This window comes from Chiloscyllium punctatum, chromosome 25 (assembly GCF_047496795.1).
Source record: "Chiloscyllium punctatum isolate Juve2018m chromosome 25, sChiPun1.3, whole genome shotgun sequence".
NCBI lineage: Eukaryota > Metazoa > Chordata > Chondrichthyes > Orectolobiformes > Hemiscylliidae > Chiloscyllium > Chiloscyllium punctatum.
Window position 1 is genome coordinate 71519098 of NC_092763.1, and position 288358 is coordinate 71807455.

General features: G+C 43.2%; 1 protein-coding gene and 1 long non-coding RNA gene across 4 annotated transcripts; one reads left to right on the plus strand and one right to left on the minus strand.

Moving 5' to 3' along the window:
* Positions 1-108213: 108213 nt before the first annotated feature.
* Positions 108214-235163, plus strand: LOC140496056 (mastermind-like protein 2). 3 transcript variants are annotated; one of them, XM_072595535.1, is made up of 5 exons: positions 108214-108597; positions 157280-158716; positions 213686-213799; positions 218863-218971; positions 233295-235163. In XM_072595535.1, exons 1-5 carry the CDS (start codon positions 108544-108546, stop codon positions 234320-234322), a joined length of 2742 nt encoding a protein of 913 aa, XP_072451636.1. In that variant the 5' UTR covers positions 108214-108543; the 3' UTR covers positions 234323-235163. The 3 variants fall into 3 exon arrangements, with proteins under 3 accessions (XP_072451636.1, XP_072451638.1, XP_072451637.1); XM_072595537.1 differs by lacking the exon at positions 108214-108597 and adding an exon at positions 118343-118508; XM_072595536.1 differs by lacking the exon at positions 108214-108597 and adding an exon at positions 119052-119148.
* Positions 113364-158613, minus strand: LOC140496057 (uncharacterized). The gene is made up of 4 exons (XR_011964149.1): positions 158502-158613; positions 141387-141499; positions 115124-115260; positions 113364-113494 (listed from the first exon to the last, which is right to left on the minus strand). It is a non-coding gene; the product is annotated as an uncharacterized lncRNA (long non-coding RNA).
* Positions 235164-288358: the final 53195 nt, after the last annotated feature.

The following is a 288358-nucleotide window of genomic DNA, read 5'->3' on the forward strand; positions in this document are numbered from 1 at the left end:
TCATTTCTGATCTAAATTGACCCCCTCTAATTCTAAGGCCATGCCCACAGCCCCTAGTATCCTCACCAGACAGAAACAATTACAATTTCCCAGCATCCACCAATAAGCCAGGCATTATCTTGTGAGTTTCTATTAGATCTTCCCTCAACCTTCTGAACTCTAACAAATACAATCCCAGAATCCTCAGTCATTCATCGTAGGTTAGGCCTACCATTCCAGGGATTATCCATGTGAATCTCCGCTAGACAAGCTCCAGCGCCAGTATGTCCTTAGTGAGATGTGGGGCCCAAAACTGGACACAGTATTCTAAATAGGGCCAAACCAGAGCTTTATAAAGTCTTAGTCGCACCTCACTGCTTTTACATTCCAACCCTCTTGAAATAAATTACAACATTACATTGGCTTTCACTCTACCTATGCCCCTCATGATTTTGTAAACCTCTGTAAGGTCACCCCTCAACCTCCAATACTCCAGGGAAAATAGACCCAGCCTATTCAGCCTCTCCCTGTAGCTCGAACCCTCCAATCCTGGCAACATTCTTGTAAATCTTTTCCAAACCCTTTCAACATGCTTCCAATAGCAGAATCCTGAAAACGCAGCATACATCTCACTCAGAACTAAAATTAGAATGGGAACTAGCCCCAACATATTACCATTACATGTCCTGAAAGGTATGTATGTCAGCAATGGCACTCCATGGTACAGCCTACAAGAGACCATCACACAACTTATAACCAATTGTATGAAGTGGTAGATTCACAGAGCAGTGTCAATACTTGGATTCCTGGGAGATGCCAACAGTCCAGCAGTGCAGGAAGACCAGTATGACAAGATCTTGGAGTAGTCACAATTCAAGAGATTCAAACCCACATCCTTTGTAGCAGAACAGATCACGTGACACAATCTAATCATTCAACAATCTCCAGGGATATGATGGAATTGAGATATCGGCCAGGTACCAGGATGGTTACATCTGATTTGCTGAGCAGATTACCAAATCCAAATAAAGTCCCAGGTATTCCTCTTGAGGTTATGCATTAATGCTCTGGATTATGATGGTTAAAGATGTTCTTAAGGTTTATACATTTCACATTGGCTGAAGCATAAATTGACTTTCCATAAGACAATAAGATCATGAGAAATAAGACCAGGAGTAGGCAAACGTGTTCCATCGTTCAATAAGATCATGGCTGAATTGACATTCCTCACGTCCACTTTCTTATCCTTTCCCTGTAACCCTTGATTCCTCTACAAGTCAAGAATCCATCTGTCTTAGCCTTAAATAAAATCTATTGCCATTCCTTCAGTGTTGCTGGGTCAAACGCCTACAACTTCCACCTGAACCACATTTGGAGGTACCCACATCAAGTAGGTTCTCCAGTATTTCAAGAAGACAGCTCAACGTCACTTTCCCACGTGCAACTAGGAAAGTACAATAAATCCTGGTCTAGCCAGCAACACCTACATCTCATTCATGAGTTAAAAGAAAGTTGAATCAATAACTATCTAAGATGAACAACTACCTGCACATGGGTTGCAAAAGACCATGATACGGAGCTGACCTAATAGTACCAAGGACGTAGCTGAGCAGAATCATTCATCTTGTAAATACAGAGACGTATATCATGACAGATCATTTACAAATGCAAACAAATCTTTACACCAGAAACATTATGTCCATGTTCAATCAGGAACACATGGTGTTGAACTCACAGGACAGTTTGCACAGGAATCTGTGGACTGACCAGGGATGAATCAGTGTGTTCAATGACTCACACATGTGAAGCATGCAAAGTGTATTAACCCCAGCAGCAGAGTTCCCTTCACTCTTGGGGCCAAAGTAGCACAGAACTATCCACAGTTCACAGGGACGATTACATCCTAGTGAAGGAATTTCTCTCAATTTCCCATTGTTTGAGGTTTGGCAACACAACACAAAGTGTAGCTATCACTGGCATGATGTGAGGTGCTTTTACACAAAGAAAGAAATTGCTGGAGAAACCCAGCAGGTCTGGCAACCTCTGTCGAGAAAAGACAGAGTTAGCGTTTCAAGTCCAATGACATAAATTCAGAACTGATAGCAGCTAACAAAAGCTGAAGAAAAGGGGTGGCTGCGGAGGGGAAGAGTGAGCAGGAAGGAGCTCAGAAAAAGACAGAGAAAAAAATTAGGCAGACAAAGGGATTGTTGGTAGTAAGCCAGAGAAGAATAGGTGATAAAGAGGGTTATGAATGAATGGAAGTGCTGCAAGTGTAAATAAGTAATCTAAGTAATCTAAGTAATCTAAGTAATCTAAGTAACCCTTCTCATGACAGGGCCTGGAGTGTGCGGGTGGGTAATACACATGGTAGGAGGTGTGAATGCTCTAAAGTTATTAAACAATATTGAATTCTGAAAGCTGCAAGGTCCCCAAGTGGAAGATGAGGTGTTGTCCCTCCAGCAACTGCAGAGGCCTGAGATAGAAATGTTGGCATGGGAACACGGCGTGCGCTGAAATGGCAGGCAACTGGAAGCTTGGACTCAGGCTTTATCTGACAGTGGGCCACGAGATGTGTGCTAAGTGTAATATCCTCCCTCAAATGGTCGAGCTAAACATATGTACGTACTAATAAATTAATAACCAATAAGCCTTTATTCAAGATTTTCATATTGCATTGCTGTTTTTTCATGCAACAGCATTATTCTATTAGTAAATATCTGGGATTTCACTCTTTGTTCACTTTTAGAGAAGGCCAATAGCTGCTTTGCTGTGCAAGGGGCAGCAAGGGGCGGCATGGTGTCTCAGTGGTTAGCATTGCTGCCTCATAACACCAGGGACCCAGGTTTGAATCCTGCCTCGGGGCGACTGTCTGTGTGGAGTTTGCACATTCTCCTTGTGTCTGTGTGGATTTCCTTCCACAATCCAAAGATGCGCAGGTTAGGCAAATTGTCCATGCTAAAATGGCCCATAGTGTTAGGTGCATGAGTCAAGAGTAAATATAGGGTAGGGGAATGGGTCTGGGTGGGTTACTCTTCAGAGGATCAGGATGGACTTTTTGGATCAAATGACCTGTTTCCATACTGTAGGGAATCTGATCTAATCATGTTTTGTTATGTTGCATGGTCAATATGTCAGTATGCCTTTAGAAAACACACTCAAGTTAACATCAATGCATCACAGCCTATGATCTAAGGATATAATGATCTCATACTACATCACAACTAATGCTCAGAAGGTAAGTGTGAATGGCCTGGCTCAGGAACTAACTGTTGAATGTTCAGAGACATAGGTCATTTCTCGTCAAAGTCAGAGGAGAATGGAAGAGATACATAGTGACTGATCAAATAGACAGCTGCCAAAACTGCATTATTGGCAGAGAGTGCAAGTTAGAAACAAAAATAGTTGGTTACCAGCAAAGGTTTCTAATATATGCGACCAGCCCAAATAACGTGGAGTCATTACTGATCATGGGGCTACATTGCAAGGAAAAGAAGCCAGCTCTGTGTGAGACACAGAGAGAGTAAGGAAGAACACTCCAATGATGCGGGTTGTGGGGCGATGACGAGTGACAGCAACCAACAGCAAGACAAGCAACTTGTCAAACAGAGAACAACGTGTATATTTCTAGATGGATATACAATCACCAGATCAGGACAAGTTGTCAAACTTCCAAAGTATTACTTTAAATCTGGAAATGTTAAACTTGTAAACTCTGTTTCACCTGTTTGTAGAATTATTGAATTGACAATATTCACCAATTTGCAACTATATACTGTACATATGTTTAGTTGGGATAAGTTTTTATATTTGGCAAAGGGGAATGTTGTGTTATACCACATGGTTGGTATGTCGGTCTGCCCTTAGACATCATATTCATGATGTCATCACTGCATCACAGTGACCTGAGGGTAAAGGGATCCCATACTCCAACTTCCCTCAGATTACTTGAGGCATGACACTCTACTGGAAGCATGCTTCTCTGTAGTAAAACAATAGCTTAATATTAGTCCAGTCACTTATGTGCCTGAGGAATTTGATGTTTATATATTACAATAGTTAGTTATAGAAAATGGATGTAAGTTTGCTCGCTGAGCTTGGAGGTTCATTTCCAGATGTTTTGTTACCTGACTAGGTAACATCTTCAGTAGGTCTCATGCGAAGCAATGCTGAAAATTCCTGCTTTCTATTTATATGTTTGGGTTTCTTTAGGTTGGTGATGTCATTTCCTGTGGTGGTGTTATTTCCTGTGGTGAAGTCACTTCCTGTTTCTTTTCTCAGGGGGTGGTAGATGGGGTCTAACTCCATGTGTTTGTTGATAGAGTTCCGGTTGGAATGCCACGCTTCTAGGAATTCTCGTGCATGTCTTTGTTTGGCTTGTCCTAGGATGGATGTGTTGTCCCAGTCGAAGTGATGTATCCTCACATACAGATAAGTAAGGACACCACTTCGACTGGGACAACACATCCATCCTAGGACAAGCCAAACAAAGACATGCACGAGCATTCCTAGAAGCATGGCATTCCAACCGGAACTCTATCAACAAACACATTGAGTTAGACCCCATCTACCACCCTCTGAGAAAAGAAACAGGAAATGACTTCACCACAGGAAATGACATCACCAACCCAAAGAAACTCAAACATATAAATAGAAAGCAGGAGTTTTCAGCATTGCTTCGCATGAGGCCTACTGAAGATGTTACCTAGTAAGGTAACAAAACATCTGGAAATGAACCTCCAAGCTCAGCGAGCAAACTTACATCCAAAACCTCAACCTAAGCTACAAACCTTCTCAAAACTCGCTAAGTCCAAAAAAAATCTGTTGGATTCTTTATCACCATGATATCTGCACCCAATTCCTTACATAGAACATAGAACAATACAGCGCAGAACAGGCCCTTTGGCTCCCAATGTTGCGCCGACCTGTGAACTATTCTCAGCTTGTCCCCCCTGCACTATCCCATCATCATCCATGTGCTTATCCAAGGATTGTTTAAATCTCCCTAATGTGGCTGAGTTAACTCATGATGGGAAATAACAGATATTTCTGCAACAAAGGACATGATTCTGAGGAGAGAATATAGGAAGTTACGCAGGAATTTAAAAAGTAGGTCCTGGAGGGTAGTAATATCTGGATTACACCAGGTGCCACAAGCTAGTGAGGATAGGAATAAGAGGATAGCACAGATGAATGCGTGGCTGAGAAGTTGGTGTAGGGGAGAAGGATTCACATTTTTGGATCATTGGAATATCTTCTAGGGTAGAAGTGACCAGTAAAAGAAAAGATGGCTTGCACCTGAATTAGAAGGGAACTAACATACGGGCAGGGAGATTTTCTAGAACTGCTCATGAGGTTTTAAACTAGGGGGGAGGGAAGTGGTATCCAGGGAGATAGTGAGGAAATTGATAAATCTGAGACTGGTACAATTGGGAAAAAGTAAGCCTTACAGACAGAGCAGGCACGAACAAAGTAAAGAATAAGGTAGGACTGATAAATTAAACGACATTTACTTCAATACAAGAGGCCTAACAGGTAAGACAGATAATATTCCAGGGTACAGATGTTGTAGGAAGGATTGAAAGGGGGGCAAGAGAGAATGGGGAGTGACGTTTTTGATAAGGGACAATGTTATGGCTGTACTTAGGGAGGATACCCCAGGGAAAACGTCCAGGGACGTTATTTGGATGGAACTGAGAAATGAGAAAGGAATGATTGCCTCATTGGGATTATACTATAGACCCCTGCAATAGTCAATGTTATTGAGAAACAAATTTGTAAGGAGATTTCAGTTATCTGTAAGAGTAATAGGGTGGTTATGGTAAGGGATTTTAACTTTCCAAACATAGACTGGGACTGCCATAGTGTTAAGGGCTTGGATGGAGAGGGATTTGTTAAATGTGTACTAGAAAATTTTCTGATTTAGAATGTGGATATACCTACTAGAGAAGGTGCAAAAGTTGACCTACTCTTGGGAAATAAGGCAATGCAGATGACTGAGGTGTCAGTGGGGGAGCACTTTGGGTCCAGCGATCATAATTCTATTTGTTTTAAAATTGTGATGGAAAAGGATAGACCCGATTTAAAAGTTGAAGTTCTAAGTTGGAAGAAGGTCAATTTTGATACTATTAGGCAAGAACTTTCAAAAGCTGATTGAGAGCAAATGTTTGCAGGTAAAGGGATGGCTGAATAATAGGAAGCCTTCAGAAATAAGATAACGAGAGCCCAGAGACTGTTAGGGGGAAAGGAAAGTATAGGGAATGCTAGATGACTAGAGAAATTGAGGCTTTGGTTAAGGAAAAGAAGGAAGCAGAAGTCAGGTATAGACAGGAGAAATCGAGTGAATCCCTGGAAGAGTATAAGGGCAGTAAATGTATGCTTAAGGGGGAAATTAGGAGGGCAAAAAGGGGACATGAAATAGCTTGGACAAATTGGGTTAAGGAGAATCCAAAGGAATTCTACAAATACATTAAGGACAAAAGGGTAATTAGGGAGAGAATAGGGCCCCTTAAAGATCAGCAAAGCCACCTACTTGTTGAAATGCAGGAAATGGGGAAGATACTAAATGAGTATTTTGCATAAGTGTTTACTGTGGAGAAGGATATGGAAGATAGAGAATATGGTGAAATAAATAACAACCTCTTGAAAAATCTTGATACTACAGAGTAGGTAGTGCTGGATGCCTTAAAATACATGAAAGTGGACAAATCCCCAGACCTGATCAGGTGTACCCTAGAACTCTGTGGAAAGCTAGAGAAGTGATTGCTGGGACCCTTACTGAAATATTTGTATCATCGATGGTGAGGTGCCGGAAGACAAGAGGTTGGCTAATGTGATGCCAGTATTTCAAAAAGATGGTAAGGAAAAGCCAGGGAACTACAGACAGGCGAGCCTGACATCAGTGGTGGGCAAGTTGTTGGAGGCAATCTTGGGGGACAGGAATACTGTACATGCATTTGGAAAGACAAGGACTGATTAGGGATAGTCAACTTGGCTTTGTACATGGGAAATGGGGTGTCACTGTCTTGATTGAGTTTTTTGAAGAAGTAACAGAGAGGATTGATGAGGCAGAGTGGTGGACGTGATCTATATGGACTTCAGTAAGGTGTTTGGCAAGGTTCCTCATGTTAGGTTGGTTAACAAGGTTAGATCCCACAGAGTACAGAGAGAACTAGCCATTTGGATGCAGAACTGACTCAAAGGTAGAAGACAGAGGGTGCTGGTGGAGGGAGACTTTTCAGATTAGGAGGCCTTTAACCAGCAGTGTTTCACAATGATCGGGTGCTGGGTCCACTGTTTTTGTCATTTATATAAATTATTTGGATGTGAACATAGGAGGTATGGTTAGTAAGTTTGCAGATGACACCAAAATTGGAAGTGTAGTGTACAGTGAAGAAGGTTACTTCAGGTTACAATGGGATCTTGATCAGATGGGCCAATGAGCTAAGGAGTGGCAAATGGAGTTTAATTTAGATAAATGTGAGGTGCTGCATTTTGGAAAGGCAAATTGGGGAGGAACTATTTAATGGTGAGGTCCTGCAGAGTGTTGCTGAACAAAGAGACCTTGGAGTGCAGGTTCATAATTCCTTGAAAGTGGAGAGTGAAGATAGATAGGATAGTGAAGAAGGCATTTGTTATGCTTGCCTTTATTGGTCAAGCTGAAAATGTGTTGCTGGAAAAGCGCAGCAGGTCAGGCAGCATCCAAGGAACAGGGGAATCAACGTTTCGGGCATCAGCCCTTCTTCAGGAATGTCAAGCATTTATTGGTCAAGCATTGAGTAGAGGAGTTGGGAGGTCATGTTGCAACTATACAGGACGTTGGGTTGGCCACTTTGGAATACTGACTGCAATTCTAGTCTCCCCGCTGTAGAAACTTGAAAGGTTTCAGAGAAGATTCACAAGGATGTTGCCAGAATTGGAGGGTTTGAGCTATAGGGAAAGGCTGAATAGACTGGGGCTGTTTTTCCGGGAATGTCAGAGGCTGAGGGGTGAGAAATTTATAAGGTTTATTTTATAAACTCATGAGGGGGTGCGGATACGGTAAATAGACAAGGTTTTCTCCCCAGGGTGTAGTAGTCCAAAGCTAGATGGCAAGGGTTTAAGGTGAGTGGGGAAAGATTTAAAACAAACTTAAGGGGACGTTTTTTCATGCAGAGGGTGGTGCATGTATGGAATGACCTGCCAGAGGAAACGATGGAGGCTGGTACAATCACAACATTTAAAAGGCATCTGGATGGGGATATGAATAGGAAGGGTTTAGAGAGATTTAGGTCAAATACTGGCAAATGGAACTAGATCTAGTTGGCATGGATAAGTTGCCCGAAGTGTCTATTTCCGTGCTGTATATTTCTATGATTTTATGAGGTGAAGCATCCTATTGGAGGAAATCTTCTACCAGTCTCTCACCAGATTGTAAGATACAAGGTGGTCTTGTCTGGGATCATAACATAACAGTTAATAAATGTGAAGAATATGTTGGCATCTGAACACAGATCACGGTGGGACACCACCAGTCATATTCAGTTCATAGCACATCCACTTAACATTGGACTCTTGAATAGTCGCACTCTCAGTAGGTATTTTTTTAACAGCATGTTTGCAGAATATGTCAACAAGTGCTTACAATTATAAAAAAAACCTTTCACGTAAAAAAAGGCCTCAAGGTGCTTCACAAAATTCTGATGCAAGCGCAGCGAGATTTCAGAGGTTTCTGGTATTCACAGACATTTTGGAAATAGTGAGGGGTCAAGGCCATGGCAGAGTTTGAAAACATGGGTGCTCGGACAAGAAGCACAAGGATCTTAGATGAATGAGACTTGACCTGGGTTCAGACACGTCAGCAGAATTTTGGATTCTGTGGGAAAATAAAATGACTACATAGTTAATATTCTTTTATTGTAAGAAAATGGAATGGTCAGTTATCAAGCAGCTTTGAAAATTAATGACCAGTTAATCTGACTTGGTAATATTAACTAAAGGATAAATGTTGGCTTGACCTCAGGACATATTCAATAATGATGTATATTTATGCTGGGTCTTTAATGTAAGAAGATGTGCTAAGGCACTTCACAGGAGCAGTGTTGAGCAAAGAATGACACTGAGCCACATAAAAAAAAGTTAGTCAGATGACCAAAAACTTGCTCAAAAGAGTAGACTTTTAGGAATGTCCTAAAGGAGGAAAGCAAAGTGAGAGATTTAGGGAGTGAATTTCAAAGTAGAAGCATGAGACAATTAAAATCAGGGATGCTTAAAAGTCTGGAATTGGATGAATGCAGATAACTTGGAGGACTGTGGCTTGGTGGGGTTTGAACAGATAGGGAGGGGCAAGACCATGGGTATGGGAGGGAGCATTTTGAAAACAAGGGTTTTGGCTAACACAGTGGCTCAGTGGTTAGCACTGCTGCCTCACAATGCCAGTGACCAGGGTTCAATTCCACCAGTGGGTGACTGTATGGAGTTTGCACCTTATCCCTGCATCTGTGTGGGCTTCTGCCAGGTGTGCTGGGGTTTCCTCCTAATGTCCAAAGATGGGCAGGTTAGGTGGATTGGCCATGCTAAATTGTCCATCGTGTCCAGGGATGGGCAAGTTAGGTGGATGAGCCATGGAAACTGCAGGGTGACAGGGCTAGGGTGGGTCTGGGTGGGATGCTCTTTGGAAGGTCGGTGTGGACTTAATGAGCCAAATAGCCTGCTTCCACACTGTAGGGATTCTATGAAGATGAGAATTTTAACAATCAGCATGTTGCTTGACTGGGCCACGCGTAGGTAAGCAAGCAGAAAGCTGATAGAGGACCTGGACTTCCTGTAAATTAACACATGAACAGCAGAACTTTTTCTTCAAATAACAGCCTGGAATCTTCTCTGTTCATCTGAACAGGCAGTCAGGACCTGAAATGAATATCCTATCTGAAAGACAGTGGCTCCGCCATCACGGCACTCCTTCCATTCAACAATGAAATGTCAGTCTAGATTATGTTCTCAACAGCTGATATCAGGGCTTGGACCAAACCCTTCCAACTTATGAAGTGCTGCCAATAAGGCAAGATGACACCTAAAGCGATATCAAACATCATCAGCTCCGTACAGTCAGAGCGAGGTGAGACTAATCTTCATCTGCTTTTAAATATTTATACCCACGTTTCAAAAGCTGTAGTGCAATAGCAATATACACTGGAGTTGGTGAATGTGCTCTGATAAATAACATTGTCCCTGGCCTTGTTATTTATTCAAGGCTTGGAGGCTGTTTATCAACTTGATATTTTGCAGCTCTGAGGGTATATCTTTTTCAAAAAATGTTTAACTTGCCTTGCAGCAAGAAAAATGGAGCTGTATAAATAAAATACGGGATTACAGACATATCATAAGAAGCACCAGCGCAAAGATTGTGAGTGAGTTCAAGCCTGGTGCGCAGCAGGTTTTTGAGCATCAGTCCATTGTAGCTAATATGAAGAAAGCTGATCCATCCTGTAGTGTAATACCAATGCTCTGTTATCTAGACCCTTCACTTTATGGTCACTGCTGTTATAAATCTGCAGGCAGGAGTTAATGCTGATATCCCAGTGGAATAGTTACTCTCTTCACGTAAGCAACACAAAAGTAATAAATAGAACCCGATTGATTGAGTAGAAGGAGACATATCTGATACCCCACGGTTAACTATCTCAGTCTGGACCTATAAACTGAGCCAGTTCTCCTCCCTTTACCCTCAGGCCACTGCCTTAACTGAGAGCTAACAAAAGCTGTCACACAAACAGCAGGAAGTGTGGAATATCCTGATCAGAATTAAAATCAGGATAAATGTTGAAAATAAATGACACACTGCTTACGAAGAACATTAGAGGGGAAAACCCCTTTTGTTTCCTGGGAAGAATGAAACTGCATTTTGTAATATTGGGATTGGCGGAATATTTTCTTGATCAATACGTAGTCAAGATACCACTGGGTGACACCAATAAGTGTGATTGAAAGCCAGCAGCAGTAGCTTGTGTGAAGTGCAGCTTGCGAATACCATCAGGCATCCTTTACCATAATGATGTCACCAATTGCAGTCTTGATATCTTTTCTCTTTGCACCCTAATCAACAGGCCAACTAATTGTACTCCAATGTTCTCAAAATCACACTTCCCCGCAGGATGCCGAATTGGAGGAACCATTTTTCTAAGGATTGTTTTCCAAGGTAACCTCATTATGAAATGGTTGCCACCACTTACACCATCCGCACTTTCCAATCAGATGCATATCTCAAGTAAATAGAAAACAAGAAATACCTGTATTTATATAGCACTTTACATGACCACCAGATGTCCCAAAGAACTTTAAAGCTATTAAGTACATTTGTAATGCACTCGTGTTTTTAATGTAGGAAACGCAGCAACCAATCTGCACACAGCAAACTCCCACAAAAACTAAAGGGCCAAGTGTTGAGAGCACAATCGACAGATAATGTACAAAACATGGTACAAATATTGAATGCATAATTTCATACTGCTTTTGGCCCTTTTCCTATCCTCCAGTTGGATAAAATGTTGAGCTGTATTTTACCAGAAATTGGCTGAGTGTCAATTTTAGTGAGTTTCATCGAACGTTTCTCCCCGTGAGCCCTGGTGGGATTTCTCATGCTACACTCTGAAACTTCCCAGCTCGGCGAACAGAACCACAACAACCTACCTCATTCCTAGACACCAAGCCTCAATGGCTACCTGCTTGTCCTTTCTTCCTTTACACCAGAGGCAGAAATACTCACTACTGCCAGGACTTTCAGGGATTCCTGGAGCTGGCATTGTCTTTAATGGCATACAGTCAAGCAATGGCATCCCACAGGTGCCCTTCATAGTGCATGCAGCTGGAGGGGAACCAAAATGGAACACTTCTCAGGGCACATTGCTGGCACAGCTGACTCCTTGTGTGTAAATGCACATTCGTAAGTCTGTTGCTGTATGGTGACCAAGTTACACAGGTTACCCAATTTAGAATCCTGGGAACAAAGTGCCATTCTCTCCCCAGTGCCCAGTGTAGCCCACTATTTTACTCATTGTTCAGTGTGGGACCATTCCATATGGGAAAGGCTTCAAGCAGCTGACAACCTTCACTTTTATTCAGCAACACCAAAAATAAAGAAAAAAACACAATTAAAAGCTGTGTTTGCTTTTGTGTGGCGACAGGGGCCACTTGCCTTTCAATTAGCCACAAATTTACAATCAAGGAGTGATCACTGCACAATGCCACATCATTGGAATCGGACGTTAATTAAGCTGCCATCATTCTCCCAGCTCTTCAAGTTCCATCATATCCCCTCTTTAGCTGCTTCAGCTGTGCAGAGCACAGAGTGAGCACAGATTATGTGGTGTACATCAGGAGGCCTATTCCTCTTCTTCACCATTGTCCTGTTGGAAGAATGGGCTGCAGTTGTATCTATATTTGGTCTCTGTTGAAGTTTCTATCCTAGAGTCACCAGCCATAATTGTAAAGGGTAGCCCTTGATTACCAGTAACCATCACAACCACCTGATGACTGAGCAGCCCTCCGAAAGCTAGTGCTTCCAATTAAACCTGTTGGACCATAACCTGGTGTTGTGTGATTTTTAACTTTGTACACCCCAGTCCAACACTGGCATCTCCAAATCATCATCTGGACTTGACAGTTTAGCATTGTTCTCCAGACATTGGGACATGGAAGACTGCAATAAGGAGGGTTATGGAATGCCTCTACCTGGCCCTTTGACAAGGGAATCTTATTCCAATGAGTGCAGTACAAATACAGTATGAGATCGAAGTGCGGTAGGGTTACCGATACTTTGACTACATGCCCACACACAGACACACACGCACACAAACACACACACTCTCCGTCAAATCCGCCAGTATCACTTTTCTCCTAAGTGAGTTCTCTTGAATTTGACAGACATGTATTTATCTAGCTGTAGTAGCAGCATTTCCACTCCCCAGGTAAAACAGAAATGTAAAATCAGTGCAGCCATAATAAACAGAAATAAATTAAGCAGAACTTTAATTTGAGTGCTGTGAAATTTACCCCCTCCCTTGGTGTTAAGAAAGATCATAGTGGTTATTACGGATATTAAAACCCAACCACGATTACGTCTCTATACACATCATGCCTCGTCAGCGATGATGCAAGATTTTTATAGTCTGGGCAATTTTGCAATGTACCTAACTGAGAACAGTTTGGAATTCCCATTTTACAACTGACTGACTCTCTGTACACTTAGTCCGCTGTTAAAAAAAACTACAAAACTCCAGTTACTATGCACTGAAAGACAGTGTTATTCCTTCCAAGCAAACCTTCTTCAAAAACAAGGCCACCATCTTGCAAGATATTTGTAATTGTAATATCCTCCGAATGATTATGGTAATAATCTCATACTATGTAGCTATTACAGAAACTCAGGGCAGGGCCTCCTCGTTTATCTCTGTCACAGCTCATTCAGACACTTCTTTTCAAAAGTATTTAACATATTCTTCCATCAAGCCCCCTTTAGATTGTCAAACAACAGCCTGCTTTTGCTATTGTGAAATGAGCCATACCATTTGCAGCACTCAATGTCGCTGGGAAAAGGAGGTTATCTTAGACAATTGGAGCTTTCACCTTAGCCAGGAGGGATAAGCACCTACTCTGATCAGCACAACAGTCGGGTCTCAAAGGTTATTTATTTGTATTTTCAGTGGCTGCCTAAACAATGGCAATTTTTCACCTTCAATTGCCACGTTCTAATTCTCCCTTTTCCTTAATCGACTTTAGGAAGGTGGTGGGGGTCAGTGCTAAGCATTTGTTTTTAGCAGGCTGTTTCTAAACCAGACTGATATGACAATTCACACTCAGAGCTGGAGAAAGTAAGCAGCAGTCTCGAGCTTTGCATGCTTCAGATCAGATGTGCCAGTTTTCCAGCATGTGATTATCAGTGGACTGCCCTGTCACTGGTACAACATCTGCATATTGCAATCCAGATTGATTATACAGCACAGAATTTAACAAGCTGCACTCTGTCTGCTGATGCTTGCACAATTGATTGTTTCACACCAGTTCCCCATAGATACAATTAGTTTCATTTTTTCATATGCAAATACAGCCTAACATTAGTTTCTACTTGACATTGGGCAATGAGCTGTGTACCAATTTCCTACATATATTTTGCAAATATTGTTGTTTAATGCCGAGCTGTTTCTTGAGGTAGTGAAAAAGCAAGAGACTGACAATTAACACTTCGTTCATCGTAGGTTTTGATTTCCTAATGAGTTTCTCCTTCCCTGCTGCCTTGATACAAAGCAGTGTACTGTATGAGTCTACACATACCGTGCTCCTTCACTGAGCTATCTGACCTTGATTGGTGTTTTGGGAACCGGTTAAATAGATTACATATAGGTAACCTTGACAACTGTCTTTGCTGATTTAGCAAAGTAGTTCATTTTTGGACGTAGAACTCACAGCAACTATGGAATTCCTGCGACTTGCTATGAATGATTAACTCACTATTAGTCAAAAGGGCTTTTGCCAAAGCAACAATAAGAGCCCGTTCGAAAATGGCAGCTTTAGTGTAATATATATGTATTCCACAAGCAATGCTATCTTAACACAAAGTGAATGTTAAAAGAAATATTTGTACTATATTTTTGTCACTCATAATTAAACCTGATAGAAGTTATTTTAATTGATCCCATATGAATGGTTTCAAAATGTGACAGATCATTCCCATCAATAATTATGAAACCTTTAAAGCTGTCATTTACAGAGGATATATATATGCCATATATATGTAAAAGAAACTTCTTAACCTCGTTGCAAGATATGTGTTTGGGAAGGGAAGGGTTTTGTCCGGGGCCTGATATATTTTATGTTCTGCATCTAGCTGACGAGCTAAAGGAAGCCCACACATTGCTTGAATACACAACAGGGAGTTGAGAATGACTGCAGAAATAAATTCTATTAACACAGATGCTGCACACAGCAAGGCCAGACAGAATAATCTCTTTCAGTCTGGCTTTGGTAGCGTCCTGTTTAAGTAAAGCAATTTGAATACAGTACTGCATGCTAGATCGCAACAATTATCATGCCGATAGGATTGCACGTGAGCTAAAGCAAAGCAGCATTTATTGATTTGCATAGCAAGGGATCACTAATCTTTGAACTGATTTATGAGTAGCACGATATTAAAATATTAATTCAGCCATTAAGACAAAAGCGAATCCCACTTGAACACTTTTTTGCAGGCAGATATGTAGACATCAGTGCTGCCATAGTGCAACATGCAGCTGTGCACCCATGATGTCAAGTGAACTGCACTAACAACATTGGTGAAATAATACACGAAAGCCACACTGTCACCTAATTACACTGCCATTTCCACCTCTTTGGGGAGCTTTAAGGAACTCCTTTCCACGATTGAGCTAATGTTGACTCTCCAGAACTACCAATTTATGGAATTTTTAGCGTTCCAGTGAAATAACTGCACGGAAACTAGTATCCCATCACCAAGTCTCCCCTAATTTACATGTGCACAGGACATGGATTCTAACCAGCCAGTTCAGAGCCAGTCCCTAGAGAGGGGAGAATCCCAGGGACTCCTGTTTCTATCTGTCAGCCAGGGCTCCCTGATTAACCCAGGTTAACAGCCCCAATTAGGGAACTCACACGCAGATCCTGCTAGCCAACCTTGTTCCAATCACTCCTCCCAGGAAAGGTTTTGTTGCAATCCAGGTGTACTGCTTGTTCCATGGCTCTGTGGCTGCCTGCCCCACTGGATTGCTCCAAATTATCATCAAAGTTGACATAAGTCATAATAAAGAAAGGTGCTATGCCTCTGCCACCACATTTCCCTTGGCCCCTGTCTCATCGTGCCACAATAAGTAAATCTGACAAGATAGGAAGGCCTGGAATACTGTGCACAATTTGAGCTGCCTCATCTAAGGAAAGATATACTGGCAATGGAGGCAGTCTAGTGAAGATTCACTGAGCCGATCCCAGGTATGGAGGCTCTGTCTTGTGAGGAGAGGTTGCGTAATTTGGGCCTGAGCTCCTTGGAGTTTAGAAGAATGAGAGGCAGCCTTATTGAAACATACAAGATTCTTAGGGGACTTGACAGGATAGATGCAGCAAGGTTGTTTCCCCCTGTGGGAGAGTCTAGGACCCAAGGGCATCATCTCATTGCACATTTATCACAGAGATGAGGAGGAATTCTTTTCTCTCAGACGATTCTGAATCTGTGAAATTCTTTTACCCACAAAGGGCTTTTGAGGCTTGGTCATTATGTACACTCAAGGCTGAGGTAGACAGATTTTTAATCAGTAAGGGAATCAAAGGTTATGAGGAAAAAGCAGGGAAGTGGAGTTGAGGATCATCAGATCAGACAATCGCATCGAAGGGCACAGTGACTCAATGGGCTGAATGGTCTACTTCTGCTCCTACAATTTATGATTGACCTCCCTTGTGCAACAGAACGGTCCATTTTACAGTCACTTACATCACATAAAGTTGCAAAAGGTTGGAACTGATTTGAGGCAGGTGAAGAATTTGATGACGATCTTGCCACATATTGATGCAAGGGACAGCTTTAAACAGATGGAGCTTTCTCTTCTGTCACTTTTCAAGACTGATTCCTGGGGAGAGAGCTGGATAGAGAGAGTCAGAGACCTCACTTCAAAGAGAAGCTGAATAGAAACAATCAAGGTCAGATCCCACAGAACCAGCTGGATAAGGGGAATCAGGGATCTAACATCAGCGTGGGTCAGCTAAAGTTAGCAAATCAACTCTGCAGTCTTTTCTCTATATTTCAATGTAGCTGAAAAATAACAAAAAAAGTTCAGCGTATAAGTTAAGTTTAACTTTGATTTATTTCCTTTGTGGGTTCATTCAGTTCCATGGCTGAATGTAAGTAATTGGGAGAGGGAGTGGATTGGCTCACAGCTAAATTCTGAGGTCTGTTTTGCTCTTGATAAAACTTTCATCAACAGTTTTAGCAATGAATTACTCCACGTTGGAAAACACAGATGACAAATGTTGTATTCAGACTTTGTGGGGTGCAATTCTTCTTGAGCAGATGAGTACAGCAAGTGATAATAATAAGCCCATTTTCCACTCTGCGTGATTTTTGCTACTGGTCAGAGATTAATTTCATCTCCCCTCTCCGTCTCCTTTATGCTTAAAAATTGAACAAACCAGCTCTAGGACATGTTAACAGCTCTGAGTACTCGATACTCAGTTAGACAGTGTGGAACAGAGCCAGAAGGTCCCAGTTATGAACCTTACAGATTACTTCAATTTTCAGGCCCAGATTGGCATCGAGTCAACATTGTATCCAGATCACTTTGTCATTATGTCTGCAAAGAATTGAGTTGTTCTCAAAGAGCAAATGACTTCTTAAAAACGGAGGAAAATGGATAATATCCCCCTTTTATTTATCTGTTGCATTTACTGCTACAAGTTTAGTTTTTTTAAATTTTGGGGGTGAGGACAGGGAGATTTCCAGTCACCTATATACAAGTTCTTCCTTTTCATAATTCTTTACATTTGTTTTCCCCATATTTTTCAACCCCGAGATCCAAGATTGACTGAAAGCCAAAAACTATTGATACGGTTGATTTTAATTTGAATCAAAATTGTGGCACTAGGTCAAAACCCTGGAATTCCCTCCCTAAAGCATTATAGTTTATCTATAAGACGGTCAAAGACGCAGTCTACCATCACCTTCTTAAAGGCAACTAGGGATAGACAATAAATGTTGGCCCAACTAGCAATGCCCATATCAATGAGTGAATCTATAAAGTTGCAGCTTACCGTTCTGATGAACGAATTCCATCTTCAATGTGATGCTTTGTATCCCAAACTAGCTGAGCAAATGCCACATCCTGATTATTAAAGGCATGGTAGTAATTTATACACATTGCAAAACACTGGCATTTTCTGAGGCGTGTACTTTTATAGGATTGATTTATTGACTTGAGTTACGTTATTATAGGTTAAAATATATTTTGTTCATTGTCATTTTTAGTTGGGAAATCTCATTCTTCTGAGGGATGCTTGAAGCTGTTCTGATGGGCCACAGTCCTTTCCCAGTGACTGAACAAAATGAAGTGGTTTTTGGTGCAAAGGAGCTTCCATAAACATTTGTTATTTTTAATTTGGTTCGATTCCTTATGTCATACATTTCTTTCCTCTGTCTCTGTTACAAGAGCCGCTCCTTTTGATAAATGTGCACCAGACAGCAGAAACTGCCCTGTTGGCCTTACAAAGTCCTCTTTACTAACATCTGGGGGCTTGTGCCAAAACTGGGAGAGCTATCTCACAGACTAGTCAAGCAACTGCCTGACATACTCATACTCTGCATTCATACCTTACAGACAATGTTCCTAGACAACACCATCACCATCACAGGGAATCCTCAACATAATAAAGAACAGAGCTACTGGACTGCATCGATGGCAGGTGGTGAGGGAACCAACAAGAGGGAAAAACATACCTAACCTCATTCTCATTAATCTGCCAGCTGCAGATTCATCTCTCCATGATAGTATTAGACCACTACACAGTCTTTATAGAGACAAAGTCCTGTCTTCACACTCAGAATACCCTTCATTATGTTATGTGGTATTACTATCACAGTGCTAAGAGGGACAGACTTCAAACAAATCTAACAACTGAGATTGGGCATCCATGAGCCTCTGTGGGCCATCAACAACAGCAGCAGAATTGTACTCCAGCACGATCTGTAACCTAATGGCCCAGTATTTCCGCCATTCAACCATTACCATCCAGCCAGGGAATCAACCCTGGTTCAACGGAGAGTGCTGGAGGGCATGGCAGAAGCAGCACCAGGCATACCTGAAGATGAGGTGTCAACCTGGTGAAGCTACCAAACAGGACTACTTGCATGTCAAACAGCTAAAGACATAGCTAAATGATCCCAAACGAACAGATCAGATCAAAGCTCTCTCGTCCAGAACAAGGTGGTGGACAATTAAACAGTTCACTGAAGGAGAAGACCCCACAAATATCCCCTTCCTCAATGATGGAAGAGCCCAACACATTAGTTCAAAAGTTGAGGCTGAAGCATTTAAGGTGATCTTCAGCCAGAAGTGCTGAGTGCACAATCCATTTCATATTTCTCCAGTGGTCCCCAGCATCACAGATACCAGTCTCCAGCAAATTTGATTCACTCCACATGATATCAAGAAACAACTGGAAGCACTGGATACTGTAAAGGCTATGTCCCTAACAACATTCCAGTAATAATACTGAAGACTTGTGTTTCAGAACTAGCTGATCCCCTAGCCAAGCTGTTCTAGTACAGTTACGACCCTGGCATCTACCCAACGATGTGGAAAATTGCCCCCGTTCCGGGGCAGGGCGGGGGTGGGGGTGTGGGGTAGGGGGTGGTGGCAGTGGTGGAGGTGGTGAGGTATGGCCCGTACACAGAAAGCAGGACAAATCCAATCCAGCCAATTACTGCCCCGTCAGTCTCTCAATCATTAGTAAAGTGGTGGGAGGTATCATCAACAGTACCATCAAGCAGCACCTGCTCAGCAGGTTAAAATCATACCTGGCACAGAGGAAATTGTGTGGTTGTTGGAAGTCAATCATCTCAGCTTCAGGTCATCTCTACAGGAGTTCCTCACAGTAGTGATCAAGGTTCAACCATCTTCAGCTGCTTCATCAATGACCTTCCCTCTATCTTAATGTCAAAAGTGGAAAGGTTTGCTGATAACTGCACAATGTTCAACACCATTTGTGACTCCTCAGGTACTGAAGCCTTCAAAAAATGCAACAAGATTTGGACAGTATACACACTTGGGCTGACTGGAGGCAAGTAACATTCATGCCACACAAATGCCAGGCAGTGACTATCTCCAATGAGAGACAATTTAATAGTCACCCCTTGACACTCAATGGTTTTACCATCACTGAATCCTCCATTATAAACATCCTTGAAGTTACCATTGGCCAGAAGCTCAACTGGACTCACCATTTTGAGATTGTACAGGACCTTGGTGAGCAGTCTTCTGGAATTTTTTGCCCAGATTTGGTTGCCCACTTATAGGAAGGATATTATTAAACTGGAGAGGGGTCTGAAGAGATTTGCCAGGATGTTGTTGGGTATGGAATGTCTGAGTTATAAAGAAAGGCTGGGAGTTTTTTTCACTGGAGTAGAGGAGGTTGAGAGGTGACCTTACAGAGGCTTGTAAAATAATGAGAGGTATAAACAGTGTTAATAGTAGTTGCTTTTTCTCTAGGATATGGGCTTTTAAGACTAGGGGGTACATTTTTAATGAAAGAGGAGAGAGATTTAAAAAAGACATGAGGGCAAATATTTACACAGCAGGTGGTTCATGTGTAGAATGAACGTATAGAGTCAAAGCATCAGAGACTCATACACCATGGAAACACACCCTTCACTCCAACCAGTCAATGCCAAACATAATCCCAAACATTCCTGAAGAAGGGCTCATGCCCGAAACGTCAATTCTCCCGCTCCTTGGATGCTGCCTGACCTGCTGTGCCTTTTCCAGTAACACATTTTCAGCTATAATCCCAAACTAAGCCTGCTCCTGGCCCATATCCATCAAACCTTTCTATTCATGCACTTATCCAAATATGTTTTGATTGTTGTAATTTTACCCAAATCCCCCACTTCCTCAGGAAGGTGAGAGGAGAAAGATTAAAGGAATTAGGAGGTCATGTTGCAGCTGTGCAGGACATTGGTTCGGTCACTTTTGGAGTAATGTGTACAATTCTGGTCCCCCTCCTGTAGGAAGGATGTTGTGAAACTTGAAAGAGTTCAGAAAAGATATACAAGGATGTTGCCAGGGTTGGAGAGTTTGAGCTATAGGGAGAGGCCGAATAGGCTGAGGCTATTTTCCCTAGTGCATCGGAGGCTGAGGGGTGACCTTACAGAGTTTTATAAAATCATGAGGGGCATAGTTGGGTAAATAGATAAGGTCTTTTCCCTGAGGTGGAGGAATCCAGAACTAGAGGGCATAGGTTTAAGGTGAGAGGGGAAAGATATAAAAGGGACCTAAGGAGCAACATTTTCACACAGAGGGTGGTGCGTGTGTGGAATGAGCTGCCAGAGGAAGTGGTGGAGGCTGGTACAATTACAACATTTAAAAGGAGTCTGAATGGGTATATGAACTGGAAGGGTTCAGAAGGAAATTGGCCAAATGCTGCCAAATGGAGCTAGAACGTCAATAGGAAACGTTTGGAGGGTTATGGGGCAGGAGCAGGCAGATGGTAGTAGTTTAGTTTGGGATTATGTTCGGCATGGACTGATTGAACTGAAATGTCTGTTTCCATGCTGTATGACTCTATGATTCTATAAGGAGAAAGTGAGGACTGCAGATGCTGGAGATCAGAGCTGAAAATGTGTTGCTGGAAAAGCGCAGCAGGTCAGGCAGCATCCAAGGAGCAGGAGAATCGATGTTTCGGGCATGAACCCTTCTTCAGGAATGAGGAAAGTGTGTCCAGCAGGCTAAGATAAAAGGTAGGGAGGAGGGACTTGGGGGAGGGGCGTTGGGAATGCGATACATGGAAGGAGGTCAAGGTGAGGGTGATGGGCTGGAGTGGGGGTGGGGGCAGAGAGGTCAGGAAGAAGATTACAGGTTAGGACGGCGGTGCTGAGTTCGAGGGATTTGACTGAGACAGGATGGGGGGGGGGAGGGGAAATGAACTCAGATTTCTCCAGTTTCCTCATTTCCCCTCCCCCACCCTGTCTCAGTCAAATCCCTCGAACTCAGCACCGCCGTCCTAACCTGCAATCTTCTTCCTGACCTCTCCGCCCCCACCCCAGTCCGGCCTATCACCCTCACCTTGACCTCCTTCCACCTATCGCATTTCCAACGCCCCTCCCCCAAGTCCCTCCTCCCTACCTTTTATCTTAGCCTGCTGGACACACTTTCCTCATTCCTGAAGAATGGCTCATTCCCGAAACGTCGATTCTCCTGCTCCTTGGATGCTGCCTGACCTGCTGCGCTTTTCCAGCAACACATTTTCGTCTATGATTCTATATAAAAATGCTATGGCTACAGAAACAGGTCAGAGGCTAGAAATATTGCAGTGAGTAACTCACTTCCTGACTCTATCACCTGCAAGGCACCAGTCACGAGTGAGATGGAATATTCCCCAAGTGCCTGGATGGGCATAGCTCCAACAGCACTCACGATGCTTAGCACCATTCAGGACAAAGTGGCCCACTTTGGCACCAGACCCACAAACATTCACTCCACTACAGATGCTAAGTAGCAGCAATGTGTACCATCTGTAGGTGCCCTATAGAAATTCACCAAAGATCCTTAGATAGCACCTTCCAAACTCACAATCACTTCCATCTAGAACAAGGGCAGCAAATAAAGTAGAATACCACCACCTTCAAGTTCCCCTCCAAGCCACTCGCCATCGTGACATTAAAATATTTCACTGTCCCTTCAGTGTTACAGGGTCAAATCTTGGAATTCCCTCCATAGAAGTATTGCGGGTCTACCCACAGCACATGGACTGCAGCAGTTCGAGAAGGCAGCTCACCACCACCTTCTCAAGGGCAAATAGGGATGGGCAATAAATGCTGTCCCAAGTAGCAATCCTATGAATGAATAAGAGAAGTTTGATCATCAGTTGAGATTCAGAACTTGGAAAATGGAGGTAATTTTAATGGGTTGAAGGTGTGGTGTTGGAAAAGCACAGCTGGTCAGGCAGCATTCGAGGAGCAGGAGAATCGATGCTTCAAGCATAGGCTCTTCATCAGGAATGATTCCAGCATCTGCAGTCCTCACTTTCTCCTAGGTAGTTAAAATGGAGCAGGGGACCACCACTTTACTTCCTGTGCCAATCTAATATGCAGGTGGCGAAGGTACCTGGTGGAAGCTGATGTCCTTCTTTGTTTCTGCAGATCAGACTCCAGCCAGAATATGGCACCTGATTTTTAAAATGATTTTTCTTTACTAGAACGTGGCCGTGGCTGGCAAGGTCACGTGTCATTGTTGCCCATCCCAAATTGCCCTTGAGAAGTTGTTGATGAGGCATCTTCTTGAAGCTTTTGTAGCAGTTTGGTTCACCTCAGTGACATACTAAGGCTGTTTCAGTGGACAATTACTGGCCAGGTTTCAGATCTAGAATGAGAGATCATAGTTTTAGGAAAAGGGATTGCACATTTAAAACAGAGATGAGAAGGAATTACTTCTCTCAAAAGGTGGTGACTGTGTGGAATTCACTAAACCCAGAGTGTGGTGGACGCTGGGATATTGAATAAATTGAAGGAGGAGATGGAAGGATTTTTAAGTAGAAACGGATGGAAGGGTTATGGAGAGCAAGCAGGAAAGTGGAGGTGAAATTGAGATGAGATTAGCCATGATTGTTTTGAATGGCAGAGGAGGCTTGAGAGGCTGACTTTCCAACTCCTGTTCCTAGTTCTTATGTTTGATCACATCATTGTGAGTCTGGACTCACAGAAGGGGCGGGCGGGGGTGTGGTCAGACAAGGTCCTTCTTAGAAGAAACGGAGTAAGGTGTGTACTTGAGATTTGTGGGCCAGGTGGAGTAGTGACTCTCCTGTGCATCCTACAAGGAAGTGGTGGTCTCTCCAGCCTCAATCCACCCCCTCCTTGAAATGTTATCGCCTCCATTTCTCGACTATGATCTTCTTCCATGAGCCTTTCTGGTCCATTAATTTTATGCTGGAGTCAATTTCACAGGGTCAGTTTATGAAGATGAAAAAGACTTAAATGAATGCATATATTCCTTTTGTGGCAAAGTGATTCATACAAACAAGCTGAGTTTAATCACTGATTCTAAGTAACAATTTGCATGATGTCGTAAATGAAGCAGGCGGCTATAATGAAATCTATTAGGCACCATCTCTGTGTTGCAAGTTTATCAATGCTGCCTTCACTACTGATAAACAGAATATTGTGATTGCTGGAAATCTGAAAGAGAAACAGACAATGCTGGAAATCGTCAACAGGTGTGGCAGCATGTGAAAATAGAGAGAGAGAGAAGCTGATTTAATCTTTTACATAGAACATAGAACAGTACTGTACATCATAAGAACGGACCCTTCAGCTGAGCATGACTCTAAATTAAGTTAATCCCTTTTGCCTGCCCTTGGTCCATATCCCTCTATTCCTTGCATATTCATGTCTTTATCTAAAAGTCCCTTAAACGCTCCTATTGTAATTACCTCCACCACCCTCCCTGGCAACGTGTTCCAGACTCCTACTGTTCTCTTGCCCTTCACATCTCCTTTTAGGCTAATGAGTTTTCATCAGAACCAGGAAACATTAGAGATGCAATCGGATTTGATCAATCGTTGGGTAGAACAAGGGAGGAGAAAGGCCTGAGCCAGAGTGGCAGACAGGAGAGACCAAGTGACAGAAGAGGTAGGAGAAGAGCACACAAAAACAGTTTGGTCTGTGGATTCCCTCATCTCATCTTGCTAAGCTCCCCTTCTTTGTATCCTCTACTCTATTTCCTGATCATGTCACAGACTAAAGAGACGTTAACAACCTCAATCCTCATACCTCGATCACCAAACCATGCAACCTCACTGATCGTAGTTAAAAATCACACAACACCAGGTTAAAGTCCAACAGGTTTAATTGGAAGCACTAGCTTTTGGAGTGACGCTCCTTCATCAGGTGATTGTGAAAGACTGTCGCTCCGAAAGCTAGTGCGCTTCCAATTAAACCTATTGGACTATAACCAGGTGTTGTGTGATTTTTAACTTTGTACACCCCAGTCCAACACCGGCATCTCCAAATCATCACTGATCGTATGCAGCAATGATACAAAACACCATTACAAATGATCCACACTGTTTTACCAAACTCAAACTGAGCGGAGGTAAGGCAGGAGGACCTCACCTGTAAATTGGTGACTGGCTCTTTTAAATAATAGCAGTGAGTTGCACTCTTGTGTTGCCGAACACATGCAGAACTTAGAAAGCTCAGCAGAGACCATTCATTAGAAGCAGAGCTCCTCAAATGAAAGACCGATCAGCTGGAGTGGCTACCTGATACCATGCTAACAGGAATGCCGCCATTTCCAGTACAAAGTTAGAAGTCACACAACACCAGGTTATATAAGTGACTTCACCCGATGAAGAAGCAGCGCTCTGAAAGCTTATGATTTCAAATAAACCTGTTGAACTATAACCTGGTGTTGTGTGACTTCTGACTTTGTCCACCTCAGTCCAACACAGGCACCTCCACATCATGACTTCCAATCCAGGCATGGCACACCTTCACTCGAGCCCTTGCTGATACGGAGCACTCTGTGGACTGTGCTGGAAATGACAGGAAATATGGGTGGTTGTCATTTTGTTGCTTTCGGGTTTCTGTAGCACCAGTACCTGTGGTTTACGGGGAGCCCAATTCCATGTTTTCTTATCAGAATTCTCGAAAACCTGACAGTGTTGTGCAATTCCACAGTGTCATTCTTCTGTTGCCATGTTCTGTTATCTCATTAAGGATCATGATTCGGCTGAAAGGGAAATTGTGACGTCTGTACAATATACTTAATACACATGGCACTTCTCCAGTGTGTTGTTTTTGACGCTGTGATTTTATTGCAATTCACCTAACACATTAAAAACAAGTTGTTAATCTGGAAAACACTCATCACTGATTAATCATTTCTTTTACCTCACATCAAAATGCAGACTTTATGCAAAGTACTTCAGAACAGCACCAACACAGTCATAGCAATAATTATCTTATAATCTGTTCAGGCAAATCATTGATGAACTGTACAAAGATTTTCACCCAGCAACCTCCTCCCCTGATCACTTCACCATCATTGTCACTACTAACTCTCACAGCCTCATCCCGTAACCTCCTGAAAGTTTTGGTAGAGAAAATGTCAAGAGGCTCATTTAAGTGAGGTCCAGCCATTCGAATGGGCATAACCTCATTGCCATTACAGCTGGCATGGGGCAGCCACTCACTGAACCATGTTCTTTCTGGAGACTTACAGTCATTCCCCGCCCAATGTTGGTGAGCCTGGCCGAATGTCAGGACATCTGTAATGACACTTAGAAAAATGTGGCTTTTCACAGCTGCATCTCCTGTTTAAGGGAATCTGCTCTGTTGTATAGCTCAGCATCTGTTACAGAGCATCAAGTTACTGTTTTGTCCAAGGGAACAACAATAGTAAACACTGCAGATGTAAAATCCTTGCTACTTACATACAGCCTGTTGTGGCACGGTGGCTGAATGGTTAGCACTGAGGCCTCACAGTACTAGGGACCTGGGTTTGATTCCACCATCAGGCTGAGTGGAGTTTGCATGTTCTCCCTGTGTCTGTGTGGGTTTCTGCTGGGTGGTCTGGTTTCCCCCACAGTCCAAAGATATGCAAGTTAGGTGGATTGGACATGCTAAATTACCCATAGTGTTCAGAGATGTATAGGTTACTTGTGTTAGTCATGGGAAATATGGGGATAGGGTAGGGGTTTGACCTGCTCTTCAGAGGGTTGGTGTGAACTTGTTGGGCTGAATGGCCTGTTTCCACACAGTAGGGATTCTATTCTTAAACAAGACAATACCTACACTGCCCCAGTAACCCTGCTTCCGGGAGTCTATGCTTTCTATCCATTTATGAAGCATCAGTCTATATTGCAAAGTCGTCTTTCTTATGGGGTGTTTAATAGTGAAAAAAGTTATGTCTTTTTACAGAAGTTCATACAAGTACACCTGTACACCAGCTGCTGGCTCAGCCATTGGTTAGATCGGAAAGTTGCAGAGAGATTTCTATTGGAGGATTCCACAGTTTAAATGTTGCCCAAATTCCAAATGTGGGTTTGATGAATTGTCCAAACAATGTATTGCACAGGGGTTGCTACTGGTAACCACTTAAGCTTCAGTCACCCACCTTCCCAACCTATCCAGCAGGACGGTTTGTCTCTTTAAATAACAAACACGACCGAACTTCAAACATAACTTCACCACAGTAGAAAGGGGCTTTTCAGTAAACATGAAGGGGTGGTGAGTGGGGGTGGGGAAACGAGATGGTTCGACTTACAAAGATGAATACTGAAATATATGCAGATATTCCCTTGTGGTAAACGGATTTTGCAAACTCATAAAAACATGCTGTGTTTAATAACTGGTTCTGAGGAGCAATTTTCATGATGTGGCAAATGGAGCAGACGTGTATAAACTCTGCTAAACATCAACCTTGTTCTGCAACTTTATCAAAGTTCTTTTCAATGTTGTTGACTAGTTTGAAAGGTCTGGGCTCTAGTTTGAAGGGACAATAGTCTTTCTTGAGAACCGTTGAAAATCTGGACATGTTGCACAAATCCACACTATCGTAGTTCTGTTGCAAAGTTGTGGTCTGTTATTAAAAGCCACAATTGTGCTGAAAGGAGAACTGTGATGTCTAAACAACATAATCTGCACAGCAAAGCTTAATTCCAGGGCGTTCTCACGTGTAAGTCAAAGGAACCATTACAGGGAGAGTTTGAAAACTTCAGTTTGGAGTTTTGGTGCTGATTACGGGCACTGGCAGAAGCTCATCCGGGATGGCGACACCTAGGGCTATCGCATGAGGAAAGGTGTAGCCTCCTTCAAAAACATGTGCCCATTAGAAGGGAGAGGAAACACAATAAAAGTACATCTCAAGTCTACAATTCATTCAAAACTCTGTGTTACCCTCACTCGAAATGTGGACTGTCCTGCTCCTCGGATGCTGCCTGACCGTCTGTGCTTTACCAGCAGCACACTCTTCAACTCTGTTCTCCAGCATCTGCAGTCCTCCCTTTTACCCGGTCTGTGGTACCCTGTCCTGTTTGCAGGAGAATTTTCTGGACGGAGATCAGCCTTAGTGGTCACTTAAGTACCTGACAGGACACTCCCAAATATCCGAGATGAAGAATGTAGTCCCTTTCACCTCAGAGGATGGACAGAGATACAAAGGGCACTTCCATCATGCAGTCATTGAAGTTTTGATTGTTTTCAATTCACTTAAAGCAGTGAAAACAAGTTGTTAATCTAGCAAACACTCATCATTCTGATTCATCACTTTATCTCAATTTTATCTCAAATCAAATACTTGTGTGGGGGAAGGTTTATTTCCAAGTGCAGGTTTGCAGTACTGTGAGAATCTGATAACCTTTTCTCTTGAGTGAAATCCCGAATTAATGAAGTGCTGTTTGAAATAACTCAACAGAGGCTGGTATTCCATCACCAAGTCACCCTTTAATTACACATGCACAGTAATTGACACCGATCCAGCTTCCTCTGCCAGCTCTCAGAGTGAACTGAACCTCTGACACTCCTGTTTATATCTGTCAGCCAGGGCACCATGATTGGACTGAGTTAACAGCCCCAATCAAGAAACTCATGCTCTATGAGGTCCACCTGGCTAACCTTGTTACAATTACATTATTCCTCCCCCTATAAGTCTGGGAACATGGGCCTGTTTTTTTTCTTGTACCTTTTGCTGGAGTATTTTTGTACCAGGCCCAGTTCCTCCAGCTCAGCCTCAGATACAGACGGCATGTACCGGACCATAGCCCGCCACTTGCACCTCGAGCGTCTTGAAGAAAGTCATCCTCTTCTTCAGGCACTAAAGGCATCGAGGCTGCGGCATCAGCTGTGTCCATACCAAGTCCAGGTTTTTCTTGACACTAGACAGAGGGGGAGAACCCACGGGCTCCGACAGCCTTTCTGATTGTTCTGAAGGGTTGGGTCTGATTTGCTCCTGCCCCATTTGTGAGGTTGCAGTTTTCATATGGTCCATGTGTTTGTTCAGGACCTCCTCACCTCCTGAAACTTTGTATGTCGCAGAACCTGACTTCACATCAACCTCACCTCATACCCAGGCAGGTCCATTCCCACGCTATCACCACCAAATTTCATCCCCTGAAGAAAACTGTCTTTCTCACTTAGCGGAATCTTGTGTCTAGCATTGATGTTCCTGATGCCATTTCACCCTCCCTCACCCAGGTCTAGGAAGATCACATTTAACCTGATGTGGGATCCTCTCCTCATTAGCAACTCTGCTGGAGCTAGCACTGCATTAGCATGTGGGGTGGTCTAATAATCAAATAGGAACTGGGGCAGCTTGGTATCGAGCGAACCTGTAGGCTGTTCTTTGAGGCAGCCTTCAAGGTTTGGATTGCTGTTTCCACCAGGCCATTTGGATGTTATGAAGTTGTCCTGACATCTGGAATGCCATTTGACTTTTGGAAATATTGGAATTCGCTGCTGGTAAATGTTGACCACTTGTCTGTGACCAACATTTCTGGGAGTCAGTGTATTGCAAAAAATGCTCACAGCTTTGCTCTCATCGAACCTTGTGCACCATCCAGCCCTTGCCTTAAAATTCCAAATGCCAACCTTCTTTGATCCCGTCCATGCACAGATTCGGTCTCTGCAAGTTGTCTTGACCTTATGAAAACTCTCAACACAGATTCCCTGGTTCTTGAACTGCCAAGTAAAATTGATAGTGTCTTAGAGGAGGATTGGGGTCATTATATTCCTGAATTAAGTCGATCAAATCTTGAAAGGTTTGAGAACCATCAAGCTCCCAAAACATATGCAGGTCCACAGGCTGTCAGGAGAATTACTCATTGCTTTTCATCAGCCCAATGTCATTTGCCCCAGAGAAAATAACACATTCTTTCCCCATACTGGGCCCAGTCTTTGACAGCAGGATAGAATGGGTCAAGCTTCCCAGATAATGGCATAATGCCAGAAATGCTTACCCCCAACTCAAGGATGAATGTTGTGAGCAAATGTATTCAGGAGTGTGTGTTTTTCTCTCATTGCCACTGAAATAACTCCACAGAGGACAGTGTCCTGTCACCTTTATTTACACATGGAGAGTTCTTGAACACTGATCCAGCTCCCTCAGAGCCAGCTCTCAGAGTGAACAGAACCCTTGACACTCCTGTTTATTCATTTATTTTTTATTTTATTAAACAATTACAAAACAGTTTACACAAAACAGTTAACATTAATGGCTTATACAAAGCAACAGCAATGTTACAAGGGAAGGGAGCAGCAAAGCCAGGCCCCAAACCCTACCGTTCAACTAGTTTACAGGGAGTTGAGGACAAACCTCAAAACCCAGTTTCAAGCATTACAAGACAGCGACAATGACATTTGTACATAAAAAGACAATCCAATTACATTAAAAAACTGTGCATACAATACAGACCCAGCAAGCCCCCATCCATCCCACCTTCCGGCCACTCTAAGGCAGCCTGTCCCCACACTCCTGATTTTTAAAAAATTTTATTAAACGATTACAAAACACAGTTTACAAAAAACAGTTCACATTTACAGCTGTATACAACAGCAATTTTACAAGGGAGAGGAGCAGCAAAGCCAGGCCCCAAACCCTACCATTCAACCAGTTTAAGGGAAATGAGGACAAATCTCAAATCCCAGTTGCAAGCATGACAAGACAGCGACAATGACATTTGTACATAAAAAGCCAATCCAGTTACAGAAAATACAATACAGATCCAGCAAGCCCCTGTCCCTCCCATCTTCCAGCCACTCGAAGGCAGCCTGTCCCCACACTCCTGTTTATATCTGTCAGCCAGGGCTCCCTGATTGGACCAGGTTAACAGGCCCAATCAGGGAACTCGTATTCTATGTGGTCCACTTAGCTGACCTCGTTACACTGTCGACTCACAAGATAGCACAACTAAACAGAAATCTCAGAAAGAAAGAATGTGTATTTTTACAGCCAATCTCAGACAATCCCAAAGCACTCTTCAGCCAGCGAAGTAACGTTAAACAATCCTGAAGAAGAATCACACCGCACTCGAAACATTAACTTTATTTCTCTCTGCACAAATGCTGCCAGACCTGCTGAACTTTTTAACCAGCATTTTCTGTTTTCATTTCAAGTTTCCAGGATCCAAAGTATTTTGCTTTTACTTTGAAAGAGTGGTGCTTTGAATAGTGCAGTGGAATCTTTTAATGTCTCGACCCGAGAGGGCAGACAGAGCTCTGCTTTAATATCTCATCTAAATGACAGCATCTCTGAAAGCGCAATACTCCTTCAGCACTGTAGCGAAGTACCTAGATTATGTGCACAAGACTCTTGAAATCCCACAGCCTTCTGACTCAGGGCTCACTGAGTCATGACTGACACATTCTGCTGTTTGACTTGAGACTGGATTCGGTGAAATGATGCACTCATTTAGCATTTTAGTTTCTGGATTGTCTGCTGTCTGTCCAGGTTCTTTCTAGTCACTTTCTGCCTTAATCCTAGTTCTCTCTGCTTTGCTCAACTCACAGAACCTGTAGGTTAATCTGTCTGTGTGGAGTTTGCACACTCTCCTCATGTCTGTGTGGGTTTCCTCCGGGTGCTCTGGTTTCTTTCCACAATCCAAAGACGTTCAGGCCAGGTGAGTTGGCCATGCTAAATTGCCCAGTGCTAGGTGCATTAGTCAGAGGTAAATATAAGGTGGGGGAATGGGTCTGGGTGGTTTGCTCTTTGGAGGGTCGGTGTGGACTTGTTGGACCGAAGGGCCTGTTTCCATACTATAGGATATCTAATCTTAACTGCTTCTAAACTGCAGATTATAGTTATAAAAATTACACAGAAGTACTGTATATAGGAACAATCCATTTAGTTCTCATTTTTTTCTCTATGGTCAATGCCTCCCCACACACTGTATCCCTATACAGTACAAGGGTGGTTAAGTGGTTAGCACTGCTACCTCACAGCACCAGGGGCCCGGGTTCAATTCCACCCTTAGGCAAGTATCTGTGTGGAGATTGCACGTTCTCCATATATCTGTGTGGGTTTCCTCTGGGTGTTCCGGTTTATTCCCACAGTCCAAAGATGTGCAGGTTAGGTGGATTGGCCATGCTAAGTTGCCCATAGTGTATATGGATATATAGGTTAGGTGGATTCGACATGGGAAATGCAGGGCTACAGGGGTAGGGTGGTATGGGTGGGAGGTAAAAACAATGACTGCAGATGCTGGAAACCAGATTCTGGATTAGTGGTGCTGGAAGAGCACAGCGGTTCAGGCAGCATCCGAGGAGCAGCAAAATCGACGTTTCGGGCAAAAGCCCTTCATCAGGAATAAAGGCAGTGAGCCTGAAGCGTGGAGAGATAAGCTAGAGGAGGATGGGGGTGGGGAGAAAGTAGCATAGTGTACAATGGGTGAGTGGGGGAGGGGATGAAGGTGATAGGTCAGGGAGGAGAGGGTGGAGTGGATAGGTGGAAAAGGAGATAGGCAGGTAGGACAAGTCCGGACAAGTCATGGGGTCAGTGCTGAGCTGGAAGTTTGGAACTAGGGTGAGGTGGGAGAAGGGGAAATGAGGAAACTATTGAAGTCCACATTGATGCCCTGGGGTTGAAGTGTTCCGAAGCGGAAGATGAGGCGTACTTCCTCTAGGCGTCTGGTGGTGAGGGAGCGGCAGTGAAGGAAGCCCAGGACCTCCATGTCCTCGGCAGAGTGGGGGGGGGGGAGTTGAAATGTTGAGCCACGGGGCGGTGTGGTTGATTGGTGCGGGTGTCCCGGAGATGTTCCCTAAAGTGCTCTGCTAGGAGGTGCCCAGTCTCCCCAATGTAGAGGAGACCGCATCGGGAGCAACGGATACAATAAATGATATTAGTGGATGTGCAAGTAAAATTTTGATAGATGTGGAAGGCTCCTCTAGGGCCTTGGATAGAGGGAGGAGGTGTGGGCGCAGGTTTTACAGTTCCTGCGGTGGCAGGGGAAAGTGCCAGGATGGGAGGGTGGGTTGTAGGGGAGCATGGACCTGACCAGATAGTCACGGAGGGAACGGTCTTTGTGGAAGGCGGAAAGGGCTGGGGAGGGAAATATATCCCTGGTGGTGGGGTCTTTTTGGAGGTGGCGGAAAGGTCGGCGGATGATTTGGTTTATGCGAAGGTTGGTAGCGTGGAAGGTGAGCACCAGGGGCGTTCTGTCCTTGTTACGGTTGGAGGGGTGGGGTCTGAGGGCGGAGGTGCGGGATGTGGATGAGATGCATTGGAGGGCATCTTTAACCACGTGTGAAGGGAAATTGCGGTCTCTAAAGAAGGAGGCCATTCTGGTGTGTTCTGTGGTGGAACTGGTCCTCCTGGGAGCAGATCCGGCGGAGGCGGAGGAATTGGGAATACGGGATGGCATTTTTGCAAGAGGTAGGGTGGGAAGAGGTGGAATCCAGGTAGCTGTGGGAGTCGGTGGGTTTGTAAAAAATGTCAGTGTCAAGTCGGTCATCATTAATGGAGATGGAGAGGTCCAAGAAGGGGAGGGAGGTGTCAGAGATGGTCCAAGTAAATTTAAGGTCAGGGTGGAATGTGTTAGTGAAGTTGATGAATTGCTCAACCTCCTCGCGGGAGCACGAGGTGGCGCCAATGCAATCATCAGTGTAGCGGAGGAAGAGGTGGGGAGTGATGCCTGTGTAATTACGGAAGATCAACTGCTCTACGTAGCCAACAAAGAGACAGGCATAGCTGGGGCCCATACGTGTGCCCATGGTTACCTCTTTGGTCTGGAGGAAGTGGGAGGATTCAAAGGAGAAATTGTTAAGGGTGAGGACCAGTTCGGCCAAACGAATGAGAGTGTCGGTGGAAGGGTGCTGTTGGGGACGTCTGGAGAGGATAGAACGGTCTGGCGGATGGAGGTGTAGAGGGATTGGATATCCATGGTGAAGATGAGGCGTTGGGTGCCGGGGAAATGGACGCCTTGGAGGAGGTGGAGGGCGTGGGTGGTGACTCAAATGTATGTGGGGAGTTCCTGGACATGGGTGGGATGCTGTTCGGATGGTCGGTGTGAACTTGATGGGCCAAATGTACACTGAGGGATTCTCTGAGTACTTATGTAATGCCTCTAGTCAAAGAAAGCTTCACAAGTAACCAAAAGATAAATGATCCCTAGTCAGGAAGGAAGAGATTGATGGGGGACGAAGGTGAGTAACAGGTCATAGAGACACGACAGAGGAGAAAATCAGCTGCTGACATGGGGAAATATTGGCTGTCAGCCCTGTGGTTCACTTTGTGTTGTTCTGAGGGATTGCAATACCTTCTTAATTCATTTGCTGTAAAGGCCATTCCATTAATCCTAATCCATTTCTGTGATTGGGTGCTGTTGGGCGTGCAGGCTGGATTCCTGGCATCGTTCTGTCACCAAGACAGAATTTGCTGATGGTGAGAAGAAATGTTTCAGCTGTTTTTGCAACAGAAGAGGCTGAGGACTACTTGAAGAGGCAGGAGAACTGAAGGCTTCAGCAGTTGAATAAGAAAGAAGGAGTTGCATTCATAACCAGAGGATATCATAAAGCATTTTACAACCAAGGTATAGCCATTGTTGTGACAGTAGGAAGGAAATATGGCAGTAAATTTATACACAGAAAGAGCTCACAAACAGCAATGTGATCACAACCAGATGATTTGTTTTAGTGACATTGATTGAGGGAATAATATTGGTGAGGGTGTTGGGGGAATAACTCCCCAACCATCATTGTAATAGTTTCAGAGGACCTTTTATATAAATCTGGGAGGGTCCTCAGTTAATCTTTCATCTCAATGACAGCATTTCGAAGGATTGTGCTGAAATGGAGGGAGTCGAGGTTCTTACAGCCATAGAGGAACTTCTTGCCAATATTGCAGGGGCTTTGCCTGAGGGTGCCTCTTATTGACAGTGAGAAGGACAGGACAAGTGAAAAGCTTCAGGAATCCGGGTCTTGTCTCCATCATTAGCATGCAGTGGTGGAGGTTGGGAGAGGGAAACCATTGATAAACTTGTTGGAGATTGGGGAAAGAAGCCAAACGTGAGGCAAGGTGACAGTAGAGCAAGATATTTTCCAGCATGGAAATGTCCAACTTATCCAATCAAATTTAATTCAACACACGATTAATTACCCACTGGTAATAACCTGCATTCAGTTTTCTTATTGAGAAGCGGATAACACCAAGGTAGAAAAACTAAAGTGAACCAAATCATGAAGTAATGACTAAGTGACACCAAACTGGACTTTTAAGAACCAGATGCCGATGGTAGAATGAACGACTCAGAGTAGCGGGGATTTTGAGGTCTTGGGAATGATTGAGTTAAAATAGGAGAGACTCAGCAATAATTTCAGATTTCAGTGTAATGGGGCTACAGGCAGGTACTTCACTGTTACAGTATTTACATTGCTTCCTGGGAGCGTTACAAAACAAAAAATGACATTGAGTCAAAGAAGGAAACATTCTGGTCTCACTGCCATTCTCTACTCTGTTTCCTTATGTTCTACCTTTATCTGGTTCAGATGTCGGCTTGACTGAATCCCTAGAATAGTAGCACAGGTGAAGCCGCTATACCAGAGGGATTGTGAAGTAGTCAGAGTTTGGAAGCTGGAGATGAATGAGGAAACTATCCAACTAATGCCACACTTTATTCTTATGTCATGTTCAGTATTGTGATGGAAGCACAGAGCAAATCTCAAGTCTTTGATGAATATAAACTCTCTACTGAATTGAATCATTGAGGGAAAAGAAGGAAAATAAGATGAGTATTTGGGAAGTTTCAGCAATGTGGGAGTTCCTTTTATAGGTCGGAGATGTTGGCGGGAATATAATCATGATAGGTGAAGAAGGTTTAATAATGGGGTAATTAAGAAATGAAAGCTGATAGCTGCTTTTAGTCTTGCATGACACACACAAAAATGATGATTTTATAGGATTTCAAAGAGAAGGTTTTATCATTGAATGGCTGGAGAAGATCATAATGCAATGATTCAACCATTGCTGTTCAGGATAACTGGAGGTTGTGGAACATTCAAGATGTGTGATCCGAAAGAAGCTAATGATTGTAGGGTGGGATTATTAGCAAAGGATTGAATACAGTTGGGTAACTAGTGGAGGAGGTGATTGATACGAAGAAGAAATGCTGTGGGAGAGATGATGGAACTCTGGGGATTCTCTGAGTTGAGAGAAAGGGTGAGAGGATGAGCTGTTAACAGCACGAAGAGTGCGAAACAAAACAGAGAAGCACAGCTTCAGTGGAAAGTTGTATTAAAGAGTAAGCTGTTTTAAAAGCGTATGCCACCAAAGACTGTCAAGAGACTTTGACTTTAGACCTTTGGGAGCAGGAGTAGACCATTCTGCCCATCAAGCCTGTTACACCATTTAATCCAAGGCGGCTGATTGTCAACTCCACTTCCCTGCCCTCTCCCTATAGCCTTTGATTCCCTGTGAGACCAAAAATCTGTTTCTATCACCCTTAAATATATTAAAAATATTAAATAAACTCAACAATGCAGTATTGACATCACCATTCAAAAGCTTCACAACCATTTGTGTAAAGAAATATTTCCTAATCTCCCGTCCCATATGATACATCACATTCTTTTATCTTATTCATGAGATGTGGGCATTACTGGCTGCGTGAACTGATTACTAATTGCCCTTAAATCTATTTTGGTAGGCCATTTCATTGCTGTTGGTCTGGAGTCACATATAACCAGACCAGGTAAAGTTGGCAGATTTCCTTCTCTACAGGACAATCGTGAGCCAGATAGGCATTCACAACAATGGTTATATGGTCACCATTAAACTAGTTTTTAATGCAGATTCTTTTACTCATCTGAACCCAAATTTAACTAGCTGCCAGGGTAGGATTTGAGGCTATGTTCCCAGAACATTCATCTGGGACTCTAGATTATGCGTACAGTCTCATTACAACTACGCTATCATCTCCTTCAATCCTTTATCTTGAGGTTATGGCCTCATGTTCTAGATTCCCCAGTCAGGGAAAAAAGACCATTCAGTACCTATCCTATCATGTCCCTTTAGAATTGTCATTGTTTCAATGAAGTCACCAGTCATTCTTGTAAACTGAAGATAACACAATCCCAATTTATTCAGCCTCTCAATGTAGGGGTGCTCTCTCATCTCAGGGACCAATGAATCCCTACTCTGCTGCCTCCAGAATGGTCCTTCCCAAATGGTGGCGATCAATACTGAGCACAGTATTCCAGGTGTGGTTTGCCAAAACTTTGTCCTGTATCAAAACATTTGTATTCTGGCATTCTAATGTCCATGAAGTACAGAACATGGACATTCTTCTTAATTGTAATGCACAGTAATATTCTGTATTTATTATCCACTTTTGAACATCAACAGGTTTCATGTCTTTTAGGACTATTTTGCTTTTTCACCTTTGCAATCCAAGTTCCCAAAATTATACTCCATCTGCCACTCGATTGTCCATTCATTTAATCTGTCTGTATCTTATTGCAGTCTCTTTGTGTCTTCCTTGAATTCACGTATGGTTTTATATCATCAGCAAACATTAGTCTTTTCATCATGGGCACGTACAATGCAATTCAAAACAACGGTTCCTGAGGTGACCAAGTAAATAGATGGCAAGTGGATAGAGGAGAAAGTGAGGACTGCAGATGCTGGAGATCAGAGCTGAAAATGTGTTGCTGGAAAAGCGCAGCAGGTCAGGCAGCATCCAAGGAACAGGAGAATCGACGTTTCGGGCATCAGCCCTTCTTCAAGAATGAGGAAAGTGTGTCCAGCAGGCTAAGATAAAAGGTAGGGAGGAGGGACTTGGGGGAGGGATGTTGGAAATGCGATAGGTGGAAGGAGGTCAAGGTAAGGGTGGTAGGCCGGAGTGGGGTGGGGGTGGAGAGGTCAGGAAGAAGATTCTAGGTTAGGAAGGCGGTGCTGAGTTCGAGGGATTTGACTGAGACAAGGTGGGGGGAGTGAAAATGAGGAAACTGGAGAAATCTGAGTTCATCCCTTGTGGTTGGAGAGTTCCTAGGTCGAAGATGAGATGCTCTTCCTCCAACCGTCATGTTGCTATAGTCTGGCAATGGAGGAGTCCAAGGACCTGCATGTCCTTGGTGGAGTGGGAGGGGGAGTTGAAGTGTTGAGCCACGAGGTGGTTGGGTTGGTTGGTCCGGGTATCCCAGAGGTGTTCTCTGAAACGTTCGCAAGTAGGCGGCCTGTCTCCCCAATATAGAGGGGGCCACATCGGGTGAAGCGGATGCAATAGATGATGTGTGTGGAGGTGCAGGTGAATTTGTGGCGGATATGGAAGTGTCCCTTGGGGCCTTGGAGGGAGGTAAGGGGGGAGGTGTGGGCGCAAGTTTGCATTTCTTGTGGTTGCAGGGGAAGGTGCCGGGAGTGGGGGTTGGGTTGGTGGGGGTGTGGACCTGACGAGGGAGTCACGGAGGGAGTAGTTTTTTCAGAACGCTGATAGGGGAGGAGAGGGAAATATATCCCTGGTGGTGGGGTCCGTTTGGAGGTGGCGGAAATGACGGCGGGTGATACGCTGTTTATGGAGGTTGGTGGGGTGGTAGGTGAGGACCAGTGGGGTTCTGTCCTGGTGGTGGTTGGAGGGGTGGGGCTCAAGGGCGGAGGAGCGGGAAGTGGAGGAGATGCGGTGGAGGGCATCGTCAACCACGTCTGGGGGGAAATTGCGGTCTTTGAAGAAGGAGGCCATCTGGGTTGTACGGTATTGGAACTGGTCCTCCTGGGAGCAGATGCGGTGGAGACGAAGGAATTGGGAATATGGGATGGCGTTTTTACAGGGGGCAGAGTGGGAGAATGTGTTGTCTAGGTAGCTGTGGGAGTCTGTCGGTTTATAGTAAATTGTTGATTCGGTCGCCTGAGATAGAAATGGAAAGGTCTAGGAAGGGGAGGGAGGAGTCTGAGACGGTCCAGGTGAATTTGAGGTCGGGGTGGAAGGTGTTGGTAAAGTGGATGAACTGTTCAACCTCCTCGTGGGAGCACGAGGCAGCGCCGATACAGTCATCGATGTAGCGGAGGAAAAGGTGGGGGCTGGTGCCAGTGTAGCTGTGGAAGATGGACTGTTCCACATATCCTACGAAGAGGCAGGCATAGATAGGGCCCATGCGGGTGCCCATGGCTACTCCTTTGGTTTGGAGGAAGTGGGAGGATTGGAAAGAGAAGTTGTTCAGGGTGAGGACCAGTTCAGTCAGTCGAAGGAGGGTGTTGGTGGAAGGGTACTGGTTGGTACGGCGGGAAAGGAAGAAGCGGAGGGCTTTGAGACCTTCGTGATGGGGGATGGAGGTGTACAGGGACTAGATGTCCATGGTGAAGATAAGGCGTTGGGGACCGGGGAAGCGAAAATCATGGAGGAGGTGGAGGGCGTGGGTGGTGTCCCAAACGTAGGTGCGGAGTTCTTGGACTAAGGGGGACAGGACCGTGTCGAGGTATGCAGAGATGAGTTCGGGGGGGCAGGAGCAGGCTGAGACAATGGGTTGGCCGGGGCAGTCAGGTTTGTGGATTTTGGGCAGGAGGTAGAAACAGGCGGTGCGGGGTTGTGGGACTATGAGGTTGGAGGCGGTGGATGGGAGATCCCCTGAGGAGATGAGGTTCTGGATGGTCTGGGAGATGATGGTTTGGTGGTGGGAGGTGGGGTCATGGTCAAGGGGGCAGTAGGAGGAGGTGTCCGCGAGCTGGCATTTAGCCTCAGCAGTGTAAAGGTCGGTGCGCCAAACTACTACCGCGCCTCCCTTGTCTGCCGGTTTGATGGTGAGGTTGGGGTTAGAGAGGAGGGAGTGGAGGGCTGCACGTTCCGAGGGTGAGAGGTTGGAGTGGGTGTGAGGGGTGGAGAAGATGAGGCAGATAATGTCGCGGCGGCAGTTGGCTATGAAGAGATCAAGGGCGGGTAAGAGGCCAGCACGGGGTGTCCAGGAGGATGGGGTGTGTTGGAGGCGGGAGAAGGGGTCGTCAGAGGGTGGGCGAGAATCTTGGTTGAAGAAGTAGGCACGGAGGCGAAGGCAGCGGAAGAATTGTTCGACGTCTCGCCGCGTGTTGAATTCGTTAATCTGAGAGCGTAGGGGAATGAAGGTGAGGCCTCTGCTGAGGACTGATCTTTCATCCTCAGAGAGGGGTAGATCTGGAGGGATGGTGAAAACACGCCACCTTCCCCTCTGTGATAACAGCCTCAAATAAGGTTGACAGACTTACCGCCCATTAAGACCAGAAATGCAGAAGATGTCATTGAGGAGATAGGACTTTTTTATTATGACAATGCAGGACCTATGATGCCAATAGGTTATATAATGGCTGATCAGGACCTGCAGAGTTCAGACTTGGATGAGTTCCACGAGCAATGGAAGAAAACAGGTCCTTTGAATTCCAATCATTTTTGTGGGATATTTTAAATTAATATGCTTGCAATCTCTGGAACCCATCTTCTCATTTGCTCCCCCTGCCCTCATCAACCCTCTTCCCAGACACATGTTCCAACTCAGCTCCATGTTGGAACAACTAGAGTCATAGAATCATAGAGATGTACAGCACGGAAACAGACCCTTTGGTCCAACTCATCCATGCTAACCAGATATCCTAATCCAATCTAGTCCCACCTGCCAGAACCCAACCCATATCCCTCCAAACCATTCCTATTCATATACCCATCCAATGCCTTTTAAATGTTGCAATTGTACTAGCCTCCACCAATTCCTCTGGCAGCTCATTCCATACACATACCACCCTCTGTGTGAAAAAGTTGCCCCTTAGGTCTCTTTTATATCTTTCCCCTGTCACCCTAAACCTATGCCCTCTAGTTCTGGACTCCCCAACCCCAGGGAAGAGACTTTGTCTATTTATCCTATCCATGCCCCTTATGATTTTATAAACCTCTGTAAGATCATCCCCATCCCTCAGCCTCCAATGCTCCAGGGAAAACAACCCTAGCCCATGGAGCTATGAACTTGCACTTCAAGGTCTCTTTGTTCAGCAACACTCCCTAGGACTTTACCATTAAGTGTATAAGTCATGCTAAGATTTGCTTTCCCAAAATGCAGCACCTCACATTTATCTGAATTAAACTCCATCGGCCACTTCTCAGCCCATTGGTCCATCTGATCAAGATCCCATTGTAATCTGAGGTAACCTTCTTCACTGTCCACTCCACCTCCAATTTCATTATCATCTGCAAACTTACTAACTACACCTCTTATGCTCACATCCAAATCATGTATATAAATGATAAGAAGTAGTGAACCCAGCACTGATCCTTGTGGCACTCCACTGGTCACAGGCCTCCAATCTGAAAAACAACCCACCACCACCACACGCCATCTTTGAGCCAGTTCTGTATCCAAATGGCTAGTTTTCCTTGTATTCCATGAGATCTAACCTTGCTAACCAGTCTCCCATGGGGAACCTTGTCGAACGCTTTACTGAAGTCCATATAGATCATGTCCACCGCTCTGCCTTCATCAATCCTTATTGTTAATTCTTCAACAAACTGAATCAAGTTTGTGAGACATGATTTCCCACACACAAAGCCATGTTGACTATCCCGAATCAGTCCTTGCCTTTCCAAATACATGTACATCCTGTCCCTCAAGATTCCCTCCAACAACTTGCCCACCACTGACGTTAGGCTCACTGGTTTATAGTTCCCTGACTTGTCCTTACCACCCTTCTTAAATAGTGGAACCACGTTAGCTAATCTCCAGTCTTCCGGCACCTGATCTATGACTATCGATGATACAAATATATCAGTAAAGTGCCCAGCAATCACTTCTCTTGCTTCCCACAGAGTTCAAGGGTACACCTGATCAGGTCCTGCAGATTATCCTCGTTTATGCGTTTCAAGACATCTAGCACTTCCTTCTCTGTTATATGGACATTTTTTAAGATGTCACCGTCTATATCCCTACATTCTATATCTTCGATATCCTTTTCCTCAGTAAACAGTGATGCAAAATACGTTTATTATCTCCCCATTTCTAGCGGCTCCACACAAAGGCCACCTTGCTGATTATTGAGGAGCCTGATTCTCTCCCTAGTTACCCTTTTGTCCTTAATGTGTTTATAAAAACCCTTTGGATTCTCATTAACTCAATCTGCCATAGCTATCTCATGTCCCCTTTTTGCCCTCCTGATTTCCCTCTTACGTATACTCCTACAGACTTCATATTTTTCTAAGGACTCATTCGATCTATCTTGTCTATACCTGACATATGCTTCCTTCTTTTTCTTAACCAAACCGTCAATTTCTGTAGTCATCCAGCATTCCCTACACCTATCAGCTTTTCCTTTTACCCTAACAAGAACACACTGTCTCTGGACTCTTGTTATCTCATTTCTGAAGGCTTCCCATTTTCCAGTCATTCCTTCGTCTACAAACATCTGCCCCAATCAGCTTTTGAAAGCCCTTTCCTAATACCGTCAAAATTAGCCTTCCTCCAATTTAGAACTTCAACTTTTAGATCTGATCTATCCTTTCCATAACTATCTTAAAACGAATAGAATTATGGTCGCTGGGCCCAAAGTGCTCCCCCACTGACACCTCAGTCATCTGCCCTGCCTTATTTGCCAAGAGTAGGTCAAGTTTTGCATCTTCTCTAGGTGGTACATCCACATTGTGAATCAGAAAATTTTCTTGGAAACACTTAACAAATTCCTCTCCATTTAAACCCAGTCTATGTTTGGAAAGTTAAATTCCCAGTAGTCTATAAGCATGGGACAATGCTTATGTCATTGACACTTGGCCCTCAAAATAGCTTAGACTTTCTGCTGACAACACTGAATGGGCAACACAATTGTAACGCCCAAAGAGATAGAAGCCACCCGTTGCACCTTGGGGTTAAAATTAACTCCTTGATATTTATTGGCTCTGTATTGTTCATGACACACAAAGATTGTTTTTCCACTGATGCCTTCTCGTTGCCATTATGACAGATGTTCAACCTTACCTTTTATTTCATTCTTCCATGGGGTGTGACCATTACTGGGTAAAAACAATGACTGCAGATGCTGGGAACCAGATTCTGGATTAGTGGTGCTGGAAGAGCACAGCAGTTCAGGCAGCATCCAAGTAGCTTCGAAATCGACGTTTCGGGCAAAAGCCCTTCATCAGGAATAAAGGCAGAGAGCCTGGAGGGGTGAGAGATAACTGTGAGGAGGGTGGGGGTGGGGAGAAAGTAGCACAGAGTACAATAGGTAAGTGGGGGAGGGGATGAAGGTGATAGGTCAAGGAGGAGGGTGGAGTGGATAGGTGGAAAAGAAGATAGGCAGGTAGGACAAGTCCGGACAAGTCATGGGGGCAGTGCTGAGATGGAAGTTTGGAACTAGGGTGAGGTGGGGGAAGGGAAAATGAGGAAACTATTGAAGTCCACATTGATGCCCTGAGGTTGAAGAGTTCCGAGGCGGACGATGAGGCGTTCTTCCTCCAGGCGTCTGGTGGTGAGGGAGCGGTGGTGAAGGAGGCCCAGGACCTCCACGTCCTCGGCAGAGTGGGAGGGGGAGTTGAAATGTTGGGCCAGAGGGCGGTGTGGTTGATTGGTGCGGGTGTCCTGAGATGTTCCCTAAAGTGCTCTGCTAGGAGGTGTCCAGTCTCCCCAATGTAGAGGAGACCACATTGGGAGCAACGGATACAATAAATGATATTGGTGGATGTGCAGGTAAAACTTTCTGACAAGGCCAGCAATTATTGTCCATTTCTAATTGCTCTTGGGAAAAGAGTTGGGAGTTACCTTGAACCCCTGCAGTCTTTACAGTGTAGGTTCAGTGATGTTAGGAAAGGAGTTGCAGCATTTTAACCCAGTGACTGTGAAGAAATTATGCTTTAGCTACAAGTCAGGATAATTTTTTTTATTTCAAAAATATACTTTATTCATAAAATACTTTAATGGTCTGTACAGTTGGACATGCCATATATATGTAAACATTCCAGTTGTTTGCATACTGAAAACAGAGTAATCATTCCTATTTACAGGTCTGTATGATTACATTTTTAGCTGAGGCGTCAGCAGAGCCCAAATGACTGTGCGGGCCCCTTGTTCTTCTTTAGGCAGGCAGATGTTACACGGTGGTGTTTCCCCACCGCACCTTGGTGGCAGCTGCCCCTAGCTTCAGCGCATCCCTCAACACGTAGTCCTGGACCTTGGAATGTGCCAGTCTGCAACACTCAGTCGGGGTCAGCTCCTTCAGCTGGAAGATCAACAGGTTTCGGACCGCTCAGAGAGCGTCCTTCACTGAGTTGATGATTGTCCAGGCACAGTTGATGTTCGTCTCGGTGTGTGTCCCAGGGAACAGACCGTAGAGCACGGAGTCCCGCGTCACGGCGCTGCTCGGGACAAACCTAGACAAGCACCACTGCATTCCTCTCCAGACTTCTTCTGCGTAGGCACATTCCAGAAGGAGGTGTGTGACAGTCTCGTCCCCCCAGCAGCCGCTTCGAGGGCAGCGTGCAGTGTGACTGACACTCCTCCCAAGACTTGGCGCATGCCCCAGCCCCACCGAACCAAATACCCAGCATCTTCAGATAGTCGGTCCTGATGGTGAAGGGGATTGAGGATTGGTCGCCCCAGTTCCCGAAGAGCATGGCCTCGTTCTTGCCTCGGTTTACCTTGGCCCCCAAGGCCCGTTTGAATTGGTCACAGATGCACATGAGTCTGCGCACGGACAGCGGATCCGAGCAGAAAACGGTGATGTCATCCATGTACAGGGAGGCCTTAACCTGCAGGCCCCCGCTGCCAGGAATAGCTACAAGTCAGGATAACGTGTGGGAGGAAAACTGTAGGTTCCTACATATCTGCAGCCCCTCTCTTTCAAGGTAGTAGTGGGCAAGGATTTGGAAGGTGTTGCCAAAGTAGCCTTGATGTGGAGATGGCCGTGTTGAATTGGGGTGGACAAAGTCAAAAACCTGAAGAAGGAGCAAGGCTCCGAAAGCTTGTAGTTTCAAATAAACTTGTTGGACTATAACCCAATGTGTGATTTTTGACAAAGTAGCCTTTGGTAAGTTGCTGCAATGCAATTTGCATGTGTTATACACCGTTGCCCCTACAGTTGGTTGAAAGAGCGAACGTTGAGGGTGGTGGATCGGTAAAGCAGGTTGTGTTCCATCATTCTTGAATTTTATGGCTGTGAGTTCTTCCACGCCAATTCTTTTCTAAATACTATTGTTGTTATTGACCTTACAATGTGCCCTTAAAATTCATTTAGACACTTATTTCAATTCAATTCCCTCTCCTGCCTGCACACTTGTGTTTATTGAACTTAGAACACATATGGATGAATTTTTAATCCTTTTTTGTGACAGGAGTCTTACTTAAATGTCAGGCAAGCCACCTAGCAGGTGTCCTGACATGACTTCCCAGGTTAAACACTGCAATGTGGGCCAGAGCTGCCTCTAGTAAAGTACGTTGCTATCACAGAGGAGCAATGGACCTGATAGAAAATGTTAGCTCAGCCTGGCCCAACTAAAATAAAATGATTTGTTTTTAAATCTACCTTTTCCTGAATAGCTCTAAGCTGTCCTTTTAAGGTCACTGTGTGTGAAAACTAATGCAGACGTCAGTACTTTTGAATTGTGTTAACTCCTGTGAATATCATGGGGCCAGAACTAACAAGTAGACTCCTGAATGAAACATTTAATAGCCCTCCTCCTGGTAATGCTCAAGGGCAGCAGTGAGATGGGGGTGCCATTAATGAGGGAATTTGCAGAATTAGAAGTTTTACTTTTTCCCTGAACCAACACTGGCTTAAAAAACCTCAACATTCTTTTTTCTGAGAAAGAACAAGCAGAATGGTGGGGTGAACAGAAGGGTTTGCGAAGGGTTTTAGAGATACTTCTGGCAAGACACTTAAAGGAGGGGCAGAAATACAACAGCGTTTAATGAAATTGGGTCAAGCAGCTCTGTTTGAGGGGCTACAAATCATTCGTTCAGGATACTTCAGACTGATTAGGATTCAAGGTGCAATAAAGGCAGAATTTTTGCAAGAAGTAGCAGAATGACATGGTTGATTGAACCACAATCTAATAGCAGATCTGACAGAAGGGGAAGACCAGTCATGCCAGCTGGAATAACATCAGTTATTTCACTGGCACAGATAGACAAGTCAGAATACTGAAATCTGTCGTTGAACCGGGAAAAGGCAGCAAGGAATTCTGGAAGAGTGTCTCAATTGGCTGACTTTAACCAGCAAACAAGATGGATCAAGTTTGCAGAATGTTATCTGTGCAAGGCATTCAATAAGAAGTAACCATGCAATAGAGATCATGGGGCTTTGGTGGCACAGTGGTAGTGTTCCAGGAGGTCAGGGTTCAAGTTCCACCTGCCCCATTGGTGTGTCAATAACATGACTAACCAGGTCGATTGAACATAACTACAACAGAGATCAGAGAAAAAGGCAGTCAAATTATAGATCTACAGGAAAGGACAAAGACATTACCAGGAGGTGGGTAATGTGATAGAAAAATAGCTCAAGGTCTTTCAAGCTACCTAAGGTGAAGACTAAAAGATATGAAACATTGAAGTAGATGATAACAGTGATGGATTTGCCTTTTCTTCATCAAAATATCCAGAGAGGAAGCTATATTGGAAGAATAATGACAGCAACAGATGAGAGGGAATGTTATTTATCCCAATAGACATTAGCGGATTCAGAGGGGCTTATGCAGCAGGGGTGCCAGAACAAATTGAAAGGTGAGAAACAAAAGTTGAAGCTGGAAATGGAAATGGAACAATCAAGGAATCCACATCATAGGAAAGCTGTGATAGCAATGGAGAGGATGCAGAGGAGATGTATCATGATGTTGGGGGGCTGGAGAATTTAAATTATAAAGAGAGATTGGACAGTCTGGGAGGAGCAAATTACGGCAGATGCTGGAATCTGTACTGAAAACAAAAAATGCTGGAAACCCCAGAAGGTCATGTAACATCCATGCAGAGAGAACAAGCTAACGTTTTGAGTCCAGATGACCCTTCATCAGGGCTGACGTGAAGTGTGGAGGGAGGCAGCATTTGAGCAATAGCGGGGGTGGGGTGGGGTGCTGGAGGAGAGAGGCTGCTGATCGTGCAGATTATGTGATTGGAATGTGAGAATGGCAGAACAATGGTGTGTCTAACTGCCAAACAGTAAAGAACAGATAGTCCCAGTGGAATGGGGGAAGGGAGAGAGGACGATGTGACAGAGAATGTAACAAGTAAAGTCAAAAGAAAAGGAAGGAATGGGAGTGGGTTCACGATCTGAACGTGCTGAATTCAATATTAAGTCCAGAAGATTGTAAAGTGTCTAGTCTGAAGGTTAGATGTTGGACAAACCAAGTTGATTTTCCTAGAGGGAGAAAGTGAGGCTGCAGATGCAGAGTCGAGAGTGTGGTGCTGGAAAAGCACAGCAGGTCAAGCAGCATCCCAGGAGCAGGAGAATCAACATTTCGGGCATAAGCCCTTCGTCAGGAATGTGGCTTATTCCTGATGAGAAGCTTATGCCTGAAACATGGATTCTCCTGCTCCTGGGATGCTGCTGACTTGCTGTGCTTTTCTAGCACCACACTGTCGACTCTTGTTTTTCTTAGAGCAGAGGAGATTGAGTGGATATGATTGAACTGTATAAAATTATGAGGGGCATGGGTAGGGTAGACAGGAAAAACTTTTCCCCTTATTGGAGAGATGAATGACCAAGGGGACATAGACTTTAGGGAAAGGCAAAACATTTAGAAGAGACGTGAGGAATTTTTTTTAAGCAGGAGGTTGTAGGAATTTGGACTAACTGCGTGTAAGGGTGGTAGAGGTAGAAACCCTCAATATTTAAAATTATTTGGATGTTCACTTGCAATCCCAAATCATACAAGGCTATGGGCCCAGTGCTGGAAAATGGGATTAGAATAGTTAGGTGGTTGTTTTTGACTGGTGCAGGTCGAAGGATCTTTTTCAGTGCGATAGAGCTCCATGACTGTACGACTGAGAAAATGTCATGTATATTGGAAATCTTCAGGCTAAAGTGAGAGGAACTAGAGGTTCAAGTGAGATCTGAAAGCCTCAGGAACCATGATGATTAATAAACAGAGACAATAATAACTCTGCATTATTAGATTAGATTACTTACAGTGTAGAAACAGGCCCTTCGGCCCAACAAGTCCACACCGACCCGCCAACCACCCAGACCCATTCCCCTACACCTAACACTATGCGCAATTTAGCATGGCCAATTCACACATCTCCACACTAGGCTCACTCTCCTCCACACTGGGCTCACTCTCCCCTACACTGGGCTCACTCTCCCCCACACTGGGGTCACTCTCCCCCACAGTGGGCTCACTCTCCCCCACGCTGGCCTCACCCTTCCCCACACTGGGATCACTCTCCCCCACACTGGCTTCACTCTTCCGCACACTGGGATCACTCTCCCACACACTGGGATCACTCTCCCACACACTGGGCTCACTCGCCTCCACACTGGGCTCGCTCTCTCCCACACTGGGCTCACTCTCCTCCACACTGTCCTCACTCTCCTCCACACTGGCCTCACTCTCCTCCACACTGTCCTCACTCTCCTCCACACTGGCCTCACTCTCCTCCACACTGGGCTCACTCTCCTCCACAGTGGATTCGCTCTCCCCCACACTGGGCTCACTCTCCCCCACACTGGGCTCGCTCTCTCCCACACTGGGCTCACTCTCCCCCACACTGGGCTCGCTCTCTCCCACACTGGGCTCACTCTCCTCCACACTGTCCTCACTCTCCTCCACACTGGCCTCACTCTCCTCCACACTGTCCTCACTCTCCTCCACACTGGCCTCACTCTCCCCCACACTGGCCTCACTCTCCTCCACACTGGGCTCACTCTCCCCCACACTGGGCTCGCTCTCTCCCACACTGGGCTCACTCTCCCCCACACTGGGCTCGCTCTCTCCCACACTGGGCTCACTCTCCCCCACACTGGCTTCACTCTCCTCCACAGTGGATTCGCTCTCCCCCTCTCTGGCCTCTCTCTCCTCCACACTGGGTTCTCACTCCTCCACACTGGGCACAATCTCCCCCACACTGGGCACGCTCTTCCCCACACTGGCCTCACTCTCCCCCACACTGGCCTCACTCTCCCCCACACTGGCCTCACTTTTCCCCACATTGGGCTCACTGTCCTCCACACTGGCCTCACTCTCCTCCACACTGGGCTCACTCTCCCCCACACTGGCCTCACTCTCCCCCACACTGGGCTCACTCTCCCCCACTTTAGGCTCGCTCTCCCGCACACTGGCCTCACTCTCCCCCACACTGGCCTTACTGTCCTCCACACTGAGCTCACTCAACTCCACACTGGCTACACTCTCCTCCACACTGGGCATGCTCTCCCCCACACTGGCCTCACTCTCCTCCACACTGGCCTCATTCTCTCCCTCTCTGGACTCACTCTCCCCCTCCACACTGGGCTCACTCTCCTCCACACTGGGCTCGTTCTCCTCCACACTGGGCTCACGCTCCCCCTCTCTGTGCTCGCTCTCCCCTTCCACACTGGGCTCACTCTCCTCCACACTGGGCTCGTTCTCCTCCACACTGGGCTCACGCTCCCCCTCTCTGTGCTCACTCTCCCCCACACTGGGCTCGCTCTCCTCCACACTCGGCTCACTCCCCCCCACATTGTGCTCACTCTCTCCCTCTCTGGGCTCACTCTTCTCCTCACTGGTCTCGAGTTTTCCTTAATCCCATCAGCCAAAGATATTTCATGGACCTTCCTTGTTCTCCTAATTTCCTTTTTAAGCAATCTCCTGCACTCTCTACTTTTTAAGAGTCTCCTTTTTTTAATGGGACCTGACATATGCTTTCTTCATTTTCTTTCTCAAACTCTCAATATCCTTTGATATCCAGGGACTTGTTGCCCTTGTCCTTCACTCTTCGAAGAACACACTGGCCCTGACTGCCACTGTATTACTTTTAAAAGACTCTCACTCTCCAATGATAGACTGACCTGCAAGTAGCTGCTCCCAGTCTATGTTTGCCAGGTCTAATGATATTAAAATCAGTTTGCCCCCAGTTCGGACATTTAACTTGTGCACTATCCTTATCCCTTTCTATAATGACTTTGAAACTTAAGCATTATGGTCAGTATCTCCAAAATGCTTGCTCGCTGAAACTTTAATCATCTGTTAGGCTTCAGTCCCGAGAATTAGGTCTAACTCTGCCTCATCTCGATGAGGGCTATCTATATACTGGCACAAAAAGGTCAAACATTTCACCCTATCTTAACCTTTCACACCAAGGCACACAGTTGATGTTAGTAAATTATATTATCTAAATGGTGAGAGATTGCAAAGAACTGCAATACAGAAAGATGTGGTGCACCTCAAAACGTTATCTGCAGTTACAGTCAGCCATGAGGAAAGCTAATAGAATGCTATTATTTATTATGAGGGGAACCTGACACAAAAGCAAGGAACAAAAACGAAAGTTGCTGGAAAATCTCAGTGGGTCTGGCAGCATCTGTGGAGAAAAATCTGAGTTTTTGAAGAAGGATCACTGGACACCAAACATCTTCTCTGATTTCCTTCTACAGATGCTGCCTGACCTGCAGAGATTTTCCAGCAATTTCTGTTTTTGTTTCAGAATTCCGTAGTTCTCTTGGTTTTTTTGACGAAAGCGAGGAGGTTATGCTTCAGTTACAAAGGGCATTGCTGAGACCACATCTGGAGCCGTGTGTACAGTTTTTGTCACCTTATTGAAAGAAGGATGTTAAACAAGCAGGCATGGATTTAAAGTGGTGTGCCAATGAAGCAAGGGTGACATGAGAAAAAACATTTTCTCTCAGCAGGTATTTAGGGTACGAATGCTCTACCTTGAAATGTGAGGGAGCAGGTTCAACTGAGACCTTCAAGAGGATTTTTTTTATTTCAAAAATACTTTATTCATAAATACTTTGATCTATACAACTGGACAGGCCATACATATGTAAATATTCCATTTCTTTGCATATCGAAACAGAGCAATCATTCCTAATTACAGGTTGGTGTGATTACATTGAGCTGAGGTGCCAGCAGAGCCCAAATAACTGCGTGGGCCAAATAACTGTTCTTCTTAAGCGGGCAGATGTTACACGGTGGTCTTTCCCCACCGTGCCTTGGCGGCAGCTGCCCCAAGCTTCAGCGCTAGATGTTTTGAGGTTACAATCAGATTGGCCATGACCTTATTGAATGGTGTAGCAAACTCAAGGGACTGGGTTACCTAACTCCTTCTCCTTGTTCATATGTACAGATAGACTGCAGAATTCAGATACATAACATAAATGTTCATAAAATTGGAATAGATAGAAGGCTGCAGATATGAGCAAACTGAGACAAAAGCAGAAAATGCTGGAAACACTCAGCAAGTCAGCGAACATCATGCAGAGGCCATTTGGACCAACCAGTGGCAGTTCTTTGCAACATCTATCTAATTAATTGCACTTTCCATTCACTTGTTTTCCTTTATAAGTATCTGCCCAGTTCCTTTTCAACAGCCACAAGGAAATATGTTTCCAATATCCTTTTATTATTAATAATTTCTGATCTCAGCAACTTGCTGTTTAAAATGCACTCCCCCCATGTCCTCACCTTTGCTCTTTTGCCAGTTATCTTTTACCTGGAATTCCCTCCCGAAGGGTATTGTGGGCCAACCCACAGCAAGTGGACAGTAGCAGCACTGCGCCACCTTCTCAAGGGCAACTAGGGACGGGCAATAAATGCTGGCTGCCAGTGACACCCACATCCCACAAATGAATAAATATGTATTTTTTTTAAATGCAGAGAACAGAAAACCCCGCCTTTCAGGTGCATCTCTCTATTGCAGGGCTGTAGTATAGAAGGTGGGACTTGCATTCTAATGTCATCAGAGAAACACCATCTCTTTTTTGAAAAAAAATCCATCATTTTGGGTTACAGTGCGTCACAACGGTGAGGAGAAATGGTGATACATATTGAAGCAGCTTTTCTGTTCTGTCACACGGTGTTAGTGTCAAATCCTCTCAGCTCAGGTACAGTGAGCACAGCCAATGTAGTACCTTCAACAGCTGGCAACTCTCCATCACTCACTGAACATTCTTGTGGTTGCCACTTCACTGTTAGTAATGCCAAACTGTCAGCGATGGAGTCCGGCACTGTGGAGTTGTGCCCTGTGTTGAGGCCGTCCAAATTCACTCTACTTCAAACTCCTATGCCTGGTAAAGATCTTCATCCCATCATAGCAGCTGCAGTGAGAGAAAGAACCCGATATTAAGATGCAGTGCTGTGGAAGCTGTGGCAAGCAAAACATTTGAATTTAAGTGAATTGAAGATGACCATCCAGCCACTTTTCCAGCTAAAAGCTATTTTCCTTGACATTGTATGTAAAGTCATTTGCTTTCACTGTGTTATAATTTTAAGTACATTCCCTAACCCTTGGCCCCTCAATGTAAATATAAGTGTTTATGGGTTGCTGGCTGTATTGGTATCCTGTGCACTGCTGGCAGCACACCCTGTGAACAGGAACAGATCTGATATTACAGTGTCTCCTTCCAAGGTAAAGGGTTTATAAGTGGTTATTGCAGTGTTTCTGCTCTTGGGATCATTCAGAGAAAATTGAAAGCTGTTCTGTGAACTCCTTCAGCCCTCACGAATCCAACTGCAATTAACTCTTTCCTTGTGGAGTTTGAGCTCCAAATCTGGTAATCTCAACCCTCTCCCTGGCTACTCTCTCCAACTGAGCCAGACTCTTCACAACATTAGTGTCTCATTCAACCTGAGCTGAGTTTCCAAACCTTATTATGCTCCATCACAAAGACTTCCTATTTCCAACTCTACAATGTTCACCAGCCCCACCTCATTCCTACTGAAACCCTCAAAAATAAGAAGGTAAGAACTAGGAGCAGGAGTAGGCCATCTGGCCCCTCAAGCCTGTTCCACTATTCAATAAGATCATGACTGATCTTTTCATGGACACAGCTCCACTTACCCACCCTCTCAATATAACCTATAATTTCTATACTGTTCAAAAATCTATCTTTGCCTTAAAAGCATTCAACAAGATAGCCTCAGCTGCTTCACTGGGCGGGGGATTCTACAGATTCACAACTCTTTGGAAGACGTTCCTCCTCAACACAGTCCTAAACCTGTTCCCCTTATTTTGAGACTATGCCCCCTAGCTCTAATTTCACCTGCCTGTGGAAACAACCTCCCTACAAATATCTTATCTATTCTCTTCATAAATTGATACATTTCTATAAGAGCCCCCCTCATTCTTCTAAATTCCAGTGTGTATAGCCCCAGTCTACTCAATCTCTCCTCATAAGGCAATCCTCTCAAGTCTGGAATTAACCTTGTGAACCTTCCCTGCGCCCCCTCCAGTGCCAGTGCATCTTTTCTAAAGTAAGGAGACCAAAACTGTACACAGTACTCCCACATGTGGCCTCAGCTGTACCCTATACAACTGCAACACAACCTCCCTGTTTTTGTCAAACTTCATCGCTGTAGCAATGAAGGACAATATTCCATTTGCCTTCTTAATTACCTGCTGCAACTGTAAACTAATTATTTTGTGATTCATGCTCAAGGAACCCTGGTCCCCCTGCACAGCAGCATGCTGCAATTTTCCACTATTTAAATAACAGCCCATTTTGCTGTAATTCCGACCAAAATGGATGACCCGTGCCCACTCATTTAACCGAACAATATCCCTCTGCAGACTTGCAGTGTCCGCTGCATGCTTGGCTCTAACACTCACCTTAGTGTCATCTGTGAACCTTGACACACTACACTTGGTCCCCAACTCTAAATCATTGATGTAAATTGTAAATAATTGCAGTCCCGACACTGATCCCTCATTTGTGGCTTTGTTCTCTCCAGACTTGAATGGCCAGCTTGTATTTACCCTCTCCTGTACCAAATTCCACTCACAATAAATTCTAAAGTGCATCCAGAATGATCTTGCATGACAAGGTCAGAGTTATCAACAGTGCCCTTCCCAATCATCAGTTTGTGGGAAGTCCTTTTCAGAAATTATCTTCCTGGTTTAACAGCTTTGACAGATTATGGGGCTTTTATCACAGAAAGACTGGGAGTATTGAAGGTACTCTGCTGGCTAGTGCTGTCTTGCACTAAATCCCATTTGCCCAATACCCTGACCTCACTGACCCAATGGAATCTCGTTCTCTTAATGTCTCAAATTTGAAACCATCCTTATGCTTAGGTACTTCCAGAACATCAACCTTACCAATCACAGCAACCACCACCTGCCCTACAAATTGTCCACAACGAGCTCTGTTCGTCTGATATTGACGTTGTACAATATTCCTGCCGCATTCCCTGCATTCCACTAGTTGTTCTGCCTTCAGGCACCCATGTCCCATTCAATGAAGAATCACCTTCTTAATCGCATCATCCCTAAACTCTCTCCTTTCTCGATTTGCATGCTACTCCTCAGCATAATTATTGTGTAGTGAAAGGAAGTGCGGACTGCAGATGCTGGAGATCAGAGTCGTAGGGTGTGGTGCTGGAGAGGCACAGCCAGTCAGGCAGCATCTGAGTAGCAGGAGAATCGAGATTTTGAGCATAAGCCCTTCATCAGGTAGAGTCCATTTCCATGTGTACATTGATGTCATTCAGATTTACTTGAGCACCATCATTCACAATTCTTAATAAAACAAGGAAATGCGGATGCTGGAAATCTGAAACCAAAACAGAAATTGTTGGACAAACTTGGCAGGTCTGGTTTGACCGGAAATGTTAACTCTGCTTTTTCTCCACAGATGCTGCCAGACCTGCTGAGTTTCTCCAGCAATTTCTGTTTTTATTCTCAATCCTTCTACTATCTTTAAATTGTCAGAATTCTTTCTGAAATCTGCTACAGGATGAGAGGAAATCCTCGATTATATATTTGGAAACAAAAACTATTGCTTTCAAATACTGTGACAAATTCAATTCACGAAATACCTACATATCCCAACTTCCTAACAATGGTCGAAGGGCAAAACTTTTAACTTAAAATGTGTCAATTTAGGTCAGGTGGCGTGTTAAAAATTAGCCTCCCAACCCAAATTTACCTCCAATCTGCTCACTTCTGTTTTTTTTTCAATTGGATTTTTTGATCTGATGTATTATTGTCACGTGCCCAGATACAATGAAAAGTATTGTTTTGTATGCTATCCAGGCAAATCATACCTTGCATTATACCATACATTACGGTAATAGAACAGAATGCAGAATATAATGTTACAAGAGAATGTGCAGAGAAAGATCAACTCTAGTATATGAGAGGTCAATTCATAAGTCTGATAATAGTGGGAAGAAGCTGTTCTTGAATCTATTCATACGTGCTTTCAAACTTGTTATCTTCTGTCCAATGGAAGAAGGTGGCAAAAAGTATAATCAGGGTGGGACGGGTCTTTGATTATGTTCGCTGCTTCCCTGAGGCAGCAGGAATTGTACCTTGGAGTCAATGGAAGGAAGGCTAGTTTTCGTGATGGATTGGGTTGCATTCACAATTCTCTGTAATTTGTTGCGTCTTGGGCAGAACAGTTGCATACCAAGCTGTGACGCATCGGGATAGGATGCTTTCTATGGTGCATCTATAAAAATTGGTAAGTGTCATTGTGGACATACCAAATTTCTTTAGCCTTCTGAGGAAGTAGAAGCATTGGTGTGCTTTCTTGATTCTACAAGGATGGTCCAGCATGATTTGTTGGTGATATTAACTCCTAGAAATTTGAAGCTCACAACCACCTCCACCTCAGCACCATTAATACAGACAAGAGCTTGTTCTCCACTCCACTTGCTGAAGTCAATGACCAGCTTCTTTGTTTTGTTTGTAACCAAGGTGGCAACATGAGAATGGTCAGTACATTAAAATGATAATGAGGTTGCGAGTCGTAATGTTGATCAACTTTTCAACCTTAATTATGGATTTCTTCAGCTTTGCAGCATCCAGCAGTTACACGAAGACTTGATGGACCCTAGGCGAAAGTGAGTTCTGCAGATGGACCCTAGACCTGAGCACACTTACCCTACTAGCCGGATCCCTTGTAGTTTGCTAACCCTTAAATTCAGGTATTGAACCTCCCCTCACTGCCCCATATTCTCCTGGGCGCTGCATTGTCAAAGAAAAACAAAATTTCAAATTCTGTTAAGCTTATCTTGATTCATATCATGTTCCATTCCCTGGTTACCCCTGTGATCAGTGACCTACATGGGTTCATGATCTAACCATGGTTGATTAAAAAATTCCCATCCTTATTTTTCAAATCCCTCCATGTCCTCAACCCACTGTATCTTAGTTATTCCCTCAGCCCCACAATCCTCTGATATATGTGAGCAATCTGATTTAATCGTTCCACCACTGGGGACTAGACCTTGAGCTGCCTGGGTACTAAGATTTGGAATGTCTTTCTTACACCTCTCCACTTCCTTACATGCCTTTCCTCCTTTAAGACAATGCTTAAAATCTATTGCCTCAACTAAGCTTTTATGTAGCAGTGATTCAGTTCTGGAATATACTGGCTGAGAATGTGGTTAAAGCAGATTCAGTTATGGCTTTTAAAGTGAATTGGATAGTTATGTGAAGAGGAATAATTGGTAAGGCTACAGGGAAAAGTCCCTGAAGTAGGATGAGGTGATTTTCAGAGAGGTGAATAACCTTCTTTAGAATGTCTCACAATTAATCTGGAATCTACTTGAATTTTTATCCCCTCCTCTGATGGGGTATGTTTTTATCTCTGTTTATCTGTTACAAATGATCAATCTCAAAATTCGGTGGATGGATTTGAATGAAACCTGGTACATGATAGGGCATGGTCTGAGGAAGCACTTACTAGTTTTTGGCAAAGATACAGTTCCAGACCTATAACTTTTACAGCATCTGTTAATACTGGGAGATAGAGCAAATTGTCTCCCTCTTTTAGAATACTGTGGATTGTTTGATTTAACATATTGCTTTGGAATGTTGCATACTGTCACAGATAGAGTCATGGAGATGTACAGCACTGAAACAGACCCTTTGGTCCAATTCATCCATACCGACCAGGTATCTGAGTTTTCAGAGCAGCTTGGTAGATGTGGATTGGCCTGAAGCCTTCTCAGTGAGATGTGAGCTCTTAACAAAAAAGATTTATTTGTTAAGCTATGTATTTATAGGACAACAAGCAGGCAGGGCTGTCTCAAAGAAGAACTGAGCAATTGCAATAACACAGAGTTAACACAATTAGATGACGTGGTACTCCACTAAGTATGCTGTAATAAGCATATTAGATAAAAGAGAGAAGCACTTTGGAGCATCTGACTTTGTTACACGAATCATATAAATATAAGTTGTTTAATACTCTCATTAAAACCTTACCTCTTCAATGGGATTTCCAGTCATGTCTGTTGATACTTTATTGGCTTTGTGAAAATGTGCTTGAATACATTTCAATGGCGCATCTGGGTGGCACGGTGGCTCAGTGGTTAGCACTGCTGCTTCACAGCACTAGGGACATGGGTTCGATTCCAGCCTTGGATGACTGTCTGTGTGGAGATTGCACATTCCCCCAGTATCTGTACGGGTTCTCTCTGGGTGCTTGCGGTTCCCTCCCACAATCCAAAAAGGATGTGCAAGTTAAGTAAAATGGCCCAGAGCGTTCAGGGAGGTGTAAGTTATGGGCATTGGTCAGGGGTAAATGAAGGGGAATGGGTCTGGGTGGGTTACTCTTCGGAGGGTTGGCTTGGACCTGAAGGGCCTGTCTCAACACTGTGGGGTTCTGCATAACCTTGGGATATTTGTGTTATGTTAAAATGCTAGTTGCATGTTGTTATTTCTGTAGTTAAAGACAAAAATTTCTGCAGATGCTGGAATCCAAAGTAGACAAGCAGGTGGCTAGAAGAACACAGCAAGCCAGGTAACATCAGGAGGAGGACAAGAAGGGTTGTACCCAAAACATCGGACTTTTCCACCTCCTCATGCTGCCTGGCTTGCTGAGTTCTTCCAGCCTCCTGCTTGTCTATGTTGGTTCTGTGGTAGCATAGTCGTATAAAATCTCTCTGCTAAAACAAACTCCATAGCCATGCATTAGGGACAGGATGTACATGGATTTGGAAAGGCAAGGACTGATTCGGGATAGTCAACATGGCTTTGTGCGTGGGAAATCATGTCTCATATACTTGATTGAGTTTTTTGCAGAAGTAACAAAGACGATTGATGAGGGCAGAGCGGTAGATGTGATCTATATGGACTTCAGTAAAGTGTTTGACAAGGTTCCCCATGGGAGACTGATTAACAAGGTTAGATCTCATGGAATACAGGGGAACTAGCCACTTGGATACAGAATTGACTCAAAGGTAGAAGAAGAGGGTGGGGGTGGAAAGTTGTTTTTCAGAATGGAGGCCTGTGACCAGTGGAGTGTCACAAGGATCGGTGCTGGATACTCTACTTTTTGTCATTTTATATAAATGATTTGGATGCGAGCATAAGAGGTATAGTTAGTAAGTATGCAGATGACACCAAAATTGGAGGTGTAGTTGACAGCAAAGAGGGTTACCTCAGATTACTACAGGATCTGGACCAGATGGGCCAATGGGCTGAGAACTGGCAGATGGAGTTTAATTCAGATAAATGTGAGGTGCTGCATTTTGGGAAAGCAAATCTTAGCAGGACTTATACACTTAATGGTAAGGACCTAGGGAGTGTTGCTGAACAAAGAGACCTTGGAGTGCAGGTTTATAGCTCCTTGAAAGTGGAGTCGCAGGTAGATAGGATTGAGAAGGCGGCGTTTGGAATGCTTTCCTTTATTGGTCAGAGTATTGATCATAGGAGTTGGGAGGTCATGTTGCGGCTGTACAGGACATTGGTTAGGCCACTGTTGGAATATTGTGTGCAATTCTGGTCTCCTCCCTATCGGAAAGATGTTGTGAAACTTGAAAGGGTTCAGAAAAGATTTACAAGGATGTTGCCTGGGTTGGAGGATCTGAGCTACAGGGAGAGGCTGAACAGGCTGGGGCTGTTTTCCCTGCAGCTTCGGAGGCTGAGGGGTGACCTTATAGACGTTTACAAAATTATGAGGGGCATGGATAGGATAAATAAACAAAGTCTTTTTCCCTGGGATCGGGGAGTCCAGAACTAGAGGGCATAGTTTTAGGGTGAGAGGGGAATGATATAAAAGAGACCTAAGGGGCAACTTTTTTACACAGAGGGTGGTACATGTATGGAATGAGCTGCCAGAGGATGTGGTGGAGGCTGGTACAATTGCAACATTTAAGAGGCATATGAATAGGAAGGGCATATGAATAGGAAGGGTTTGGAGGGATATGGGGCATGTGCTGGCAGGTGGGACTAGATTGGGTTGGGATATCTGGTCGGTATGGATGGGTTGGACCGAAGGGTCTGTTTCCATGCTGTACATCTCTATGACTCTATGACTCTGTTAGAGCTCTGCTGATAATCTCACACAGCATCCTCCTGAGTTTAATTTCCAGCAGACTCAACTATACTCCACCAGGTTAAAAATCACACAACACCAGGTTATAGTCCAACAGGTTGAATTGGAAGCACACTAGCTTTCGGAGCGACGCTCCTTCATCAGGTGGTTGTCATTAGGCGCAACCACCTGATGAAGGAGGGACTCTCCGAAAGCTACTGAGCTTCCAATTCAACCTGTTGGACTATAACCTGGTGTTGTGTGATTTTTAACTTTGTCCACCCCAGTCCAATACCGGCATCTCCAAATCATACTGCACCAGAGCACCCTGCCTGGCCTTGACAGTGAGGATCCTAAATTTAATGTCAAACCCTTAGGGGAGTGCGTCACAGATCAGGTATATCGGGTCTGCCCCTTCAAGGTGTGCCTTGAGTTATGAGCTAAAGCCAGTCTGTGATCAGTTCTGTGAGAAAGAAAAGAGAAAAATGAATGTAAAAAGCAGGGAGTTAAGTCTATAAAAAAGGAGCCAGAGGTGAGGCAAGGTGGGAGGGATTTGAGAAAACCTCATGAAATTCATTGCTGACATATTTTGTGGTTATTTTGACACTAATTGTCCCCAACCCCCCATTTTTACAAGTTCGAATTCAATGGTAAGCTTTTACACCATGAGAACATTTGAACTTTGTTTAGGTTACCAGGCTTGTATGGAAGCAGTGTTGAAGCTCTTCCATTCAGATTTGGGACACCTGCCAGCAATTCATGGAAAAAAATTTAGGGCAGAGGTGATGACTGTCACTGTGAGGAAGAGGGCCAGTTTGAGAAGCAAAAATCATTTTCCTCAACAACATTAAAGAGCAAGACAGGGAGTCCAGTGGAACATTTAACACGACAGAGAGCATCTGGTCCACAATCTGGGATGGCAAACTTACAAAAACTGGGTGACAGGACAATGAATGAAGTTAAGTTACCCTACCGTCATGCTTCCGATTGAAACAAAACTATCATACAAATTGGCCTGCTGATTCCCCGGGTCAGAGGCCAGCATTACTTAGAAACATAGAATGTGGAACATAGGAGTAGAATAGGCCATTCAGCCCTTCGAGTCTGCTCTGCCATTCAATGTGATCAAGGCTGAGCATCCAATTCAAGCTCCTCTTCTTGCTTTCTCCCAAAGCTCTTTGACCCCTGAATAGGAAGGCTTTGGAGGGATATGGGCCGGGTGCTGGCAGGAGGGACTAGATTGGGTTGGGATATCTGGTTGGCATGGACGGGTTGGACCGAAGGGCCTGTTTCCATGCTATATATCTCTATGACTTTATGACTCTAATTGTATTGAACTCCTTCCCAATGATTTGGCCTCAATCACTTTCTGTTGCAGACATTTCCACAGTCTGATCACTCTCTGGATGAAGAGATTTCCCCTCCTTAGAATGTGACCCCTGGTTGTGAATGCCCTGGTCATTGGGAACATCCTTCCTGCATTGACCCTCGTGTGGTCCTAGTGTTGATTGGAATGCTGTTAACTTTTGTTGTGAACCAGCTCAGTGGAGACCTGAATTCTTTTCCAGTTCAAACACAAGCAAGGAGTCTGGCAGCACCTCCAGGAATTGAATTGATCATCATGGCATAGGGCCAGAAGTAAAGAAGGGCTGTGGATGGCTAGGCATCCCTGAGGAGTTTACATGCAGTTAGTTATGCTGCTATGCATATCACGTTCCAAAAGGTGGATGGTGTGCGGGGAGTTAACCATCTTAGCAACACATTGACATTTGTCGCAGGTTCCAATTGATGCCACAGGATGTCAACTGACATAGGCTAAGGAGACTTCTGCCTGTTCTAAGGGGCAGTTGTACTCCTTATAAACAGAGGCAGACCAAATGAGTATGATGAAAGCTCAATTGTGGTTTTCATTAACACTTCTGCCCCATTCCTGCCAAAAATGGAAGACAGCATTATCCAGCCCGCTAACCACTAGGTTCTAATGGTCACTTGTCCGACAATGCTGACAACCTCTTGTCCCTGTCCAAAAAAAAATCATGCTTCAGGGGTGAATCTAAACAGTGAACGTTGCCCAAAAGTTAAAAAAAATGACACACAACACCAGGTTATAGTCCAACAGGTTTATTTGGAAGCACTAACAGCACTCTGAAAGCTAGTGTTGACAAATAAACCTGTTGAACTATAACCTGGTGTTGTGTGATTTTTAACTTTGTCCACCCCAGTCCAACACCCGCACCTCCTCACCTTGTTCAAAGTAGACAGGCAAGAGGCTGGAAGAACATAGCAAGCAAGGCAGCATCAGAAGATGGAGAAGTCAACGTTCTGCTATTCTACCCACTCCCACCCCCACCCTCACCCCTCTTTATCTGCAGTTCCCTCAATCCCCACATCGAGTCCTGAAGAAGGATTATACCTGAAATGTTGACTTATTCACCCCCTGATGCTGCCTGGTTTATTGTGTTCTTCCAGCCTTCTGTTTATCTACTTTGGATTCCAGTTTTTTTTTGTCTTGAAGTGAATGTTGTTCAGTGATTTGATCCAGAAGGGCATCACAGCTATCCCTGCCCTTGTCTCCTGTCCACTTCTCAGCTGAAAGAGCGATTCAGAAGGGGAAGCCTGAACTCACAACTCGGACACTGCAGCTGCACTGAGCAAACTTCACATAAATGAGATATTGAACCTGAAATCTTTTAGTCTAATTTACAAGAATTGTCCCAGAGATAAGAAAATTATCAAGATAAATTGAAGAAGCTAAGGCAGATTTCCTTGAAGAAGAGCAGACAAAGAGGAAATTCAATAGGGGTGTTCAAAATCAGGAGAGGTCTGAACAGAGCTGACAGAGAGAAACTGTTCTCATTCACAAGAAGAAACTTTTTCACACAACAAGTTGTTCAGGTCAGGAATGCTTTGCATGGAAGTGTGGTGGAGGCAGATTCAATCAAATAATCCAAGAAGTCATTCAATGATTGTTTAATAGAGATATTGTTGTTGGAAAAGGGTGGGAGAATGGCACTGAGTCCTGATGTTTATTTGATGGGCCAGCACTGTCAAAATTGGCCAAATGGCTTCCTTCTGCACGCCATCAATGCTGTGATTCTGTTTACTTCTACATCACTAACCATTTTCCAACTGAACCATTGGGACTCTGCTGCATACTTTCATGATAATGTATCATATGTCACAACATAAATTTAGCATGCAGGCGAGGTACCACAGCTTGCCTACTCTGCCGCCTGTTAATTGAGCCACCTCGCAGGGGAGGTTACATAAACAAACCCTGCCTGGAATAATGAAACCAAAAACTGCTTAATTGACATTCAGGTCAGATGATTACGGCAACAAGATTGTCGTAAAAATGTGGCTCAATGAAACACAATTGCACATATTTAGTATTCATTTCTTAATCCCATTCTCTGGTCTCCTCTAAGCCAGGTTTCAAAGTTCTTGATCCCATTGCCTGTGTACCAAGATTACCCCATGTGATGAGCATGAGGCACCTCTCCAGGGATAGTCCGCTAGTCCCTTATTCCACTATGTGCATGGCCTCTGTTTGATGTTTGCACGGTAGTCTGAGCCAAGTTAGGAAGTATGGAGGTGACAGAAAGCCAGCATTCTGTCTAAATGCTTTTGTGTGTTAATGTTACTATTGGGAAGGGTATGTCACCATGACTTAAGCAAGAGTTGTAGATATTTAATTGTTTCTTTGGAACAATAGTAGGAATGAAAATATAGAACATAGAACTTTACAGCACAGTACAGGTCCTTCGGCCCTCAATGCTGCGCCAACCTGTGGAACCAATCTGAAGCCCATCTAACCTACACTATTCCATTTTCATCCATACGTCAATGCAAAGACCATTTAAATGCACTTAAAGTTGGCGCGTCTACTACTGTTACAGGCAGTGTGTTCCATGCCTCTACTACTCTCTGAGTAAAGAAACTACCTCTGACATCTGTCCTATAAATGACAGATTTTCCTTCCCAAAGGGATATTAAGTGAAGTAGATAGGTTTTTACAGTCATCATTTTACAAGCTTTTAATTCCATAATTATTAATCGAATTAAAATTCCACCATCTGCAGTGTTGGGATTTGCACCTCTGTATCCAGAACATAAGCCTGGATCACTGGATTACCAGCCTAGGGATAATACCACTATACCACCACCTCCAGCACAATTAGGTTCAAACTCTACTGTCTGCCATGGCAAGATGCGAACCCAGATCCCCTTGATGTTACCTGGGTCTCAGTCCAGCAACAATACCATGAGGCCACTGCGTCCCCCTTTCATACATCTTTCCATTTAATATTCCAACAATTCATAGAGCACAAAAGAGGCCATTTGACCCATTGTGCTTGTGCTGGCTCTTTGAAATGACTATTCAGTAAAGTAGAAGTACATCAAATATACAGCCTAATGATAAGTCATTAGGGCCAGCCAGTCCAATTCTGATAAGTAGTCAACTCCCTTTTTCTTTTCCATTACCCCTGCACTTCTTCACAAAATCTCTACAGTGCAGAAGCAAGCCAACTGGCACATTGAGATCACATCACCCTTCCAAAAAAGCATCCCACCCAGACCTGGAACACTGCATTCCCCATGACTAACCCATCTAGCCTGCACATCATGGGCAATTTACTACAGCCAATCCACCTAACCTACACATCTTTAGACTGTGGGAGGAAACCAGAGTACCTGGAATAAAACCACACATACATTGGGAGAATACGCAAACTCCACACAGACAGTCACCCAAGACTGGAATCAAACCCAGGTCCCTGGCACTGTGAGGCAGTAGCGCTAACCACTGAGCCACTGTACTGTCCCAAAATGTTTTTTGTTTTTAAGCTTATATTCAAGTTTCCATTGAAAGCTGACATGACAAATGTGCAGAAAATCACTTTTGCAACTGCTGTGCAATAGACTGTGAATAGAAACTGTGCAGGAAATCTAGCACATAAAAAGTTAAAATATCAAACAATCTGTAAGTTTCTGATGGCTGTCCTGCTGTCAAGACTGTTCACAGGTCTCTGCTCTCATCTTTTTTTTTCTCTCACGTTCTCAACTGCGCTTCCCCTGCAGCTAGGAAACACATTTGCAATTGGAAAAGTACACTGAGAGAGAAAGCACCTCCCACACTCATGTTCCAGACAAGTCTGTCTGACTCACTAAACATCACCTCAACAGCAACAGGGAAACCACTGCAAGATCGTGATCCTATTTCTCCAGGAAGTCTTCCTTACGTTTTTTTTTTCTCTCTCCTCCTTGTGAGTGATTGCTTCAATTAGCTGGCAAGGCTGCTTAAAATACAAAATACCCCTGTCACACAGAACTTCAGCTCAACCTTCTGCACTCATCCAGAACACTGGCACCCATGTCATAACTCACTCCGTGTCCTGATCAACTATCACCCCTGTATTGTCTAATCTAATTGGCTCCCAGCTTCCGTTTTAAAATTACCATCCTTGTTGTGAATCGCTCTGACGCCTCAGTCCTGCTTATATTAGTAATCTCCTCCAGCACCACAATCCTGTGCATTCGTCTTCATTCTGGCTTTTTGCACATCCCCGATTTTCAACTGTCCACCATTGGTGGCTATGGCCTTTATTATTTGTAGGCCTTTGGGTTGGAATCCCCTGCCCAAGCTTCTCCACTTCCATCTCCTTTAAGACAAGGCTTAAACATATTTCCTGTCAAGAGTGTGGTGCTGGAAAAGCACAGCAGGTCAGGCAGCATCAGGTTTCCTGATGAAGGGCTTTCGCCCGAAACATCGATTCTCCTGCTTCTCGGATTCTGCCTGACCTGCTGTGCTTTTCCAGCACCACATTCTCAACTCTAATCTCCAGCATCTGCAGTCCTCACTTTTGCCTTAAATATACTTCTTGCCTGATAATAGCTCCTTATGTGTTTCAGTGTCAAACTCGACTTGTCAACACTCCTGTGAGGTGCCGAGGGATGGTTTACTGTGGTCAATTGATACAATGACTGGTGTGGATGAGGTATGGTGTCTCAATGGTTAGCACTGCTACCTCTTGGCGCCAGGGACCAATAGTTAATTCCAGCCTTGGGTGACTGTGTGGAGTTCACTTGTTCTTTCTATGCAAAATACTTACCTAGTACAAGAGTTATCATGAACTTTAAGGTGTTTGCTTGTTCCTTTATATGCTACTGTATAGAACCGAACTGTTTTAGTGGCTACAGTTTATGAAGAAACAATATTAAGAAAACACAGTGAAGGTTAACTGTGTTTGACCCAGGACTTAAGAGGCTGTCTTATTTTGAGAGATGGAGTAAATTGAACCTATGCTCTCTGGAGTTTAGAAGAATGAGAGGTGATCTTATTGAAACACACAAGATTCTGAGGAAATCATACTGGACTTGAAATGTGAACTCTGTTTCTATGTCCACAGATGCTGCTGAGATCCTGCAGCAGTCCCTGTGTTTGTTTAGGATTCTGAAGGGCCTTGAAAGGTTAGATGCTGAGAGGAGACCACTAGTTGGAGACTCTGAAATGCTGGGCCGCAGTCTCAGGATAAGGATACCTACAGTGTGGTAACAGGCCATTCGGCCCCACAAGTCCACACAGACCCTCCAAAGAGTATCCCACCAAGACTCGTTCCGCTACCTTACATTTACCCCTGACGAATGCGCCCAACCTGCACAGCCCTGAACACAGTGGGCAATTTAGCATGGCCAATTCACCTGACCTGCGCATCTTTGGAATGTGGGAGGAAACCGGAGCACCCGGAGGGGACCCATGCAGACATGGAGAGAATGTGCAAACTCCACACAGACATTTGCCTGAAAGTGGAATCAAACACAGGCTTCTGGTGCTGTGAGGCAGCAGTGTGAACCACTGAGTCACAGTGCCAATCTTCATGTAGGCCAGTCATTTAGAAGAGAGTTAAGGAGAAATTACTTCACTCAATGGTCTATGTATCTTTAGACTTCGCTACCTCAGAGAGCTGTAAATCGTCCATCAATGATTACGTTTAAGGCTTAGGTAGATAGGCTTTTAGTCTTTCAGGAAATCAAATGGACAAACATATAAATTATGTGTAGGAATGGATCATTTGGACCTGCGAATCAACAGATAAAGGGGCCAGCCAGGAAATTAGATTTTAAATCCAAGTTCAGCCCTAATTATTTTGCATCGATAGGGTAAATAGACAAGGTGTTTTCCCTGGGATGGGGTGTCCAAAACTAGAGGGCATAGGTTTAGGGTGAGAGAGGAAAGGTTTAAAAGGGACCAAAGGGGCAAGTTTTCACACAGAGGCTGGTGCCTGTATGGAATGAGCTACCAGAAAAAGCAGCGGAGGCTGGTACAGTTACAACATTTAAAAGACACCTGGATGGGTACATGAACAGGAGGGTTATGGGCCAAATGCCAGCAAACAGGACCAGATTAATTTAGGATATCTGGTCAGCATGGACAAGTTGGATCAAATGGCCTGTTTCTGTGCTGTATATCTCTATGACTGTGTAGGTATTGTCAACAATTAGTTCGACTCCACCACCATCCTTCAAGAGCCCTGCAGTGTCTCTAAGTGCAAACCTGACCTACTCTTGGGAAATAAGGCAGGGCAGGTGACTGAGGAATCAGTGGGGGAGCACTTTGGGGTCAGCGACCATAATTTTACTGGTTTTCAAATAATGATGGAAAAGGATAGACCAGATCTAAAAGTTGAAGTTCTAAATTGGAGGAAGGCCAATTTTGACAGTATTAGGCAAGAACTTTCAAAAGCTGATGTTCACCGGTAAAGGGATGGCTGGAAAATGGGAGGCCTTCAGAAATGAGATAACAAGAATCCAGAGACAGTGTATTCCTGGTCGAGTGAAAGGAAAGGCTGGTAGGTATAGGGAATGCTGGATGACGAAAGAAATTGAGGGTTTGGTTTAGAAAAAGAAGTACGCATATGTCAGGTATAGACAGGGTAGATCGAGTGAATCCTTAGAAGAGTATAAAGGCAGTAGGAGTATACTTAAGAGGGAAATTAGGGGGCCAAAAAGGGGACATGAGATAGCTTTGGCAAATAGAATTAAGGAGAATCCAAAGGGGTTTTACAAATACAGTAAGGACAAAAGGGTAACTAAGGAGAGAATAAGGCCCGTCAAAGATCAGCTAGGCAGCCTTTGTGTGAAGCCGTAAGAGAAGGGGGAGATACTAAATGAGTATTTTGCATCAGTGTTTAGTGTGGAAAAGAACGTGGAAGATATAGAATGTAGGGAAGTAGATGGTGACATCTTGAAAAATGTCCATATGACAGAGGAGAATGCCTTGAAACACATAATTGTGGATAAATCCCCAGGACCTGATGAGGTGTACCCTAGAACTCTGTGGGAAGCGAGGGAAGTGATTGCTGGGTCTCTTGTGAGATATTTGTATCATCGATAGTCACAGGTGAGGTGCCGGAAGACTGGAGATTGGCTAACGTGGTGCCACTGTTTAAGAAGGGTGGTAAAGACAAGCCAGGGAACTCTAGACCGGTGAGCCTGACCTCGGTGGTGGGCAAGTTGTTGGAGGGAATCCTGAGGGACAGGATATACATGTATTTGGAAAGGCAATTACCGATTAGGGATAGTTAACATGGCTTTGTGTGTGTGAAATCATGTCTCACAAACTTGATTGAATTTTCTGACGAAGTAAGAGAGAATTGATGAGGGCAGAGAGGTAGATGTGATCCAAATGGACTTCAGTAAGGCGTTCAACAAGGTTCCCCATGGGAGACTGATTAGCAAGGTTAGATCTCATGGAATACAGGGAGAACTAGCCATTTGGATACAGAACTGGCTCAAAGGTAGAAGACAGAGGGTGGTGGTAGAGGGTTGTTTTTCAGACTGGAGGCCTGTGACCAATGGAGTGCCACAAGGATAAGTGCTGTGTCCACTGCTTTTTGTCATTTACATAAATGATTTGGATGTGAGCATAAGAGGTACAGTTAGTAAGTTTGCAGAGGACACCAAAATGGGAGTTGTAGTAGCCAGCAAAGGAGGTTACCTCAGATTACAACAGGGATTTGATCAGATGGGCCAATGGGTTGAGAAGTGGCAGTTGGAGTTTAATTCAGACAAATGTGAGGTGTTGCATTTTGGGAAAGCAAATCTTAGCAGGATTTATACACTTAATGGTAAGGTCCTAGGGAGTGTTGCTGAGCAAAGAGACCTTGGAGTGCAGGTTCATAACTCCTTAGAAGTGGAGTCGTAGGTAGATAGGATAGTGAAGAAGGCGTTTTGTATGTTTTCCTTTATTGGTCAGAGTATTGACTACAAGAATTGGAAGGTCATATTGTGGCCGTACAGGATGTTGGTTTAGCAACTTTTGGAATATTGTGTGCAATTCTGGTCTCCTTCCTATCGGAAGGATGTTGTGAAACCTGAAAGGGTTCAGAAAGGATTTACACGGATGTTGCCAGGGTTGGAGGATTTGAGCTATAGGGAAAGGTTGGATAGGCTAGGGCATTTTTCCCTGGAGCATTGGAGGCTGAGGGGTGACCTTATAGAGGTTTATAAAATCATGAGGGGCATGGATAGGATAAGTAGACAAAGTCTCTTCCGTGGGGTTGGAGAGTCCAGAGCTAGAGAGCATAGGTTTAGGGTGAGTGGGGAAAGATATAAAAGAGACCTGAGGGGCAATTTTTCACACAGAGGGTGGTTATGTGTATGGAATAAGCTGCCAGAGGAAGTGGTGGAGGCTGGTACAATTGCAACAGTTAAAAGGCATTTGGATGGGTATATGAATAGGAAGGATTTGAAGGAATATGGGCCAGGTGCTGGCAGGTAGGACTAGATTTTGCAACAGTGTTTACTGTGGAGAAGGACATGGAAGATATAGAATGTAGGGAAATAGATGGTGACATCTTGAAAAATGTCCATAATATAGAGGAGGAAGTGCTGGATGGCTTGAAATGCATGAAAGTGGATAAATCCCCAGGAGATGATCAGGTGTACCCTAGAACTCTGTAGGAAGCAAGGGAAGTGATTGCTGGGCCTCTTGCTGAGATAGTTGTATCATCGATAGTCACAGATGAGGTGTCAGAAGACTGGATGTTGGCTAACGTGGTGCCAACACGCTATTAAAGATGGTAAGGAAAATCCAGGGAACTATAGACCAGTGAGCCTGACGTTCCTGGTGGGCAAGTTGAAGGAAATCCTGAGGATTTATATGTATTTGGAAAGTCCCCCAAGGTGTATGAATTTACAATAGTACATTCTGAACTTTTAGTTTAGCTCCTGTCATACTGGTTAGCGAGAAAATTGATATCACACAAGATAGATTATCTGGTGCATTTGTGAGCATTGCAATACTTTTACATGACATGTTAATCTTTCTCACACAATTAGAAATGTACAATAATCTGGTCAGTGATGACATTGGACTGCAGCAGTTCAAGAAAGCAGCTCATCACCATTTTCTCAAGGGCAACTAGGGAGAGGCAATAAATACTGGCCAGCCAGCGATGCCCACATCCCACAAATGATAAAGAAATACAATTATTGAGTGTTTCTTTAATGCTTTGCCTTCAATGAGACTTGATATTATAATTTAAAGTTCAGGGTCAATGTTTGAAGTGTAGGTCCCCTTAAGGGTCATCCAGACAGCTCCAGGGTCGAGTGAGAGCAGATGGTTTTCAGACAACTTTGTGTTTGAGAGCTGGAGGTTTCTTCAGTTAATGGCTGATGTCTGGACTTTAGAATGGTCCTGAGGAAGGGTCACTGGTCCTGAAACAGACGCTGCCAGACTTGTTGAGCTTTTCCAGCAATTTCTGTTTTTGTTTTGGATTTCCAGCATCCGCAGTTCTTTCGGTCATTACATTCGAAGTTTAATTATTGTGGTTAAGTAAGCTATTGCTGCAACTGATTTGCACACAAGATACTTCAACTGACCAGTTAATCAATTTTGATGGGGTTCATTGAGGGATTAATATCAGCCAGAACAGCTGGAGAACTCTGGTGCTCCTCTTCAAATAGTGCCACGGGATCGCTTATGCCTTAATTTAATGTCTCATCAGTACTTCATGAAATGTCAGTCGAGATTATGTGCTCAAATCCTCTAGTGAGGCTTAAACTTTCAAGTTCCAGATACAGAGATGAGAGGACAACCACTGACATTTAATGTGCATTTTCTTTGTATAAGGAGGACTCTGGCAGGTTACAGAGAAACTGCTGCATCCTGCTAACAATCTCAGTGGGATGTATTTGGTAATAGAGTGAAACCATGGTCATTTCACTCTGAACCAGGATGAGTTCTCAATCTCTTACGTTTCTGCAGCGTTATCTCAAAGTGATCAGCCTGGGATGGTTCTGATTGTAGATATACTCCAAATTAACCTCTTCAGAAATGTTAGGACGCCCCTCTGGAAGAGGTAGTACTTCAGCCCAGAACTTCTGGTTCTGATTTCCAGACTGAACTGCTTTCCCATCACCAAATCACTGTGACTTTTTCTTTTGTTTTTAACTATTAACTGTCACTAGCAAATCACCTGGGTAGCCAATTGGATTTTTACATGGAAGTCCCATTATGGGCAATGCAAACCATCAAAGTGAGGGAAGGGTAGCGACTAAATCAAATTGGAGTTGGAAAGGGAAATATGGCACTGCTCCACGGTGCCCAGCTCTATGTTAAGGCATTGAGACCATTGATGGACACTTTGTGTTCCCTTTGCAAAGACATCTGGCTGGTTCTTATTGTAGATATTTTCTAACCAACTTGTTCAGAAATATTATTACACAATTCTGGAACAGGTGGGACTTGAACCCAGTTCAGGGCAGAGACACTACACTGCACCACAAGAAGGCTCCTGGTTCTGATTATAGACTGGATTGAATGACTGACATCAGCAGTGGGGAACTTGAACAGTTATAAGAGGCACCTGCTTCTCAGTCAGTAGCACTCTCGCCTCTGAATCAATGAGCTGAAGTCCCACTCTGGAGACTGAAGCACAGACACTCCAGTGTAATACTGAGGGACTGCTACACTGTTGGAAGGGGAAAGGCTTTTGAATGAGATGCTGAACCAAGGCAGCATCTGTCTGAATTTATGGAAAAACCTGGAAATTATTCCTGGTGTCACACTCAATAATTGTTATTTCACAAACATCAATGCGGCACCATGTTGCCTGGGCATTATCACATTGTCTGTGGGAGTTTTGATGTGTGCAAATTGGCGACTGTGTTTCCTATACTACATTGGGTGACTACACTTCAAAAGTACAAATCAAGTTGGGGAGCACTTTGACACTTCCTGAGGTTGTGAAAGGCTCCATATAAATGAAATACTTTCATATGTCACACATCTGATATTCATGTTAACTGAAAGATACAATGCTCGAAAGTGACTCTGGGTCATTTTACCAGTTGATTTGCTCAGGAATATACCCCTGTCAGCTGTGATAGATAATCCCTTGTACTGTGAAGGAAATTGGAGCCTAATCTATAATGATCTCTGAGTGAACACTTCCCAAAGCTTATGATATAGTTTATAATCAATCAGCGAACATGTCTCCTCAATCTTTTTTTCCCTAATTCTAGGATATCACCTGTACAAAGTAATTGGATTGTCCTTCCTGGTAGATAATTTCCTCATCAACCTGTTCCAAAATGCTGCTTTATATATGTCTGGAGCAAGTGAGGCTTGAACCCAGATCTCCTAGCTTCAGAGCTAGGGAAATTACCACTATACAACAACAGTCTTCATACTTCCTGACTACAGGATTTTCAGTCCAATGCTCTCCCACCTGAATTATTTTTGCCAAAAACATACATGTCCTGACTACTGATAATTTGCTGATTGTCATTCTTATACGCATGCACCAAAGAGGCTATCTATTTTCCCTGGATTTACTGCTAGACTAATTAGTCATCTGATTATTATCTGTGGAGAGGTCAAACAAGCCAGAATAGCTAAATGATTTTGCTGAATTGTTGCTCCAATGAAGAAAGGATGCGAAGGGAGGTTTCGGCAAAGGTGACCTCCAACTACATTCTTTGGAGAAAGTTCATTGGGATCTTTTGGGAGTTGGGTTTCTAGGTTTATATTGTTTCTCCTGCCTTTTGCTGGGGCTGAAATCCAGATTGATTATTAACTGTATCGTGAACTTTTGGAAGTGTTTATCCTGTGCTGGTTGTCGATTAAGCTCCAATTCACTACAAAGTGAAAGAGACTCATTTTTCCTTTGTCTTATTTGCTTCAAATGTGATGTGGAGGTGCCTGTGTTGGACTGGGTGGATAAAGTTAAAAATCGGAAAACACCAGGTTATAGTCCAACAGGTTTATTTGGAAGCACTAGCTTTCAGAGCACCGCTCATCACAACTACCTGATAAAGTAGCAGCGCTCTGAAAGCTAGTACTTCCAAATAAACCTGTTGGACTCCAACGTGGTGCTGTGTGGTTTTTAACTTTACTTCAAACTGAAAGTCCATCAGAACAAGCACAGATCCTATTCTTCAGCCAATCGGGAGTTGTCCCTGGTTTGCAGCACTCAACTGAGGTAAGGATACAGTTGTCACATTTTCTCACTTCAATCTACTTGCTCCTCCATGTAGTTTGACTTCTTATTATCCCTCAAAATTCTCCATCGTCACCACCCAAATTTCACTCAATAAGAGTACCAATCAGGAGAAAGTGACGACTGCAGATCAGAGCTGAGAGTTTGATTAGATTACTTACAGTGTGGAAACAGGCCCTTCGGCCCAACAAGTCCTCACTGACCCTCCGAAGAGCAACCAATCCAGACCCATTTCCCTACATTTACCCATTCACCTAACACTATGGGCAATTTAGCATGGCCAATTCACCTAACCTGCACATCTTTGGACTGTGGGAGGAAACCAGAGCACCTGGAGGAAACCCACGCAGACACGGCGAGAATGTGCAAACTCCACACAGATAGTTGCCCGAGGTGGGAATTGAACCCGGGTCTCTGGCGCTAGGAGGCCTGGGTTGAAATCAAAAGGTGTGGCACTGGAAAAGGACGGCTGGTCAGGCAGCATCCAAGGAGCAGGAGAGTCAACATGTTCCTGATGAGCATTCCTGATGAAGAGCTTATGCTTGAAACATCGATTCTCCTGCTCCTCGGATGCTGCCTGATTAGCTACTTTTTGATTCTGATCTCCAGCATTTGCAGTCCTCACTTTCTCCCAGCCTGGGTTGAAGTGCTATCCTCTCCAGACGTGTGTAATATCATTCCTGGATAGGTTGCTTGAAAAATAGTCATATAGATTATGTGTGAGAGGGCTTCTGGATATTAAAAGGGGGAAAGCTCATGTACCAACAGATGCATACTAACGCATAAGTGCAAGTCAAGAGTAGATAGTAGAATCCTGTGGTCATTACGTTGGATAGTACTGGTAGATTGGTGAACAGTTGATTTCGGGATCCTTGGCTAACTTTCAGGTCAAGTGAAATTCCTTTGTCCTGGTTCCTTTCAGCAGTAGCTGCTGGCAGTACTCAGAGTGAGACAGTGTTATTTTCCTTCCTTTACCAACAGGACAGAGATGTTTAATGGCGATTCACAAGCACTGATTTTGATAGCACTCTAGCCCACACATGATTTGGAGATGCTGGTGTTGGACTGGGGTGTACAAAGTTAAAAATCACAAAACACCAGGTTATAGTCCAACAGGTTTAATTGGAAGCATACTAGCTTTCGGAGTGATGTTCCTTCATCAGGTGATAGTGGAGGGCTCAATCCTAACACACAGAATTTATAGCAAAAATTTACAGTGTGATGTAACTGAAATTATACATTGAAAAATTGATTGTCTGTATTCTAACAGATGAAAGGCTTAACAGACAATCAATTTTTCAATGTATAATTTCAGTTACATCACACTGTAAATTTTTGCGATAAATTCTGTGTTAGGATTGAGCCCTCCACTACCACCTGATGAAGGAGCATCGCTCCGAAAGCTAGTGTGTTACCAATTAAACCTGTTGGACTACAACCTGGTGTTGTGTGATTTTTAACTTAGTCCACACATGAGTACATCAGGCCACTGAGGCACTCAGGGGAGTGTTGCAGTTTGTTTTTGTATATTTCTGGAAGAGTAAACCAGAGTAACATTGAATGGCCAAATGGCCTAATTCCTGTTCTTATTACCCTTGACCTTGTGTTCCTTAATGAGTGTTAGGCCTAGGGTTGAGGATGAAAATTTTGTGGAGTATTGAAGCAATTTAATACCATTCAAACTGGAGTTTTCTGATAATTATGAATTTTACATTTTGTAACATTGGAAATTTATATCAGATTATGAACATATTAAAAGCCTTAGATATATTTTAAATGTATCCTTCTGAACTACACCGGCGATTTGTGAACCTGGGAATTGGAGGTATATGTATTGCTTCCCTTGAGCCTGTTCCATCATTCAATTTGATCATTGCAGATTCTGTACATCGGCTCTGTTTTCCTGCTTTGATCTCTATCTCTTGATAGCCTTAGATTGTTTGGCAACACAAATCACCTGTCAAATTTAAATGAGTTTGTGGCTTCAAAATCACAGGGACCTCTTCACCCCTGGAATGTATAACTCAGCAATGTACTCCACCAACTGAAAGCCAAAATCTTTACTGTCATACAATATCTGTGTAATCTACAAAAACATGCATTGACATAGAGACTTTAAGATAGAATAAAAATCCCAGAGAACTTCACAGAACTAAGTTTGTTTTTCCTTACTTCCCTGTACTTGCAATAGTGGTAATGTTACCAGGCCAGTAATTCAGAAGCCCAAGACAATGCACTGGGAATACTGGTTCGAAACCCATCAGGGTTGCTGGTGGAATTTAAATTAATCAGGATTTGGAAATGATTTTCAGTAATACTAGCTGTGTGCTATAATTGTCAATAAAAATAATCTAATGTCTTTTAGGAAAGGGTCCTGGCCCCTGTGTGATTTTGGATCCAGAGCAATCTTGTCTCTTAGCTGTCTTCTGAAACGGCTGCATAAAAACTACTCAATTGATGGGTAATAAATGCTGTGCAGTGCTGGTGTTATTCCTATCTCCTGAAAGCCTGCACAGTCAATGTGGGGAATGGATTAAACCATAACTCTGAAAATGAATTGCTGCAGCTGGTAACAGCCACTCACACAATGAGACTATTTGAGTTTACTTCTTTAAAGGTTTTATCCTCCAGTAACATTCCCATCAAATGGTTACCTATGTTGCAAAAATATCTGTGATGCACAATTGCACAGTGGGTATTTTTGCTCTTCATTTATCTGCCTGCTCCTCTCATTTTCTTCTTTGTTCTCTATTACTATGGAATACTTCCCATTGTTGGACCAGATAACTGGCACTTTGTCAATGTCCAGTGATTGAGACCTTCAGCATTAAGATACAGGATCTGTCCTTGGATACCTCAGAGTCCATTGTTTCATGACTCCCTGTGTTACATATTAGTCTACACCATGTGGATACAAGCAAATATAAGTCATGAGTTTTGAAGAAGAATCATATTAGACTCATAACATTAACTCTATTTCTCTCTCCAGAGATGTTACCAGGTGTTCTCCAGCACTTTCTGTTTTTAGTTCAGGTATCCGGCATCCATGGTATTTTGCTCTGATTTAACTGGTTTTGATCATGCTACCAGTGGATAACACGTAGCCCAGTGTTAGGGAAACGAAAGATAAACCCTGCAATCACCAAGATAAGGTGAAAGATGGCCATAGTGGGTCTTGAATGCCAGGACATGGAATTTTCTGATAATCCAGTGGAGCTCATGATTGGTTAATTGTGCCTGAAGCTTACACGCAAGAATGAGCCACTCTGGGAGATACTTGAAGACTTCCTAGTGCAAGTCAATGTTATGCCACAGAAAGAGGGCAGAAATTGGAGGGATGACTTTTAAATGGCACACTTTGAAATGAATGTTCTGTGTAAGTGACAGCGCAGAAGTTGCTTTGGGGATAATGTAGAATTCCAATTGTTTTGATCCATTCACACAATATTTCATTTTCGCTAACACTACCACAAAATAATCATTTTTAAAATGATGAAGTAACAATTTTTCCACCTTCTGCATTGACATTTGCAGTGCAGGCATAGGGCCAGTATATGTTGGATGATAGCTTGCAGAAAGCCATTGACACATTGAATTCTGCTTGCAGTAGTTATAGGCAGTAATAATTCATACTGAATCTTAATATCACAGCAAAATAAATGACAGAAACACACATAGATGGAAGTATCATGTGACCCTAATTTACCATACACTACTTGTCATTTCTTTCTACTATGGCCTGTGGCTAGATTTGTGGAAGTTACAGTGTACAAAGAATATTATGATGGTCTTGAAATGATTAAATATTATGTTTGCCACCTAGATTGAGTTATATTTTATTAAATACCTAATTACTTGAAAAAATAAACTTCTGAAACATTTTCCAAGCATTTTATTTGCTTTAGCTTTCTTTGTCTTGAAGGAGACTGACCTTTGACCCGTTACCCTGGCAACCAGATGAGTTATGTGTTAACAGCACTTAGTGGAGCAAGAAAACAAATTCCTCCAAAAGTACCTTTTACACATTTTATTTCAGTTGAACAAATTTGAAATATCTAAAATAAATAAAGTATCTCAAAGAGAAAATCTGAACATCAGTGCTCACTTGTGACTAAAGATTGTGGTCACAAACTTCACTGTGTATTCCTAGAGCAGTGACAGCTTCGAATTATATAACGCTTTTAACTGAGGAAAGGATTTCTGATAATCGCACGCATGTATTTCATGAATGACTAATCCACTGACAAGTCATAACATTGAGACTGCCTTAGTCCTGCCCTGTCCGCTATCCCGTCTCCAGTACATTTAGGAGGTAAGAGTGGATTATTCTAAGAAAGCATGGTGAAGTAGGAGGTTCTGGTGTAGTGATAATGCCCCCCAGATTAGTAATAGTACGGTTGTGAGTTCAAATGCCAACACCGTAGAATTTAAATATTAAAATCTGGAATTGAAAGTTAACCTCAGTCATCGTGATCAAAGTAAAAACGCATCAAGTTCAGTAACTGCCTTCTGGAATGGCCATCTGATATTTCTTGCCTTGCTTGGACCTACTGCAATGTCGTTGACTCTTGCCCTCCAAAATGGCCTCAAACCTTTCAGTTCAAGGGCAATTAGGAATGGCAAATAGATGTTGGTCTTAGCAGTAATGCCCGCATCCCTTGAAAGAATGAAGAAAAGTAATTTGGGAGGTGGATGGTATAGTAGGGTGTACAGGGTGGTGCTAAGGAGCATACACACTAGCAAGGACCAGTTGGGCCAAATGGCCTGTTTCTCAGCAGCAATTTTGACATAACTAGAAGTAACCCCTGGAGAGTTGATTCTGAAAATCTATAACTCACTTCTGATACGAAAAGGTTGTTAGAATTTTGGTAACATTTCATTGTTGTCCAAGAGAACATCAAATGATGTGTCTTTGATAATTCTTTTGCTTTTTAGACTCTGCTGGGCAGTAGACTCACTCTTAATTCAGTTAGTGAGTCTGTTTTCCATACTGCTGAACTCAAACTTCGATTGAAATATGAGAATTGATGACATGTATGAACAAGAAGCAGCATTTCTTAAAATATTTTTTCCTACAGTAATTATATCCACAGCTTGTTGTTTTCTGTCTCTCTTCCCTTTGCCTCCACTGATCAAATCTAAACTCTAAGGTATTGTGGTAAGGTTTCACTGGTTCCATTTATTTTGCATCTCCAGACACACACATACACACAATGGGGGAGGAGGGGAATGGATAAGATGCATTATCCATAGCACCGGCAGCCTGCAGCACTCTGAAGTAGCACCTTGAATGCAGTAAACAAATCAGTTTCAGTCATTACCCCACTTTAGCTCAGTGGGTCCTGGCCCAGTGCCATTAGACTTGAACAATTATCAAGTTAGAACATCTTAATGAAAATGAGAATGGTTTAGACGATCAAAATGGCTCACAGAAGAGTTTCTTTGATTCGTCCTGTTCTATCTCAACTGATTTTCGCCCCCAGTTCTATGTTTTTGGTTTTTGAGAAGGCAGTCTACTACCAGGACATTGTGAGGATCTGGAGTCTTGGCTCTGCATGGGTTTTCTTCAACAAGTCAGCTAGCAATGGTTGTGGGAAGTTTGAACCCTTCCCACTCTGTGGATCATGAGCTGGGACCTTGGACAAATGGTGCAAGTGTGGAAGGCGGTAGGATTTACCCTCCAAACACCACCTCCTATGGCTTGACAGAAAAAAAAAATCAAAATATATAATTCTTGTGCCTTAAACATAATGAAATGTCCCAAGACTCTTCATAGCAACATTACAAAACAAAGCATGGTGCAGAATTATATAAGGCGAAAGTGAGGACTACAGATGCTGAAGATCAGAAACAAGATTAGAGTGCTGCTGGAAAGGAACAGCAGGTCAGGCAACATCTGAGGAGCAGGATGAAGCCCTGATTAAGAGCTTTTGCCCAAAGTGTGAATTTGCATGATCCTGGGATGCTGCCTGACCTGCTGTGCTTTTCCAGTGCCACAAACCTATATAAGGAAATATTAGACAAAATGACCAAATGTTTGCTGATGCAGCAAGGTTTTTAAGAAGTGTCTTATTGGAGGAAAGTGAATTATAGAGGTGGAAAAGTATAAGGAGGGAATTCAACCACTTATGGTCCAACTGAAGGCACAGCAAATACATCTGGAGCGATTGCAGTTGGTAGCTCAAAAGGGGCCAGAACCAGAGAAGCTCAGGTCGCCCAAACGGTTGTGCATTTTGAGGAGGTTAGATAATTGGGAAGGATTTGAAAACAAGGATGAGAATTTTAAAACCAATACATTGCTTGACTGGGAGCCCAATACATCTGAGCATAGGGCAGCTGGACTAAGTAATTAAGGTGAAAATGTGTTACTGGAAAAGCGCAGCAGGTCAGGCAGCATCCAAGGAACAGGAGAATCTACGTTTCGGGCATCAGCCCTTCTTCAGGAATGAGGACAGTGTGTCCAGCAGGCTAAGATAAAAGGTAGGGAGGAGGGACTTGGGGGAGGGGCATTGGGAATGCGATAGGTGGAGGGACGTCAAGGTGAGGGTGATAGGCCTGAGTGGGGTGGGGGCGGAGAGGTCAGGAAGAAGATTGCAGTTTAGGAAGGCGGTGCTGAGTTTGAGGGATTTGACTGAGACAAGGTGGGGGGAGGGGAAATGAGGAAACTGGAGAAATCTGAGTTCATCCCTTGTGGTTGGAGGGTTCCTAGGCGGAAGATGAGGCGCTCTTCCTCCAACCGTCATGTTGCCATAGTCTGGCGATGGAGGAGTCCAAGGACCTGCCTGTCCTTGGTGGAGTGGGAGGGGGAGTTGAAGTGTTGAGCCACGGGATGGTTGGGTTGGTTGGTCCGGGTGTCCCAGAGGTGGGCAGCATCCAAGGAACAGGAGAATCGATGTTTCGGGCATCAGTCCTTCTTCAGGAATGAGGAAAGTGTGTCCAGCAGGCTAAGATAAAAGGTAGGGAGGAGGGACTTGTGGGAGGGGCGTTGGGAATGCGATAGGTGGAGGGTGATAGGCCGGAGGGCAGCATCCAAGGAACAGGAGAATCGAAGTTTCGGGCATCAGCCCTTCGGCGGCATCCAAGGAACGGGAGAATCGAGCAACACATTTTCAGCTGCTGCGCTTTTCCAGCAACACATTTTCAACTCTGATCTCCAGCATCTGCAGTCCTCACTTTCTCCCCTAAGTAATTAAGGTGCTCAATCAGATATATTCCTGTCCAGGACGATGAACCTAGCCCAGAGATTGGCAGTTTCTTCCTCTGATGGGTATATCAGTTAGGGAAGTTAGTGTCTGATCCTGTCCTGAGTTTGAGATTTACATGAGTATATAGACACACATACACACACATATACACATAAATACACACACACACACTCTCTCACAGAGTCATGAACACACGGATACACATGCACACACACACTAAGACACACACAAACAGACACACATAAGTACACAAAGTCTCCAAATCATATATACACACAAGCATTCACTCACACATACATACATCCATAGAAACACATTAAACACATGAACATACATCCATGCAAACACACCTACACACACATACACTTTTTTTTAATTTCAAAAATATACTTTATTCATAAAAATATTTTGATGATCTGTACAATTGGTCATGCCATACATGCGTAAACATTCCATTTCTTTGCATACAGAGATCGAGTAATCATTCATATACACAAGTCTGTACGTTTACCATCCACATATTTAGCTGAGGAGTCAGCAGAGCCCACTTACTGCGTGGGCCCCCATTCTTCTTTAGGCAGGCAGATGTTACACGGTGGTCTTTCCCCACCGCGCCTTGGCGCAGCTGCCCCAAACTTCAGCGCGTCCCTCAACGTGTAGTCCAGGACCTTGGAATGTGCAAGTCTGCAACACTCAGTCGGGGTCAACTCCTTCAGCTGGAAGATCAACAGGTTTTGGACAGACCAAAGAGTGTCTTTCACTGAGTTGATGATCTTCCAAACACAGTTGATGTTCGTCTCGGTGTGTGTCCCGGGGAACAGGCCGTAGAGCACGGAGTCCCGTGTCACGGCGCTGCTCGGGACAAACCTCGACAAACACCACTGCATTCCTTTCCAGACTTCTTCTGCATAGGCACATTCCAGAAGGAGGTGTGTGACAGTCTCGTCCCCCCCGCAGCCATTCGAGGGCAGCGTGCAGTGCGGCTGAGAGTCCGGGCATGCGTAAAGGATCTCACAGGCAGAGCCCTTCTCACCACCAGCCAAGCCATGTCTTGGTGCTTGTTGGAAAGTTCTGGTGATGAGGCATTCTGCCAAATGACTTTGACAGTCTGCTCAGGGAACCGCTCGATAGGATCCGCCCTCTCCTTTTCCCGAAGGGTCTCAAGGACACTACGTGCTGACCACTTCCTGATGGACTTGTGGTCAAAGGTGTTATTCTTCATAAACTTCTCCATGAAGGACAGGTGATACGGAACAGTCCAACTACTCGGAGTATTCCGCGGCAGCGAGGCCAGGCCCATCCTTCGCAACACTGGGGACAGGTAGAACCTCAGTATGTAGTGACACTTTGTGTTTGTGTACCGGGGCTCCATGCACAGCTTAATGCAGCCACACACAAAGGTGGCCATCAGGGTGAGGGTGGCGTTGGGTGTGTTTTTCCCCTGTTGCCCAGATCTTTATACGTCGAGTCCCATCAGACCCGGTCCATCTTTGATCTCCAGATAAAATGGAAGATGGCCCGGGTGACTGTGACGGCACTGGTTCTGGGAATAGGCCAGACCTGAGCTACATATAACAACAATGACAGTGCCTCACACCTGATGACCAGGTTTTTTCCCGCGATGGAGAGCGACCGTAGCTTCCATCTGCCCAGTTTCTGCCTCACTTTGCTGATACGCTCCTCCCAAGACTTGGTGCACGCCCCAACCCCCCCAAACCAAATACCCAGCACCTTCAGGTGGTTGGTCCTGACGGTGAAGGGAATCGAGGATTGGTCGCCCCAGTTCCTGAAGAGCATGGCCTCGCTCTTTCCTCGGTTTACCTTGGCCCCCAAGGTCCGTTCGAACTGGTCACATATGCACATGAGTCTGCACACGGACAGCGGGTCCGAGCAGAAAACGGCGATGTCATCCATGTCCAGGGAGGCCTTAACCTGCAGGCCCCCACTGCCAGGAATAGTCACCCCTCTCAGGCTCGCATCCTTCCTGATGGACTGGGCAAATGGCTCTATGCAGCACATGAGCAAGGCAGGAGAGAGAGGGCAGCCCTGCCTGACTCCAGATCTGACCGGGAAGCTATCTGATTCCCAACCATTGATTGAGACTGCACTGAAATTGTTGGTGTAGAGCAGTCTGATCCCATTACGGATTCCCTCCCCAAAGCCCATTTTGGAGAGAACATCTCTTATATACATATGTGATAAACCTGTCTATGTCCATCATTATTTTGTACACCTCGATCAGTTCCCACCTCAGCCTTCTCTGCTCGAAGCAGAACAACACCAGCCCATCCTATCTCTCTTCATCGTGAGCTTAAGAGGTATAGTTAGTAAGTTTGTAGATGACACCAAAATTGGAGGTGTAGTGGACAGTGAAGACGATGGGCCAATGGGCTGAGTAGTGGACAGCAAAGGAGGTTAAAAACAATGACTGCAGATGCTGGAAACCAGATTCTGGATAAGTGGTGCTGGAAGAGCACAGCACTTCAGGCAGCATCCTCAGATGTTGCCTGAACTGCTGTGCTCTTCCAGCACCACTAATCCAGCAAAGGAGGTTAGATGAAGGGCTTTTGCCCAAAACGTTGATTTTCCTCCTCCTTGCATGCTGCCTGACCTGCTGTGTTTTTCCAGCACCATTCTAACCTAGACTCTGTTTTTCAGCATCTGCAGTCCTTGTTTTTACCTAACAAAGGAGGTTACCTCAGATTACAATGGATCTTGATCAGATGGGCCAATGGGTTGAGAAGTGGTAGGATGGTGTTTAATTTAGATAAATGTGAGGTGCTGCATTTTGGGAAAGCAAATCTTAGGAGGACTAATACAGTTAATGGTAAGGTCCTAGGGGAGTGTTGCTGAACAAGGAAATCTTAAGAGTGCAGGTTCATAGCTCCTAGAAAGTGGAGTTGCAGGTAGATAGGATAGTGAAGAAGGTGTTTTGTATGCTTTCCCTTATTGGTCAGAGTATTGACTACAAGAGTTGGGAGGTCATGTTGTGGCCGTACTGGACGTTGGTTAAGCCACTTTTGGAATATTGTGTGCAATTCTGGTCTCCTTCCTATCAGAAGGATGTTGTGAAACTTGAAAGGGTTCAGAAAAGATTTACAAGGATGTTGCCAGGGTTGGAGGATTTGAGCTATAGGGAGAGGCTGAACAGGCTGGGGCTGTTTCCCCTGGGGTGTCAGAGGCTGAGGGGTGACCTTATAGAGGTTTATAAAATTATGAGGGGCATGGATAGGATAAATAGGCAAAGTCTTTTCCCTGGGATTGGGGAGTCCAGAACTAGAGGGCATAGGTTTAGGGTGAGAGGGGAAAGATATAAAAGAAACCTAAGGGGCAATTTTTCACACAGAGGGTGGTACGTGTATGGAATGAGCTGCCAGAGGATGTGGTGGAGGCTAGTACAATTGCTATATTTAAAAGGCATTTGGATGGGTATATGAATAGGAAGGGTTTGGAGGGATATGGGCCGGGTGCTGGCAGGTGGGACTAGATTGGGTTGGAATATCTGGTTGGTGTGGACGGGTTGGACCGAAGGGTCTGTTTCTATGCTGTACATCTCTATGACTCTATAACTGAATTGCTCCAGCCAGGTAACATTATGATGAACCTCCTCTAGTGTAATCACATTGCTCCTATGGTATGGTGACCAGAAAGTCTGTCTATGGTCCACAGCAATGGGGTCCAGCTTTGTCATCTAACTCTCCCTCCTTTCCTGTGGCACAATAGCATGCAAGTACTTAAACATAGACAGAGTGGTGAACAATGACTTGAATGAGGTAGTGTACTTACCGGTAGCAGTGAACCTAATACCAGCTACAAGAGAGAGGCTTCTGCAGAGTAGAGGGACAGAGCAGGTTAAATAACAAAAAAAGAGAAAGCTCTTAATTATATAGATTATAATTTATAAAATTTGTTTGCTGAAGTGATTCTTCATAAAGGTGTTTCATTTTCCTGCAGTAGAGATTGATTGTCATGCAGTTTGTGTATCTTTTCTGGGCGAACTCTATTCTTCACCTCCAACCCTCAGCTAGGTGATTGGCAGGAACCCAGGGCAGTGTGCAAAGGTTACCATGTTACTGATAGCATTCTCTGCTCCAGTAAGGTAAATATCTTTAGAATGAATAGCACGACGAGTCAAAACAAATTTCACATGCTGGTTTCTGTAGCTACTCCTGTAGCTATATTTTCTTACTGTTACTCCCCTACTTTGTTCAAGGTAATGACTGATACTGAAGTACACTTCCGTTAGCACCAGAAACCCTTAGCTCAGTGGCCTCTCTTCACAATTAAGCAGTTTATCATGGGGTGCATTGGAAGCTGGCTTGTTTCAAGTTATGTGTTAAATGGCTGCCACAAAACTAAAGTGAAAGCATTTACTACAGAGGGAGAGGTCACATCACCATTGGAAGTAAGCCAGCATATTGCATACAAATTTTTTTTGTCTCCAAATATCCCACTTTTAATTTTAAAAAATTGGTGTACTCCGCCATTTGCAGCTACAAATTACCCAAAATAATGATGGTCAAAGGAAAATCATCATTCATTAAGAATCTGCACATAAATTCGTGTCAGTCTTACTTTCATCAGTCTCTGCACATACATTTCACTTGTTATCTCTAAAGTATTCAGATTTTTTAATAACATATGTATGAGTTGTTGTTGCCTGCTGTCTGGTATCTGCTCATTCCTGTGGTGACATTTCATTCCTGGTGTGTTGTTCTTGTGGTGAATGAATATTCAAAGCAAGATCCTTATACTTCAGATTTAATGCTGGTTTGATGACTTCCAGAGTATAGGAGAAAGTGAGGACTGCAGATGCTGGAGATCAGAGTCAAAAAGTGTGGTGCTGGAAAAGCACAGCAGGTCAGGCATCTTCTGAGGAGCAGGAGAATTGATGTTTCAAGCATAAGCTCTTCATCAGGAAAGTGGGGATAGGGGAGCCAAGGGGCCTGAGAGATAAATGGGTGGGGGGGTGGGGCTGGGGGAAAGGTAGCTGGGAACATGATTGGTAGATGAAGGTGGGGGTGGTGGTGATAGGTCAGAGCGGATGGGTGGAGCGGATGGGTGGGAAGGGAGATGGACAGGTGGGACAGTTCAAGAGGGCAGGGCCAAGTTGTGAGGTTGGATTTGGGATGAGGTGGGAGGAGGGGAGATGAGGAAACTGGTGAAATCAACATTGATCTCATGTGGTTGGAGGGTCCCAAGGAGGAAGATGAGGCGTTCTTCCTCCAGGTGTCGGGTGGCTAGGATTTGGCGGTGGAGGAGGCCCAGGAATTGCATGCCCTTGGCGGCGTTGAGGGGTGAGTTAAAGTGTTCGGCCACAGGGCAGTGGGGCTGTTTAGTGCATGTGTCCCGGAGATATTCATTAAAATATTCTGCGAGTTGGCACTCTCCCCAATGCAGAGGAGACCACATCAAGAGCAGCAAACACAGTAGATGAGGTGTTTGGATGTGCAGGAAAATCTCTGCCAGATGTAGAAGAATTCTTTGGGGCCTTGGATGGATGTGAGGAGAGGGGTGTGGGTGCAGGTCTTACACCTCTTGTGGTGGCAGGGGAAGTTTCCAAGACTGGGTGGATGGCTGGTGAAGGGCTTGGACCTAACGAGGGAGTTGCGGAGGGAATGGTCTCTGCGGAATGCCAAAAATGATGGGAGAGGGAAACATCTCCCCTCTCCTCTCCTTATCCCAGATCCAACCCTCCAACTCTACACCACCCTCTTGACCTGCCCAGCTATCCATCTTCCTTCCCACCTATCCACTCCATCCTCCTTTCTGACCTATCGCCATCAGCCCCCACCTTCATCTACCTATCGCATTCCTGGCTACCTTCCCGCCCAGCCCCACCCCCTGCCCATTTATCTCTCAGCCACCTTGCCCTCTCCCCATCCCCCCACCACCTTCCATTCCTGATGAAGAGTTTATGCTCGAAACATCAATTCTCCTGTTCTTCGGATGCTGCCTGACTGGCTGTGCTTTTCCAGCGCCACATTTTTTGACTTCCAGGGTATGTTGCGATGTTGTTGTTGGTCTTTACTAGAAGCATCTGCTGTTCTGTGACCCACTATTCATGCACATCCTTCATAATTAACTTATATAGATGCTCACTGTTTGATGAAAAGTTAGGTAAGAACTTCGCTAGATAGTTCATGAATCCAACAAATTGTTGCATTTCTCACACAGCTGTTGGTTGGTGGATCTCTGCATCAGCTCTCACCCTGTCAGAACCAGGGTGAAGTCTTTTCGACATCAGTACATAACCTGAGTACTTGACTTCAGATATTTTCAATTGCATAACTTTCTTGTTCAGTTTCAGGTTAATTAGGTCAGTTCTCTCTAGCAGTTATACTAGATGCTGATCATTATTTGTCATGGCAACTTCTCTTGTGTCTCTATGTCTGTAGATTATCCACAATAGTTTCCAATCGAGGTCAGGGAGGAGAAAAGAAAAGGTGAAAGGGCATTAGTGCTAACTAAGACACAGGAAGTAAAAGTTTGATTGACCTTAAGTTTACGACAGATTTTCAGGAGGATACTAACTTCCAGAAGATCCCTTCCTGTGCGATTTCCTTTCAGTGGGATGCCTCAAAAAACATTGAAAACCATTGGTTTACAAACATGTAGGATGATGAATCTCCATATATATAATTTATGTGATGTATTACAATTAGAACAATCTCCTCAAAACTTTTCCCATTTAACTTAATACATCAGGACAAAGTTTCATTTGTCCATAATTAAGTTATAGCTATAAACATAAAGACAAATTTCCATAATGTCTCGACAAATGGTATTTAAAGTCTCTGGATATTGTGTCAAATTTAGGGCCATTTTTAAAGGCAAGTAAAACACTTTCCAAAGCCCATTGTAATCTCTGATCCTCTTCTGTATTCTGTCATCAAATGTGGCTTCGAAGGGGAAGGGAAGCGCAAGGAAAGAAAGAAAATCCAACTGTGCTGGACGGCTGAAAAATAAAATATTAGCCAAGGTTTTGGTAAATACACTGTAGCCAAACTCCCATCTATCCTCCCCTTGTTCAGACATTGGCCTTCCTGATTCATTTCAAGCATGTTCCATTTCAATTTAAGAAATTAAACATTTTGACTACAATAAGAAATGACATTTTCTTTAAGCCAAGGAAGAGAAATACAGAGTGCTCCACTACATTACAAAATCAATAGGAAATGCTCATGCTATCTGAGGCTCACAGCTTCCACTCTTGAGATGAGTGTTTTCCTCTTCTCGTGTCTGCTTGTCTGATTTATTTTTCTCTCCCCTATCCCAATACACTTTTGTGTGTTTTTCATTTTCAACTGATGCTCTGCTTTGGGATCACACATTAGGACTGGGCCTGTGCTGACGAAATAGATCTTATCTTTAAATGCAGCCTTTGTGCTGCTCACTTCACTTGCTCCGGCTCATGGTTGTTAAGCAGGGCCAGTTATTGATCACATCGTTTTCAGCAAAAGGAGAATGGAAGTGTCATTTCCAGGAGATCCCTCCCATAAGTGCAGAGGCAGCCTTTTCCAAGGATCGCGAGGAAGATCTGTCCTCCATCTTTCTGGTTCATTTATCAGTTGCATCTTTGAATTGATCAATCAGTCATTGAGAAGCTAGCCTGTGGAAGCAGCAGGCCGAGGGAGGGATAAGGGCAACTGTGAACTGGGCTGGTGTGAAGCTGCCAAAGTAGATCCACTATGCTATCTTCAGTGACACAATGTTTTGGCAATGTGAGTGGTGTGGGGGGCTCACACTAATCAGGAGAGGTACTAACTTTCCCTTTCCTGGAAATGTAATTGGAAGAGAAGTGGTTGTTAGTGGAGGGGGCTGGGACGAGGGAAGGTTCTGCCTTATTTCTGCAAGCTGAGATTGACGGACGCCAAATATTCTGAGTTTGGCTCCTGCTATCTGCTGAAATTGACTTGACAGAGGTTTACAGGTTATGGTAAGTTTAATTAGTGGGCGGCACGGTGGCACAGTGGTTAGCACTGCTGCCTCACAGCGCCTGAGACCCGGGTTCAATTCCCGCCTCAGGCGACTGACTGTGTGGAGTTTGCACGTTCTTCCCGTGTCTGCGTGGGTTTCCTCCGGGTGCTCCGGTTTCCTCCCACAGTCCAAAGATGTGCAGGCCAGGTGAATTGGCCATGCTAAATTGCCCATAGTGTTAGGTAAGGGGTAAATGTAGATGTAGGGGTATGGGTGGGTTACGCTTCGGCGGGGCGGTGTGGTCTTGTTGGGCCGAAGGGCCTGTTTCCACACTGTAAGTAATCTAATCTATACCAAATAAGGGAGACCAGGAGAAATGATGATAATGCAAGAATCAAGATCTACGGCTTTGCTCAAGTGATGCTGTGGGGAGCTGTGAGGAGGCTTTTATTGTAATGCAGGGCATGGTAATCACTACTCGCTGTTTACGAGGGTGAAGGAAATGCCGCACCATGAAGGAAATAAAAGAATAGATTTGAAGGACAAGTTGGAGAGAACATGGGAATGTGACAGACTGCATTGCTGTAGAAAGCCAGTATTGACATAGCTGGTCAGGTAGGTCAACACATTTTCAGCTCTGATCTCCAGCATCTGCAGCCCTCACTCTCTCAAAGTTGGTCAGGTAGCCTCACATGGATCTATGAGACAATCTCAACGCCTATGGTGAGAGTGGAAGGTTGGGAAAATCAGTTTGGATCATTGCTCCTGCTTTGCATTTGCTGAAATGTGGTGTACATGTAAGTGTATGGATACACATGCCTACATGAGTAGCATTGCATGTGAGTATTTCAGCATGCATGTGTGACTGTGCATGGGCATGTGTGTGTGCGGGTGTGTTTGTATGGGAGTGTGTGCAAATGTGTGTAAAGTGTGTTTGCCTAAGTGTGCGTTCATTTGTGTAGGTGTGTTTACATGAGTGTGTTTGCATTGTGTAGGTGTGTTTGCAAGAATGTGTGTGCATGTACAGGATTTCCCTGGGGCAGGCTATTTCGACGTGACCTTCAGGAGTGAGAAGCAGTGTGAGCAGCTCCTGAAGGTCTCCAAGGAGAAGGAAGGGGAACCTCTGTTCTCCATCTTGTCGGCGGTCCCGTTGTGTGTGCTTCCTGCGCAGAGGAATCGGGTGGTTACAATCCATATGCACAACCCCCATGTCCCAGCAGCTGATGTTCTGACCTTCCCGAGAAGATACGTCCAGGTTGAAGGAGAAAGCACTGATGTGGTCAACCCTTTCGGGATCTGGACCAGCAAACGGCAGGTCAAGATAAATCTGAGGGTTGACGCCAGTGGGAACCTCCTCCACACACCCTCCAACTTTGCAATCGGAGGGAGTAGAGGGTACCTGACGTACGCAGGGCAGCCAAATGTGTGCCGAACCTGTGGGAAGCCAGGCCACATGGAGGCGGACTGTAAGGTCACTATCTATTGGAACTGCAAGCAGGAGGGTCACCCAACCAAGGAATGCAAAGAGGCCAAGAACTGTAATCTGTGAGGAGAGGCAGGCCACATGTACAAGGCCTGCCCAAGATGAGGGGCTGTCACCTACACACAGATGGCCGGAGGAGGCAATGTGAGCCATGGACCGCCAAAGGCCAGCAAGCTACCACAAACCAGCAGGGGAACGGTGTCTGGGGGCACCCAGAAGAATGGGGCAGAGCAGACGGCAGCCAGTGGGGAGGTGCAGCAGCCAATCCAAGCTCCCACAGGACAGACGGACGAAATGGAGGAGGAGCAAACCAAGCAGGCAGAGGACTGGATTCGTGTAAAAAACAGGAAGAGGAAATCTGGCTAGGCCCCCAAAGCCCCCCAGCAAAGGGGGAAACGACATCTGCATGAGGAGGATACGGGCAGCTCTTCAGATGCTGAGGACTGGCGTAAGGAGGGTCGTCACCAGAGGAAGAGACAGAGTGCCGCGGGGAGAAAGGAGGGCAGCACCCCCAAACAGGAAATGACAAACCGTCTGAGGGGGCTGGTAAAAGCACCCCCCCACCCAGTAAGAACCAAGAAATACCCACCACCCAAAAGCTCCAGGTAACTGGGAGCAGCAATCTGCTGACAGCCCCGCTGTCAGACAGAGAATGGGACTGTGCGAACCCTGGGCCCAACCCGAAGACACCAGAGCAGGGAAATGCCTGCAGCGTGGAGTCGGACAGCTACCTCAGCCCTGGGAGGGTCCAGCAGTTCGCGTTCACCACAGGAATGCAGATAGCTACCTCAGAGAGGCAGGGCCAGCAGCAAGTGGACACTGGTAACCTCATAAATGGTTAAAATGGGAATAAAAATTGCCAGTATTAATGTGCATAGCATTAAATCTGCTACACGATGTGTCTCTATGTTGGCCTTCCTGCAGTAGCCCCAATGGGTAAGAGTGAACGGTTGGCTGTCCTGCAGCAGCTTCCACTGTTGCTGGCTATGTCCAGACCGGTCATTCTGGCCAGAGACTTCAACTGTATCATTGATGCAGATGGACAATCCAGTGGGGGGGACAGTAAACTGGACGCCACGTCCAGAGTCCTGATGGAAACGGTCAAAGATGCCAAGCTACACGACGTCTTCAGCACCCCTGCAGATGGAGCGCAGCGTAGATACACCTGGTTACGGGCAGACGGGTCTATCCGCTCAAGGATAGATTACTTGTTTGTGTCCCGAATGTTCTCGGTCAGATCCACCGACGTCAAGCTGGTGTTCTTCTCTAATCACTGCCTCCTGCTGGCCGACTGTCACCTACAGGACGAGCAGTGGGCTGGTAAGGGAATGTGGAAGCTAAGCACCAAGCTGTTGACCCCAGGAAACATTGAGGAGCTCAAGAGGGACTACGCAGATTGGAGAACCGTGAAACCCCTCTTTGAGTCCCCAGCGGACTGGTGGGAAACAGTAAAAGGGAACATCAAGAGGTTCTTCATCCTTAAAGGTGTTCAGGAGGCGAGAGCAAGGCGTGGAAAACTGTCCCAGCTCCAGGAAAGTATGCAGAACCTGCTCCTGCTGCAGACGATGGGAGTTGATGTCACGGAGGACCTCAAGGAGGTGAAGGGCCAGCAAGCCTCGCTCTTTGCTTCGGAGGCCTCCAGGATAATCTTCCGGTCCAGGGTCCGCTCGGTGGAGCAGGACGAGACGTGCTCACGTTTCTTCATCCAGAAGATGCACAAAGAGAGCTCCATGCTCAGCAGCCTGAAGAAAGAAGATGGCTCAGTAACGTCATCTCAGGCTGACGTCATGAGGATCAGTAAATCCTTCTATGCCAGCCTGTATGACACGAAGCCAACCGACAGTGCGGCCTCCCGGTCCTTCCTGTCCTCTATCACGGAGGTCTTAGACGACAGAACACGCGAGAGGCTGGACCAGCCGCTATCTCTGGACGAGCTGACCAATGCCCTCGAGTCCTTCGAAAAGAATAAAACTCCCTGAAGCGACGGCTTACCGGTCGAGCTCTATTCCGCTCTGTGGGACTTGATTGGCCAAGACCTGCTGGAGGTGTACGTCAGTATGCTTCGGGCAGGTACCATGAGTGAATCCATGAGGAAAGGCATCATCACCCTCATTTACTAGCAGAAGAGGGAGAAGGAGGTTCTCAGAAATTGGAGACCAATCTTACTATTGAATGTGGATTACAAAATTCTGTCAAAGGTAATCGCCAACCGGGTCAGGTCTGCTCTGGGGTCGGTGATCCACCCTGACCAAACCTGTGCTGTACCGGGCAGGAAGATCACTGACAGTCTCGCACTCCTCAGGGATACGATCGCCTACGTGCAGGACAGGGGGGTGGACACCTGCCTGATCAGCCTGGACCAGGAGAAAGCCTTTGACAGGATATCACACAGATATATGAGAGATGTTCTCACCAAAATGGGCTTTGGGGAGGGAATCAGAAATTGGATCAGACTGCTCTACACCAACATTGTCAGTGCAGTCTCAGTTGATAGGTGGGAATCAGATAGCTTCCCAGTCAGATCTGGAGTCAGGCAGGGATGCCCCCTCTCACCCGCCTTGTTTGTGTGTTGCATAGAGCCATTTGCCGAGTCCATCAGGAAGGATGCGAGCCTGAGAGGGGTGACTATTCCTGGCAGCGGGGGCCTGCAGGTTAAGGCCTCCCTGTACATGGATGATGTCGCCGTTTTCTGCTCGGATCCGCTGTCCGTGCACAGACTCGTGTGCAGACTCATGTGCATCTGTGACCAATTCGAACGGGCCTTGGGGGCCAAGGTAAACCAAGGCAAGAGCGAGGCCATGCTCTTTGGGAACTGGGCCGACCAATCCTCTATCCCCTTCACCGTCAGGACTGACCACCTGAAGGTACTGGGTATTTGATTTGGAGGGGCTGGGTGTGCGCCAAGTCTTGAGGGGAGAGTATCAAGAAAGTGAGGCAGAAACTGGGCAGATGGAAGCTTTGGTCGCTCTCCATCGCAGGTAAAAACCTGGTCATCAGGTTGGAGGCACTGTCAGTGTTGTTATATGTGGCACAGGTCTGGCCTATTCCCAGAACTTGTGCTGCTGCAGTCACCCGGGCCATCTTCCATTTTATCTGGAGATCAAAGATGGACCGGGTCCGAAGAGACTCAATGTACAAAGCTCTGGGCAACAGGGGAAAAAACACACCCAATGCCACCCTCACCCTGATGGCCATCTTTGTGTGTGGCTGCATCAAGCTGTGCGTGGATCCCCGGTACGCAAATACCAAGTGTCACTACGTACTGAGGTTCTACCTGTCCCCGGTGTTGTGAAAGATGGGCCTGACCTCGCTGCCGCGGAACGCTCCGAGTAGTTGGACCGTTCCGTATCACCTGTCCTTTGTGGAGAAGTTTATGAAGAAAAACACCTTTGACCACAAGTCCATCAGGAAGTGGTCAGCACGTAGTGTCCTTGAGAACCTTTGGGAAAAGGAGAGGGTGGATCCTGTCGAGCGGTTCCCTGAGCAGACTGTCAAAGCCATTTGGCAGAATGCCGCATTGCCAGAACTTTCCAACAAGCACCAAGACATGGCTTGGCTGGTGGTGAGAAGGGCTCTGCCTGTGAGATCCTTTATGCACGTCTGGACTCTCAGCCGCACCGCACGCTGCCCTCGAAGCGGCTGCGGGGGGGGGGACGAGACTGTCACACACCTCCTTCTGGAATGTGCCTACACAGAAGAAGTCTGGAGAGGAATGCAGTGGTGTTTGTCGAGGTTCGTCCCGAGTAGCGCCGTGACGCGGGACTCCGTGCTGTACGGCCTGTTCCCCGGGACGACCACCGAGACGAATATCAACTGTGCCTGGAGGATCATCAACTCGCTGAAGGACGCTCTCTGGGCGGTCCGAAACCTGTTGATCTTCCAGCTGAAGGAGTTGACCCCGACTGAGTGTTGCAGACTTGCACATTCCAATGTCCAGGACTACGTGTTGAGGGACGCGCTGAAGCTTGGGGCAGCTGCCGCCAAGGCGCAGTTGGAAAAGACCACCATGGAACATCTGCCTGCCTAAGAATAGGAGGCCCACGCAGTAAGTGGGCTCCACTGATGCCTCAGCTAAATATGTGGATGGTAAACATACAGACCTGTATATATGAATGACTAATTCCAATCTCTGTATGTAAAGAAATGCAAGGTGTGCCTATGAATGGCACCACCAATTGTACAGATCATCAAAATATTTATGAATAAAGTATATTTTTGAAATTAAAAAAAAGGACATTGATAGGTTAGATAGAGAAAAACTTTACCCCATTGTAGAGATGTCAATAACCAGTTTTATGGTAAGGAGCAGGGGTTCAGAGGGAATTTGAAGAAAGATTTTCTTCATCCAGAGGGTGGAATCACTGCCTGAAAAGGGTGGTAGAGGCATGAACCCTCAAGAAACTTCAGAAGTGGAAGGGGAAAAATTTAAAAGGGACTTATAAGGGGCAACGTTTTCATGCAGAGAGTGGTGCAGGAATGGAATAAGCTGCCAGAGGAAGTGGTAGAGGCTGGTACAGTTGCAAGATTTTAAAGACATCTGGATGACTACATAAATAAGAAGGGTTTGGAAGGATATGGGCTAAATGTTGGCAAATCAGACTAGATTAAGCTGGATGGGTTGGACCAAAGGGTCTGTTCCTATGCTGTACAACCCCATGACTCTACAACTCTAAGTATATAACTGAGCACTTCAAGTACCACAGCATACCTGGAATACAGGGTGGAAAAGGGTCTTGAACAGATTGTTGTTTGATGACCATTAAGAGCCCAATTAACCAAAGGGTGGCCTTCCATGTTGCAAAAAACACGATGACTTTTCATACTTGACAGCTGATCATTCCTTTCCCTAACTGAGTCAGAACATTCTTGGTCAAATCCCACTCACTCTCAAAGCAAGGAGAATGTTTGCCACAGAGTTCAGTCCTTAAGAACCTTCATGAGGAATCCTTCCACATGGGGGTGGAGTGCTGCTACACTGCAGCTAAAAAGGATCCTGCCTCACCAGGATTCTTGCATTAAAAGTTGACAGTCAACCTGTTTGCCATTCTGTGGCCATCAAGATGTGGAATGCAGCTTAAACTCAATGAATCTGGCTCAAATGTAGGAACTCAACTGTTGCTCTACAAGATCTCCTCAAGTCCCACTGCAGGAGTTTTAGCACATAATCAAGGCTAAACAATCCACTTAGTAAGGGCTGAATGCTGGACCTTGGGGGGGGGATTCCATCATTCAGATGAGATGTTAAACTGAAATCTGTCTCCTGTCTGTGTAACTATCAAAAATCTATAGTACTATTCTGATAGAGACTGGGAAAGTTCTGAAATGAAAGCAGAGAATGCCAGAAAAAGTTTGCAGGTCTGGCAGTATCTAGTGAGAGAGACAGAAATAGATTAAACATTTCAAGTCCGATGTGACTCTTCTTCAGAATGCTCCAATGGACTCGAAACATTAAATCTGTTTCTCTTTCCTCAGATCCTGTCAGTACATCCAGCACTTTCTGTTTGTATTTCTTATTTCCAGAACCATAGATTTTTGCTTGTTATAACAGGGACATGCCACCTTCTGTCTCAGATAAGATTTATCATTCATTGTTGTGGTTCTGTTCGCCGAGCTGGGAATTTGTCGTGCAAACATTTCGTCCCCTGTCTTGGTGACATCCTCAGTGCTTGGGAGCCTCCTGTGAAGCGCTTCTGTGCTGTTTCCTCCAGCATTTATAGTGGCCTGTCTCTGCCGCTTCCGGTTGTCAGTTCCAGCTGTAGTGGCCGGTATATTGGGTCCAGGTCGATGTGTTTGTTGATAGAGTCTGTGGATGAGTGCCATGCCTCTAGGAATTCCCTGGCTGTTCTCTGTTTAGCTTGCCCTATAATGGTAGTTTTGTCCCAGTCGAATTCATGTTGCTTGTCATCTGCGTGTGTGGCTACTAAGGATAGCTGGTCGTGTTGTTTCGTGGCTAGTAGTGTGTTCAAATGTTTGCAAGACAAATTCCCAGCTCGGCGAACAGAACCACAACAACAAGCACCCCAGCAACAAATCTTCTCCCAAACTTTGAATTTATCATTCAACCAACCAGCAACATTCAAGCAGACTTTCCTGAGTATCAAATGATTGTGTATGGGATCTTGCCACGCTCTCATTAGCTAATGTGATCATAGCAAGCACCTGCATTTCAAAAGTACCTCATTGGTTGTAAAGTGCTTTGAGACATTCTGAGGTCTTGGTAAGTAATACACAGTGCTTTCTTTCTATAAGTGCCCTTCCCATCCAATGTGTTGTAACTTATAATTGGGGTCTTAGAAAAGGTGTCAAACTGTCTGGATTCAACTGTGCACAGACTGGGATCAAACCTGAAGGCTCAGTATCACTCTGAGATGTGCAATTGTTAACAGAGCCAGCTGGACTGAGCAGCACTGCAACGTTAACGTTCCAAATTGGTCATCCAATTATATGGATTGTCTAAATTTGTTCACATTGACTAAATTACTGCTATTTCCATTATTTTGTTCTCCAGCCTCATTGCTACATTCCTGCACTCAGTTAACCTGTTATTGTTTTGCCTGGGTAGCAAACATGTGATTGACAAACCCCTGCGAATTTTGCTTTGATTAACTCAACTGCACTGTACTATGTTTGAAATTTACTTTTCTCCATTCTCCTCACCAGCCCCAGTTCTCATTTATTCTCTCTTCATCCTTTCAGTCTCGCTAATCACAAAACACGGGTGCTGACATGACCTATGTGCTGGCCTGAACCAATATGTATGTTATAATACCTTCTCAGTTGCAGGTAGGTTTTGAATATCACAGGTACATAACAAGTAGGAGCAGGAGCAGGCTATTCAGCCCCTTGAATGCTCCATCATTCAAAGAGAACATAACTAATCTAATTGTAATCCTAATTCCACACTCCTGTTCACCCTACAGAATTCCCTCGTCGATCAACAGATCAAATATTTGCCTGAATAGCCCCCCATGGCAGAGCTTTGGCACATAATTTACACTTACATACTGTACAAAGGGACACTTTAGTATCCCAATGGCACTATATGAAGCAAGTTAATGTTGCAGTTATTGAACCTCTGTGTCATGTTACCTTGGAATACAGTATCCGTAAGAATGCTCTCTGCACGTTTGTAATTCTGAAATCACATTGCTGAAGGCAATTAACTCCACATACACAGTTCTGGATCACTGTACAAATCTGAATTTTTATTGAAGGTGAAGGTTTCATCCTCATGGTTGTTTCTTTGTAAGTACCTTCTACTTTTTTAGATTGTATCCAGTTGATATCCATTGATGGCTAGTCATAATTTTGTAGGCAACAAAATACTTTTGGAATTGCTCTAGACTATTGCCGTGTCCAAGCACATGATGCAAATGCCAAAGCAATGATGTCGGAAGCCTTTCTATAACTTCCAGTCGACTTACTCAGTATAGAAGTGACAAAAGTCAAAAGTGCATGTTAGCTGATAATAACCGAACAGCAAATTAATAATACAGATAACTTTTGAAAGTTCAAGTTAACATGAAAGGAAGAGTACATTCATTGCTCTATCTAGAGAGAGGGAGTTAAAACAATAACGGTCCTAACTGTGGGAGCTCCAGCTACCTTAATGTCATACTGCATTTCCCAACTGGAGAAAGAGCAGCTTTCATTTCCAGTAGTGTGTTATTTAAGTGTGTTGGGAATCTATGTTTGCCCTACTCTGACTGTTTATTTTACTATGTAAATTTAAGATGGATACACAGCACCCGAGAGAGCAGATATATTTAATTTTTTTCTCTGAGAAGGGTAAATATTTTAAATTTCAAGATACCTTTCTCTACAGTTATACTCTTGATGGCTACTTAGTAAAGAAAGAAGCTGCAGCCAGTCTTTACTTGAAATAAATTAATTCACAGAATGAAACATTACTGGTATATATCTCTGCTCCTGTGTCAGTATGTATCTCTATATATCTGCTCAAGTGACTATCCAATCAATGTGCTATATGCGTACATAATTAACGTCAAGTGACACAGTTACAGTTTTCAGGAATCCTTTCTCCACTCAGAGGATGGAGAGAATGTGGAACAAGCTACCTGGGATGGTAGTTGAGGCCAGAAAACTCGCAACCTTTTAAAAAGTATTTGGATGAGCACTTGAGATGTCGTAACATTCAAGTTTATGGGCCTAGTGCAGGACAGTAAGACTAGTGTGGGTATAAATATATTTTTGGTGGTACAGATGTGATGAGTCAAATGGCTTCCTGTACTGTGTGATTCTATGAACTTGCAACCCATAAAGCCCCAGGTAGGCAATTTATTTTATCAAATAGAATTAACCAGTTCCACATTATAGCTAAGCACTATGGATGCATACAGCGTGAATGATTTCAAAGCGGGAACTGGACATTAACTTGAGGATGAGCAAATTACAGTTACACAAAGGCTGCTCTTGAGACTGTAAGAACATGCTTGATGGGCCAAATTGCTAATTCTGTAATGTAAATCTCTATGCTTCCACAAAACTTGTGTCAAACTGGATAACTGACAGCCAGAAGAATGAACATTTATCAAGTACCTTTAAGTAAGGGAAATGTGCTCCACAGAAGTGATATTAAACATTAATTGACATGAAGGGGAGTTAGGCCAACTGAAGAACTGTCAAGTGCATCTAGAATACTATCTACACGCTAACAATTGGATTGTATCTGATTCAGCACATGCTGAGTGTGGATATTGAGGATTAATTTGAATGGGGCTGCTTTTCATTGTCTCAGATGAATCTCCCTAACCATGCAGGAGCTTCTGCAGAGGAAGGACCAACAAGAGTGATCATGAATTCTTTCAGGAGATGCAAGTGTCACTGGCAGGGGCAGTGTTTTTTGCTCATCCTTAATTGCCCTTGAGAAGGTGGTCTTGAGCTGCCTTGTTGAGCCACTGCAGTCTGTATGGTGAATGTACATGGACAGTGCTGTTAGAGAGGAAGTTCTGGGATCTTGACTCAACAACAGTGTAGGGTATGATTCCAAATCAGGATGGTATGTGGCTTGGGGCCAAAACTTCCAGTGGTGCCGTTCCTGTTATGTATTTTCTATCCTTGACCTTCAAGATGGTAGAGGTCACAGGTTTCGAAGGTGCTATTAAAGTAGCCTTGGCAAGCTGCTATAGTGCGTTTTCAGAATGGTACATCCCTCCTAACACAGTGTGGAGGGAGTGAATGTGTAACTTAGTGGATAGGTTGCTGAGTAAGCTGGCTGCTCTGTCCTGGATGGTGTCGAGCTTCTTGAGAGTCATTGGAACGGCATTCAGCCAGGCAGCTGGAGACCATTCTATCTTACTGTTGTCTTGGGTCTTGTAGATGGTGGGCAGACATGGGGAATCAGCAGGAGAGTGACACACCTCAGGACTCCTAGGCTCTTCAGCACTTGTAACCACTGTATTGATTAGCCAATCCAGTTCTGTTTCTGGGCAAAAGTGAGGACTGCAGATGCTGGAAACCAGAGTTTAGATCAGAGTGGTGCTGGAAAAGCACAGCAGGTCAGGCAGCATCCGAGGAGCAGGAAAAGCGACGTTTTGGGCAAAAGCCCTTCATCAGGAATAGAGGCAGGAAGCGTCCAGAGTGGAGAGATAAATGGGGGGGGGGGGGGGGGGGGGCGTTGGGGGCTGGGGAGAAGGTAGCAAAGAGTACAATAGGTGAATGGGGGTGGGGATGGATGTGATAGGTCAGAGAGGAGGGTGAGGGAAGGTAGCAAAGAGTACAATAGGTGAATGGGGGTGGGGATGAAGGTGATAGGTCAGAGGGGAGGGTGGAATGGATAGGTGGGAAGGGAGATTGGCAGGTAGGACAGGTCATGAGGACAGTGCTGAGCTGGAAGGCTAGAATTGAGGTAAAGTGAGGGGAGGGGAAATGAGGAAACTGGTGAAGTCCACATTGATGCCTTGGGGTTGAAGTGTTCCGAGGCGGAAGATGAGGTGTTCTTCCTCCAGGCGTTGGGTGGTGAGGGAGCGAAGGTGGAGGAGGCCCAAGATCTGCATGTCCTCGGCAGAGTGGGAGGGGGAGTTGAAATGTTGGGCCATAGGACTGTGGGGTTGATTGGTGCGGGTGTCCTGGAGATGTTCCCTAAAGCGCTCTGTGAAGAGGCGTCCAGTCTCCCCAATGTAGAGGAGACCGCATTGGGAGCAACGGATACAATAAATGACATTGGTGGATGTGCAGGTGAAACTTTGATGGATGTGGAAGGCTACTTTGGGGCCTTGGATGGTGGTGAGGGAGGAGGTGTGGACGCAGGTTTTGCAGTTTCTGCGGTGGCAGGGGAAGGTGCCAGGACGGGAGGGTGGGTTGGAAGGGGGCGTGGACCTGACTAGGTAGTCATGGAGGGAACGGTCTTTAGGGAAAATGGAAAGGGGTGGGGAGGGAAATATATCCCTGGTGGTGGGGTCCATTTGGAGGTGGCGGAAATGTCGGCAGATGATTTGGTTTATGCGAAGGTTGGTAGGGTGGAAAGTCAGGACAAGGGGGTTCTGTCCTTGTTATGGTTGGAGGGGTGGGGTTTGAGGGCGGAGGGGCGGGATATGGAGGAGATGTGTTGGAGGGCATCTTCAACCACTTGAGAAGGGAAATTGCGATCTATAAAGAAGGAGGCCATCTGGTGTGTTCTCTGGTAGAACTGGTCCTCCTGGGAGCAGATGTATTGGAGGTGGAGGAATTGGGAATATGGGATGGTATTTTTGCAGGAGGTGGGGTGGGAAGAGGTATAATCCAGGTAGCTGTGGTAGTCAGTGGGATTGTAAAAAATGTCAGTGTCAAGTTGGTCAAGATGGAGATGGAGAGGTCCAGGAATGGGAGAGAGGTGTCAGAGATGGTCCAGGTGAATTTAAGGTTGGGGTGGAATGTGTTGGTGAAGTTGATGAACTGCTCAACCTCCTTGCGAGGTGGCGCCGATGCAGTCATCAATGTAGCGGAGGAAGAGGTGGGGAGTGGTGCCAGTGTAACTACGGAAGATGGACTGTTCTACATAGCCGACAAAAGAGACAGGCATAGCGGGGGCCTATATGGGTGCCCATGGCTACCCCTTTGGTCTGGAGGAAGTGGGAGGATTCGAAGGAGAAATTGTTAAGGATGAGGACCAGTTCAGCCAAACGAATAAGAGTGTCGGTGGAAGGGTACTGTTGGGGACGTCGGGAGAGGAAGAAACAGGGGACTTGGAGGCCCTGGTCATGGCAGATGGAGGTGTAGATGGATTGGATATCCATGGTTAAGATGAGGCGTTAGGGGCCGGGGAAACGGAAGTCTTGGAGGAGGTGGAGTGCTTAGCACTGTCCTCATGACCTATCCTACCTGCCAATCTCCCTTCCCACCTATCTGCTCCACCTTCCCCTCTGACCTATACCTCCATCCTCACCCCCATTCACCTATTGTACTCTTTGCTACCTTCTCCCCAGCTCCAAACCCCCACCCCCGCCCCCCATTTATCACTTCACTCTGGACGCTTCCTGCCTCTATTCCTGATGAAGGGCTTTTGCGCGAAACGTCGATTTTCCTGCTCCTCGGATGCTGCCTGACCTGATGTGCTTACTCAGTTCTGTGTCTGGTCCCCTTCAGGATGTTGATGATAGTAGGATTCATTGATGATGATACTATTAATGTCAAAGGGAGATCTTTAGATTCTGTCTTGTTAGAGATCATCATTAGCACTTGTGTGGCCAAACAATATTTAAATTTAAATTCCATTGGTTGTAATGGTGAGATTTGAACCCATGTCCTCAAAACATTAGCTTAGGCCTCTCAATTAGTAGCCAATAAATATTATTGCAATTTAGGTAGGTTTCTAAACAAAATTATGGCACCTTTCAGGTGGTAACCTTGAAGGATGCCTTTAAGGATTGCTGGCTGAATCTCTGATTGGCAGACTTCCTGACCATAAGATGTAAAAGCAAGCTGTTGTCATTCCGAGTCCAATATCACAAAGGGCCTAAAACAGACGTTAGGTTCCAGAGTTGCCTGTGCAGTTAACATGAACAATTCTGGATGCTTATGAAGCAGACCAAATAAATACAGGGATGATGTACAGCAAATACTAGCTCAGCACATACACACTACCGCCATGTTGAACATTTTATCCTATGCAATGGGAGCAGGCCCATTCACCTTCTAGGTCAATTTTTTCAGTGACAGCAGTTGATGCAGAACTCAAATGAAGATTGAGACAAGCAGACAGCCTCAGTTTTTCTTCCCCCCCGCACCCCCTGAAGATTTAAAGGTTATTTTAGAGTCTTACTAAGGAGGAGGACTATTCTGTGGTAAGGAAACTGGAGTGGCAACCGTATGATTAGATATTCCAAGTCCTCTGTCAAATTATAAGACCTACTTTACTGAAAAGAAAGAGCAAGAACAGAGGAAGTGATAGAGGCAAGTACAATTACAACATTTAAAAAGCATTTGGACAGGTACATGGATAAGAAAAGTTTAGAGGGATTTGAGCCAAATACAGGCAGTTTAGTTTAGCAAACCTGATCAGCATGGACAAGTTGGGCTGAAGGGCAAGCTTCCATGCTGTATGCCTCTATAACTTAGGAAATAGAAGCAGGAGTAGGCCATTCGGCCCATTGGGCATGCTCTGTCATTCAATAACACCATTGCTGATCTGGCTGTGACCTCAATTTCACTTTCCGAAGCTGACCCCTAACCGTGGACTTCCTTATGGATCAAAAATCTGCCTAACTTCACCTTGAATATAGACAAAGACCTGAAATGCAATGAGGCACCTTTTTAATATTTTTGATAGCACTTTTAAAATGGCTATATAAATAGGATTCACAGTTTATTGCAGGTAGGAAAGCTGCCAAAAATAACAACAATAATTACAAAGTATAATGCTTATGTGCAGTCTTCCTGATATTCAGTTTTTATTCCCTGAATCCAGGTCAGGAAGTTAATCAGAATCAACAGTAACTAAATTTATTTTAGGGTCAAAGGCTTGGAATCAGAAAAGTTGTATAGTTGACAAAATAATTTTGAAATACATGTATACAATATTTAAGTCATGAAGAATTGTATTGTTAAAAGGTGTTGATGTGCATCATTTGATTTGCTGTCAGCATTTCTTCCCTTGCAGAGTTTGTTTAGCTATCTCTAGTGGATTAAAGGGGGCTAAAGTTGAACTCTATGTGAACCTGGCAATTGGTATGAGTGAGATGCACCTTCACTATAAACAGGGAAAGCATCATTGCAGAAAGCACTCAGTCATTGATGACGTTCCAGGTTTTAGTCAGCATCACCCATGGCTTAGTATGTAGCACAGTTGCCTCTGAGTCACAGATTCTGGGACCAGATCCCACTCCTTTCCAGGGGTTGAGTGCAAAAGTCAAGATTGACAATCTCTTAGAATCCCTACAGTATGGAGGTAGGCCCTTCAGCCCAACAAGTCCACACCAACCCTCTGAAGAGTATCCCACCCAAACCCATTCCTCTACATTTACCTCTGATGAGTGCACCTAACCTGCACACCCCTGAACATTATGGGGCAATTCAGCATGGCCAATTGTGGGAGGAAACCAGAGCACCAGGAGGAAAACCAGGCAGACATGGGGAGAATGTGCAAACTCCACTCAGACAGTCACCTGAGGCTGGAATCAAACCCAGGTCCCTGGCGTTGTGAGGCAGCAGTGCTAACCACTGAGCCACCATTCTGCCCTGTTAGTGCTGCACTGTTGGAGATGTGGCCTTGCAGGTGAGGTGTTAAACTAAAGCACCTTCTGCTAGTTAAGGTACATGGGAACTGACCAACATTTATCACTCACTCAACATCTCTGAAGCAAATTATCTTGCCAATATTGTATTGCAGCTTGTGGGAGCTTGCTGTGCAAAATTGGCCACTGAATTTCCCACATTACAACAGTGATTATATTTCAAACACATTTCATTGACTGTAAAGCGCTTTGAAGCATCTTGTCATTGTGAAAAGAGCTATATAAATACAAGGTTTTATTTACAAAAAAATGTATTTCGATAGTGTCTTTCTTGCCCTTAGTATGACCCCAGATACATCATGTGCCAATTAAGTATTTTTGATGTGTAGTCACTGTTATAATTTGTGTAGGTTCCTACAAATAGAATCAAGATGGATGACCAGATAATCTGTTTTAATTCTGTTATTAAGATTAATGTTGGCTAAGCCACTGAAAGAATCCATCATACTGCACATATCCTGCTTCTTAGAATAGTTTGTTCAAATCTTTCGCACTCATCTGAGGGGCACAGGTAGCCTTGGTTCACTGTTTCCTCTGAAAGGTGGTGCTGCCAACACTCCCAATGCGATAAATTTATCTTGAATCACTGGGGTGGTTTCAGGACCAATATTCCTGCCGTATCAGTGGTGAAGGACATCTTACTGTGGATTGGACATGTCTTCAAGCAGAGAATTGAAGAAAAGGTGATGTTTAGATCAAGTGGTCAGTCTGTGGAAAAAGACGATTTGGTTTCACTCCGACTTTGGAATTTGTCTATTTGAGCACTAAATTAAAAGCAGGGTTTGTGGCACCACTTGATACAATTGAACAGTAGAGTCATAGAGTCAGAGAGAGTTTCCAGCACGGAAACAGACCCTTCAGTCCATCCCGTCCATGCTGACCAGATATCCCAAATTAATCTAATCCTATTTGCCAGCAGTTGGCCCAAATCCATCTAAACTCTTCCTATTCATATACCCATCCAAATGCCTTTTAAATGTTATACTTGTACCAGCCACCATCACGTCCTCTGGCAACTCATTCCATAGATGCATCACCCTCTGTGTGAAAAAGTTGCCCCTTCAGGTCCCTTTTAAATATTTTCCCTCTCACCATAAACCTATGCCCTCTAGTTCTGGACTCCCCCTCTCCAGGGAAAAGACCTTGTCTATTTACCCTATCCATGCCCCTCATGGTATTATAAACATCTATAATGTCACCCCTCAGCCTTGACATTCCAGGGAAAGCAGCTCCAGTCTATTCAGCCTCTCCCTATGTCTCAAACCTTTCAACCCTGGCAATATCCTTGTAAATTCTTTTTTGAACCCTTTCAAGTTTCACAACCTCCTTCCTATAGGAGGGAGACCAGGATTGCACACAGTATTCCAAAAGTGGCCTAATCAATGTCCTGTACAGCCGCAACATGACCTTGTTGAGTTGAGGTGATGGAGAAATTGAGCACTATTGCAAGAGGCAAATAGCCTCATTTTAGTAATGGATGGAATAAGGCTTTAAAGTATACCTCAGGGTGAAAGCAAACATCCAGATTGCCTTCAGCTCCACCACTCCACCCCCCCCCCACCCCCCACCCCACCCCCTCCCATTTCTCTCTCAGCCTCTTTGGGCCACCCGCTCATTCCTGATGAAGAGCTTATGCTCGAAACATTGATCCTCCTGGTCCTCGGATGCTATCTGACCAGCTGTGCTTTTCCAGCACCCCACTCTTTGACTTTTGTCTGAACTAGCCTCAGGAGGTGGCTAGGGAAAGGGTGTCAATAGCACTTTTATTCTGAGATTTGGAGAATGGAAATATTGTCCTATGTGGGGATGGCTTGGGTTTATATACAATGGTTTCTCCTGATCTCTGTAGCTTCCAGCAGCTCCAAGCCTGCCCAGATACTGCATTCGTCAATTCTAGCCTTTTCAGCAAACATGATTAAATCTCATGTTTGAATTAATCCACTATGAGTGGTCAAACTTGTTTGAGCAAATTTTCAGCCAATCAGCAAGGATGTTTAGCAGTTCAGCATACCGGTGTTATGGAATGCGACATGGTTCAATCTCACACTGAGACCTTTCATGAAAATTTCACTGAAGTCAATTATTCAGAAGAAGCAAAGGTGGATGGACATAACTGACCAGAAACCAGAACTAGCCATCTCAGCTATGACCCCCAGTTGATAGCACTCTCACCACCGAGTCAGGAAACTGTTGGTTCAAGACCCTGTTGAGAGGTTAAGTGGGTTTAAGAGCAAAATATCTTGGCTGACTCAACAGTGCGGTACCAAGCAAGCCTTCACTGTCAGAGGTACTGTCTTTCCAGTGACTTGCTCGACCATTTGCCTTTTTGGATAGTGACAAAGGATCCTGTGACAATGTTTTGACATGGAAACAGAGGTGTTCTGTTCGGTGTCTTGACCAACATTCATCCCTGGAATAACATCACTACAGTAGATTAACTGGTCTTTGCATTATTATTATGGGAGCTTTCTGTTCACTAATTGTCTTTTACATTTTGTAAATTGGCTACCCTTTAAAAAGTTCTTTATTCAAACAAGGTTTGGATAAGTGTTTTTGAAGGAAAATAATTTAATGATTAATGGTGAATACAGGGCAGTGGAATTAATTGAATAGTTCCACCATAGACATGATGGCTGAATGGCTAATGCAGACTGACTCAGGTACTGTGTGATTATAGTATTGTCAGAGGTATCAACAAGACCCCATGGTGATCTTTCAAAAATCCAGGGTTTTATCTCCAGTGTCTTGTCAGTGTTTGTTCCACTCTAAACATCATAAAAACACAGATGATATAGTCATTACCACATTGTTTTTCCTCCTGAAAGTATGCCATACCTAATTCGCTAATATTTAATGCACATCCTTAATGGCACTTGAGAAGGTGGTAGTGAGCTGCCTTCTTGAAACCCTGCAGTAATCTGATGTAGGTAGACTCACAGTGCTCTAAGAGAGGATTTTGATCTGACGACACTGGAGGAAGTATGGTATAATTCTGAGTCTGAATGGTATTTGACTTGGAGGGAATCTTGCAAGCAGCGGTTGTAGAGGTCTCAGGTTTGGGAAATAATGTTGAAGGCACCTTGGTGAGTTGCTGTGTATCTTACGTTACAACAGTGACAACGTTTCATTAACAATTAGCTGCAAAATCCTTTAGGAGGGCCTAAGGTTGTGAGGGGTGTGATATAAATGTAGACTCTTTATGTTGTTAATCCTCTCAAAACAAGAGAGAAAGCTCCCATAATGTACTTGTGCACAACCTTTTGGGCAGATTACACAATCTGAATCTGAAACAAGCACTTACTAAATGTTAAAAAAAAGCTCCAACAGTTAAATATCTGAGAATGTGAGGCCCTTCTGGAAAAATATTTTCTGTTGACCAGCCAGGCAGACTGGTGGATGGGTTCCAAGTCATCTGGAATCAGGGACACTCAGATCTTTAAAGATTTGGCTCACTGCTCCTGCATTAATGAGCTATCTGTTCCCTGTTCCAAACTAGAGGCTTTGGTCTATTTTCACAGGCCAACAAGGGTTGCCCTAGTGTCATCAAACAAGAATCAACAGAACAAATTCTCCTTTTAAGGCACCAACAAATGTAAGGAAGAAATGAATGGGAGAACCAACCTAAACATTTCCCACCCGAAGCACAATAAAACTCTCAATAAAAGCAAATGGTAGCTTCTGAACTGAACCATCATGTTGTTCGTTGTGTTATTTCATCCACCATCTTTAACACTCATTTTCTCCACTACTGGTACAGTATGTCTGCACTGTGAGCCATTTACCAGAAACAGTGCAGCCATGTGTCAAAGCTCCTTTGCCAGTTTCTTTCAGACCTGTGACTTCTACCACCTAAGAGGACAAGGGCATGAGAACAACACCACCTGCAACTTCCCCTCCAAACCACACACCATCCTGACTTGGAACATTTAGGTGATGCTCGGTCAAAAACCCCCTCCCTACCAGCACTATGGGAGTACCTATGCCATAAAAGCTACAGGAAGGTAGCTGCCTACACCTTCTCAAGTTCAACTGGGGTTGAACTCATGTTATAACCTGTAGTTCCCACCAATCAATAAAGGCCTGAAGCATACCATCAAGAGTTTGGAACGGAAGGGGGAATTGCACGGTATGAACAACACAGAAACAGGCAAACAGTCTTGGGTGTGCTTTGAAGTTGGGCATGAGGAAATTACAGACATAATAGAAGCCTCTAAAGACCAGTGGATACCACAGGGGCTAGGATGAACCAACACCCTTAACAATGACATTTTGATACAATTTTGAAGAGTTAAATCCGTTAATTGCTTCTATCCCCAGATGCTACCAGACCTGCTGAGTTTCTCCATTACTTTCTGTTTTTATTTTACTTTGAAATACACAACGAGTAGTTTAGGTCTGGAAAGCACTGCCTATATGATTATAAGTAGGGTCAATGAGGGAATTGAAAATGAGAAAAAATATACAGAAGAAAGGTGCGGAGTGGCTCGACGTGAATTGCTCCCTTAGAGCCAGCACAGCTATGATAGACTGACTGGCCTCTTTCTGTTCTGTAACAAATCGGTGATTATATTTTGGTCAAAACAGATGACCTAGCATTTGTCCTGCTGCTGTCTGTGGGATCTTGCTATGCACAAACTACCTGCTGGCTTTCCTGCTTCCAACAGCAATTGTAACTCATTGGCTGCAGTTTATCAGGTGCTATGCAAATGAAGGTCTTCCTTTTCTGCTGCATCCACACAAGGAATTAAGGGATAAGGGGACAGTGCGGGTAAGTGAAGTTGAAATGCCCATCAGCCATGATTGAATGGCGGAGTGGACTCGATGGGCCAAATGGCCTTACTTCCATTCCTATTTCTCGCCTCATCCAGCCCCCCCACACCTGTATCTAGCCCTTTGGGATTTTCCTCCTCACTTTTGATCATGAGGGGAATGGATGGGATGAAAGGCCAGGGAAGGCAAGTCCACAACTCGAGGACATAGGTTTAGGGTGAGAGGGGAAAAGGGACAACTTTTTCACTCAGAGGGTGGTGCGTGTATGGAATGAGCTGCCAGAGAAAGTGGTACAATTACAACATTAAAAAAGCATTTGGATGGGTATAATGAATAGGAAGAGTTTAGAGGGCTAAAGGCCAAACGCTGGCAAATGGGACGAGATAGGATATCTGGACGAGTTGGACCGAAGGGTCTGTTTCCATGCTTGTACGGCTGGATGATTCATTCCCGCCTCTCTCCTACGCTGCTTCGCAGGACTACTGTGCCCAGAGTGCTTTTCAAGGAGACTGTCTTGTGCAACTCACTGGCGCACACCCATCCATTCCCCGTCCCTCTCCCCTCCCCATTGCGATCACCGTGGTACCGGCCTCCCCTGCTTGACGCGATGCCGGAGCTGCCCTATGGAGACCGAGCTGAGTGGTTCAGCTCCGCCTGCTGCTCAGGAAGCTGTAGGCTGATGTTAATGTAGTCGGCACGATTCAGGGGGAGAGAGAGAGAGAGTGAGTGAGTGAGTGAGACACACAACGCAGACACACACAGAATTACCAGCAGCTGCTCGCTCAGCGTAGCAAGCCGTGGAATGAACTTGTCGGAGACTTGAGAAGGGTAGTAACAGTAGCAATAGTCCGTTACTCTACTCCAAAGTGGATTTTAAGCCTGAGCGAACATTGCAAGATGCTGCTGGTCTCTCAGCGGGTTGAAGCACCTCGTATGGAGCAGCACATCTCGGTGAGTACAATCCCCCAACTTGCCTTTTATTTTTTTTTAAATCTTCCGCACCGGCTTGTCTGCTGCTCAGGTCAATTTGAAGATTGAAAGAAAGAGAATCGGATGAGAGAGAAAAAGAGAGAGTGGGAGAGAGAGAGAGAGAGAGAGAGACTGATCCTGTGTAGTTAGAAATCTCCGAAGAATAGTAAGAGCCGAAAGGGCTAAACAAAATCCCTTTAGAAAGCAGCATCGCGTCGTGGATAACCAGAATTAATCCAGACTGAGGGAGTTTGTCGTTCGTATGATTTTTTTTTAAAAAAGCAGTGAAATCTCAATAGGTTCGTCCAGCATCAGCTCCCCCGGGGGGCACTCTCTCCAGTGACAATCACTAAATGTTGCGAAAGATGTGTGTGTGTCTGTATAAATATATTTCCTGTTTTTGTCTATTGTGATCCATCTCGGCGTCTGGCACCTTGTAGTTTATCTGTGTAATTAATAATCTGTTAGCAGCTTCCGATTCAAGAACAGGCGGGGGAGAAGAAACTGCAGGCTGGTTTATCCAGGATTAGGAATGGCTGCGCAGGGATTAAAGAGGATTTTATTATTTTTGAAACTAGCAATAAACTCTTGTTCTATAAACATTGCTTTTGTGTCGCCCTCGCTCAGTCACTCACCCTCTCAATCACTCTCTCTCTCTCTAGTTTGGGGATGTGTATTGGCCAGAGATTTTTTTCCCCTTTTTTTTGAAAATGTGGTTAATTTTGAAGGAGCCAGCAACAAGCCCCTCTTTGTCTCTCGTTATCAGTGGGGTGTCATCAGTGTCTGCGGCGGACAGGTTACCTGGGGAGAAACGATCACGAAGAACATTTAAATGCCTTTTTTAAAGGAATGCCTTCTAGTTCGTTCTAAATTTCCTGGCGCGCTCACACACTCTCGAGAAGGGGTGCGTTTTGTTGTCAAACTGCAGCGGCGTCTAGCTCTTATTGTTGTGTATTAGGATCGTATGCAATTGGTGTTTTTTTTCTTAAGAAAGCAAATTGTGTGTGTGTTCGATATGGTCAGTTGATCTTCCGTTGTGAAGTTGAATAAGGACGTGGTGTGGGAAGATCATTCTGACCCAAGAATACTGGATTAACTTCGGTTTGATTTCTCATTTTCACACAAGAGAATCATTGTTGCAGATGTGTGTTTTTTTTTCAAATAGAAACGGGCCAGTGCTTGTTGTTAACTCGTGTCGTCTATTGGTTCTCGGTTGTAACATTTCAGCACAGATTTTTTTTCCTCCTCTTGTGTAGCTAAAGAGGGCTGGACTGAGAGGGGGGTGGGGGGTGGGGAGGGAGCCGGGCTGTGTTTAAATCTTCCGAAACTTGTGGATCGGGAACAGGAGGAGACACACGCAGAGAGAGAGAGAGAGAAAAAAATCGCCCCCCTTATTACAGCGAAGGGGAAGCAGCGTTTAGTGTGCGGCTGGTGGCGGGCCTCTGGTATCTGTGTGGGGCTGGGTTTATGATAATGAAGTTTGCAAATGGCCTGCACTCTCGGAGCCGCGGAATATTGAGTCACCCAGATTAAAGTTGGAGAAGTGAACACTTATTCATTCAGCGAGGTGACGGCGGGGGGGGGGGGGGGGGAAGAGTTGCGCTGTTTCCGTGCAGAGTGCCCTTGAATGTACGTCACATTTACTCTGGCTCCCAGGAAACCGAGCAGAATGGGAGCTCAGAGCTGAAAGAGGTGGCCCCAGAAATAACAATCACAGAAAACCTGAGGCAGTGTTTCAAAACATTCTCCCTCTCCCCTCCTCCCTCTCCTTTTTAAAAAAATATCTTCTTGGCTCCCTACATGTTTTGAATCACAGCCCTAGGAACCGAGAGTGTGAGGTCTTCTCTTTGATCTTTATTTGGGAGCTAATTCCAATTTTGTTCTCTGTTTCAAAAAGAGATTGCAATCATTTGCAAGATGATTTTTTTGTGCCTATACATATTGTAAAGAACGCCCCCGGGATGTAAAGAGGGCCTGTGAAATGTACTGACAAGTACATAATGCAATCTGAATTTGCTGATATTTCATATTACCGCCCAGTTATTGCTGAGGGCACACCAGCTATTGTGTCTTTAAAGTGAGCAGGCTTCAGTGTCTGAGTCTGAAGTGCTGAGAGATGTAGGCCTATCGAAAAGGCAGGTTACAGAGGGGTGGAAGGGAGTTACATTCTGATTTCATATTTTAAAGGGAGGAAGCTTTCGGTCTCTCTCTCTCTCTGGGGACTTCCATATCCTGTATTGCTCTAGCTTTACATTAGGCATTGGAACCGCTCACTGCAGCATATGGGCCCCGAAGTGGAGAGGAGGCTGGCATGGCCTTGAACCTAGCTGGGCAGCTGTTTCCTGCCATCACAGGGAACATGTGAGGTTCCATTGAAGGATGGCAGCCGGGCTCGGACGAATATTGGCTGGACTCAGGGGGTAGAGGGGGCCTGGGCTCTGGTCTTGTGCGTGGGAAGTAACGATGCACTGACTGAATGCAACTCCAATTTAGGAAGCATGACTTTTACTTATTTTTTTTAAAAAAGTAATGTTTTCCTGCTGACGTGCATGGCAGGGTTGTGTGGGTTGGAAACGTCACTGATCTTCCAAAGGCTTTAGGCGGAAGTATGTCTCCAGTGTATTCGAGTCAGTGTCTGGCAGTGTCAATGTTTCCTCTTGTTTGTGTCACATCTCGAGTTGCCCCATTTACAGCACAGCAGATCCTCGCTCTCCGCGCAGATATGATCGCTCACTCGGTATTTTTAGTGACGAAATCTCAACCGTGGCTTTAAACCGATCCCAACCCCTTTCAAGGGTCAGTACTTAATTGCATAACGACGCCCGGTCAAAGGGCAGTCATTTGTGAACTGCCATAAAGGGATTATTATGGTGTTTCAAACAGGATCTAGAATGTGTGCGGTTTAAGATATATTCCCATGTTTGGGCCAACCATGATGCGTCGCTTTCACTTCTTCTGCCTTGGGTGCTGCAGACTCATTCGCCTGTATTGTCTTCAAATGTATCATGGAGCAATGTTTGTTTTCTCTACACGAATAACAATCTATCCAGTATTTTGGATTAGTGGTGCTGGAAGAGCACAGCAGTTCAGGTAGCATCTTTACCTAATCTATCCAGTATTACTGCTTTTTTTTTTGCTTTGCTCTTATTGAGTGGTAATTTGCCTCTGAAAAGCCTTGCCTATGGCAAGATTCTAGATTTTAGTGATAATGTTCCTGTGAAGCATCTTGCAACATTAAAAGGCGCCAAATAAATGTACATCACACACTCGCAACAAATAAGTTCATTGTCAGAACAGTGGCAGGAAAACGCCGCGCTACTCATTTATCCAGAGGTACACTGGCATTCTCTGGAATTGGTCGCGTGGGAACTTCTCCAACCCACTAATCATCAGAAGTCTGACAATAATTGAGTACCTGGACTATCTGTTCATATCTCTGTACCTCAGGCATTGCAACATGACAGTGTCAGTCTGGACTACCTGTTCATATGTGTCCCTTAGACAGTGCAACATGACAGTATCAGTCTGGACTATCTGTTCATATTTCTGTACCTCAGGCATTGCAACATGACAGTGTCAGTCTGGACTACCTGTTCATATGTGTCCCCTAGACAGTGCCACATGACAGTGTCAGGATTGGGTACAAACAAGGACTGCAGATGCTGGACACCAGAGTCTAGATTAGAGTGGTGGTGGAAAAGCATCCAAGGAGTAGGAGTCTGGACTACCTGTTCATATCTACTTGTTTAGATAGTGCAGACTGACACTGTCATGTTTGAGATTGTGGTCTTGGAAAAACACAGCAGGTCAGGTGTCATCCGAGGAGCAGAAGAATCAATGTTTTGGGCATTAGCCCTTCCTCAGGAAGTTACAGATATGAACAGGTAGTCCAGGCTGACATTGTTGTGTTGCACTGTCTGAGGGACAGTTGTTTCCATGAGACATTAAACTTGAGGCTCCCTCTCTCCTTTGAATATGTGTAAAAGTTGGTATGGCATTCATTCAGTAAAGGGCTTGCGAGTTCTTGATACCTTTAAACCACATCACTAAAGTATTATCTACTCATTAATACATTATTGATTGTGGGATTTTTTTTTGCTGTGTGCAGTTTCCTACATTACAACACATATCTACATTTCAGAAGTACTTAATTAGTTGTAAAGTGTTTTGAGAGAAGAGGGTATGAGAAACTCTATATGAAGTGATTTTTTTAAAAAAATGAACATTAAATTGTAACCAAAGAGCTTTCTTTTTTAAAAAAAACTTTGGATTCGAGCAAATAGCTGCATAACTGCAGAAAACTGGACTCCAGCATGGGTAGCATGTGATGACAAGCCACGCAAAGAATCTATTCCATCCCAGGCATCAGTGACCTCATAGTCACTTGCTGCTGTCCTTAATAGCCTGGCAGTTTGGAATGAGACTTCAGTCGGAATCTTACGAGTTGCTGGGTCTGAAATGGTACACATGTGAGTCATGGTTGTTTATGTTTCTTTTGCATTCTAAGTGCCCCTAACTGGGTACAGAACATTTCCTCCTTGTACCCCTGTACAAGCCAGGCAGTAATGTGATGCCATCTCTCTAATGTCCTGCTTTGGGAGCCAGTTGCTACTTGAAAAGTGGCTGGGATTAAATTTAGTTAGTGTGAATAAAATTAGACCTGCAATGTAAAAAGGGATGTTGGTCGTAAAGTCCAAGGCATTTTACAGGTGTCTAGACAGATAAGGGAATACAGTGGTGCTGGTAGTGTCATGCAGTTGTTTATTGACCTGCAAAAGCCATTACATTTTCTGTAAACTAATTCATGAATGTTTTCATTCCAAGGTGTCCCATCAGTATGTTGAGCTCATGAACTTTCAAACTGACACGCAGAAACATTCTGAAAATGGTTGCAAATACAATGTGTCAGGAAATCACTTCAACCCAGCAGTGGATAGAATAAAACAGTTTCAGTTTGGATTTGTGGGGACATTTTCAATGTTATGGTGATAAGGGAGTAGAATGAGGCAGTGAGGCAGTTTAGTTTGGTTTGCACTGATTGATATGGCCACATTCATTTCAAGTGGCCCATCATCCCTTTATCATGAAAACAAAACCAAAATACAGGTTAAACTTTTGCAGACTGTTTTGCGATTGGACCTACAACCTGCGTGAACTTTGTGGGGACAAAAATCCGAGGCCATAAATATCAGTCATTAATCAATCCAAAAGGAAATTCAGAGGAAATGCCATTCCCTGGAGAATGGTGAGAATGAGGAACTCATTACCACATGGGGTAGTTGACAGAAGTGGCTTTGAGGTTTTTAACAGGAAACTAGGTAGCTACATGAAGAGGAAAGGATTGAAAAGGTATACGGATGGGGTGAAATGAATAAAGATGCGAGTGGGTTGATGTTGACCAGAAACACTGGCGAGGGCGGCTGAATGGCCTGTTCTTGTGTCATTCCTTCTTGCAATCCTATTGAACCCCTTAGGCACTGATATTCATATATTTCAGCAGAGGTCTATCGAGCTCAGCCTGCCTGCCTGGATCAGCCCTGTATCCTTGCAGTTAGTTGTTGAATAAGAGGACAGCAAATGTCATTTCAGTCTACATTGTCTTGTCAGGTGTACGTTTGGAGCCAGATCCCAGTGCCTCAGTACATCTCCCTTCAGTTTACACCAACAAATGGTAATCAGACTTGGTCGCTTTTTTTGGAATGTAACAGAGTGGACTGAAATGTATCAGAAACAGACATAATAAGTCACCCATTTGTCTTGTTTAACTAGTGTCATTTAACTTAACTGGTAATTCACTAATTTTAAATGAATAATCATCTTTGCTGGGTATAATTGGAAGACAGCTTGATCTGAGCAGAAAGACTAGGTGTTTTGGGAAATGCAATACAGAGGGCACGCATAAGACAAAGCCACATGTCACTGGCTAGGAAGAGAAATGATCGATGAACAGGGACTGGTTACTATGGATCACCACAATAAACCAATCCCTCTGTCACTCAAAGGTAACCTTGGTAGCACCGTTGAAGTGCAGGATTTTTTTTTCCCCATGGAGCAGAGTCACAGCCTACTGCATTTTGCCAGGCACAGAGCTCCTGTTTGATGCTTCTGACTTCGAACACCAGCTCTGAACCAGCCACTTAATGATAAGACAAATTGATGTGGGTTTTGAGGATTATTTCAGGTTCCCAATCCCGAAAAATGGATTTGCAAACATTCTGCCCTGACACCTTTTGAATCACTTCCTTTTACCACTCGGTGTTATTAAAGGTCAGGTTAGCATGCATGTTGCATTGCAAAAAAGTGAATTCACTTTGGGAAAAACTTTTGAAATTCTTCATTTTAATTTTGATTCTGGCTATCATATGTCAATCTGCAGGGTGTACTGGGCTGATCTTTGCATGCAAATTGCTTTGTTGTAAACATTGTCACAATCGAACAGCCTCCACTGCTATTTGTTTCAGACAATACATCAACAAGATCATTTGTATTTTCTTTAAGACAACAGTACCTTGAGTGGGGGTCACTTAGCTGAGTTGGGTGGATGGCTGCTTTGTGACACAGTGAAGTCAATTGTGTGGGTCTGATTCCCACTGAATGAGGAGCAGTCTCCTTCTCAACATCTCCCCTCATCTGAGGTATGGTGATCTGCAACATAAACCACCATTCAAATGAGAGAGTACTCCCATGGACAGTTGAGACTAGGGCAACTTTATGTTTAGGCGAAAGTGAGCACTACAGATGCTGGAGATTAGAGTCAATATGAGAGTGGTGCTGGAAATGCACAGCAGGTCAGGCAACATCCAAGGAGCAGGAGAATCGACGTTTCGGGCATGAGCCCGGTTCTCCTGCTCCTTGGATGCTGCCTGACCTGCTGCGCTTTACCAGCAACACATTTTCAGTTCTGATCTCCAGCATCTGCAGTCCTCACTTTCTTCTTTATGTGTAAGTACCTGGGTTACATTAGTAATAGAATGTACAGGAAAACATGCAAGCTCATTGGAAAAGGCTCAAAAAGCCTCTCAACAACGCGCCTACATATTGTTTTCAAAAAAGCACCTGGTATTTTTGAAAGCAAATCAGAGTGAAGTTCCCACCCTTTATCCTCTCGTTATTTGAATAGCATTGCTAATGCCGATTTGTTTGTATTTAAGTATTAGAAGTGATGAGATTATTAGTGTAATTTTTCAGTTTTTGAAACAATGTACCGAACTGTGCCCCCAAGCTTTTTGAAGATTTTTTTAAATTGAAGGAACAAGACTGATTCTGATGTTTTTTCCGTTTTTAAATAATTTGTACACGCGTTCCCTATCAGGCATATTTCTAGGTCAAACACTTACTATACTTACCTTGAACGTATTACTGGTGCCATCTCCCTATTAACAGCCTGCTAATTGAATTACAGGCTCAAGCACACTGTGTGTTCAGAGCAGTAGGTTTCCTTGAAGATAATTAGTTGAGAATGACTCTTGGAAGTTCTGCTGATTAACAGAAGATGTCACATTGGAAAGGTACACCGTGTGCCAAAGGTTAAGAACGGATTGTCTTTGCCCTGGATAACAGACATAAAACGGTGTGCAGACCTCAGAATCTCCATGCTTCTAATTTGTGAAAATATTGGGAAGAAACAGCAGGTCTATCAGCCCCTGACACAAATCCAGGTCAAACATGAGGAGGAACCTCCTTATTCAGAACAATTTTGCTTTTTATTTCTTTCCAGACTTCGTATAATTCTTCACCCATCCCATTTCTTCAATTAGATTTGTTTAGTTGAAGCAGTTTGGAAGAAAAAAATCCTTTGCAGTTCCACTGTTTAGCTAGCTATGTTGATATAAACGATATCGGAAGAATCAGGATTTAATCAGCATAAGATTATTGCCTTTTGGGGCCTCCTATTTCTATTTTGATTGGACACAATAGCTGTAAAAAGGTGTGAGTTGACCTGGGTTCTGCCTGCAGTTCAATGGCATGTGATATGTACGGGAAAAATGTAGCAGTTGTGCCAAGTCTATTCTCAAGTATACCTGCAACAGTGCTTCATCTGCACCAGACTCCTCCCTCCCCCACCAACCCCCACCCCGTTTGCATGAAGAATAGCAATCAATGGTCAGAAATTAAGTTCCCCCGATGAACTTGTCACTTGGGGCAGTGTATTGTTGAATCTTGTCGCTGAAGGTTTTTTTCTTTGACTGACGACCCAAATCAGACAGGGAACAACATCCATTGAAAAGGAAAAGGGCTGGGACTGTTTTGGTGAGAGTTCTCGAATTTCCCAGATTGCATGGTGCGATTGGTTGGCCTGCTGTATTTTATCTGACCGGCTTCGTTCCCCCCCTCCCCTTCCAAGATCACAAATTTAAAAAAAAACTGGAAAAGCGTAGATGTCTAAATTGAAAATTCACCTGTTCCAGTTGATTTGTGGTTTATACATGACCGTCTGATTTCACTTAGAGAGGAACATTGCTTTAATGAAAATCTGTCCAACAGAAGTTTTTAATTTATTGGTATTTCTATATTTGTGACAAAAAAAAATCATTGGAGAGCGAACTCTAACCTAACAATTTGGGAGTGTATACAGCAGCCTAATAGTCACTTGTTCCATGTCTTTTTTTTTTACCAACAGGACTGCAGCAACGAGAGGAGCATAAGGTTCCAATAAATTCGAATTGCCATTCCACATTGTTTGTTTCCTCAGATGCAAAAAGCCCATTACCGCGGCCTGATCTGTCCCTGTAGTATCTCTCGAGTTTCCTACCATTTTACTGTGTCACATGTGGCCCAGTCTGGCACAGAGGGGGAGAAAACATATTTGAAAGTTGTCAGAAACATATTGCCTTCTTTTGATGGAAGAGTCCTTCCTCCTTTGTTACATTACTGGGATTTCAAAGTACAAATCGAAACTAGGGCTCATTACTAAACTGAAAAATGTCAAAGCATTTAAATGTACTGTTTAAAGAACTGAACTAGAGTTTGAGAGCCCCTCTGCGTGTGTTCATTATATCAGCATTGGTTCTTTTTTTTTAAAAAAAAGACCTTGATCTTTTTTTAAACAAAAAAGTGAATGGATCCTCAAAGGCATGAGTTTAGAATTACATTCTGCAAACCCTCCTTCCAATTTAGAAACGAGTACAAAGAGATCAAATGTCAAGGATGCAGATAATCTGCTAAATCTTTTAAAGGTCAATTTATTTGAAGCAATTTGCAAGCAGGTTACAAGCGAGCTCATGTAAACCCTGGTTATGTGGAACTGACTGATTTGCAATTCCCAGTTAAACTGTTGTGAAAATAAAACCGCGCTTCCCAATCCCGATCTGTTGGTGCTGAAAGAATCTACAAGTCTTGCCCTTCAGGCCTCATTGCCAGATTCCGCCCCCGCCACCCATTTTCGAGTTCTGTTATACACATTACATGGAACAAAGACATCACATCTCTTTCCCTACAGAAGGGTACAGTGGATAATAAATTGCTTGCCATGTGGCGAGGCGGAGCTGTAAGCGACCCTCAACAATAACGCGCCCCCCAACCCCGGCATCCCTCCACTCTGAGACAGGTTTTTATCAGCCTCCAGCATATCAGGGCACCTTCACTGTATCCGCGCATTCTGCGAGGTGGTGGGGGAGAGTCCCTCCCCCCCCCCCCCCCCCCCCCATTAAAGTGCGTGGAGTAAGGGGTGGGATAAGGAAGGCATCAAGGCAAGTGCTGGAGAAATACTGCTACGAGTTGCAATGAACAGCTGTGTGGCCTTTCCACCTGATAAAGGAACTCCAAGTCCTGAAGGATTTGTGCTATCCGTGCCCTTCTGTTAGGCTAACAAGTATCACATCTGCCATAAATCTATCAAGGTTTCAACTGGGCCACGAAGAATCCTAGCAATTCGACCCAACAGTAATGAGCGGGTAGGCAAGCTTACACTAAATGTGGTGCTCTGTATTCAAATAGAGTGCATGTAAAATGTAACCAAACAAAGCCACGGCTGGTAGTTAGCTACCTTGCTAATGGCAGCTTAAATCTGATTGTCACTAAAAAGGGAAAGGACAGAAGATGCTGATACACATTGAAATTGGAGGATTGGCTCTCTATGTATTAGGAGGAGGGGGGGGGGGTGGTGCGGAGGGGAATGTGTTGAAGACAACTTATGGCTGTTTGTTATGTGTCACTTACACTGTAAGTTCTCTGCATTTCTGCTTTCCCCCCAGAAGGCTGCCTAATGGGATCTTTTCGTGCAAATTACAGCCTGTGCTGACCTACTTCGGTCTTGTCCCCGCAGGCTGTTGCAGACTGCGAGAGTGCATTGTGTGGAAATAAACAATCCGAAAGGGGATTGGGTAGTTGCTGTTGTTCCACCGCCTTTAATTAGAAAACACAGCTCCTTAGAAACGTCATGCCGATAAATATTGAATGCAATGCAAAGTGTATTTAATTGGAGTCGCCGTAGACCTCTTCCGATCGTTCATATAGGCTCAACATTGTTAACTTAAAACTGGAAAACCAGACGACCCAATCACGCCTCAAGTAATGCCTCTGAATTTGAGGATTGTGAGTAATTTGTCTCTATACTTGGTCTATAATGAATGCAGTCCAGCCACTACTGAATCAGTTTGTACCGCACTTACAGAATTTTGCTTGTTTCTCTCAAACGTTGAAATCAATCTCGAACAAAGACCAATTCATTTAGCTGATATCAAGCTTCAAGCGCTGAAACATTTTAAAACTGTAACGCATATCCTTTTTCATTCATCTGACTTAAGTTACAAAAGGCTCGGCACATAACCCCGGCACTCCATGTGCAAGATAATTATTGAGATTATTTCTGTTGTGGTAGTGTCTGTTAAAGACGCTTTTGCTTATTTTGAAATGTAAATGGGTTTTCAGTACAGGAAGGCTGATTGAAGTGTGGGAAATACCAGCCAGATCTGATCAATGGCTTTGTTATGAAGGAGGTGTGGTGCTGACAGAAGCTGGTCTACCGAAAGCTTGTAACAATTTTGCGAATTTGCATGAAAAACAATTAAGACAAATTTGTGTTGCTGCCTTGGGCCTCCACTATCAATGAGCTTTACAGTGATTCCTGGCTTCATGAGGCGAATGGGCTTGGCAAATACGGGGGAAAATTAGCCGAGGAAGCTCGTGGAATTTGAAGCATTTGGTTAACTTTTAACTTTCCATTATGCCATCTGAACCCTTTGTGAAGGCGACTTTTGTCTTTCTTCATATATCTAGTACTTTACTGTGACCTCTGTATTTCATACTTTGTTAAACTGCTGACAGGCTGATGTGTTGGATCTGTAACTGTTTTAAAACGACTCAGTGTAAACACCTCTCCTTCAGTCACACTAACTGGTCACTGTTCAGCTGAATGGCAGCGTGTTATATTAGACCTATCAAGATGAGGGAGCTTTTCTTTAAGTCTTCTAAGCTGCTCTTGACATTTTTTTCCAGGCACTACAGCAATTCTATTCTGTTTAAACTTACTAATGAATGAACGAAGAGAATGACTATTTACTGTGATGTTTTATTAAACATGACAGAATGTAAAATGATCAAGTTGTGATGACTGTGAGCATGTTTATTTGATTTGGGGAAATTTTATCCACACACATGGACATTTTTTAAAAGCTATGCAATACTCAAACTGTTTCCAGTGCTGTGCCTGCTTTTGAATTGGATTTCAATGTGTGAAATCTGTAGTCCTGTGGATTCAGATGGTTATTTCAACAGTATTCCTGTTTTTATTTGATTTTAATATGTTGTGCTTTATAGAGGGAAACAACCAGTCACATCCAGCCCCACAATAGCATGACCAAAGTAGATCTATAATTGTCAGTGAATCTGTTTTTCTTCGTGGATCAGAGTAATCCATTAGTGCCTGTCTTTAATAGATCCTTTCAAAAAATGTTGATTTCAGTGTAGCAGGTGCTCCTTAAAGGGAGGAAATGAAAATATTGTTTTATTTAGCAGCTCTTAATTTTATATACTTAGCTGAGTCTGGCAGAGATTCAGATTTTGTGTGTGTGTCTTTTTGTGTGTGACAAAACTGGTATTCTGTCTTGAAGCCAGCCTTGCACAAACTGTGCTTTCTTTGTAAACTGAAACAAAGCTGAACGCTGTTATTGTTTTCTCTGCTTCACTTCTCTGTGATGTAGTGGTTGCAATAAAAGTGTCTTTGTTTCCTGATCCAGCATCTTTCAGTAACCAGCCCATTTTTAAATGCCTTGTTTCACACTCAGCTCATTTTCTTTCATCCCTGCAATGCCATAGAGTCATTTAAGGCAGGGGGTGGGATTGTGGATTTAATTGGAAAATGCTTCTCCGTGTGTTTGTTCGGCCATCAGTTTGAAACAATATATAATTTGCTAACTGGACAAATAAACTGTTATGTTGATGCTTCTAGTATCCTGACTATTATTATTGCACCATGTATACAATTACTATGGTCAAGACAAAATATTATATGTCGGATGCCCCTAAAAAAATCCCATGCTACTAGTTGACAACGAGCAGGGAGTTCTCCATGTTTCAAGACCAATATTTACCCCTCGAAGAGAAGTACTGAACAAATTATCTAGCCATATATTTTATTGATGTTTGTGGGACCTTGCTGTGTGCAAATTGGCTTCCATTCTTCCAAAATTACAATATTTAACAAAATAATTCTCTGCTTAGAATATATTTTGGGATGTTCTAGGATTATGAAAGTTATTATATAAATGTGGATCTGCCTGCCATCACTCACTTACTGACGTATCACTGAGGTTTGGGACTTACCAGGAGGAATTTCCCATCATTTAACATGAAAGTAGGCTGCTTGATATCTAACCCTTTTAGGGACTATGCTTTAAGAGAGAGTTGTTTCTGCATTCTGCTTTTTGACTCACATCCAGGTTGAGTACTTTTGAGCTCTCAACCTGATGTGTTGCAAGTCAAAGGAATCATTTATGAACCATATTCTAGCAGCCAAAAAAATGGAAGGCCGACTACTGGCTTTACTCAATGTTATCAGTTACTGTATATACATTTATTATTTTTTAAAATATATTTTGCTCATGTACATAACAATAAACAAAATTGTTGCATATGTTTAAAAGGTGACACAAAAACAATTGAACTTTTAGGATTATAATACCTTTTTAGGATGTCCCAAAGTCTTCAGTTAGTTAGAGACAAAAAAACTGCAGATGCTGGAGTCCAAGGTGGATAAACAGGAGGCTGAAATAAAACAGCAAGCCAAGTAGCATGTGTTTTTCCAGCCTCCTCTTTGTCTACCAAAATACTTCACAGCCAATTTAAACTTTAAGGGAGCACCACAATTGTAATGTAGGAAAATAGCAACCAACTTGTACACAGCTAGATCCCACAGCCAGCAATGTAATAATGATCAATTCTAAATGCTGAGGGATCTTTTGCACTGAGAAGACTTATGGGGACCTTGAATTAACATCACATCAGTACCTCAGACCAGTGCATCACTCCCCCAGTGCTAGCTTGGAGTGAACTTGAACTCATAACTTTCTGATTTGAGGTGAAAGTGCTACCAGTGACAAATTGAGGTCTATGGTAATTCTAATTCTGAGTTAGCTGACACCGTCTGTGAGATTTGCCACTTTCTTTTTAGCTACAGTTGGTGAGTGCAACTTGTCGACCTAAGAAAAACAAAACTCATTTTGACAACAACTAGGTGTATTCTAATTTAACAATTAAATGTTTTTCTTGTGTTTGAAATGGCATCTATTTACTTCAAGCTTTAATATCACAAAGCAGATTCAAAGATTCCAGACATTTTTAAATTCATTCCTTAGTGTCGCTGGCTAGGCCAACATTTCTTACTCAACTCAAATTGCTGAGAGGGCATTTAAGAGTCAACACATTACTGTAGGTCTGTCATCACGCATAGGTCAGACTAGGTAAGGACAGCAGATTTCCTTCCGTCAAGAGCATTAGTGAACTAAATGAGTTTTTATGACAGTTGAGAATGATTACACAGTTACCATCAGACTAACTTTTTAAATTTTACTCTATTTTAGTTAACTTTTTAAGAATATACTCAGTGTCAAAAAGTTCTGCCTCTGTGGGGTAGAGAATTTTAACAAATTTTCCATTTATAATCCCGGGTCAATTCCCAGTGGAAAATTTGGAAATTCTGCTGAGATTGGTGAAAGGAAGGACCATATGTTCCTATTGATTCTTAATTCAGTATTGTTCAGTTTAAATGATGCATTTTTGCACAAAATTTCTGATGCTCTGTTTGCATTGCTTAATTCAAATTATTGAATACGTAGTGCAAACAAGACTTGGAATTATCAAAAGTACACTACAATAACAACTACTTTTTAAAACAAAAAAAGAAAAGTACTGTTATTTTATGCAGCAGTCTTTTCTGTTTGTGCTCCTTGTATTTGGATGTCAGTGTTTGAATGTCAGTCAGTGAATAAATCCTTACTAAGTGCTGCTGTTTCAATATGAAGCTGGGCAGCAGGTTCTTATTAGCATTGCTGTGGCTGAAGCCTTATTGCATTATAGATTGAAGGTCATAGTAATGTACTCCACTAAAATGCAACTGTTGTAATACTAATAATTTGGATGATACAGTCATAGTATTAGGTTTTCTTGGATGGAAGGGTGCATGGACACTATATGTGGTTAAAATAGCATTGTCTTTTTAATAGCCCTGGATAGGATATAAGAAACAGCTTAGTATCTGATTTATCTCTTTCTCTGCCTGTCTCTCATTTTCTTTATCTCTCTTTTGCCTGTACTATTTTTTTTCAGAATTTTCTTCTCCTGTTAAGCACTAAAGACGTGTTCTTACTAACATTTGTTTCACTTGGATTGTCGAAGACTATAGTCCAGACTGTAACTGTTTCCACTGCTGAATTTGGCTTTGTGTTTTGTTCCTGAAGCAGTAATGTGGTCTTCTAATAAAAAAAAACTCAAGTGAGTCCTACTGCTGTTAGCATTAGAGAACTGTACTTGATAATGTAAACATGTCAGTGTAAAATACTTTTAATAGTCTCCCTTTACCTAACGTCATCACAATGTTGACATTAAGACTCATTGCATAACTTTGTGTTTTAGCTAGCACTTTTCCAGAACCACAAAATTATGGGATTCATTTTTACCACCAGTGCCTGTCTGTTGACCAGACATAATGAATGGCCTACATATAGTAGAACGTCCCTGGCTGTCATCTTGCTGAAGTACAAAATGTATAACATCAACAAGGAGGAAAAGACTAGCTGGCCCATCAATACTGTACTACATCATGATATAGTGTCATGAATAAATTAATCCTTCCCATCCCACACTCCATGTGCTGCATGCTTCCAACAAATGTACTGTACATTGTGAAGATGAAGAGTATTGAGGCACTTCATAGTAGAACATGGTGAATAGAGAAAAAAAATTATATTGTACATTTTGTAATATCCAATTTGAAATGTTTTATCCTTGGCTGTACACCTATTTTGGAATGTATTTTGTAAATATTAAGATCATTACATTCATAATAAGTGGAACATGCAGTATACAGGCAAGTTGAATGTTTTGTATTTTCTTTAAAGAATTTATAAATGAAGTTTTTTGGAAAAAAAGAGCAACACTGATGGTCTTAGGATACCAATCTTCTGAATAAATGAACTAAAAATCAAATTCTACAAAGATGAGACAGGGGCATTGGTGACATGGATTCATGCCTAAGGCGTAAATTCCCTCAGTTCTTCCTTCTTCCTTTTGATAATCATTCTTGCAAAATGCCAACCCTCAGTGTCCCCCAATCACTACTACGTACCTGCTTTATCTCATTTGTGTTATAGACCTTGACACTTGATGTAATGTTAAATGAGGGAAGTATACCCAGGAGTGTTTATTATCGAAACATTCCTGCTAACCCATTAGTCCAAATGAATGGTCTGACACCTGTGGCTTTGAATGATTAAGTGCTAATGGAGTTCATTCAAAAACAACAAAAAAAATCACTAGCTGTTTAACGAACGTGGCCTCAGCATTAATGACTGCTGATTCAGAAGCTGTTGTTTGACTGGCATTGCTTGTAAAGGTATAAAATTGGTTCTTCGTGTTACTAAATGATTCAGTTGGACAACAGTACAGACCTGGAGACTAAAGTTAATGCAAAACTACTGTTAACACGAGTTTGTCCAGAGACCAGAGGGAGTTAAAGGAATTGAATTGGGCTTAACAGTGTTTATCTTATCCCAACAAAATGATGTAACCAATGCATACAACTCAAATCAAATCAATGTGTTACAGCCAAATCCTTCTTTCGTTGAAGAACTCTGAAATGTTCTGCAGCACGCTTTGGCTATTCCTAAAACATTCCATGAATCTTAAAAGCAAAGTATTTCTGATGGTGTTGACATGATGGGATGTCAGATTCCTTATTTTTGAGCCTGCTGATTCACAATCCAATGTGGTTCATCTAATTTTATGAAACGTTTGGAAAATAGAGGTGAAGTTTCTTGGGTTTAATGCTGAAGAATTGTAGCCAGATCCAATTCCAGTTCCTGTGGTCGAAACAGAGCAGGTTAACCTTTTAGAGTTCCAAACTTGCATGTTTCTCAGCTGCTGAACAAAAATCTTCCTGGTGAATTCAGACTGGGTCTCCACCCCTGGACCCTGCTACAAGGAGCAACAAGTTCCTTGCATACTGTAAGAATCTGCAACCTTTTCAAACTGTCTTCACATTCCAACACTGGGTTACTGATGAAAAAGTGAGGTACCAATTTGACACAAACTGATTCTGTAATTGCAAAAACTGAGATGGCCAAGATTTTTCATCATCTAATGTATTCTACGCTTTTAAAAAGGCCAGTTTAAAAAACATACTTCTCAGCGTCAGAGCTTGAAAACAAAGGGTCTGTTGCAATTTGTAGATTATGATTTATTTGGGGAGGACCTTCGAGCCTATTTTTGACAAGACTTGGCTATGATTCACTGTTATCTCTTCAAATACCAGTGACCATGACTGTCGGTGAAAGGGGATGATGTCACGCCAGCAGCATGTTACACAGAAAGCCTATGTGCTTCTAACTGCCTTTAGCTTTTGATGAAACTAGTTGCTTTTCGGGGGGGGGGTGTGAGAATAGGTCGAAACAAACAAGGGCACATACCTCCCAGAAATAGGTAAAGGGAGATTGTAAGCCACCACTGGGAAAACAAGACTTGCATTTATATAGTGCCTTTCTCAGTCTCAGGGCATCCCAAAACATTTTGCAGCCCGTGAATTGCTTTTAAAGTGTAATCACTGCATTAATATAGGAAGCACAGCATGCGCACAGCAAGATTCCACAAACAACAATGTGATAAGGAACAGAGAATCTGTTTCTTTTTGGTGATAATGACTGAAGGATAAAGAATGGCCTGCACAAGTGATAACTCTTTTAGTCATCAATATAGTGACACAGTTCATCTAAGAGGGCAGAACTAACCTTGGTTTAATGTCTCCTCTGAAAGATCCACCAAACAAAATACTACAGAGGAATTAATTTTCTTATTCTGACACACAGCTGTCTATAAATCTGCCTTTGTCCTTTTGATTTTGTTTTCCACTCCTTTTAAATCTGATAAACAACTAAGCATTTTAAGTAGTGATTAATGGCTGTAGAACTAAAAACTAAAGATGGGGAACACCTCTCTCTAGGGTTTACATAGGTCGAAGAGTGATGGCTATTTGGCTATTTACCTCGTAGCTATTCTGTACCTTAACTTCATTTTCCCAGCTTGGTTCTGTAACTCTTAATAATCTTGCCTCACCACTATCTATCAATCTCAACAGTGAAGTTTTCATTTGATTTAGGCATTTTAGACCAAAAGAGTTTCCAGATTTTCATTAGCTACTTTTAGCTGTTTAATTTTATTGGGATGAATTGGAGAGTTTTTCTGGTGGTTGATTCAAGAGCCACAAACGGCACAGGAGATCTGAATTAAGATGGTCGGCAATGTCTGTTTGGTTTGCCCACTGAGATGATTGGCTCAAAGCCTGCTATTCTTGTTCACATTCAGCTCTTCGCATTCTATCCATCATGTTTGTTATTTGTACAGAAAATCAGATGGAATCAGCCATTTTATTATTCGTTATTTATCTGTTTGACAAGTCAGGTGGTTGACTCTCGCTATCAAAAAACTGTTGCACCTTCAATTTCTTCCAGTAACTTGACTCCATGAGTGTTTAAGACAGCCTTGTTTATGTCGGTTTCTGAGATTGTCTACTGACAGTTGAATGACAGGGAAGTTTTTGAAATTCGGTGTTGATTAATAACAAGACTATTTTTGACAGGCACGTGCACTTATGACTAATTATTGCTGCTTTCAGTTACCATAAGCCCATTTAAGATAAATTGCATATTTTTAACCAGTTCCCTCTGTGTTTGAGAACTTTTGTTTTCAACCATGAGGTGAGAAAATACTGTTAAACTTGCTTATGTTTTTAATTATTAAGTGCAGGTTTAGCTTTGGTTCAGTGAGAAATAATTACACATAGAGTCAGAGGGCTGGACAGCACAGAAACAGATCTTTTGGTCCAACTTGTCCATGTCGACCAGGTATCCTAAAGTAATCCAGTCCCATATGCCAGCATTTGGTCCATATCCCTCTAAATCCTTCCCAATCATTTACCTATCCTGATGTATTTTAAATGTTGTAATTGTACCGGACTCCACCACTTCATCTGGCAGTTTATTCCATATATGCACCACCCACTGCATGAAAAAGTTGTCCCTTTGGCCCCTTCTAAATCTTTCCCCTCTCATCTTAAACCTATGCCTTCTTGTTTTGGACTCCCCCACCCTAGGAAAAAGACCTTAACTATTCACCCTGTCCGTGCCCCTCATGATTTTATAAATGTCTATTGTGTCACCCCTCAGCCCCCATCACTCCAGGGAAAACAGCCCTAGCCTATTCAGCCTCTCCGTATAGCTCAAACCCTCCAACCATGGCAACATCCTTGTAAATCTGTTCTGAATCCTTTCAAGTTTAACAACATCTTTCCTATAGCAAGGCGACCAGAATTGGAAGCAGTATTCCAAAAGTCATCTAATCAATATCTTGTATAGCTGCAACATGACATCCCAACTCCTATACTCAATGTACTGACCAATAAAGGCAAGCTTACCAAATGCCTTCTTTCACTATGCTGTCTACCTGCAGTTCCACTTTCAAGGAACCTGCACTCCAAGGTCTCTTTGTTCAGCAACACTTCCTAGGACATTAGCATTAAGTGTATAAGTCCTGCCCTGATTTGCCCTACCAAAATGTAGCACCTCAGATTTATCTAGATCAAACTCCCATCTGCCACTCCTCAGCCCATCGGACTAGCTGATCAATGTCCTGCTGTACTTTACGGTAACCTTCTTTGCTATCCATAACACCATCAATTTTGGTGTCATCTGCAAACTTACTGATACATGGGAATACCACCATCTGCAAGTTCTCATGCAATCAACTCATAACCCCTGGCTTCAATGACGAAGGAGGTGCGCTCTGAGAGCTAGTGATTTCAAATAAACCTGTTGGACTATAACCTGGTGTCATTGCGACTTCTAATTTTGTCTATCCTGGCTTGTCACTGGGTCAAAATCCTGGAATTCCCTCCCTCAGGGCATTATGTCTTGGGTTAGAAGGTTTTTAGGTTTGAACCCCATTTTTGACTGGCTAGTCTCGACGGACACTCCAATGCTGAACTGAGGAGGTGCCTTGTGGATAAGGTGTGATTGCTTCTGCTCTCTCAGGTGGACACGAAAAGACCACACGGTGCTGTTTTGAAAAAGAGGAGTCCTCCCTGGTCAGTATTTGTCAGCAATAACCTATATGTATGGAATGCCATGCCAAACTGCCAGCATGTTTCTGCGTTTGAGACACCCTGGAATTTGCAACTATTTGGGAGGTGGTTAGAAGCAAGTGACAGTAGCCAATTAGGCATTGGTTAGAGCGTGTTTTGGGGTTTAACTTACCATTGCATTCAACAATTCAGACAGACACACTGCTCTAGTTATGTTTTTTTGTTTCTTTCAATTTTTGTTTCCTTGCCTCATCACCATTCCCATTAGCCCTGTAAGGCCAACTCTCTTTGTCATTCAATCTCCCCTGCCTTGTTTCGGAACATCAAATGCCCTTTGTCCTTGCTCCACCCACCTCTTGCTGAAATCTGATTATATCTCCAACACTTCCCAAATCTGATGGCAGGTCATCGACCTGGGTCATTCATACTGTTTCTCTCCCTGCAGACACTGCCAGACCCACTGAGTTTATCCAGCGTGTTCCATTATCATTTTACTTTGACAGCATCCGTAATTTGTTGCTTTCCTACTGGGAAAGCTCTGCTTCTCAGTGGTGACTGTAAAGTGGGATTCTCTCATCCCTGCCCATACCCCAACCCCTTTCACTGAGGCTGAAGCAGGAGTGGAAATGACCCCCCCCCCCCCCACCCACCATGTCAACGAATGCAAAATGGCCATGGGATCAGCCACGGACTGTCCCAGTCTTCTTGCTTATGATCTAGTAGCTGTGATTTTCTTTAATTTCACCCTTTATTGAAAATCTGTAGAAGTTGTCTTCATCTTGAAGCTTCCCATTTTCCCATCCTACAGCAGCAACTCCCAGCTCTGACAGTGAGGCTGAGAAACTCTTAGTGCCAAAACTTCATTGGATAGTAAGCGTGATTCCTGGCCATTAGTTGTCCAGTTGGTCAGAGACCAGGTGAAGCAGCAATTTACCTGCGTTTCACTCAATCTAATGTACTCTATTTGCTGCTCACAATGTGGTCTCCTGTACATTGGGGAAATGAAGTGCAGACTGGGCGACCGCTTTTCAGAATGTTCTGTCTGCAAAAAATGACCCTGAGCTTCCAATTGCCTGTCATTTCAACACACTGTTCCCTGGCCAACATCCCTGCCTGAGGCTTGCAACAATGCTCCAGCGAATCTCAGTGCAGATTGGAAGAACAACACCTCATTTTCTGTTTGGGAATCTTGCAACCTTTTGGACTCAAATCCAGTTCAATAATTTTGGGGCCTGTGCACCATCTCCCATGTCTTTACCCCAACCCCCCCACACACAGGCCTTGTCATCACACGAGCTGCTAGCACACTGTCAGCCACTAACGATCCCCATTAACACCTTATTCAAACTCCCAGGCTGATCTTTACCCATTCCTTTGGTTGCCCAACTGTTTTTCCCCTTCTTTGGGTTCCACCTCCAACTATTGTTTACTCCTTCCCCCTCCCCCAAACTTTTCCCAGTTACAGTCAGTTCAGAAGAACTGGATGTTAGCTCTTCTTTCTCTCCACAGATGCTGCAAGACCTACTGAGTCTTTTCAGCAATTTTTGCTTTCAGTCAAAGACCTCATTGGACATAAGGGTGAAGGCCTGGGACCTAGAAATGTGCCCAAACTGATGTCTAGCCCACTCAGTCGGACTATCAAAACCTTGACCAAATAGCTAGGTTTAAGGTGTGATTTTACTGGGGAATCCAAGGTGGAGAGGGGTAGGAAGGATATTCTAGAATTGTGATCAAGCTAACTGAAGCCACAGCAATCAATATGTCAAAAAGGCAATCTGGCCATGAACTTATTCTTGTCCGAGGGAAGTGTGCAAATGTTGTGGTTCCTGCATCACAATATGGACTGTGCTTCAAAAATGATTAATTTGCTGCAAAGCCTGAGGTCATGAAAGGTGCTATATAAACGCATGACCTTTCTAAATGCAGCCATTTTGACAATGCAAAGTTTGTGAACACTATATTAATATTGCAATCCTATCTGGAGAACTTTCTTCATATGGGAATGCCAGCCATTCCTTCTCTTTGGGCTGATTAGGGATGTAAAACAAATAACAGAATTGGGTGTAGCTGGAAAAGATTCTGCAATTGTGCAGTGAGTGGGAGTGGTGAGGTAATCACAAAAGCAAGTAAAGTGGAGAGGAAGCAGCTATCGAGACAAGCGTGGCATCTTCCTTCCTGTTCCCAGAAGCTGGAGACTTTGGCCTGTGTCGTTTCAGCTAACTGTGGCATTTGTTTTTCTCATGAAGGACAACTAATAAAGAATCTCTGTAGGCTGCAATTTTTACAGTAAAATGATTGAGGTTGCAATTCTTGAACCTGGAGTGAAAAATTACAGATATTTGACTGGCAATGTGGGATATCACTTCCCAGCAAGTGTTTGCTATAACCAGAGGAAAGCTTATTCATTAAAGACACTGGAATTCATTTTTTAGACTTGGTGGGATTAAGTGCTAAATTGATTGAAAGCTGAAATGAAGTGTATGGAATCTCCCCATGACTCTATAATTTCACTCTCTAGGACCTTTTCATTTCTGTTTTCTTCTCTTTAAATGAAACCTGCAAAATTTCAGATGGGGATTTCACCAACTTGTTTTTTTTCCCATTGCATACTAGAATCAAAACTTTTATTTCTGTTTCAACTATAAACACAAAGGAAAGCTGACAACCGCTATTCCTGGTGGCTTCACAATTGAACTTGTAGACCTATATATCATGGCCAAACTCTTCACCTATTGACCATTTAATAACACGGTGTCACTGTTAGCAGTCAAAATGTTGCGGGATGGCTGAACAGTTCGAGTATGGTGTCATCGTGACAACATTATGCTGCTGGGTTGCTCATGACATTGCTGACCACGGCGGCATTTTATTTTGTATCTAGTTTTGTAAGCAAAGGTATGATCATAATGGGTACTTTTCAGATTGGCAAATTGCTGGAGGAACTAGCTCTGGAAGTATGACAGTTGTTTCAGTAAGGTCGTTCTGAGGTAGATGTCCTGTGTGATGTAAGTCAAACTTACAGCATGGTCTCCTTGAATTTTAACAGTGTCTTTCCTTAAACAAGGGTCAGTGATTTGTTATTGTTCACTTCCACATAGAAGCCTTGCATTTTCACTCCTACTGGGACTCTTTATCTGAAATTGGCTGGAATGATGTTGAGACATATCACAGGTCCCAATGACGACAGGAATCTTCATGGCAAAAATCCACAATGAATAAAAGTTTTAAAACATAATTCAACATTAAAAAAAAGGCTTTTATATCTTTTCCCCTTAAATTGGAGGTTGTATCTTTAACAGCCTGGGCCCTAACCTCTGAAATTCCTTACCTAACCATCTCCACCTCTCCTTCTCCTTTATAGGCTACTAAAATCCTACTTCTTCAGCCAAGTATTTATGATCTGTCCTGATAGAGTCATAGAGATATACAGCATGGAAACATACTCGTCCGTGCTGACCAGATATCTTACATTAATCCAGTTCCATTTGCCAGCACTTGGCCCATATCCCTCTAAACCCTTCCTAGTCATATATCCATCCAGATGTCTTTTAAATGGTGTAATTTTACCAGCCTCCACCACCTCCTCTGCCAGCTCATTCCATAAACTCACCACCTATTGTATGAAAAGGTTGCTCCTTATGGCCCTTTTAAATCTTTTTAAAAATAGATCATATGTAGGTTTACAGGCTGACATTTTTTTGCCCATCCCTAACTTTACATGGTTACCATTGGGCAAATTTTCAACTTAAATTCCAAATTTCACTGAACTCAAACTTGCCATGGTAGGATTCAAACCCATGTCATGTCATTAATCTGAGGTATCTGGATTACGAGACCACTACAGTACCACCTTCTCAAGGTAGTTTATTATGTTAAAGATGCAAAATGGATGCACGTTGTTATGTATATGGTCTGACAACCAAACATTTAGGAAATCTGTGTGACAACATAGACAAACAGTAGAATATGCTGCTTTAAATGCCCTATTAGGGTTGCCAGACAAACTTCTCCAACAAATAAAAACACAACATTTTGGAAATAGTCAGCAGCACAGGTAACATATGACGATATCCAGTATTTTCTGTTTTTTATTTGCAGATTTCCAACATCTGCAGTATCTTACTTTTGTATTCAAGACTTTCTGTCTTGGTACTAGAGTGATTTAAATTACTTGAGTCCTCTAACGAATACGAATTAACGATCACAAAAATATCTTGCAAAATCTAATTTCCAAGATCACAATAGTGGTGTTTATCAGTAACAACAGCTTGTATTTATATAGCACATTTAACTTAAAAGAAAATCCCAGGGTGTTTCACAGGAACATTATAAAACAAAATGTAACACTGAGTCACATAAGGAGATATCAGTGCAGATGACCAAAAACTTGTTTCAGGTTTTAAAGGGCATCATGTAGGAGGAGGAAATGTATGAAAGTTTTAGGGAAAGAATTCCAGAGCTTGGGTCCAGGCAGCTGAAGGCTTAACCCTAATGTGGAAGTGATTAAAATGTGGGATACTCTGTGGAATCCTTTACCAGAGGTCTGTAGAGGCTGAGTTGTTAGGCATATGCAAGGCTGAGATAGATTAGATTACTTATAGTGTGGAAACAGGCCCTTCGGCCCAACAAGTCCACACCGACCCTCCGAAGAGCAACCCACCCAGACCCATTCCCCTACATTTACCCCTTCACCTAACACTACAGGCAATTTTTGCATGGCCAATTCACCTAACCTGGACATTTTTGGACTGTGGGAGGAAACCGGAGCACCCGGAGGAAACCCATGCAGACACAGGGAGAATGTGCAAACTCCACATAGACAGTCGCCCGAGGCTGGAATTGAACCCGGGTCTGCGCTGTGAAGCAGCAGTGCCGCCATAGATTTTCAGTCAGTGAGGGAATCAAGGATTATGGGGAAAAGGCAAGAAAGTGAAGGTAAATATTATCAGATCAGCTACAACCTCTTTGGGTAGCAGAGAAGACTTGGTGGATTGAATGGCCTACATCTGCTCTTGTGATTTATAGTCTTATGTTCTAGGCCAGAATCAGAGGAATGCAGTTTTCTTGGAGAATATTTTGGAGATAAGGATTTATCAGGCAAAGATGGAATCAATAATTTTTACGATAATTAGTTTCTTAAAAAAAGTGATAAGTTCAGAAAATCAGCCAAATGACAAGACTTGAGTTTCACTTTGGAAGAGGATGAAATTTCTGGGCAGAGACCTGTTTTGGGCAGTCCATAGTATTGTGTGCAAATTATTTAATTTGTTGAAATAATACTTGAAATTTTGAGATCGAAGACAGAAGTAAATCTTGAGCAGAGTCTCCTGGTGGAACTGTGTGGGAGTAACACTCTTTAAATTCTTGGCTATTATAAATAACTGACATGGAACTCCTAAGCTGTGTAACATTTTAAATTCTGTAGTTTACTTACAAATGGAATCTTATGCCAGACATTGAGAATTTGTACCGGTGCTGCACTTGTGTCAGTGTTTTCCCTCTCACACCAGAATGTGCAGTAAATAATCTGGGAAGAATTGAATCATTGGGGTGAATTTGTGCAATGATACCATAAACCTTGCAGCTGTAACCATTGAGACGTTCCAGAAAAGTCTGGAATCATAAAAAAATAAATCCACTTGCTTTGAGGTAAAACTCTGTGGAATTTTGTTTTCCTAGCAGAGCTGGAATAGCCCAGTGAGCAGTGGCCAATGTTACTGCAGCAGATGGAAGAATGAGACTGGATTGAGTTGCGTTTATATAGCACCATTCACCATCTTGGGATCTCCCAAAGTACCCTTCAGAAAATGGAAGGATTTTTGAAGGGTAATCACAGTCGCGAAGTAAGAAACATGGCAACCGATTTGAGCACAGTAAGGTCCCACAGACATACTGAGAGAATGACCAGATACTCTTGTTCTCTTCATCCAGCTGGTTGAAAGATAAGAGACCCTGGGAAACCTCTCCTGCTGTTCTGTGAATAGTGGCCTGGGATTATATAAGTCCAGCTGAGAGGGCAGACATAGGCCTCTGTTGAACACCTCATCCATAACCAGATATTACAGCTGGGAATATTAGCCAATGAACTATTAATGAGGTGGAATGACAGTGTGCAATTTAATGTGTTAAAGGAGGTATTAATCCATTTAAAATAAATGGGTTAATGCCTCCATTTAAAACAGCAACCAGATAAATGCTGTACGAATATGTTACACATTTGTCCAATTACCGTGGCAATAATTATTTCTAGATTTGTTTAAACTCCTCTTGAATGAAGTTACTGTATCTTCACCAGGAGCAATTGACACCTGTGTTTTACTGATACTGAAATGGTTGCTAATTTATCATTTTAGTTTTTCTTCTAAGAACCAGAGGTGTAATCTAGCCAAAGTGTTTGCAATCTGTGTGGACAGACTGGGAAAAACATTCTTGAGTTGTACGGCATTTTCTGTCAGCAGGGTATCTCAGTAGCAGAATATCCCTCAGTTTATTAACACATGTACCATCAATTATAACTTTCTCAGCTTAAAACAAAGAAGGTGGTGGTGACAACCGGTAAAATGGGTAACCACAGCCTGCATGATTTTGTAAGGGATGTGGTGGGTGGAATAGTAATGGGGTGGGATGTGGTCTCAACTGCAATGTGCATTTGGTTTTCATTTGAACTGGCATCTCCATTAAGTGAATCACAGGAGTTGGCCTCTTTATACAGCGTGTATCAGTCAGTGCAAATTACATTGTCTGTTTTGTAGCCTCCTCTGACCTACAACCCTCTCAGATATGTGTTCCTCTAATTCTGCCCTCTTAATTGCTGCATCATCGGTAGCCATGCCTTCAGCTGATAAGGTTCTATTCTCTCCTAAAACTTCCCCACCTCTTGACCTCCCTTTCCCCCTTTCAAAGCACTCCTTAAAACCTAAGCTTTTAATCATCAGCCCTGATATGTTTTTTATGTAGCTCTGTATCACATTCTAACTGAGAATACTCCTGTGAAGCACCTTGGGGTGTTTTACCATGTTAAAAGTTCTATTTAAATACAGCCTTTGGGGAATTTTATTTTATACAGTTTTTGTTCCCTCTGACCTATGGCGTAAGAGAATACCACTGTCAAGCCATTTTGACTCAAGTTGCTGTTGTCCATGAAGTTAGATAATCAGTCCCACTGACATTCTTGACGTCCCATCTCCTTGCTCTCATTTCAACTGTTTTACCCACTTTTGATCCTGGCCTTTTCGGACCTTTCTATCGTGTAACAGACCAGTGTTTCTTATATTTTATAGTGGGAGTATACAGCAATAGTACAGTTTATTTTAATCTTTTTGTTTGAAGTAAAATAATTTCAATTTTTTTAGACTCCATTTTGAGAAAAAGCAAATAATAAAAGTTGCAATATTAAAAAGGCATCTGGATGGGCATATGAATAGGAAGGGTTTGGAGGGATATGGGCCAGGTGCTGGCAGGTGGGACTAGATTGGGTTGGGATATCTGATCAGCATGGACGAATTGGACCGAAGGGTCTGTTTCCATGCTGTACATCTCTATGTTGTGAAAGTTGAAAGGGGTCCAGAAAAGATTTACAAGAATGTTGCCAGGGTTGGAGGATTTGAGCTGTAAAGAGAGGCTGAATAGGCCATGGTTGTTTTCCCTGGAGCATCAGAGGCTGAGACATGACTTCATAGAGGTTTATAAAATCATGAGGGACATGGATAGAATAAATAGACAAAAGTCTTTTCCCTGGGGTGGAGGAGTCCAGAACTAGAGGGCATAGGTTTTGTGTGAGAGGAGAAAGATATAAAAGAGATGTAAAGGGCAACTTCTTCATGCAGAGGGTCGTGTGTGTATGGAATGAGCTGCCACAGTGTTGGAGACTGGTAACATTTAAAAGGCATCTGGATGGGTATCTGAATAGGAAGGGTTTAGAGGGATATGGGCCAAGTGCTGACAAATGGGACTAGATTAGGCTGGGATATCTGGATGGCATGGACAATTTGGATTGAAGGGTCTGTTTCCGTGCTATACATCTCTATGACTCTATTTGTCGAGGCCTTTTCACCACAGGTTACACAGCACATACAATATGCTTTCTGGGCAATGGTTTTCATAATTGTTATGGCTCATTTTGGGCTCTGATGTCTGTCTCTAGTCAAACAGTGTATTTGTCCCACCTGCGCTGTGTATTTACTGTTGCATCCACTGTTTGTTTGCATTTGGTATCCATTGGGACTGTGGGCACAAGTCCAATGTCTGCAAAGCTTCTTCCCTGGCACAATCCAGCTGTACGAGCACTTGGCATTGGCAGCAGTGTCACCATGCTGCCCCTGCTGAAGGAGACAGTTTGCTGATTTGGAGGCTCACCCCAACGCTCCCTCTGCGTGCTGACACTGGTGCTCATGTGTGATGTCCCTCTTGCACAGAAGGAACAAGTTCTCTTTTGCATTGCCAGCATGTCAGTGTGAATGTAAATTGCTGAATGGATTTTTTAAAACTTGAAATCTTCATGTGGTCATCGCTGGCAAGGCCAACATTTGTTGCCCATCTCCAACTGCCATTGAAAAGAAGGTCATGAACTGATTTCTTCAAACACAGCAGTGAAAATGGTCTTCGTTATCCCACAGTGCTATTAGGCAGAGAGTTTCAAGATTTCCACCCAGTGACAATGAAGGAATGACAATGTATTTTCACAAATTTGGGAATTTGATGATGCTGGTGTTTCCATGTACTTGTTTGTCCTGGTTCTTCCAAGTGATAGGGAACCACAGGTTTTGGAGTTGATGTTGAAGAAGGTTTGGTGAGTTATTGAATGCACCCTATAGCTCGTGCACATCGCAGCTACTGTACACCAGGGCGAGGTTTGTATTCGGAATAATCTGTGCATGTAAATTTGGATTTCCAATTAATGTTGTGTTTCTAGTAAAATGACGATTGGCTCTTGTTAATATTCTGTGTGAGATCCTTTGACACTTTCTTATGTTTAGTAACTTGCACGGCGTGAGGAAATACAACCTCACCTGTTCTGAAACTAGGAATCAGCCCCTATATTTCCAGATCCACACTAGATTTGTAAGATTTCTGAGTTCTTTTTAACATTGAACAACTGTACTTCTCATTTCAGTTTTCAAGCAATGTAGAAATCACTCTCTTTGATGTATTCTTGTGTTGGCACACCAAATTATATCATGGGTCCTTAGATGGAAAGATTGATTTATCTCTCTCTGGAATCGTAGCCCATGCTTTGCTACAAAAACATTGTGAATGTGATATAATGATTTCCTTTATCGGGGGCAGGCTGTGGTAGGGAAAAATAAGATGCAGTATGTTCAGGACTTGGGTCCTTTTGTTAAACTCAAATTGGATATGTTTAGAAATAACACATAGAGATGAAAGTGAGCATAAATCAATTTACTATGAATTCTGACAACTTAATCAGCAGGTAAAGTGGCACATCTGAGGATGAAATGCAGCAAAGCAGTAATTGGCAAATTGAAGTGTGTGCATTCAATTAAGCAGGTACCTAGCATTGATACTTAACCTGTAACCACTGGCCACTAGTCTCCTTAGCTTTCTGCATAGTCCTGATTTCAAACATGCAAAAATGTAATTCTTGAGAGCACTGCTCCAAGAATGTTATTTCAAGAAACAAAATATTTTAAGTCAATTTTTAGCATTCGGACACAAAATCAGTTGAGTAAATTACATATTCTGCTTGGGAGTTGAATGACCGCTGTCCTCCGTGATGGGCTTAAGATGAAGAGGTAAAAATGCTTTCTCTCTTGAGGCTCATTGATAGTAATGGCAGTGATTACAGTCCTGCTCTGTAATACCTGTCTGTCTCAGTACAAAACCTCCTGGAATCAGAAATGGGTATCGTCTGTGATTTTTTATTTGCAAGCTGACAATTTCTTTGCAATTTCTTTAGAATTAATCCATAGCTCGTCTCTAAACCCTGTATGTGATTATGTGAAAGTCACTATTAAGAGGCAATGCTGTGCCTCCCACATCTGCAGGTGGCAGGCTGAATTAGTGAAGAAGTCCCTTTACTTCCAATGACGATCTGCCGGTTTAGAACGTAATTGATCTCTGCAGATAAATAACTGGATAATGTGAGGGATTGTTGACATGAGCTGCTCTGTAATTTCCACTGGAATGGGGCGGCACGGTGGCTCAGTGGTTTGCACTGCTGCCTCACAGCACCAGGGACCCGGGTTTGATTCCAACCTCGAGTGACTGTCTGTGTGGAGTTTGCACATTCTTCCGTGTCTGCGTGGGTTTTCTCTGGGTGCTCCTGTTTCCTCCCTCAATCCAAAAAAAGATGTGCAGGTTAGTTAGTCAGGGGTAAATATAGTATAATAGGGTAGGAGAATGTGTCTGGGTGGATTGCTCTTTGGAGGGTCAGTGTGGACTTGTTGGGCCGAACAGCCTGTTTCCACACTAGGGATTCTACAATTCTGTAGCATGTATCTTGTTATCATTGTCAGGGTAGGGCAAGTATCCACATTGTTGACTGGAGCTCAGCGGAGCAAGCCAGTCATGTCTTAGTTTAGAAAATCTATTCTTCTCTTCCCTGGCCCTTAATATGCTTTTTCAAAAAAAGAGGCAGTTCTTTAAGATACAACCTGAGTTAGCTGAATTGACACTTGAGCTGTGGCTGCCGTGAGAACTTGTGCATCTAGTGAGCAGAGCAACCTTGAAGAAACATTATGGGTGATAGAGGCTGCAATAATATGGTTTTAACTTGAATGAGATTTGAAACATTGGCTGAGATTCACAAGATTGTTTCCCTATGATCGTAGTTTGCATGCAAATCAGATTTATTCCCTTTTCATTAATCTGTCGCACACAGAGGTTGGTTTGGTTTATGCTTTTGAGCACTCTTTGTCCCCAAGATCACTGACTTACACTGGTACCCATCCAGTCCTTACTACTGTTTCCATACCTGTTAGTGGCCTCATCTCTACCTATCTCTGTAATCTCCCTCAGGCCCTACGACCTCCCATGATCACTGCAATCTTCTAAGTCTGGTCTCTTGCCACCATTACTGGCTGTGCCTTCTGCTGCTTAGATGCTAAGCTGTGGAATTCTATCCCTAACCCTCTTGACTTAATTTGTCTCCTTTTCAAGATGCTCCTTAAACTTACCTCTGTGACCAAACCTGACCTAATATCTCAATGCGGCTTGGTGTCAGATTTGGTTTAATAATGCTTCTGTGAAGGGCCTGGGTTGCTTTACAGTGTTAGAGGGCACTGTAAAAATATGAGTTGTCCTTTTGTTCATTACTAAGAACTGTGCTGCAGTCAGCTCATCATTCGTGCACATCTTTAACAGAATAACTTTTGGTTTCAGTAACAAAATGTCAATCCTCCAATGAATGATTCATAAGAGAAACTGGGGTGGGGGGGTGGGGGGGGTGGGGTGGTGGGGGTGTGGAGAATGCATTGCAAAGGTTTGTGGGGGAGCTGGGGTCTGAGGGAGGGTCTAGTCTACTTTCGTTTGCAGCCTGTCAGCACAGGCTTGTGAATGTCTCCCTGTGTACCTACTTTGTAATTTTAGTGCAGTATAGATTGAATAACAGCAGCTTACTTTACATAATAATTCATTCTGTCATATTGAAATAATGTATTAGGTTCAGACCGACTTCCTAAATAAATCAAAATGTCAGGAGATATTATCACTCAGTATAACTTTGGGATACTAACAGATGACAATCAATGTTCAGCTACAGAAAGATTAATCATTTGATTAAGTTTGTAAACAGAGTAAATTAAATTCATTATGCAGTCTTTATTTCTGCAAAAGTTTTAATTATTTTGTCTATTTGGAAACCTTGTTGTCTTCCAGTTATACCAGCTGCATCTCCAAGGCAAATTTCCCCCCCCCAAAAAAATCACTCTTGATTTTCTCCATCACTTGTACCATATTTGAAATGAATCTGTGGAGCATAATTGCTGTAATTAAATAATTGGATCTTACTTTTTAAATTGCCAGTGCAAAACAGGAGGGAGGGGAGTGAATGATTACAGAGGTGGTCGATTCATCTGAATGCATTCTTGGCAATGTAGCATCATTGGACAATGTGCTTGTTTCATATAGAAGCCAGCTTGTGAGGTTGTGGTCCTGTATTTAATTATCCAATCATCCTTCCAGCTCATACTGGGTAGGGGGCACTAACTAAGTGGCTTTGAATTTGTGAAACTAATAATTAATTTTGGAGATGGGGAGTACAATGCCAAAGCCTTAGTAAGCTTTCACTCCATAAGTTTGAGTGTAGCTAAATCCAGATTTAACACTCTTACATGGACGTAGCTGGTGGAGGCTTCCTGATATAAGACCCCTGACATCGGTATTGAGATTCATTGATAAACTGCATTCCTCTCCTGCATCTTTTCATCCAGCATAAGTATAATGACAATCTAGACAAACCATTACATTCCTAGATGCTTTGTAAGTGAGGTATCCTATTACAGAAATGCAAAGTTTACTACTTGGAGACAAGATCCCATTGTACAACATGTGTGGCCTCTAAACCAAGATGCATTCTGTTATCTTGCATGTGTAACAGTAAGATTTATGTTTCTTAGCCATGATATGGTATTCTACCACACATCTGGGTTTTTAGAAGTCGTTCATCAAGTTTGTGTGCTAGTCCTGCATGCAGCAGTGACAGTATTTCAATCAACAGTGAAACAGCATTCATGGAAGATACCATACAAATGCAAGCTCTTCCCTCTTTAGGAGAGTTGTCTTGTTGCACTTATATCATTTGTTTCTGATTCTGAAGCTCCCAGGGAAGGTGGTAATGTCAGATAGTAATCCAGATGCACAGGCTAATACTCTGGGAACACAGCAGCTGATGGAATTTGAATTCAATTAATAAATCTGGAATTAAAATCCAGCCTTAGTAATGGTGGCCATGAAATCATTGTTGACTGTGGTAAAAACTCATTGGTTCACTAATGTCGTTTTAGGGAATGAAATTTGCTGTCCTTACCTGATTAGGTCTACACATGACTCCAGATCCACAGCAATGTCCTCTCAAGTGATCCTGGTAAGCCACTCAAGGGCAGTGAGGGATGAACAACAAATGCTATCCTTCTGGCAACTCTGTGAAAGAATTAAGAAATAATAAAATTCCACCCTTTCTCCGACTTACTATTCTTCATTATTCCACAATCCTACTTACAATTTAAAATCATAGAATTCCTACTGTGCAGATAGAGGCTATTTGACCAATCGAGTCTGCACTGAATCCCCAAAGAGGATCCCATCCAGACTCCACCACCCTCATCATCTTAACCCTACATTTCTGTGACTAATCCATCTAGCCTGCACATCCCTGGACACTACAGGGCACTTTAACACGGCCAAATCACCTAATCTGCACAATTTTGGATTATGGGAGGAAACCCACGCAGACACACGGAGAATGTGTAAACTCCACACAGACAATCACCCAAGGTTAGAATGGGTCCCTCGCACTATGAGGCAGCAGTGCTAACCAATGAGCCACCGTGCTGCCCTACTATTACTTTATCTTCTTCAGAAAGTGCAGAGGAATACAAAACCTCAAAATGAGCAACTAGATTATTACTGCTGTGGTCACATTGTCCCATATTGTCTTTTTATTTGCCAGGAGACTTTCAGAATCACTGTCAACTGAACATGCACTGTCAGCAATGTACACGTTAAGGGTAGTAGTGAATTTATTGAAAATCACTGCGAAGCTGCCAAAATAACTCGCTTGTGTCTGCTTTGTTTGTGATCGCTGTAGCAGCATTTACTTACTGCATTTTTTGTGCTCACTGTTTCTCGTAAATTGATTAGGACAATCCCTCTAAGACTGACGGTGACTTTCAAAAGCAAACAGTCATTCACTAGACCTTGTGTACAATACTCTCTTGCACATCCTCTAATGTACTTGGATAACATAGCTACGACAGAGTTTTAAACCAACCTGTGTTTCAGATAAAAACTGAATGAACTGTGGATGCTAGAGATTAGAAAGAAAAAGAGAAATTGCTGGAAAAGCTTAGCAGTTCTGGCAGCACCTGTGGGGAGAGATCTGAGGAAGGATCACTAGACCCAAAACGCTAACTCTAATTTCTCTCCACAGATGCTGCCAGACCTGCTGAGCTTTTCTAGCAATTTCTGTTTTTGTTTCTGTGTTTCAGATAACTATATTTATGATTTCACCTTCTACATGGTATGCTTGAAACATGGTATGTTTCTCTTAAATGTTGCTTGTTTTCAAAGCCTTAAAATAGCTAAGCTTCATGTGGATCTCTGTGTGAAGTTCACTCCTCCATAGCTAACTGCACAATAATTAACTGCTTGGCACTGTACAATTCTGAGGTGCCTCAAGTCCAGGTTTTAAACCAAACATTCCACCCTATGGGACAAGTATGTGAACACCAACAAACCTGGAGAATGGAGCATGAGCAGGCAAACATTGGCAATGCTTTTAGGTCCAAAGTCACACCTCTTACAACTGGGATGCAACTTGGGAAAGTGTAAATGCATTTAACTTCTGTTTGTACCTTTGTGGATGGTATTAGTGCTTGGTGTATTGTTTCTTTGTTTGTAGATCCCAAAGAGATCATTTTTGCATGAAATGTTATTAGTGAATTTGGTTTGAAAGAAATAAATACTTGTATTTATATAGTGCTTCCCAGGATGTTCTAAGCTTGATTACAGTCAATGAGGTAGTTTTTGAAATCCTGTCGTAATGTGAAATTTGGCAGGTAACTTGCTAGTAGCAGACTCCTACAACCTGTAATGTGTCAATAACCAAGGAGTTAACAACACTTCAGGATTGGCCTGCAGTCTTCTGGAATTAAAGATCAAACTCCAGGACAATGCTGGAGGCATCCCTGTAGGAAAATCATCACAACTTTAAAAACAGATTGGGTTTTTTGTCATTTTCTTTGAACATTTCTCTTTTACTGGTTATAAAAATATTGAAAGCGAGAAAAAAATGGCTGCTTGATTTTTATCCAAACATTCATCAATTGGCCTTCTTGCTTTGCCATTGGTGCAGTCATGTGATGAAACCTCCTGGTATATGTTTAATCACAGTTGGCAAGCCCAAATGCTGAGATAGCACTGTTGGTGAAGGAGTTGAAAAGTGTGGTGCTGTAAAAGCGCAGCAGGCCAGGTAGCATCTGAGGAGCAAGAGAATCGACGTTTCGGGCATAAGCCCTTCTTCAGGAATGAGACTGGTGTGCCAAGTGGGCTGAGATAAAAGGTGGGGTGGGGGGGGGGGATTCTGGGGGGAGGGGCGCTGGGAATACGATAGGTGGAAGGAGGTGAGGGTGATAGGCCGGAGAGGGGGTGGGGGCGGAGAGGTCGGGAAGAAGATTGCAGGTCAAGAGGGCGGTGCTGAATCCGGGGCTTGGGACTGAGATAAGGTGAGGGGACGGGAAATAAGGAAGATGGAGAAATCTACATTCATCCCGTGTGGTTGGAGGGCTACCTGGCCTGCTGTGCTTTTCCAGCACCACACTTTTCAACTCTGGTCTCCAGCATCTGCAGTCCTAACTTTCTCCTGTTGGTTAAGGAATAAACATTGGCTAGGACACTGGAGATAGCCCCTGCTTTTATCCAAAATAGTGTTGTGAAATTATTTATATTAACCTGAAAAGTAAATGGGAGCTTTGGTTTAACATTTCGTTCAAAAGGCAACATCTCTGACAGTGCAGTACTCCCTCAATACTGCATTGAATTGTCAGCATAGATCAAATCTCTGCAGTGGGACTTGAATCCACAATTTAGAAATTCAGAGGTGAGAGTGCTGTCCACTGAGCCATGGCTAATAATTTAAAATGAAGATTAAGATTAATTCTAATCTTTGAGCAGTAATGCTTAATTGCGGAATCAAAATGAAGTAAAAGATCAAACTCACAACCCATTACTGTGTGCCTTTGGGAAAGAGAAGTGGGTGTAGTTCTGCCTTTGCAAGAATATTAATAAAAGGCAGGAGGTGAATTAGACTGACAGGAAATGGAAGCATATACAGTCATGACTCAAAAATCTGACCACAGTTGCAATTGGCCATTTTGCTGGATAAATCAAGCTGCCAGATTAACAAACCGACTACATGTATCTCAGTAAATGCCAAATCATTGCCATATATTGGGTCATATTATTGAAATGTTTGCAAATGTGTTACACAACCAAAGCAGATCACTTGAGATTGGAAGAATATCTCCTTGTGGTAAAACTATAGCTGAAACATGAGCGACTGGTAATTGCCTGCGTGGATCAAAGCCAGAAATTGTGCATATTTTAAAAACAAAATTGTTTTGATACCAAAATGCCTGAGGATTTGAAATGACAGGGATCTTGTTTGAAGGATACTTTTCAAGTTGAATAAAAGTAAGCTGAGTGGAATAAGTTTTGAGCTGTGACCTATAGCCCATAGGAAATGCATATACTACAATACTCAATATTTGAACCCATTTGCTTTACCAGTAGCATGTTTAACATTGAATTTATATAAAAGGATCCAATCAGTAACAACAGGGAATATTCACTGTGATTTTCCACTTCTGGGGGAAGATTGTATTCGGATGTTACTCAGAAGTCATGCTTAACATTCTGTAGTCATTGGAATCACATTATTGAAATTTAGTGGGAACTATGCAAATTTATTTAGGCTTCCAAATCCCAGGACAACTTTAATAGTTGCTTGTTGGCTGTTTTGTGAACCTCTCTAAACATTGTTTCAGCTTACTGTTTCTTGACATACTCAGAACTTTGAGAGAGATTTGTAGGTGGTTGCCACACAATGATTGCATGACAGATAGCATTACTTGGGTGTACTATACCTTGTGGAAAACATACATCAATCTGTACCCCAAGCATTAGAAATATACCTGATGGAAGTTCAGTTTTAGACCATTGTGGAACTTGACTCGTGTTCTCATCTAGTAGCGACATATCTTCATTGACACTGTCAAATTAGCACACAATCACTTGTGTATTTTGAGGTGCATACTGGATACACATGTTGCATCTCCCTGCTTCATACGTGTAACCTGCTGACCTTTTCTCTGCACCCCATGAATTGCCTCTTCATCAAATGCGCCTTAATCTAGGCTGGCTAATCTTAGCACCTTAATCCACGGCGCATCCAAGTTCATTTTATTTGGAGCTGGGTCGGCAAAGCAGCTAGTTCTGTAGTGACCATGTGCATGATTTTTACTGTGAGAGTTTTGGATGCCCTTAACATGCGCATCACAAATCTGTTGGCCTTAAGTTTGCTCTGGTAATGACAGTGAAGTTGTCATTATTGCCAAGGAGACTGACGTATATAGTAATGTGTGGGATTCCAGGAAAGGCTGTCAGTGAGTCTCTGCTCCTCTGGATAGTGTGATATAGAGATGGTATAGAGGTTTCAATAGCTTTACATCTTTACAGTCATGATAGCTTCCAAACATGCTGTAAAGTAAAAAGCCTGTAAAACATTATAGCCTGTAGAATAAGGAATAATGGGGTTGATGAACTTGCACTAATTTTAAAAAATGTATTTTTATCTATTTTTTAAAAAAAAGCTTTCAATCTTCATGTTAGCTGCTACCATAATAGATTTGTTTGGCTATCTGAAAAATTAAAATGGATGTGAAGGATCTAAAGTGCTTTTATTTCTAGCAGCACAGAGCACAGCCGAGGTCCAGTTCCCACTGTCTGCTTTTATTTCTATCTGTGCAAATGCTTCAATTTGATTGGCTGTTTGCTGACATCACTGCAGCTCCACACCAAGACATTCCTAGACTTTGCCAGATTTAAAGAGCCATCAAAAAAAGGGGAATTCTTGCCAAAGAAATTACAAGATCTTTGTGGATACCTTTCCTTAAGATCTGCGGTGACCTTCCTACCTTTGCAGCTGGGCATACAGTTTAGAATAGTAAGACTGTCATGCTGACAAACATAGAAATGTACAAACTAGCAGCAGGGTAGGCCATTTAGCCTGTTTTGGTTCCATTTTGAATCTCATGAAAGCAATGGGAATCTCGTTGGCCACCTTTTTTGTGTGGCTGCATCAAGCTGTGCATGGATCCCCGGTACGCAAACACCAAGTGTCACTACGTACTGAGGTTCTACCTGTCCCTGGTGTTGCGAAGGATGGGCCTGGCCTCGCTGCCGTGGAACGCTCCGAGTAGTTGGGCCGTTCCGTATCACTTGTCCTTCGTGGAGAAGTTTATGAAGAAAAACACCTTTGACCACAAGTCCATCAGGAAGTGGTCAGCCCGTAGTGTCATTGAAACCCTTCGGGAAAAGGAGAGGGCGGATCCTATCGAGCGGTTCCCTGAGCAGACTGTCAAAGTCATTTGGCAGAATGCCTCATTGCCAGAACTTTCCAACAAGCACCAAGATATGGCTTGGCTGGTGGTGAGAAGGGCTCTGCCTGTGCGATCCTTTATGCACACCCGGACTCTGCTGCACCGCACGCTGCCCTCGAAGCAGCTGCAGGGAGGACAAGACTGTCACACACCTCCTTCTGAATGTGCCTATGCAGAAGAGGTCTGGAGAGGAATGCAGTGGTGTTTGTTGAGGTTCGTCCCAAGCAGCGCCGTGACGCGGGACTCCGTGCTCTACGGCCTGTTCCCCGGGACGCACACCGAGACGAACATCAACTGTGTCTGGAGGATCATCATCTCGGTGAAAGATGCTCTCTGGGTGGTCCAAAACCTGTTGATCTTCCAGCTGAAGGAGTTGACCCCGATTGAGTGTTGCAGACTGGCACATTCCAAGGTCCAGGACTACGTGTTGAGGGATGCGCTGAAGCTTGGGGCAGCTGTCGCCAAGGCGCGGTGGGGAAAGACCACCGTGTAACGTCTGCCTGCCAAAGAAGAACAGGGGGCCCGTGCAGTCATTTGGGCTCTGCTGACGCCTCAGCAGAGGAGCTGGATAATAAACGTACAGACTTGTATATAGGAAAAATAAATTTCGATGTCTGTATATAAAGCAATGTAATGTGTGCACAAGAATGGCATGACCAATTGTATAGAGATCCAAATAATTTTATGAATAAAGTATGTTTTTGAAATAAAAAAAAGTCTGCCAGCAGGACAGCTGGTGCAAGGCATGTCCATTGAATGATGAGCTCACCAGGCCAGCTGAGAGGTGGGTGTTTGTCCTGCATGAGGATCCTGTGAGTGGAGATGCCACCTACCAACAGCTGCCAACCAGAGGGAGGTCTGTAGCTCATTTATTCAGCAGCATCATTGGAGGTGGCAGTTGCTGTTGGATCCATAGCCTCTGGAGATTCAGAATAGTGGAACGACCCGGGCCAGAAGTGGGTAATGGCAGTGCGATTGGGGAGGTCAGCAGGGTGGAGGTCATCTCCCCCAAAGGGAGATGAGAAGCAGCCCACATAGGTTTATTTATTGCATTCTGAGTGGCAACTCACCGATTTGTAGCTGGGAAAGCAGCAGTGACAGTGAAATGAGGTCCTTAAGTGGTCCTTAATTGTCCATTAAAGGACTTCAATTCTGGATTTAATGGGAGTGGACAGGTTCTTGTGGTACAGTAGTAGTGTCCCTACCTCTGAGGCAGGACGTCTGCATTCAAGTCCCACCTGCACCAGAGGTCTGTCATAACATTTCTGATAAAGATTGATTATGAAAAGGCGTGTACCTTCCATTCCAATTAAATACCCTCACTGCTTCTCAGCACACCATGAGAGAAAGCAGATTCTTCATCTCCCTCCCCTAAATATTTCTCAAATGGAAAATAGTTAAGTAATCTTCTCTTCTTTGCATTGCAGAGATTGATTATAGCCATTTTAATTTACGAAACAAAGCCAGACAGCAACCAGGCTCTGTGGCATGTAAATTTGTTTATAAGGCTATTTGCATAGACAGCACGGCAAGCAAAAAAAACCTAATGAATTTTTAAATGGGTTGCATAGCGTGACACCAGTCACTGTAGCTCAACAGCAGCACAGTTAACTGGGGACAAGAATCAAGGGTTCACAATGCAACATGGCACATGCAGAGCTTTGCAGGATACTTAATGCATCATCGGTATTAGTGGATTTAAACAAAGGCTGATTACAGACCAGCTTTAATTTAAAAAGAAAAGTACTGGAAAACAAACTACATAGAAGGAAAAACAAATCTGATGTGTGTCATTGGTTTTGAAATGGACTCCAATTACTTTTTTTTTCCTGTGGCACTTTTTTTTTAGCACACACTAATAATAGATTAATGACCTGCTTAGTGTTTGGGGATTTTGGGTGCATTATGATTTACTTCATGGTTCTCCTGTGAAACACCAGATGTTCCAAGAACTTTAGATGGGATAATCTTTTCATAATGCACAGTTTGAAAGCCCGAGTGCAGAACCCGTCAGTCGTTACTGCTGAGTCTGAAATGCATGGAACAATTCAGGCTAATGCTCCAGTATAACTATAAAGAGCCTGTGCAGAACACTGCAATGGCTAGCAACCTTCTTTTATTAATTGTGTACAAAGACGTTTCATGAGCTTATGAAACTAAATCAAACACCCAGTCTAAAAAAAGGTAAAGGCTCTAGTTTCATTTCTTTGCCTATTTTAAGATAAATAGCACGTCTGTGACTGAAATTTGTATCATATACTAAACATGGAATATTTACAGGTTGGATAAATGGATTCAGTTAGATTGAGTTGCTGGTTTACAATGTAGAGTGATCTCAAAAATGTAGATTCAATTCCCACACTGGCTGAGGTTATCAGTGAGGACTTTCTTTCTGAACCTCTTCCCCTCACCTGAGGCATGGTGACCCTCAGGTCAAAGTGCAACTGCTGATAGATCAGCCAATGGTCCAATAGGACTACAGTTACTTTACCTTTACTTTTACCAGGTGGATACACTACAAGACAACATACTGGGCCAAATGTTCATGTCAGAGGCAGGAAATGGAACTAATTATCTACCTACTTTAAGTGAATTAGGATAAATCATCACCTACTTTTTGATTCTTCTGCTAAAATGAATAGATGGAAACTTTTTTAATCTGCAATGTATGTGAGATAGTCTTGTAATGATAATTCTCAGGGCAAGAGCCCAGACATGACACCTTTTAATACAGGGAAGTCACTACAATGCAGCTACCACACTGTTCTGGCTGACCAGGAAACACTCTCACTCTTGCTGCCTGCCATAACCATTTATAGATTGACCAGCCTGGCTGACATTACTTCATTTTTAAAATCTCTTTCCATGCACATTCTGTCTATCTGGTGATTTTAGTCATTGATGTCTGTCGACAGTCACCTTAAAGCAGACTTGCTTGGGTCTTCTTTGACCAGAGTTCTATAATATCTTCCATCTTGTAGCACTGCAGTGAACTGAGAAATCCAGTGAATTAAATTTCAAGGAACCTGCAACTGGGGATACATAATCCAACTTTCCTGGGACTTCTGATTGATAGTCCAGTCCTTAAGTAAAAGGATATGTAACACATTCTACCTTCATACTTGTATCTATTGATGGTGTTACTATGAGTGGTGCAATGTAACTATATACAGGGTTGTTGTGTATTCCCTGAAGCAGTGCAATATTATGGAAACTATTTGCTCTTTAATGGGCAAGTCTGCATTGGACATCTTACTGTATGTTTTGTGACTGAGAGAGATTTAAACAGGAATGCACAAACATCCAACTTTCCATTAACATCTGGTTTCTTTTTAAATTAATAATTACAGACAGTAAAAATGTCGCATCTTCTAGTTCTGATGGATAAAGAAACCTCACAAAGAGTACAGATAAAATTATGTTGACATGTAATTAAATTTAGAACTTTGTCAAAAAAATGAAACCACTGTGTTGTGGGTGTCAGTCTATTTGCAGGTATATTGTCCTATGTTCAGTTAGGGAATATAGATTGGAAAAAATATCTATTGAGATAATTCAGATTACATGTCATGGCTATAGGATGAAATAAGTTCCATTGGCAGTGGTTGACTTTACATTGTTTTGGTTTATTTATCGCCAGTGTTGTCGATTTAATATCTCAGATCTATGTAAATACAACACTAGTTTCTGATTGCCCAGTGCTTTTCTTCAGAATACTTTACACAATGCTGTAAAATGTATACTCCATGCTTCTGGCTCAGCCTTTCAGCTACTGTATCTTTAACTTTGTCAGGATCCCCACACAAGCTTAACCAATCGGGCACAATGAGCATCAGACTTATATATTCGGACTCAGAACAATTGAATCATTGAACACTCCAGTCAGGTTAATAGATCAAGAGTGCAAGATTTTTAAAATTCACTCATAGGCATTGCTGGGTATATATTACCCATCCCTAGTTGCCCTTAAGAAGATGGTGGTGTGCTGCCTCCTTGAATCGCTGCAGTCCACATGCTGTAGGTTGACCCACAATGATGTTAGGAAGAGAATTCCAGGAATTTGACCCAGTGGCAGTTAACAAACAGCGGTACGCTTCCAAGTCAGGATGGTGAGTGACTTGGATGAGAACTTGCAGGGGGTGGTGTCTCACATATCTGCTGCCCTTGACCTTCTCTGATTGTTTGAGCAAGAAACCAAGCTGACATTTCAATACTGAAGGAATTTTGCATTGTAGGAGGTGCTGTCCTTTGTGTTAATGTTCAAATGGAGATAAGATCCCATGACACCATAAGGTGGGTAAAAGTCCCTATTGGGATTGTAGGTCTACCCACAGCACATAGGCTGCAGCAGATCAACAAGACAGCCCACCACCACCTTCTCAAGGGCAACTAGGGACAGGAACAAATGCTGGTCCAGCTAGCAATGTCCAAGACCCTTGAATGAATAATTTTAAAAATGTAGGTGTGTTTTAATGGCATGATGGCCTCTCAAGTCCCTATGGCTTACAGAGCCACCAAGAACATCAAGCCTGTCTTCTGACCTTAACTGACCTCTGTGGAGAAATTTGGAGGTAGGTAACTGCTTTCTCCTTCAGGACCAGGAAGGAGACCCAATCCCCCATCTTGCATTTTCTTGCAGAGAAAATCCAGCCCATGGCTCAAGACTGAATCAGGATTACCATGATGCTGTTTTAAGCCTCTAAAGAGTGACCTAAGTTGGCAGGAATGAATATATTTAATTGCTGTGTCCCTGTGAGATATTCAATTAATTAGGGGCGGAGGACATGATATTGGGCATGCATTCTTCACATCAGACAACTTAGTCAAGTGCAACTGGCATAGAGTGAAATCAGGAGGATAGAGCAGCAATGAAGAGGAAATAGGATGCTTTGAGGTTAGGGGAGGGAGAGATCTGAAGGGAAAGAGAGAAGCTAGGAAGAAATGAGTAATTGCCAGCCAGCCACAAGTGGATGAATAGGCGGTACTTCCAAATATTCCAGTAGTGGCAGATGAGACACATGTTCCAACATTGGAAAAACGTGTACATGTGGAATATATTTTAATTCACACTTTAGGGGAAACACTTGTTTTTTGTTTTGAAGCAAGGCCACAGAAAGGTTGCATGTTTCATAGCAGTGGTCCTTTTCAAAAAAGAAAACAAAAGATGTTGTTCTCGGATTAATGATTGAGCAATCGTTTTGTCTCTCTTCGACTGCACAAAATAAGTTTAAAGCTTTGAAAACCTTAAGCCAGCCAATTTAGTCAGCACTTAGCCAGCTACATTTAACAAAAACACAGTTGGCAGAACTTTGAAGAAAATGCTTAAAAATCAGAAGTATATGCACAAGTTAAAAAACACTCCTAGGGGCTCCTCAATTGGCCAGAAGTCTAACCAGGAAGCTACAGCCAAAAAAAAAATACTAAATAATCCTTTTAAAATAAAAAAAAACTAGGCTAAATCAATTTAATTTAAAGACATTAATACGGCATGGTTAATTTATAAAATTTGATGAAAGCAGTGTGTTAAAATGTGGCAGAGTAAGTCACTTCTAATTTAAAGGTAAGATATAGAGTGATATTTTTGCATTAGAGACTTGCCGATTACATAAAAGGATAAAATAACAGTTCTGTGGAATTTCACAAAACTAAACATGCTGCACCGTTGAGGTGCAAGTACACATCCAGCCAAGAATTTATCCAATTTATTGCGATCACCGAAGGATGAGAGTGTTTTTTCAGTTTGAGAAAAAGCTGGAGAATGGGACCAATTTGTTGCTACGGCAACGATTATAACAAATGAATGCAGACTTTTTTTGGAAGCACGAGTTGTAAACTAGGTTGAACCTTGTGTTTCTTCAGCAGCAAGGCTTCACTTTGGTCCAACATCTGTAACTCATTGTTAATTTTTACACATAGGCAGCTTGACAACTTGTCATGGACCCAGGAGAATATGCATGCAATGGGCACCTTTTGGTTGTTTTTATTAAATGGTACTTGAGCTCACTGATTAGCTGCCACAGCATGTTGCTTGTCCCCAGAAGAAAACCTGAGTAAATCATACTGTGCAGTACACACCAAGCAGTCTATACTGCCTCCCAGCAGCTCGGACAATCAGGCCAGTGTGATACAGCATCATATCCACAGATCATCTAGAGCTTTTCCATTCAGCTGAAATATGAGTGATCATGCCAAGACAAAATGGAATTGTGACTAAGTCTATGCTAAGGGTATATTGGTTTAGTCAGCCATGGTTCTGTTGGTAGCACTCTCATCACACAAATCTGAGGGTTGTGTTCTCAAGGCCAACTCCAAAGACCTTGAGCACGGCAGTCAGGCCTGACACACCAGAGGAGTGCAATTGTACTGTTTAATTTCCACTCAAGTATGTTCAGTCCCTATGCTATAACCTACACATTTGATGGCGGGGGTATTTAACGAGGGAGATGGGTGGGGACCTCACTTCCTTCTCGACTCCACCCTGATTAAGTCTGAGGTAGAAAGGTCATTGAAAGATCCCCCGTCATTATTCAACAGTGGCAAGACAATTAGTCAGGAAAGAGGACATTTAATGAGTGACATTTTGGTCAGATATTAAGGATATAGAAGAAGTCAATAAAAATAAGTGGGGATCCTATGGAATTCTCTGCCATAGAATGCAGTTGAGGCCAAAACATTGAATGTTTTCAAGAACAAATTAGATACAGTTCTTCGGGCTAAAGGGGTTCAAATGGTATGGAGAGAAAATGGGGACAGAGTATGGGGTTGGATGATCAGGCATGATTAAATTAATTGTGTAACATACTCAGGGTTTGTGTAATATACTCTCTATATTTCATTTTAACCCAGAATGCTGCTTTAAACTGCAGAAGTAGAAACTAAGAGTAAGTGAGCTGTAAATGAGGAAACATTGTAGATGAGCAGTAAAGGTGTGGGCTTTGGAATTGTTCTAGGAATAATTGAGGGTAACGTTGGGATCTCTTTGGATGGATGAATAGCCTTCCATCTTTATTTTATCAAATTATGATGTGAACATTCCTTGTGGTGCACTTTCAGTCTTGACTGATGGAGGTGCTTTCCAACTGGAGGAAGTGAAATTAGTGGGTTCAGTCCCTGGCTATTCTTATACAGCTCCTTGCAGTCTGTTGCAAAACATTATTGAAAGGCCAAAGTTTCAGGCCTTCCCATCAGCCTGAAATAAGTGTAGGGGCACGGGTGGAAAAGTGTAAATGGGGAGGGGTCTGGCAAAAATTTTAAAACTTTCTCAACTTGAGGAAAGCCAACAAAAAAGATAATCCTTAATTGTATAAACGTAATTTTCGAATTCAGAACTTGATGTATTCCTGAGAAAAGACACATCTTTCCCCAAGCTTTTTGTTTTGCACTCATCAGGACAATTTGCAAGAATACCAATGTAACTGGAAAATCAACATTTACACTGAGAAGAGAATGCTAATTGGTTGGGAAATGGACTCTGATGGGTAGGAGCATTGCTACGAGAATGCAAGAGAGTTAATGATGGTGATAATCCTTAACTGTTATGGTAATACTGCCAGCCATCAGAGTCCACTTCCCTATCATTTAGATTGATGTGGTTTCTTGAGTCAACACCATAGTTAGATAATATCATATTCGCACAATTTTCCTAGTGCTAGCCTTGTAACATAACCTTATAACAGAGAAAATATAGCGAATGTCGGAGAACTTCAGCAAATCCGGCAGATTCTGTGGAGACAGATACAGAGTTAATGTTTTGAGTCTAGTCTGACTTTTGTTCAGAACTAGTTCAGTTCAGGCTGAACAGGCTTCAGTTCTGAAGGAGTCAAACCAGACTCAAAGTCTTAACTCTATTTGTCACTCCACAGATACAGTCAGATCTGTTGTGGTTCTGTTCGCCAAGCTGGGAATTTGTCTTGCAAACGTTTTGTCCCCTGTCTAGGTGACATCCTCAGTGCTTGGGAGGATGTCACCTAGACAGGGGACGAAACGTTTGCAAGACAAATTCCCAGCTCGGCGAACAGAACCACAACAACGAGCACCCGAGCTACAAATCTTCTACCAAACTTTGAACAGTCAGATCTGTTGAGTTTCTCAGTCATCCTCTGTTTCAGATTTCCACCACCTTACTGAGGCAGGTGTTTTGAAATTTATAAAAAATGCTAACAGTTTACACCGTTACAAGATCTCGGACTTAAAGGTAGACTGGGTTCTATGCTTCCTGGTGTTATAGCAACATTACATACCTGCAACCCATAACGTAGCTGACTGACTTCAAACTGCACTAACTCCATTGCACTGAGAGTGCTGAAGGTGGAGATCTGGACCTTTTATGCTGGAACATCACATCATAATGTTATCTAATAGGCTTAGAGGTATACTGCTTTTCTTGGATCGTGCAATAACATAATACACAGACCACTGACGTTGTCTGGATTAATAATATTGACAGTACATTACCCTTTAGGATTGTTTTCTGTTCCAAGAAAACCTTTTACATGACACTAGTAACTGGAATTAAGGAACAGTGCCCTGCTGTGGCAGGTTTGGAATTAGATTGAATGTGACATTTAGATCATATGTTTATGCTACAGACTGCCCTGTGCAGCAAATTGAAGATATTTGTAGTCATGTTGGTTTCCTGCCCAGTAGGTTCCTAATCTTTGCCATGTTTTCTGTGGAAATGCTGAAGGGAGTGGAGAGGCTTCTGAAAGCAGTGGTGACCAGGGTTTTGCTTTTCTGCTTCCGAAACATCAGTTAATAGCATAAGCACCTGGTTCAGAAGGCTTGGGATGGTATTTCTGACCGTAAAGATAGAATCAAAAAGTGCAGATCAAGGCCATTTGCCTGTGTTGTCTATGCTAATTCTTTGAAGTTGCTATCCAGTTAGTTGCAGTCTCCCTGTCTTCCTCTGCAACCCTTTTTGACTTTTTAAATACTGACCCCATCCATTTCAGAAGTTATCACTGAATCTATTTCCACTGCCCTTTCAGGAGCGCATTCCAGTTCATAACAACTCATTGCATTGTTTTCAAAAAAAAGTCTCCTCATACCCGACTTTTTGATACTTGTTTTAAATCTGTATTTCTGGTTGCAGACTCTTCTGCCAATGGAAACATTTTCTCCACACCTATTCTTTCAAGGCCCCTTGGATAATGGAAATACAAGTTGTTGGTTGTCTGAGCTATTTTTAATTTGAGGGTAGTGAATCAACTTAGAGATGAGTGGGGAAAAAGGAATTGCTTCTGCCTCTAAATAAATACATACAACTATTTTCCTTTTTAATACCCACCAATGTTAGTACAGGAGAGGAGAAAAAAACCGAGTCTGTGGAAAGCTATCAATACAACATACAAACTGTTTTTACACTTGTCACTAAAATCAACATTAAACTTGCAACATACAAATCAAATTTAAGTACAGAGCTTGAGGCGACATTTCCTCCTGCATATCTCATGTTGAACTAAGACTCCAGATTTAGGCTACACTGTGATCCCACTGTATATTGACTTTCCAGTGATTGTGTAACTAAACCCTCATGTTCCTGGAAGCGTCTCAGATTGTTTTATGAATACAGAACTCAAGCAGTTTACAGCAAAGATGGAGGCATTTCAGTCAATTGTATCCTTGTAGATTCTTTGGTTGAATGCTCCAACAGTTAATCCTACTGCCCTGTGTTGCCCGCTCTCCTCCATGAGTTTATTTGTTCTCCCTTTTTAAAAGATAGTTAGTCTCTGCATCAATAATACATGGCAAGACATTCCTTGCTCCAACAACCTGCTGTGTGCAATTCAGTTCCTTGGTGCTCTTTTTCTTGTTTAATCATTTCATCAAAATGAAGTATTGACCTGGTTCCTAGCCAATAATTAACTTTACATTTGAGCTTATGTTAAGTGTGTCCCATTTTTAACAGCCTTTATTCCTGCTGTATTACATCATTCTTTTGTGTGTTCACCTCATCTGGTAGAGATTGTCTAATAGTTGTGTGCTTTGTACCATAAACCAAGGATTTCTGCAATTTAGTTTTTTTTCCAGTGCATTCATACAGTTACCCCTTACTGCATAGAATAGGAACAGGAATAGGCCATTCAACCCAGCATGACGATCCCACCATTCAGTACAATCATAGCTGAGCCAAAACTTCAATACATTTTACCCATCCGATTTCCATAACCCTGTACTTGACGGGTATTCAGAAATTAATCGAATCTCTCCCTTAAACATACAGAAACTCAGCCTCCATAGCCCTCGATAGTGCATGGTAGATTCACAATGTTTATTGTTTGTAGACAGAAGCAACAATGATATATGTAAATCCCAGACTCGCACCGATAAAGGATTAACCTGTGAGATTGAGAAGGTCTGATAAACACTTGTAGATCATTGAAAGTCAAGATTACAATATGATCATTGGAAAGTCAGCATGCAGTGGAATCAGCTTTTCGATCAGTTTGGAATGGGCAATGAAGCCTCCTTTTGACTTGATGTGGGACATTTATTCTTTTCCAGAGTTGGCTTAACCTCAAACTGTCCTTTTTGTTTCTTTCAGCTCCAAGGATCAATAAAGAGAAAGTTGGAAAGCAACGGTTCACCTGCCAGTCATGACAAAATCAATGATCTCTCAGATGGCACATTCTCAGGCGAGGTTAAAAGGATCTGCCTGGACGATGTCAGTCTTCCAATGGGTCAGGGCGATGCCTCCAGTGTCCTTCGCCCTGATGTGCAAAGCTCCTCGCTGCCAATTGGGCACCGTAGCCAGGCCCTGCAGACCTCTGCCTCCATGGGCCCCTCTTTGGGTTGTGTTGCCCCAGGCACCAATGCAGGCCTCATGGGCAGCAACCAGGCAAACGGGGGTGACATTGGCTCACAATTTGCCGTGACATCCAACGCGGAGATGAAACCCAGTGTAGGGGACGGCCACAACATGTTCTCGTTTGACTCCAAGGCGGTCAACAACATGCAAACGATGGACCAGGACTTGGAGGACCTTTTGGAGGAGCTGACCAACATGCCCAACCCGTCGCTCAACGAACTCGACCTTCTGACCAACAGGAGCGACCCCCTGAACCTGGGCCTCGTGCAGACCAGCCAGGGCAACACTCGGAAGCCATCTCCTCAGGCAGCCTCCCATTTGGAGAACCCCATACCCAGCCGGGAGTTTTCTCCCAATTACAGCCAGGCACCGGCGGGCTCTCCGCAGCGACGGCCCCCGTCGACGGGGACCTCCTCGTACCCGTTACCGGCGCCGCCCAACCCCATGCCGCTGCCCATGTCCTCGGCGTCACAGAACCAGGCGGCGAACCAGCCGCAGCCGCAGCCGCCATTGTTGTCAGGCGCCGGCGCCAACCGCGTGGGGACCAACTGGCACGAACTGTCGCACGCGCAGCAGTTGAAGAAGATCGCCGCGAGCCAGCACCAGCGCTCCGTCACCCAGCAACCGCACCCGCAGCAGGGCCAGGCGGCAAACTGGCCTCCCGTCCCTTCATCCGGGCCTTCCCCGCCCTACCGGCCGGACAAGCTGCCGAGCCCCTCCCTGCACCAGCAGCCGTTCAGCCCGCCCAGCGCCATGCTGCCCAGCATCCCCGCCTCGAGCGGCACCATGCAGAGTTACCTCTACAACAAGGCGCCGTCCAGCCAGCCCAACCGCATCCCCATGATGGTGCAGCAGCCAGCAGGCCTGAGCCAGGGCCCGGTGACTGAGAACGCCCTGCCTTCGGAGCAGCTCTCGTTCAGCAACACCAAGCCGCTGTCGCATTTTGACCCCGACCTACCTGCTCAGAAGATGTCGCAGGTGGCCGGCGCTCAGAGCCAGCCCTCGGTGGTGCATTATATGCAGCAGCCCACCGCAGCCGTGCAGCAGCAGCAGCAGCAGCCGCCTCCTCCTCAGCCTGCACCTGCTCAGCAGCCGACACCCCTGCAGCTGCAGTTTCGAAACAAGCTTCGAATGCACCAAATGAGACTGCACGGCAGCCTTCAACAGTCATCGGTAAGAGTTTTCTAAAACTGAATGACTGACGTGAACTGATTTGCTGTTTCTTTGAAGCTGTCAAAGGCGAATTCTTGTCGGAGCAAATTACTGCAGATGCTGGCATCTGTACTGAAAACAAAAAAAAAATGTTGGCGATCACAGTGGGTCAGGCCTAGAGAGAGCAAGCTCACGTTTAGATGCCTCTTCCATCAGAGCTGAGATGAAGCAGGGGTGCAGCATTTATGCAATGGTGAGGGAAGCAGGTTGGATTGCTGGGGGAGAAAGGATATTGATAATTTAGAGCAAGTGATTGGAATGTGAGAGAGAATCTGAACTGTCAGCATCCTTTCTCTCTCCCAGCACTGCAACCTCCCCCTCCCCTACTGTTGCATAAATGCTGTCCCTCCACACTTCAGTTCTGATGAAGAGTCATCTGGACTCCAAACGTTAGCTTGCTTTCTCTCCATGGATGCTGCCTGACCCACTGTGATCTCTAGCATTTGTGTTCAAAGGTGAATGCTTGGCTCCTAAGACGCCAGAAATTCCAACATGTACTTGATAGCCATTGTAATAAATGACTTCGGGGATAGTGAACTCTGCAGATGTTGGCGATGTCAGGGTTGATAAAGTATGGCGCTGGAAAAAGCACAGCATCTGAGGAGCAACAGAGTCGATGTTTCGGGCTTAACCCTTCATCAGGACTGGGGAGGGTGAAAGGGGCTAAGAAATAAATGGGAGGGGATGGGATGGGAGAAAGGTAGTTGGGATGGCGATAGGTGGGTGAAAGTAGGAGGTGAGTGTGATAGATCAGTGGGAAAAGAGGGCGGAACCGAGTTGGAAGGTTGGATCTGGGATAGGGTGAGGGGGGAGGGGAGATTTGGAAACTGGTAATTCAAAGTTGAGGCTATGTGGTTGTAGCCTCCTGAGGCAGAAGATGAGATGTTCCTCCTCCAGTTTGCGGGTGGCCTTGTTTAGGCGGTGGAGGAGGCCCAGAATGGTCATGTCATGAGGGGAGTGGGAGGGGGAGTTGAAATGGATGGCTACAGGAAGATGGGATTGGTTGGTCCGTACGGACAACAGATGTGGTCTGAACCATTCCGCAAGTTTGCGCTTGGTCTCTGCGGTGTACAGGAGACCACATCAAGAGCAATGGATGCAGTAAATGAGATTCGAAGATTTGCAAGGATATCTTTGGATTTTGAATGATCCTTTTGGGTCTTTAGGGGAGGTGTGGGTGCAGGTTTTGCACCTCTTCCAGCATAAGGGGAAGGTGCCAGGTGTGGAGAGGGGGTTAGTGGGGAGTGTGGACATAATGAGGGAGTCACGGAGAGAGCAGTCCCTTTGCCATGCAGATAGGGGTAGGGTGGGAAATATATTTTTGGTAGTGGGAGTTTGGTGGTAGGTGGCAAAAATGTCCAAAGATAATACAATGGATTTGGATATTAGTGAGGTGAAACATGAGGACTGGAGACAGGATTCTATCCTTGTTGCACTTGGAGTCTGGGGTTCAAACATGGAGGTGCAGGAACTGGAGGAGACGCAGTTGAGGGCATTGTTGATAACAGTGAAGGGGAAATTAGAGTTCTGGAAAAAGGAGCTCATCTGGAATGTCCTGGAGTTGACTCACTCATTCTGGGAGCAGATGAGGTGGAGGAATTGGGAGTTGGGGGGTTTGGAAGGAGTTGGAGTCAAGGTAGTTGTGGGAGTCTGTGTGTTTGAAGTCAATGTCAGTTTTATATTGGTTGCCAGGGATGGAGAGGTCGAGGGAGGGGAGGGAGGTGTCAGAGATGGTCTAGGTGAATTTGAGTTCAGGGTGAAAGGTCATGTTGTAGTGGATGAACTGTTCAAGCTCCTCGTGGGACACAAGGCAGCGCTAATACAGTCAACGATGTAGTGGAAGAAACAATGGGGGATGGTGCAAGTGTAACTGTGGAAGCGGGACTGAAGAGGCAGGCATAGCTGGGACCCACACGGGTCTGGTTTGTAGGAGGTGGGTAGGGTGAGGACCAGTTTTGCCAATGAAATGAGAATATTGATGGAGGGGACTGGTTGGGTCGGTGGGAGAGGAAGAAATGGAGGACTTTGGGGCCTTCCTCATGGGGAACACAAGCATAGAGGGACTGCTTATCCATGGTGAAGATGAGGTGTTGGGGGCCTGGGAATTGCAAGTCATGGAGGAGAGGACGGCGTGGATGGTGTCTCAAAGTGACTGGCACATCCTGTGAGGAGGAAGTCAATGTTCCCCCTAACCCAGTAGCCATAGGTTTTGAATTTTGTTGTGTGGCATCTCTAGATTGCAAAGTACATGCTTTTACCGCTTGCGAGTTGAGTTTTAGAGTACATACAGCACAGATGTATGTGCTCCAAAAATGTGCAGGTCAGGTGAATTAGCCATGCTAAATTGCCCGTAGTGTTAGGTGGAGGGGTAAATGTAGGGGAATGGGTCTGAGTGGGTTGTGCTTCGGCGGGTCGGTGTGGACTTGTTGGGCTGAAGGGCCTGTTTCCACACTGTAAGTAATCTAATCTAACCTATCTAATCAGAAATAGACCATTCTGCCCAATCTGTCTGTGTGCTCCACTCGGACCTCCTCCTTGTCTGTCTTTGTAGGAATCTGTCATCATAAGCCTTTCGCCCCTCTGTTTTACATGTTTGTTTAACTTGTCCCTGGTAACTATGGTTTGGCAAAGATAAATTTAAATGGAGCATTCAATTTTCATTAACTAGATTGAAAGTATGTTTCCTGGTGCGAGTGCACATTTTTTAAGAAAGAATGAATTCTCTCTGCTGACTTCATCAGCTAGTGTGTTACTACCTCCCTCTTCACCACAAGGCCACTTCCCTCCATTAAGACTCCATTTAACTGGGAATCTAGGTCGTCCAGAGTTGAGCATTGCTGTGCTCTGTGTTCACTCTTATTGTTTTTAAAGCATTGATTTTGCCGAAGTCGGAGTGAGGTGACTATGATAATAGTTTAGAGCAGCTAAAAGTGACAGTACCATTCAAGGAGCTGGCAAAAAGTAAGTCTTTTGGCTGATGGTTTTTCTGTCATCTTTGAGCAGTACTTCAATGTTAAAATTTGGTGGAAATAACAATACCACTGTGCCATTTAGGGACTTCTGACTTGCAAATCTAGGAATATTGATGGCAAGATTTCTTCAATTATCTTGCAGGTAGTGTTGCTTGAAATAGGGCAGAAAAAATAGTTAGTCTTAGTGTGTTTTGAAATTCCCAAACACTTGCTTATTAAAGAGTACTGTGGTATCCTAAGGCTTTCAGTTTAACAGACTGGCTTTGAACCGATGATACTGATTGAGCAAACCTGTTTTACAAAGTGGGAAGCAGATCTTGTATACCCTCTAGAATCTGTGGCTCAGTGGTAGCACTCACATCTGAGAATAGAAGACCACGAGTTTGAGTCTTTGCTCTGAAGGTCTGTACATGTAATGCATGCTGACATTCCAGTGCAGTGCTGAAGGAGTGCTGTGCTACTGAAGGTGCTGTCTTTTGGATGAAATTTTAAATTGAGCCACAACCTTCCCTTTTGGCTGGATGTAAAAGAAGAGAAAGGGAGTTTTCTCTCGCCCCCTGGCCAATTTTAAAGCCTCAATCAACATTCCCAGAGATAAAAATGTTAAAATATGTAAATGGTTGCTAGATTAGACTTTCATTTCCTCAAATGTTGAAAATTAAGTGGTGATCTAATTGGCATGGTTTGGAAAATGATCAAAGCCTTTCATATGGTAGATAAGGATAAACAATTTTCCTCCATTGAGGAGGTTTACTGTAAAATTACACTCTGGCTGATCAGGGATGATGTTAAGAAGCACTTCTTCACAGAAAGGTAAGTTGAAATTCACCAAGGTTCCTTACACATCACCTTCTAATCTCACGACCATCCCATGACCATGGCCATCGAGAAGAACGAGGGTAGCTGTTTCATGGAACACCATCCCCTACAAGTTCCCCTCCAAGCAACTCGCCGTTCTGACTTGGAAGTTTATCATCACTCCTTCAGTGTTGTGGGATCAAAATCCTGGAATTCCCTCCCGAAGGACATTGTGGGTCAGTCTCTAGCACATGAACTGCAGCAGTTAAAGAAGGTAGCTCACTACCACTTTCTTGGGAATGGACAATAAATGCTGGCCCAGCCAGTAATGCCCACATCGAGTCATAGAGTCAGAGAGATGTACAGCATGGAAACAGACTCTTCGGTCCAACCTTTCCGTGCCGACCAGATATCCCAACCCAATCTAGTCCCACCTGCCAGTACCCGTCTCATATCCCTCCAAACCCTTCCTATTCATATACCCATCCAAATGCCTCTCAAATGTTGCAATTGTACCAGCCTCCACCACATCCTCTGGCAGCTCATGCCATCCAAGTACCACCCTCTGCATGAAACCGTTGCTCCTTAGGTCTCTTTTACATCTTTCCCCTCTCACCCTAAACCTATGCCCTCTAGTTCTGGACTCCTCGACCCCAGGGAAAAGACTTTGTCTATTTATCCTATCCATGTCCGTCATAATTTTGTAAACTTCTATAAGGTCACCCTCAGCCTCCACCACTCCAGGGAAAATAGCCCCAGCCTGTTCAGTCTCTCCCTGTAGCTCAGATCCTCCAACCCTGGCAACATCCTTGTAAATCTTTTCTGAACCCTTTCAAGTTTTACAACATCTTTCCGATAGGAAGGAGACCAGAATTGCATGCAATATTCCAACAGTGGCCTAACCAATGTCCTGCACAGCCGCAACATGACCTCCCAACTCCTGTACTCAATAGTCTGACCAATAAAGCAAAGCATACCAAACGCCTTCTTCACTATCCTATCTACCTGCAACTCCACTTTCAAGGAGCTATGACCCTGCACTCCAAGGTCTCTTTGTTCAGCAACACTCCCTAGGACCTTATCGTTAAGTGTATAAGTCCTGCTAAGATTTGCTTTCCCAAAATGCAGCACCTCGCATTTATCTGAATTAAACTCCATCTGCCAGTTCTCAGCCCATTGGCCCATCTGGTCCAGATCCTGTTGTAATCTGAGGTAACCCTCTTCGCTGTCCACGACACTTCCAAATTTGGTGTCATCTACAAACTTACTAACTGTCCCTCTTATCCTTGCATCCAAATCATTTATGTAAATGACAAAAAGGAGAGGACCCAGCACCGATCCTTGTGACACTCCACTGGTCACAGGCCTCCAATCTGAAAAACAACCCTCCACCAGCACCGCCCTTTGTCTTCTACCTTTCAGCCAGTTCTGTATCCAAATGGCTTGTTCTCCCTGTATTCCATGAGATCTAACCTTGCTAATCAGTCTCTCATGGGGAACCTTGTCGAAAGCCTTACTGAAGTCCATATAGACGCATCTACTGCTCTGCTCTCATCAATCTTCGTTGTTACTTCTTCAAAAAACTCAATCATGTTTGTGAGAAATGATTTCCCACGCACAAAGCCATGTTGACTATCCCGAATCAGTCCTTGCCTTTCCAAATCCATGTACATCCTGTCCCTCAGGATTCCCTCCAACAACTTGCCCACCACCGAGGTCAGGCTCACCGGTCTATAGTTCGTTGGCTTGTCTTTACCGTCCTTCTTAAACAGTGGCACCACATTAGTCAACCTCCAGTCTTCCGGCACTTCACCTGTGACTATCGATGATACAATATCTCAGCAAGAGGCCCAGCAATCATTCCTCTAGCTTCCCACAGAGTTCTCGGGTACACCTGATCAGGTCCTGGGGATTTATTAACCTTTAACCGTTTCAAGACATCCAGCACTTCCTCCTCTGTAATCTGGACAATTTGCAAGATGTCACCATCTATTTGCCTACAGTCTATATCTTCCATATCCTTTTCCACAGTAAATACTGATGCAAAATATTCATTTAGTATCTTCCCCATTTTCTGTGGCTCCACACAAAGGCTGCCTTGCTGATCTTTGAGGGGCCCTATTCTCTCCCTAGTTACCCTTTTGTCCTGAATATATTTGTAAAAACCCTTTGGATTCTCCTTAATTCTATTTGCCAAAGCTATCTCATGTCTCCTTTTTGCCCTCCTGATTTCCCTCTTAAGTATACTCCTACTTCCTTTATACTCTTCTAAGGATTCACTCGATCTATCCTGTCTATACCTGACATGTGCTTCCTTCTTTTTCTTAACCAAACCCTCAATTTCTTTAGTCATCTAGCATTCCCTATACCTATCAGCCTTCCCTTTCACCTTGACAGGAATATACTTTCTCTGGATTGTTGTTATCTCATTTCTGAAGGCTTCCCATTTTCCAGCCGTCCCTTTACCTGCGAACATCTGCCTCCAATCAGCTTTTGAAAGTTCTTGCCTAATACCATCAAAATCCCGGGTGTCCTTGGAGAAGGAGCACGCGGTGTCCACCAACACCCTGGAGTTGTTCAGGGAGAGGTGGGTGCTGCAGGGAGTGAAGTGTATTATTTCTCCTTCCAACTCTATTTTGATTTAATCCCTGTCCTCCCCTTCATTGTTTGATCACACAGCATTGCTCTTTGATGTGAAGGACACTGCTTGTCACTGGCCACTCGGGTGTTTTCCTATCTTCTTGGTGGTGGAAATTGAATAAAGATTCGTGCACCTTGTGTCTCTCACTGTGTCTCACACCTGCACACACACACCATGGGTACTGGGGAAAAATAAGCACTACCGCAGTTAGGTGGGAGTGTGGGAGTTTAAAAAAAAGAGAAAATATACCATCAAAATCGGTCTTTCTCCAATTTAGAACTTCAGCTTTTAGATCTGGTCCATCCTTTTCCATCACTATTTTAAAACGAATAGAATTATGGTCACTGGATCCTATGAGTGGATTTTAAAAAATAATCCAGAACTGTCTGTCCTCCAAAAGGAGATACAAATCAACTATTATTTAAATAGATAGGAAAATAGGCTTGAATGGCCTCTAGTTGTTCAATTGTTCCCATCAATTTCTATTAATGGAATCTTGCTGTGCACTCACTGACTGCTGTGCTGCCTATAGTGGTGACAACAGAAATGCTTAATTGGCTGCAAAATGCTTTTGAAAAGTCTGTTTCAGTGAAAGGCTCTAAAATGTTGTTTTAATTTCTTTCTGTCTCAGCCAGAAAACTGCTTTCGTAAATCTCCAATATCACAGCAAAAGTAATAAATTATGACCATACTAGTGCTTTCCAACTGTTGTCACTTTAAAGTCCACTATCTCAAAATCAATTAATAACCCTCGCACCACAGATTAAGTGCTTTGAGCCACAGTGAATGAAAGCACGGTTGTAGAATGCAAATCCAAAACTGGTGGGCTATACAGGAGAATGGAAATGCTGCTGAACACTGGTCATTTTTTTTCTCTCTCTCTCATCCCCAATGTCTGGGCGGTAAGTATTCTTTTTCTGGGAATGACTCAAGCAGACCAGCAGATAGGTCAAAGTTCACAGCGAGGCAGAGATTTGTGGGCGAAGGTATGTGGAAGGTAGCCAGCTGGAGAGGGAACAAAAAAGCCATGAAATGTGATCTCTGTAACAGGCAGTGGAAACACAGCTAGCAGCTGTTGTATGGGTCCTAAACTTTTTTTTGTGCGTGTGTTCTTGTTAGTTCTGTGAATGGAAAGATGTGCATTTTGTTGTAACACAAATACACTTGTGTCAGTGCAGTTTTCACTACATGTGTTAACTGAGTAGTTCCAAACAGTGTTTGGCCTCTGTGTTCGATCTACATGGTTAAAAATGCAAGTGTACCATCTCAATGAGGTAACTAAGGATTTTTTTTAGCTGCAGAGACCTCTGTTGTCTGGCAGTGTAGAATGAGTGAGCTTATGTTTAAAATATTCTTGCTTCCTTCTAGGCTTTTAAGGAATATGTAACCGTGTTGAAGATGTTCAAATTAAAATGAAATTTTCCAACATATACCCCACCCTATTTCCAACGAATACCCCCAATCTGTGCTGCCCCTTTCCTTTCAGATTTTGGACTATTATAACTGGCTGTTGTGTATCCTTAAATTATGGAGTAAATCTCCACAGACCTGCTCGAGAGAGAGAGAGAGAGAGAGAGAGACACACACACACACACACACACACACACACAGACGGTTGGGGAGAGAGGGAGGGACGGCAGAAGAGAGAGACATACAACCAGAGGGAGAGAAAGGGAGCCAGAGTATGAAGGAAAGGCAGACAAGGGTGAGACAGTCAGGCTGCTCATGGAGGGAGGGAGTGAATTGAGAGGAAGAGAGATGGAATGGAGACAGAAGATTAAAAAAGCTGGATTTGATTTCAAAGGGCTGTGACAATGATAATGCCAGACTGAGCTTTTGAGAGTGTGCACAGCTTCTGAACTACAGCAGCAGCCCCTGCAGCTAATTGAGTACCTTTGAATAGGCGAATAAAGGATGATGAATCAGTGCTGTCTCGGAGCAGTGAGCTAGACGTTTGGTTTCAAGTTTTCTCACTGGTGTTAGCAGTGACTTACTTAGTGGTCATTTGGTTGTTTTTCATGTATAGCAATAGTACCCCAAGGCGCTGCACTTACATTCTACGTATTGATATTAAAAGAACTGCCACACAGCTGAATCAGAAAACGTCGACAAATCTTTCAACTTGGGTAAATTCAAGAACCCTGAAGTTGGCATCTGTCCATCTCTGGTGATAGTGGACTGCACCCATAATGTAGGTCACTTCTGGGTGGGACATTGTGAAGACAGTTATTTTCTAAAGGATAATTAAAGGTGTGCTTTGTCATCATTTTAAAAAAAACAAAAGTGTACTGGTCTGCTCAAAGAATATTGTTCTACTCCCTCAACCGATAAATCCTCCAAAAAAATGACTTCAGACTCTAACAAAGATTGTCACGCATTCTGACATTGCTTTATTCTAAACTGCTGGTGCCATGGGAAACTTTATACCAAAAAAGCCACTCTGAGCAGACTGGGTAAGTAATGTTTGGAGCCAGTTGTTTTGCAGCACTAGATCAGCCAGTTAGAATATTGATGGTGGCTGACACCATGACCTACAGGCTTGATGAGTAGAAAGATTCATTGGCTCACAAGCCAGCTATCTTGAGGGGTATTCAGTGTTAGGAAAGAGCAGATTAACGAGTTGCCAATACTTCTATGTTGCGCTGCCTCCTGCTGACTAAGTGACAGAACACTCATGATCTTGAAAACAGCAACAAAGTCTTCAGTTCATTAATACTCTTTCGCCCACTTTCTTTTCTCCCACTCTCTCCTGTTTTCTATATCGTAGCTTTCCCATACTTCTAATTTTCCAGTCTTTTTCTTCGTTTTACTGTTTTTCTTCCTCTCCTTCACCAGCACTACCTCGCTGAAGGCTGAGAGGTGAAACCACAGTGATACAATGGCTGACAGAGCAGAAAGCTCATCGACTGGAGGTCTGAAAGCTGATAGTGTGGAGGAGCTCCTTTCAAAAATAACTTAATTTTCAGTATTTCTTTAATTATCCTTTAGAAAATAACTGTCTTCACAATGTCCCACCCAGAAGTGACCTATATTGTGGGTGCAGTCCACTATCACCAGAGATGGACAGATGCCACCTTCAGGGTTCTTGAATTTACCCGAGTCACATCTATTTGACAGAAATGACATTTCCAACCCTTAATTCAGTCACACGATGTTGTTTTGCGTAAATGTAAACTGAGGAGCCCGTAATCTTGTTTGGCTGGATGTAAAGGCAGAGTGATGCCTGCAGTGCATGTTAAATTCCCACACTGGTAGAGGTTACTCTGAATTCCTCACCTCCTCAACCTTACCTAGAGTACCCCTGTGATGACCCTCAGGTTAAATTCACTGCCAGTCATCGCTCTTTCTCATGAGAGCACGGGTCTATGGTCCTCCAAGGCTGTAGTGACTCACTTGCGTGTGCCAGTGAACCTATTGTATCCACTTTGGTGTCACACTGCCCTGGGAAACCTAATCTAGCTAAGCAGCAAGGATAGTCAATTAAACCCGTGTGTAATATCAGTTCTCCAAAGCTTGAGTGCAATCATTTTTGTTAAAGAAATAGTTGAGTATGTTTTTTAAGACAGCTAGAAAGAATAACAAAACAAGGATTGTGTTTTTCCAAGTTTGTAGCTGAGGTTTGTTGTTAATAGCACAAGTTCCAGAAATATTCCAGCAAGGCAACATTCTTATTCCAATGACGTGTCTGATTAACCTGTAGCAAGTTAAAGCCACATCAAAGTGAAATGAGATACAAGCTGGCAAACTCTCAGAAATATGTAGATCAAAAGTTTTTTCCATTTCACCTAATCTGTTTTTTAAGCAACTGAAAATTCTTTAGTTGAATTGCTTATTTAACTAAAGAAAATGGGTTTGTACATGAAAAACATTTCTCAAAAGAGCAGGCGCTATCTACAAGCAAATTGAAATAAACAGTCTTTTTGTAAGAATTTAAAAGTCAGCAGAACTTGGAATGAAAATGAGTTCCTTTTTGACAAAAAAAAGTTTGAAGTTCGTTTTCATTTGCCCCAGAGTCATTCTTCAGCTGATGGGAGAAAGTGAAGCTGGACTTTTTGGAGAAATTCTGTGTAAGTGGGAAAATGGTAGTTATTGTAAACAGAAACTTGCTCTGGTTCATGAAACCTCAGTTAGTGAAGAGGATGCAAAACAGACATGGTTTCATAAGGCTGTGTAGGACCTTTGTACCAACGTACTGAGGATGAATCAGAGTTTAAATATCACTCCAGCTTTCAGTGGCCTGGTTTCACCTCAGTAAGACATGTATTATGATCTAATTTTTTGTTAGTAAATGGTTGGGCCTGTGCATTTTACTTGAATTACTAGAAGTCAGTGAAAGAAATCTCTATTTTAGTGAGCAAAGCAACAGAATTGTTATGATAATAAGCCCTTGTCGAACCCAAGGTTTCAGAATGACTTCCTGCACCATCTCCCTTACAAAATGAAGTTTGTTTCTTCCTGCCGAGTCAATGAACAGTACACACTGTTTAATACTTGCACTTCCTCAAATTGTATTGTGAGGTTTTCATTCTTATTTATTTTGCTTTGGCACAACAGCATAGTTGCTTAGATGCCAAACCTATTCAACTGTGCTCTTCTCACAGTATTTACTTGGTGTTAAAATTTACGGAAAAATCAATCTCATTGGTTCTTGATGGTCCAGCCAATCACGCTGCCAATAAAGAATTGAATCGAAACGTGATGAAACGTTGAGGCTAAAACTCTCAATACTGTTCTGTGAAGGTTTAGTGTTTCCCCACAAACCCCTCAGGACTTTCATCAATAGAAGCTTTTTCTTCAGGAGAGATATGTGGAATAGGCCAGCAATTAAGGTGAAACACTTCAGTCTCCTGATATGAAAACTGGAGTTGTGGTGTCCATAAACAATATTTTAATCAGATTCTATTTCCACTGATCTGCGTTTACCTTCTTTTCATTGGAATGGAAAGTGATTTTATTCAATCCACATCTGAGCTGAATCAGTCTGCAAAAACTTTTGTCTGAAACCACTTCGGAATCTTGCCTTCCTTTCTTGAAATGGAGACACGATTTATTGTGTTCACAGAATATTTCTGCTTCCTGTTGGGTGGCACCAGTTCTCAATTCCTAGCATCCTCTGGGAGATTCGGGGGCATTTGAGTTGCCTGGTGGCAGCAGTGTCACTGCAACTGGTTAAAAGCTAATTGAGACCCAGAAAACAAGGAGGTAAGATCGTGAATGTTGCAGGTTAAGTTGACTGTCTTCGCATTGTATTTGGTGACGACTGTACTGGTGTGTGCAGAGGAAATAGAGAATGGATTGTGTAGCAAATGTTTCTTTGTCAACCATAAAAATAAATTGCAAATTTTCTGTATAGTTCAAAGTAAAAAACATCACAACTATAGTGGTGGCTGTAAGTTTTTTTTAAAAAGACATGGTATCAACAATGCCCAAAGGTAAACTGCTGGACCAAGGATGGCAAAAGCTCAACTCTGTTTATCTTTCTTGTTATGTGCATCAGATCTCCAAATTTTTCACTGTCTCAGGAGTGATATGTGAATGAATAGCCATAACTGGATCGATGTCAATATAGTCAAACCTTGATGCCATGTTGTTTAGCAATGATTTTGCTATATCTGCTTTTAATCAGGCAATGTTACCTAAGCTTAGTTACCCATTTTAAAAGAGGCAGTGTTTCTGTGTTGATTCTCATTGTTTTGTTTCTGTAACTTATTGAGCACGGCAGAAGTGCCAAATGCAGTGTCATATCTAAATTATTTTTAACATACGCAGATACAAATCCTGAGTCGTTAGTTCTGACCAAGTAGGCAGGCATTTCAAATAAGTTGGGTTGCCAAGGATTCATTCACTTTCTAACTGGGGCCTAGTTGAGTTTACAATTGGTGTCCTCCTATATCAGTGATGGCTGTTGCCCCAGATGTTGACTGCTGTGGCTATTCCCATGTGCAGGGTTGCCTTTAAGAACCCACCCCAGAAATTAACTAGTCTAGACATCTAAATGCTGCCCAGGTTAACCCTGTAATAGACAAGCCATTGATACCTGATCACAGGTAGGAGCAGTATAGAATCAGGCACTGGGAATCAGTGATTGATCATAGGTAGGAGCAGTGTTGAACCAGGCACTAGGGATGCACAGTAATTACCAGCAGAGGATCTGGAAAGTTCACATTCCTTGCACTCCCCTCTCTGCCCCTTTTCCTTATGAATGACCTCGCTCCTTTATTGGCCAACTCTGTGTTGACTCCAAGGCAGGAATGATGCTCTCTGCAGCTGTGGAGCATTCACATAGAAGCCTCTTTGTGCTTCTGTTAACCAAGGAAGAGCTCAGCGACTCTCCATTTGTCCTGATTGGCAGATGTTCGGATCAGAGCCCTCCGGCAAGAAGGGGACTATTTTGAGAAAGTGGCAAATTTTTTTGTATCGAAATAAGGATGCAATGATGATAAAAGTCATGAATTCAGGTGTTAAATTGTTTTAAGTGTATTCTGATGGATCCATGCACACTGCAGTTTGTAGATTTTCAGTTTTGCTCATGATAGGTTAATTGAATTTAAATCAATATGTATTTTAGCATCAGCAACATGTGCATCCTAGGAATTTGACTCGAAGCATTGTAAAACTTAGACTATTGAAAGTCAGAAGCAAACTTTGCTGACTAGAGAGTGAACATATTGGGCTAGTTCAAGAGAGCTTTTCCAGTGAAATTTTATGAGAAATATGTTCTGCTCTGTGACCATTATCTACTTAAACATTTCAAAAAACAGAACGGTTTGACAGCATCATTTCATGGAAAGAATTGATCTGCTGAAAGGACAGATACCAGCTTCTAAACATCATTAGAGAGAAGTATTTGATCTGACTGGATTGAATTTTACTGTGCAACTGGGTTTTAAAGAACTTAAAATTCCAGGAGAAGGGCATTTAATTTTCTCCATGAAATAACTTTTATGTTGGGAGAAGGTGGGGAGCTGGTGTGCATGTGTATAGTTGTGTATCTAATTTTAAGTCAAAATGGCAAGCAACAATTATGGTCCATTAATAGAGTCTTTCAGTACTTTGCCATGTGATATCTATCTGGTTTGACAGATTCCTGTGGGACCAATTTCAGACCTACTCATAAATGTGTCAGTCATGGTTCCTGGATTATATTATCTTCATTAGTGCAAACACAAATGTTTTTCTGCATTTTACATGTGGGTGTCCTGAAGGTGCTGAGTTCCTCCGTTTTCCTCTCTGTTCTCCGCTGTCTGGTGCAGGGCCGTGCGTAGATTGTTGCCAAGAACCCTGTTCCTAGGCCTCCTGGATTATCATACTTGTCAGTGAATTATCCCACAGCACGTGGCTATGCCCTCTTCTTCCAAAACATGGAGACCAGGTACTACATGGACTCCCACTTGAATTTAAAATTGCCAGCCCCCTGGTCAATTGTACTCTATGCTACTTTCTCCCCACCCCCACCGTCCTCTAGCTTATCTCTCCACGCTTCAGGCTCACTGCCTTTATTTCTGATGAAGGGCTTTTGCCCGAAACGTCGATTTCGAAGCTCCTTGGATGCTGCCTGAACTGCTGTGCTCTTCCAGCATCACTAATCCAGAATCCTTCCCTCTATGACCTCCTGCACCCTTCTGTCCTCTAGGAATGTTGCATTCCTCCAATTCCAGCTACCTGAACATGGCCAGCATCTTTTGTCCAATGGTCAACTTTTGTGCCTTTTCCTATTTCAATCCAAAGCTCATGAACTCCTTTCTGAATCTTTTCATGTCTCTTCCTGCATCTCAAAATACTCCCTAAAACATACATCTCTGACATCACTTTAGTCATCTGGCCGAATGCCTCCTGGTTCACTCGGGTTTTCTCGTTATGACCGCTATGAAGCAACTTGGGACATTTTATAACATGAATTTCAGTTGTTGTGAAGTGGCACTATTTTGCAAATGTAATTTATATCCTAAAATGATATACAAGAGGGGTGAACAGGCACTATTATGTATTGTGCAAATATCATTTTTTCAAATGTTAATATTGTGTTCTTTCACTCAGTGAACTCAAAATCTGTAATGTTTTTATTTTATATCATGAGAACTGAAAAAAAAGTCTAATGTCACCAGAGACTTGTTCTTTACTTATTTCAATGAAATACCAGATTTCTGAAGTCACACTTCTTTTATTTTGTTTTGGCAATTTTACAGACTCCAAAGTGTTAAAAAGACACTGCAAAGTAATGAAAGTACTTGGAGCCCAAAGTCATAGCTTTTAAGCCAATAATGAAGAGGGTGTGCATTTTAATATAGGTTTTGGAACACTGGGGAGCCTCCTGCCCTGAAGGAGTACTGAGGATTAGATTGTGTTGATCCAATGTATTTTTTCACACAGATTTTTTTTTGTACTAGAGACTTGTTTTTGTCTGACTTTGCTGCCCTGATGCAGTGCAATAAGAGGCTGTTGTGTGACTGGTGATTCCAGTGGCACCTTGCCCTATTTTACAATGAAGTGGAGCTTGTGAAAGCTCTATCACCAGCATCTGAAGCCAGATTCCAGGAACGTGAGACCAGTTAAGAAGAACTGGGAGCAGGAGGAGGGCCTTTAGCCTTCATCGTATAAAAGGAATCATTAATTCATCCCCCTAATGCTGTGCCTCAAAGAATTTTGAGCTTTTCTATGTTCTTTCATAGGATGTAGATGCCACTGGTAAGGTCAGCGTTTATTGTCCATCCCTAACTACCCTTGCACTGTGTGGCTTGATTGGCCCTTTCAGAGAGTTTGGAGTCAAATACTGGCTGGACTAGATAGGGCAGGAAACCTTGATGATCCAGGTAGGATTTTAACAACTGTTGACAGTTTCGTGGTCATCGTTATTGAGACTAACTTTCAGTTATGAGTTTGAATAACACTAAGTGCCATGATGGGATTTGAACCTTAGCCTTGGGATTACTAGCTCAGTGACATTATCACCAAGCGTTCAACATCTCTCCCCTTACCGCTGTGCACTTTTCTGAGAACGTAGGAACAGGAGCAGGCCATTCAGACTCAAGCCTGTTCTGCCATTTAGTGAGATCATGGCTGATCTGTGGCCTAACTCCAATTACCTGCCTTTGGCCCATATCCCTTAATACCTTGGCTTAGCAAAAACTTATCCACCTCAGATTTAAAATTAACAACTAACCCAGCATCCACTGCTGTTTGTGAATGAAAGTTCTTAGCATTTACCACCCTTTGCATGTGTAAGTGCTTCCTAACATCTCTCCTGAACAGTTTGGCACTAATTTTTAGACTACACCCTTAATTCTGAGAAAAGTTCAGTCTCAATGCCCACATCCTCTGTCCAGGAGACTTCAGTTGGAGTGGACCCTTTTCTTCTGTTTTCCATATCGTACTTTCATCGAGAGACCTCCCTCAGGCCTCTAGCCCTCTTTGGACCTTTCTACTTTGGAACTACTATCATAACATTGACCATCTGAATTTATTGATCTACTTTGATGATCTACCTTAGTTGATCTACTTTGTCCTTCTCTGAATTTGCAGCCATTTGATTGTCTCTGGTTTACTTCTAACCCATTGAATCCCAACTCTCATTCAAATCACTGACAATAATGATCTTGTTATTGGCTAGTGAACTAACCTTAACTTGTAGGGTATCATCCCACAGAGTCTCCAAACTCTGTACAGTTTACTTCTCCCTTCCTCCGAAGACCCGCAAATAACTGCTGTGGTAGACCAATTGTTTCAGCTTGTCCCTGTCCCCACAGAACTAATTAATTCCTGTCTCAACTCTCTATATATTTTATTTGTCTGAGTTGACCTCTCTTCAACTCATTCCTGGTCCTGACCCAGCCCTTAAACCTTGGCCATTCAGTCCCTCTACATTCCATTCCCACTAGGACATCCTGAGTGAAACTGATCCTTCCTTGAAAGGGTGCCCAACAAATCCTTATCCACTGCCCCACTCCTCTACCTGTCCAAACATGTTCTTACATTACCTGACTTCGCCTTGATTTCCAATCACTTTGTTCAGGTTATTGTTGTTATCAAGAGATGTTATATGGGCCCTAGCTATTGCCTCCCTTTTCATTGTTTGTTCCAACCTGACTCAGGCTCATCTTTTTTTTGTCCTGCACATTAATGACTCTGTCATTGCTATTTCCTGATCTTGGCCCCATTGTGGAAACTTAAATCAATTTTGTTCCAGTTTCTTTTTCTCACCTTTTCTTTTCTCACCTCCCATGACCACCATCCAGATCAGTGTCTTTGTTTTTTATGACAGATTTCCCTCAGAAGAGTAGGGCTGTCAGGGCCCTCTGCCAATTGCACTCCAACCTCTTATTTCTAGCTCTTCTGCTTTCAGCTTTTTCCCTCCTTCCCAGAAACTGTGTTGACTTTCAATGGACAATTCTCCACCGTTTCCACCATCTCAGTGCGATGTCAGCATCAAGGGTAACATCTGTCTCCCTTTCCCTTTTGGATCTCTTCCTCTTTGGTATCCTGGTCCACTCAATTGCCCCCCATTTCCACATCCTTCCCTTTCCCTCAGTTTCTCCCTGTGCAAGTGCAGGAACGCTTGGGATTAGATTTTACAGTTTTGAATCAGGACAACTGGAAAGTGGTGACAGCTGCCTGTATTCCCGACTTGCTGACTATTTTCTGAAGAAAAAGTGGAGGAGGGGGGAGGTAAATGGGAAAGTGAAGTTACCTGCCATGATAGTTAGGGTGTTTTGAAATTCTTAGGGAGTTTAAAACTACCTCCTGTAGTTTTGTTGTGATGTTCTCTGAAGCTGATGAGCTGCAGCCTGGTGCACACGGGAGTGGTAGCACTGGAATAGTTCTTTTTATTGCAGAAAATGACAGTTCACATAAGGAAACTACTGAGCAGTAATAAAACTTGAATGTCCAAACTCTCCCAATTGCATATTCTCTGTTTGCGTTGACCACTTTGAATTTGACGAACTTGTCTGTTTTGAAAACTGCATACATATGGCGCCCAGAGCGATGGCTGCTGATTCAAACCATTATGTGACTTGCTTCCTTTGTGTCACTGTGATCACCCCTTGCCCTGTCATACCCTGGTTATTAATACAATCCATGTTTCGCAACATGTTGGAGATGGAGGGGCAGTGCAGCCCAGAATCAATGTGTCTCCTGATTTCCACTTCCCATAGGTAAATCTAATCCCGGGCCTTTTACTTCCTCTATCCCACCATCCAAAGTCCCAGTCACTCTTAGAAGGCAAAACACTTATTTACCTGGATGTCTTTACAATTTACTATCCTGTGTTTGAGATAAAATACAGATTGAGTGATAACTGCAGAAGACCTCGTTCATTCTGCAAGTGCAGTAAACTGCACCTCACCTTTTAACTTGGTACGTCATGGCCTTGGAACTTGGAATGATTTCAGATGGTAACTACTGAGGTGGCATGGTGGGTCAGTGGTTAGCACTACTGTCTTACAGTGCCAGGGACCCAAGTTCAATTCCACCCTTGGGCTATTGCACAAACTCCACACAGACATTCTTCCTGTGTCGTTGTAGGTTTCTTCTAGGTTCTTCAGTTTCCTCCCACAGTCTGAAGGTGTGCAGGTTAGGTGGATTGGCCATGCTAAATGCAGGGGTACGGTAGGGGAGTGGGTCTGGGTGGAATTCTGTTTGGAGGGTTTATGTAGACTCGATGGGCCAAATGGCTTGCTCCTATACTGTCGGGATTCTATGGTTCTTACTTTTTTTTTCAGACAGTAATTGTTAGTAGTTTTCTGCTTTTTTTCATTTATCCCTTGTAGGGTCCATCTTTTATTTCTTCACTTGCCCCAATTCCATCTTTTCTCACAATCCACCATCACTTTGTCATTTAATCTTGCACTGTATCACAGCCCTTCCCTTCAGTCCTGACTTTTGTACCCTATTTTATCAGTTCTATCACTGATTGATTAACTTCTGATGATTTTGTATGTATAACCTATATATGTCCTGTGGCAGTTGATGGCAAGGCCAGTGTTTGTTGCCCATCATAATTGCCTCAGAATTCATTGACATGCTCAGTCAATTAAAAGTAAACCGTATTTCTGTACATCTGGAGTCACATGTAGGCCAGACCTGTTAAGGGCAACAGATTTCCTTCTCTAAAAGAGCCTTTGTGAACCAGATCATTGACCAATCATTGACCACCATCATGGCCACCATGACTGAGGTTAGGTTTATATTTCCAGGTTTGGTGGCTTTGAGCCCCCATCTCCACAGCCTTTGATTTATTAGCCCAGTAATAATGCCACCACATCATCATCTTGCCAAGATGTTATAAGCATAAACCCTGAACTCCATTTTTCTCATAAGGCTTGTGTGAAGAGGAAACTAGATAAACAGATGGAGGAAAATGAACAGCAGGATAGTATGCTGATACAGTTAGATGAAGAGGCTTTATGGAGGTTTATGTGGAATGTAAACAATGGTATAGACCAGTTGACTAGCCTGTAACATCTACTATACCAATTTACTAAAGATTTCTGTGTACACATTACATGTTTACCTGGTTCCTTCTGAACGTTGCATGTGTGCTTACACATTTACAATGCTACAAGTGGTGGTGGCAACAATGAGGTTTGTGGGATCTTTCATTTACATAAAGAGAATCTGATTAGAGGCAGTTCACATGAATAGGGTGATGTAGGTGCCAGTAAGACAGATGAACTGTAATCGGAATGAAGGGGATTCCCCCATGCTTTAACAGAGTAATGTTTTTAAATTCCGATCAGCCCTTCACCCTTTCACATGTGAAAACAAGCCTGTACGTTGTACCGGAATCAAGTGGGTGACGATAAATTGCAGGAGCTCCCTGACTGACTGGGCATCGAATCTACACAAGACAAACAGACCATTTGGCCCAAGTAGTCTATTCAGACAGTTGTGCTCCTCATAATCCTCTTTGTCAAGCCTGGCCTCCATATCCTTTTATTCCTTTCTCTTGCATGGTGTTATCTAGCTTCTCCTTTAATGCATGTATTAAGGCCCTACAGATAGCTGGCTGCATTGAATTAGTACTGTTGTTTTCTGGTAGATGTTCTGTCTGGGCATGCTGAGGAAAGCTGGTGAAGTCCAGACTGCACTGTGTTCAGGCAAAGACTGACCTAATGAAAAGGAAGAAAAACAGTCTTCCAGTGGAAGTTGTAGCATAGCTGGTCTGTTGTGTGGATTGGGGTTGTGCAGAGAGATAGGCCCTTCCTGTATCCCAGGCACCAGACAGTGGAAGGAAGACCGGCACCAGGACGAGTTAATGTGATGGATAGGGACAGCGGGTCACTGAGCCAAGCTAATTGGTGTGCAGCCATTAAATGATTTCAAAGTACTGATGCTTGGTTGCAGCTGACATTTCCCGCAATCGTCCAAACAGGATGACGCAGTGAAAGACATGAATTTTTGACAAAATCAATGCTGTATGCCTTCTTATTACAACAAAACCGCGCCTGCTTGTGCGAAGAAGCCGTTCATTATGTGTATACATCCTTGTGTGTGTATCTGTATGTACATATGTTGCCTTGTGTATATGCTTCTCAGTCTTTCAAAGCTTGATTTCCGGACAGATCAGAAGGATAAAGGTCAAAGGTGAAAGTCCATTACATTGTGAAAATCAATCACAAGTTAATTTGGCTGAAATAGTGAATGAATCTGACCCAGAGTAATTGTCATTGTACAATTACGACAAAGCAGTAATTACTTTATTATCAATTGGTAATTAAAGTTACTATTCATAAGACCAAGTGTGTAAACACACAACCGTCATAAAAGCCTCCAGTTTAATCTTCAAACCTAACTGGTTTTTTTGGCGACATTTTTTCCCAGACGCGCAGATGTCAGTTCACTAATTAATAGTGAGCTAAAAATACATTTCTCGTGTTTATTTTGTTGTTTCAACAACATCAGCAGCCTCTTGAGGAACAGGAAGTGAAAAGCTGGTTGAAATGCATACAGCAGAATGTTCTGGAGCTCAGAGTTCAATGACAGACAATTATCTATTTTGCAGCTGATTAACATTTTTCTGCGTTATATTTCAGCGCCTGTCATAGCTTTAAAAAGACTAGGGTGGGGTGTGCTGGGGGGAAGAAACATTGAAATCAGGAAGATGGCAGTTTAACCAGAATCAGACTTAAATAGAGAGGAAGTGAACTCAAGCACTTGATGTAGTGGTTTAGATTATTGAAGGTACATAATCAGTTATATCCTCTGAGTAATGTCACCGGAAATTTATCCTCTTATGGTTTTACAAAATTTGGGGAGCATGAGCAAGTTTCACAGGAAAATCCCAAGTGACTCAGTTTGTCACCTCAGCACCAAAGCAGAGTTTTCACTGTAATTACTCCCATCGGTTAGATTTCAGAATTTCCTTTTTTTAAAAACTGTTGTTATTACTCAAAGATTCATATTTGCAATGTCATCACAGTGAGAGAGAGTTCGAGACTTGCTGTCACCAGATGGTTAGCATGAGGTGCTGCTGATTTCCACTTGCATTGCAGATGGTTGGGAGTTTCTGAAGGCCATCCTTGTGACTGGCAAACAGAGTGCATGTGTTCTCCGGCTTTACTAACCCCCACCCACCCTCCTCCACACCCCTTTACACATTGGAAAAATGTAGTTCTCGTCCTGTCCACCAGACAAGAATGAGTGAGTCAATGCTGCTATTTTTAATCCACAATTTACTGCTCCCAAGTCCTGCATTCAGCTGACTAAACCGTAATGTGATAGTATAAGGTCGCAGCACTTAGTGAGGAAAATGATGTTAAACAGCATTGAGTTGATCTAGTTCATACCCCTTCCCTATCCTGTTAAGTGTGTGTGTATTATTGTAGTGGGTTATAAGTATTTTTAATCAATTTGTTCAGAAGTATTATTCAGTAGCAGGTGGGACTTGAACTCAGGATCTCTTCTGACCCTGAGGTAGGAACACTACCACTGTGCCTCAAGAGCTCTGAAGTGGGGTATATTGTAGTGACTCTTAGCTGCCAATTCAATAGCTTGATTTAGAAGAAGCATTTGAATTCAATCGCCTTTATTATTTGGTTTCTCTTTTATGCATATTTGTGCTGCAAACAGTAAGTATATAAACATGGATTTACTATTTTAGCAAGCTCAAACTTACTCATGAGTAAAATCTCTCCCTTCATGAGTTGGGGCTTGTCTTGTCTCCATCATTACCATTCAACTGCCTATGTACGCCCAACATTTGTCTCTTGCACAATTCCCTAATTCCTTTGTCTCACCAATGGCAACTGTGCCTTAATTTGTTGAGGCCCTAAACTCTGCCCTAAACTCTGAAATTTCTTGCCAATACCTTTCCACCCATCATTCTCTCTATCCTCCTTGAAGATTTTGCTTAACCCCACTATCTTTCACCAAGCTTTTGGTAATTTCTCCTAAAATCTGCTAATAAGACAGTGTCAAATGCTTTGGCAAAGCGCTTTGGGAGTTTTTATGGTGTTAAGGATGCTATGCAAGTGAAAGTAGTTATTTTCCAAAATGGACGTACTAAGAGCCTCTCTTTCACATTAGAAACATAATCAAATCAATAATAAAAGGCAGGGTTCCCATTAGCAGTGACCACATTTGCCTGCCACGAATGACATTAAACATTATCTGTCATTACTCATACAGAGTGTAATTAAAACTATAAAACCAATAACAAAGCCCTTTTATTCTCCTCTTCACCCCCACAACATATCTCTCCTGCTACATTATTAGGCTCACCATCTCAATTGCCTCTGAGAAGGTGGTAGTGAGAGGCTGCACACCCACAATTTGATTGGGAAGAGAGTTTCACGACTTTGACCAGGACACACTGAAGGAATGATGACTGCTGTGACTTGGAAGGGAACCTGCAGGTGGTGTTGGTGTTCTCGTTTGTCTGCTGCCTTTGTCCTTCTAGGTGGTAAAGGTCTCCAGATTTGGAAAATGCTATCTGAAGACTGTTGCTGCAGTGCATCTTATAGATGGTACTTACTACTACTACTACTACTACTACTGTACAGTGGTGATGATCACAGTAAATGTTGAAAGTTGTGGATGGGATGTCGATCAAGTGGGCTATTTTGTCTTGGATTATTTGTTGAACTTTAGATATTGTCCTAATTTACCTGTTCAGAGATGTCACTACATACCTCTGGACCAGGTGGGATTTGAACCCAGGTATTCTGGCTCAGATTTTGGGACACTAAGGACTCTTGTAATGTAGTGGCAATGTTGTTGTCTGGCCTAGATCCAAGAGTGCCTCTATTTGGACATAGTCCCTGCTTCACTGTAAGCCGCAGTCACAGGCAGCAGAAGTCAGGTGTGGGTGGAAAATGAACAGATGCTGAGAGTTCCAGCCCACCTACATCATTAGATTATCCTGGAATGTATTCTAAATGCACACAGGCCAGTTGGTGCTTCGAGTACTTCACTTTATTTTAAATGGCTGAGAGAGAGAAAGAGAACGGAATGACTAATAGTTTCTGACCAGAAATAATAATGGCGAAACAAGATGCTGAATTTGACAACTGCTGTTAATTTAATTTTCAAAAACTCGGACACACACATGGTCTGTACCAGTTGCGCCTTCAATTAAACTGTCTAAAAGTGGGAGTTGTTTGCAATGTTTAACCCTTTATCATAACTGCTTTTTTCTGTGGCTTGAATGTTACAGTATATGTGACACTGTAATGTGAAACAGATTTTTCTGTGTTTCCTGACAAACTAAAAAAGAAGGATCTCTAATTGCTGTGTTTTATGACTGGGGTTTTGTAGAACAGCCTGCAGTTGTGCCTATTTGGTGCCAGGGTATATTCAAAATGGGGTCTGATTACCACCCCCCCCAAACAAAAAGGAAATGAGGTTACACTGCAGCTCAGGTACACACAGCCATCCCAGCATCATTTCTCATATGGCATGAAGTGACCAACCCCAGATACAGGGGGAGGGCAAACTCAAAGCAGTTTTACCAAATTGTTGATTGAAAGTGAATGTCAGTAGCAACAGGAGCTTGCACCTTTGACGTCCCTCCAATACAGCAAAACATCCCAAGCCCTCTGATTGAGGGTGTAGACCATAAGACAATAACATATAACAATTGAATTCAGCCCATCATGTCTGCTCCTCCAGTCAATCATGGAAGATATGTTTCTTAACTCCATTTTCCTGCCTTCCTAACCTTTCATCCCCTTATTAATCAAGAATGTATCTATCTCTGTCTTAACTACACTCAGTGACTTTGCCACGGAATGCTTTAGAGGCCATGAATTCCACATCCTCTGGCTGAAGAAATTCCTCCTCCCCTCACTTTTGAAGTCTTGCCCAAAGTTGACTGGAAGACATTCTGCCTGAGAGAACAGAATTACAGCACAAGAGAAGACTGTTTGGCCCATCAAGCTTGTTCCTGCTCATTGAAGGAACTGTCCAATTTATTCCCACACATATCTTTATGTCCAATTGCCTTTGAAAGTTGCAATGGAATTTGATTTCATCGTCTTTTTATCTACATTCCAGATCTTAACAACTCTTTGTGAAGGAATTTCCCTTCATTTCCTCTCTAGCTTCTGCCAATTATTTAACATTTCTGACCAGAGGAAATAGTTTCTCCCAGCTTGCTCCTGTAAAGCCCCTCCTCATTTTGTATGCTTCATTTAAGTTTCCCGTGACTTTTCCACTTGAAGGAAAATAATTCCAGCCTTTTCTATCTCTTTACATCATTGAACTGTCTCATCGCTGCTGTCATCCTAGTAAATCTCTGCACCTTCTCCTCACATCCTTCTGAAAGTATGGTATTTCAAACTGCACACAGCACTCTCATTGAGGTCTGATTTCGTGGTTTAGAAAGGTTGAGCATGATTTTCTTCTTAAATTTGATGTCCCTGTTTACAAAATCAAGTGCCCCATTTACCTTCCGAACAGCATTATCAACCTGTTCTCCTTCCCTCCAATGATTTGTGAATATGCACTCTGTGCTGTTTGGACAATGGAGTCAAGGGGTCACAGTGGAGTGGAGGCAGTGTTCATGGGCAGTTAAAACTGGTTATCTTGGGCTTTCATTAGGTGAGCCACCTGCAGGTCACAGAGTCATAGACATGTACACCAAGGAAACAGACCCTTCGGTCCAACTTGTCCATGCTGACCAGATATCCCAACCAAACAAGTCCCACCTGCCAATACCTAGTCCATATCCCTCCAAACCCTTCCTATTCATATACACATCCCAAAGCCTTGTAAATGTTGCGATTGTACTAGCTTCCACCAATTCCTCTGGCAGCCCGTTCCACACATGCACCACCTTCTGTGTGAAAAAGTTGCCCCTTAGGTCTCTTTTATGTCTTTCCCCTCTCACCCTAAATCTATGCCCTCTAGTTCTGGACTACCCCAACCCAGGGAAGAGACCTTGTCTATTGACCCTATCCATGCCCCTCATCCCTCAGCCTCCGAAGCTCCAGGGAAAACAGTCCTAGCCTATTCAACCTCTCCCGATTGCTCAAATCCTCCAACCCTGGCAAAGTCCTTGTAAATTTTTCTGAACCCTTTCAAGTTTCACAACGTCCTTCCACTAGGAAGGAGACCAGAATTGCATGCAATATTCCAAAAGCGGCCAAACTAATGTCCTGTACAGCCGCAAAATGACCTCCCAACTCCTGTACTCAATACTCTGACCACTAAATGAAAGCATAACAAATGCCACCTTCACTATCCTATCTACCTGTGACTCTACTTTCAAGGAACTATAAACATGCACTCCAAGGTCTTTTTGTTCAGCAATACTCCCTAGGACCTTACCATTAAGTGTATAAGTCCTGCTAAGACTTGCTTTCCCAAAATAAAGCATCTCTTATTTATCTGAATTAAACTCCATTTGCCACTTCTCAGCCCATTGGCCCATCTGGTCCAGATCCTGTTGTAATCTGAGGTAACCCTCTTCGCTGTCCACTACAACTCCAATTTTGGTGTCGTCTGCAAACTTACTAACTGTACCTCTTATGCTCGCATCCAAATCATTTATGTAAATGACAAAAAGTAGAGGACCCAGCACCGATCCTTGTGCACTCCACAGGCCTCCAGTCTGAAAAACAACCCTCCACCACCACCCTCTGTCTTCTACCTTTGAGCCAGTTCTGTAGCCAAATGGTTAGTTCTCCCTGTATTCAATGAGATCTAACCTTGCTAACCAGTCTCCCATGGGGAACCTTGTCAAACACCTTACTGAAGTCCATATAGATCACATCTACTGCTCTGCCCTCATCAATCCTCTCTTACTTCTTCAAAAAACTCAATCAAGTTTATGAGACATGATTTCCCATGCACAAAGCCATGTTGACTATCCCAAATCAGTCATTGCCTTTCCAAATACATGTACATCCTGTCCCTCAGGATTCCCTCCAACAATTGGTCAACCACCAACGTCAGACTCACTGGTCTATAGTTCCTTGGCTTGTCCTTACCACCTTTCTTAAATAGTGGCACCACGTTTGCCACCCTCCAGTCTTCTAGCACCTCACCTGTGACTATTGATGATACAAGTATCTCAGCAAGAGGCCCAGCAATCACATCCCTTGCTTCCCACAGAGTTCTAGTGTAAACCTGATCAGGTCCAGGGGATTTATCCACTTTTATGCGTTTCAAGACATCCAGCACTTCCTCCTCCTGTAATCTGTACATTTTTCAAGATGTCGCCATCTATTTCCCAACATTCTGTATCTTCCATGTCCTTTTCCACAGTAAACACTGATGCAAAATACTTGTTTAATATCTTCCACCATCTCCTGCAGCCCCACACAAAGGCCACCTTACTGATCTTTGAGGTTCTGTATTCTCTCCCTAGTTACCCCTTTGTTCTTAAAGTATTTGTAAAACCCCTTTGGATTCTCCTTAACTCTATTTGCCAAAGCTATCTCATGTCCCCTTTTTACCCTCCTGATTTTCCTCTTAAGTATACTACTATTGTCTTTATACTATCCTAAGGATTCACTCAATCTCCTGTCTATACCTGACATCTGCTTCCTTCTTTTTCTTAGCCAAACCCTCAAATTTCTTCAGTTATCCAGCATTCCCTAAACCTACCAGCCTTTCCTTTCACCCCAACAGGAATATCCTGTCTCTGGATTCTTGTTATCTCATTTCTGAAGGCATCTCATTTTCCAGCTGCTCCTTTTACCTGCAAACATCTGCTCCAAATCAGCTTTTGAAATTTCTTGCCTGATACCATCAAAATTAGCCTTTCTCTGGTTTAGATCTGGTCTATCTTTTTCCACCACTATTTTAAAACTACTAGAATTATGGCTGCGAGCCCCAAAGTGCTGCCCCACTGACACCTCAGTCACCTGCCTTGCCTTATTTTCCAAGAGTAGGTCAAGTTTTGCACCTTCTCTAGCAGGTACAAAAGCATACTGAATCAGAAAATTTTCTTCTATACAGCAGCTCCTCAGCCATGCATTCATCTGCTCTGTCCTCCTATTTCTATCCTCAATACCTCGTAGCACCAGGAGTAATCCAGATATTGCTGCTCTCCGTTTTAAATTCCTGTCTAACTCTCCATATTTTCCATTCAGAATCTCATCCTTTTCCCTTCTTATGTCATTGGTTCCAATATGTACAATGACCTCCTGCTGGCCCCCTCCCCCTTGAGAATATTCTGCACCATCTCTAAGGTATCCTTGATCCTGGCACCAGGGAAGCAACACATCATTCTGATTTTTCGCTGCTGGCTACAGAAACATTTGTCTGTGCCTCGGACTAGGGAATCCCCGAACTCAATCAATCTCTTAGAACCTGATGTACCTCTCATTGTATTAGAGCCAGTCCCAATACCAGAAACTTGGCTGTTCGTGCTACATTGCCCTGAGAATCCATCACCCCCTACCTTTTCCAAAACAGCACACTTGTTTGAAATGGGGATAGCCACAGAAAACTCCTGCACTACTGCCCACCTCTCTTACCTTTCTGGAGTTAACCCATCTATGTGACTGTATCTGTGACTTTTCTCCCCTTCCTATAACTGCCATCCATCACACCCCCTTGCTGTTGTAAATTCCTCATTGCCTGGAACTGTTGCTCCAGCCAATCCATTCCGTGTGATCGGATTCACAACCAACAGCATTTATTGCAGATATAAACCTCAGTAACATGTAAACTCTCCCTAACCTCCCACATTTGACAAGAAGAGCATATCACTCTACTCAGGGCCATTTTTGTTTCTTCCAATCTGCAGACCCAGAAAATAGACACGTCTCATTCCTCTACAAAACCCTGCTCCAGGCTAACTTGATACTTATGGCTTATATTTTTAAGTTTAATCAAGAGGCGTATCTCAATAAAACATATAAGCAAGAAAGAACCCACTCTACTCACGACTGCAGACTTACAGCAAGACCCCAAGGCCACACTTAAAATTATTCACATATCTGTTTCTGTGCTGTGGCCTCTCCCAAACAGGTTCCTCTAAAATCAGTTGTGAATTTCACTGTTTGTTAATTTTCATAAACACACTCCGGTGATCATCGATACATGCATTCAACGGCAAAAACTGTATTTGCACAAGTTCACTGCTGTGTCAGTTAGCAATGTGGGTTTTTTTTCTCTCTCTCTCCATCTCTCTCTCTCTCTCTCTCTCTCTCTCTCTCTCTCTCCCTCTCTCTCCTGCACTAACCTGACTCTGTGCTGCTTTTGTCTGTTTCTCTCCTTTTTAAAAGTGCCATGTGATATTGGGCAGCAATTGTTGCGCTGTAGATAAGATGGACAGCATGGTGACAGTGGTTAGTACTGCTTCCTCACAATGTCAGGGAGTTGGGTTCAATTCCAGGTTTGGGTGTCTGCATAGAGTTTGCACATTCTCCTTGAACCGATTTTGGGGCAAAGACCATAACTTGTGAACCTTCACTGGGAGAAAGACTGTGATCCTTGAATCTGCATTGAGACAACTGTGACACTACAATGGGGCTAACTCCATGACACATGAACCCACATTATGGCAAAGACCATTAGCCGTGAACCTACACTGGCACAAATTCCATGACCTGTGAACTTACACTTCTGTTTGAACAAGGTCGCTTGGTGACACAGTGGTTAGCACTGCTGCCTCTCAGTAGCAGGGACCTGGGCTTGATTCTAATCTTGGATGACTATGTGAAGTTTGTCATTCTCTTCATGTCTGCGCGGATTTCCATCAAATGCTCTGGCTTCCTTCCATAGTCCAGTGACATGCGGGTTAAGTGGATTGGACATGTTAAATTGACTATAGTATCCAGGGGTAGGTGGATTGGCTATGGGACGTGCAGAGAAAGGATGGAAAGTTGGTCTGGGTAGGATACTTTTTGGAGTGTTGGTGCGGATTTGATGGGGCTAATAGCCTCTTTCAGCACTATAGGGATTCTGTGAACGCAATTTTCTGATGACTATTTTAGATACTTTTTTCCATCTTGTCATGTTCATCAGCACGTGTGGCTGTGTATCTGAGCCAGTGTAAATAAATACATTTTGAATGTGCTCCATTTTTGCCTTTCTGAAGGTTATGAATCATGATTCTATGGGAGTCGGTGCCACTTCATTAGTTTACCAAACTGGCCTTGTTTTTAAATTTGATAGTAGACTATTTAAACATGAGGTTCTTCACCTGGGGCACCCAATTTGTTGAGGTACACTACAAAGCAAGGCCTGTGATTTTTTTTTATGTTTAATCCATTCATCAGTGCAACTTTGCCAGTCCAGTTTTTCCTCATCTAGAACTTAATTTAAGAGCTTAATTTAATAAATTACCAGTCTGTTTTTGAAATTGCCAATGTCTTACATTCCATAACTTAAAGCAAAAAGCTGTCAGCTGCTTTCTCTAACAGGTGCTTTCACAATTTGTCCTTGTACTGCTCCAGATCAGTGTCAAAATTCAGGTGCCACTGTTTAGAGTGAAGCATGGGATCTTGACTGGATGAAGTATTGGATTGTAAGTCCGTTAGTCATGTTTCTGACCCAGCAGGTCTGCTGGAAAGGTTTGGTTCAGGCTCTGATTTTAAAATGGTGCTGTGGTCTTCTGGTTGGCATAGTAACTGTTTTCTACAGGCACCTAGAAACTTTCTTCTGTTTATTGAGCAGCCATAACAGTGGAGGAATAGGGAGAGAACTCAGCCCCTCAAACCTGTTGGTGACAAAAGTTACAGCAGTGGGGAGAAAGTATGAGTGAAGTCACGTGCACTGTTGGGCAGCTCATCCCAACTGACTGTCTTCAGTCACCAACCACTTACTCATGCTTCCTGGAGGGCTTGCTACTCACAGTGGAGGAACCTTGTCTAGACCTTCCACTAAACACCTCCTCCCCCTCCACCCTTTCAAGTGTAGCCCAGAGAAAGTGGGGCTAATTAAAGCATCCTACAGTGTTCATCAGCACTGTTTGAATCTCAGTGGATATGGAACAGAGCAGTTTGCTGACTGCAGAACGAGATTTCACAGCAACCAGCTGCTCTTGTCATCTTAGCTGGAGATTGGTTAACTTGCACTGAACAGAGATCAAACCTGCAATCATCCTGCTTCATTACCTAGTGTCTCGCAACAGGGTGCATTCCCTTATCATAAAAACTGCAAAAATAAACCTTCAACCTGAAGTCAGTAATACATTGTTTTGAAATGAATAGACTTAGGGCACTTCAGTTTGTTTTAAAAAAGCACATGCAGTTATCCCAGTGGTCCAAATGGAAGTTTCAAACCTGCTTCTAGATTTATATTGAGACCAGGGTCCCAACGTTGTCGAAACATCACAGCAGCATTAAAATGTGAACAGGTTTCAGTTCAGCATCTAAACTCATGAAGCATGGGCCAGTCTGGTCTCTTAGCAGCTTCTATCTTCACCATGCATAACAACACCATTCAAACACACCAAAGCGACACTACTGAGAAACTCGCTAACTGGGTGTTACACACTTGCCATTCCCTTCTCTGTAGTATATAGAGTATGGGAGAAAGTGAGGACTGCAGATGCTGGAGATCAGAGTCGAAGAGTGTGGTGCTGGAAAAGAGGATGGGACCCAGTGGTTTCCTGGATGTATTTATGCTCACAGCATGGCATAGAATTTTACAGCTGAGAAAGAGGCCATTCTCTCTGCCTCACCTTCCACCCCGCTCCCAGCTCTTCCAATCCTTTATTGAACTCTATCAACATCTTATTTCTCTCTTGTCTAAAGATCCAGCTTCCTCTCAAATGCATCCATGTTTACCTCAACTATTACATGTGGAAGTGCACTCCACATTCTCAATACTCTTTGTATAAAGAAATAATTTTTGTCTAAAGGGGCTATCGTGAACTTTCTTCAAATGAGTTCCACGGGACATACAAACATGGGCAACTTGGCTCCTCACGACTGCTCTGCTATTCAACAAGTTCTAGACTGCTCTGATTGTGGCCCCAGTGCCATATTTCCACCTACTCCCAATAACCTTAGATTCTTGACTAACAAAAGAATCAACGTACCTCTGACCTAAAAATATCTAATGAATGGATATCTGGTCGACATGGATGAGTTGGACCAAAGGGTCTGTTTCTGTGCTGTACAACTCTCTGACTCTGCCTCCCCTGCTTTCAGAGGAGGAGAATTTCAAATTCACATGACCCTCTGAGGGAAGGAAGACTCCTAATTTTGAAACTCCGCTCTAGCCTCTCCTACAAGGATATCCCCTAACGAGAGTCCTTAATATCTTATGTTTTAGTAAAATCACCTCTTCTAAATTCCAGTGCATCACAATTATTTCTGGGATGTTATTTGTGTTATGTACTGTGAAAGACAGATGCAAAATTTCTGCTCAATTTATCCATTGCTTCCTTATTTTCCATTATTAATTCCCCAGACTCCCTCTTCAGAGGACCAGAACACACTTTACTTGCTCTTTTCCTTTTTAAATACAAGTAGAGACTCTTACTGTCTGTTTTTAATTGGATGTTAATGGTTTCTATCAGCATGGAAGGTTTTTTTTACACTCCCTCTCTAGTGTAACTGTTTTGAGTGCTTTGTAGTTTGTTTACTGAGTTCTCATTCAAATCACTGAGTGGGGTGTAAGGAAGGGCTGAAGTGAAATCTCCGAAACTGAAGTTGGACTGTACTTTCTGAAGGCAGTGTTCAGCCTGAAAGCTTACTTTGAAGTAACGTAAACAGTATGTTGTAATCCAACAGTTCCTGCATGGAAACTCTCCTCTCCCCACACAACTCTATTGAAACTAGTCTCGCAACAGGTTCACGTGTTTTTTTTCTGATACTGCTATATTTGAAATGTGGATAAACATGATCATCCTGCAGAACTGCCGAGATCAAAAACACACTTAGCTGCAATAAGTAATGCAGTTGAGTAAAGCTCTAGTCAGTGTGAGCAACTGATGGTTTCTGCTCCTCAAGCCAGTAACCACAGTCTCTCAATGCTCTTTTTTTTGTTCGGGAGATGCAAAGATATACTATGTGCCTGACCGTCAAATTGATACAGAAGGCATGGAAATGAGAAATTTGGATGAATTCACTGCCAGTTTTGTGATGCTAAAAATTTGAACAGAGGTTCCAAGTGCATAGGGCTACATATGAGAATCTGGTAAATGAATAATTTCAGACCTGATATTCGCTACGTGTAGCGTGTAATTCAGAAACAAGAGACCTTGAACCATGGTTTCCAAAGTTCTCAGGCACTGTGAATTTCCTCCTGTCATTTCTAGCTCCATTATTGTTATATCAGGATGGTTGAGGGTGGACTCAATGGGCCTTCCTCTTGTTTGCTGAAACAATTCTGTTGATTATTTGTGGAAATGAGGTTAATTTAAATGCTTGTTTACTTCTGAAGAGAGGTTTGAATAATACTTATTCCTTGGCTTTTCCATATCTGATATCATATGCAGATGTGGCTACTCATACGGACAACTTCCTGAGATACAAATCCCTTGTTTTCTGACTTGGAAAGAATGAGGTGGTCTATGCTCTTAACTTGTTCCATTCAGTGGATCAGCCAGCAGAAATGTTACCAGAGAAAGTACTCAAGGCTTCAGCACTGAAATTGGTAACCTTGTGCCATTTGTAACTTAACAGTAAGTACCCATGTATTAGGGAATGAACCATGATCAAAGTTTACATGGGCCTGTGCAGTCAACAATATCGTTGCCAGAAGTATTGAAGAGTATTACCTTTTGACTGGCATGACCATAGATTTAATTCTTATCCTGTTTATTGCTCTCGTGATTTGTTTGAATAACTTCTGAATTAAGTGTTCGATTGATACTTAGAAGATGTACTGGAAACTTGCCTCTAACAAAAAAATTACATTGAATCCAACTGGCTCTGCTTGTAACAGGAAGAGCTCAGTATTTCTGTCATTACTCCATTTCCTCCTTTTTGGGACAGGTTTAGCCCTGAGTAGTAGATGAGGGAGTAAAGGAAGATTGCAACTTGAATTAGTTTTTCAAAAATGAAGATGAAATATTTTAAACTTGGAACAGTGATTTTAAAAAAATATTGTTTTCCATGTCTAAATAGTGGAACATAATATCAGTATGCAGCAAATTAGGAGATTGGAGCCAAAATATCAATTTTTCTGATATTGAGGAGAGGTCTGTCTATGCTAGAGTGCTTTTGTGGTCACAACACGTTGATAGCAGGGACAGGGATATTTCCTTTGGGAGATAAGCAACATGTGGCTGAAAGCACATGCTAAAAATGGTTTGTCCTGTTTTGAAGCTAGCCGCTTTATTTTGAATATCGATTGTTGATTTCAGCAAAATAGCCACCATTTAAAATCAATACTCCCTAAATTGAAATTCGAGCCAGCCCCAAATCATTGTCACTCCATCTCGAAAGACTGATTTCTAACATTAATGTGATTAATCCCAGGAGTCCACCATACAGAATGAAAATTGTTTCAATTTCCAGTCTGTTGAGAATGGAACATTGTGCTGTTTGATTATTTTTGAGTCTACCAGAGGTATGTTCATTTTGTCTGAACAGAAGTTACCCAAGGTTTGTATCTTGGTGGGGAAGCGAGAGGAGGAATCATGAGGGAGGTAGGGAAGGTGTGGAGTTCAACAAAAAAATGAGAATCAGTGCCCTCTAAATCTCTTGGAAGCAGGTTCACTCTGTGTCCAGTGCTAACTGTGATGATCTCTAGAAGAGCAATGCATTGCTTCAGTTTTCCATTCAGTCCATTGGGACTGCTCTGCCATTAAATTAGAGCTTGGCTGATCATCTACATCAATGCTATTTCCCCACATTTTTCCATATCCCGTCGATATCGTTAGTAGCCGGTAATTTGTCGATTTCTGCCTTGAATCTGCACAGTTATTGAGCTTCCACTGCCCTCTGGCTTATGTTCTGCACCTCAAAAACATTAATTTGCTTTTGAATAGGCTGTTGCCCAAATTCACCAGAATGATGCTGAGGTTTCAGAGTATTAATATACCAGGGCATATTGCATAAACCTTGTTTGCATTAATATGAAGACAAAGTACTTGGTTTGCACTTCCTTGTGTCAAGAACATTGAAGGTCATCCAGTGTGTTTAAAACATTGAAAGGATTTGATTGGGTAGAAAGAGGGAAACTACTTTTCTACTGTGAGGAGATCAAGAGTAAGAACTGAGGGTGGGGAGTTGGGGTGGGGGGGGGGGGGGGGGGGGGAGGGGGGGGAGGTGTCACAATGTGGAAATTTGAGCCAAGCTATTTCTGAGTAAAATCAGGAAATATTTCTCCACACAAAAAGCACAAGAAATCTAGAATTCTCTCGCTGAAGAATTGTGTTCAATGAAAACTTTAAAATCTCAGGACTGAGAGTGATAGATTTTTCTTGGGTAAGTTGAACAAAGGAACAAGGTACCATCAAACTAAGAGTTCATTGAATGAAGAAGCAGGCCGAAAGGGTTAAATGGCCTCCTCCTATTCCTATATGGGAAGGGTGTAAATGTGACTGTTGGCTGGGACAGGGCTTTTCAGGGCAATGATAACTCCCCTTCGTCCTCCAAAATGAGCGGTCTATTGATGACTGATGTCCCAGTCGATGAACTTGTTTGAACATCTGTCAGCCTGCTGAGGGGAGAGAAGCAGGATGAACCTTGCCACACTCAAACAAGGTATAAGCATATATTGTTCTTTTTGGTTTGCACTGTGCAATATTACAAGACTAACACAGTCTTGTAATATTACAAGAATACCAAAGAAAGACAAACTTGCTTTGATATGGTGCTTTTTTTATAATGTCTCAGAGCACTTAACAGCCAATTTGCACACAGCAAGGCTCCACATACAGCATGATGGTCATGAGCAGATAATCCGGTCCTTGAGACGTGACTTGATGGGATTCATTCTGTAGTCAGGACATCACAAAGAAACTCTGCTGCTGAGCTTGGAAACCTCCAGCAGTGTGGTGCTGGTGCACTGCCCTGTGAGCCCAGAGTGTAATTTCAACTCCAAAGTCTTTTGACCCTGAGCCAGGAGTGCTATCCACTGAGTCACAGAGTATACAATTCACCAGGACTTCCCTTCCGGTATACTTGTATTCTTGTCGCTTCCGTGAACTTCTAGTGTTGATGGCCTTTGCAGTGGTTGGTTGATTAACTGACTTGAATCTATTGGTGCTGTGAACTCAGACAAATCTGATTACATCTGTCTCAAGGTACATTGCTCCACAACTATGTTTGCAATATTAAAATATCATAAAAAGTGCACTTAAAACCATGTGGATTTTCATAATATTTTTACGTAGGTACGTTTGCTGTTCATATAATGATTAGGGGACACAAAATTGAGGTTTGGAAAGGATGTTTGGTGGAAATGTGAAGAAATTCTTTTTTTACGCAGTAAATAGTAATGAGCTGGAACTTGCTGAGCAGGGGAGTGATGGAAACAGAGACAGATCAGTGTTTTCAAAAGAAAACTGGATGGACACTTGAAGGAGATGAACTTGCAAAATGCCACAGGGATAGAGTGGGAAATGGGAATGATTGGACTGCCATTTGGAGAGCCAGCATAGACTTGATGGATCAAATGGCCTTGTTCAGTGTGTTTTTCTGAGCCTTGTACAGTAGACACTTGTTGTTTCAACCTTGTTTCAGGCTGTGTTATCAATAGTGGCTCAGGTAATAAATATAGAGGGCAACATCATTAAGAATTGTTTGAGTAATGCATTCAATGGAATGACAGAAGCAAAGGCCTTGAATTTGTTTTTGTGAGCTGCCTGTATTTTAAAATTAAGTTCTAACAATCAAAACTATATAAACCTGACTATGGACACGACACCTACATTAGAAGCCTAAGTGCTCTACGTCCAATGGTTGGAAAGGTGAAGAGGAAGGCTTTACAATTTGAAGGAAAGCAACGAAGTAATGTTTAAATATCAAGAAGTTATTTTAAAATGAAAAGTTTGAAATTTTCAAGCAACTTGTATGTTTTTTTTTCTTCTCTGGCAGGACATTGCAGAGCTTTGCAAAATATGTAGAAGCTAAACTGCAAAAAATAGACCAAAGGAATTATTTTAATGTTGAATTTGATAAGGAACACACGTTGAGCACTAAATGCCTTTCTGTCTTCATGTTTAAAATCAAGGTCCAACCAATTAATTCAATTATGTTTTTTAAATCTGGTGACACTTCTTCTGCAAAAGACGAAACTTTTTTCTGGCTTCTTTTTGACACCTATTGCAAGTTCACTTGGCACCCCGCTCCACAATGACACTTTGTGTCCCCACCCCCAATCAATAACCACTGTTCTCTTCCCTGCCCCCAGTCTCAAAGAGAAGAGATTTTGTACACACCATGCCAGTCCCAGAAAACTGCCAGCCATTTTCCTTTCTAGCCATGTCCCTGGGGAAAAGATATCTATAGCTAATCATGTGACCTTAATGAGAAGCATGAAGAAAATGCTGCATTATTAATATTTAAGACATCCTTAATTCTACAGTCTTGCAATCTGAATTTTGGCTCTCTGACCCATTTCCCCCCCCTTCCCCCATTCCCTCTATTCATATAAATCAACTTGTGTATAAAATATTATTTACTGTACATGGCTGCAGCTGGTTCAAAAAAAAAATTGTGCGCAGTTTGCAGTTTCTGCATGACAAAATATTGAGGTGGTTGGAAGTATATGCTAATCATGACTATAAGCCTTGTTTTCTGACCCATAGCTAACACTTTGAGTCACATGAATCTGCAGATGATTCCTGAATTTGAAAAAAGGCAGATTTTCAATTAGCAATTGTATTTAATCTAGATATCTTGTGCAGTGTTTCTTAAATATTTCAGCCTGCTAAAATGAAAAGTACCATTGGTGATAAGCATAGGCGACTAAGTTATAGTGGAGAGTAGGTGGGTGGGGTGTGTGGTTTGAGGGGGAAGAAATATCTTTTTTGAAAGCTGAAGCATGTTGGGATTTGCCAACCATGGACAAAGCAGCATTTTGTTTCCTTGCTCAGTGACGACTTTATTTCCCAAGGACAAACCAAAGGCTGTTGAAATGAGGTTGCAGATGGCCACCGATTGCAACGCTGAGCAGTAATAAAGTCAAGGGGATGGAGGAAATTGAACACTTGGGGCAGCAGGACTTTAGTCAAAATAAAGTGTGTGGGCCGAGGAAAAAAAAGTGAAGGACTAATTAAGCAGCCTCCTGTGCATTTTGTGTGGTTTGCCTCTACTCGCTGGGGTATTGTTTCTGAGGATGCTCCCGGTGTACCAGGAGAGTTAAATGGTTGCTGGAGTCGAACAATACGGAATGATCACAGAGCCAACGACAAACTCGGGCACCCTAGGCAAATGTACATGCTGGCACATGTCCCCACCTATTTAACTTTAAATGTGATGACTAGGCCTGAATATGATTCAGAGAGAACTTGCCATTTTATCAGATGGAGCCTTTGCTATCAGCCAATTTTCATTGCTTAGCTTTGACGGAACAACTGTCTCCTCTTAAGCCTGCATTTTCTAGTTTGTAAAAAATTTCCTCTGGGGGATAGCCTTTTTCTGTCTTCCCTTATGGATGGCTTGATGAACATGCAGTGCTTCCATGTGATTTATATGACATTGTATAAAGCAAAGGAAAATAAAATCAAACTCCTGCTCACCCACTGCTTAATGTTTTCTAACTCAGCAACATAAATTGTTCGCTTTAGAAAATTATCCAGCTGATTTCTAGAATGATCTCCTGCATTCTGAACGAAATGCCTCTCCCAAAAGGATAATGGGGAGTGAGAATAAGCAGGGATCTGTTGAAAATAATACTTTATAGTCAGAAAACTTGGAATGATGTCAGAAGCTGCTGGGTTACTGTGAGCAGGTTAAACATTCAGGTGAACTCAGTACTGATTCAGTGTCCCTGATTCTGTGCTGGCAATGCCCATAGTCTTAATTTGTTCTGGTATATCCTGCCAGTGTCCCCGCTAGAGTGAAGCCACCAGTTGTGAGTGATTGGCAAGTTAACGCCGCTCCCTAAGTCATCTTGTGCATAATAACTGGAGGTAGAATGCATTACCAATGAGCAAAATACTTGTTACCACACAGGCCTGCTCTCGACTTTTCAATGCATTTGCGAAGCAGGCTGCTTTTCCTGCTTTGTTACAGCCTCCATCGATAAACTTGTCAGCCAGGTGTGGCTGTAAGAGTCAATGATTCCCTTCAAAGAGCGGCTTGGCTTTGTTGTACAAGTGTGTACTTATCAGTGCCACAGGGGCAGAGGAGCAGAATGCACTTAAAAGGACTCGTTCAGTACAGTGTGCCAGTGGATCAGTTACTGCTATCAAAAAAAATCCTTGTGATGGACAGCTCTCGTGACATGTACAGTAATTTGAGACTTGATCATTTCTTTGTGCATTAGTACTTCAAAAGGGGTGCATACGAAAACAAACTCTGAAGCCAGCCTGGATTAGCATTCAGATACATTACTCTGCCAGGACTGACTGTATCAGCACTGTAACTGATTACCCAGTGCCATATCCTTTTGTATTACATGTTGCTTTATACGCTGTTTAGAACTGCACTAACATCCAACAATAACTGAATGCTAAATCATATTTTAACGTCTAGAGTGGGGAATTTGTTCTGTTTACTTCTCACTGCAAACCATTTATAAAATGAGTGTGCATTAGTGATATCATGCTCTTATCATTCTTACCAATACAACTAAATTCAACCTGGTGGTCCGGTCCGCCACCTCCCAAAAAAAACCTATTCAAGTCCCCAAGACCCTAAAACAAACATTCTATTTTAGGAAACATCTAACTCTAAAAAATATAGTAAGTAACATTTCCACACACTTTCAATTAAATTCTAACAGTGGATTTGCTCTCTAAATTTCATGCCAGCATATTAATCAAGTTCCAAAGCTGGATCAGTTTTGTAGAAAAACACACCAACTCTGTAACTGTTTCCTTCTCAACAGAATATTACATTAAAAAAAACTGCAGATGCTAAAAATCTTAAGCAAATACTGAAAATGCTGGAGAAACTCAGCACATCTGGCAACATCTGGGAAGAAAGCGGAGTTAACGTTTTAGGTCCAGTGACTCTTCTGCAGAACAGAGTATTACATGTTACTTCAAGTGAGGAAGTTGGGGAGTTGAATCAAATAATCGCAGTTAACAGCTAACATCTTCATGGAATTAATTCTCTTAAAGGATCTTGAATCTGTGGAATTTCACTACCCCAGTATATGGTCGATGTTGGGACATTGAGTGAATTTAAGAAATAAATAACTTTTTAATTATCAATGGGTCGTACAGTTATGCAGAGTGGGCAGGAAAGTGGAGTTGAGGTCGAGATGAGATCAGCCATGATTGTATCAAATAGGGGAGCAAGTTGAACTGCCTACTTCTCCTAGTTCTTAGGTTCTTTTGTTTTGTACATTGGTCACATGCTGAAACTGCACCATTCAATCCAGCCACTAGTCAACTATGATTAATGTTTGTATTGCTGCAAAAACACCTTTGTAGATAAACCATCTCACTGATGTTTAGGCATTTACTTACTCTGCTGTTGATATCAGTGGCAAACTGTGTCATAAGGGATTTATATTGGCAAATTACAATTTTAAATTATCTTCAAAGTGAAGTTTGTACTAAATTGCCTTAAGTATGTATTTAGTACGTATCAAGTACTTTGAAGCAGTTCAGTGGACATCAAGAATTATTTGACCAGATCTCTGTCCTACTCAGACTGTGCTGTATGTCCTCTGCTGGATGAGTATAATTTTCCTTTGATTAAATATTGGGAAGGCTGAAGCTAATAACTTCAGTTCCCACCACAGTCTCTGCTCCCTTGCTGATTGTTTTCCAATTCTGTCCCTGGCAAGTGCCTGCAACTGAGCCAAACTGTTCACGGTCTCCCATGTATTTTCCCAGAGACCTCTGCAACATCACCCACATGCCTACACATTTCTCCCCATTCTTTTATTGCTGAAACTCCAAATCACACTTTTCCTATCTCCAGACTTGTGTAGTCCAATGCATTCCTGGCTGGATTCCCACATTCTATCCTCTGAAAACATGTTATTCCAAACTCCTAGGAGAAAGTGAGGACTGCAGATACTGGAGATCAGAGTCTAGAGTGGAGTGTTGGAAAAGCACAGCAGGTCAGGCAGCATCCGAGGAGCAGGAGAATCGTCGTTTCAGGCAAGAGCCCTTCATCAGGAATTCCAAACTTCTGCTGCCCAGATCCTGACAAATACTGTTCACACATGGCCGATGTTCACACTGGCTCACACTGCTTCATGGTTAGGCAACGTCTCAACCTCTTGAAACTCTTATCCTCTTTTCAATCCCTCTTTATCTCTAATTGTACCAGCCTTGTAACCCTCCTCAATTTTGCAGTCTTCTAATTTTGTCATCTTGGACATCCCCACTTTGTTAATGGAACAAAATTAGAAATTGTTGGAGAAACCCGGCAGGTCTGGCAGCATCTGTGGAGAGAAAATGAAATTAACGTTTTGGGTCTGGTGTGACTCTTCATGTACTCTGTTTTTGTTTCAGATCTCTTCCATTCTTAGTTTCATTTTAGTGTTTTAACTCAACTCTTCTAGGTTTGCCCACCTAAAAGGAGTTCTGCTCCTCTCTCCAACAAGAATTCCATTCTAACCCCTTCTTGTTCACCATCGTTACTTTCATTTTCTCTCCCAGCATTTGATAAAGTCTTTGCCAAAACTCGCTAGCACAGCCACATCTCCACTCTTTGGTGACTGCCTCCGGCTTAGACACACCCAACATGGATTTCGACTGAAGTTTCATCTTTTGTGTTTTGAATTCACCAGGGATCATAGGTACCTCTGTGATAAACAATGCTCCTCAGACAGCCAGTCTTGCTGCATCCTGAGATTCACTCTCACTACCATGTGTCACCCTATGCACATTCTTAACCAGCCTCTCCTCACAATGGCTCAGGGCTGCACTGCTACTTAGTTCAACCTCACCCTCTGGTTCATTCAACATGCCACCTCTTCATCTGTTGTGATGAAGGGTCACCAGACTTGAATCATTAACTGCTTTCTCCCCGTAGATGTTGCCAGACCTGCTGAGTTTCTCCAGCAATTTCTGTTTTTGTTTGATTTCCAGCATCTGCACTTTGTTGTTTTATTTCAATTATTGGAGATGGCGCCTTCAGATATCAAAGCCCTAAGCTTCTGGAACACCTTCCCAAACTTGGAATCATAGAATCTCTACAGTATAAAAGCAGGCCATTCAGCACATCAAGTCCACACTGAAGAGCATCCCACCTAGTCCACACACCCCCACACTATCCTTGTAACCCTGTATTTCCCATGGTTAATCCATCTAGCCTGTACATCCTGGATACTGTGGGCAAATTAGTATGGCCGATCTACCTAATGTGCACATCTTTGGACTGTGGGAGGAAACCCATGCAGAAATGTGAGAATGTGCAAACTCCACACAGACAGTCGCTCAAGGGCAGAATCAAAATCTGGATTCCCGGCGCTGTGAGGCAGCAGTACTAACCACTGAGTCACTTTGCCGTCTCTCTGCTTCTCATTCCTTCTGTAAGATGCTCTTTAAAATTTTGAAGTAATGCAAACACCTAATTGGCAGACATCAACTAGCTACAATAGGATTGGATCAGGAAATCTGCTCGGATGAAGATTGCAGTGAATGCAACTTTGAATGTGAAAAATTTATGGAGCATGGTGATAGATTTTGGAGGTCAGTGCGGTTCTCTTTGCCTTGTAGCTGGGCTGATATATAGGGATTACCTATAGACTCATGGAGTCATACAGGACGAAAACTGGCCCTTTGGTCCAACCTGTCTATGATTACCGGGTTTCCTGAACTAGTCCCACTTGCCTGTGTTCAGCCCATATCCCTCTAAACCTTTCCTATCCATGTACCTGTCCAAAAATCTTTTAAGTGAAATCATACTTGCCTCTATTACTACTCCGGTGTGGCTTAATTCCTAGGATTTGCCATGGCTGGCTTGGGACAGGGAAGTTGATGGTGTTTTGATAAGGTCACTGGACTGCTATTGCTCTGGGGACAAAAGGCAGAAACTGCTGGCGAACCTGAGCAGATCTGGCAGCATCTGTGGGAGGAAAACAGAGCTAAGGTTTTGAGTTCAGTGACACTCTTCATCAGGTCTGTCAGTTTCGCCAGCAATTTCTGTTTTTGTCTCTAATCTCCCAACACCCACAGTTCTTTATTTCAGTCTTCTGGGCACCTGGGTACAAACCCCTCCATGTGAATTCTGCAAAATCCAGATTAAAGAGCTAACCATTGGGTTGGCACTGTAAACATTGTTGTAAAGACTCATCTGGTTCACTAATGTTGTTTTGGGAATGGAATATAGGGAATTATTTTATTTGGCATATGTACTTCATTGCAGGAGTGCAGTGAAAAGCTTTTACGATATCTGCTTTATGGCAACATAGTCATAAAGATATACAGCATAGGAACAGACCCTTCGGTCCAACTTGTCCATGCCAACCAATCTAGTCCCATTTGCCAGCACTTGGCCCATATTCCTCTAAACCCTTCCTATTCATATACCCATCCAGATGTCTTTTAAATGTTGTAATTGTACCAGCCTCCGCCACCTCCTCTCGCAACTCATTCCATACATGCGCCACCCTTTGTGTGAAAATGTTGGCCGTTAGGTCCCTTTTAAATCTCTCCCGTCTCATACAAGTAGTTAGGTACAATTCTTAGATACAGCAGAGGAATAAAAGTAGTTACATTACTTTACAGAGTTGAAAAATAAGTTAAAAATAGGACATCATTAAAGGTTGACATTAAAGTATGGTAGGAAATTTCAAGTAGGCATTACATTACAGCAGCACAGTCCAGGGCCTGACCCCAGTCCAACAGCTGTCCTTGCTCCACTCCAAGCCCCAATCTGCTCCAAACTGGCACTCAGCTGCTCCAAGGTAAGTTCCAGGGCTGCCCTCATCTGGTCTGGTGTACATGTGACTCCAAACCCACTTTAGTTTGGCTGTTGCGGGCAATTAAGGATGGGCAATAAATACCAGCCTAGCCAGTGATAGCCACATCCCATGAATTAATAGAACAAATTATGAGATGTTTTGGAGGTACTTGGTCATTTATAGGATACAATTGATTACTATACAGACAAAAGAGGGTAATTTATCAAAGAAACAGCGGTAATTCATTGGAAGTATGACTTTAAAAGAAAGGAGGAGCTAAGTGCAGTTCACCATATTTGATAGGGGCTGTGCTGTCTGAGACTTCCAGATGAGCTTCCTCCTTGAGGCCACCTGAAGGTGATATTTGAACCATTCACACCATTAAGATTTAGCTCCGTGACCTGCCTAAACATCTGCAAATGACTCTGTGCCAGATTTTATTTAAAGTATTCCTGTGAAGCACTTCAAGATGTTTTCTGAATTTACAGGCACCATATAAATGCAAATTTTGTTGTGCTAGCAAGGTGACGTTTATGTAATAATCCTTAATCATATTTGAGATTGTACTTGTTTGACTCAGTTCCTGAGACGACCTGTTGTGGAGTTTTCCATTCCTACCCCTTGTTTTGATTGCTGGGACAGGCAGGATTTGGCAGGTGAATGTTTATAACGCGCATTCTCCTTTGAAGAAAACTCTTTCTAACTTCCACTTTCTCAGGTTTATTTTATGAATTTCACAGTAGACTTGATGTTGGTAATGCAGCGGACACAGCGACTTTATTTTAATGACAGTGATCTTCACAGGAGAGGCTATTATTCCAGTTCTCTCCTTCCATGCAATCATGTCTTGTTATGTGAAAAAATGCTCAAAGTCATTTTAGACTAACAACCGATTGACTGAAAGGTGGTTTGTTGGATCAGTTTGTTTGAGAGAGGAGAAAGAAAAGCATTCTTTGTATTTGTTCACAAGCAAACATATGAGCTTTCCCCCGTTAAGCTGCCCATATTCCTCATTTACTCTTTTAGTCAGATCGTCTTTCCCATTTTTCTTACAGCACCGACTTTTTTCTTTTCCCTCCTTTGTTCTAATCTGCTCTTTGTCTCAGAGCTATCCAACAATTCCCCAGCAGTGGCCACAGGCTGCTGTAGTCTGCCATTATTGATCAATATAATGAAGCATGTGCTGCAATGATCTGCATTATATCACTGTCAAGCAACGGTAAAGCTGTACTGCACTTGCAAATGTGTTAAATAATACAGTGCACACCAGAACTGCTTCAAGTACAGAGCAGGAGAAGGTGGAAAGGATTCGGTTATACTATTTTTCATAGTCCATTATTAATGCCTATTCCCTCTGTCCCTCTGTGTCTGTCTCTCTAGTTTTTTCAGTCCCACTGCGGGCAAACCCTGACTTAATGGATGAACCACAATGTGATTAGCAGGGTGTAATGTGGTCTGATTTATGGAAATTGATCATAGAAATATGATTAATTACAATGTGAAATATCTTGTACTGAGCCTCCTCTAGTCATGGATTTTTTTTAAAAAATCATTCATAGAATGTAGATATCAGCCAGCATTTACTGCCCATCCCTAATTGTCCTTGAACTGAGTGGCTTCCTAGGCCATTTCAGAGGGCAGTTTAGAGTCGACCACACTACATGTAGGCTAGACCAGGTGAGGATGGCAGATTTCCTTCTCTGAAGGAAGTTAATGAGCCAGATAGATTTTTATAACAGTTAACTATGGTTACTGCTGGACTAGCTTTTAATTTCAAATTCCTCTTTAATAAACAAATTTAAATTCCACCTTCTGCCATGTTGGGATTCAAATTCGTATCAATATTGGAACTCTAATGCAATGATATTACCATTATAATGACATTACCTTCTTCCCATGGATATCGATATATAAGGAGCTGTATTAAATGAGGTCGAGACACACTATTGTCCATCAGAATATACCAATTAAAGGCAACTGGTGTTTGAAAGATGCAGGTGTATTAGCTTTTCAATGTGCATTTAAAGCATACTGGGTACTCCTGGAAGCTTTGTTGGAGATTTTGAACATAGCTTTCTCGTCAGCAAGAAACTAACTGGGAAATTTCCAAGAAGAGAGGATTATTTCATTCACGAACTATTTCATGTATCTGACTCTCTAGCCATCCATTAAAACTTGTCATTCAGATTAAACGCTGCTTCTATCGGAACACTTCTGAAGGACACAGTTTAGACACCAGCTCCCACTAGTGGCAAATCTGTTTAACTGCAGAGAAATGAGGGATTAACACACATTGCCCTATCTTTCTGTTGTTTCTTGCAATCCTTCTCCCCCAAGAGAAATTAAACACTGAAATAAAAGTTTTTTTTGACTATTAGATTGATTGTATTCTAGAGCTGGGTGCAAATCAAACCTGGGAATCAGACATGAAAGAATCATTTAGTAAAACAGAAGTTGCTGGAAAAACTCAGCAAATCTGGCAGCATCTGTGGGCAGAAATAGCTAAAGTCTCGAGTCTGGTGATTCTTCTTCAGAACCGGACTCAAATTGTTAACTCTGCTTTCTCCCCACTAATGCTGCCAGACCTGCTGAGTTTTTCCAGCAATTTCTACTTTTATTTCAGATCTCCAGCATCTACAGTATTTTATTTTATCAAAGGATCATTACTCCAGTTAGCCTGAGATGCTAAATCCATGAGAAATTTGGTATAATTTGAAACTATTTCAAATTGATATTTTTTTAAAAAAAGCAGATGCACAGTTTTGCTTCTGTAAGCACGTGTCTGGTAGACATACGGTAGACTGGATAGTAAGGTTAGATCACATGGGATCCAGAGGAGCTAGCCAATTGACACAAAATTGGCTTGAAGGTAGGATTCAGAACAGTGGTAGAGGGTTGTTTCTCACACTGGAGACCTATGACCAGCGGCATGCCGCATGGTTCGGTGCTGGATCCAATGCTTTTCTTCATTTATGTAAATTATTTGAATATTAATAAAGGAGGCATGGTTAGTAACTTTATTGATGACTCCAAAATCGGTGATGTGGTTGGCACTGAAGAAGATTACCTCCGAGTACAATGGCCCATCTGATCAGGGTTCCATTGGACTGAGGAGCGGCAGATGGAGTTTAATTTAGATAAATAAATGTATTTCATTTTGGTAAGGTAAATCAGGGCTTAATGCTTGGGGCCTGGGGAGTATTGCTGAACAAAGAGACCTAGGAGTGTTGATGATCAGTTCCTTGAAGATAGAGTCACAGGTAGATGGTGAAGAAAGAGTTGGGCGAGCTTGCCTTAACTGGTTAGACATTGATCATAGGAGTTGGGATGTTATGTTGCAACTGTACAGAGCATTGGTGAAGCCACTTTTGGAAGACTGTGCACAATTCTGATCATCCATCCTTAGGAAGGATGTTGTGAAACTTGAGAGGGTACAGAAAAGATTTACAAGGATGTTGGTGGGACTGAAGGTTTGAGCTATAGGGAGAGGCTGAATAGGCTGGGACTATTTCCCTGGAGCTTTGGAGTGACCTTCTAGAGTTTATAAAATTATGAGGGGCATGGATTGGGTGAGTAGCCGTGGTCTTTCTTCCTGGGATGGGGGAGTCCAAAACTAGAAGACAGGTTTTAAGATGAGAGGGGAAAGATTTAAAAAGGACCCTAGGGGTAACTTTTTCACATGTAGGGTGTTGTGTGAATGGAATGAGCTGCCAGAGGAAATGGTGGAGGTGGGTACATTACAATGTTTAAAAGGCATCTGGATGGGTACATGAATAGGAGGGTTCAGAGGGTAATGGGCCAAATGCTGGCAAATGGATCTAGATTAGTTTAGAATATCTGGTTGGCATAAACAAGTCGGACCGAATGGTCTGTTTCTGTGCTGTATGACTGTGAGTCTGAGTCATTAGATGTAAAAAGATGATCTAAAAGGAAACAGTACTGTTTTTAGCTCAGTGTTGTTTGCCTGCTGTCTTTGAATTCAGGATACTGTTGTTCCTGTACATGTCATATCTGCTGCCAGTAAAGGTGGTAGAAACAGACAGATTATTAACTTTGAAAAGGGAATTGGATAAATTCAGCAGGACTGTGAGAAGTTGAAGAAGTGAATGTAAGTAATTGGAACACAATTTCAAAGCGCCAGCACAGTTGGATGACCACCTTCTGTACAGTATGAATATCCACAAGATTCCTGAATGGCAGAGCAAGGAGTTTGCATTTTTATTCTCCTTTCCCCGTCTCTGTTATAAAGTGCAATGAGTCTCCCGAAGGCTTTGATTTGCTGTTTGCTTCAGTGATGGAAATGTGACCACGACACTTTGACAACACAGCAACAACAGTCAGAGACTGATTGATGGTGGCCCAGAAACCAGAGCTAGGTTTAAAAAGAATCTGTCTGATCAATAATGCAAGCTCTATTTTCTCCTGTGATCTTTCATTATTGGTGTTCACATCAATCACCAGTGTAGTGGAATTTGCCAAGCTCAACATATCCTCTTCATAGATGTTGAAGAAAAACACAATTCAACATGTTTCTAAGCCTAAGAACTTTGCACAATGGGAAACCATAAATTATTTGAAAATCCTTTGGTGCTTAAATTAAGTCTTACTAGACCATAATCCTGCTTTCTTGTTAGATGGAGACAACTGGTGGTGGTTTAACCTGTGGGCCACTATACATCCAGTAAGGGAAGATGTTGAGAAGGGAAAGTCCTTCACTGTAACCTCAGCTACTGTTGGAATCAAACATGTGCTTTTGGTATCTCACACCAACCTGCCTTTCCTTCAGTGTTGCTGGGTCAAAATCCTGGAACTTGTTTCTTATATCCCAAGGGTTGCAATGGTTCAAGAAGACAGCTCATTACCACCTTCTCAAGGGCAGTTAAGGATATATCGGCAGTAAATGAGCCTGGCCATTGAAGCCCACATTCCATTAGTGAATGGAAAAAAAACTTAATTGTCCTTCAGTGTGGTAGTGGTCATGGATTTGGGAGGTACTACCAAGTTAACAACACGAAAGTAGATCATCTTCAGGTTATTACATTGTTGTTTGTGAGAGAGTGCTATGTGTAAATTGGCTGCTGTCTTTCCTACAGCAGAATCTACATAGCCAAAGAACTCCATTTGCTGTCAAGTGCTAATAGATGTCCTATGGTCATGCAAGGCACTGTAGAATTGAGTGTTATTTGGTTCTGCAGCTGTCTAAAATTGGTCTTGTTCTTACTCTTTCATTTTTATTTCGATCATTGATAGCAACTACCCTCTGCTCAGGACAATACATTAAAGCAAATGATGACACCCTATATTACTGGTTCCGAAATGATTTGAACCTTGAGCAATGTGCCTCAATTGGTTGTTTCTCTGCTTTTTCCTCACCACCCTAATGCTGCTACAAAAACTGAGGTTTTGCCATACAATGGCCAGACTTGGAAGAGCAGCACGGCCACTTACTGAGCATTTCCCAATCAAGAAACTATCTCCCTTAAGGTTTGGGAGGAAGATGATCTAACCTCCCCTGCTGATGTTTCTTCTTTTTAAAAGCGTGATTGGGAGTTGGAATCATGGAATAGAAAGATGATGTCAAAATGGAAGGTTCCTTGGTTCACAAAATCATTACAGCACAGAAGGAGGCCATTTAGCCCATTGTCCTTTTGCTGACTTCGAACATTTCACTTCATGTCATTCTAATGCCTTCTCAGCATACCCCTGCATGTTGACTCAGTGGTTAACACTGCTGCCTCACAGCGGCAGGGGCACTGTTTCGATTTTGGCTTCAGGCGACTATCTGTGTGGAGTTTGCACGTTCTCCCCATGTCTGTGTGGGTTTCGTCCAGTTTCCTCTCTCAGTCCGAAGATGTGCAGGTTAGGTGAATTGGCCATGCTAAATTTCCCATAGTGTTCAAGGATGTGTAGGCTAGGTGCATTAGTCAGGGAAAATAAGGTAGACTAATAAGCTAGGGAAATGAGTCTGGGTGGGGGATATTCTTTGGAGGGTTGGTGTGGACTTGTTGGGCTAAATAGCCTGCTTCTACACTGTAGGGATTCTATGAATTCTATGAATTATTCTTTTTCAAATAACAGGCAAAATCCTATTTGAACGGATCAATTTTAAAGTCACTATGGACTTACAGGACTGTAGGGCTGCTTTCTCATTAGAGAGATTCAGAAAGAGATAACTGGTTTAATGTGAGGGTCACCACGTCTCAGGTGAGGTTGAGAACCCAGGGCCTTCATGGTAACCTCAGCTAGGACAGGAATATGGGGAGGTAACAGCCTAGTGGTATTATCGCAAGACTATTAATCCAGAGACTCAGGCAATATTTTGGGGGACATGTGTTTAAAGCCTGCCATAGCAGGTGGTGGAATTTGAATTTGATAAAAATCTGGAATTAAGAATCTCATGATGACTACAAACCCATTGTTTGGTTTTTGGAAAAACCCACCTGGTTCACCTTTTAAGGAAGGAAACGGCTATCCTTACCTGATTTGGCCGATAAGTGACTCCAGAACCACAGCAAGCTGTTTGACTCTTACATGCCTCTGTGCAGATGGGGATAAATGCTGGACTAGCTAGTGTCACCCTCATCTTGTGAATAAAACAAAATTAAATTCAGTGTAAACCAGCCAGCTAGCTAACGGAGCTAAGTAACCACCAGAGCATTGCCTCCTGCTGCAGGAACAGCTTTTCCTCATAACCCTTTTGCTTCATTAAATCTGTACCCTCTTATTTTTAAAGTTTCATGCTTGGCAATATTTCCTCCCCAACTACTCTGTCCAGACTCCTTATGGTTTTAAACGCTTCTTAAAAATCTCCTCTCAGCCGCCTCCTCTTCAACGAAAGCAGTCTGAACTTCTCCAAATTATCCTCATCCTGGAACCATTAAGGAAATTAATTTATGAAGATAAAGTGTTGTGAAGATCTTTGAGGATAGTTTTTTTTCTCAATTTCCAGAAAATGTGGAGAGCAATTCACAAAGTAAACCTGTGCAAAAGTTACAAAGAATTGGTTCCCAAATATACAACAGTACAGATCTGATTTAAATCTGAACAGTTTCAAATAGAAGTGTGAATTCCCCAGTGTCGGTTCATGGGTCATGGTGTTTACCCCAGTGTAGGTTCATGGGTCATGGTGTTTGCCCCAGTGTCGGTTCATGGGTCATGGTGTTTGCCCCAGTGTCGGTTCATGGGTCATGGTGTTTGCCCCAGTGTCGGTTCATGGGTCAAGGTGTTTGCCCCAGTGTCGATTCACTGGTCATGGTGTATACCCCAGTGTCAGTTCATGGGTCATGGTGTTTGCCCCAGTGTCGATTCACGGGTCATGGTGTTTACCGCAGTGTAGGTTCACGGGTCATGGTGTTTACCCCAGTGTAGGTTCATGGGTCATGGTGTTTGCCCCAGTGTAGGTTCATGGGTCATGGTGTATGCCCCAGTGTAGGTTCATGGGTCATGGTGTATGCCCCAGTGTAGGTTCATGGGTCATCGTGTTTGCCCCGGTGTAGGTTCACGGGTCATGGTGTTTGCTCTGGTGTCGGTTCATGGGTCATGGTGTTTACCCCAGTGTAGGTTCACGGGTCATGGTGTTTACCGCAGTGTAGGTTCACGGGTCATGGTGTTTGCCGCAGTGTAGGTTCATGGGTCATGGTGTTTACCGCAGTGTAGGTTCATGGGTCATGGTATCTGCCCTGGTGTAGGTTCATGGGTCGTGGTGTTTGCCCCAGTGCAGGTTCACGGGTCATGGTGTTTACCGCAGTGTAGGTTCATGGGTCATGGTGTTTACCCCAGTGTAGGTTCATGGGTCATGGTGTTTGCCCCATTGCAGGTTCATGGGTCATGGTGTTTACCCCAGTGTAGGTTCATGGGTCATGGTGTTTGCTCTGGTGTCGGTTCATGGGTCATGATGTTTACCGCAGTGTCAATTCATGGGTTTGCCCCGGTGTAGGTTCACTGGTCATGGTGTTTGCTCCAGTGTAGGTTCATGGGTCATGGTGTTTACCCCATGGGTCATGGTGTTTACCCCAGTGTAGGTTCACGGGTCATGGTGTTTACCGCAGTGTAGGTTCACGGGTCATGGTGTTTGCCGCAGTGTAGGTTCATGGGTCATGGTGTTTGCACCAGTGTAGGTTCATGGGTCATGGTGTTTACCGCAGTGTAGGTTCATGGGTCATGGTATCTGCCCTGGTGTAGGTTCATGGGTCGTGGTGTTTGCCCCAGTGTAGGTTCATGGGTCATGGTGTTTACCCCAGTGTAGGTTCATGGGTCATGGTGTTTGCTCTGGTGTCGGTTCATGGGTCATGGTGTTTACCGCAGTGTCAATTCATGGGTTTGCCCCGGTGTAGGTTCACTGGTCATGGTGTTTGCTCCAGTGTAGGTTCATGGGTCATGGTGTTTACCCCGTGGGTCATGGTGTTTACCCCAGTGTAGGTTCATGGGTCATGGTGTTTGCCGCAGTGTAGGTTCACGGGTCATGGTGTTTGCCGCAGTGTAGGTTCATGGGTCATGGTGTTTGCCCCAGTGTAGGTTCATGGGTCATGGTGTTTACCGCAGTGTAGGTTCATGGGTCATGGTATCTGCCCTGGTGTAGGTTCATGGGTCGTGGTGTTTACCCCAGTGTAGGTTCATGGGTCATGGTGTTTACCCCAGTGTAGGTTCATGGGTCATGGTGTTTGCCCCAGTGTCAATTCACAGGTTTGCCACAGTATAGGTTCATGGGTCATGGTGTTTACCCCAGTGTAGGTTCATGGGTCATGGTGTTTGCCCCAGTGTAGGTTCATGGGTCATGGTGTTTGCCCCAGTGTAGGTTCATGGGTCATGGTGTTTACCCCCTGGGTCATGGTGTTTGCCCCAGTGTAGGTTCATGGGTCATGGTGTTTGCCCCAGTGTAGGTTCATGGGTCATGGCGTTTACCCCAGTGTAGGTTCATGGGTCATGGTGTTTACCCCCTGGGTCATGGTGTTTGCCCCAGTGTAGGTTCATGGGTCATGGCGTTTACCCCATGGGTCATGGTGTTTGCCCCAGTGTAGGTTCATGGGTCATGGTGTATACCCCAGTGTAGGTTCATGAGTCATGGTGTTTACCCCAATGTAGGTTCATGAGTCATGGTGTTTACCCCAGTGTAAGTTCATGAGTCATGGTGTTTACCCCATGGGTCATGGTGTTTGCTTTGGTGTCAGTTCACAGGTCATGGTGTTTGCCTTGGTGTCGGTTCATGGGTCATGGTGTTTGCCCCAGTGTCAGTTCACGGGTCATGGTGTTTGCCCTGGTGTCGGTTCATGGGTCATGGTGTTTACCCCAGTGTCAGTTCACGGGTCATGCTGTTTGCCCCAGTGTCAGTTCATGGGTCATAGTGTTTGCCCTGGTGTCGGTTAATGGGTCATGGTGTTTACCCCAGTGTAGGTTCATGCGTCATGGTGTTTGCCCCAGTGTAGGTTCATGCGTCATGGTGTTTGCCTAAGTGTAAGGTCACAGTGTTTCCCCCCGTGTGGGTTGACAAATTGTGATGATTGCCGCAACTGAGATCTGTCGTCCGTGTGTAAATGAAGAGGAATGCCCCGTCAGTACTTTTGCTTCTGAAATATACAAATGCCATTGTAAGGCAAAGTGAAAGTACTTGCCTGCTCAGCTGGAGAGAGGGATAGAGTTATCAGAATTAGGGGAAGTCAGAAACAGCACCTCTTTTTAAGGTGAAAGAGGAAAGTTGGGGAGGTGCAGAGAAGAACAGGCGGAAAGTTCTGAGACAGGGTAGGAGACAGGAGCGATGACATGACGTTCAGAGTGGTTGTATATGGGAGTGGGCAATGGTAAAAATGTCATCAGTTGTTTTTGGGAAAGCATGATTTTTTTTATTACGTGCTTTGAAATTTGAAATGAAGAGTGAACACAGTTTGGATCACTGGCAAGTGGCAAAGTTTTAATTTGGGCCATGATATTATGACCTTTCTTCCCGCTGCCCTTAATGGAAAACCCCCTGCGAACCAGATTTATTTCAGTAGTATGCTGGTAAAGTTGAAATCTTCCCGTATCTTATCATTGCGGTTCCTTTACACATTGTGCTGAGCTTGAAACATTTCCTGTTGATTCCTTCCAAAGGCTGCATTTCCCAGTAAGTTTCATTTTCCAATTTTATCTCGTCTTGAGATACCAAAACTCACATGAACTCTTTTCATCCCAAAACGGTACTGATTTAAATTTCGTTTCCATAAAGAAAATGTGACTGCACATGACCAGTAAATATCATACTCAAGTAAATTGAGGACAGAATCTCAGAACTGTTCGGGTCCATCGTGCACTGCATTGGTTCTCATCTTAACTTAGTGCGACATCAGCTTTTCCCTGTAACCCTGTACACAATCTTTAAATAATCATGTAATGCTGTTGAATACCTCGGTTGGACCTGCCTCCGCTTCCAATTTCAGATCCTAACCACTTACTGTGTTAAAGTGGTTTTTCCCTTGCCTCGCACTTGCTTCCTTTGCAAAACACTTTAAAGTTGTCCCCTCAGGTTCTGTCTGTTTATAAATGTGAACACTTTCTCCCTAGCCACTCTGTCCAGCTCCCTTGCGATGTGGAGGGGTTAGGGTGGGGGTGTGAAATCTGAACTAAAAACCAAAAATGCTGGAGAAACTCAGCAAGTCAGGCAGTATCTGTGGAATAAGAGACAAAGTTACATCTCAAGTTTGATATGATTCTTCAGAACTAAGGAGAGATAATAATGAGACTACCTTCCTTCAGTAGTGGATGAAAACCGTTCATCCCATCTCCATTTTAACTAATGTTCATGGAGACTGATTTGAAAAAAATATTTTGCATTACTTTGCTGCTAGCCTCTTGTGCTTTTCAAAGCCGTGTTGATTTTTTTCTGCTTTATACTAGAGGGACTGGAAGCTGATACAATTACAACATTAAAAGACATCTGGATGGGTATACAATGAGGAAGGGTTAAGAGGGATATCGGCCAAATGCTGGCAAATGAGACAGGATTAATTTTGGATATCAGGTCGGCATGGACGAGTTGGATAAAAGGGTCTGTTTCCATGCTCTATGACTCCATGATTCTATAGTTTTGTTTCTGTATTTTTCTACCTTGTACCCTAAGATTTTGTACCTAGGTACATTGTACCTAAGATGACATCAGGAATGGCGACTTTGTACACTTTTCACTATGCTCTTGTACTTCTATACTTGAATACACGTGGCCATAAAATCTAAATCTGTTAATACCTCATGACCCCTTATTGAGAGGAGCTAATGATTTCCATCACAGGATTAACTTTGCAAGAGGTTCTCCAACTTACTGAGCACAAAATGCAGAGTTCACAAGTTCCTGGCAGAATCCAGTGGATTGAATCTGACCATATCCAAGGGAGGAAGAGCAGTAACATCATAGGAAACCTGATCTGTTGGTACCCCCACACTGCTACTGACATCTTTCCCTGTCCATAAAAAAGACAAGAAAGAGCAAGCATAAACTTAAACTTATGTGCAAACCAAACAAGGGTGATGTGAGAAAAAACTTTCTCACTCTGTACATAGTTAGAGTATGGAGTGCCTACCGGAAATGTGATGAGGCCAGGTTCAATTGAGGCATTTAAGAGGGCATTGGATAGAAATAGTGTACAGGGATATGAAAAAAGCCAGTAGATTGACACTAGGTAATGATGCTTGTTTAAAGTGTGGTGCAGGCACGATGGGCCGAATAGCCACCTTCTGCACTGCAATAATTTGGCAATATGTAACAACATGGCCAGAATCTTCCAAATAGCAAAGTTTCCCATTGTTTTTTAATTTTAAAGAAAAGGCCATTAATTGTCTGGTTAAGGGCCTCAATGGGGCCAGTAGCAGGTGAGCTGCTCTAGGTTTTGTCTATACTGGATTAGTGGTGCTGGAAGAGCACAGCAGTTCAGGCAGCATCCAACGAGCAGCGAAATCGACGTTTCGGGCAAAAGCCCTTGAACCTCTAGGTTTTGTCTATCCCACTGTGTCATTGTGGTGAGGTGGTTAGACAGGGGAAGGCTGAATATTGTATCCTCTTGCCTGTGAATTCTTCAGTCTGAACCACCTGATTAACTGCAGCTTATTGATCAGGGGAAGCATCAGTTTAACAACAGACTGGATTGTTAAAGAGTCTCACTAATAATTAAAGGCTTATGTAATTTTTTTAAAGAAAATTACCTTTCTTCTTCTCCTTCAATATAGGATCCTAATCCTGGTAACAATTACATAAAAGCCACACCACATGCCTTCCTGAAGCAGCAACTTCTGAAAAAACAGCAGCATAATTTCCTCCAACAGCAGCTCATGGCAGACCAGGTAGGTGCCTCTGTTTTTGAAGCACATTTGAAATGTACTCTTGGGGCTTTATTTTCCAATAGAGAAGATTCAATACATCATTGACTGCACTGGAGTGCAAAGTCATTGCCTTACCAAAACAGTTTGCACCTTTTATGTGCAACAGGAACATACTGCCATCCCCGAAAAGGAAATGTAAAATGAAAATAGACACAGTGGAAAATGACCAGCAAAGTCAGGCACCAATTGTGAGGAGAAAGAGAATCAATGTTAACTTTCAGGTTGCTGAACTATTGTAGTTAAAACTTAAAACATCTATAAGTCCAAGCATCACTCATAACTTTATTCGTTTAAGGCAGACAGGTATTGTATTTCTAACTGGGTGAATGAACTCTTGTTTCATTTAGGAATTTGTACTCCTATCCCGAGTCCCCTTTCCTCACTTCTTCCAAGGCAAAATCTTGCCAAATATTCTTGGTGGCATGACCCTTTGGTTAGGTATTTGGACTGGATGGATTGGTTACTATTTATGGTGATGGCAAGACGGCAGATCATCTTTGATAGAGTCAATGATATGTACAGCATGGAAAAACACCCTTCAGTCCAACTTATCCATGCTGACCAGATACCCTAAATTAATCTAGTCCCATCTGCCAGCATTTGGGCACATGTCCCTCTTAAACCCTTCCCTTTCATGTACTCATCCCGATGCCTTTTAAATATTGTCATTGTACCAGTCTACAGTGGCATGGTGGCTCAGTGGTTAGCACTGCTGCCTCACAGCGTTAGGGACCCGAGTTCAATTCCAGCCTTGGGTGACTGTCTGTGTGAAATTTGCACCTTCTCCCTGTGTCTGCGTGGGTTTCCCATGTTTGCTCCGGTTTCCTCCCACGTTCCAAAAGATGTGCAGATCAGGTAAATTGGCCATGCTAAATTGCCCATCATGTTATATGCATTAGTCAGGGGGAAATGAATCTGGATGGGCTACTCTTCGGTGGGTCAGTGTGAACTTGTTTGGCCAAAGGGCCTGTTTCCACACTGTAGGGAATCTAATCTAATCTACTTCCTCTGGCAGTTCAATCCATACATGCACCACCCTCTGCATGAAAGTCCTTGTTAGACTTTATCCTAAAGTCTTAAACGATAGAATGAAAGGACTGAATGTATAGTTTGGCGAAAGTGAGAACTGCAGATGCTAGAGTACCAGAGTTGAAAAATGTGCTGCTGGAAAAATACAGCAGGCCTGGCAGCATCCGAGGAGCAGGAGAATCGACGTTTCGGGCATAAGCCCTTCTTCAGGACTTCCAAAATGTCGATTTTGAATGTATAGTTTGCCAAATTAGTTGCTCGATCAGTAAAATAGGATCTTTCACAATTTCCTGAGCAAAACAATGAACTGGAAAGTCTCCCACTATCTGAAAGTTTGCACTTTAGAGCATTGATTTCTGCTGTGTAAGGGAATGGATGGATTCTGAGGACAATGCTGCTACAAGTTGCAAATCATACTGTGTTCTTGACATGGTTCACAGCCTTTCAGCAGCTACAAACTGACAGATTTGAGACACTCGTCCTTCACATTGTTTGGTCAGCTCATGTTTTTGAGAAGCACAAACTCTAAGGTTTTACTAATGGGATCCGTTGAAGCAGCAATAAATAACTTCGAGTCGTTTCTGGGACTGGAATTTAAAAATTCTGCCCTGCCATCAATCCGGACTTTCACAATCCTTGGAAACCTTCAGACAGTTAGCTTTTTATTTAATCTGCCTAAACACTTGCAAAATGTACTATTGTGAGCATTAGATTCCAGCTTTGTTTGGGTACCTAAAGCAAAATACTGCAGATGCTGGAGATCTGAATGAAAAACAAAGTACAGGAGAAACTGAACAGGTCTAGCAGCATCTGCAGAGAGAGAGTTAACATTTAGAATCCAATGTGAGTGGCCTGATGAAGAGTTATACGGGATTTTACATTAACTCTGTTTCTCTCTCCACCGATGCAGCCAGACATATTGAATTTATGCAGCACTTTCCGTTGTTATTTCTTGCTAGGGTATCGTTTGTTGACTTTCTGACATAACAGGTCAGTGGAAAGCAACTGCCTGGCTCTTGAAACCAGGTGTCCATAAGATGCTGCCAGAGGGTAAGGGGTATGTTCCCCAGCACAAGGTACATGCCACGAGTGAGAAGTGTCAGGTATAGACAGGATAGATCAAGTGAATCCTTAGAAGAGTATAAAGAAAGTAGGAGTAAACTTAAGAGGGAAATCAGGAGGGCAAAACGGGGACGAGATAGCTTTGGCAAATAGAATTAAGGAGAATCCAAAGGGTTTTTACAAAAAAAAATTAAGGACAAAAGGGTAACTAGGGAGAGAATAGGGCCCCTCAAAGATCAGCAAGGCAGCCTTTGTGTGGAGCCACAGAAAATGGGGGAGATACTAAATGAATATTTTGCATCAGTATTTACTGTGGAAAAGGATATGGAAGGTATAGGCTGTAGGGAAGTAGATGGTGACATCTTGTAAAATGTCCAGATTACAGAGGAGGAAGTGCTGGATGTCTTGAAACGGGTAAAGGTAGGTAAATCCCCAGGATCTGATCAGGTGTACCCGAGAACTCTGAGGGAAGCTAGAGAAGTGATTGCTGGGCCTCTTGCTGAGATATTTGTATCATCGATGGTCACAAGTGAGGTGCCGGAAGACTGGAGGTTGGCAAACGTGGTGCCACTGTTTAAGAAGACGGTAAAGACAAGCCAGGGAACTATAGACCGGAGAGCCTGACCTCGGTGGTGGGCAAGTTGTTGGAGGGAATCCTGAGGGACAGGATGTACATGTATTTGGAAAGGCAAGGACTGATTAGGGATAGTCAACATGGCTTCATGCGTGGGAAATCGTGTCTCACAAACTTGATTGAGTTTTTTGAAGAAGTAACAAAGAAGATTGATGAAGGCAGAGCAGTAGATGTGATCTATATGGACTTCAGTAAGGCATTCGACAAGGTTCCCCATGAGAGACTGGTTAGCAAGGTTAGAGCTCATGGAATACAGGGAGAACTAGCCATTTGGATACAGAACTGGCTCAAAGGTAGAAAATAGAGGGTGGTGGTGGAGGGTTGTTTTTCAGACTGGAGGCCTATGACCAGTGGAGTGCCACAAGGATCGGTGCTGGGTCCTCTACTTTTTGTCATTTGCCTAAATGATTTGGATGCAAGCATAAGAGGGACAGTTAGTAACTTTGCAGATGACACCAAAATTGCAGGTGTAGTGGACAGCGAAGAAGGTTACCTCAGATTACAACAGGATCTGGACCAGATGGGCCAATGGGCTGAGAACTGGCAGTTGGAGTTTAATTCCGATAAATGCGAGGTGCTGCATTTTGGGAAAGCAAATCTTAGCAGGATTTATACACTTAATGGTAAGGTCCTAGGGAATGTTACTGAACAAAGAGACCTTGGAGTGCAGATTCATAGCTCCCTGAAAGTGGAGTGGCAGGTAGATAGGATAGTGAAGAAGGCGTTTGGTATGCTTTCCTTTATTGGACAGAGCATTGAGTATAGGAGTTGGGAGGTCATGTTGCGGCTGTACAGGACATTGATTAGGCCACTGTTAGAATATTGCGTGCAATTCTGGTCTCCTTCCTAACGGAAAGATGTTGTGAAACTCGAAAGGGTTTAGAAAAGATTTACAAGGATGTTACTAGGGTTGGAGGATCTGAGCTACAGGGAGAGGCTGAACAGGCTGGGGCTGTTTTCCCTGGAGCCTCAGAGGCTGAGGGGTGACCTTATAGAAGTTTATAAAGTTATGAGGGGCATGGATAGGGTAAATAGATAAAGTCTTTTCCCTGGGATCAGGGAGTCCAGAACTTGAGGGCATAGGTTTAGGGTGAGAGGTGAAAGATACAAAAGAGACCTAAGGGGCAACTTTTTCACGCTGAGGGTGGTGCATGTATGGAATGAGCTTCCAGAGGAAGTGGTGGAGGCTGGTACAATTGCAATACTTAAGAGGCATTTGGATGGGTATATGAATAGGAAGGGTTTGGTGGGATATGGGCCGGGTGCTGGCAGGTGGGACTAGATTGGGTTGGGATATCTGGTTGGCATGGACGCGTTGGACTGAAGGGTCTGTTTCCATGCTGTACATCTCTATGACTCCTAGAAGGCGGTGGCAGAGAAGGATGAAAGTTCTAATAGTTCCAAGTATAGTTCCAGAATTATTCCCCCTCTGCTTTTCTAAACTATTTAAATAAACAAAAAAAAACTTCTGGCCCTTTCTGCTGTTACTGAAGTTTTGTCTATTGGGAACCCACCGCTGCCTTCCCAAGACTCTAAATTGGTTTAACACATGTTACATGTAGAACATGACTCAATCAATCAGGACTTGCTCAGTACTGTATTGAAGCTCCATTTTTCCATAGAAGTTCAGTGCTGTGACTGAAATCAGGTCCCTTGCTGACTGAGCTTTTTCATTTAACTGTTTCTTTAAGTCAGTCATGCCATTGTCTTGCTTTCACAGTAACAGGGGCAAAGAGACAAATCCCAAGTTAACCACAGTCAGAGGCAGAATTGAACCCATAATGATGACATTATTTGGGACCATACACTAGTCAGCTAGCCAACTGAGTTAACCAGTCACCCTACATTGCCTTGTTGCCCTCGATATTACGTACTCAATTCCTGGAGTTGGAGGCAGATTTCTGGCTCGAGGGGGAAATTGCTGCAATTGAGCTAAACTGACATTACATGGATTATTTTTGGTGACGTTTTTTTTGTGACTGAGTTACAAGGGAAGCGATTGTGTGCAATATTACATTACAGTATTTAGCAGCAGAGACATTTGTACTGAGTGTTGTTGTTTTTATGCTTTTACTGTCTTTGTCTTCTGTGCGCATACATATTACATGCTCGGAATGAAATACTCAGGAAAGGGCCAGTATGTGAAAATTTAAATGCCTAACTTGTGAGGGGCTGAAATATCCAGGTTAAGGTGGCAAGGTTAGTTCTTATTTAACTGAAGCTTTGCCTTCTGTTTCATTTGTCTGCAGTTTTAGGATGTACTTGAAGGGACATTACACCTTCTATTTGTTTTTTCCAGGAGAAGCAAAGACAACACGATCAAATAAATGGCCACATGATCAGAGTGTCCCCTGAATATAAAGAGCAGAGAAGTGCATTTGGAGTTCAGCAATTAAATCAGTTCCAAGGTAAGATCAGTATTGAGCTGCACAGTTTTTTTTTAAAAATGAGGATATCAGTGAGAACTTTATTCACATTCATCCCTGGTATGCTGGTTCATTCAGAGGGAAACAGAGCTCTTTAAACTGGACTAGTCTGCCTGATGGTACAGTCAAGATTTAAAGTGACATACACCCCTCCCCACCTGACCAGAAAAATCCCCCATTTCCCTGACATTCCTTTTTAATTTCTTGCAGTGTATGCCCCTCCCTTCATACAGCACCCAGCAATGCCACTTGTGGTTTTCCTGTCCAGGTTCTAGAAAGTCTACACTCTGAAAAGTTTCATATCAACACCCAGCCACAGCAAGTAGCTGGTGGCGAAGACATAGGTTAGAAAGGTGGGGGTAAAATTCATGATCATGGTCATGTAAACTCCTGATGCCAAACAAACTCATTGTCCCATTGAAATTAAACTGTAATCATTCTGGTTTGCCCCAAAGATGTTCAGGGGGAACCACAAATCCAAAGTGCACACACTGCCATATATTGGGCATTACCTGGTATTGATTTGAAAGATAGGCTCAGAGACCCTGAGACCTTGTGGAAATGCTGTCGGTGTGACAGGTGCTTTTCTGAAGTTTTGATTTTGTTGGATCAAGCCAAAGGAGCTTTGCCTGTTTGGGGAATATTTAATGCTTTCACTAGGTTATGAAACTGCTCAAATTTAAAATCCCAGTATGTCTGTAAAGACAAAGACCTGCATTACATGTAATGCAAAAAATTCCCAAAGCACTGGGGATGCAAAGAAACAGAAAATACTGGAAAAATACAGTTCTGAAGTAGGGTGACTGGACCTGAAACGTTATCTTTGCTTTCTTTCCACAAATGCTCTCAGATCTGCTGTGTTTTTCCAGCAATTTGTTTTTGTAGAAAGTGCACTTCAGGAAGTGCCCAGCTCTTTATAGGCAATAAAGTCTCGATGGACCTGGATGGCCACTATTGTAATATAGGAAATGTGGCCAAATTCTACACAACAAACTCTCTCGAATAATAATCTGCTGATGACCAGATCAACTCTTCTTATTATTTGGTGTACATTGAGTGATAAGTGTTGACCAGGACACCGGGGAAAAACATTCATGCACATGAGTATTTGAAGTTTTAGCTCGTAAGTCCTACACAGACGATAAATCCAAAATAGAATTTAAACCCTGTAAGAGCAGCAAACATCACGGCTGCCACTTGCCCTTTCTCATGCAATAAGCACATCATCTACTTCGAGCGTTTGTAGTTGCCATTATTATCTTTGATATCCCAAATCAGGAACAGACAACATAACTGGGCAAGAGGAGCAATTTTTGAGGACTTGACTAATGACATATTTAGCTATTTGCTGAAATCAGTTCTTGGGGCAGAATTTTCGGAGTCCCTCAGCTTTGGTGGGTTTTCAGGCTGTGGGAACAGACCTCTTTCTGCGGCCTTCCTCCAGCTAGAGTGTTAAAACTCCAATTGAAACAAATGTAAATTCATAATCTAAATTCCACACTCCCCCACCTCACAAAAAAAATTAAATGTACATGTAACAGTATTTTTCAGAGTAGTTGGAGACAAATAAATTGCAATATGATAAGACTATAAGACATAGGAGTGGAAGTAAGGCCATTCGGCCCATCGAGTCCACTCCGCCATTCGATCATGGCTGCTGGGCACTTCAACTCCACTTACCCGCATTCTCCCCGTAGCCCTTAATTCCCCGAGACAACAAGAATCTATCAATCTCTGCCTTGAAGACATTTAGCGTCCCGGCCTCCACTGCACTCTGCGGCAATGAATTCCACAGGCCCACCACTCTCTGGCTGAAGAAATGTCTCTGCATTTCTGTTCTGAATTTATCCCCTCTAATTCTAAGGCTGTGTCCACGGGTCCGAGTGTCCTCGCCTAACGGAAACAATTTCCTAGCATCCACCCTTTCCAAGCCATGTATTATCTTGTACGTCTCTATTAAGTCTCCCCTTAATCTTCTAAACTCCAATGAATACAATCCCAAGATCCTCAGCCATTCCTCATATGTTATGCCTACCATTCCAGGGATCATCCGTGTGAATCTCCGCTGGACACATTCCAGTGCCAGTATGTCCTTCCTGAGGTGTGGGGACCAAAACTGGACACAGTACTCCAAATGGGGCTAACCAGAGCTTTATAAAGTCTCAGTAGCACAATGGTGTTTTTATATTCCAACCTTCTTGAGATAAGTGACAACATCGCATTCGCTTTCTTAATCACAGACTCAACCTGCATGTTGACCTTTAGAGAATCCTCGACTAGCACTCCCAGATCCCTTTGTACTTTGGCTTTACGAATTTTCTCACCATTTAGAAAGTAGTCTGTGCTTTTATTCTTTTTGCCAAAGTGCAAGACCTCGCATTTGTTCACGTTGAATTCCATCAGCCATTTCCTGGACCACTCTCCCAAACTGTCTAGATCCTTCTGCAGCCTCCCCACTTCCTCAGTACTACCTGCCTGTCCACCTATCTTCGTATCATTGGCAAACTTCGCTAGAATGCCCCCAGTCCCTTCATCCAGATCATTAATATATAATGCGAACAGCTGTGGCCCCAACACTGAACCCTGCGGGACACCGCTTGTCACCGGCTGCCATTCTGAAAAAGAACCTTTTATCCCAACTCTCTGCCTTCTGTCAGACAGCCAATCCTCAATCCATCCCAGTAGCTCACCTCGGACACCAAGGGCCCTCACCTTGCTCAGCAGCCACCCGTGTGGCACCTTATCAAAGGCCTTTTGGAAGTCTAGATAGACCTCATCCACTGGGTTTCCCTGGTCTAACCTACTTGTCACCTCTTCAAAGAATACCAACAGGTTTGTCAGGCATGACCTCCCCTTAGTAAATCCATGTTGACTTGTTCTAATCAGACTCTGCTCTTCTAAGAATTTAGAAACCTCATCCTTAATGATGGATTCTAGAATTTTACCAACAACCAAGGTTAGGCTAATTGGCCTATAATTTTCCATCTTTTGTCTTGATCCTTTCTTGAACAATAGGGTACAACCGCGATCTTCCAATCATCCGGGACTTTCCGTGACTCCAGTGACTCTTGAAAGATCTCAACCAATGCCTCCGCTATTTCCTCAGCCACCTCTCTCAGAACTCTAGGATGTATCCCATCGGGGCCAGGAGATTTATCAATTTTAAGACTTTTTAGCTTTTCTAGCACTATCTCTTTTGTAATGACAACCATACTCAACTCAGCCTCCTGACTCCCTTTAATTGTTGGGATGTTACTCCTGTCTTCCACTGTGAAAACTGACACAAAGTACTTGTTAAGTTCTCCTGCTATTTCCTTATCTCCCATCACTAGGCTTCCAGCATCAGTTTGAAGTGGCCCAATGTCTACTTTTGTCTGTCGTTTGTTTCTTATGTATTGAAAGAAACTTTTACTATCATTTCTAATATTACTGGCTAGCCTACCTTCATATTTGATCCTCTCCTTTCTTATTACTCTCTTTGTTATCCTCTGTTTGTTTTTGTAGCCTTCCCAATCTTCTGATTTCCCACTGCTCTTGGCCACTTTATAGGATCTCTCTTTTTCTTTAATACATTTCCTGACTTCCTTTGTCAGCCATGGCTGTCTAATCCCTCCCTGGATAATCTTTCTTTTCTTGGGGATGAACCTCTGTACAGTGTCCTTAATTATACCCACAAACTCCTGCCATTTTTGCTCTACTGTCTTCCCTGCAAGCCTCTGCTTCCAGTCTATTTTTGTCAGTTCCTCTTTCATGCCCTCATAATTACCTTTATTTAACTGTAACACCATTACATCCGATTTTGCCTTCTCTCTTTCAAACTGCAGACTGAACTCTACCATATTATGATCGCTGCTTCCTAAGGGTTCCCTTACTTTAAGATCTTTTATAAAGTCTGGTTCATTGCAAAGCACTAGGTCCAGAATAGCCTGCTCCCTTGTGGGCTCCATGACAAGCTGTTCCAAAAAGCCATCCTGTAAGCATTCCATGAATTCCCTCTCTTTGGATCCACTGGCAACATTATTTACCCAGTCCACCTACATATTGAAGTCTCCCATGATCACTGTGACCTTGCCTTTCTGACATGCCTTCTCTATTTCCCGGTACATGTTGCGTGCCTGCTCCTGACCACTGTTAGGAGGTCTGTACACAACTCCAATTATGGTTTTTTTGTCTTTGTGGTTCCTCAATTCCACCCACACAGACTCCACATCATCTGACGCTATGTCATTCAGTGCCATACATTTAATATTATTCTTAACTAAAAGGCAACCCCACCCCCTCTGCCGACCTCCCTGTCTTTTCGATAAGTTGAAAATCCTTGGAGGTTTAACTGCCAGTCCTGACCCCCCTGTAACCAAGTCTCTGTGATGCCTACCACATCATAATCATTCACTATGATCTGTGCCATTAGTTCATCTGCTTTGTTATGAATGCTACGCGCATTCAGGTAAAGCACCTTAATGCTAACTTTCTTATCATAAGAGATATTGGAAGTCATATGATGTCCTAAGTTATCCTTGCTTTTTTCTGCATTCCCAGTCTGCCTCAACTTTAAATCCGCCTGGACACATGCTATCCTGCTGCTTGTCTTTCCATTTAACGCCATACTCCCTGTTGCTTTCACTTTCCCTTCCCCCCAACTCAGAAGTTTGGGGGGAAGATATAGATATAGATCCAATTTAAGACCACGCTTCTTTCTCCACCTTCAAACAGTAGATGTTCGGTTTCTATGGAAAATAGCCATTCAATCCCCATTTAATCTCCTTGTCGTGAAAATGTCTCCCACTTCAATGGGTTGCCAGCATCAACAGCCAATTTGAATGATTTCTTTCTAATTCACTGCTGCTAAAACCAGTGATTTTTCAGCATGTCTTTCTTGTTCTCAGAAGTGCTCTTGCCCATTCAAATTTCTTGCTCTTTCTCAATGCATTTGTCGAAGAAGCTCACTGTAGGTCAGAAGCGTGGAACAAATTTTCAATGAGGTCCATTCATGCTAATAAATTTTATGTTTCATTTTAGGCATAGGAAAGTCCAACATAGCCCCGTATTTTCACTTTGTAGTTGCTACTTGTTCTTGTGCCACAGTGTGGTCTAAATAAAGCACTTTTGCGTTGGCAAATACAGTATTATCTAAACTTATGCCCAAATGGCTCTTTATAACTGATCAGTTTGTCCTCATAATGTAAATGTTATTCTGAGATTTTGCTGAGCCACAGCCAAATTATCAATGTAGAGAACACCACAACACCCTTTCTTTACGTCCAAAAACCTCCAGCTATCCATTTCTTTGAGAGATATCAATCTCTCTTAAACTCCATTTAACTCCTGGTGAAGAGCCCTCACCTGTTGTGATCTTAGCAGATGGTATTACTGGATAAGAGAAATTGCAATGAAACCTGACTTGATAGATCATATGTTTATTTTTGTTTATTAAGTTAATTCATTGGTTAATCACTGAGATGTATCCAGACAAAGATAAAGATTTTCTTTAACATCAGGCATTTATTACGCTATAAGACTGTAAGAAATAGGAGCTTAGAAATAGGAGGTTGTTCACCCCTTGAGACTGCTCCTCCATTCACCAGGCTCATGACTGATACAACATTCTTCAAATCCACTTTCCTGCCTTTCCCTGTAACTCTTGATTCCCCTGCTGATCAAGAATCTGACTATCTCAAACTTACCAGGCGGCACAATGGCTCAGTTGTTAGCACTGCTGCCTCACAGTGCCAGGGACTCGGGTTTAAGTCCAGCCTTGGATAACTGTTTGTGAGGAGTTTGCACATTCTCCCTATGTCTGCATGGGTTTCGTCCGGGTACTCTGATTTCCTCCCACAGCCCAAACTTCCGCAGGTTAGGTGGATTAGCCATGCTAAATTGTCTCATAGTGTCCAGGCTTGTACAAGTTCGGTGGATTAATCATGGTAATTGTGGGGTTACGAGGATAGGGTGAGACATTGAGTCTGAATAGAGGTAAACATTCCTGATGAAGGGCTTTTGCCCGAAATGTCGATTTCGAAGCTACTTGGAAGCTGCCTGAACTGCTGTGCTCTTCCTGCACCACTAATCCAGAAACTGAGTCTGAATAGGATGCTCTTCAGAAGGTCAAAGGTACTCAATGGGCAGAATGGCGGGTTTCCGAACTGTAGGTATTCTATGGTTTAAACATACACAACAATGCTGCTCCACAGCTTCCTGTGGCAAGGAGTTTCAAAACACTCAATCCTCTCAGAGAAGACATTCCACTGACAATAGACAATAGGTGCAGGAGTAGGCCATTCTGCCCTTCGAACCTGCACCACCATTCATTATGATCATGGCTGATCATCCTCAATCAGTATCCTGTTCCTGCCTTATCTCCATAACCCTTGATTCCACAATCCTTGAGAGCTCTATCCAACTCTTTCTTAAGCGAATCCAGAGACTGGGCCTCCACTGCCTTCTGGGGCAGAGCATTCCACACACCCACCACTCTCTGGGTGAAGAAGTTTCTCCTCATCGCTGTCCTAAATGGTCTACCCCGTATTTTTAAGCTGTGTCCTCTGGTTCGGGACTCACCCATCAGCGGAAACATGTTTCCTGCCTCCAGAATGTCCAATCCTTTAATAATCTTATATGTCTCAATCAGATCCCCTCTCAGTCTTCTAAACTCAAGGGTATACAAGCCCAGTCGCTCCAATCTTTCAACATAAGATAGTCCCACCATTCCAGGAATTGACCTTGTGAACCTATGCAGCACTCCCTCAATAGCCAGAATGTCTTTCCTCAAATTTGGAGACCAGAACTGCACACAGTATTCCAGGTGCGGTCTCACCAGGGCCCTATACAGGTGCAGAAAAACCTCTTTGCTTCTATACTCAATCCCTCTTGTTATGAAGGCCAGCATGCTATTAGCCTTCTTCACTACCTGCTGTACCTGCATGCTTACCTTCATTGACCAGTGTACAAGAACACCCAGATCTCTATGTACTGCCCCTTTACCTAACTTAACTCCATTTAGGTAGTAATCTGCCTTTCTGTTCTTGCCACCAAAGTGAATAACCATACATTTATCCACATTAAACTGCATCTGCCATGCATCTGACCACTCACCTAACCTGTTCAGGTTATCTCCTAACATCCTCCTCACATTTCACCCTGCCACCCAGCTTTGTATCATCTGCAAATTTGCTAATGTTACTATTAATACCATCTTCTATATCATTAATATATATTGTAAAAAGCTGCGGTCCCAGCACTGATCCCTGCGGTACCCCACTGGTCACCGCCTGCCATTTCAAAAGGGAGCCGTTTATCACAACTTTGTTTCCTATCAGCCAACCAACTTTCAATCCAAGTCAGTACTTTGCCCCCTGTACCATGCGCCCTAATTTTGCTCACAAACCTCCTATGTGGGACTTTATCAAAGGCTTTCTGAAAGTCCAGATACACTACATCCACTGGATCTCCCTTGTCCATCTTCAGAGTTACATCCTCAAAAAATTCCAGAAGATTAATCAAACATGATTTCCCCTTCATAAATCCATGCTGACTCTGACCTGTTACTGCTATCCAGATGTGTCGTAATTTCATCCTTTATAATTGACTCCAGCATCTTTCCCACCACTGAGGTCAGATGAACTGGTCTATAATTTCCTGCTTTCTCTCTCGTTCCTTTCTTAAAAAGTGCCGTTAGCCACCCTCCAATCCACAGGAACTGATCCTGAATCTATCGAACTCTGGAAAATAATCTCCAATGCATCCACGATTTCTAGAGCCTCTGCATCCTCCTCTTAAAATTGGCATGCCCTTGGTCATGGATTCTCCCATTTGGGGGAAACATCCTCTCAACATTTACTCTGTCAAGCCCCTTAAGAATTCCATATGTTTCAATGAGACCACTTCTCGTTCTTCTGAACTCCAGTGAGTAGTGTCCCAAACTGTTTAGCCCTTGCTCATAAAATAATCCCTTCACACTGGGATCATCCTAGTGAACCTTGCTCTAAACACAGAATTTTAAAAAAAACAAGCTATTTAAATGTTTTGGGTGGCACAGTGGTTAGCACTGCTGCCTCACAGCGCTAGAGACCCGAGTTCAATTCCCGCCTCAGGCGACTGACTGTGTGGAGTTTGCACATTCTCCCTGTATCTGCCTGGGTTTCCCCAGGTGCTCCCACAGTCCAAAAATGTGCAGGTTAGGTGAATTGGCCATGCTAAATTGCCCGTACTGTTAGGTGAAGGGGTAAATGTGGGGGAATGGGTCTGGGTGGGTTGCGCTTCGGCGGGTCGGTGTGGACTTGTTGGGCCGAAGGGCCTGTTTCCACAGTGTAAGTAATCTAATCTAAAAGAAATATAGTAGATAATTAGGATGATCTCACCACACACACAAAAGCAAAATTACAAACCATTTTCCAACAGCATCCTTAACACAAACTCAGCTCTAAATAAATTACTCCCTATTGTAACTATTTGACTTTTTTTTTGTCTGATCAGTGATAGTTTTTTTTGCTATGGACTGTGAAGACAGTTCACTAAGCCCATTCCAAATCTGCTCATGTAAACAATTCACAAATCTGAGTTTCTAAACTATTCCAGTTGTAATAACGTTCAGATTTCTAACCAAATTCTCCTGGCTTGTGAAAGTTTTAACAAACTATATCCTTCTGCTGAGGTGACTTATACACTGAATGCCCAGAATACTTCTAAGAGAGAAACTAATGTGGTTTCTACACTCAGCACTGGTATCTTCTGAACAGAACTTTTTAAAAAAAAGTCTTGCTGATATTGGGTTGAACTTAAAACAAAATTAAATGTGAGCTTTTCCTGTCATCAACCCAACAGCATGGCAATCTTTCCATTAACACCGCAGGGGAATGCGGTCATCTGCTTCTTTGACAAAATGTTGAATTTAAATCACTGTTCACGATGGACTTTCTGACTTTTTTTAACGGGAAAATCCTTGACTGAAGTAGTCAATGTCCACTTGCCTTTATTTGAAATCCAAATTCCAAAATGATATCTAAGTGTATAGAACAATTATACACCTTTCATCGCCCAAAAAGACCCTGGACTTTTACTGTGTTCCAGCGTTCTGGCATTTTTTGAAACTGCTGACACCTACTGACACCCTTTCCCTCTCTTCTGGAACCACAAGAAATTCCTCTTTCCTCACCTTTTAATCCCCCCGCAACCACCACCACCAACCCCTGTTTCCACCAGATCCATACTCCTCCTCTTCTGGCACTTGTAATGCCATGTCACCACCAAAGAGAATTTCTCTCAGTATTCCAAAGGGCTGGCTTTCTCAGAGAAAACCCTGGTTCATTCCTCAATCATGTTGACACACCCTTCTCTTGACAAGGTATATGCCATGCAAGTCCAGGGGATCTTCTTCCATTTTACCACCCCAGGGTCTTTGCCAGTCCTTCCAGAAGAAATAGCTATTTGGTTGAATCTTTTGCAATGTTATTGATTTCAGTGCTCACATTTCTCCCCCATTTGTTGAGTGGCCAAAGGCAGATTGTAGAACATTTTTAATCAAATCACCATCATGATCACATGCCATTTTGCTCCACTTGCATTCTAATCTCTTTATTTTTGATGTCTTATGTTGAGCATAATCAGAAAATTGTAAGCCCAAGGAACAGTATTTCATCTTGCAGTAAAGCACTTGACAGCTTCTTGACTCTGCCATCAGTTTGCACACGTTTTGGTGATTCTGCTCTTTCTCACTTACTTGATGCATCTTGAGTTTGAGAACTTGTTTCATTATTACCTCTTTTTTGCCGTGCACTGTCATCCCTCCTGTCACTTAATTCCTCTTATCTTCCACCCTATTGCAGACAGCTGGAGACTTTGTAGGCAGAAAGGGTGACCAGCAGGCAGAGGAAAAGGCAGAAGTCCTCTGAGTTCATCACCCCCTTTTAACACATTATCTGATTTGGATACTGCCAAGGGAGGTGGTTTCTCAGGGGAATGCAGCAAGTGCCAAGTCTCTGGCACAATGTGTGACTGAGCTCTCTGTGAGGATTAAAAGGAGAGATTCTGGATTATGCAACTGCCACCCGCCTCAACCTGTCGACCCCCCTCCCCCACTCCAACCTCTCACCCTCACAACGTGCAGCCCTCCAATCCTAACCTCACCATCAAGCCAGCGGATAAAGGGGGTGCAGTGGTAGTCTGGCGCACTGACCTCTCCACCGCTGAAGCCAAACGCCAACTCGAGGACACCTCTTCCTACCGTCCCCTCGACCATGACCCCACCCCCATCACCAAACCATCATTTCCCAGACCATACAGAACCTCATGACCTCAAGAGATCTCCCACCCACAGCTTCCAACCTCATAGTCCGGGAACCCCGCACTGCCCAGTTCTACCTCCTTCCCAAGATCCACAAGCCTGACCACCATGGCCGACCCATTGTCTCAGCATGCTCCTGCCCCACCGAACTCATCTCTACCTACCTCAACACTGTCCTATGACCCCTAGTCCAGGAACTCCCCACATACGTTCGAGACACCACCCACGCCCTCCACCTCCTCCAAGACGTCCGTTTCCCCAGCCCCCAACGCCTCATCTTCACCATGGATATCCAATCCCTCTACACCTCCATCTGCCATGACCAGGGCCTCTAACCCCTCTGTTTTTTCCTCTCCCGACGTCCCCAACAGTACCCTTCCACCGACACACTCATTCGTTTGGCTGAACTGGTCCTCACCCTTAACAATTTCTCCTTCGAATCCTCCCACTTCCTCCAGACCAAAGGGGTAGCCATGGGCACACGTATGGGCCCCAGCTATGCCTGTCTCTTTGTTGGCTACATAGAGCAGTTGATCTTCCGTAATTACACCGGCACCACTCCCCACCTCTTCCTCCGCTACATTGATGACTGCATTGGCGCCACCTCATGCTCCCGCGAGGAGGTTAAGCAATTCATCAACTTCACCAACACATTTCACCCTGACCTTAAATTTACCTGGACCATCTCTGACACCTCCCTTCCTTTCCTGGACCTGTCCATCTCCCTTAATGATGACCGACTTGACACTGACATTTTTTACAAACCCACCGACTCCCACAGCTACCTGGATTACACCTCTTCCCACCCTACCTCTTGCAAAAATGCCATCCCGTATTCCCAATTCCTCCGCCTCCGCCGTATCTGCTCCCAGGAGGACCAGTTCCACCATAGAACACACCAGATGGCCTCCTTCTTTAGTGACCGCAATTTCCCTTCCCACGTGGTTAAAGATGCCCTCCAACGCATCTCGTCCACATCCCGCACCTCCGCCCTCAGACCCCACCCCTCCAACCATAACAAGGACAGAACGCCCCTGGTGCTCACCTTCCACCCTACCAACCTTCGCATAAACCAAATCATCCGCCGACCTTTCCGCCACCTCCAAAAAGACCCCACCACCAGGGATATATTTCCCTCCACACCCCTTTCCGCCTTCTGTAAAGACCGTTCCCTCCATGACTACCTGGTCAGGTCCACGCCCCCCTACAACCCACCCTCCCCACCCTGGCACCTTCTCCTGCCACCGCAGGAATTGCAAAACCTGCGCCCACACCTCCTCCCTCACCTCCATCCAAGGCCCTAAAGGAGCCTTCCACATCCATCAAAGTTTTACCTGCACATCCACCAATATCATTTATTGTATCCGTTGCTCCCGATGCGGTCTCCTCTACATTGGAGAGACTGGACGCCTCCTAGCAGAGCGCTTTAGGGAACATCTCCGGGACACTTGCACCAATCAACCACACCAACATTTCAACTCCCCCTCCCACTCTGCCGAGGACGTGGAGGTCCTGGGCCTCCTTCACCGCCGCTCCCTCACCACCAGACGCCTGGAGGAAGAACACCTCATCTTCCGCCTCGGAACACTTCAACCCCAGGGCATCAGTGTGGACTTCAACAGTTTCCTCATTTCCCCTTCCCCCACCTCACCCTAGTTCTAAACTTCCAGCTCAGCACTGTCCCTATGACTTGTCCTACCTGCCTATCTTCTTTTCCACCTATCCACTCCACCCTCTCCTCCCTGACCTATCACCTTCATCCCCTCCCCCACTCACCTATTGTACTCTATGCTACTTTCTCCCCACCCCCACCCTCCTCTAGCTTATCTCTCCACCCTTCAGGCTCACTGCCTTTGTTCCTGATGAAGGGCTTTTGCCCGAAACGTCGATTTTACTGCTCCTTGGATGCTGCCTGAACTGCTGTGCTCTTCCAGCACCACTAATCCAGAATCTGGTTTCCAGCATCTGCAGTCATTGTTTTTACCTACTTAAAAGGAGAGAGACAGTAATGGTAATGGGAGATTCTGTTGTTGTCAGGGGAATTGCTAGATATGTCTGGGGCTGTTGGCATGACATCAGGCTGGTATTTTGCCTCTTTACATCACGGTGAGGTTTGTCACTGAAAGGCTGCAGGATATCCGAAGACTGGAAGCCCGCTGTCTCCAAAAACATCCAGCCCTATATTTCTTACATCGGCAGAAAAGCCTTACCAGGTTTTGTAATCACTAGCTACGTGTGGATAGCATCAAGTACTTGTGAGCAGTACTTTAACAGGGACTCATGTTGAAGAATGGTTTATTTGGATACCACATCCAAGTTGTAACCCACCATATCTCAGTCCTTTCAGTGAGTACTGGGGAGACTTATCTACCTTTTTCGTTCCTGGGGTATAGATATTGCAGGTGAGGCCTGCATTTCTTGCTTACACCCAAATTAACCCTGAGAAGGTGGGGGTCAGAGTCTCCTTGAATCGCTGAATTAATCCTTGAACATTCTGGACAACAGTATCAGAAGGAGCAACCTGGAGCTAACATTCATCACTTGCCACTGATTGTAACTTCCTGACAGCCACTCTGGATGAGTGGCAGGTCCTATAGTCTAATAATAAACTGCAAGAGAGGAAATTCATAATGCCGTATTTGAATTATGGCATTTTTAGTCATATAAAAGCAAGAACTGATCAGAGGCAGGAAGTTTTGCAGTTAGTAATTCATTTCTTGATTTCCCCACTCCCCCACCCCGATTCTTGCTCACCATGTACAATTCACAGCACTCGAGTGTGATTGCATATTCTACAGTCGTCTGGATTTGTGCAGTTCGAACAATATTTGAGAAGCTAGATATCATCCAGAATAAAGATGTTCATCCACATATACCACTGGTGCAAAGTGGCAGCAGTGTATACAGTGGGTAAGATGCTTTGCAAGAGCTCATCAAAGGTTTCTTTGACAGTGCATTCCAAGTCCAAGATCTTTACAATATAAAAAGATTAGGGCATCAAATACGCAGGAATACCACCCCCTCTAAGACAACATCATTCCTATTTAGAAATGGTAGTTTGTTAATTGGATTAGATCAGCCATGATCTTATTGAATGCCGGAACTGAATTATCTACTTCTATATTTTATGATCTTATTCTTATGCTACACATACTGAGAGTCAGAAGATTTATGGCACAGAAGGAGGCCATGTGTGCTGTTGTCTACACTGACTCTTTGAATGGGCATCGTGACTTAATGCCTGCTCAAATGAGCATCTTGCCATTCTCCACCTTCTCATTGTTTCTTCATAAACAATCATCTAATGGCATTTTTAATGACTCAATCTCTCTATCTAACAACATTGTGGGCCTACCTAAACTAGACTGACTACAGTGCTTCAAGAAGGGAGCTCACCAAACCTTTTTGAGGGCAATTAGAGTCAATAAATTCTGTCCTTGCCAGTAAGGCCCACATTCTGTGAACAAATAGTACAAAAGTCACATCTTGTAATGACAGCCTGAAGTAGTACCTACCATCAATCAGTACTACTGCAGGCAGAGTTTGTTGTAAACACTACATCAGGAAAATATACTTAACTTTATTTTGTTTGCTAACTATAGTGGTGTTTGCAAATAATGAACTGATACATTTCAACATCAGTTGTCAGCCTTAGTTCAGTGTTCAGGCTAATATGTTTCCTTCAATAAACATTACTAAACAAAACAGCCGTTATCACTGTTTGTCAGAGCGTCTTGCATGCAGATTGTTTGAGTTCTGTAAATAAAAGAGGCTACACTTCAGATATAATTCATTGGTTGTAAAGTGCTTTGGGGCATCCTGAGGTTGTGAAATACTCTGCATAAATGCAAATTTGTTTCTTTCTCTCCATGCATTTCAGCAAGGAAAAAGAATGTTTGCCAAGTAGCTTTCTCAAAAAGGTGTTATAATTGCCCAGGTTTGTCAGTTACTTGATCTTCAAGTTATCACCTAATGAAGGATTGTGCAAAAACATAACATTAATTCCTTTTCCCTTTTCTTTTATAGCTGTGGCACAATCTTTGCCTACAAATTCTGGGCAGCCTTTGCCAACGCCACCATCTGCCACTCATTGTGGTATGAGGCTGAACACTGGGCTTTTGCAAGTGACATCTCAGAATAGCCTTGGACCTGGGGTTCCTGCAGTGACGGCCAGTCAGAGTGACCGGACTATGGGAATGTACCCAAGTAATCCCAGCAACCAACAAAATATCTACATACCATCATCTGGCATCAATATGCCTCTCCGGCCAAGTCAAAGCGCTTTGGGAATGAGATCAACCAGCCAGGCAGTGCCTAGCCAGGCTATAATTCGCCAAAGGACAGCAATCTCGGGGTTTACTGGGTCTGTACCAAACCCTGCTGTACCTCCCCAACACATCAGACAATCCATAAACCAGGCAGGAACCAATATTCCAGTCCAAGGAATCTCTAATGCGTTGGCCACTTCAGGCATGGCTTCTCAATTGTGGCCACAGCAAAGGATTCCAGCAATGCAAAATCAGACCAAAATGGATGGCAGCATGCAACAATTCTCAAATAGCCCATTGTTCTCCAAACAGACCATGAGGTCAAACTTGCAACCATTTTCTCATCAAACCATTGCACCACCAAACCAGATAGCACCGGGAGGACAGATGAGGCCACTACAACAACTGAACCCAGCTCAAACTGGACAAAGCTTGGTCTCCATGAGTGGTCCATCACCAAGGCATAATCAACCCAGGCTATCCTCAGCAGCTATGGCTGGCATGAAGTCTGTCCCACAAGGAATTACCAATTTGAGCCAGACCCATCCTGTGCCAGGTCTTGCTCCAACCAGCTACCCTTCCACCGGCCAGTCATCTGGATCCTTCAACCGTATGAACCCCACCACTGAGGTATCTTCCTTTGACTTTCTTCAACACAATAACAGCAATACCTTGGGTGGAGCTCGGAATGAGTCTGACTTCATTGAGTCAATTATGAAGAGCAGTAGCAGTAATGATGACTGGATAAATGACTTAACTCTCGACGACTTTCTGGGGCAGCATTAAAGTCTGGCTGATGGGTATAATTATCTGACCTCCAGGCTGTTGTACATAGAGAGCGCCCATCTACACATTGTGGCATTGGACTAAAGACTATTGAGCATGTGTGTAGGTGTGGACACTGTAACTTTCCAGATACTAGCAGGTATAAGTCACTGGATGTACCTAGTGTACTGCCTGCAACACTGAGTTTTAAAGTGGCAATACATAAATTAATGTATTTGTTCAAAATATTCTGTAAATTATGTTTTCCTAATAAATATTGTACGTCAGGAAGGAGTAATTATACTTTGTTGGATCATTTGTCAATAAAATGCAGTATAGGCAAAATCATTGTTTTTATATTAGCAAAATTTGTTTATTTTTATTTGGTATAAAATATGCAGACTACATTGTTCAATCAGTAATACTATGTATTACAATTTTAAAATACAGGTTGTGTTTTTGGCATGACATAGGCAGTGCAGTCTTGTGTTGTACAGGTGATTTATTCCTGATTTCATAGATCTTCATTCACCATCAATCCCATTTTGATTTAAATATGTTACCACAGTGAACATTCAACTGATGGAATGGCTGTCAATATGAAATTGCTTTCTTTGTAATCCGTCAGCTCGTGTTGACACTTTGTACATTTTAGATGTGCATTCTACCAAGATATTATGAACTTCATAATGTGTTTGTTGCTGAAACCTTTTGTGACCTTATGTTTTATTAGTTACATGTATTTTTTTCTCACTGCCATGAATGTGTTTCTTTTATTTTTAATTTAATACCATCTTGGAGCACAAATAGTATGACAAGTTTTTGCTTCATATCATAATAAACTTGCCTTGTGCCAAGACTGCATTATGGGTGACTACCATACTTCAAGCATCAATTTTAGTGGTAGCTTTCTCAACACCATTGCTATGTATTCAACATCAACCACTTGGGCTGTAGAATTTGAAGTTTCTGTCATCTGTTCAAATTCCAAAGCTGGATGCTGTCATTTAACATATTATTCAGTTTCTTTCATATTTCTATTCTTTAAAACTTGTGCAGGTCCGTTACGATTCTGGCACCAGTTCAACTGTTTCCTGGCCATTCCTGAATTGCAAAAATATGAAAGGAATACCGTGCCTTGCCTTTCTGAATAAAAATCCTCTCAATAAATCAAGAAAAGGGGTCATCTTGACAATGGTAGGAAGGCCCTTGCATATATTTTAAAAATTAAAGGATCTTTTGTTTCTGTGCTAGTATTCTAATTATAAGATGATTGGAGTTGGATGGAGCATTGATATCCTTACAAATTTCTCTCCAAGAAATAGGAAAAATTCAGAGGGCATAGAGGTCTACAGTGCAGAAAAATGGTCCATCATGTCTACACCAGTTAAAAACAGCCACCTAACTATTTTATCTCATTTCCCAGCACTGGGTCCATAGCCTTGTATGCCTTCGCATTTAAAAATGGCTTGAATTTTAGGAGGATTTCTGCCTCTATCACCCTTATAAAGAGTGAGTTCCTGATTCCCAGTGCCCTCTGTGTGGGGTGGCAGGGGTATGTTCTCACATCTCTTCTACGCCCTCTGCCCCTTACCTTAAATCCATGCCTCCCCTGGTCATTGATCAAGGGGAAATGCCTCTTCCTCCCAACCCTATCTGTGCTCCACATAATTTTATACATCTCAATCTTATCTGTTCTAAGGAACCTATCACAGTCTGTCCAATCTCTCTTTATAACTGAAACTGCCCAGCTTAGGCAACATCCTGGGGAATACCCTCTGTGCCCTCTCTAGTGCTATCACATACCTTCTATAATGTGGATTCCAGGACATAAAACAGCACAGGAAAGGGCCCTTTAGCCCATTATGTTGTGCCAAACATGATGCCAGATTAAATTAATCCTTTCTGCCAGCCCTTGGTCGGTATCCTTCCATTCCTTGCATATTCATGTGCTTATGTATAAGTCCCTTTAACACCACTATCATATTTGTCTCCTCCACCACCCTGGCACATTCCAAACTCCTACCACTGTTTCTTAAAAAAAACTTGCCCTTCACATCTCCTTTGAACTTTCTTCTTAAATGCATGAGGGAGAAAGGGGGGACTGCAGATGCTGGAGATCAGAGTCTAGAGTGTGGTGCTGGAAAAGCACAGCCAGTCAGGCAGCATCCGAGAAGCAAGAGAATTTACATTTCGAGCATAAGCCCTTCATCAGGAATGAGGCTTGTGGGCCAAGGGGCCTGACTAGCTGTGCTTTTCCAGCACCACATTCTACAACCCTTAAATGCATGACCCTCAACTCTAGGAAAAATATTCTGACTGTCAACCATATCTATTCATGGCATAGTTTTATAGACTCCTATCGAATCTCCCTCAGCGTCTGCTGCACCAGAAAAAAACAAAACTGAATTTTTCTAGCCTCTCCTTCTAGCTCAGACCCTCTAATTCAGGCAGCATCCTGGTAAACCTCTTTGCACTCTCCAAAGCCTCCACATCCTTCTCCAATGTGGTGACCAGTATACAATACTCTAACTGTGGCCTAACCAACATTTTATACAGTTCCAGAGACCCTCCCTGCTCTTAAAGTCTACACCTCAGCTTATGAAGACAAGTATATCTTCTGTTTGTGTACTTATCTGTTGTTTCTGGAATGTTCTAATGAGGATGGAGGAGCAGCTGTGCTGGTACATATGATAGGCCTGTGTTTGCAAGCTTGACATAGACTTCTCTGTAGCTCTCCTTTGCTGCTGAGCATAACAGGTAGGAGCAGGAGTAGACTGCATGGTCTGTTGTGGCTGTTCTGCCTTCAAAACAATAATGGCTGATTTTTGCTTTCCTGCCAAATCCCATTATTGAATTTTTTTTAAAAACTGTATGTCATCCTAAAATATTATTCTCCAACCATAAGTGAGACAGTTGAGACTTGAGATTTAAATGTGAGGAAAAGAGAATTGATATGTGGAAAAAGAAGCCTCTGGACTGATTTTGGTTTTTTTTTTCAGGAGTTGTACACTTAATGATAAGGTCCTGGGGTGTGTTGCTGAACATCAACAGACCTTGGAGTGCAGGTTCATAGTTCCTTGAAAGTAGATAGGATAGTGAAGAAGGTATTTGGTATAATTTCCTTTATTGGTCAGCATTGAGTATAGGAATTGGGAGGTCATGTTGCTGCTGTGCAGGACATTGGTTAGGCCACTTTTGGAATATTGTGTGCAGTTTTAGTCTCCCTCCTATTGGAATGATATTGTGAAACTTGGAAGGGTTCAGAAAAGATTAATAAGAATGTTGCCAGGGTTGGAGGATTTGAACTATAGGAAGAGGCTGGATAAGCTGGGGCTGTTTTCTCTGGAGCATCAGAGGCTGAGGGGTGACCTTTGAGAGGTTTATACAATCATGAGGGGCATGGATAGGATAAATACGCAAGGTCTTTTCCCTGGGGTGGGGGAGTCGAGAACTAGAGGACGTAGGTTTAGGGTGAGAGGGGAAAATTTTAAGAGTCCACAGTGGCATGCAGAAGGTGGTGTGTGTGTGAAACAAGCTGCCAGAGGAAGTGGTGGAGGCCAGTACAATTACAACATTTAAAAGGCATTTGGATGTGTATATGAATAGGAAGGGTTTAGGGGGATATGGGCCAAGTGCTGGCAAATAGGACAAGATTAGGTTAGGATATCTGTTGGTATTGATGCGTTGGGCCAAAGAATCTGTTTCCATGCTGTACATCTCTATGACTCTTGACTGATTAAGGTCAGTTGTCCTTTTCCAGTTAATGTAATTACCTAAAATAGGAACAAATTCTCACCATAATAAATGCCTCTTTGAGCAAATGCAGAAAATTAATAAAGAACAAATGAACAAATTAATAAAGAACAAATAGAAGGGTCAATTTAGAAATGAAGTTTGAATTTAAGATGATCTAATTCTCCACATCTCAACTATGAATAGATTCAGACATCCTTTCTTAAAAAAAATGGGCTGAGAAAGTATTCTCATGTCATTTTAATTCACACGAGCCTGAAATTTAAATCCCAAATCGTGTTGTTTCTTACCTTGCTATATGCATGCCTGAAAATTTTTAGTTTTCTTGACACTTGATTACTTTAATGGAAGAAATTTACAGACGTTATTTTAATGTTTTTCATACCTAAATTCCCACTGTATAAAAAGCTGCTGTAAAAACATTCTCTGGTAACATTACCTCATTGGAGGAGGGCTAATTTCAGTTAAGGACAGGTCCAGTCCTGGTAAATTATAATCCAAGATTGGCAGCCAGAACTGTAATGTAACAATGTGCTGTAATTGACTATAAGATGGTTCAATACGATTGAAGTACCTTTGAAAAGAAGTAGGGCAAACAAAGCCAAGTTCTCCCTCAGTATGAAAAAAAAGGATTATGATGAAACAGAAAAAGAGACTGACAGTAATAGTTACTTGATAGTACAGAACTCAGTGGTGGTTAGCACTGTTGCCTCACAGCACCAGGGACCCAGGTTTGATTCCAGCCTCAGGCAACTGTCTGTGTGGAGTTTGCACATTCTCCCCATGTCTGCGTGGGTTTTCTCTGGGTGCTCTGGTTTCCTCCCACAGTCCAAAAATGGTGCAGGTCAGGTGAATTGGCCATGCTAAAGTGCCCATAGAGTTAGGTGCATTATTTAGGTGGAATGGGTTTGGGAGGGTTACTCTTCGGAGGGTTGGTGTGGACTAGTTGAGTCGAAAGGGCTGTTTCCATACTCTAATGAATCTAATCTAATCTAATCTTAAATACTGCTGAAAGAAAAATCCATTTCGTCAATGCTTTTCATCTTGAACTCAGCAATACACGAACACCAAAGTTACGGCAAACCAGTATTAATTTTGCATGTAAGGAGTGTACTGATTGGCATCAAGTAAACTCTGGTAGAAGCTTTGCAAGTGTGAATGCAACCATTGATGATGACTGTCTGTTAACTGCCAAATATTTCTTAAATTTTAAGCCAAACAGTTTGATCCTGATTGGTCAAGTCATTGTCCTGGGAAAATAACAATCAAAGGTCAGTCACCTATTTTGTTGATTTGAAGCAGCATTCTGTATACATGTAATTTCTTTCTGCACAGGACATGGGCGCTATGTAGATTCTGCTAAATGTAAGTGCTGTATTATGTGAGAACCATGTTGAATGCAGGAAGATCTATGGAGAGATGCAAAAGGAAATTAGGGAGATGGAATGAAATGAGACTGGCAGCTAAAATTAAGTCCAAAAGGTCGTCTTCAGACATCTAAGCGATGAAATGTTTGTAACTGTAGGGGTGAGGGAGGTGATTTAAAGTGAACCAGAGATGACATGGAGAAGCTTTTTTTTTCACAAAATGAGTGGTTAAGATCCATAAGGCACTGCCTGAAGGTGTAGGGGAGGCAGAGCCGATCATAGGTTCCACAAAGGAATTGGATAAGCCAGCGGATATGGATGTGATGGCATAGTTGAGGTAATGTTGCTAGACTGGCAATCCAAAACATCAAGCTAATGTTTTGGGGGGGATGGGTTCAAATCACACTATGATTGATGGTGAAATTTGAATTCAATAAATTGAAACTGGAATTAATGACTTTTATGAAAGCTCATCTTGTTCACAAACACTCTTTGGGGAAGGAAATCTGCCTGTGTTCCCTTGTACTACCAGCATATGACTCCACACTCCCAGCAGGATGATTAACTTAACCCACCCCGAGTAATTGAGGATAAGCAATAACTATTGGCTTTGTGATGATCACATCCCTCAAACAAATACAAACATGCAAAAGGTTGAATAACATGCTTGAGATGATTTTGTTAAACAAGGAAAACATTTTGAACTTGAACCTTTTAACATACTTAATTTAATAATCCTACTTGGAGTATTAAACCCAAGGGCATGCAGTCATGTCCATCTGGTATATACTGCAGTAATGGTGGAGGCTCTGTTATTGGATGTAAAGTGGACTGGATTGTAATTGATGGATGAGCTGCAAGGTTTAGGTAATGAAGCCAAGCAAGTGATTGAAATATCAGTTGGGATGTGTTTTTCAGACAGTAATCATAACTCCTAGATCAACTCAAATCAATCTTGAATTTGATTTATTATTGTCACATAAACCTGGGTATAGTGAAAACTTTTGTGTGCAGCAAAGGCACATCACACCATATAAAGATCATAGGGTGACAGAACAGAGTGAGAAACATAAAGTTACGGCTGAAAAGAAGATGCAGGAAAAGCAAGATCAACGTTAAATTTAAAATTTGAGAGGTCCACTCAGAAGTCTAATAACAGTGGGGAAGCAGCTGTTCTTGAATCTGTTGGTGCGTTATGTTTAAGCTTTTGTATGTTCTGCCTGACCGAAGAAGTTGGAAGAGATTATAACTGGGTTGGGAAGGGGTACTTGATGATGTTGGCTGCCTTTTCAATGCAGCAAGAAGTCTAGGTGGAGTCAATGGATGGAAGATTTTTATGGGAAAGGGCAAAGATGGGCCTGAGATCAAAGTTTGAAACTGGAGGGAAGGTTGATTTCAACAAAATCAAGTATGTTTTGGCCAGCGTTGAGTACAAGATACTTTTTAGGTAAATCCTTGTAGAGTAGTGGGAACATGTTCTAATAAAGATAAAGGGTGGGACCAATAACTACAGTGGGCCTTGGATATGAGGGATACACAGCATTGTGTAAAGAGAAAAAAGGAGGTTTTGAACAGCTACCGTGGGCTCAAAATAATCAATGTCTTCGGGGAGTATAGATCGTGCAAGGGGGATCTTAAAAAGGAACTTCGGAGAGCAATAGTGGACAAGAAAGGATAATGAGAGGTAAAGTAAAGGATAATCCTAACTTATTTTACAAGTGCCTTAAGAATAAAAGGACAATGAGGGAAAGAGTAGGATCCATTAAGGACAACTGGTAATATGAGAGTGGAACAAGAGGACTGAGGTAGTATTCTGAATTAAAACATTTTGTCAGTGTTCATTACTGAGAGGGACAATGTGGGTTTAAATCAGGCAAAAGGACTAATCATATTAAAGAAATTAGCATAACCAGAATATTCTGAGTGCTCTGGCAGGTTCAAAAAGTAAAACTCTCGAGCTGGATGAAGCGTATTCCATGTTCTGGATTAGTGGTGCTGGAAGAGCATAGCAGTTCAGGCAGCATCCGAGGAGCAGTAAAATCGACGTTTCGGGCAAAAGCCCTTCATCAGGAATAAAGGCAGAGAGCCTGAAGGGTGAAGAGATAAGCTAGAGGAGGGTGGGGGTGGGGAGAAAGTAGCATAGAGTACAATGGGTGAGTGGGGAGGGGATGAAGGTGATAGGTCAGGGAGGAGAGGGTGGAGTGGATAGGTGGAAAAGAAGATAGGCAGGTAGGACAAGTCATGGGGACAATGTTGAGCTGGAAGTTTGGAACTGGGGTGATGTGGGGGAAGGGGAAATGAGGAAACTGTTGAAATCCACATTGATGCCCTGGGGTTGAAGTGTTCCTAGGCGGAAGATGAGGCGTTCTTCCTCCAGGCGTCTGGTGGTGAGGGAGCGGCAGTGAAGGAGGCCCAGGACCTCCATGTCCTCGGCAGAGTGGGAGGGGGAGTTGAAATGTTGAGCCACAGGGTGGTGTGGTTGATTGGTGCGGGCGTCCCGGAGATGTTTCCTAAAGCGCTCTGCTAGGAGGCGTCCAGTCTCTCCAATGTTGAGGAGACCGCATCGGGAGCAAAGGATATGATAAATGATATTGATGGATGTGGAAGGCTCCTTTAGGGCCTTGGATGGAGGAGGTATGGCGCAGGTTTTGCAATTTCTGAGGTGGCAGGGGAAGCTGCCAGGACGAGATGGTGGGTTGTAGGGGGGCATGGACCTGACCAGGTAGTCACAGAGGGAACGGTCTTTGCAGAAGGCGGAAAGGGGTGGGGAGGGAAATATATCCCTGGTGGTGGAGTCTTTTTGGAGGTGGCGGAAATGCCGGCGGATGATTTGGTTTATGCGAAGGTTGGTAGGGTGGAAGGTGAGCACCAGAGGCGTTCTGTCCTTGTTACGGTTGGAGGGGTGGGTCTGAGGGCGGAGATGTGGACGAGATGCATTGGAGGGCATCTTTAACCACGTGGGAAGGGAAATAAAAATCTGGTGTATTCCATGTTGTTGAACGGAATAAGGGAAGAAGTAGCCAGGACTCTGGCAATAATTTCCAATTTCTCTTTCACCACAGGAGAGGTGCCAAGCACTGGAGGACAGCTAATGCAGCACCATTATTCAAGAAGGGAGCAAAGGATAAACAGGAAAGTATAGGCCAGTCAGTGTCAGTTTGGGGAAGAAATTTTGTGGGATAGAATTAATCTGCCATTCTGAGAGGCAGAGATGAATCAAGAAAATAAGGCAGGGCAGGTGACTGAGGTGTCGGTGGGGGAGCACTTTGGGGCCAGCGACCATAATTCTATTAGTTTTAAAATAGTGATGGAGAAAGATAGACCAGATCTAAAAGTTGAAGTTCTCAATCAGAAAAAGGCCGATTTTGACGGTATTAGGCAAGAACTCTCAAAAGCCGATTGGGGGCACATGTTCACAGGTAAAGGGACAGCTGGAAAATGAGATAATGAGATAATGAGAGTGCAAAGACAGTATATTCCTGTTAGGGTGAAAGGAAAGGCTGGTAGGTATAGGGAATGCTGGATGACTAAAGAAATTGAGAGTTTGGTTAAGAAAAAGAAGGAAGCATATGTGAGGTATAGACAGGATAGATCGAGTGAATCTTTAGAAGAGTATAAAGGCAGTGGGATTATACTTAAGAGGGAAATCAGGAAGGCAAAACGGGGACATGAGATAGCTTTGGCAAATAGAATTAAGGAGAATCCAAAGTGTTTTTTACAAATATATTAAGGGCAAAAGGGTAACAAGGGAGACAATAGGGCCCCTCAAAGATCAGCAAGGCAGCCTTTGTGTGGAGCTGCAGGAGATGATGGAAGATATTAAACAAGTATTTTGCATCAGTGTTTACTGTAGAAAAGGACATGGAAGATATAGAATGTAGGGAAATAGATGGTGACATCTTGAAAAATGTCCATATTACAGAGGAGGAAGTGCTGGATGTCTTGAAATGCATAAAAGTGGATAAATCCCCAGGACCTGATCAGGTGTATCCTAGAACTCTGTAGGAAGCTCGGGATGTGATTGCTGGGCCTCTTGCTGAGATATTTGGATCATCGAAAGTCACTGGTGAGGTGCCGGAAGACTGGAGATTGGCTCATGTGGTGCCACTATTTAAGGAGGGTGGTATGGACAAGCCAGGGAACCATAGACCGGTAATCCTGACGTCGGTGGTGGGCAAGTTGTTGGAGGGAATCCTCAGGGACAGGATGTACACGTATTTGGAAAGGCAAGGACTGATTAGGAATAGTCAACATGGCTTTGTGTGTGGGAAATCATATCTCACAAACTTGATTGAGTTTTTTGAAGATGTAACAAAGAGAATTGATGAGGGCAGAGCAGTAGATATGATCTAGATGGACTTCAGTAAGGTGTTTGACAAGGTGCCCCATGGGAGACTGATTAGCAAGGTTAGATCTCATGGAATACAAAGAGAACTAGCCATTTGGATATAGAACTGGCTCAAAGGTAGAAGACAGAGGGTGGTGGTGAAGGGTTGTTTTTCAGACTGGAGGCCTGTGACCAGTGGAGAGCTACAAGGATCAGTGCTCGGTCCACTACTTTTCGTCATTTACATAAATGATTTGGATGTGAACATAGGAAGTATAGTTAGTAAGATTGCAGATGACACCAAAATTGGAGGTGTAGTGGACAGCAAAGAGGGTTACCTCGGATTACAACGGGATTTTGATCAGATGGGCCGATGGGCTGAGAAGTGGCAGATGGAGTTTAATTTAGATAAATGCAAGGTGCTGCATTTTGGGAAAGCAAATCTTAGCAGGACTTATACACTTAATGGTAAGGTCCTGGGGAGTGTTGCTTAACAAAGGGACCTTGGATTATAGGGTCATAGCTCCTTGAAAGTAGAGTCGCAGATAGATAGGATAGTGAAGGTGGCGTTTGGTATGCTTTCCTTTATTGGTCAGAGTATTGAGTACAGGAGTTGGGAGGTAATGTTGCGGCTGTACAGGACATTGGTTAGGCCACTTTTGGAATATTGCGTGCAATGCTGGTCTCCTTCCTTTCGGAAGGATGCTGTGAAACTTGAAAGGGTTCAGAAAAGATTTACAAGGATGTTGCCAGGGTTGGAGGATTTGAGCTACAGGGAGAGGCTGAATAGGCTGGGGCTGTTTTCCCTGGAGCATTGGAGGCTGAGGGGTGACCTCATAGAGGTTATAAAATCATGAGGGGTATGGATAGGGTAAATAGACAAAGTCTTTTACATGAAGTGGGGGAGTTCAAAACTAGAAGGCATAGGGTGAGAGGGGAAAGATATAAAAGAGACCTAAGGGGCAATATTTTCACATAGAGGGTGGTATGTGTGTAGAATAGGCAGCCAGAGGAAGTGGTGAAGGCTGGTACAATTGCAATATTTAAAAGGCATCTGGATGGGTGTATGAGTAGGAAGGGTTTGGAGGGACATAGGCCAGGTGCTGGCAGGTGGGCCTGGATTTGGTTGGGATATCTGGTCGGCATGGACGGGTTGGATTGAATGGTCTGTTTCCATGCTGTACATCTCTATGACTCTAAGTCAGCACAGTTTTGTTCAGGGGAGGTCACATACCAACCTGATAGAAGTTTTTGAAGCGGTAACCAGTTATGTCAATGAGAACCCAAAACAGAATTTGCTGGAAAAGCTCAGCAGGTCTGGCAGCATCCGTACAGAGAAATCAAGAGTTAACATCTCAGGTTGGGTGCCCTTCCTCAGTAAACCCAAAATGCTAACTCTGATTTCTCGTCACAGATGCTGCCAGACTACTGAGCTTTTCCAGCAATTTCTGTTCTTCTTTCTGGATTACACCATCCGCACATCTTTCAGTTTTTATGTAGATGAGGGCAATATATTTGATATAATTTATTTGGATTTCCGCAAGGGGTTTGATAAAATCCCATATGGGAAACTGATAATGAAGAGAAGAACCCGTGGGATCCAGGGAAATGTGACTGATTGGATCCAGAAGTGGCTGAGTGGCAGGAAGCAGTTGGTGTTTGAGGGTGTTTTTGAGACTGGAAGCCTGTGTTCGGTGTATTTCCCCAAGGATCAGTTTTGGGAATCTTGCTGTGTGTGGTATATATCACCAATTTAAACTTGAATGTCATCGGATTGATCAGTAAGTTTGTGGATGATACAAAAATTGGTGGAGTGGTAAATAGTGAGGAGGATTTCCTTAGATTACAGCAGGATGTAGAATGGCTGGTCAGTGACCAATGGAATTGGGGTAATGCAATTGGGGCAGGATAAACCAGGCAAAGGAATACATGATGAATGGAAGCTCTGAGAATCAGAGGGAGTTTGGTGTGCATGCCCACCAGTCCCTTAAGGCAGCAGGACAGGTGGATAAAGTGGTTCAGGCATATGAGTTACTTGTCATTATTAACCAAGGCCTAGAGTTTAAGAGCAGAGAGGTTATATTGCTTAGGCACAGATAGAGTCTCCAGTGCCCTTGCTAGCCCCAACACGATGAATAACAGATTCCACTCTGTTTTAAAAAAATAAGTTAGTTCTATCCGCAATAACGGTAGAAAAGCAAAATACAAAATGACAACATATCATGCAAAATTACAAAATATCATATTCCTGCTTCATTTTGTTTGGTGTACGTTAAAGTTCCAAATGTAATTTTTAAAATTATTTCTAATAGTTTCTTCAAGCTTGCTCATTTCTTCATGAAACAATCAAACAGCTGACTGCTGCTGTCCATCCATTTCAATATGAATATCTCCTCATTCTCCAGCATCTCTTCTAAAACTGCACTATTGATCCTCAAACTTCTGTTATTCGTGTAGAATGTATATTATATAGTATCAATGTGGAACTCAATGGGCATTAATGCTGAATTCCTTTTTATAATTTATTTCAATAGTTTTGCCACGGAGGGCACCATATTTACAGCTTGAACAAGAATGAGATTTTCTGTCACTAAGGTCCTGTTGTTGCTTCTTCCATTCTTTTTATCTTCCGAACCCAAAGGACAACATTTACCTTCATCTCCCAAAAGAAAAGGCTTAATTGCTCCAGTACTGGGAATTGTTATGGACCAGGCTACCCCTTCAAACATTTCAAGAAAGAAGCCCAGACACTAACTTTGCTCGTTGTTTTAAGTAGGTGTGAAGTGGATACTCCAGGAGTGATACAGCTGACCCAACCACTTAGTTTTAAACAAAACAGAATTTATTTACAAGATTCCCAAATGTAACGCAAACAAAAAAAGAACAGAATACAGAATAACTTAACCTATCTGAAAATCCATCAGATTATACCAATTTAATGATGCTGTTCAAAAGTCCTACAACAATCCCAATAAACATCCCTTGGCAAAAAAAAGGAAATATCCAACACAAGGTATGATAGCAGAGATGTTAGAAAGACGGAGGATCAGCATGAACCTGCTTCTTTGAGTCCAGCTGTTTCACAACGGCCTGCTGAAACCAAACCAAACCAGAGAAAAGCTGAGCTGGGAGAACTGGCTACTCCCTTTTCGTTGTTCAAGAGATTTTTATTAACCTGGAAGCCTTTTCACTGAGGTAGTGTGAGGATGCTGCTCCTTTAACAAGGTTATGTTGTCCTTGGCCTTTTTGTCAGCGAGGTGGTAAAAGACACAGATTCTGAAAAGTCTTGGTTGAAGGATTGCAGCCAACAGATACTGCCTTAGCCAAAAGGATTTTAAGTTTATTTTAAAAATTATACAATGGAAGGGGAGTGGCCAGTGCTCCCAGCTCAGCCTTTCTCTGGTTTGGTTTGGTTTTAGCACAGCGAAGTTGAAGAAGCTGCTGGACCTAAAGTAGCAGGTCCAGGCTGATCCTCCTCTCTCTCTGACTTCTCTCCAGTAAGACCCTGTGTTTGATTTTGCCTTTTGTGCCAAGGTATGTTTATGAGGATTATTGCAATTATTGGGAACAATATCATTTAAGTTGGGAAGTTCTGTTGGGTTTTCGGTTAAGTTAGGTTATTTGGTATTATATTATTTTTTGTTTGTGTTTCATTCGGTAATCAGAAATAAATTCTGCTTTGTTTAAAACTAAGTGGTTTGACCAGCTACATCCCTCCTGGAATATCCTTGTTCCACCTGCTTAAAATAACTAGCAAAGTTAGGGTTTGGGCTACTTTCTTGAAATGTTTTGAGGTGATCTGGCCTGATCCATAACAGGCAGGAGCTGTTAGCTGTAATCAACTGTGGTGGCACGGTGGCTCAGTGGTTAGCATTGCTGCCTCACAGCGCCAGGGTCCCAGGTTTGATTCCAGCCTCGGGTGACTGTCTGTGTGGAGTTTGCACATTCTCCCCTCCAGGTGCTCTGGTTTTCTCCCACAGTCCAAAGATGTGCAGGTTAGGTGAATTGGCCAGACTAAATTGCCCATAGTGATAGGTGCATTAGTCAGAGGTAAGTGGGTCTGGGTAGGTTACTCTTCGGGGGGGTCATTGTGGACTGATTGGGCCGAAGGGTCTGTTTCCACACTGTAGGGAATCTAATCAAACCGGCCCTAAAACCCTTCAAACCTAGACCTCCTGGAGTCTGTGTTTTTATGAGTGCTCTGAAAAAAACCCAAAGACAATATAACCTTGTTAAAGGAGCATCATCATCACAGGAACCCATCACAGAAAGTTGCACCAGAAGCATCACTAAAAACAAAAACTTTAACGTTGCTGGCATCTCCTAGTGATGGAAATGTATCTTCATTAACTACAAGGATATTCAGGGGATGGTAAAGAAAGGCCATCTCAGGAGCTCGACAGACTCGAGTTCCGGTTCTGTGTGACCTGATATCACTATGTCACTAGTTCCTTACTGATCACATACTCAGTAGCTATCTTAGAGTAAAGGTATACAGATTATTTTACCTCATTAAAGATCCAAACAAAGCTAATTGATTAAAAACAGGACAAATGTTGACTTCCTTCCTTGTCTTAAACCTGTTGCCTGTTTACTACTGTCAGTGGAGAGAGAATGACAAATTTTAAATTTGCTTTTGTACCTTCTTTGCTGTGCTATGAGTTTGAATTTGCCTTTAGAGTATTGCATAACATCTAACTCTGATCCTTTCCTCACAGGAACTGGAGGATCAGTGTTCAGCTATTCTAAGTACTTCTAGATTATTCTTCTCACTTCACTTCTTAGTGCCCCCGAAATCCAAGGGCTGGTTTCTAGTATTTAAACTTGTGAATTTGCATTTCCTATCTACAGCTTTAGTCTGGGCTACTCGTCTGTTACTAGACATGTATCATATAACCCCAGACTGGTAATGGCACAGAGGAGGCCATTTGATCTGTTGTGCCACTGTCAGTTCTCCACATGAACAGCTCAGCTAGTCCCAGTCCTCCACCATTCCTTAGAGCGTTGCAATCTATTTTCTCTTCTGGTGGTGATCCAATTCCCTTTTGAAAGCTACAATTGAATCTGCCTCTACCACTCTCTGAGGCATTGCAATGCAGATATTGACTACTTGCTACATTAATAAATATGTTTTTTTCATGTCATCTTTGGTCCACTGGTTTGAAAAGGCTTCGAGCTAGCAATGGAATTCCCTATGTAACCTCATTTGCTGACAAACATCCTTTATGTGAACAATAACAGATTAACAACAAAGCAGCAAATATGTGAAAAATGTTTTTTGTTTCCCATTTGTTCGCATCTTATAATGGTCTGACCTTGCACAATAAAAAGCATTGGCAGTTAGCTCTGGAAGAAACTCAGTAATCTTTCTCTCCTTAACAAGCTATCTTTGGATAAATTTGCAATGTCGTCAATTCAGCCAAGCATGTTTTTGAGCTCTTGTACTGCAGTGCCAAGTTCTGGAGTATCTCCATAGCTTTTGAGAGTTCAGTGAAGGAAACAGATGGGTGAGGGGGTGGGCATTCATCAGACTCTTCAGGGTGAGAGTCCTCCATTGTTATGTTTTGCCCACTTTCCTGATCCATGCCTCAAAATGCTTGAGGTTGTCCAGGCGATTCTGTTCATCCTATGTTACATGAATAGTGTCTTGACATTCACAAGGCAATGTAGCCTCTTGGACTTTCCTATCGCAACAGTTGACAACACTTTGGTGCTATCCCTATTGACACAGACCACGGCTTGCTTCCTTTTTTCATATCTTTTAACATTAAAGAGCGATTTGGAAACCAATTGTGAAGCAGTCCAGTTTCATGCATCTTAAAATCTCATTAACTGCACGCCCATTCAGAACGTGAGCCGGAACATTTCTGCAGCCATCGTTGCTCGAGATGTCACCCTCTGTTGTGTCTTAACTCTGCTTCGATTGGTCAGTACAATTTTATCACAAGTAGGCTCAAATCCACAAGTTACTGTCCTGAAACTTCAGCCTATCGTGGGCATCCTTCGGTTGGCTGCCAATGGGAATGACTGACTTTGTTCCAGCTGGAGCTGGAATTTATTCAAATTTTACTCATCGTGATTTCAATGCATTGGTGTATATCTTTTCTGCACTTTCTCTCTGGCCTTCATCTGCTTCTTGAAGCGCAGTGCCCAGAATTAAACACAATAATAGAATTGAGGTCGAATCAGTGTCTTGTAAAGTTTTATCGTGATTTCCTTGCATTGTACTCTGCACTTCTACTTATAATGTCTATAATCCCAGGTGCGTTTTAACAACTTTCTCAAGTTGCCACATCACTCTCAGTAATTTGTGCACATGTAGCCCCAGGTCTTTCTGTTCCTGTACTCCATTTAGAATTCTATCCTTTAGTTTATTTACTCTTCCTCATTCTTCAGATCAAAATGGATCACTTCACACTCTCCTGCACTCTATCTGCCATGTATCTGCCAATCCACCAGCTTTTCTCCGTCAGAAAAGAAGATTTAATGATATAACTGCTATAGAGTTTAATTTGTGGATGTCAGTCAGTCTGTGGAGTTCTGAATTAAAAGAACATCATGAATGAATCTCTGCTGTGGACTAACAGCAAAGCTAAGTGCCATGGGCACTAAGGGATTTTAATCAACTTTCAATTTGAATATCACTCATGGAAATCTCAGCTTAGACAATGTCCACTTAGGGCTCTTATGGCACAGTGTAGTGTCCCTGCCTCCACGCCAGGAGGTTCATGTCCCACCTGCTTCAGAGGTGTGTCATAAAGTATTTGAACAGGTTGATTGAAATATCTAGAAAATGCCCATTACCTGTCCATATTATCTGGAAATGGGAAAGCAATAATTGTGCATTTGGCATGAATGCATCCTTTATGCTAGATTTTCTTGCCTCATTGGCAAGGCTGGCAGGGCGTTGTGGTGTGGTCTCCTCTGCCAGTCCTAAAGGAAGAGGGTTACCCTCCTCTGCACCACCCCATCTACAAGGACCAATTAACATGGAGCTCGTCTGTCCAACATCTTTGGGGTAATTCCCAGAAGCATGTAGGGCAGCTCCACACTGACAGAGCTTTGTCTAGTGCACAAATACATTTCAAATATGGTGCTAATGCCAGGAACTCCCAAAGGTCCCAGCAGTGACAGGGGGCAATTTAAGAGTCAATCGCATTGCTGTGGGTCTAGAGTCACATGTAGGTCAGACCAGGTAAGGATGGCAGTTTCCTTCCCTAAAGAACAATCGTGAACTAGATGGGTTTTCCCCGACAGCGATTTCATGGTCACTGTAATGCTCTTAATTCCAATACCACCATCAGGAATTGAACCCCAGCCCCAGGTCTCTGGATTGATAGACCAGCGATAATAACACTGGGCCATCACCTCCCCCCCTGAGGTTTTTTTTCAAATCTTGCCAATGGTGAGTGGGAGGATTGGACAAGGAGGGTGCCATTGAAGTGTGGTGTATAGATAATGAGACGTTTTGGATAATAGCATGATAATCTCTTTAGGGCTCACTGAGAGAAATCCTGTATTGGGACAATCCTAGATATAAAGAGAAAACTTTCATAATAAATTTCAAATTAACTAGTGACTAGCTCTAACCAATTGATTGTTTGTGTTATGGATATGGAATTGATCCAAAGCAAAGACTTGAGAAGAGATTTTGCAATTTTCAACACATTAAAACTAAGCAAGTCGATTTAGTTGATTTTTCAAATGCTTCTCTGCAATAATATGCCTCTGGTAATGACCTCATTAGAAGGCGAATCAAGTCACAGCACTAATGTAACAATTTTCTCTCATCTATCCTTCAAATAGAGCAGTTTACAGAGTAATTCGAGACTGGCTTTCAAAATTATGCAGAACTGGAACAGAGCAGATTAAAAATCAGTGGCTAAAAGGTCTAGAACAAGGATGCATAGATAAAGGATTAAGCGTAAGAAATTTCAGACAGAGAGCAGGAGACACTTGTTTACACAGAGAGCTTTGAGATTGTGGAATGTAATATGGAATTAATAATTGAAGCAGAGACCATTTAGGGAAACGTTCCTGGAGAGCCAGAGAAGGCGATGGAGGTGGGCGAGTTGCCAAATTTGCACAAGAGGGTAGTGCGCCCCTTGCCCAATATATTGCCATCTTCTTATCATTTTTCCACATCAGACTTCATGGAGATGATGGACTTTGCTTGGCATTAGCAGCAAGAATACAAACAATTGTTAAGGAATGACTTAACAGTGCTAATTGAGGTAATGCAGAAATTCTGGCAGTTTCTGGGACCTTCTGCTGTGGCCTGACCCTGATAAGTAAAGGAAGGCGGTTGGAAAGCAGGAAAGGTGGAGACTGCATTACAGGTGAGGGATAATTAAATTTTGTCAGCAGAGAACGGCAAGGCTGCTGTCTTCTCATCTCAGAGCCTGGTCATTCAGTTTGAAGTTCCCAGTGTCTCTAATTGCCCTCAATTGGAGCCCTCATTCCGTAGTTGCTGTGCTTGCCCCTGTTTTAAGAACAAAGAACAAAGAAAATTTACAGCTCAGGAACAGGCCCTTCGGCCCCCCCAAGCCTGAGCTGATCCAAATGTACTGTCTAAATCAGTCAGTCAATTCCTAAGCATCTGTATCCCTCTGCTCCCCACCTCCTCATGCATCTGTCCAGACGCATCTTAAATGTATCTACCGTGCCTGCCTCTACCACCTCTGCTGGCAACGCACTCCAGACACCCACCACCCTCTGCGTGAAGTACTTGCTGCGTGTATCCCCCTTAAACTTTCCACCTCTCACTTTGAAAGAGTGACCTCTCGTTATTGAATCCTTCACCCTGGGAAATAGCTTGTCTCTATCCAACTTGTCTATACCCTTCATGATTTTGTAAACCTCAATCAGGTCCCCCCTCAATCTCCTTTTTTCTAATAAAAATAAACCTAACCTACTCAACCTCTCTTCATAGCTAGCACCTTCCATACCAGGCAACATCCTCGTAAATCTTCTCTTCACCCTCTTCAAAGCTTCCACATCCTTTTGGTAATGTGGCGACCAAAACTGTACACGGTATTCTAAATGTGGTCGAACCAATGTCTTGTACATTGTTAACATGATTTGCCAGCTCTTATACTCAATATCCCGTGCAATGAAGGCAAGCTTACTATATGCCTTCTTCACTACTCGATCCACCTGTGCAGCAAACATCAGGGTACAGTGGACCTGCACTCCCAGATCTCTCTGCCCATCAACTTTTCCCAAGGTTGTTCCATTCATTGTATAATTTGCTCTAGAATTAGTCTTGCCTAAATGTATCACCTCACATTTGTCTGGATTGAAAATCATCTGCCACTTTTCCGCCAAACTCTCCAGTCTATCTATATCCTCCTGTATTCTCTGACAGTCCCTTATGCTTTCTGCCAATCTTCGTGTCATCTGCAAACTTGCTGATCATACCAACAGTGCCCTCTTCCATATCATTTATGTATATTACAAACAACAGTGGCCCAACACTGACCCCTGTGGAACACCACTGGTCACCTTTCTCCATTTCGAGAAACTCCCTTCAACTACTGCTCTCTATCTCCTGTTGCTCAACCAGTTCTTTAGCCACCTAGCTAGAACACCTGCACACCATGTGACTTCACTTTCTCCATCAGTGTACCATGGGGATCCTTACCAAACACCTTACTAAAGTCCATGTATATGACATCAACAGCCCTTCCTTCATCTATCAACTTGGTCACTTCCTCAAAGAACTCCATTAAGTTGGTAAGGCACGATCTCCCCTGCACAAAACCATGTTGCCTATCACTGATAAGCCCATTCTTTTCTAAATATAAGTAGATCCTATCCCTCAGTACCTTCTCCAGTAACTTTCCCACCACTGATGTCAGGGCTGCTTGTGCCTGAGCAGCACTCTGACTAATCACACAGTGATGGGAGCTAGCAGCTTTCCTCACAGTTGGTCCCACTGTCCTAAGCCTCCGCCTCCCTAACTGGACAGTAAATGTGGAGGTGCTCTATGTCTAGTCCATGAAAGATTTAGCTAGCAAGTACACTACGTCAGTAGACAGTGTTTACCTTTGAATTCTCACATTAAATGGATCACTAACTGTTTCAAATTGTGTAATTAATGGCTGCCACAGACTGAACACTAAGGCTTACAGGAGTGGCAGAGATCACAAGACTATGGAAAGCCACTCCAGTTACTAGATACAATTGCCTTTCTTCAACAATTCCCCTTTTCATAAAAAGAACAAAACAAAACAGCATGTACTATCACTGATTACGCAACTTGCTCAGTATACATGGGCATAAAGAAAATTATTATTCCTTAACAAATCAATGTGGTAACTCTAGTCAGTTCCATTTTTGTCAGTCTCAGCATTGGCATTGCAGACATTGTCTTTAAATAGCACAGGTTTTATAATGGTATACATGTAAGAGACCTTAGAGTGCAGGTTCATAGCTCCTTGAAAGTGGAGTCGCAGGTAGATAGGATAGTGAAGAAGGGGTTTGGTATGCTTTCCTTTATTGGTCAGAGTATTGAGTACAGAAGTTGGAAGGTCATGTTGCAACTGTACAGGACATTGGTTCGGCTACTGTTGGAATATTGCATGCAATTCTGGTGTCTTTCCTATCGGAAAGATGTTGTGAAACTTGAAAGGGTTCAGAAAGGATTTACAAAGATGTTGCCAAGGCTGTAGGATTTGAGCTATAGGGAGAGGCTGAACAGGCTGGGGCTGTTTTCCCTGGAGCGTCAGAGGCTGAGGGGTGACCTTATAGAGGTTTATAAAATTATGTGGGGCATGGATAGGATAAACAGACAAAGTCTTTTCCCTGGGGTGGGTGAGTCTAGAATTAGAGGGCATAGGTTTAGGTGAGAGGGGAAAGATATAAAAGAGACCTAAGGGGCAACATTTTCACACAGAGGGTGGTGCGTGTATGGAATGAGCTGCCAGAGGAGGTGGTGGAGGCTGGTACAATTGCAACATTTAAGAGGCATTTGGATGGGTAAATGAATAGGAAGGGTTTGGAGGGATATGGGCCGGGTGCTGGCAGGGTTGGGATATCTGGTTGGCATGGACAAGTTGGACACAAGGGTCTGTTTCTGTGCTATACATCTCTAAACCTCTATGAGTCAATGACTTTATGTGCATTGCCTCTGGCTATTGTGCTGGTTTCTGCTTGTTCCTATGATGATGTTCCTTCACTTGCATGGTGAATGCTGTTGTGATGGTGACCATTATTTCTGATCCATTATGAATTGGGGTAGACTGGGTCTATACTTATTAGAATATAGAAAAATGAGGGACAATCTTATAGAGAGGTTGTTTCCACTGGCAGGTGAAACTAGAACTAGGGGGCATAGCCTCAAAATTAGGGGGAACAGACTTAGGACTGAGCTTAGGAAGAACTTCTTCACCCAGAGGATTGTGAATCTGTGGAATTCCCTGCCCAGTGAAGCTGTTGAGGGTACCTCATTGAATGCTTTTGAGGCAAAGTTAGATAGATTTTTGAACAGTAAAGGAATTACGGGTTATATTGAGAGGGCGGGTAAGTGGAGCTGAGTCCACGAAAAGATCAGCCATGATCTTATTGAATGGCAGAGTGGGCTCAAGGGGTCAGATGGGCCTACTCCTGCTCCTATCTTCTACATTCTTATGTTCTCACTGGTGTTGCTGCGGAGCAGTGGACTTCCGGTATTGGGATTAATGCTTTTTCTGTCCTTTGTGCAGGTGGTGAGATCACTGATCACAGGAGCAGCTAATTGTACTTAGATTTCTACAATTGGAATGAAGTCTCTGATCATTCATGTTCACATTGTACAGTCATGGAGATGACTGCTCTGCATACGTCTTGAATCACTACACGGGCAGACTTTTGGTGAGAGCGTTGAACATTTGTACACCAACTGTCTCTCCAAAGCTCACCTCTGGCAATGACACTGCAATTTTATCAAAGTTAAATTTTGCTTTCTGTTGTTTCACCTTCATGTTACCATTCACTCCTCTTATTGTTGTTGAAGAACAGTTGGAGTATGGTCTTTGGATTAGACTTTTTTTTTCACCTGAGGAGATTCTAATCTCCTGGTTATATTTTATTAACCAGCACAGATTACAAACAGTTAACATTAACAGCTGTATACAAGAAACAGCAATTTACAGGGGAAAGGGGGAGCAAAACCAGACCCCAAACCCTATCATACAATCAGTTCACAGGGAAACAAGGACGAATCTCAAGTCCCACCTGACATCAATCAAGAAGGAAATAGTAAATGCAATCACATCCACATAGTCCGATAAACCGAACAATAAAACAGTGCCTATATCATAGACACCCCGGCAACCCAGCAAACCACCCATCTCTCCCACCTTCCAGCTACTCAAAGGCAGCCTGCCCCTACATCCCTTTTATCTCTTGGTCCACCTCATGCCCCTTCTGGCTCTTGGTCAGCCGTGACACACCTTCTGGCCACCTCGAGGACAGCCCGTCTTGTTTTCCCACTCCCCCTAAGGGTGACAGCGATTAGGACAGCCTACCCACATTCCGGTTTGGATTGGACTGTTTTATATGCCTTCAACAGGTCTATTTCATCACTCAAAATTGCCTTCTAGAAGCATGTGCTTAATTTCTTAATGATCCCCTTCATCCCTGCCTTCATTCTTGTGAATTTCCTCTGGACCCCCTCCAATGCCAGCTAGATATGGGGTCCAAAAATGCTCACAATATTCCAAATGCAGCGTGGTTGGAGCCATATACAGACTCCACAGTACATCTCTGCTCTTTAATTCTGGACCTCTTGAAATGAATGTTAACACTGCATTCACCTTCCTAACTGCCAAATGGACTTGCATGTTAACCGTAGGAGTATCCTGAACTGGGACTCTTAAATCCCTTTGTGCTTCAGATTTCCATAGCATTTCCTCATTTAGAAAATAGTCTACACCTGTATTGTTTCTCCCAAACGTGCATAACCTCATACTTTGCCACATTGTATTCCATCTGCCACTTCTTTGCCTAGTCTCTTAGCTTATCCAACTCCTTCTGCAGCCTCCCCACTTCCTCAATACTACCCTCAATACTACCTGGCCCTCCACCTATCTTTGTGTCATTTGCTAACCTAGCAACAATGTTCTCAGTTATAGAGTCATAGAGTCATAGAGATGTACAGCATGGAAACAGACCCTTCGGTCCAACCCGTCCATGCCGACCAGATATCCCAACCCAATCTAGTCCCACCTGCCAGCACCCGGCCCATATCCCTCCAAACCCTTCCTATTCATATACCTATCCAAATGCCTCTTAAATGATGCAATTGTACCAGCCTCCACCACCTCCTCTGGTAGCTCATTCCATACACGTATCACCCTCTGCATGAAAAAGTTGCCCCTGACGTCTCTTTTATATCTTTCCCCTCTCACCCTAAAACTATGCCCTCTAGTTCTGGACTCTCCAACCCCAGGGAAATGATTTTGCCTATTTATCCTATCTATGCCCCTCATAATTTTGTAAACCTCTATAAGGTCACCCCTCAGCCTCCGACGCTCCAGGGAAAATAGCCCCAGCCTGTTCAGCCTCTCCCTATAGCTCAAATCCTCCAACCCTGGCAACACCCTTGTAAATCTTTTCTGAACCCTTTCAAGTTTCACAACATCTTTCTGATAGGAAGGAGACCAGAACTGCATGCAATATTCCAACAGTGGCCTAACCAATGTCCTGTACAGCCGCAACATGACCTCCCAACTCCTGTACTCAATACTCTGACCAATAAAGGAAAGCATACCAAACGCCTTCTTCACTATCCTCTCTACCTGTGACTCCACTTTCAAGGAGCTATGAACCTGCACTCCAAGATCTCTTTGTTCAGTAACACTCCCTAGGACCTCACCATTAAGTGTATAAATCCTGCTAAGATTTGCTTTCCCAAAATACAGCATCTCTTATTTATCTGAATTAAACTCCATCTGCCACTTCTCAGCCCATTGGCCCATCTGGTCCAGATCCTGTTGTAATCTGAGGTAACCCTCTTCGCTGTCACTACACCTCCAATTTTGGTGTCATCTGCACACTTACTAACTGTCCCTCTTATGCTCGCATCCAAATCATTTATGTAAATGACACAAAGTAGAGGACCCAGCACCGATCCTTGTGGCACTCCACTGGTCACAGGCCTCCAGTCTGAAAAATAACCCTCCACCACCACCCTCTGTCTTCTATCAGTTCTGTATCCAAATGGCTAGTTCTCCCTGTATTCCATGAGATCTAACCTTGCTAATCAGTCTCTCATGGGGAACCTTGTCGAACTCCTTACTGAAGTCCATACAGATCACATCTACTGCTCTGCCCTCATCAATCCTCTTTGTTACTTTATCAAAAAACTCAATCAAGTTTGTGAGACATGATTTCCCACGCACAAAGCCATGTTGACTATCCCTAATCAGTCCTTGCCTTTCCAAATACATGTACATCCTGTCCCTCAGGATTGCCTCCAACAACTTGCCTACCACCGACATCAAGCTCACTGGTCTATCGTTCCCTGGCTTGTCTTTACCGCCCGTCTTAAACAGTGGCACCATGTTTGCCAACCTCCAGTCTTCTGGCACCTCACCTGTGACTATCGATGATACAAATATCTTAGCAAGAGGCCCAGCAATCACTTCTCTAGCTTCCCACAGAGTTCTCGGGTACACCTGATCAGGTCCTGGGGAAATTTCCACCTTTACCCGTTTCAAGACATCCAGCACTTCCTCCTCTGTAATCTGGACATTTTGCAAGATGTCATCATCTATTTGCCTACAGTCTATATCTTCCACATCCTTTTCCACGGTAAATACTGATGCAAAATATTCATTTAGTATCTCCCCCGTTTTCTGTGGCTCCACACAAAGGTCGCCTTGCTGATCTTTGAGGGGCCCTATTCTCTCCCTAGTTACCTTTTTGTCCTTAATATAGTTGTAAAAATCCTTTGGATTCTCCTTAATTCTAATCATCCAGATCATTGATGTATAATGTGAATAGTTGTGGTCCCGACACAGACCACTGTGGAATTCTACTTGTTACCATTGCAATCCTGAAAAAGACCCCTTTACCCTCACTCTCTGCTTTCCACCACTCAGCCAATCCTCTATCCATGCCAGTACCTTGCCCCTAACACCATGAGCTCTTATCTGATGTAACAGCTTTCCGTGCAACACCTTGTCAAAGGCCATCAGGAAATCCAAATAGATCATGTCCACTGACTCGCTTTTATCTAATTTGTTTGTTACCTTCTCAAATAATTATAATGGATTTGTCAGATATGACCTCTCCTTGACAAAGCCGTGATGACTTAGCCCTACTTTACCATGCACTTCCAAGTACTCCACAAACTTATCTTTAATAATGGACTCTAACCTTATCAAGACTGAGGTCAGGCTAACCAACCTATAATTTCCTGTCTTCTACCTCTCTCCCTCCTTAAATAGGGGTGTTATATTCACCAATTTCCAGTCCTCTGGGACACCTCTGATTCCACTGAAAGATCACCACCAATACCTCCACAATTTCCTCAGCTATCTCCTTCAAAACTCTGAGGTGAAGTCCATCTGGTCTGTATGATTTGTCCACATTCAGACTTTTCAACTTCCCCAGCACCTTTTCCTAATGATGGCCACCACACTCACCTCTGACCCCTGACTTTCATGAAATTCTGATAGGCTACTGGTGTCTTCCACGATGAAGACTGATGCAAAATACCTATTCAGTTCCTCCACCATTTCTTTCTTCTCCATTACTATGTCTCCAGCCTCATTTTCCACTTGTCCACTGACCACTCTTGGCTCGCCCTTACCTTTTATACACATAAAAAAAACTCTTGCAATCTTCTTTTTATTACTGACTAGCTTAGCCTCATATTTTTATCTCCCTCCCCACCCCCAATTTCTATTGATTTTTTAGTTGTCCTCTGCTAGTTTTTAAAGATTTCCCAATCCCTTAGCTTCCCACTAATCTTCACCTCATTGTTTGCTCTTTGTTTTGCTTTCATGCTGTCCCTGACTTCCCTTCTCAGCCATGTTGGCCTTGCTCTCCCCTTAGTATGTTTCTTTCTCCTTTATTTAAATTTCAAAAATATAATTTATTCATAAAATAATTTGATGGTCTGTATAGTTGGTCATGCCATACATATGTAAACATTTGCATATAGAGATCAGAATTTATCATTCGTATATATAGGTCTGTACATTTATCAATCATACATTCATATATTTAGCTAAGGTGTCTCCTTGGGATGAATTTCTGCTGTGCCTCCTGAATTACCTCCCAGAAACTCCCACTGTTGTTGCTCCACCATTTTCCCTGCTAGGCTCCCCTTCTGGTCAGCTCCTCCCTCATATTTTTGTAGTTATTGACTGTAATGCTGTTACATCTGATTCAAGCTTCTCCCTCTCAAACTGCAGAGTGAATTCAATCACATTATGGTAACTGTCCCCTAGGGGTTCCTTCACCTTAACCTTCCGAATCAAGACTGCCTCATTACATGTCGCAAAATCCAAAACTGTCCTGTTCCCTCGTCTGCTGTACCACAAGCTGTTCCACAAAACAACCTTGTAAACATTCCATGAATTGCTTTCCTTGGGATGCACTACCAATCTGATTTCCCCAGTTCATTTACATATTGAACTCCCCCATGATTATTGTAATGGTGATTTTACCACATGCCTTTTCTATCTCTGATTTATTTTCTTTCCCTCATCTGACCAAAGTTAAGAGGCCTGTATTAAACTCCCCACTGGAATGTTTTTGCCTTTGTGGTTCCTCAACTCTACTTACACAGATTCTACACCTTCCAACTCTGAATCACTTCTTGCTATTGATTTAGTAAGAACTTCATTTCTTACTAACAAAGCAATCCTGCGCACTCCCCCAATCCCCCACCCTGCCCATCTGTCTGTCCTTTCGATAAGATGTGTATCACGGATATTTAATTCCCATCCCTGATCCCCTTACTGCCATGACTCTGTGATGCCCAGAACATTGTAGCTGCCCATTTCAATCTGTGCTACAAGCTCATTTACATTGTTGTGTGTACTGTGTGCATTAAGAACAGCGCCCTCAGCCTTGCATTGACTGCCCTGCTTCTCATCGTTATCCACTTACCTACTGTGCCTGAAGTTAGATTCCTGAGCCTTTCCATACTCTCTGCCCTGTTACTTGTTCTGGAAACTTTAATAACCTCTGCCTCACCCTCTTCCATCTTTCATGTTTTTCCATAATTTCTCACGTAACTGAAGCCACTTTCCCACTATTTAGTTTAAAGCCCTATCTATGGCCTTAGTTATGCGAGTCGCCGGGATTCTGTCCCATTGGAACAGTTCCCTCCTTCCCCAGTACTGATGCCAATGTCCCATGAATCCGAACCTGTTTTTCCCACACCAATCTTTGAGCCACGTATTTACTTTAATCCTTTTGACCCTGTACCAATTGGCTCATGGCTTAGGTAATAATCCAAGGAAGCTTTTTGATTCAGCTTTCCGCTTTAATCCCAAGCTGCTCATACTCCCTCAGCTGAACCTCTTTCTTCTTTCTAGCTATATCGTTGGTATTGACACGGACCACAACAACTGGATTTTTCCCCTCCCACTCCAAGTTCCTCTGCAGTCCTAGATGAGATATCCTGAATCTGGGCACTAGGGCGGTCACATAGAACAGTGTCTATTTCCTTGACTTTCTCTGACTATATTGTCCCTGATTATAATCACATTTCTCTTTTTGCCCCCTCTTGAATGGCTCCTTGTACGATTGTCCCATGGTCAGTTTGTTCATTCTCCCTGTAGCCCTCAACCACACAGGGACCAAGAATCTCATCTTGTTAGACAAGCTCAATGACTGAGAATCCTTCAGCACAACCTCCTGGGATCCCTCTACCTGCCTTGCTCATAATCACACTGTCCTGTCCCTGACCACTTACCAAATTCAAGGCAGTTAATCTAAGGGGTGTTACTGCCTTCTGAAACACAGCATCCAGGTAACTCTCCCTCTTCCTGATGCATCGAAGTTCAGACTCCAGTTCATTGTCTCTGAGCTGGAGTTCCTTGATCAACTAACACTTGCTACAGATGAGGTCACTATGAACCTCAAAGGGGTCAACCAGCTCCCAACACATCACCTGGCTCTGCATCTCTATTTTAATTCGTTAGTTAGTTCTAGATTTGATTTTTAAAAAAATCCTTATTGGTCTTTTCATTTGGAATCAGTAAATATTTCTCCCAATTACCTTCAATCTGAAAGTAACCTATAACAGATATTCAAATTAGAAGCTATTACTGACCAAATAACTTATGGCTTTCCTGTGATGTTATTCTTTCTTTTGTCCTCGACCCTTGACCCTGGGTTTCAATTTATCCGATTAAAAAAAACGGCCTTACAAAGTATGAGCCAAAATACAAGCAAAAGGCACCCTTTTCCCTCTGCACCAAATTTACATACTGGCAGCAAATTTCCCAAACTCTATGTTCATTCAGGCTTCATGACCATCCACTGCTTGCTGGTCCCCTGCTGATGCCACCTCTCGTTATTTTACTGATGATGAAGAGTAGACTGATTGGGCGGTAATTGGCCGGGTTGGATTTGTCCTGCTTTTTGTGCACAGGACACACAACTGGGCAATTTTCCACATTGTTGGGTCTATGTCTCTGTTGTAACTCTACTGGAAGAGCTTGGCTTCTGAAACAGCAAGTTCTGGAGCACAATTCTTCAGTATTTTTTTCAGAATACTGTCAGGCCCATAGCATTTGCAGTATCCAGTGCCTCCAACTGTTTCTTGATATCACATGGAGTGAATCAAATTGGCTGAAGTCTGGTATTTGGAGACCACTGGAGGAAACCGAGATGGATCATCCACTTGGCACTTCTGACTGAAGATTGCTTCAGCCTTACCTTTTGCACTGATATGCTGGGCTCCTCCATCATTGAGGATGGGGATATTTGTGGAGTTTCCTCCTCCAGTGAGTTGTTTAATTGTCCACCACCATTCACGACTGGATGTGGCAGGACTGCAGAGCTTAGATCTGATCTGGTGGTTTGGTATACTTTGTGTTTTGTTTGGTAGCTTCACCAGGTTGACACCTCATGTTCAGGTATGCCTGGTGCAGCACCAGGTATGCCCTCCTGCACACTCTATTGAACAGGGTTGATCCCCGGCTTGATGGTAATGGTTGAGGGGGGATATGCTGGGCTATGAGATTGCAGATTGTGCTGGAATACAGTTCTGCTGTTGTTAATGACCCATAGTGCCTCATGGATGCCCAGTCTTGATTGAGCTGCTAGATCTGTTCGAAGTCTGTGTCATTTAGCACGGTGATAGTGCCACACAACACGATGGAGGGTATTCTCAATGTGAAGGTGGGACTTTGTCTCCACAAGGACTGTGTGGTGATACTGTCATGGACAGATACATCTGCAGCCAGCAGATTGGTAAGGATCAGATCAAGTACCTTTCTGCCTTGTTAGTCTTCTCACTATCTACTAGATAAAAACTGAAAGAATTGTTGGAAATCAGAAGGAAAAACAGAAATTTCTGGAAAAGCTCAGCAGGTCTGGTACCATCCATGGAGAGAAATCAGAGTTAACATTTCAGGTCTGGTGACCCTTCCCCAGACCCAGTATAGCAGCGATGTCCTTCAGGACCCAAACTGGTTAATCAGTAATGCTGCTGTAGAGCCACTCCTGGTGGTGGTCATTGAAACTGCCACTGCCCTGCCCCACGCCCACCCTCCCCACCCAGAATACATTTTGTGTCCTTGACACCCTCATTGATTCCTCCAAGTGTTGTTCAACATGGAGGAGTGCTGATTCATCAGCTGAAGGAGGACGGTACATGGTAATCAGCAGGAGGTTTCCTTACCCATTAATAACCTGAAGCCATGAAACTTCATGGGATTCTGAGTCAATGTTGAGGACTGCCAGGGCAGCTCTCTCCCAACTGTATACTACTGTGCCGCCACCTCTGCTGGGTCTGTCCTGCCAGTGGGACAGGACATATCCAGGGATGGTGATGGTGGTATGTTGGACATTGTCTATTTCCTTTGTAGAAGATATCATCTTGAATTATGTCATTGTCTCTGTGTGTCCAGTACTGTCTTGCAGCAATTAGTGTGTCCTTGATGTTTTCAGACCATCCTTTTATGACCACTTCCTGCAGCACTCAGAGAGTTGAATCTTATTGCTTGAGCAGAGCAAGACACTTACCTTTCAGATTCAATGTCTCTGCAGGATTAATGACTTTCAGAGGATATTGAGGTTTTGCATCTCACTGAATATGGAAAACTTCACACTGCATCTTATCATCCTCATCTGTCATCACACAGAGTGTTGCTCTCTACAGCATATCAGCAATATACATCTGTTTCCCTTGATTCGATGTCACAACCATATGATATCTCTGCAAACAACGTAATATTCTTTGCATATGCTTCAGATCAGATGGAAGCAATTTGAGGATGATGCTTTGAAGTGGTTTGTGGTCAAACTCCACTGTAATTTTGTTTCTCCAAAACATGCATTGATTAAAATGCTTGCAAACACAGATAATATCCAGGCACTCCTTCAGCATCTGAGCTTACTGGCTTTAATGCCCAAGATGCAAATTCAACTGATTATTGTCCTTGCTGTACTGGGATCCTTCCAGTCCTGTCCCACTGGTATCACACTGCGAGGTGACTTCACCATTAACATCACACGCACTGGCATTGTCATCACTAGCTGTTTGAATGTAATGAAAGTTGCTTTTGGTACTGTGCCCAGTATCAGTGCATATCCTTAGCAGTGCCAAGAGCTTCACATTCCAATGACCAGTTAGTTCATGATTCCAACAAATTGCTACTTTCACATCTGTTTATTCCTATGTTTCTGCTGCAGCACTCTCCTTGTCAGAATCTGAGCAAACATGTTAGTGCGTAACCTGTTTACTGATTTCAGGCATTGTCTTGTTCAGCTTCAGGTTCATCTGGTGAGGTCTCTTTCATGGTCACTCTACATTTTGATCATAGTGGCTTATTGTATTGGGTCTCCACATCTGTAGACTAGGAGATCTTTTGAAATTAGAGTTGGAATCCCTGCAGTGTGGAAACAGGCCCTTTGGCCCAACAAGTCCACACCGACCCACCAAAGAGTAACCCACCCAGACCCATTCCTCTACCCGACTAATGCACCTAGCCAATACATCCCTGAACACTATGGCCAATTCACCTGACGTGCACATTTTGGATTGTGGGAGGAAACTGAAGCACTCGGAGCAAACACACACAGACACGAGGAGAATGTGCAAACTCCACACAGACAGTCGCCTGAGGCTGGAATTGAATCTGGGTCTCTGATGCTGTGAGGCAGCAGTGCTAACGACTGAGCCAGTCCACAATAGAGTCATAGAGGTGTACAGCATGGAAACAGACCCTTTGGTCCAACCTGTCCATGCCGACCAGATATCCCAACCCAATCTAGTCCCACCTGCCATAGTTTCCACTCTGAGAAGATTTGTGACAATGTCATGCTGCCTGTGTTGATACTGCTCTGGAGCAGTGGAGATGTCATACGGCATATGGAATCATCTGCACTCTCTTGACTGGAAGCCAAAACGTATTTCAAAAGCTCTTACATTCATCCAGCTTCACTCATGGATTCATGCATTATCTCGGTCTAGATTAGAGTAGTGCTGGAAAAGCACAGCCGGTCAGACAGCATCCGAGGAGCAGGAAAATTGACGTTTCGGGCAAAAGCCCTTTTTCTAGCACCACTCTAATCTAGACTCATGCATTATCTCAGTTTACCAGTTTTTTCTCTCAGTTTACCAGGTTTTTCTGCACTTATAATGCTGCTAATTTCATCTCTTTTTTTGGCTCTACCCCCTTTCTTTCCAGTTCTTCTATCTTGTCTTTCAGATGAGAATGAAGGCAGCTGCAACTCTCCTCAGGGGATACTGTATTGGTTGCACACTGCTGTCCACTTCAAGATGATATTTGATTTATTTATTTGACTTATTTATTGCCACATGTATCATGTTACAAAATACAGTGAAAAATGTTGTATAATGTCACCACTCTCCGGCCGCCATCTTAAAACACAGGAAAATAATCCAAAACATTGAACACAAAGGCAGAAAAATGAAGAAATAAATAATAAAAATTACCAAAAAACTGTGGATGCTTTAAATCAGAAACAGAACTGAAATTGCTGAAAAAGCTGAGTAGGTCTGGCAGTGCCTGTGGAGAGAAATCAGAGTTAACTTTTCGGGTCAAGTGGAGTTCTGAGGAAGAGTCACTCGATGTGAAACATTAACTCTAATTTCCGTCTGAAGAAATAAAGGAAGTGTCCAACTTCACAGTCCTTCTTGTTAAGGGCTCAGCCATGGGCCATGAGCCAGGCACATGTACCCTTCATCGTTCCATCACTGCTGGAACAATTTGGCGCCACCTCACCTCCACCAACACCCTCGCCATGATGAGTCCTTGCTGGACCTTGCCAATGCAGATGCCACTGATGCTGCCAAGTTCCGCACGTGCCCAAACTCAACTCCATCGCTGTCATGAGTCCCCTCCGGACCCACCTTGCTGATGCAGCCACCTCCATGTATCTACACTGGAGGCAGCCACCGACTGGGATCCCAAACTGGACTCTGTAGCAGCAGCCATGAGTCAACGCTACAGGACAGATCGAGTGAATCCTTAGAAGAGTATAAAGGCACTAGGAGTATACTTAAGAGCGAAATCAGGAGGGCATAAAGGGGACATGAGATAGCTTTGGCAAATCGGGTTAAGGGGAATCCAAAGGGTTTTTACGAATTCATTAAGGACAAATTGGTAACCAGGGACAGAATAGCGCCTCTCAAAGATCAGCAAGGCAGCCTATCTGTGGAGCAGCAGGAGATGGGGGAGATACTAAACAAGTATTTTGCATCAGTGTTTACTATGGAAAAGGACATGGAAGATATAGAATGTAGGGAAATAGATGGTGATACCTTGAAAAACATTCATATTCAGAGGAGGAAGTGTTGGATGTCTTGAAATGCATAAAAGTGGACAACTCCCCAGGACCTGATCCCTAGAACTCTGTGGGAAGCTAGAGAAGTGATTGCTGGGCCTCTTGCTGAGATATTTGTATCATCGATAGTCACAGGTGAGGTGCCGGAAGACTGGAGGTTGGCTAACGTGGTGCCACTGTTTAAGAAAGGTAGTAAGGACAAGCCAGGGAACTATAGACCGGTGAGCCTGATGTCGGTGGTGGCAAGTTGTTGGAGGGAATCCTGAGGGACAGGATGTACATGGATTTGGGAAGGCAAGGACTGATTCAGGATAGTTAACATGACTTTGTGCATGGGAAATCATGTCTCACAAACTTGATTGAATTTTTGAAGAAGTAACAAAAAATATTGAGGAGGACAGAGCAGTAGGTGTGATCTAAATAGACTTCAGTAAGGTGTTCAATAAGGTTCCTCATGGGAGACTGATTAGCAAGCTTAGATCTCATGGAATACAGGGAAAACTTGCCATTTGGATACAGAACTGGCTCAAAGGTAGAAGACAGAGGGTGGTGCTGGTGGAGGGTTGTTTTTCAGACTGGAGGCCTGTGACCAGTGGAGTGCCACGAGTATCGGTGCTGGGTCCTCTATGTTTTATCATTTATATAAATGATTTGGATGTCAGCATAAGAGGTATAGTTAGTAAGTTTGCAGATGACACCAAAATTAATCAGGTGTAGTGGACAGCGAAGAGAGTTACCTCAGATTACAACGGGATCTTGATCAGATGGGCCAATGAGCTGAGAACTGGCAGATGGAGTTTAATTCAGATAAATGCGAGGTGCTGCATTTTGGTAAAGCCAATCTTGGCAGGACTCCTACCCTTAATGGTAAGGTCCTAGGGAGTGTTGCTGAACAGAGACCTTGGAGTGCAGGTTCCTAGCTCCTTGAAGGCGGAGTCGCAGGTAGATAGGATAGTGAAGAAGGTGTTTGGTATGCTTTCCTTTATTGGTCAGAGTATTGAGTACAGGAGTTGGGAGGTCATGTTGTAGCAGTACAAAACATTGGTTAGGCCACTGTTGGAATAGACAATAGACAATAGGTGCAGGATTAGGCCATTCTGCCCTTCGAGCCTGCACCACCATTCAATATGATCATGAACTGATCATCCTTAATCAGTGTCCTGTTCCTGCCTTATCTCCATAATCCTTGATTCCACTATCCTTGAAAGCTCTATCCAATTCTTCCTTAAATGAATCCAGAGACTGGGCCTCCACTGCCCTCTGGGGAAGAGCATTCCACACAGCCACCACTCTCTGGGTGAAGAAGTTTCTCCTCATCTCTGTCCTAAATGGTCTACCCCGTATTTTTAAGTTGTGTCCTCTGGTTCGGGAATATTGCGTGCAATTCTGGTCTCCTTCCTATCGAAAAGATGTTGTGAAACTTGAAAGAGTTCAGAAAAGATTTACAAGGATGTTGCCAAGGTTGTAAGATTTGAGCTGTAGAGAGAGTCCACATAGGCTGGGGTGGTTTTCCCTGGAGCGTCGCAGGCTGAGGAGTGACCTTATAGAAAAAGTTTACAAAATTATGAGGGGCATGGATGGGATAAAGCGACAAAGACTTTTCCCTGGGATGGGGGAGTCCAGAACTAGAGGGCATAGGTTTAGGGTGAGAGGGGAAAGATATAAAAGAGACCTAAGGGGCAACTTTTTCACACAGAGGGTGGTACCTTTATGCAATGTGCTGCCAGAAGATGTGGTGGAGGCTGGTAAAAATGCAACATTTAAAAGGCATCTGGATGGGTAAATGAATAGGAAGGGTTTGGAGGGATATTGGCCGGGCGCTGGCAGGTGGGACTAGATTGGGTTGGGATATCTGGTCGACATGGACAGGTTGAAACGAAGGGTCTGTTTCCATGTTGTACATCTCTATGACTCTATGACCGCCTCGACAATGCAATTCTGCTGATGCTGTTGTATCTCGTACTGGGCCCAAACTCCACTGCCGCCACATCCACCGTAAATCTATGCTGGAAACTCTGGTGTGCTGGGGTGGCACAGGGCTAAGTGGTTAGCACTGCTGCTTCACAGCACCACAGACCCAGGTTCAATTCCAGCCTCAGACCACTGTCTGTGTGGAGTTTGCACGTTCTCCCCAACTCTGCATGGGTTTCCTCTGGGTGCTCCGGTTTCCTCCCACAGTCTAAAAATGTGCAGGTCAGGTGAATTGGCCATGCTAAATTGCCCGTAGTGTTAGGTGCATTCGTCAGAGGGAAATACATCCAGGTGGGTTACTCTTTGGAGGGTCAGTGTGGACTTGTTGGGCTGAAAGGCCTGTTTCCACACTGTAGGGGAATCTAATCTAAGAAACAGAATCCACTGGAACCCAAACCTGTCGCTGATGCCATCACTGATATTCACCAAGGAGATATCCAAGCCCTGTAAAACATCTTTGTAATTTTCTCTGATCTGTTCAGAAGACAATGGCCTAGCAGCCTGAGAAATGTTGTAAATATCTTCTTGAATATTTAGGGTTACCTGTCTAAGCTTGAGATTGGCTTTTATTGAACTGAGTAGAATTTTGCTGAACACCTCTGCTCTGGATTTCCAGATCTTCATTCCCAGTCTCATTAGCCTACTTGGCATGATGAGCATCTCATCAATCTGGAGAAAGGGAGGGCTGCAGATGCTGGAGAATGAGTTGAAGAGTGTGGTGCTGGAAAAGCACAGCCAGTCAGGCAGTATCTGAGTTGACATTTCAGGCAGAGGCTCTTCATCAAGAATGTCATCAATATAGTCTCAATTTCACTTTGGAAGACTTTATTGTTGGTTACTATCTAGAGCTTGTACAGATCAGCAAAATTTAAGATGTTGCATGAACCTGGAGTCAACCTGATATATCACATTCACATGATGCTCTCATCCTAACAGTTTTTAAACCATTCATCATTTATAGACCTGAGGATACTAACCTGTTGCATTGTGTATTAAGAACTGTCAGAATCACCAGTTGACTTACTCAAGCAGCCATCTCAAAAGGTCTTGCTTTGTTTTTGATATTCAAATACTTGGGTGCAAGGTGATATAGTTTCTTATTGTTACTTTCCTTATGCTGAACCTGTTTACCTTGATTTCAGGTGATGTCCTCAGCACTATTTCCTCTGTTATTGTTTTGATTTTGATTTGTTTGTAGGTATTTCTTCCTTCTCCAGTATTTTTTTTCAATCAGTCCAGAACATCTGTTAGCATAATGAACACCCTCATCTGTTCTCGCATTACTATGCTCTCATTGGTAATTGACTAACTTAGAGTTTCTGAAAACGTTGATCCCTTTGTTGAGAATAAGTTTTTCTCTCTCAGCAAGTGTTCTCCCATGGCAAGTCTGCCAAAGACAATCTAATGAGATGAGCTTTCAGTTTTTCAGCTATATATATATTAGTACAGTAACATACTGATCAATTGTCTCTCCTCTTAAGCACTGTTATTGAATAAATACTATTCATAAGTCACATTAATATGGCACTACATCATGTCTTCAAGTATGTAAAATCTCTGCTGCCTGGAATTTTGTTTTAAGTGAGATCTAGGTTGGAATGGAACTTGTAACATTCTTTCCCCAAGATTGATAGGAGATTTGCTACTCTAATTTGTTCAGTATTTTTATGTAACTCTATTGCTATTTCATAGTCTTTCTCCTTTCAGTTTCACACATGAATGCATAATTCACAGTCATTTTGATTTACCCCAGTAATTCAAAGTTCTAAACTATTGTTTCTTTCAGTAGCTGATTCCCTACCGCTCTGAAAATCCACACGTCATCAGCTGGATGTTAGTTATCTTTTCTTTGAAGTATCTGATCCTCTTACAGCTCTGAAAATTTACTCAATCTCAGCTGCACCTTTCCTGACAAAATACTTCCAGCTGTGTTTTTAATGCTGTACTTCCCAAAGTAGGTGCCACAACCCAAGGTGGGATTTTGGGCAGAGGTTTGGTGGTTGTAGGCTCTAAGGCAGCAATGGCTACCACACCACTTCCCCCCCACTTCACTACCCCCCTGGCAATTCCCGCCTCCCCTCCTTTCACTTGTTGTAATCGTCCTCCCACTATTCACCAAGGGCTTGGGAAATTTTCAAACCTCAAAATGGGGTGGCAATGGGAGAATGTTTGGGGACCTCGGGTGCAATTGCTGCAAATGTGTTTTGTCAATAGTTTGCACAGCATCACCTCGATAGAGTGGTGGTGGCTTAGTTGCCATGTGAATGGGCTCATACTCCAGAAACCTGAGCTAATGTTCTTGGAACTTTGGTTCAAATCCAACCATGGTGGAATTTGAATTTAATAAAATTACATAAAGATTGAATTAAAATTAAAACTCTGGCCCAATGAAGACGATGTAACTAGTTTCAATTGCAAAAATGTTATCAGGTTCACTTATGTCCTTTAGGGAAGAAAATCTGTGACCCTTACCTAGTCTGGTCTACGTTTGATTCTAACCTATACGGTTGACTTTTATCTGCCTTTGGGGAATTAAGGATGGGCCGTAAATGTTGGATGAGCCAATGACGCCCACATCCCATGCATGGATTGAAAACAGACCGCACACAAAGATACTTACAGCAGACACAGAGATCACATGACCACAATCAGTACACCAAATATAACTACATCCCTCCAATCAATAATTGACAGTGTAAAGGTGAAAACATTGAGCTTAAATGTAACCATGAAATTGAATAGTACAATAAGCGATGTAAAGTGGCTACTCCCACACAGGAACAGGTTCCCAACCACAGGAAGGTGATTACACATCAGGACGCTCTGATGTTAAGCATGAGGATGACCAAGGAAAAAACAGGTTTCGAATACTCTTAGTATCAACATTTCAAAATAGATTAAGAAAAGGGATTTAAAATGGGTCTGACACATGGAATGAAGTTTGTCTGATTGGTAGACATCAACATGGATTGGTTGGGCCAAATTATCTGTCTCTATGGCTAGGATATCATATGGATTCAGCAGCCATCCATGCTGCCATTCTAAACTAATCCCTTCTGCCTGCACATGGCCCATAATCCCTTTAGTTCCTGCCTGTTCATGTGTCTGTCTAAATACCTCTTAAACGTTACCAATGTGTCTGCTTCTACCACCTCCTCTGCCAGTATGTTCCAGACATCTACTGCCTTCTGTGTAAAAAATAACTTTCCTCACACATCTCGCTGGACATCAGAGTGCATCTGGGAAAATAAACAAACAGTGAAATTCACAACTGATCTTGGAGGAACCTGTTTGGGAGAGATCACAGCACAGAGGCAAATACGTGAATATTTTAAAGTGTGGCTTTGGGGAGTCTGCAGTAGTGAATAGAATGGGTTCTTTCTTGATTATATGTTTTATTGAGATATGTCTCTTGATTAAACTTAAAAATATAAGCCATAAGTACTAAGTTTAAGATTAGATTAGATTACTTACAGTGTGGAAACAGACCCTTTGGCCCAATAAGTCCACACCGACTCTCCAAAGAGCAACCCACCCAGACCCATACCCCTACATTTACCCCTTCACCTAACACTATGGGCAATTTAGCATGGCCAATTCACCTAACCCTGCACATTTCTTTTTGGACTGTGGGAGGAATCCGGAGCACCTGGAGGAAACCCATGCAAACACAAGGAGAATGTGCAAACTCCACACAGACAGTTGCCTAAGGAGGGAATTGAACCCGGGTCTCTGGTGCTGTGAGGCAGCAGTGCTAACCACTGTGCCACGTGCCACACACTGTGCCACCGTGCCACCCACTGTGCCACCGTGCCACCCATGTAGCCTGGAGCAGTGTTTTGTAAAGGAATAAGAAGGTGTATTTTCTGGGTCTGCTAATTGGAAGAAGCAAAAATGGCCCTGAGTAGAGTGATATGCTCTTCTTGTCAAATGTGGGAGTTTAGGGAGAGTTTACATGTTACTGAGGATTATATCTGCAATACATGCTGTTGGTGGCGAATCCTATCAGATCAAATGGAACAGTTGGAGCGACAGTTAGAGACAATGAGGAATTTACAATAAGTAAGGGGATGTGATGGATGGCAGAAGTAGGAAGGAAGAAAAGTTGCAGATACAGTCACATAGATGGGTTAACTCCAGGAAAGGTAAAGAGCTAGGCAGGTAGTGCAGGAGTCTTCTGTGGCTATCCCCATGTCAAACAAGGATGCCATTTTGGAAAATTTAGGGGGTGATGGATTCTCAGGGGAATGTAGCATGAACAGCCAAGTTTATGGCATTGAGATTGGCTCGAATGCAATGAGGGGTACGTCGGGTTCCAAGAGATTGAATGTGTTAGAGGACTCTCTAGTCCAAGGTACAGACAGACATTTCTGTGGCCATCAGTGAAAAATCAGAAAGATGTGTTGCTTCCATGATGCCAGGATCAAGGATGTCTCAGAGAGGGTGCAGAATGTTCTCACGGGGGAGAGGGGCCAGCAAGAGGTCATTGTACACATTGGAACCAATGACATAGGAAGGGAAAAGGATGAGATTCTGAAGGGAGATTACAGAGAGTTAGGTAGGAATTTAAAAAGGAGGTCCTCAAGGATAGTAATATCTGGATTACTCCCGGTGCTATGAGCTAGCAAGGGCAGGAATAGGAGGATAGAGCAGATGAATGCATGGCTGAGGAGCTAGTGTATGAGAGAAGGATTCAAATTTTTGGATCATTGGAATCTCTTTTGGGGTAGAAGTGACCTCTACAAGAAGGACAGCTTGCACCTGAATTGGATAGGGATTAATATACAGGCAGGGAGATTTGCTAGAGCTGCTGGGGGGGTGGTTCCTCCAAACCCTTCCTATTCATATATCTATCCAAATACCTCTTAAATGTTGCAATTGTACAAGCCTTCACCACATCCTCTGGCAGATCAATCCATACACATACCACTCTCTTTGTGAAAAAGATGCCCCTTAGGTCTCTTTTTTATCTTTCCCCTCTCACCCTAAACCTATGCCCTCTAGTTCTGGACTCCCCGACCCCAGGGAAAAGACTTTGTCTATTTACCCTATCCATGCCCCTCAAAATTTTGTAAACCTCTATAAGGTCACCCTCAGCCTCCGACGCTGCAGGGAAAGCAGCTTCAGCCTCTCCCTATAGGTCAAACCTTCAAATCTGACAACATCCTTGTAAATTTTTTTGATACCTTTCAGGTTTCACAACATCGTTCCGATAAGAAGGAGACCAGAATTGCATGCAATATTCCAACAGTGGCCTAACCAATGTCCTGTATAGCTGCAACATGATTTCCCAACTCCTGTACTCAATACTCTGACCAATAAAGGAAAGCATACCAAATGCCTTCTGCACTATCCTATTTATCTGCAATGCCACTTTCAAGGAGCTATGAACCTGCATTCCAAGGTCTCTTTGCAGATGACACCAAAATTGGAAGTGTAGTGGACAGCGCAAAAGGTCACCTCGAATTACAATGAGAGCTTGATCAGATGGGTCAATGAGGAATAGCAGATGGAGTTTAATTTAGATAAATGTGAGATGCTGCATTTTGGAAAAGCAAATTTTAGCAGGACGTATACACTTAATGGTAAAGTCCTAGGGAGTGTTTCTGATCAAAGAGACCTTGGAGTACAGGTTCATAGCTCCTTGAAAGTAGAGTCACAGGTAGATAGGATAGTGAAGGTGGCGTTTGGTATGCTTTCCTTGATTGGTCAGAGTATTGAGTACAGGAGTTGGGAGGCCATGTTGCTACTGTACAGGACATTGGTTAGACAATTGTTGGAATATTGTGTGCAATTCTGGTCTCCTTCCTATCGGAAAGATGTTGTGAAACTTGAAAGGGTTCAGAAAAGATTTACAAGGATGTTGCCAGGGTTGGAGGATTTGAGCTATAGGAAGAGATTGAATTTTGAGAAGATTTGTAGCTCAGGTTGAGGTTCTGGATGTAGGTTTGCTCGCTGAGCTAGAAGGTTCATTTCCAGACGTTTCATCATCCTACTAGGTAATATTCAGTGGGTCTTTGGGCGAAGCACTGCTGATAATTCTTGCTTTCTATTTATATGTTTGGGCTTCTTTGGGCTGCTGATGTCATTTCCTTTGGTGATGTCATTTCCTGTGGCGATGGCATTTCCAGTTCTTTTTCTCAGGGGGTGGTTGCTGATGTCTAACTTGATGTGTTTGTTGATCGAGTTCCGGTTGGAATGCCATGCTTCCAGGAATTCACGTGTGTGTCTCTGATTGGCCTGTCCTAAGATGGATGTGTTATCCCAGTTGAAGTGGTGTCCTTCTTTATCTGTATCTAAGGATACTAGTGAGAGAGGATCATGTTGTTTTGTGGCTAGTTGATGTTCATGTATTGTGGCTAGTTTTCTGCCTGTTTCTCCAATGTAGTGTTTGTTACAGTCCTTGCATGGTATTTTTTATTGACTGCAACAGAGGGTATAGGTTTAGGGTGAGAGGGGAAAGATATAAAAGAAGCCTAAGGGGCAACATTTTCATACAAAGGGTGGTACGTGTATGAAATGAGCTGCCAGAGGAAGTGGTGGAGGCTGGAACAATTACCGCATTTAAAAGGCATCTGGATGGGTATTTGAATAGGAAGGGTTTGGAGGGCTATGTGCTGGGTGCTGGCAGGTGGAATGAAATTTGGTTGGGATATCTGGTCGGCATAGACGAGTTGGACTGAAGGGTCTGTTTCCATGCTGTCTATCTCTATGACTCTATGATTCTATCTTGTTTAAACTTTCCCACCCTCACCTTACAACGATGTCTCCTAGTGTTTGACATTCCCACCCTGGGAAAAAGACTTTGACTGTCCACTATATCCAGGCTTCTCAAAATTTTGTATGCTTCTGTTAGGTCCCCCTCAGCTTCCTATATTTTGGCAAAATCAATCCAAGTTTTTTCAAACTCTTCTAATAGCTAATACCCTCCAATCCAGGCAACATCCTGGTAAACCTCTTTTGCATCCTCTCCATATCCTCAATATCCTTCCAATCTGTTGTGACAAGAATTGTACACAATACTTCATCTGTGGCCTTACTAAAGTTTTGTACAACTGCAACATGACTTGCCAGCTTTTATATTCAGTGTCCTGACCAATGAAGGCAAACATGCCACCCATCTTTTTCATCATATTGTTACCTTCTTAAGACGATGAGATGGCATTGGGGTCAGGTTCAGGTTTCCCTGTTAGAAATGTTGCAGCTGTACAGGACTTTGGTTTGATGTTGCAGCTGTACAGGACTTTGGTTAGGCCACATTTGGAGTACTGTGTGCAGTTCTGGTCGCCTCACTTTAGGAAAGATGTGGAAGCTTTGGAGAGGGTGCAGAGAAGATTTACCAGGATGTTGCCTGGAATGGAGAGTAGGTCATACGAGGATAGGTTGAGAGTTCTCGGCCTTTTCTCGTTGGAACGGCGAAGGATGAGGGGTGACTTGATAGAGGTTTATAAGATGATCAGAGGAATAGATAGAGTAGACAGTCAGAAACTTTTTCCCCGGGTACAACAGAGTGTTACAAGGGGACATAAATTTAAGGTGAAGGGTGGAAGGTATAGGGGAGATGTCAGGGGTGGGTTCTTCACCCAGAGAGTGGTGGGGGCATGGAATGCGCTGCCCGTGGGAGTGGTAGAGTCAGATTCATTGGCGACCTTTAAGCGGCATTTGGATAGGTACATGGATGGGTGCTTAATCTAGGATAGAAGTTCGGCACAACATCGTGGGCCGAAGGGCCTGTTCTGTGCTGTATTGTTCTATGTTCTATGTTCTATGTTCTATGTTCTAAATGTCTTTTTGAAAAGTTCCACCCATGTCATGATTTGCCACAAGTGACATTTTAAAGGTGATATTTTAAATATTTGAAGTGAATGGTAATGGTAATGGATGGAGAAAAAGGAGAGAATTGGAAATAGGTTCTGAATATCTCTGGGGCAGACAACAATGGGTTAAATGGCCCCCTTAAATTCTGAAAAGCCTCATTCTGTATTGTAACATTATGCTATTTAAATGTTAAAAAAAGTGTTGATGTTTACAACCTTCAAATTATGAGTATGATTCAATAAGTTATTTCCTTTCGGATAACCTGGATAGCTTTATTTTCCATTACCATTGACTTCAGTCAAGAAATGAATCCCAACTCTCATTTCGTTTCCATTTATCAGTTTAAAGTATGTTTATATTTGTTTTTAGTTCCTTATATATTAAGAATACCCAGACCACATTGATTTAAATCAGGAAAACAACAATTTCTTCCTTTAAACTATTTTCGTTTGTTCTGTTATTGGGTTCTGTGGTACTGTGGTTCCTGGAGACTGTTCCCATTGTTAGAAAATATGTTGAGTATTGTGCAACTGCTTCATTGTTACAACAACTTTGAGAAAATGTGAACTTGAGCAATATAAGGTAGTTGCTAGATCTGAAGTCGTGGTCAGTGGAGCTTGAGGGATAAATGAGTGAAAGTAAAATTCATGAGGGGTATGAATAAGGTAAATAGACAAGGTTTTTTCTCTGGGGTGGGGGAGTCCAGAACTAGAGGGCATAGGTTTAGGATGAGAGGGGAAAAACTTAAAAGGGGTCCAAAGGGTAACTTTTCCATGTGGAGAGTGGTGTGTGTATGGATTGAGCAGCCAGAAGACGTGGTGGAGGCTGGTACGATTACAACATCTAAAAGGTATCTGGATGTGTATATGAATAGGAAGGATTTAGAGGTTTATGGGCCAAGTGCTTTCAAATGGAATAAAATTAGGTTAGGATGTCTGGTCGGCATGGACGAGTTAGACTGAAGGATCTGTTTCCATGCTGTACATCTCCGAATTTGACTTTGACTGTGACTATGGCTCTTAGTTCTAGTGTTATGACCCTGTTGAAGTAATTTTTAATGGTTTCTACTTGTACAATCACATAAATTAAACCTGAATTAACAGACACATTGCAGTTAAATATAATATCTGAATCGTACACGAATTAGTACCACATATGACAGATACAACTGAGGAGGAATCTTACAAGTATATTAAGCAGTCCACTCAGCATATATGTCATTAAACTCAGCTCCAAAGTTTTTCAAAACTCTGTGTTACTCACAAATAATTCCAGCTCCTTTTCTTCCTGGATTTAACCTCAACCCCCAGCCCAACAACACACAACCCACCAGAGTTCCACAGGCATGCTCCTCACCAAGAAGTCACATGTCTGCAGAACCTTCTCAACATCGCTTCTGATAGTATTGAAAGTGTGGATCCATTAGTATTATCTTCAAGTGACAAAACAGTTGCAGCGTCTATGTATATGGCTGTTCCCAGCTTCTAGATGCAGCCTCTGTATTCTTCAGCCTGCCTGTACTGGGTTCATCATCTAGGGCTCTGTGTTCACTTACCAGGCTTGAATCAGTTTCAGTTTCTCCAGACGTTTTGATTACCAATCTCTGTTTCAGCTATCGTTTCCCCAGAAGTTAAAAGTTTCAGTTTCCTTTATCACTTGTTCTTTTTGAATGAGGTACTGTCTCAAAACTACATTTTCTATCTGGCATAGGGAAGCCAGCACTCATTGTCGAGGTAAAAACAAGGACTGCAGATGCTGGAAACCAGAGTCTAGATTAGAGTGGTGGCTGGAAAAGCACAGCAGGTCAGGCAGCATCCGAGGAGCAGGGAAATCGACGTTTCAGGCAAAAGCCCTTCATCACGAATAGCCTCATTGTCTATCCTGTTCAACTCTCGAATAGGTCAATCTGATTCAATGAGATCACCTCACATTCTTCACAACTCCAGGGAATATGTTACATTTTACAAATTACAATTGGTGTCCCAGGAATGCCCTCTCATTCAGGAATCAGTTTAGTGAACCTTTATTGCACCCCTCCTAAGGCCTTGGATAAAGAGAGCAAAGTTGTGCACAGTACTTCAGGTCTGGTCTCACCAAAACCAAATATAATTTCAATAAGATTTCCTTACTCTTAAGTGCGTGGTGGTGTGGGGGGAGGGGTTTGACGGAGGCATACTGGTGATGTCACTAGATTGTTAATCCAGAGGTCCAGGCTAAGGGTTTGAGGCCATTGGTTAAAATCTTACCACAACAGATCGTAGAGTTAACATTTCATTGATATAGCTGGCTTTGATAACTAGCCTCACTAATAATGACTACAAGATCACAATACATGTCATAAAACTCAATCTTGTTCTCTCATGCCCATTAGGGTAAGAAATCTAACATCCTTCTTGATCCAGTCTACATGTGATTCCAAATCCATTATTGTTAGAGAGTCATAGAGATGTATGGCACAGAAACAGACCCTTTGGTCCAACTCGTCCATGCCAACCAGATATCCTAACCTAATCTAGTCCCTTTTGCCACCACTTGGCCCATATCTTTCTAAACCCTTCCTATTCATGTACCCATCCAGATGCCTTTTAAATGCTGTAATTGTACCAGCCTCCATTTCCTCTGGCAGCTCATTCCATACATGCACCACCCTCTGCATGAAAAAGTTGCCCCTTAGGTCCCTTTTATATCTTGCCCCCGTCACAAAGCTAGTCCCTTTTTTTTCTAAAAGCTGTTCCGTTGCTCAAGAAGACTCTGTCCTTGGTTTTTTCAGAGGGGCAATAAACCAGGCCAGACTCCGATCAGTCTGGTTTGGTACAGAGATAGAAAGGATTTGTTTATATGTAAATAGGTGAGACTTCAGGCCAAAGTGGTCATGTTTTAGAAGTGACCTGTATAGTGAAACAGGAGTGGTCAGTTCTCTCGCTGAGCTGAGCTGTACAGTGTTACTTCAGTCTTGAACTGGGATTTTCAACAGGAAGCTGTGTGGAAACTCTGTCTCTTTTCTGCCCTTCAACTTTACCCTGTAAGCTTGTGTTCCATTTATACTGGACTTTAAAGGGAGTTTGTTTATTGGGACTGTTGTGTATATTCGGAATAGTATACTTAAGTCTAATTGGATAGGCTGGGTACTGTAGGTGTTCTTTATTCTGTTCTTTGTGCTTCATTGTGTAATTTTGTGAATAAATGTTTGTCTGTTTTAAAATCTAATAGTCAAACTAGCTAACTTATTCCGATAATTTTCACTGTACACTTACCGAACAAATTGCAAATTTATGGTCTGGGGCTGCCTGCTTAAGAATGTTTTGGGTGGTCTGGCCTAGTCCATAACAGATTGGAAGCTCTTTGCAGGATTTTAAACAGTGAGTGGTAGGTGCTAGTGTCTTTACTTCAGGTGTTGGTTTGGTTGGGTAGACAAGGCTTGGGATAGTAATGGCTCTTTCAGTCGCCAAACGTTTTCCGGATGTGGATGCGGTGACTTTGGAAGTTTTGCAAAAAGTGAATAAGACCAAGTTGCAAGAATTAGCAGAGAAACTGGAATTGGAACTGTCTACTTCTGTGAGGAAAGGAGAGATAATTACAGCAGCAGCTCAGCATTTAAACTGGCTAGAGAAACCATCATGTAAATATGCTCAAAAGGTATTTTGACAGGGAAGGAAAGCAAGAGGAGAAGATGTTAATGATTATAGCACAGAAGGAAGAGCCAAGTTCAGAGGATTCTGAGTTAGACATTCCTCAAATCAAATTGGACAATGAGGAAGTTGTCAAAAATTTGGATAAATTATTGAGTTATCCTCCACAAGAAAATTGAAATGACCTGAAAGAGTTATTACTATCACATGGGGAGATATGCGGAACTAAACTGGGAAGTACTAACCCAATTGTGCATGATGTAGAGATAGGAGATGCTGTTCCAATTAAGCAACATCCTTATAGGCATAACGCTCTAAAATTGGCACAGGTTCAGAAGGAGATAGAATGCATTCTCCAAGATGACATAATTGAAGTGAGTTACAGTGACCGGAGCTCACCCATAGTTATTGGCGCCAAAGCCAAATGGTACCCAATGGTTATGTGTGGACTATCGCAAACTCAATGGCATTACAAAGACTGATGCATATCTAATTCCACGGTTGGAGGTTTGTGTCGAAAAAGTGGGACAAGCAACTTACATTTCTAAGTTGGACTTGCTCAGAGGCTACTGGCGGGTACCTCTGCCAGAGAGAGCAAAGGCAAATTCAGCTTTCATAAAGCCAATGGACTATATTAATTCAAAGTCATGTCATTTGATATGTAAAATGATCCAGCCACATATCAGAGACTGACTAATAAGGTCATTGCCGGATTACCTAACTGTGTGTTGTATATCGATGACCTAGTGATTTTTACTCACTCATGGAAAGAACATTTACTGCATTTATCAGATTTGTTTGATCGACTACGGAAGGCAGGCTTGGTGGTAAACCTGGCTAAAAGTGAATTTGCCAAAGTCCAAGTCTCCTTCCTGGGCCATATTATTGGACTTGGGCAAATGGGGCAATAAAACGCAAAAACAAAATTAATTGGGGAATTTCCCACACCATCGACGAACAAAGCAGTACTACGGTTCCCATGGGATTGAATGGATTTTACCGAAAGTTTCTGCCAAACTTTAGCAGCGTGGCTGTTCCACTCACCGAATTGTTAAAAAGGGGCAAGAGTTTCAGTGGACAGCGGACTCTCAAAAGGGATATGACAGCCTAAAAACTGTGCTAACCACTGTCGCAGTATTAGCCACACCGGATTACACAAAGCCTTTCAAAGTGGCGATTGATGCCAGTGATGTGTATGTCAGTGCAGTGCTCCTGCAGGAGGATGACAAGGGGATAGAAAGACCCATTGGATATTTTTCCAGGAAGTTGAATGTTCATCAACAGAAATCTTCAATGGTGGAGGAAGAGACTTTAAGCTTGGTGTTGGCATTACGACATTTCAGTATTTTTATTACTAGCAATGCATTTGAGACAATCATATCCACTGATCACAACCCATTGACATTTCTGGAAAAATTTAAAGTCAAAAATGCCAAACTGTTTAGATGGACCCTGTTGTTGCAGCCATTCAATGTGACAATTGTGCATGAGGCAGGTCACGAAAATGTGATTGTCGATGCGTTATCGAGACTCAAATGACATACAGAAACGTTGGGTGGTGGATGTACCATAGCCTGAATTTGCATGTGGTTGTGCATGTTTGCATGTTTATAGTTTGTATAATGTATATATGTGTTTAGACCACTGACTGGTTTTTGAACCATCAATCTTTTGGTAATGATGGTTCATTTTCTTTAAGGGGGGAGGTGCCACAAAGCTGGTCCCTTTTTTTTCTGAAAGCTGTTCCTTGGCTCAAGGAGACCCTGTCTTTGATTTTTTTTTCAGCGGGGCAATAAACCAGGCCGAGCCCTGAGTCTGATTAATACAGAGATGAAACAGATTTTGAGAGGCCTTTTGTTTATGTGTGAATAGATGAGACTTCAGGCCAAAGCGGTCATGTTTTAGAAGTGACCTGTATAAAAAAGGGGGAGTGGTCAGCTCTCTAGCTGAGCTGAGCAATTTTAGTTCAGTCTGAACTGGAAAGTTTAACAGGGAGCTGTATGGAAACTCTCTCTCTTTTCTGCCCTTCATCTTCAACCTGTGTTTCACTTATCCTCGTTTTTACAGGGAGTTTGCTTATTGGGACTGTTGTGTCTATTTGGAACAGCATAATTATGTCTGGTTGGGTAGACTGAGTTCTGTAGGAGTTCTTTATTCTGTTCTTTGCATTTCATTGTGTAACTTTGTAAATAAATTTTTGTCTATTTTAAAATCTAGTAGTCAACCTAGCTAACGTACTCCGGGTGATTTTCACTGTACACTTACTGAAATAAGTAGCAAATTTATGGTCTGGGACTGCCTGGTTAAGAATGTTTTGAGTGGTCTAGCTTAGTCCATAACACCCCTCACACCCCAAACCAATGCCCTTTACTTCTGGATTCCCCCACCCCAGGGGAAATACTTTCTCTATTTATTATATCCATGCCCCTCATGATTTTAGTTGCCTCTAAACTGCTTAGTGCTCTAGCAAGTCACTCTGTTCTTGGGCAACAAATATTGTTCTTGATAGTGGCACACATATTCCATGGAATTAGAACTTCAAAGAAAATCTCTGAACCCCATGCAATAAAGGCCTTAAGATAGTTTTCCTTCCTAATCTCTGATAGTATTGTGATTACGTTAGGGACTCTCCCCCACTCCAAAGCCACTATGCTGAACAATATTTCAGACTATAGCAATAGGATTGACACGTTTAATCATATTTTCCGGTGCTTCTTTGAAACTGTTGAGTATTTATATTCCTGCTTTATTTCAAACGCGCTAGATTTTATTTTTCCTCTTTTCTCTTCTGAAGATTTCTATTTGATTCTTAGAATCTGGCTCCATAGGTCCAGCCAAGATGTCAGCCAAGTGATCATACATCATGGGTGATAGCAGGCTAATTGTTCCGGGAGGCATCACATCAGCACATTCATTTCATTCATTTGTGGGATGCAGGTGCCGCTGGCTGGGCCAGCATTTACTGCCCATCCTAAGTTGCCCTTGAGAAGGTGGTGGTCGGTCGCCTTCTTGAACTCCTGCAGCATTCCTACAAACCTAACCCCAAACTCACAGAAGGGCCACCAAATGACAATCAAACTTTGTAACTCTAGTGTTGAACCTTTGTAACTGTTCCAGCAGAAACCACCTTCAGATATCCATTGGAAGGTCAGAATGCTTAGGTTCTTCATTGAGCATCTGGCATAGACAAAACAACAAACCTCAGGACAGAGAGATGCCCATCAAACACTTTGAAATCCACATGTCCTTGAAGTAAAATTAATGCATGCCTAAGTAGCAGTTTGGCTTAATTGATAGTGTTTGGCTTTGATCAGTGGGTTGTAATTTACTTTTGCATTCCGAGACATGTGTACATAATTTAGCCCCGTATTTTACCACCAGTGTGTCACCTCACACTCGCTGGTGTTGAAGTCCATCAGCTACTGCTTAGCTCATCCTCCCCACCTTATCAACTTTGTAGCATTCTTTATTCTTCTGAAGCATGAACTACATCTCAAAGTGATAATCAATTTTGACATCAAATCTGCTAATCCTACATCTAAACCATCAATGTACAAAACGAACAGCAATGACCTCAGGGCTAAACCATGTGGGACTCTGAGGTCTGGCAATGGACTTTGATTCTGATGTTTTTCTTTCTTACCAATTTTTAGTGCAGATTACTATAATCCCCCTAAACCATTACCCATTGATCTTTAACATGGTACTTTTGTCAAATATTTTTCTAAAGACCATGTACAGAATATCCTCTATAATTCCTCCATCAGTTATGTTCTTTACCTTCACAAGGAACTCCACAAGGTTTGGTCAATCATTGTCATACTTTTTGAAATGAGTCATGTCTATTTCTAAGAATACTACTGAGAATCCTTACAGGGTAGAAACAGGCCATTTGGCCCAACACATCTACCCTCAGAGTATCCCACCCAGCCCCATTCCCCTATCCAATTACTCTACATTGCCCCTGACTAATGCACCTAACCTACACAATTTAGCATGGCTAATTCACCTAAACCTGCACATCTTTGGACTGTGGGAGGAAACCCACACAGACCTGGGGAGAATGTGCAAACTCCACACAGACATTACCCAAGGGTGGATTCGAACCCAGGTCTCTTGTGCTGTGAGGCAGCAGTGCTAACCACTGAGCCACCTTGCCACCCCATTGACTTTTCATCTACAAAAGTGGTCATTCCTCCAACTTTCCTCCTTCTTTCAACTTTCTTTATGTCTAGAATTCCATCTGTAGTAATCCAGAATCTGAAAAAAAGGTTACACGCTGTACACAGAGGGCAGAATCTTCTCAGTCCCTGAACAACATGGGCCATGAGAAGGAAGCTGGGAAAATTGCATGAGATGACAAGTGAGGAGTTTCGACATTGCAAGCAAAAAGACATATTTCACACAGGACGTTCACTAGGTTGTTTCTGGAGTTGAGGGGGTTGACTTATGAGGAGAGACTGAGTAGACTGGAATTATAGAAGAATGAGGGGGGATTCAGAAGAATGAGGGGCGATCTTATGGAAACATACAAGATTATGAAGGGAATAGATAACATTGCAGTCGTGAGGCTGTTTCCACCGGCAGGTGAAGCTAGAACAAGAGGGCATAGCCTCAAGATTAGAGGGAGCAGATTTAGGACTGAATTGAGAGGAACTTCTTCACCTAGAGTGTTGTTGATCTATGGAATTCCTTGCCCAGGGAAGTAATTGAAGCTAAGGCATATTGTTTTTGAACAATAAAGGAATTAAGGGATACAGTGAGAGCACAGGTAAGTAGGTCCAAGTCCATGAAAAGATCAGCCATGATCTTATTGAACAGCGGAGTAGGCCGACGGGCTAGATGGCCTACTCCTGCTCCTAGTTCTTATGTTCTTATGTTCTTCTTGTATGTATTAACATCTCAGTAATTCATTTGCATGTATAAACATTTTATTAATAGCTAATTTCACCTTATTGATATGCAGTTTCACATTTGCCCACCAGCCAGATTGAAACTAAATGGTGACATCAAGTCAAAACAGGCACCTGGTGACTCCAGCTTACAACTTGCACTTCTGACTATCCACCAGGCGCCAACATCTCAGGGCACATATTCTTGATCTATGGACCTTGGCACCGACATAAACCAGCCTCCCTCCATCATCATGACACATCTCTCATCCACTTGCAGTACAGATCTATACTTTTATGCGACACATTGGGGCGCACCAGCACCTTTCATTGTGATGCTGCTGCCAGATTCTGTTGTGCACAGGGACAGGCTCCTATATTAAACATTGGATCAAGCTTCATTTCAGGGATCCTTGCTTGCTATCTTGATGCTCACAAACTTTTCTTTTATTCACGGGATCGAAGTGGACATTGCCGACGGTGCCATCATTTGTTGCCCATTCCTGGATGCCCTAGAGAACATGGCGGTGAGCTGCCTGCTTGAACTGCTGCAGTCCATATTCTTTGGACCTACTTTGATGCTCACAGTGTCCCTGTCTTTGCTTTGTCCTGTTGTGTGTTGCCCTCTCAGCTAAAGCTTAAAGGCTCGCAATCCTCTGAACTTGCCTCTGAGTGCAGACACAAAGTCAGGCAGCTTGTCATTGTTATAAGCAATGACCAGTCAAGGAGGTGGGCCTGTTGTTTTCTGTCATTGTGTTACAAGAAGCTCATTTGCCAACCGAGTATTGCAGCAAGCACACTGCATGTCCATCAAACAAATGACCATGTCTCAAAATCTAAGTGGAGTCGTCCTCAGTCAAGTCAAGGCAGACCCACTTCACTCAGAGGGTCCAGGGTCAAGGGCCACCTCTGCTATCAGTCCAGGAACATGTGCACCACTGGACTATTGCTTGGGGCACTCAGGATGAGGAGATCTGCATTAAACAGAGTAGGTGATAGTCAGGAGGAGAAAGTGAGGACTGCAGATTCTGGAGATCAGAGCCGAAAATGTGTTGCCGGAAAAGCGCAGCAGGTCAGGCAGCATCCAAGGAACAGGAGAATCGACGTTTCGGGAATCGACGTTCCTGAAGAAGGGCTGATGCCCGAAACGTCGATTCTCCTGTTCCTTGGATGCTAGGTGATAGTCAGCCCTATAGGTCTAGTACCACCGCTAGGAGAAGTGGTGGTAAAGTGGTGCAGCGCTGCACAAAGGTCCGTCAGGAGTAGTCACTGCCGAACTGGGGCTATTCATCTAAATCAGTTGGGGTACTGATGGGGGGCATAGTCAGTCCCAGTGGTCTGTCTACTTAGGGTCAAGGGGTGGAGTCATCAAGGGCCACTGATGTGGAATACAAGCTGGGGGATGTAATTGTGGGGTTTGGAAGTTGCATGCTGCAATAATAATTGTGAAGGGGGCAACTTAATACATAAGGTTGGGTGGTTATTGAACAATGAAGGAAAAGGAATAAAAAGGACAGGGCCTTATTAACAATCATCAATACCTGTCTTTCAAAGAGGGGACAGTTGGCATGTTGTTTGGGGCCTAAAGGAGGTAAAATGGGGAGATGAAGACTTAGAGAGATGGGTTAGATGGGAATGTGGGAAAGTTCAAATCCAATGGGGTTAGGGTGGTGGCTACTAAGAGGGATATTGTATATTTGGCAGTTCACCAATAATAAAAGACTGAGCCTGAGTCTCACTGTGTTATGAGTGACTGCTGTTTCCTTCCATTGTACTGCAAAACCAAGATAGTATTGGAGCTGAAAATGGCTGCTACCATAGCCAGAGAGGACAGGGTAAATGTTTTGTTCTGTGTGATACGAAGCCTTTCAAGGGGCAAGGATATTTCACAGACACCCGTACAGGCCAGGCGAAAGACTCTTGTGAGTATTAGATGCTGTGTGCGAACCTTAGACATTAACTTACAGTGTGGACAACAAACCCTGGGTCCAGGCCCCCTTGGCTACATCCTGCAGCATCAGGAATCAATCCCACTCATTGCTGCGATACACAAGCCATGCTCTGTAACCTGGAAGCATTCACCCTTGTTGCCAAAGTAACAATCAGCTCCCAGGTCCTCACAACCAGCGCCTGGTGAATGAGCTGGTCATTTCACACCTTGGACCTTAATACCTTGTGTAGTGTGAAGGATGGCAAGGCTCTGTAACATCAATCATTTAGATGCAGCAGGACAGGGGTTCACTCACTCCCTCACCTGATGGTGAAAAGGGAATAGAGTTGTAAAGTCATAGAGCACAAAACACCCCTTTCAGTCTAACTCGTCCATGCCATGAATACGATAAGATGTTAACAATGAAGCTGGGGGGAAGAGTACGCACCATCTCATCCACCAGGACCTCCATATTCCTGTCCACAAAGCAAGGCACCAGTTGCCCCTTATCTGCCATGTGTGGGACATGTTAATTGAAGTGTACAGGGCATTTCTGGTCTGCCACCTCATAACCATGTACATAGCTGGGTTTTAAACATGGTGCCGTGTCGGGAATCCTAGAAAATCCCAAGCGACTATTTCAACCAATGGCGAGTGGGAGAATAAGTCAATGAGGAATGCTCTAGGATGTAGTTATTGACATGGGTCCGGATAGTGAGAGTGCAAGAAAATCCATTAGCCCTCATGGAGGGATCTCCTTCATAAACTCACCAAAAAAAATCACTTAGTCAATTTCTGGTCGGACACAGCCAAGAGGAAAAATATGCAACATTTTCTGAAAATACTTCCTCTTATTGAGGCACCAGAAAACACTGCAACTATCTGATATTCTATTTTGAGTAGATGAGGCAGATAACAGTCCAGTCCTTAAGTCACAGAAAATGAAATGTAAAACTAAAATGTGGGTCATAGTTGAGTGGATTTCTAACATCGACAGATGCTGTTGAACACTTCCTTCGATAAAACTACCTCATGACATCCTCAAGTGCTGAAAAGCTAATGAGGTTGTTTTGAATGTGGTGGGGCATTGCTGCAACTTAGGGAAAAATGGTCAACAGCTTGTACATAGCAACATCCCATAAACTGTGATGTGATAAATGACCAAATCATCTATGTTAGGGATCCTAGATGAGGAATAAATATCGGGGAAAACTCCATTCCTCTTCTTCAAATGATGGCATGGGATCTTTCATGTTTATTCAAGCAGGCATCTGTAGCCTTGCTTTATCTGATCTAATAGATAGGACCTCCATCCTGTGCAGTTCCTGTACAGAAATACCAGCCTAGAGTATGTGCTCAAGTCATGACCAATAGTTGCAAATGT

What these genes read in the sequence shown, in the direction of transcription:
- LOC140496056 (XM_072595535.1), top strand. Translation starts at nt 108,544, where the DNA reads ATGCTGCTGGTCTCTCAGCGGGTTGAAGCACCTCGTATGGAGCAGCAC. An exon ending in AGCAGCTCATGGCAGACCAG is followed by an intron (nt 213,800 to 218,862) that starts GTAGGTGCCTCT and finishes TGTTTTTTCCAG; the next exon opens with GAGAAGCAAAGACAACACGA. An exon ending in GCAATTAAATCAGTTCCAAG is followed by an intron (nt 218,972 to 233,294) that starts GTAAGATCAGTA and finishes TTTCTTTTATAG; the next exon opens with CTGTGGCACAATCTTTGCCT.